General features: G+C 49.0%; 1 protein-coding gene and 1 non-coding gene across 2 annotated transcripts; both read left to right on the forward strand.

The window, feature by feature from the left end:
* The first annotated feature begins 37699 nt into the window (after window positions 1-37699).
* Window positions 37700-190873, forward strand: LOC140396869 (leucine-rich repeat transmembrane neuronal protein 4-like). Its single transcript, XM_072485667.1, has 3 exons — window positions 37700-37857; window positions 39618-41194; window positions 190371-190873. Exons 1-3 carry the CDS (start codon window positions 37854-37856, stop codon window positions 190593-190595), a joined length of 1806 nt encoding a protein of 601 aa, XP_072341768.1. The 5' UTR covers window positions 37700-37853; the 3' UTR covers window positions 190596-190873.
* LOC140397426 (U6 spliceosomal RNA) lies at window positions 78610-78712 on the forward strand. The gene has a single exon (XR_011936865.1). It is a non-coding gene; the product is annotated as a U6 spliceosomal RNA (small nuclear RNA).
* Window positions 190874-288358: the final 97485 nt, after the last annotated feature.

Here is a 288358-nt window from a genome sequence, read left to right on the forward strand (position 1 = left end):
CAAACGGGATGTGATGCAACCACCACTGATTTTCAATCCGGGATCTCGAAGCGGACCCAAAATTGTAGTTAATAACATGAAGCTCAGTATTTGCACAGTTGCAGAATCATAGAATCATAGAATTTACAGTGCAGAAGGAGGCCATTCAGCCCATCGAGTCTGCACCAGCCCTTGGATAGCCCACACCTTCACCCCTATCCCCATAGCCCAGTAACCCCACCTAAACTTTTTGGATACTAAGGGCAATTTCTATCATGGCCCATCCATCTAACCTGCACATCAGAGATGGAACCCAGTCCGGCAGACTTCGAGAAAGTCAAGGAATTATTAAATAGCTGCACACCGCGGTACTCCTCATGATTATACAGGTCAGGGCTGCGATACAGTAATTAACTGCAGTGAAAATGAACATGCTAGCTCAGCTTAATTAACATTTTGCCGCCTATACCATTCAACCCATTGCCACGCTGTGTGTGAACTCTAATTCATAGACGAGAAAAATAATCCAGGGCCCGGTGCTGTTCATTGCTGGGGTGAAAACCGTTGGAGATCCCGCGTAACATGAACATTTATTATTAAAGCACCTTCAGATATTTAATAATAAGGGCCTTGAGAATGGCATCATGCAGATTTTCAGCAGGGCGTGGCGGACCTGTTTAAATACCAGATGCGAGCCGGGGGTGGGGGGGGGGGGGCTTTAACCTGTGTGAAATGGAGCCGGTGGATGCACCCAAATATTATAAGAGTGCACAAGCAATTTGCAACCAACCACCGTCTGCAGTGAGAAAAGACAGACCGCTGCTGATTTTCACAGTAACTTCATTGCAGTGTTAATGTAAGCCTACTTGTGGCACTAATAAAGATTATTATTATGTGGCGGCTTTCAGGCCCATTAGATGTCCCAAAGTGCTTGACGGCCAACGAGGCGCTTTCGAAGCCATGGCGGCGGCCGATTCGAGCACAGCAAGATCCCACACGCACAGCAGCGCGGTCAGAACTGGATAGTCTGTTCTTGCCAAGTCGGTTGAGGAATAAATATTGGCCAGGACGCTTCCTCCCGGCTGGGCGAGGGGGTCTTTTATGCCCACCGGGTGAGCAGACAGAACTGGAAGACGGAACCTTCGACAGTGCCCCGGGGGCCTCAGCCAGGGTTACTTTTTTAAATTAAGTCCTGGACTGGGACCCGAACCTGGATCGCTGTGATTCAGAAGCACGGGCGCGACAAACAGGTCCACAGCTGATGCTCAAACCGAGGCACAGCGGTTGCTGTGTGCACCGCATAACTTGCATTGTATCTTCCATCATTTCAACGAGCCTTGATTCAGCATCAATCTACAGTACAAGTTGATGGGGAGCACGGATGTTGCTGAGTTCAACTTCCCAAATCCCCAAAATGTGTTTGCTTTTTTGGCCCCTTGTTCCGTACTGTAACCAATCACTGTTTGTCGATACCATTTGTCAATGTCGTCTGTCGATTATTCTTTTTTTTGTCGACTACGTACGTACTGTGTTCGTTTCCTTGGCCGCAGAAAAACACTTTTCACTGTGCAGGAGCGGTTTCAAGGCCTGTGTATCGAGTCGGCGTCCACGTGGGCTTTTACTCCTGTGGCTCAACTCAGTACAAAGAGCAGCAGACACATCAACAATCTGAAGACGGCTGTTATTTTCTACAAGTTTGCATTCATGTTCCTGAGAGATAAGACCTGGATAGCTGCCAAGGTCCTTCTACAGAACAAAGACACAAACTCAGCACATATACAACTTCCCAGTCGGACGCGATCCAATCCCTGAAGTTGCTATGTTTAAACTTATCCAATAGAATCGCAAGCAATGTTTAAACTTCACCCATTAGAATCGCAAGCAACCCATTATTGATGCCAGGATCCTCATCCTGACAGCTGTGTACAATCTCAGCATCCTGTGCGGATTGTTTGTGAGAAACAGAACAGCAGAACCAACACCCTGGATTGTTTCATTATTGATTACGTCTTACTGCTATGTCCTAAAAATACATGTTTAATGGTTAATAATGATTACTCGGTACTCTTCCTATAATTCATCTCAATCCTTAATAAAGTAACTTATGTAAAACTACTCTAGTGGCATGCTAAGTATTCAGTTTGAAGAGGTATCATTGCTGAACACCCTCTTCACACTGTACTTCGGTACATGTGACAATAGATCAAATCAATCAATCCCCCTCCTTCAGGCACTATGCCCTCACATGGCGTTGGATGTGATGGGACTTCTACCGGATTCACCCACGGTCAGGTTTGGCAAAGTACCTCAGCGGTTCGCCGTTGCCTTCTCTCAGTATGGCCGACCGGGAATCTCTCCCGCTCTCACCGGCTGCTGTCAGGCACATTGGAAGGATCTGCAGGCTGAGAATCAACCTGCTTTTCCACGTTGCGAATGCACCTTCTGCGGCCATCGGGTCCCGACGTGGGATTTGAACCCAGAAGGCCGCCATGCCGCCCACCGAGCCACAAGACCTCCCCCCCAGTGCTTAGCTTTGAGAAAAAAACACTGGTTATGCCGCAGCTGGAGTTTCAATTTCAGTTCTGGTTGTCACCTCCTCGGCAGGGTGCCAAGCCTTGGCAGGGACTGGACAGAAGAACATTTCCAGGTTCCAGAAACGAGGGATTTTAGTTATGTGGGGCGACTGGGGAAGTTGGGATTACTAACTTGGAGCAAGAAATTCGATCATGGGGGGATTTAAAAGAGATGGTCAAACCCACTGATTGGCTTGAAAGATTAAGCACGGCGGAACCACATCCAGTAACGCAAGGGTCAGGAACTGGAGGACACTGTCCTCAGGTGATTGGCAAACGTATCTGGGAGGCCGGAGGAAATACTTTTAAACAATGACTTGCTGTGATGTAGAATGCGCTAAAGGGTAATTAATGGAAGCATATTCAGCAGTAATATTCAAAACAGAATTTGTCACAAGGCTCTGCCCCTTTTTTAAAAATAGAAATACGACTTTTCAACTTTCGACCGACTGGAAATTTTGCAATTTGAAATGAAACAGAATAAACTACTTCAAAACCCAAGGTCACCTTCTAAGGTGAAAGTGAAACACAAATAAGTCAGCCTCAAGGGAGTGTGAAGAGAGAGACATTTTATACAATTCAGAGGCCCGTCACTGTCTAAGGACAGGGCAGCATGGTAGCATAGTGGTTAGCACACTTGCTTCACAGCTCCAGGGTCCCAGGTTCGATTCCCGGCTTGGGTCACTGTCTGTGCGGAGTCTGCACGTTCTCCCCGTGTGTGCGTGGGTTTCCTCCGGGTGCTCCGGTTTCCTCCCATAGTCCAAAGATGTGCAGGTTAGGTGGATTGGCCATGATAAATTGCCCTTAGTGTCCAAAATTGCCTTAGTGTTGGGTGGGGTTACTTGGTTATGGGGATAGGGTGGAGGTGTGGGCTTGGGTAGGGTGCTCTTCCCAAGAGCCGGTGCAGACTCGATGGGACAAATGACCTCCTTCTGCACTGTAAATTCTATGATTCTATGAAAGCGCTGGATATTGAAAGAATGGCTGCCACAGAGAGACCCACCCCCAAACCCCGTGGAAATACACAATGGGTGAAGTATAACAGGCCAGACTACAGAGACGATGGAGAGATCAGCAAAAAAGAAGGAGAAGCAGGCTAAAAGCTGTGCTCCCTCCCTCCCTCTCTCTCTCTCTCTTCTGGAACAAGTGTACAAGCCGGTTCGAATGACAACTTTACTACCTACTGGCAAACCGAGTTCTCATAAAAATGTCAACATTTACATCTGATCGTCGCCATAAAACCAACTAATCCACATCTGCCACAATGTTTAACAATTCTTGAAGCGAGCACATTCACAGGGCTATGAGGAAAGAGCAGTAGGGTTGGATTCAGTGGGTAGCTCTTTCAACGAACCGAGATAAGCACTTGCATCGGTGCTGTATCGCTTGGCAACACTGAGACCAATTTAACCAACCCCCCCCCCCCCCCCCCCCCACTCCCATCCCCACCTGCCGCCCGACAGCCAAGCCAACTGCAAGCGACAAATGCAGCAAAGGCCCCAAAATTACTGTGCGAGTCAGTTCCTCAAAATAAACTGCCTGAGCCATCAAGGAACAACACTCTTAATGATCGACAAAACAAAACGCGGATGGGCAACAAAAACTCTAGCCCCTCTTAGCATTCTTGGAGCAACATCGAACAGTTTGAATGTTATAAAAAGAGCAGGTTTGAATTATTTCCTTTCTATCCACCCCCTCTCCAAGTATCAGTCAGCGTTACCGAATCAGAATATACGCACCGATTTCTGAGGGTTTGTACAAGCTATGGGGAAAAGAATTGAAACGGAATATAAATATGGCCATGTTTAAATGATGTCAACAGGGGTGCCAGGTTGTTGCTGAACACAAAGATACGCACGATCCTAACTGGCTCTGAAGCTTATTGCCATGGCAACTTCCCCTTTGTAAAGTCTCGCTCATGTCTGAAGGGAGAATTGTCATAAAACAAGAGGCTTCAATTGGACAAAACCCAGCCGAAACTATTAAACAATGGTGGAAAGGTAATGGGTGACCGTGGTGACGCCCGAGGGGTTCGGGGAGGGTTCAGTCATGCGGTTCCACACATGTGGCCTGCAAGGGAAAGGGTACTGCAGACGGTGGTCTGGTGGTGGTGGACAGTGTTACAGGTCTGGTCAGCCAGAAGCCCAGGCTGATGCACTGTGGGCATGAAATTCGAATCCCAGCACGGCAGCTGGTGAAATTTAAATCCAATTCAATCAATTGGGAATTATAAATCCGGTGTTGGTCATGATGACCACTGGCAATTATCATTGATTGTTGTCCGAAACTCACCTGGTTCACTCAGGAGGTCCCTTTCCCCAGCCTGGCCGACATATGACTGCAGATTCTTAACCAGCCCAGCAAGCCACTCAGCTGAAGAGTAATTAGGGGTAGGCAACAGATGAAGGCATTCCCAGCGATGTCCAAGTCCTATGAAAGAGTAAAGAATAAATCAGAAAGTTGATCATTTCCGACAGACAGCGCTGGATTGAACAGCGACTTGAGATGCTGTTACACACGCTGAATTAATTGAAGGAGAGAGATTGGTGGAGGCCTGGGAGACTGGAAGTCAATTCCACCTGATCCAAAGGCACCTCACTCCACTCCACTGTGCCCTTTTAACTCTGGACTGTTGCGGATCATCATCCTCTCACACTGCCCCACCCTCAAACACAATGCCCATGAACTCTGCAGTACCCTTTCCCTTGGTCACTTTCAACTTGGTCACACTTTCAACCCCAAAATCGCCGAGTCGTCGCGGTACAGAAGTAGGCCATTCAGCCCGGCAGATCAGCAGCGGCTCGCTGCAAGTGTCCATTCCCTCATCTTCCTCCCCGATGCTAGTTTGCCGTACCCCCAACCAAGTGCCTTGAGACTTTGTTGCACCGTCATGAAGTGAATGCTGCTGCTGTTCCTTCCCGCCTTAGAAGAGTGGCACCAAGGGAGATACAAAGGTTCGATTCAGGCCTCAGGTGTCTGTCTTTGTGGAGTTTGCACGTTCTGCCCGTGTCGTCCGGGTGCTTCGGTTTCCTCCCACAGTCCAAAGACGTGCAGGTTCGGAGAATCGGCTGTGATAAATTGCCCTGAGCGTATAAAAGGTTAAGTGGGGTTACTGGGATGCAGGTACAGTGTGGGGGTGGGGGCCTAGGTAGGGTGTTCTTTCAGAGGGTCGGTGCAAACTCGATTGGCCGAGTGCCCTACTTCTGCACTGTAGGGATTCTAAAGAGAGGGACCACTCACTGGGTCACAAAACCTAAATGCCACGCTTAGAAAACCTGCTGTACTGTTAAGCTAAGGCAAATAAGTTCCTCAATTCTGCTACAATCCAAGCAACGATGCTGTCACTAAAAGTACGAATCTCAGAGAATGAAATTTATTACACAAAAATAAAACTATCGAGCACAAGGAAGGAAACTGGGGTGGGTAATATTTTCATATATGATGCAATAGAATAATAGAATCAATCCTGCATGAAATAAATCCAACCTCAAAGAATTATGTTTCGATAATGCAACTTTTGTGTGAACTTATTTGAGCGATGGATAGGGCAGCACGGCGGCGCAGTGGTTAGCACTGGGACTGCGACACTGAGGACCCGGGTTCGAATCCCGGCCCTGGGCCACTGTCTGTGTGGAGTTTGCACATTCTCCCCCGTGTCTGCGTGGGTTTCACCCCCACAACCCAAATGATGTGCAGGTTAGGTGGATTGGCCACGCTAAATTGCCCCTTAATTGGGAAAAAATAAATAATTGGGAACTCTAAACTTTTTTGTTTTTTTAAATTAAGTGATGGATGCACAAGTATATCAAACACTCCCAGGACAAGTTTCAGTACAGCGTAGATAGAGAGTAAAGTTACATTTATAGTGTTCCAGAAAGCACACTCAGGGAAGGTACAGCATAGATTTAAGTGTGGACTTTCTCATAACAATGCCACATGCCACACTAGCAATATGGGGAAGGAGTGGGGTGAGGCAGGAGGAGAGTGTGAGTAAGTCAATAAGTGAGTAAGGGACAAAGATGCACAGACTTTGTTCTTGAAATGGGGCATGTAAGAGATAGGTACTCTCACTGGCTAGGACAGCCTTTAGTGCCCAACCCTCATTGGCCTCAAGGAGGTGGTGGTGAGCAACCTTCTCGAACCGCCATGTGGTGGGGATACACCCACACTATCTTCGGCAGAGATTTCCAGGATTCTGACGCAGCAACGGCGAAGATACAGTCCCACGGCAGGCTGGCAAGCGGGTGACGGTGTTCCCCTGCAGGAGCTGCCATTGTCCTCCTCGGGGGGGGTCGAGGCCGTGGGTTCGGAAGGCGCTGTTGGGAGGAGCCTTGGCGAGTTGCTGCAGCAGCCCTTGCAGATGGCACGCACGGCTGCCTCTGTGCGTCGGGGCTGAGGGAGCGCGTGTGGAAAGTGGCGGATGGAGTGCCAATCAAGGGGGCTGTTTTGTCCGATTACAGGTAACGGGCTAAAAAAACAAAATCTCAAAAGCTTCCCATCTCTCTCTCTCTCTCCCTCCAGCAGTTTTATTTCAAAACGAAAGGCTTGAATTGGAAATGAGTTGCCCGATTAAATCAGTCCTTGTCGAGTGAGGGGGTGGTGAGATGGTTTCAAGATGAGATTTATTACCTTCAGTCAGAACCCAAAGGCTTCCCAGTCTGTTGCCATGGGAGATACATTAGCGGAGTGGACAGCTGATGAATTTGACAGGTCCGTATTTTTTTTTTACTGATTCCAAACGGCTGACACCTGCTCCTCTCAGACCACAACCCACAGAACCCTTCCTCTGCCTTCCCTCGCACTGCCTCCTGGGCAGCGTTCCACTGAAGCATGGAGCAGAGGGGGAGGGCACAGGCGAGGTCTGCCGAACTGGGCAGAGGTTCGACAGGCTCAAGGACGGAAGGCATTGCTGGTGTACACTGAACAGGAAGGAGAGTGTCTGGGGGAGGGGGATAGATAAGGAGGAGTGGCATGAGCCATTCATCGCCCTGAGCTGCACCTGTGAGGGCACTGGCATTGACAGGACAATGAACATGGTCACCATCCGCTCATATCATGGCCCCACGTTGAGTTGGGCTGGGAGAGTTGACACGCTTGCTTCTTTTAAAGGTTGCTCAGCACCATGGCACAAATTTACATTGAAAGTGCTGTTATGGGAACCTTTGTGTGCAACTTCCAGGGCCCTGTCCCCCTTTCGAACTGATCGCCTCACCTCAGCGCTGTGGCTACTTCGTTTACAGGCAGCCATGTGGACTTATTACTTAGGACGATGAGCAACCACTAACGGCAAGGCCAGAAAATCCACCATTTTGGTTGTAGAACAAATATTGGCCCAGGATACTGGGGAGAGCCCCTGGCTCCCCTGCATGGCATCTCTTACACTCACCTGAGAGAGCAGATAGAGCCATCTGCTTAAGCGCCAGATAGGGCCACCTGTTCCAGGCGTCTTCTGAAAGAAAGCACCTCCAAGAAAACAGCGGGAAGTCATCTTCGATTTTGCGCGCAAGTCTCCAGGTTGGACCCACAATCTTTGACGTCCATTGCCAGGTGGATTCCAGGCTGTTCAATTTTTAGGAGTCCTCTCATTCTGACACGGCGTGTGCCTTCCTTCTTCACCTCCATTCTTACACTGAGGTTGCTTGTTGGCTGCACATGACTCAAACCAGGAGCAATTCATGGCCTTTCTTCCTTTGCTGCACAGCAGAGATGCCTCAGGCTTAGGGAGGCCAGATGTCCCTTGGAGGAAGGGCATCGGTCGGCTCTTCCTTGCTGGTCCACATCCCTCCTGGCCTGGGCATGACGTTGCCAAGACTTCTCAGTGACGGGACTGGAGGGAGCTGGAGGTGAAGGAATTGAGGGCCGCCAGTCACCTTCGTGGCCGCTGACGAACCATGCATGAGATGGTCTTCAGGTCTTCCTGGACCACCTCAGAGAAGGCCCATTCCACCCTTGGTGAATCAAGGCAATGATCGTCAGTACAAGCGAGGATTATTGACGGAGTCGCAGAAATGTCCAAGTGGATAATGGCACCACTTACCCACGCCATTACATTTTGCAACCTGTATCCTGAGTTGAAAACAACCTGGGGCCCGAAATAATTTGCTCCCCTTTCACGGCACGAATGTTAACTTTTCCCCGAGCCTAAGATGTTTTCACCAAATTACCGGCAGCTCAAGCCAGAAGACTTGATTGGTTGGTTGTGGCGCACGTTTGATGTCTGGAAAACACTAGTGGGTTTCACTGCACCGTGTAAATTTAATCAACCTTGAGGGAGGGATTTTCAAGACCCTCCGGCTGGCACGATCCTCCGGTCCCACCGACGTCAACGGAGATTTAAATGGTTCGCCACAACGGGGCCAGAAGATCACGTCCCAATTGAGTTCAATCCACAGCCAGCTTCAGGGAAGGTGGTTCCATTCCTTTTCTTTGCCCCCTCAGGTCAACCTCACAGTTCTTGGAGCACAATGAACTTGACGGTCAACTCATTCAGCTTCAGCCATGAACCCGACCGACTCTGGTTCTCCTTTCCGACGAGACATTGGAACCGAAACCCCATCCGCCCTCTCAGCTACACCCAAAACATTGCGGGCTACTATTACTGAGTGGAGTAGGGTGGATTCATTTGTGATGGTCTGAAGTTGTTAGCAGCACGACAGAGTGATAGGGTTGATGTTCCCCTCGGTTCCAGAGCCGAGAGAAGGCAGATCGACAATCAAACCTGGGGTCTTTTTGCCGTGGTGGGCTACTCGGATCATTCTTCCAGCTGGCACTAATTCAGACAGGGTGTCAGAAGTTATCCGTGGCAAGGTAGCACAGTGGTTAGCACAGTTGCTTCACAGCTCAGGGGGTCCCAGTTTCAATTCCCGGCCCCGGGTCACTGTCTCTGCGGAGCTGCACGTTCTCCCCATGTCTGCGTGAGTTTCCTCCCACAGTCCAGAGATGTGCAGGTTAGGTGAATTGGCCATGCTGAATTGCCCTTAGTGTCCAAAAAGGTGAGGTAGGGGTTACTGGGTTACTGGGATATGGTGGAGGTGGGGGCTTAGGTAGGGTGCTCTTTCTAAGGGCCGGTGCAGACTCGATGGGCCGAATGGCTTCCTTCTGCACTGTAAATTCTGTGACTCACTTGGGTAAATATTTTCAATCCACCACTCATCCCGTTACTTTCTTCCTTATTAATGGAATGTGGGCCCCAGTGGACCCTGCGACCAGCTCTGTGTTAAGACACTGCAGAGGGCACATAGGATTCAAGCACTTTGCAGCTAAGGACGGTCGGTTTCCTTCCCCAGAGGACATGAGTCAATCAGCTGACTAATTTTAATGACAATCCGACTGCTTCGTGGTCACTTTCACTGATGACAGCCACTTATGTGCAAATTGTTCTGAAAGAGAACTTAGTCCACATTATTGGAATGAGAAGGGTGGAATTGGGACCCAGGTTGCAGGAGATAATCGATCCAGAGCCATGGATTACCGGAGACTTAAAAATACACCACCCTGCAGTTTGTAAATACTGTCGAGGTTTGCCTTGCTAACATGTCCCATCCTATTTGGATGGTTCATTGTCATTTTGCGAAGCACTGATGCAAAGTCCGAGTGGTCGAAACAGCATTTTTTTAAATTTTAAATTAAAAAAAAAATTTAAAACAGATTTGTAACATTTACAGAGAAAAAAGGCCATATACAAAAGCCTTAACATATTGAAAACGAACAGTGGGAAAGAATAAACATATTAATAAGGCACTTCCCCTATCAGCTCTGTTTGCCCATGCCCCACGTGTTCAACTAAACTAATGTGGCTCAAGCGACTTTCTCCCCCGGGGGTCCCCGCTGCTCCCGCTTCGAACTTCGCCGCTCCACTCGACCACTTCTGGTCCAACTGTCCATACCCGGGGAGGGGGGGGAAACCTCTTCCTTTCGTCCCCTCCACCGATTCAGGCCGCCAAGTCCCGAAAAAATCCTGCAAAACAGGTCCATTTGCCCATTGCGGGCGAGAGCGATCCGACCTGTGACCTGCTTCCTCGAGGGCGCCACCCGAAACAGCATTTTAACCCTTTCAGCCGCACCTTGAGCCACGTTTAACCAACCAGTTGATACAGTTAAAAAATCAGAATTGCGAAGGTACGAACAGGCTGTTTAATAATGATGCCTGGATTGTGCTGCAGAGGCAGCCTGGTGAGATTTATTCTCCTAATAAATTTCAGGTGCAAGGAACAATGATGAATAGACGCGAAGCAGCACAGTTATAGATGTAACCAAATTAGCGAGGTGTTTTGATTTCATACAATGGCTACAGGCATGAGACAAGAACAACCAGGGACGAAATTCTCCGGTATCGGCGCGATGTCCGCCGACTGGCGCCCAAAACGGCGCAAATCAGTCGGGCACCGTGCCGCCCCAAAGGTGCGGAATGCTCCGCATCTTGGGGGGCCGAGCCCCAACCTTAAGGGGCTAGGTCGGCACCGGACGAATTTCCGCCCCGCCAGCTGGCGGAAAAGGCCTTTGGTGCCCTGCCAGCTGGCGCGGAAATGACATCTCCGGGTGGTGCATGCGCGGGAGCGTTAGCGGCCGCTGACGGCATTCCCGCGCATGCGCAGTGGAGGGAGTCTCTTCCGCCTCCGCCATGGTGGGGACCGTGGCGAAGGCGGAAGGAAAAGAGTGCCCCCACGGCACAGGCCCGCCCGCGGATCGGTGGGCCCCGATCGCGGGCCAGGCCACCGTGGGGGCACCCCCCGGGGCCAGGTCGCCCCGCGCCCCCCCCCAGGACCCTGGAGCCCGCCGCGCTGCCTTGTCCCGCCGGTAAGGTAGGTGGTTTAATATACGCCGGCAGGACAGGCATTTTAGCAGCAGGATTTCGGCCCATCTGGGCCGGAGAATCGCGGGGGGGGGGGGGGGGGGGGGGGGGGGGGGCGGGGGGGGGGGGGGGGGGCCGCCAACCGGCGCGGCGCAATTTCCCACCCCCGCCGAATATCAGGTGCCGGAGAATTCGGCAACCGGCGGGGGCGGGATTCACGCCAGCCCCCGGCGATTCTCCGACCCCGGCGGAGGGTCGTTGAATCTCGTCCAAGGTTTTTCCCAAAGGACTCCTTCTGATTTTATAGCTACTTTTCCATCCAATTTTCAGGAAGGGGCTGACTCTCGCTGTGTTGTAATTAGAGTTGCATGAGGTAATTGAATTAATGGGTTATTTGATCGAAACGTTTCAAGTTATTCTGGGGGACTCACAGGGTCAATAGTGAGGGCCTATTGCGGCTGGTTGGGGTGTTTCGGTCTGATAAATGGATAGATCTGAAGAATTGTATTGTTCAGATACATATTGTAGTTCGAAACATTTCTACATACAAAGGCTGGTACAGGTTAGGAACACTCTACCAAAAATGGCAATTGATGATTTTAAAGGGCAGCACAGTAGCACAGTGGTCAGCACTGTGGCTTCACAGCGCCAGGGTCCCAGGTTCAATTCCCAGCTTGGGTCACTGTCTGTGCAGAGTCTGCATGTTCTCCCCGCGTCTGCATGGGTTTCCTCCGGGTATTCCGGTTTCATCCCACAAGACCCAAAAGTCGTGCTGTAGGTAATTTGGACATTCTGAATTCTCCCTCTGTGTACCCGAACAGCTGGAATGTGGTGACTAGGGGGTTTTCACAGTAACTTCATTGCAGTGTTAATGTAAGCCTACTTGTGACAATAAAGATTATTATATTATTAAAGTTTCATATTGGAATATTTTTGTTAACCAAATGTGTGAAGGGACAGGTGGGCAAAGATGGTTATATAGAGTTAGGTCACACATCATGCTCTGACTGATTGATGTGTTGCTCTTTCAGCACCGGAGTAAGGTTGGCAATTAATAATGATGCTCTTTTTAATGAGTGGAATACTATCCCACCAGCGTCACCAATAATGTTGCCAATCAGCACCAATAATGTTGCCAAATTAACTAGATATGGCAGTTATTGATGATAATATTGCTTTTCAGAGCCGCCAGGTATGATACCACCACAAGGCTTTACCAGATATCGATCAAAGATGAAACAACCAGTTAGTCAGTTCAAGTTCAAAGATAGTTTATTTACACACAAGGATTACTTCGACATGCAACATAAAACACTACAATTTAAACTACACCTAACAACTACAATAACCTATACTTAGCTTCAGGGCAACCGGCTCTTTGCAGATGAACAAGGCCTTTGTTTGGATCTTGCGTGGCTGGGTAGAAGTGGCTTTGTTTCTGCTGGGCTCATCCGTCTGGTAGCAATCATTGGTCTTGAACTTGTCTTCTGGTTGTAATGCTACACTTGGTTTTAGGAGTAGGCCGGGGCCAAGAGAGACCGAGCACATGGCCGTGTCTCTTTTTATCCCTCTGGGATTTCGCGCTCTTTGGGGTGGTCCTTAGCTTTGGACCCAATAATTCGACAGGCTTCGATCACTGCCTTCGATTTTAGCCAATAAAGGGGCGGGTGCCTTGATGGCTGGACGTGTCCAGAGCGGTCATTGACCTTGGCTGTTTGGGCTTTGTAAGCCAAGGGAGTGGCGCCGATTAGTCTGCATCTGTATCGGTTACCTGAGTACAGTCCTTTTGTTCTGGGGAAATGGGCCATTAGAATGCAAACGAGTGGGGGTTCCGATCACGTCTAGCAATCTGGGGTGCAAATACACACACAAGCTCTGACTGTGTCTGAGTCCTGGGTTGGCCATAATTCCCATGGTCCCTTGCAGGTGGCCATCTGAGATGGCTGCAGATGGGGAAGACCTGAGGGGTTAAACGGCGTCCTCTTGGTCCTCTGTTGCCAGCTGTCCTTCCGTTTCCCTGTCCAACGGAATAACTATGAAGCCCAAGACAGCAGCATCATGGGCTGGCATGGTGCCACTGTGGTTAGCACTGCTGCCTCACAGCTCCAGGGCCCCGAGTTCCATTCCGGCCTCGGGTCACTGTCTGTGCGGAGTCTGCACTTTCTCCCCATGTCTGCGTGGCTTTCGTCCGGGTGCTCCGGTTTCTTCCCATGGTCCAAAGATGAGCAGGTTAGGTGGATTGGCCATGCTAAATTTCCTCTTCATGTCCAAAAGATTAGGTGGGGCTACTGGGTTACGGGGATGGGGTGGAGGCATGGGCTTGAGTAGGATGCTCTTTCCAAGGGCCAGAGCAGAGTCGATGGGCCGAATGGCCTCCTTCTGCACTGTAAATTCTATGATCAGTAAGTGGCATGGCCCGAGTGCAGTGGGGAGAGTGGGAGGGGGACGGCAAGCCCAATCCTGCCCTCGCCTGCCGTTCGCATTCTCTCTCACACGCACACTCACGCTTCACAGAAGGAGCCAAGGATGGACACCAAACACAGAATCACTGGCTTGTCATTCTCCTTTGAGCCCAGGGACACCCAAGTCCAATTTCCTCTGCCAAACGGACAATTGTATCCCATCCTGTAGCTCACTCCTACAGATCACTGCTGACCTGAGCTGTTCACCAAACGCATTGAAATTCAACTCTTTGTGTTACATAGAACATAGAACATACAGTGCAGAAGGAGGCCATTCGGCCTATTGAGTCTGCACCGACCCACTTCGCCCTCACTTCCACACTATCTCCATAACCCAATAACTCCTCCTAAACCTTTTGGTCACTAAGGGCAATTTAGCACGGCCAATCCACCTAACCTGCACGCCTTTGGACTGTGGGAGGAAACCGGAGCACCCGGATGAAAGCCACGCAGACACGGGGAGAACGTGCAGACTCTGCACAGACAGTGACCCAGCGGGGAATCGAACCTGGGACCCTGGTGCTGTGAAGCCACAGTGCCATCCACTTGTGCTACCGTGCTGCCATGTTCAAACCCTTCATTGGCCCTAACCCCACTCAATGGGGCCGTGGGTTCCCAAGCGGCAGAGGGTGTCAATAACAGGGATACCCGTTGACGGGATGTAGGCATCACTGGCTCGGCCGGCAATAATTAGTTGTCCAGTCGTCATGGCCTTAGAACTGAATGTTGCAGTGGAGAGTTAAAGGCAACCACATTGCTGTGGAACCGGAGTCACAGGGAGGGCAAGAGGGCGGGTTTCCTTCCCTGAAGGTCGTTAGCCAGATGGGTCTTTGCAACAATCGACTATCGCTTCTAGGTCACCACATTGCAGAGGCTAGCTTTGCATTCCAGGTGTTCTTTTCTGCTAACTGAATATAAATTCCACCGTGGTGGGATTTGAACCCCTGTCCCCACAGCATCAGGCTGGGTCTCTGGATTACTAGTCCAGTGAGATTATTACGACGAGCACCATCTCCCCCCTTAATCATCATTCCGGACATAAGCACCAATGGTTCCAATGCTTTGCTTTGCCACGACAACAGGTCCAACAACAACAAGCTGCATTTATATTGAACCTCAAAAGAAGAAAAAACAGCCAGGACTCTCGCCTGAACATTATCAAAAGAATCTGACAGCTGGCCATATCTCACGGAAATGTTCGGACAGATAACTGAAAGGTCGATTGAAGAGGGAGGTTTCAAGGAGTGTACAAAAGGGACCAAAGAGAGGTGGAGAGCTGAGGGAGGTGCCATAACTGTGGGGCCTGTGGAGTACCAGCTTCCCCGATAATGGGCCGAGGCCCACTCAGCTGGGGCTTGTAGAACCCAGGATAGAAGCCGTCCCGAGCAGGGACCGGCATGTTGGCTGTCCCAACGGGGGACTGTGATGTGCGCATCGTTACTGCCGTGGGCAGACTCTATGTTCAGTTAAAATAAATCCCGCCATTCCTAGTGCTGGCTTCCTTGTTCATTGAAGGAGGCAACGCCAGAGTTCAGCGCTGTGGTATTACATTACGATCAGCATTGCAAGGGTTAATGTAGTGTTGAGAATAGCCACTAGAGGGAGTTACAGATACAACTATATAAGGCAGTGATACTAGACCTTCGGGAGGAGTATATGCAGGAGGTAGCTAGTGAAGGTCATAAGAGCAGATAGTGTGAGTAAGGTTAGATTATAGTTTATACCAGTAGTGAGATTATTAATAGATGTGTGTAATTAGATGTTATTGATCAATTCTGTGTTCTTGAGGACTAAGTGTCAAATCCCAGTTTCATAGAGTAAATAAAATCATAGGTTTGTTTTAAGTTAAAAGCTATCCTGTGGTCTTTGTGAACATCACGCCAACCATTCTGAAATAAGCAACACAAAGAACACCACAAGGGCCAGTGCAGCTGAAGGCTGGGGTGGAGGCTGGGGTGGACCCATTCAAATTCGGGACGCACTGGAAGTCAGAGCGGGTGGGGCCCGGAGATTGCAAAGGGTTGTAATGACAGAGGATGTTAGAGAGGTGGGAAGGAGGACATGGAGGAATGTTAAATCAAGGTTGGGAATTTTAAAATCGAGGTACTGGCAGAGCAGGGGGCGGGGGGGGGGGGGGGCGACACTAAGTATACATCAGTGAGCACAGGGGACGAGCTACGATATCAACAGCCAAACTTTGGATGGCTTTAGGTTTGTGGAGAGAAGACTGAAGGCCGGCGAGGAGAGTTTTGGAACCCACTGAGTGTAAAAACAACAGCGGCGTGGGTGATAGTTCAGCATCTTCTCCGAAGTGTGAGGGTGAAAGCAGGTAACTGGGAAACGTGCCCTTCCGTCAAAAGCCAACGCCTCCGAGGGAGGGCAGAAGGGAAACTGCGACAGAAAGAAAACATCGTTTCGGTCCGGCGAATCCGAGATTTGAAGTGCGGGAGCTTGCGTCCGAAGGGTGGAGCGTTAGACTCGAAGCAGTGTGAATAAATCAGCGGGAAGGAAGAGACACAGAAGTTGGAGCAGAGCAAGACCTGCCGTTAGACTGAGTTTGTTCTTGTGCTGAATGAGACTAGCAGTGGATGGTGCTGGAATTTTAATGCGCTGTGATACAGACGTGCTCATTTGACGTGAGCTGCAGATGTGTTACAACAGAGACAGGCCAGCACAAAATGCCCAATACGAGCTGCTCGCGCCTCGCTTTTCCTCGCCGCGTTCTTGGAACCAATTTAATACAATTACAGATTTCCTTATTTGGGAAACCAGTTATTGACTTTGAATTAAATGTCCCTCCGAGTGGTCCCATCTTTTTTTCTTTTGGCAGTGGAATAATTTGAATGGATGGTGAATCATGGGGAACAAATGTGCAACTGAGCAAGCTACAACGTAGATGCGGAGTGCTGGTATTACTGATCCAAAACTCGAGCTCAACAAGGAAGCACCACACAGAAGGCTCAAAGGGGCCCTTGTGAAATGGGTCTCTTTGTTTTAAGGCTGTTCATTGTTCAGAAGTTTAACTACTTAAGAGCGTGAATTAATTACAGAATCTTAAATCCAGTTGTTTGTGTCAAGGGCTCTAACGGGTAGGAGTGCAGAATAAAGAGGGCCTTGTTTTAGTTACTCTGGTAAGTGGCAAAAGATGATGCGTCCCCACGATGCGTTACCACGGCAGTGGGTCAGGATTTGAGAGGTATTCATGACTATCTTTGTGAAGATTAAGACAATGGGTTATTTCTCATGATCATTTCCAGCTTCTTCAAAGTGGGGGGGCAATGGTTACCCTGGATGGGTTGGGAACACGGGCTGGACCCAGCTTTGGGTGTTTAATGGCAGTCTCTGGAGGGACAGGACTGCAGTACACCCACCATGAGATGGCACGGAATCAGAGTTCCAGACCGTACAAATGATTCTTCAAATTAATCCCTGGCGACAGCACTGGGACAGGAAGATGCGGTTCAGTTATGGAACCATCGAATGGTACGTCGCAGAAGGAAACCATTCAGCCCACCGTGCTCGCCCGAGCTCTTTACCAATACCACTGCAAATGTTTTCCCTTCAATCGTTCATCCCAATTCTCGTTTGAAGATGACTCGGTGAATCGGGTGACGCACAACTTGGAAACGTGGCGGCCCCGGATGATTAATAATAATCTTTATTAGTGTCGCAAGTATGCTTACATTAACACTGCAATAAAGTTACTGTGAAAAGCCCCTAGTCGCCACATTCCGGCGCCTGTTCGGGTACACGGAGGGAGAAATCAGAATGTCCAATTCACCTAACAGCACGTCTTTCGGGACTTGCGGGAGGAAACCAGAGCACCCGGAGGAAACCCACGCAGACACGGGGAGAACGCGCAGGCAGGACAGTGACCCAAGCCGGGAATCGAACCTGGGACCCTGGAGATGTGAAGCAACAGTGCTAACCACTGTGCTACCGTGTCTCCCTTCATAGATACCGGGAATTCTCAGCTTTATGAATAGAAACGTAACCGTGCAAAGGCAGAGATGGTATGACGCACATTTGTAAAACACTGTTTTGGCCTGGGTTGGAATATTGTGACCATGGGCTTGAGAGTTTGGTGCAAGACCGCAGAGAAAGGGCGGGTGAGTGAGGCTAGTGGAGTTGCTCTTGTAACTCGCTCGCAAGGACACAACAAACGAAATGGCCTTCTGTATTGCAGCCACTCCATGTGGGCCTGCTCACACCACCTTTTCAGACAGTGCATTCCAAATCCCACTCGATTGTCTCCTCACCACCCCCGGCTCCTTCACCTCTGCACCACCTTGTCACCAACCCTCCTGCCGCCAGGGGTCAATTCCTCCTCACTTAATCGAGCCACGCCATTTATGGCCTCGGACACCCCTGTTAATCGCCCACTTGACCTTCTCCGCTCCAAGGAATCCCAGCTTCCTCCAGTCTCACCACACACTGCTGAAGTCCGTCACACCCTGTACCATTCCAGTAAATCTCCCCTGCCTCCTCTCTCCTTCCCAGAGTGGGAAATGCACGATTGCTTGAGGTGAGATGCCAAAGTCCATCAATGGTGGTGGGGCTGTATCTCCCCCCCCCCCCCCCCCCGAATCCCCCCACCCCATTGTGAAGCAAGGAGCATTGGAGAAAATGGCAGTGTCTTTTGCTGCTGTCCTGATACTGTGTGTCTTGTTTTTAAACTGCCTGACCAGCAGGAGTCTGGGGGCAGACCGTTATACACTGCCTCCTCGATCAGTTATATGAGAGATGTATTAAAGTGGCACGGATCAATACCGTGATATTCTGAGACCTGACCATTGTTCCCAGTTCTCGATGTCAATGGAGTGGAACTTAATGAAATCACTGCAGGTAGGAAAATAGGCAAAGCACACAAACAATGGATGAATGGACAGTCTCGGTCAGAGCACAGATATCTTCATCGGGAGACCCGGGGATTATGGCGCGGATCCGCAAATGGATAGGAAAGCTTATTTTACACAGCATGGCAACACACATCTTATCAGTGAGGGTGCAGGGTGAATGGACGCAGGAACGAAACAATCTCACAGCTCAGGAGGAGGACATTCAGTCCATTTAATTGCTCTAGAGCCTTGGGGGGGAAAAAAAAGGCTATCCAATTCGGTACACTCTCCTGGTTTTCCTCCACATCCCCTTGAGGGCCGGCACGGTAGCACAGTGGTTAGCACTGTTGCTTCACAGCTCCAGGGTCCCAGGTTCTATTCCCGGCTTGGGTCACTGTCTGTGCGGAGTCTGCACTGGTTTCCTGATACATCCTGCTATCCAATAGCACTGTGCCAGGTTTCTTTGCCTCGAGGAGAATTCTCTCGCTGAGGCCACACTTGGAGAAATTTCCTGCTGGCAAGCGTATTCGGGGTAGCATTTTGTCTGGCCGCCCTGATCTTTAACCTCAGGCCCCCACTGTTTTGTGACCCCCTCCTCACTCCCCCAACCTTGGGGGGCCCCCAGGGAACCCTCCCGTAGCAGCCCCCTGTACCTGGCAAGGCCCCCACCACCGGACCTGACCACTGGCAGTGTCAACCTGGCACCTGGGTGCCCCTGCCTCTGCCAGCCTGGCAGTGCCCCCTGGCAGTGCCAGGCTGGCAGTGTCAAGGTGCTAGGGTGGCACCTTGCCCTGTCATCGACTACCCAGGGGTCTACAATGGCCTGGGACACGCCCTGAAGTTTCATTACAGGTGGTCCACATTTGTTCTGGCGAAATCTCCCAGGCACGGCCGTTGAGTCCCAGGTGAATCCGACGTCCAGGTAGCTAAATGAGCCATAAGTCTCATTAAAATATTCAGAGCTGGAGCTCATCCAGCAAGGGTGAGACCCAGATCGCACGTTGGGTGACACGGAAATGACCCAACTCGGATTTGGGGTTCGCGTGCGATTCCCCCATTACGCCCGGGACCGCACCAGGGACAACGGGGTCGCTGAATCGCGCCTTATACCTGGATGAATTCTCAAAAGAGCCTGGAACGGGACAGCAGAGGGGTCATTGTATCAAATTTCAACAGAAAACACACATATGCAAAGTCACCAAAACAATAAGAAACAAAGATCTGGGTTCATATCTGGAGCAATAGAATCTGATAACAGCCCAGTGATAGAACTTGGTTTATAGCACCCTGTGCACATTTCTGGTCTCCATAATATAACAAGTGTGCAAAAGTATGAGGGAAGGTACAGAAATTGTGTATGGTGATTCACCAGGGCTGAGACGGTCCAACTACCAGGAAAGAATCAACTGGCTGGAGCTTCTTTCTGGAAAAATAGAAGACTGAGACACGGTTTAGCTGCGGCCTTAATAATTATGAAGACATTCATTCGGGTCAACGGAGGGAAAATGAATTGCGCCCAATTTTAATTCTGTCTCAGGTTCTGAGGGAGTTAGAATTTGGCTACTGTCGCCAAAACTAGAGGCGCTCAATACGTCAGACATGACTCAATCAATACGGTGGGGGAATGGGCCTAGGCAGGGCGCTCTTTCAGAGGGTCGGTGCAGATCGATGGGCAGAATGGCCCCCTCCCGCACTGCAGGGATTCTATTCTTTAAAAAGGTGAAGGTGATTGAACCAAATTACGTGGATGTATTGAAGAGAAAATCCTTGAGGGAGAAAGAGTGTGTGCGTTCCCTGGTTAGCCATGCTCGAGTGTCTCCCCTCAAGCCACACAGCCACTGGGCGACAGGCGGAAGGAGCCATCAGTTCGAGGAGAACGGACCTCGGTGCGGGAACAGACGAGGAGGCGAAACAACGACAAGGTGAGGAAGAAAAGAGTGGAAGAATATGTTGATCGGGGGGGTCAATGAAGCAAATCGATTAGGCGGAAGCTCGTGCGGAGCTTAAATCCTGCTTCTGTACTGTGCGGTTCGTAACAATTCTGCGGAAACAAGGAACCGGTTCTCAAACCAAGTCACAGGGATTCGTACAAATAAGCACCCCCGCTTAAAAACACAGGAAGAAAGCTCCAAGCAGACTGAGGTCACCCCACTGATGAAATCTTTGCTCAAATATAGAAAAATAAGTGAAGCAGCCTCTTGACACTGTTCAGATTCTGAATTACACAGCGTAACAGGCACCAGAAGGGAAGGATTTATAAAATAAAAATAACATCATTCAAGATTGATGTGCTGAGATCACCTTGTTTAAGAACAAAACCTTCTCAGTTTCTACTCTTCATTCTCTTTTGGAGACACCGAGAGAGAGAGAGAAAAACAGGGAGAGAGAGAGTAACGGAACGTTATTATCCCATGGTGTTACATCAAGAAGTACGAGCTGGATTTTGATTTGATTTGACTTACTGTCACATGTACCGAAGTACAGTGAAAAGTATTTTTCTGCGGCCGAGGGAACGTACACAGTACGTACATAGTAAACAACAGAGTACATTGACAAATAGTGATTGGTTACAGGGGACCAAACAACGCAAATACATGAGCACATCAGAGCAACGCGAGTTATCAGTGAACCGTGGAACAGGCAGCAGCAGCAGAGGGCAATGTCTTTTCTGTTTCACCACTTAGAGGACAGAGACCTACACCTTGGGTGAGCGGGCCCGAGCACGACTGGGTACGTGTCGGCAAGTGACTGCTGCGGGGCATTGGGTACCGTTCTTAATGAAGTCTGTGCAATCTTTAAAAGGTTAACTGTAGACACACATTACTAACTACTGCAAGAACAAGGTGCATATAATACAGGAATTAGTTCAGGCTCAGAGCTTACGCTATGCTTGCTTGTCTGAGTGACCGGTCTTTCTGTGCTGTGAAACTCTGTAACTCTATGGCTCTTTGCTTCCAAGACCCCCGAGTTGTGGGTCATGATAGCACAGAGGGGCGGCACGGTGGCACAGTGGTTAGCACTGTTGCTTCACAGCTCCAGGGTCCCAGGTTCGATTCCCGGCTTGGGTCACTGTCTGTGCGGAGTCTGCGCGTTCTCCCCGTGTCTGCGTGGGTTTCCGCCGGGTGATCCGGTTTCCTCCCACGAGTCCCGAAAGACGTGCTCGTCGGGTGAATTGGACGTTCCGAATTCCCCCTCAGTGTAGCCGAACGGGCGCCGGCTCTGTGTCGGCTGGGGGATTTTCACAGTCACCTCACTGCAGTGGTAATGTAAACCTACTTGTGACACTAATGAAGATTGCGGATTGTAGCTTATTGAAGTGACCGCCAGACCCTCAAATTGGTCGCGGTTGAGGATTGGAGGAGGAGCATCCGTTTTGGTTCCCGGCTCCGGTTGCGAGCTAGTCAACTGTACCAGTCGATGGATGAAAATATGGTGGAACGCCTACCCAACATGCATTGCCTGAAATACAGGTGAGCCACGTCAATACATCCCCAAGAAAAGAAAAATTGGGAGAGGGAGGAGTGGAGTGGGAGCGATGAAAGACTCTGACTCAGGGGCAATGGCAAAGTGCCACTTCAAACACATACAAAGATTAGAAACACTTCTGCATTCTGTGCAGCTTGAGAACACAATTGCTTGAAGCGCGTTGATGCTACTATTTCTGTCATGACTCTGATTCACTCATCTTGGAATGACCAGCTGCTCGGCACGACAAGCCAAGCCCGATGGTGGGAACCTTGCCCTGAGGAAAGGTGATGGCAGACATACAGAGAAGCACCGTTTCTTCAATGTATCCCAAATTACTTCTCTGTATTCTTACTTATAATCAATCAAACAGTTCAAGATGCACAGGTATTCAATGTTATAGACAAGATGTGTGTGTGTTGCGTTGAACACTGCTGTCGGAGGCCCCCAGTGATTATGGTCACTTCTCTGCTGTACTCAAGAGCCTTTGAAAGCAGAAAGAGAGACTGCATTTTCAAACTGTCGGATTACAACTTGAACTTTGAGTGCAGAGGCTGTTGTTATCCAAGCGAATGTAGCAGCCGTTGTGGGCACAGCAGGGTCTCAACAATGCAGTGCGGGCTAAATGTCACATTGATTTGCTTTTTGGGATTGTGAGTTGAGGGAGGCATGTTGTCCAGGACATGGAGACAACACCCTGTTCTTCTTTCAGTCGGAACTTCAGTGTGGCACAGTGGTTAGCACTGCTGCCTCGCAGCTCCAGGGTCCCGGGTTCAATTACGGCCTCGGGTGACTGGGTGGAGTTTGCACCTTCTCCCCGTGCCTGCATGGGTTTCCTCCGGGTGTTCCGGTTTCCTCCGACAGTCCAAAGATGTGCAGGCGAGGTGGATTGGCTATTGCCCCTGAAGTGTCCAAAAGGTTAGGTGGGGTTACTGGGTTACAGGTGTAGAGGGGTGGCGTGGGCTTAAGTCGGGTGCTCTTTCCAAGTGCTGGTGCAGACTCGATGGGCCAAATGGCCTCCTTCTGCACTGTAAATTCTGTAAATGTTCCCTTGTCAGCAAAGCCTCAATGTATCACTGCTTCCCAAGAATTGTCTAACATTCTATAGTTCTGTCGAGAAAGAAAATTGAGTGCAAAATCCCAGGCAATACTGAGGGAGTGCTGCTCTGCTGGATGTGGCGTCTTTCAGATGTTATGTTAAAGGAAGGCTCCATCTGCCCCATCAGGAGACCATGAATGCTCCCGTGCCACAATTCGAACGGCAGCGGTGAGCCCCGCGCAGTGTCCCTGGTCAATAATCATCCTTCAACCAACATCACTAATTAAGATTATCTGTCTTTTGCCACACTGATGTTTCTCAAAGTTTGCTGTGTTCAAATTGGTTGCTGTGTTTCCCCCGCTTTACAAAGTACTTCATTGGCCGTCAAGTGCTTTGCAACATCCTGAGATATGTTTCGCAAAGCTGACTTCCTCCTTTCCTTCTGTACTGGAGGAGAAGCCTCCATTCTATGCTGGAGTCGTTCACTATTTCCTGGTGTCGAGGTGAGAATGCTGTCAACTGACACAAGTGACGGTCCCAAGGATGTCCCAAGGGTCCATGAGCCAAGGAAGGCTGCCCCTGGTCAGTGGCCATGACCACTCACCTGCAACTGCCCTGCCTCACCCTACCTTGCCCTTTCTTGCCCTGACATGCACAGCCCGCTCCACCAACGCACAGCAGCACCCCATCCCCGCCTCATTCCCGCCCAATTGACCGTGAGTATAGGGCGATTCACGTTCAATTCACGTAGAATCACAGGATTCCATTGAATCGCTGCAGTGCAGAAGGCGGCCATTTGGCCCATCGGGTGTTTACTGACCCTCCAAAAGGGCACTCACGCTATCTAGGCCCACTACCCTGCCCTATCCCTGTAACCCTGCACATTGATCATAACCAATCCACCCAACCTGTGCCTGTTTGGACACCAAGGGGCAATGTATCATGGCCAATCCAACGAGGTGTGTTCCGGTGCAAGAGGCCATTGGTCCATCGTGTCTCTACCAGCTCCCCAAAGGAGAACCATGGCTCAGTAACATTCCCCTCCTTTCCCCCCCAACCCCCGCGCATTGTTTCTGTTCAAGTAATTATCTAATGCCCTCTTGAATGCCTCGATTGAACCTGCCTCCACCACACTTCCAGGCAGTGCATTCCAGACCCCAACCACTCGTTGTGTGAAGACGTTCCTTCTCACGTCGCGTCTGCTTCTTTCACGAATCACCTTGAATCTGTGCCCCTCTCGTCCTCGACCCTTTTACCAGAGGGGACAGTTTTTCCCCTGTCTGCTGTGCTGGGCCACCTCAATGATTTTGATCACCTCTATCAAACCTCTTCTCAGCCGTCTTCTCTCCAAGGAGAACAGCTCCAACCTCTCCAATCTGTGTGATTCCCCGACTATGAAATCGCTGTCCTGCCTCTCCACCACCAAAGTGCAAGGAGGGGAGCAGGCACACCTTGCTGCAGCAGGCGGCACAGCTCTTGGGGAAAGCAGCAGGAAGAATTGGGAGAGAAAGAGAGAGGGAGAGGAACCATTGTCCAACGCTGCGCATGCTCTTCTTTTATCATTCCTCCCACACGACATGCCTGTGGATACAGCGCGATTATGCAGAGGTGCTGACTGAGCTCTTTATAAATTTTAAAAAGAATTGCGCATTCGGAAATGTTCCATGAGTTCATACCAGTTTGAAATGACACCAGATAATATTCACAGATATTTCTTGTCTTTGTTGCAGCCGTTTCGATAAATTGTACACATTCTGCATGATGTAAAACAAAATACAATAACACTCTGAAATAGGGAGGGACTTGCTCATGTGTGTGGCAGGCCCGTCATCTTCAAAATTAACTAGTCGTGTCTGCATAAGGCCATGAAGTAGAATCAATACTTGGGGAGAACCAAGATTAAAATCACCTCTTCAATTCAACGCTAAATGGATTTTCTGAATTGTTGCTGGATCCATGTAAAGAGGTGGGGCCCCATCCTGTGCGGCCCAGCGTTGCTTTCTCTCAGGCACCAGCAAGCTATAGCCTGGTGCCTGCCCGCAGTCCATGTCGCTACCCACCACCTGACGTGACCCAGGCCCAAACGCTGGCCTGCCACTTGGGAAGAGAGGACGAGACGAAAGACACGGGTGAGGCGCAGACAATGGAAAAGACCATTGACCTGGGACGGGATTCTCGGGTCGGCAGCGGACGCGGCTGGAGAATCCCGCCCTTAGACATTTATTTTCACATCAGAGAGCCTCCCTCGTCCATTTTAATGACAGGCCAAAGTGAAATTTGTAAAAAAAAAAGAAGCCAAACCCATTCTGTGGCTCGAACATGCCCAATCTCAGCCTGGTGCTGGAGAAAAGCTACAACCGTGGGTTCTTCTATCCCACTCCTGGCATTCCCCTTGGGGTGGCATGGTGGCACAGTGGTTAGCACTGCTGCCTCGCAGCTCCAGGGACCCGGGTTCAATTCCGGCCACGGGTGACTGTCTGTGCTGAGTCTGCACCTTCTCCCCCTGTCTGCCTGGGTTTCCACCGGGTGCTCTGATTTCCCCCCACAGTCCAAGATGAGCAGGTTAGGTGGATTGGCCACGCTAAATTGCCCCTTCGTGTCCAAAAGGTTAGGTGCTGGGTTACGGGGATAGGGTGGCGGCGTGGGCTTAAGTAGGTGCTCTTTCCAAGCGACGGTGCAGACTCGATGGGCAGAATGGCTTCCTTCTGCACTGTAAATTCTATGATATTGTTCCCCGCCCCCACCCCCGCTTCCCCTGGCTGTGACCCGATTGTTAATAATTGATACTCGAGCCAAGGGAGGGTGATACAGGTTGCGTGGCTGAGGGAACGTGGGGAGTGAAGGTTCGCGGGTTTTGTAGGCTCCAGTCCCCAGTAAGTGTTTCAGCAGGCCAAAAAAAGAGAATAGTTGCTGAAAATCATTAGTGCTATTTTTCTTCCCCGCTGTCAGTTTTCCCGCCCCCTCTCCCCCTCCTTTCTCCGCATCTTCAATTTTAATCAGCAATGTGTTTTACAGTACCCAGCTCTTCAGAAAGGGCATCGCAGCTCGTTCCACTCCTGCACATATTTCTTCTTGCAGATATTTCTTCTTCAAGTACTCAACCAATCCCAGGGTGTCGCAGTGGTTAGCACTGCTGCCTCACGCCGCCGAGGACCCGGGTTCGAATCCCGGCCCTGGGTCGCTGTCCGTGTGGAGTTTGCACATTCTTCCCACGTCTGCGCGGGTCTCACCCCCCAACCCAAAGGTGTGCAGGCCAGGTGGGTTGGCCACGCTAAATCGCCCCTTAATTGGAAAAAAATGAATTGGGTACTCTAAATTTATATTTTAAAAATGTTTTTTTAAAGTATTTAACCAATCCCAATTTTCCAAATGAAGATTTGGGGGGGGGGGGTGTGGGCACTGTAGCACAGTGGTTAACACTGCTGCCTCGCAGCACCAGGGATCCGGGTTCAATTCCGGTCTCGCTAGGAGGCTCCTTCAGAGGGTCGGTGCCAGGCTCAATGGGCTGAATGGCCTCCTTCTGCACTGCAGGGAATCTGTGATGGAATTGATCTCTCGGGCCAATCCGAACCCTAAGAATATGCCATCAGTCACCCTGGCCCTGGGCCCGTTGATTATCCAACCCTCCCTGATTGTAAGCAGTTCAGTCTCATTTCCCGCTGAAACCAGTCGTTCGCAACGTCCGGTCTATGGGAGACCCCCCCGGGGCGGTGAGCACTCTCACCTCGCCACTCGGGTGACACAGTGGCCCCATGCTTACCGCTGTCCTGAGCGCGAGCAGCAACAATCTATCTCAGCAAAAGTTTGGCTGTGTTGGATGTCAGATCGGTATTATTTTCCCAGAAGATTGCTGCTTCAAATATATGTGTTTCCTTGCAGAAGGAAGGTTGGTGATGTGAAAATGTTCAAGCTTTGTTTCGTGCCTGAATAAATTTACTTATAATATGTAATTTTAAAATATTAGTGCACCTACATTTATTACAGTAAATAACCGAAGAGGAATAAAGTATGTGCAATCTCTTTGAGTGTGCCAGAATAGACCATGTGGAGCTTCGAGGCTGCTCCGCCATGGGAAATGGGATCGTCATTCTTCCCATTAATTCTGATGCATTTTTTTACAGTGGGATTGTGCAGGGGTCTCTGCCCCACATAAGTGGTCCATGGCGTTTTCCTCCCCATTAGGTGGTCCAGCAAAAAAGTTCCAAACCCTCCATAATTTTAAACATCTCTATCAAATCTCTGCTCCAGCAAGAACAAACCCGAGTAGCTCCAGTCCATCCAAGTGACTGTTATCCCTCACTGCTGGAGCTATTCTCATGACTCTCTCGTGAGTTTGACAATTCTGACCCTGAAACCTCCCCGTCGATGATGTGAGCAGTCGGGATAATGCTCCTTATCATCCTTCACCTCTTGTGGCCTCCCCCCTTCGATTCAAAAAGTAATGGGGTCAAACCACGAGGCCAGCCATGAACAAATGGTGGAGCAGACTTGATGGGACAAATGGGCACAATCTGCTCCTCTATCTGCCGAACATATGAACCCATTTCAAAAGCCTGCAGTGCCTAATCAATGCTGGCATCTTACTGAGAAAGTTCTGTGCTGCCTTTCAGACAGGGGGTTAAACTTTGTCCTTGTCTGTCCTCTAGGTAAAAGAGCCCGTGATGCTATTCAATTAACAGCAGGGGGGTTTTGCCAACTGCGCAAGCCAATATTTACCCTTCAACAAGCATAGTTTAAACAGATTATCTGATCATTAAATTGTTAGTGTTTGTTGGGCCTCATTGTGCACAAACTATCCAGCATCTTGTCTGGTTAAACCACAGCAACTGCCCGGCCTAAGACCGTAAGAAACTACAGACAGGCGTGAACACCGCCCAGTCCATCACACAAACCCGCCTCCCGTTCACTGACTCTATCTACACCTCCCGCTGCCTTGGGAGAAGCGGGCAGCAGAATTAAAGACCCCTCCCACCTGGGTTATTCTCCCTTCCAACCTCTTCCATCGGGCAAGAGGTACAAAAGTCTGAGAACACGCACTAACAGTGCAAAAAAAGTTTCTTCCCCGTGGTTACCAGACTCCTGAATGACCCCCTTATGGACTGAACTGATCACTCCACACATCTTCTCTACTGAGTAGTACTACACTCCGTATGCTTCACCCGATGCCTGTGTCTATGTATTTACATTGTGTATTTGTCGTATGTCCTATGTTTTTTCATGTGTGGAACAACCTGTCTGGACTGTATACAGAACAATACTTTTCACTGTACACATGACAATAAATCAAATCAATTCAACTGGCTGTCGCATTTTCAACAGTAACTTCAAAAGTACCTCATTGGCTGCAGAGTACTTTGGCACATCCTGAGACTGTGAAGGACACTACCGTTTTTTAAAATGTTCTTTCGATACCCACCATGTAACACCTGGGGTTTCCACTCTCGCAGCCAATGGTGTTTCCCATGCCTGGCAGCAGAATGCACTGCCTGCAACCTTTGGGACAGGGCCACAATGGCCTGGGACATGCCCAAGCACATCTGGGAAATGGTCAGTCTCGGCCCGAAAATTAACTTTACTGAAGAAAGCTCAGGAGCTTCAGGGAAACCGCGCGTCTTTAACAGCAAGCCTTTGTCCCAAAATAGACGAGGCAAGGATAATCTCTGGCAGCAAAGTGGTGTTTTAAATGCAAATGTGTTTGATCAGTGGCTTGAGACTGGCAGGTCGATAGCATTATCGTGGGTGGGTGTTCTAATGACTGTAAACTAACTGCTGGTGCCGACAATCCATTGTTCCCATAGTTTCCAAGTGAGTAAAGATTCATCGCAAATTGTGGCTGAGTATGACCCTTACTGTCACATGGCAAGATAGAAGGGATGGAAGGCTGGATTGAAAGGAAATCTCAGAAGGATTGCGGAAGGGAAGGGAAGAGGTGTGAACGCGACATTCCAGTTCGATCCAATCAAGACATCACGAGATGCCATCCACCAAAAAGACCTGCTTCAATTTCAAAGAGAACACGGGGTGGCACTGGTCAGCACTGCTGCCTCACAGCTCCAAGGTCCCGGGTTCAATTCCAGCTTTGGGTGACTGTGCGGAGTCTGCACATTCTCCCCGTGTCTGCGTGGGTTTCCTCCGGGTGCTCCGGTTTCCTCCCACAGTCCGATGACGTGCAGGTTAGGTGGATTGGCCACGCTAAGTTGCCCCTCAGTGTCCAAAGGTTAGGTGGGGTTACGGGCAATAGGGTGGAGGTGTGGGCTGCAATAGGGTGCTCTTTCAAGGGCTGGTGTAGACTCGATGGGCCAAATGGCTTCCTTCTGCACTGTTAAATCCAGATGATTCTGTGAACACATCATGATGACACAAGCACAGAGCAGCACGGTGGAGCAGTGGTTAGCCTGCTGCCTCAAGGCGCCGAGGTCCCAGGTTTGATCCCAACTCTGGGTCACTGTCCGTGTGGAGTTTGCACATTCTCCCCGTGTTTGCGTGGGTTTCTCCCCCACAACCCAAAGATGTGCAGGGTAGGTGGATTGGCGACGCTAAATTGCCCCTTAATTGGAAAAAAATAATTGGATACTATAAATTTGTATTTAAAAAAAAATGATGGCACAAGCACATCTTTGTGCTTTTTTAACGCTCTATGCGTTGTCCACGACTCAGAACGTGAACAGATCTCGAAATACAAATTACACGTGTACACCAGGGGCTTCATCTTCCGTGCGGTCAGTGAGGGAAGCCAGCTGAATGTCGTACATTGTTCTTTTACAATCACCCCTCCACGTGTTCACACAAGCAATTATCTCAGATCAGGGTTAACTGAGCTATCCTGACCCGAGTGTGGGAAAACCCGTCAACGCAGGGGATCGGTCTTCTCGCGAAACTGTCGAACACGCGTTCAGCGTGCTGTACAGCCAGCAGAGGTCATGCTCGAGCTGAGAACCCGAACGCTCTTTGAGGAGGGTGAGCCCGAGGAATCCACGCGTGTCTACAGCAGAGGATGGTGGAGCTTCAGGATCTCACTCCAGCTGCCCCTCCATCCCATGGAGTAGAACAAGGGCCTCCGGGCACCTGAAGGGAAGAAGGTCGGCAGGAGCGCAGCCTGGGCCCTTCCACACAGGAGACCCTGTGGGGTGTCCAGCCCAAATGTGGGCCCACACCCACAATAGCAGACGCACCCAGGGGGCGCCCGCCAAGATCATCTCAAGCAACAGGGCGTGGATGTCAGCAGGCTGCCTCATTCTCAGCTGTGGATCCTGGGGACGCACCTCGAGGTAGCACGTGGGTAAGGAAGAGTAAAAAATGATAGGCACCTAATGGGCAGGGATGAACCTAGGCACTAGTAAAGCCAAGTCATCATTGATCCACCACCCGCCCCCCCCCCCCCCCTGTGCCCTGCCCCTCACAGCAACGCTCAGTCTGCTCATGTCTGCCAGCATTCTCCAGTCGTGAGGGTGACAAGGGTTGAAACTGTGCGAGGGCCTCTCCGCCTCGACCGCATAGGTGGAGGAAAAAAAACACTGGGACCCCCGACCTCAGAAGTGACCAACAGCAGCTCAGGTGCGTCGTTCAACCACTCTGGGCGCCGAGATCACCCCCCCCCCCCCCCCCCCGGGTTCAGTGGCAGGTCACGTTCAGCTCTCTGTCACGCAGGAGTCAGAGGTTTCGCAGGGGGATAAGAGGAGCATCAGCGTCCAGCCAGCCACTGTAATGCCCTGCCCACGAATGTAGCCACCATCGTGATGACCTCCAGCAGGCACCACAGTAGTGGGAGGATGTCAGTCTATATGGTGTGAGTGGGTCCTCACACCGTAGTCCTGGTCGTCCCCAAACCGAGAGGCTATGAAGGCGTCCCTATCCCTGCACCCCAAGCGGGCCCTGGCCATCGCCCAAGGTCCTTCCTCCGCCTCCTCTGAGGTTTCCTCTTGCCGCCGATCGGTCCAGGCACCGGAACTGCATCTTAAGCAGACCAGCTCACGCGTTGACGCATGAGACTCAATATCGCAAGTCTCAGTGGGTGTCTGTGGCCTCCGCACTGGTGTCATCACCACTTCCTGAATGGGTAACCTTTGTCCCTGAGGAGCTATCTCTCCAGCCATTGCCCACTCTCAAAAACGGCTGGGATCTACGAGCGTCCCAAGGTGTAGCTATCACGGATGCTCACCGGGAAACGGGCACACACCTGCATAATGCACACCACGCGGTCAGAGACGATCTGGATATTGAATGAGTGGTATCCCTTGCGGTTCACAAATGGTGCCCCATGCCCCCATGAGAACGCAGAGCCACGTGGGTGCAGTCAATGACATCCTGCACTTGGGGCATGCCTGCGATGCAGGCAAAGCACATGGCCCTGGCGTCCTGGCTCACCTGGCCCTGGTCCAAGTTGCTGTACATGTGGGCACTCACAAACAGTGCATTGGTCGCTTCCTTTATGCACTTGTGCACGGCAGACTGGGAGATGCTGCACAGGTCAACCGTGCCCCTGAATCGCCACCAGCATAGAAGCTGAGAGTGACAGTGACTTTCAAGGCCACAGGCAATGGATGACCTCCCAGCCCATGTGGTGCCACCTCTTGCATCACCTGGAAAAGGTGGCCCACCATCTCCTGGTACAGATGCAGTCTTTTCCGACACTGGACCTCTGACATCTGGAGGGAGGAATTTTGATGGTGGTAGACTGGTGTAGATGCATCTCCTCCGAGGCTCCATCATCTGTGGCCCTTGTCATGTGAGAGTACCTTTAAGAAATGGGTGTTTTTTACAGAACAGCTGTAGTGGGTGTACCTTTAAGAAATGGGTGGTTATTACTGCAGTGATGTCAGAGAGTGGGTGGAGCTTTGCTGTCTGTCAGCTTTTACTTTCGCTTTGGACTCACAGCTGCAGGCTGTGTTTAGTTTCGTTTTAGTTTTGGAGACACTGCAGTCACAGCAAGATGTGTATGAATCTCTGCAAGCTTATGAATGTCTATTTGGTGATTTCAATGTGGTAATTGTTCTCAGTAGTGAAGTTAAACCTGATGTATTTCTGTACAAAGGGTCCTTTTTGTCTTATGGATGTTAAAAGGAAAGCTTAAGGATTACTTAGAGTGGTGTATTCTTTGGGGGTTGTATTTGAATTGATGGTTGCTAAGATGTTCACTGTATGTTTTAAAAAGGTTAACTTGAGTTCATAGAATAAACATTGTTTTGCTTTAAAAAATACTTTTCCATTTCTGCTGTACCACACCTGTCGAGTGGGCCGTACCACAATCTCGTAAAAGTCTTGGGTCATGATACACTTTGGGGCTCTCTAAACCCTGGCCCATAACACCCTGCTCCCGGGAGATCAACAGGCTCTGCCTCCCCCTCCTCTGCAGGGCACTGGTCATGGCCGCTTGCAGGGGCATATTGATGTCACTGCTGCTGCTTGACATCAATCAAAAGAATTGCCAGTTCAACCGGCTCCATAATTCTCCAGAATCATAAACTGAAAGGAAGAGAACATCAAAGTGAATGAGGTGGTGTCCTGAAAATGCCCTGACCCTCGGCCATTTCAGGATCCAGGACATCCACCCATGTGCATCCCCGTACCTTTCCACTGATCCTCACTCCCTCCCCTGTCACACAGTAGCCACTTCACCACAGTTACCCCTCGCAACTCCACCTGAATGAAATCATAGAATCAAAGAATTTACAGTGCAGAAGGAGGCCATTCGGCCCATCGAGTCTGCACCGGCTCTTGGAAAGAGCACCCCACTGAAGCCCAAGCTTCCACCTTATCCCCGTAACCCAGTAACCCCAGCCAACCTTTTTTGGACACTGAGGGCAACTTTATCATGGCCAATCCACCTAACCAGCACATCCTTTTGAGTGTGGGAGGAAACCGGAGCACCCGGAGGAAACCCATTCAGACACAGGAAGAATGTGCAGACCCCGCACAGACAGTGACCCAAGCCGGGAATTGAACCTGGGACCCTGGAGCTGTGAAGCAACTGTGTTAACCACTGTGCTACCATGCTGCCCCCTTAAATGCTTCAACCTTTGATCGCCTCAGCGGGTGGCATGACCCTCCTAAGGATGAGGATTGAGGCAATTGAGTGCATTCAATGGATTTGAATTCCACCCTCACGGGAGGGGGAATGAGACACTGCCACCCGTAATCTCCTGAATGGGCTGACTGATGAACACCTTTACCATAACGCATTGCATTGCGGGCCACATCTGTGTTACCTCTCTGTTATGGAGATGTGAGTGTTAGCTTCGGAGTTCAATGCTTGGGGCTGGGCTTCCAATTATTTTGACCAACACTAATCACCAAATAAACTTAATCAAATAACAGGGACAAAGTGAAGGGAAAGTTGTTTAAAGGGAAAGTATTAGGCGCCAATCAGTGGCACACTCATGCATTGCAATGCTGATTGAATTGGCACAATTGACTCGTCAAGGAAGGGTCAGGGAGCTAATTAAGCAACTAGTTTCCCCTTCCCCACTGTTCCCGTACAGCATGGCATCTCATGGGACCCCACCCAGGGACTTTACTGTTGCCCCCTTTGCTGACCCTGTGGATCCACCTGCTCCCACCCACATTCCAGCTGGCAATTGTTCAGCAGTAATATCACCACAAGCCCAGCAAGGAGGACATGGTAGGCACGCTGCCTGCAAACCAGCCGCCAGACCCCATTAAACCTAAAGGCTCACAGCCATCAAGGACTCTGAAGCCCCTCAAGTAACCCCGACCACCGACTGCACTTATCTGGGTCCTCTCTTGTTCCCCCTCTGCGATTGGCACCTTGGAGAGAGGTGGCGACCGGAGCGGTCACCTCCAATATCCCCTTTGCAGGTGAGGTCACCAGGTTCTCATTTTTACACAGTTGTTGCAAAGTACCCCGGCGGAAAGTAGCACGGATGCCTGATTTCAACATCCAGTGAGGGTGGGGGTGGGGGGTGGGGTGGGGGAGTACTAGCAGGAGGGCTCACTAATAAGATGCTAATGTATTTGAAATGAAATGAAATGAAAATCGCCTATTGTCACAAGTAGGCTTCAAATGAAGTTATTCTGAAAAGCCCCTAGTCGCCACATTCCGGCGCCTGTTCAGGGAGGCTGTTACCGGAATTAAACCGTGCTGCTGGCCTGCCTTGGTCTGCTTTCAAAGCCAGCGATTTAGCCCTGTGCTAAACAGCCCCAAGGTGCCCCCTATTTAAATGAGATCCACAAGTTTCTGTGGCAAGATTCTCGTTACATCACCGGTGAGGAGCCTGGAAAATCGGCGCCACGTTTCTCGATTCTCATTGAACTTTGCGCCCATGTTGCCATTCTCGCGGATGGCTAATGCGGGCTGAAAATCACTCTGCCATTGCATTAAATCTAGGGTGTCACCACTGGTTGCAATGCTTTTGAAGCCTTCAGCCCCATGACATTCCTTTTTGTTCTTTTTTTCTCAGAGCAGTTTGAATTCCCCATTGATGCATTTATTCACAACCTCAATGTATTCCCTTGCTGTTGCCCGTCGAGAAAAGTCCCTGATGCAAACCAAGAGTCAATGATCTTAACCCCATGCCATTTTACAGCATTGCAGACTCCAAAACAGAAGTTTAAAAAAAAAGCCAAGACACACATTTATTCAGTACATTTCGCAACCGCAGAAAGTCCCAAAGTACTGAACTTGAGGTATAGTCGCCCGTCCAGCGGGGTAAGTGTGGCAACTCATTCGCACATGGTAAAGTTGTCATATTCCCAGGTGACCCCCCTTCGAAGGGGGAGAGCTGACTGGTGGCGATTTAACCTGAGGATCACCGCAACTCAGGCGAGGGACGAGGTCATTCATGGATAACCTCGGCGGTCAGCACAGGAATTGAACCCCCACCATTGCCGTGGCTCCGCCTCAGAAACCGACCGTCCAGCCAACTGGGCTCACTGACCCCCTTGCACGTGGACAGCTCCCATGAATATCAGCCTGATAATCACTAGATGATCTGTTTTTGTGATGTTGTTCAAGGGATAGATTTTGGCCAGGACGCTGGGAGGAATCTTTTTGGATTGGGACCATGGGATCTGTTGCGTTTGACTGAAAGAGTAGAATGGGCCTCGGTTTTCGGTGAAAGTTGCTGCACCCCAAAAGTGCGCCCGGCTGCCTCATCACCACCTTCATTCACTCCTTTGATCTGGAAGGAAGCACTGACAACACTCCATGGTTCTCAGTGGAAGAGAAGGCAGGGGAAGGTTTCTCTTGGCTAAGCTTTCTTGTGGTTTCTGGTGGTCTCACACCAAGAAGGAACAACACTGAATGTGGAGGGGAAGGGCAGGGTACATCAAAGACATGTTGCCTTTCTGGTCATCCCGGGGATCATCCAAAACATTGCTAGGTTGTCCGTCTGTCCGACCCATGCAATCCTACACATGGCCGGAGTTCATAGAATCCCTACAGTGCAGAAGGAGGCCATTCGGCCCATCGACTCTGCACCCACTCTCCGAAAGAGCGCTTTACCCTCGCCTCCCTCCCCCGCCCATTGATCACGACACTAAGGGGCCGATTTTAGTACGGCCGATCCACCTAACCCTGGACTCCTTTGGACCGTGGGAGGAAACCGGAGCACCTGGAGGAAACCCACGCAGACACGGGGAGAAGGTCCAACGCTCCAAGGCCGGAATCGAAACCAGGTCCCTGCCACCGTGAGGCAGCAGTGCTAACCACTGTGCTGATAATCGAATATAAACACACCACTTATTTACCTAGCCAGTGCCATTACCTGTCACAGTTGAGAAAAATGGACATGACTGTGTGGGTCAGGGATTCATTTATCTTGAAGATCAATTTGCACAGGGAGGAAGGGGATGGGCTCAAGAGGCTGGCAATTAATTGAAACCACAAAAATAATCACCATTTGTGATTTCGCACCGAAAATAATTCAGCTCCGCTGCATACAACACGCAGCGATCATGAAACTATATAATACAGTTAAACATACATATGTATCTCCTTGCAGAGGGCAGAATGAATTAAGATAGGAACTGAATTGAATTACACAGAAATCACAGTTAAAATGATTAAAGTAATGATTCGATGGAATGCCTTCGGGGCAGGTTTAAATAAATACGTTTGAAAAAAAGTTTCAGCAGTAGGAAAAATGAAACGGTGTGATTTGCTCTTCAAAAGGTGGTGGTGGTGGGGTGGGGAGTTGGCTGTGCCTTTCTCGTGGCGTGTCGCCAAGGTGATTCGCAAGGGGAAACTGGAACCCGGGTGGGTGGAATAAACAAGGCTACGGTTTCTCTTCTTTTGGACACAGCTCACCACCACCACCAGCGCCCCCCCCCCCCCCCCCCACCCCCCTAAGCCACTCCCGCAGCGAGCGCCTCTGCGCTTTCTCTGAAAATCAATCTTCTCCCGGCTCGCAAAATGCAAATTGTCATCTGTCGGGGGCAACTTGGCAAAGACTCGGGGACCATCATCCACTATCCCCCCCACCCACCCACACACATGCCCTCCCTCCTGACCTGTCCAGCAAACACAAGAGAGGGGGGGGGGGGGGTGGATGAAATAAATAGGGTGTTGCAGTTGGACTTCTGCAGGTTGTGGGGGAAATGGAATCATCTAGAATGGTGTGCCAGGCATTTTTTTAAATTGTGTTTTGTTTTTTAAATCGGCCATGTCATAATGCAGCGAGCTGGAATAATTCTGCCCGCCGCGTTTTCAGCACTGGGGGGTGGGGGGGGGGGGGGGGGGGGAGTAAATTCAGCCTCCCCACCCCCGTCAAAAACTTGCTTTCCACCCACCTCCCTCCCACTCCCCTTATCTTGTTAGCAAAAATAAAGACGAAGGTGGTTGGGGGCGGGAGGGGGGGGGGGGGGGGGGGGGGGGAAGGATGCGCTGCATTTAAGACACACACACACAGGAGGGTTAATGCAGGGTGCACATCTGTTTGTGTGAAATTCACAGCGGAGGGAGGGAGACAGCGCGCGTTACAACATTAGAAACGCGCGTCAGGGCTCCCAGAGCACGACGGCATCGCGCTGCGTTTGGGAAGAGGGTTGGAGAGAGAGAGAGAGACAGAGAGAGGAGACAGAGAGTATGTGTGTGTGTGTCTGCTGGTGGTGAAGTTGCATGCACAGTGCTGTTCCTGAGAAAGGAGGGAAAGAGAGAGACACAGAGAGAAGGGGCGAGGCAGACGTGGGTGGGGATGGGAATGGGGCTGGTGGGGGGGTGGGTGGGGGTTGGAACCACAGTTGACCGAGGTTGAAGAGTGAACGCCAAGCAGCCTTGCCGGCTCTGCATCTTTTGGTTTTACTAATCCCCTCCCCCCCCCTCCCCCCCTCCCGCACCGTCCCAGCCATGGGCGGCCGGCGGCTCCGAGCGAGGGAGCCGGAGGAGAGAGGACCGCTTGCGCTCACGTTGTTAGCCCGCTGGCACCGCTCGCCTTGCCCATACCCCGACGCTCTTTCATGGCAGCCTTAGAGCGGGCGTTAGGAGTGTACAAGAGCGCTTTGGAGAGAGCTGGCCATCCGTCTCTGCCGGGGAGGTGGAGGGGGGAGGGGGTTGGTTGGGTGGGTGGGGGGGGGGGGGGAGGTGGGGGTGGGGTGGGGGGGGAGAGAAGAGAGGGACCTCAAATCTTCCCCATGTATCCCTACAAGCCCCGACGCTCCAAACAGTGAGGCAACAGTGATGCAACCTGGAGCCTAGAGCTAAAGGGACAAGACCAAGATCGGGAAGAGAAGTGTGGACACGCCGACAGAAGGATGGGTGAGTGAATTTTTTTGTTTTTGTTTTGTTTCCAAGAGTTTCGTTCACCCGCCCACCCCAGCTCATCCCAGGGTCGGGGTGTTTGGTGGGGCCAGAGTGGCGAAGAATGCTCACTGTAGATTGTTTTATTGGGGGCGGGGGAGGGGGGGGGGGTGATGATGAGCGAGACAGAAAGCAGCCAAGTGGGGCTACCTGTCAGGGATTCAGTCCAAGACCTTTCCTTGCAGCCGAGGCTCAGATGGAAACGGTGCAAATCAAGAGGGTGTCTTCACCAAGTAAATATGCCCCCCCCCCCAACATATCCCCCCTCTTTCTCTCTCTCTCTGCCTCTGAAAACAATGCAATCGTTCAGGGGCTGGTTTAGCACAGTGGGCTGAACAGCTGGTTTGTAATACCAAACAAGGCAGCAGGGCGGGGTCAATTCCCGGACCGGCCTCCCCGAACAGGCGCCGGAATGTGGCGACTTGGGGCTTTTCACAGTAACTTCACTGAAGCCTACTTACGATTATTATTGTCTTTGTAACTTTGTGAAGACGGCTCCAGGTTTTACTGTCTAATTGTTCTTTTTATTCTCTCCCCCCATCCCTCACCACCCTCCCAACCCCCCCTTCCCCAACCCAAACCACCTCCTCCCTCCCCTCCAAACCACCTCCTCACCTCCCCTCCAATCCCCCCCTCCCCCAACCACCTCCTCCCCCCACCCAAACCACCTCGTCCCCTCCAAACCACCTGTCTCCCCTCCAAACCACCTCCTCCCTCCCCTCCAAACCACCTCCTCACCTCCCCTCCAATCCCCCCTCCCCCAACCACCTCCTCCCCCCACCCAAACCACCTCGTCCCCTCCAAACCACCTGTTCTCCCCTCCAAATCACCTCCTCCCCTCCCCTCCAAATCACCTCCTCCCCTCCCCTCCAAACCACCTCCTCACCTCCCCTACAAACCACCTCCTCACCTCCCCTACAACCCAAACCATCTCCTCACCTCCCCTACAACCCAAATCACCTCCCCTCCCAACCACCTCCTCCCCTCCCCTCCAAACGACCTCCTCCCCCTCCCCTCCAAACCACCTCTTCACCTCCCCTCCAATCCCCCCTCCCCCAACCACCTCCTCCCCCCATCCAAACCACCTCCTCCCCCAATCCAAACCACCTCCTCACCTCCCCTACAACCCAAACCAACTCCTCCCCTCTCCTACAACTCAAACCATCTCCTCCCCCCCCAACCTCCTCCCCTCCCCTCCAAACCATCTCCTCCCCTCCAAACCACCTCCACCCCAACCCAAACCACCTCCTCCCCTCCCCAACAACCCAAACCATCTCCTCCCCTCCAAACCACCTCCTCCCCAACCCAAACCACCTCCTCCCCCAACCCAAACTACCTCCTCCCCCTCCCCTACAACCCAAACCATCTCCTCCCCTCAAAACTACCTCCTCCCCAACCCAAACTACCTCCTCCCCCTCCCCTACAACCCAAACCATCTCCTCCCCTCAAAACTACCTCCTCCCCAACCCAAACTACCTCCTCCCCCTCCCCTACAACCCAAACCATCTCCTCCCCTCCAAACCACCTCCTCCCGCCCCTACAACCCACACCACCTCCTCCCCTCAAAACCACCTCCTCCCCTCCAACCCAAACCACCTCCTCCCCTCCAACCCACCTCCTGCTCTCCAACCCAAACCACCTCCTCCCCTCCAACCCACCTCCTGCTCTCCAACCCAAACCACCTCCTCCCCTCCAAACCACCTGCTCCCCTCCTCCAGGTTTCTATTCTCTGAAACATCTGGCCGCCACGTTGGTCTCGCTGCCCGCCCTGTTGATATTGGCGCTGTCCAGTGCTGAGAGAGTGTGCCCCAGGACCTGCCGCTGCGACGGCAAGATCGTCTACTGCGAGTCGCAGGCCCTGCAGCAGATCCCGCCCAACATCTCTGCCGGCTCGCTGGGCCTGTCGCTGCGCTACAACAGCCTGCGGTGGCTGCGGCCCGGCCAGTTCTCCGGCCTCCACCAGCTCACCTGGCTCTACCTGGACCACAACTACGTGCAGGCGGTGGAGCAGGGCGCCTTCCGCGGCATCCGCCGCCTCAAGGAGCTGATCCTCAGCTCCAACCGCATCGCCCGGCTGCCCAACGCCACCTTCCACCCGCTGCCCAACCTCCGCAACCTGGACCTGTCCTACAACAAGATGCACGCCCTGCAGGGCCAGCAGTTCCGGGGTCTCCGCAAGCTGCAGAGCCTGCACCTCAGGTCCAACTCGCTGCGGGCCATCCCCGTGCGCCTCTTCCAGGACTGCCGCAACCTGGAGTTCCTCGACCTGGGCTACAACCGGCTCCGCAGCCTGGCCCGCAACGTGTTCGCCGGCCTGGCCAAGCTGACCGAGCTCCACCTGGAGCACAACCAGTTCTCCAAGGTCAACCTGGCGCACTTCCCGCGGCTGGCCAGCCTGCGCACCCTCTACCTGCAGTGGAACCGCATCAGGGTGTTCAGCCAGGGCATGTCGTGGACGTGGAGCTCGCTGCACAAGCTCGACCTGTCCGGCAACGAGATCCAGGCCATGGTGCCCGGCGTCTTCCGCTGCCTGCCCAACCTGCACAGTCTGCACCTCGACTCCAACAAGCTCACCACCGTCAGCCAGGAGATCCTCAGCTCCTGGGCCGCCCTCACCACCGTCAGCCTCTCCTCCAACATCTGGGAGTGCAACCGCAACATCTGCCCGCTGGTCGACTGGCTCAAGAGCTTCCAGGGCTACCGGCAGAGCGCCATGATCTGCGCCGGCCCCAAGCCCCTGCAGGGCGAGAACGTGATGGAGGCGGTGGAGGCTCACCGGATCTGCAGCGGGGCGGGGAGGGAGGGGGCCCCCGCCGCCACCAGCATCCCCACCAGCCCCCCGGGCCCCCGGACCACCCAGCAGACCGACACGGCCGCTGCGCCCTCCTCCTCCGCCGCGCCCTCGGGCGCGATCTTGCTGCCCGCCGCCAGCGCGCAGCCCGCCAACCAGTCGGCGGCGGACACCGAGGAGGAGCTGGAGCCCGTCTCCCTGCACAAGATCATCGCGGGCAGCGTGGCCCTCTTCCTCTCAGTCGCCATGATCCTGCTGGTCATCTACGTGTCGTGGAAGCGGTACCCGGCCAGCGTCAAGCAGCTCCAGCAGAGCTCCCTGATGGGGCGGCGGGGGAGGCGCCGGCGGCGGCGGCGGAAAGAGCGCCCGGGCGAGCGGCAGCTGGGCTCCCCGCTGCAGGAGTACTACGTGGACTACAAGCCCAGCAACTCGGAGACCGTGGACGTGTTGGTCAACGGCACCGCGGCTTGCACCTACAGCCGGCCCGTCTCTCGGGAATGTGAGGTACGGGGTGCGTACGTTGGGGGGGGGGGGGGGAGGGGTACGGGTACCCCCCCATCCTGCACCAGGTGGGGGATCGGTGGGCAGTTCGAGAGTAGGTCTGGAGGAGCACTCAAGGTGCCAATGTCCTTCCACACGCCTGCAGCACATGTTTGGTTTGCTGTGTGGCCCCAATGATGGGCAATTGGTGGGGGGGGGGGGGGGGGGGGCTGGACACCCGTCAGCAGAGGTGATTTCAAATGAGTATTTTCTACAGAATGGCAATTGAGCTCTTTCACCAGGTTACCAGTCCAATGAGACGTCTTACAACACCAGGTTAAAGTCCAACAGGTTTGTTTCAAACAATAGCTTTCGGAGCGCTGCTCCTTCCTCACCTGATGAAGGAGCAGAACTCCAAAAGCTAGTGATTTGAAACAAACCTGTTGGACTTTAACCTGGTGTTGTAAGAATTCTTACTGTGCTCACCCCAGTCCAACGCCGGCATCTCCACAACATGGCGACCAATCCAATGGTTTTGAGCAGGAGTCAAGTGAGAAATAATCTTTTCAATGCGCCATCCATCTCCTCCAGACGTGGCCATCGGGGTTCTGAACGTCCTCCCTTCACAAACGCCAACCTTCTCCCCCAGGATGGGATGCGGCCTTTGGGCCCTACTGGGAGGGCCCCCAGCAAACATTCCTCTGTGAGTGGCTATGCCAACTTGACTATACACTTTTTGAAAAGATAGCCAATGTGCCTGTTCGATTCCAATCTGATGAGCTAAATGTATCAATCATTTTACTGTTGTAGCTAGTCCTTATCTAATTGCTGTTGGGTTAGACCCCCCCCCCCACACACACACACACACACACACACTTCTGCATTGTTGTGACACTGGTTCAGTCCTCAGGCGCTTCACTGACTAGTTGTACTGATGGAAGACATTGGTTGGATGTAGGGACTCTATGCTATTCAGTTGTGTTTGTGCTTTTCTGTGTTGGTTCGACATCAACTCACATATCCGATGGTTCACAGTAACACAAAATAGCAGTGCATCGCTCCCTTGGTGGCTTAGCAGCACCACCTGGTGTAACACTGAACCCAGCAGGCCAGAAGGGCCTTGGTTCGATTCCATGGTTGACGCGAAGGTTCTCAGCTGGAAGCAACAGCGGGGGGGGTATTGTAAGTAGCCTGGCCGAGCTAGGAAGGGGGGCAAGTGGGTCAGCGTCCCACCTCTTGCTTATTATCCAGTGACCTGTTATAGATAAGGTCTGTGGGTTTTGAGTCTGGATATAATCAATTTTGTCTGGCAATGTCCTCCACGGTTGAACGGCAATCAATCGGTGTACATAGTCCCCGCCAAACAACAGCCAAGAAGCTGAAAGGGTAGTTTACCTGTTTTGTGTGTGAGGAGCAATCCAGCACTGTTGTGGGAGCACCAACGCTGCAGTGTTCCAGCTGAGGTGCTCCTCAGGGGCACTCACCATGACCAATAACTGTGCCTTTGCTAGTGCGGCCCACCACCCAAAAGAGGAATTTTAAATAATTAGCTGGAGGAAGAATGTTGGCCAAGGTATCTGGACAACATCCTGATCTCTGGATTGTGCCACAAGATCTTTTGAACACGTCTGAATATTCACATTAAAGAAAAGGGGGGAAAGGAGCATAATGTGCCACAAGATCTTTTGAACACGTCTGAATATTCACATTAAAGAAAAGGGGGGAAAGGAGCATAAATAATGGCCAAGGGGCTTGTCTCTGTGCTGCTGGCTTGGTCAGTGCCACCCACGTTCCATCAAAGAAAACATTTTAATTCTTGATTAAATCTTTCCTCAATCCCTTAGTACAACGGTCAAGTGTCAAACCACCTCCTCCAATCCCTTAGTTCAGGGTCAAGTGTCAACCTATTTAAGCCCTGGAGTGAGATTTGATTCCACAACTTTCTCACTTGCACAAGAGAAGGTGAATAGTTTCTTTCTAATTCTTTCACGAGGCGTGCTTGGTGCTCGCAAGGCCCCTATTTAATGCCCGTCCCTACTGGCCCTTGAGAACACGGCCATCCACGTGGCACAGGTACACCCACCGAGCTATTGGTGGGGGTTCCAGGGTTTTCAACCCAGTGGCAGCCGAGGAAGGCCTAGCGAGCACCAAGCGAAAGTGGGTGTGGTTGGGAGGGGGTACATGCAGGTGATGGCATTCCGAATGGCGCTGCCCCTGCCCCTTGCGAGCCTTATTCTCTTCCATCGCAGTTTGATAGGCTGAGTGGCTTGCTGGACCAGTTTCAGAGGGCAGTTAAGAGTCAATTGCACCGCTTTGGGGCCATTTTCGCAAAACGTTCAACATGTTTTCTTTGAAAAGATGGTGATGAAGTTGATTCAAGGTAAAATTATTCTGGCGATGGGGCTCATGTGGTGGAAGGGACAACTTACCAAAGAGGAGTCAGGTGGGAGTTTTCACCCAAAAGGTGTAATATTCGGAGAGCTATTGAAACGGGCAGGATCAACGGGGGGCCAAGAAGCAGTTTCTCAGAACTTCAGGATGCCAGCACGGCTGTATTTGTTGCCTATCCCCAGTGGGCGTGCTGCTTGAGGTGTGACCGTACGTGTATATGGGTGACTACCCATTACAGAGGGCGTGCAGTCCGAGTTGCAGCTGGTCAGATCTTTTCCCAGAAGAACATTGATATATATTTTCGGAGGGATGGGATTGAGGACTATGCTAAGAGGTCGTTTGAGTTGATCGGTCAACAGATTATGGGCCTGTGGGCTCCTAAAATGTCTCCCTAACGCAAAATGAAGTGAAAAATAACCAAATATAATCTAAAGTTCTTCAGAACATAATCTCAATTTTGTTTAACCTTTAAACTGGTGAATGTTCTGTGCTTCTTGTTTGTGCCTATAAGTTAACTGGACAAAAAAAATTTATTTTGCCAATACATACATTGCTGTTAAAGAAAATGTGATTGTTCAATTATCTTTTTGTTACTCCATCTTCAATAGTGTGGGCTCAGTAATTGGCGCATATTCTCAGGTGTGGTTGGAGTTAGTGTACATTCTCAGTGTTAGCGGACTTTGCTGAATGTTAGCGTACTTGTAGTTGGTGTACATCCAGTACACTTCAGCATCAAATCTGAAAATGGGGAAAGAACTGAAAAGGTTGATTAATTTCCCACTGGTCGCTCTCTCTCCCAGGTGTCTCCCAGAGGGCCTGTAATTTATGTGTATCGGTCAATCAACAATTATCCCAGCTTTGACCTCCATATGAACTTGGGGCAGCAGCTGGAAAAGAATAGATGGTCACAATGTCACTTGCAGCAGCTCGAATGCATTCCCGGCGAACTCCAGAGCAACGCCACGGGACGCTGTGCCAGTCGACTCACTTTTTTGACGTTCGCCATTGGAAAGCTGAAACTGCCCCGTCACTTTCCCATTCGGCTGCCCGCTGCTTCCAGAGCCCTGCTCAAAGTACAAACTCCGCCCGTTAGAACAACCCCCTAGCCACGCCGAAGCAACCAATTCAATGCCATGCTCTGTGGAGGCTGACGCGTCCCGGTCCACACTCAAAAGGCCCCTTTCAAAAGCCCCTATTGATTCGGTTCGCTGGTGAAGAATGGCGAGGTGGGAGAAAGCTATAGAACTACTTGTCAGAAGAATGACCCAAGAACAGGCAAGGAAGGCACAGATTATTTTGCCAAGTGAAAATCAAAGTTGGAATGTCAGTAGTGAGGCATTTCAACAAAAATCACGTTTATTCAATGCCCTGAATTATTCCAATACTTACTGACGCTCAACAGAAGAGCAACAAATTTTCCATCAGTACGCTGTTCAAATACTGAGCACCTTAGTTAATTGCACACCACCTCCCCCTGCGATAGTATTCTGCTTCACGATTAGCTGTGCCAGAATCGGGAGCTGCTCTGCATTTCGAACCATTATTTGTACACATTAATCCTTGTGTTTGTACAAAGGGCTCTTGCGACTGAACACAGTCCATGCTCCGCATAAAATGGTCTTTAACAAGCCGGCCTTTCGGCCTCCCCTCCCCCTCTTAAACATGAACGTCTTTGTCGCCGCAAATGAGCGTTGCTGTTGTTAGTATGCTGAGGTTCCCTCTCCCAAGCTCCACGCGAGATTGAATAATCAGGAGAAGCAACATGCCAATAGAATATATATACATACCTCTGAAAAAAACCGACAGGGGTCTTGCTATTGAGCAGGTAAGAGGCAAAATAAAAATGAGACGTTTAGCGCGCATCAGCAGATCACAGTAATATTGTCACATTCGGACAACTCAGCCACGAATATTACATGACAATGTAGAGAGAGATTTCCCACTGGGCTTCAGAACATAAGAGGGGAACATTTCCCCGGGGTCACCTTGCGACAGCTACTTTCCCGACCTCGAAATCGTGCCTATTCGACATCCAACGAAACCAGATCAATGCTGGTCCCTCCCCCCGCCATGTCCAGCCCCCTTGACTGGAGGTGGAAACACTTCCAATTGAGAGAAGGCATTTTGAGGAAAGAGGTTGCGTGCGGGAGTGTACAACCTACACGAGCGGGAGGGGAAAGGACCTGGGTCCCAACAGGGGAAAAGGCTGGAAGAAGATTCAAGCCAGGGGTTCTGAAATTAGAGAAAGGATTGATCCCTTTGGAAATTGAGTGTTGCAGGTGGTGCGAATTAGGTTCAGTTGGAGGTCCATTGACAAGGTTCATTATTCCTCGCTTCATGGCCCAGATTCACCTTTGTGAAGTTGAGAAACCCTGAACAAGGTCCTAAAGAGTTAAACGCGCAGGTTGATTTCAAAAGATTTTGGATGGCAGAGGGGGCAAGGGGGAGAGTTATTCTGGGCAGTCCCTTGCTACAGACTGGGCGCTGGGGTTGGGGTTTGGCTGTACTGGCCCCAAATTAATTTAATCCAGGACTCTCTCTGAAGTCTTGTCTCGTCGGTCTGGTCTGGATTTGAACCCGGGCCCCAGAGGTCAAAGAGCAAGCGGCCACCCCGATCCATTTCCGATCTTTCTGTTCAGGGTTTCTTGATAGATTAGACTGACTACCTTGACCATTCCCGAAAAGCGTTTGGTCAATGAAAAATACATTTGCCATCATACGGTTGATTGGAAACTGCACAGGGTCAAGAGCATACTTTACATTAGGTGGGTGCAAGCCTCTGAGTCAACAGTGGGGCCACTCCCTGGAATGTGGCCAGGAGGGAGGTGGATGGGGGTTTGAGAAGGTGGGTTTGGGGGACAGGGGTGGGAGTGGGAAGATGTTTTAAAGCAAAATAATGGGCCCATAGGTAGGTACGACAGCAACCCATGGATGACCCCCACCTGTAGCCCCCCCCCCCTGGAATTTTCCCCCACCCACTGTAGGTTGTCTGGCCCCTCCATGCCTGCCTCAGCTGTGATCGCCACACCTGGTAGCGTGCTGAGCTGCCAGCCATCTGAATGGGTTCCGAGCTTTCGGGGGTGTGGGGGGGGGGGGGGGGGCAGCAGGCTGCTTTGCTGAATAGGAGGGGCAATGGCAGCAGCAGCCAGTTCATTGGCTGCACCTGTAAAGTTCAGGGTGGAAGCAAGCCAACCACCCAGTGAAACACATTCCCTGCCCAAATCGCCCCAAATTCAGGCCATTGTGTCTGGTTTCAGCACTCGGCCTGCAGAAGCACGTTAACAGTTGCAGTGCAGAGAGAAACGAGGATGATTCCCAGAACTTTAAACTTCAAGTGAGAAGGTGGGACTCACTGAGTTAAACCTGTCTTTAAACCTGAAGAGTGAAGAAGATAGGAAGGGAGCATAATTCCGGTTCTTAAACACTGAATAAGAATGAATAATACTAGATGTAGGCGGGTAATTTACCTTGGGAGTGTGATCTGTGAAGCTGGAGCCAACCATGAATGAAATTAACCTTGAGGAAGGTCCAGTATTGGAAGGTATTTCTCCCCCTCTCCCCACATGCACCCCAATGGCTCAATGAGTGTCTTGCTTGTCGAGGAAGATTGAATTTCTGGGAGATTCTGTGTTAAATTACTTGAGCCTACGTAGTGTTAGAGTAAACTTCCTGACGATGCTGAAAGTGCACACAAATAGCTATCAGGTGAACTTCTGCCCATCATCGGTTGTCCTCCTGAACCTGATTGACTGACCTGCTTGGGTTGGTCAATGTAATTGGTGGCCATTGGATTGCACCCGCATCCTGGACTGGCAATGGGTGGGGTGACCTCCTTTCCCATAAACCTTCAATAAACTCTGCGGTCAGGTTATTTTTTTTATTCATTCATGGGATGTGGGTGTAATTGGCCAGGCCAGCCTTGATTGCTCATCCCTGATTGCCCCGGAGAAGGTGGTATGTGAGCTGCCTTCTTGAACCGGTGCAGTCCATAAGGTTCGGTGACAGTGCAGGAATGGCGATAGATGTCCAAGTCAGGATGCGGATTGGCTTCGAGGGGAACTTCCAAGTGTTGCTGTTCCCATGTGTCTGCTGCCCTTGTCCTTCTAGAAGATAGCAGTCGTGTGTTTGGAAGGTGCTGTCGAAGGAACATTGTTGAGTTACTGCAGTGCATCTTGTAGATGGCACACACTGCTGCTGCCACTGTGCGGCGATGATGGAGGGAGTGAGTGATTGTGGATGGGGTGCCAATCAAGAGGGCTGCTTTGTTAAGCTACTGGAGTGTTGTTGGAGCTGCACTCATCCAGGCAATGGGGCGTATTCCATCGGACCTCGGAAACTACCCTGAGGAACTCCTGCCGTGATGTCCTGGAACAGAGATCACTGACCTCCAACCACCACAACCATCTTCCTTTGCACTAGCTATGACTCCAGCTGGTGGAGAGTTCTCCCCCTGATTCCCATTGACTCCAGTTTAGCTCGGGCTCCTTGATGCCACTCTGGGTCAAATGCTGCCTTGATGTCAGGGGAAGTCACTCTCACTTCACCGTCCTCGTATTAATGATAGATAAAGAATAATATGCATTTATTGAAGGCGTTGCACATCCTCTGGATTTCCCAAGGTGTTTTACCAACCAATCAAGGAGTTTTAAAAAAAATTCAGAATAAGGGGTAGTTTAGCATGGACAATTCTCCTACCCTGCACATCTTTGCATTGTGGGTGTGAGACCCATACAGGCATGGAGAGGATGTGCAAACTCCACCAGGACGGTGACCCGGGGCCGGGATCGAACCCGGGTCCTCGGCAGCGTGAGGCTGCAGTGCTAACCACTGTGCAACCGTGATGCCCCCCCATCCCAATCAAATAGTTTTGAGGTGTGATCACTCACTCATTCAGACTCATGGGGAAAGGCAAGGCACGAAATACAGCAGCACCATAAGCAGGCGTTATAGGAGGGCGGTCACGGCTGAGAAAACCTGGGGTAGATAAATAGTATGTAAAGTGGAACTGAAATCAGGGATTTGGCTCAGCAAATACTCTCCATATGCAAAAGTAAATGATTGAACAGGTCTCATTTCGTATGCTTGTGGGATAGACTGTTTTCACTTCCCATTACTATTTCCCGAAAATGTAATCAAGTAAATCTATTTTAGCCAGGCAATCCATCTCCCCTCAGTTAATGGAAGCAAAGAGACATGTTACATTCAGAAGAACCCATGGACAATCTTGTGTAAATGTATCCAGACAAATAATTTAATTTTATATGTCACTTATCCAATAGGATTTTATTTCCATTTCTATATATTAAATGGGTATTTAGAACATGAAGAGCTGATTGTTCACTGCCTTTACTCATTAACTACAGTGGGCTTCACATTCTCATTTCTGATATATATCTGTTCTCTATCGAGTACACGGGGGCTGTTGTTCTGCACCATGTACTTGGGGCAGGTGTTCTGCACCATGTACACGGGGCTGTTGTTCTGCACCATGTACACGGGGCTGTTGTTCTGCACCATGTACACGGGGCTGTTGTTCTGCACCATGTACACGGGGCTGTTGTTCTGCACCATGTACATGGGGGCTGTTGTTCTGCACCATGTACACGGGGACTTCTGTTTTACACCATGTACACGGGGCTGTTGTTCTGCACCATGTACACGGGGGCTTCTGTTTTACACCATGTACACGGGGCTGTTGTTCTGCACCATGTACACGGGGGCTGTTGTTCTGCACCATGTACACGGGGGCTTCTGTTTTACACCATGTACACGGGGCTGTTGTTCTGCACCATGTACACGGGGCTGTTGTTCTGCACCATGTACACGGGGCTGTTGTTCTGCACCATGTACACGGGGCTGTTGTTCTGCACCATGTACACGGGGCTGTTGTTCTGCACCATGTACATGGGGGCTGTTGTTCTGCACCATGTACACGGGGACTTCTGTTTTACACCATGTACACGGGGCTGTTGTTCTGCACCATGTACACGGGGGCTTCTGTTTTACACCATGTACACGGGGCTGTTGTTCTGCACCATGTACACGGGGGCTGTTGTTCTGCACCATGTACACGGGGGCTTCTGTTTTACACCATGTACACGGGGCTGTTGTTCTGCACCATGTACACGGGGCTGTTGTTCTGCACCATGTACACGGGGCTGTTGTTCTGCACCATGTACACGGGGATGTTGTTCTGCACCATGTACACGGGGCTGTTGTTCTGCACTATGTACACGGGGCTGTTGTTCTGCACCATGTACACGTGGCTGTTGTTCTGCACCATGTACACCAGGGCTGTTGTTCTGCACCATGTACATGGGGGCTGTTGTTCTGCACCATGTACACGGGGCTGTTGTTCTGCACCATGTACACGGGGCTGTTGTTCTGCACCATGTACACGGGGCTGTTGTTCTGCACCATGTACACGGGGCTGTTGTTCTGCACCATGTACACGGGGCTGTTGTTCTGCACCATGTACTTGGGGCACGTGTTCTACACCATGTGCATGGGGGCTGTTGTTCTGCACCATGTACACCAGGGCTGTTGTTCTGCACCATGTACACAGGGCTGTTGTTCTGCACTATGTACATGGGGGCTGTTGTTCTGCACCATGTATACGGGGCTGTTGTTCTGCACCATGTACACGGGGCTGTTGTTCTGCACCATGTACACGGGGCTGTTGTTCTGCACCATGTACACGGGAGCTGTTGTTCTGCACCATGTACATGGGGGCTGTTGTTCTGCACCATGTACATGGGGCTGTTGTTCTGCACCATGTACACAGCGGCTGGTGTTCTGCACCATGTACACCAGGGCTGTTGTTCTGCACTATGTACATGGGGGCTGTTGTTCTGCACCCTGTACATGGGGCTGTTGTTCTGCACCATGTACACGGGGCTGTTGTTCTGCACCATGTACTTGGGGCAGGTGTTCTACACCATGTACTTGGGGCTGTTGTTCTGCACCATGTACACGGGGCTGTTGTTCTGCACCATGTACACGGGGCTGTTGTTCTGCACCATGTACACGGGGCTGTTGTTCTGCACCATGTACACCAGGGCTGTTTTTCTGCGCCATGTACACGGGGCTGTTGTTCTGCACTATGTACACGGGGCTGTTATTCTGCACCATGTACACGGGGCTGTTGTTCTGCACCATGTACACGGGGCTGTTGTTCTGCACTATGTACACGGGGCTGTTGTTCTGCACCATGTACACGGGGCTGTTGTTCTGCACTATATACACGGGGCTGTTGTTCTGCACCATGTACACCAGGGCTGTTGTTCTGCGCCATGTACACAGGGCTGTTGTTCCGCACTATAGACAGAGGGGCTGTTGTTCTGCACCATGTACTTGGGGCAGGTGTTCTGCACCATGTACACGGGGATGTTGTTCTGCACCCTGTACATGGGGATGTTGTTCTGCACCATGTACATGGGGCTGTTGTTCTGCACCATGTACACGGGGATGTTGTTCTGCACCATGTACATGGGGATGTTGTTCTGCACCATGTACATGGGGCTGTTGTTCTGCACCATGTACTTGGGGCAGGTGTTCTACACCATGTGCATGGGGGCTGTTGTTCTGCACCATGTACACGGGGATGTTGTTCTGCACCATGTACACGGGATGTTGTTCTGCACCATGTACACGGGATGTTGTTCTGCACCATGTACACGGGGATGTTGTTCTGCACCATGTACACGGGGATGTTGTTCTGCACCATGTACACGGGGATGTTGTTCTGCACCATGTACACGGGGCTGTTGTTCTGCACCATGTACTTGGGGCAGGTGTTCTACCCCATGTACACGGGGGCTGTTGTTCTGCACCATGTACACGGGGGCTGCTGTTTTACACCATATACACAGGGGCTGCTGTTCTGCACCATGTGCACGGGGCTGCTGTTTTACACCATGTACACAGGGCTGTTGTTCTGCACCATATACACGGGGCTGTTGTTCTACACCATGTACATGGGGCTGTTGTTCTGCACCATGTACACGGGGGCTGCTGTTTTACACCAGGTACACGGGGACATGGGGGATGCTGCTGTACTCCAGAATATATATCGGAACACTTATGCTTCATTTTACTTACAAGGACAGTCATTACCTCTCAAGTACAAAGTGGTTGTTATTCTGCAACATGTATATAGAAATAAATATATATACACACACGCACTGCTGCTGTTGGTTCGTAATCTGCACAGGAATGCGTTGTGAATTGAAACTGTTTATCTCTGATATTGAATCATTTTGTAGCTGCAGCTCAGTTGAACTCATATGATCAGATCTGGAGCTTGCCATGCACTGTTGTCTACACCAGCACCTGGCACGCCATCAACAGAAAATGACAAAAACTAGTGAACAAGCAGATAATGATCCCTCAATCACTTTCATGGCACAGAGCAAGGCAAAGCTCAGTGTCTGCTTTTCAAATGAAGGGAGAGAACATAGGGTTGATGGTGCTGACAACAAATTGATCGGCCCCTGCCCAGCCGAGTGAGCTGAACCTGCCCCCCCCCCCCCCCCTCCCGCACCCGTCGTTGATGAGCATATCACAGTTTCATCACCAGGATCCTCCTTCAGGGCGTTGGGTGAAATTTGAACTTGGCAGCAACGTGATTCTCGAATATTTCCTCCCCTTCCAATCTTCACTTGTGCCTGGAGGCAACATAACAGTCGACTGCCGATGTGATAAAGTGCTCATGGCTACCGGCCTGTCACTTGCATTTGGAGTATCTTGTGAGAACACTCTACGGGTATTACCTAGGGATGTTAACGATTTTGTGTGCCCCCCCCCCCCATGGTGTACACAGGGCCAGATGTTCCCTGCTGATGCTGTATTCGCTGACAGATTCCAATCTGTCTTCAGCTACACATCGTTAGCAGGATTCTGCCATCCGCCTCTCGAGACTCCTCCGACATATAGCTCAGCTCCGCCTGATCTGTACCTCAACTTCATATCACTTGGCACGTTGACCTCGTACTCATCCAGTGATTCAGATCTCGAAAGCCCTTGCCTCCGTTGACATTTGGGGGAGGAAATTCCAGCTTGCTGCTGTGCCTCGTCTGTGACAAGGCACTTCCTGAATTCCATTCTCAATGACCTGGCTCTCTCACATCTATCCTTCCTGACTCCCCACCAGCGGAGATGGTCCCTGGGTTTATGTCAAATCCGTGAAAAGGTTTCAAGCACCTCGATCAAGTAACCCCTCAACCATCTGTGCTACTGTACCAGAGTTACAACGCTGTGTGTCTTCACCTTAGTTTTGTTGTTAAGTGGATCAATGTACAAGAGCAACCATTGTCCATGAGTTGGTGGAATGATGGCTGGCTCTACAACAGCACTGACAACCAGCAAACAGAATTCCTTGCTTATTGCGGCCTTATCCTCACATCTGAAGGAGGTATGATCGTACAAAAAGGTGTAATTTTAAAAAAAAGGACCACCAGGTCACCACACCACTCACACACACACACCATCCACAACCCTCAAGCATAAGTGTCGCTTAAAGAAGGGAGAGGAAGGTAAAACCTCAGCCGCCACAGGTTAAAAAGAGAACAATCCTGGGAAATTTCTCTCCTACTCCCCAAAGGAAATCAAGCAGCCTCCGGGAGTCTCTCGTCCTCCCGTGACTGGACACAATTTCAATTGAATACCAACAACCCCACGAAAACTGGATAAGCCCTCTTGTCTTGGGAACTGAGTCAAGTTCGCTTACAAAGATTGCAGGAACATTCTACTCACCGAGCCTTGGCGTTACCTCCAGAGAGAGAGACGACTTTCTGAAAAGAAAGAATTCCTCTCATTAATTGTCACTTTTTTCCTTCCGAAGGATTTTCTAAGTAGGATCTCCCATCCCTACGGCCCAAACTACTTTTGATAACCTGCCTCGTAAAATGATATCCCATTTATTAGAAACTCCGACCAAGCTCGCACTATGCCAAACTGATTGGCCACAATTCTCGGAGGCTGTTTTACAAAGAAAATATCTGAACCTTGGTGTTACTTTGGTCAGTTCCCCTGCCCGATAAGGCCTCAATGTCCTTCACGGTGTTGAACCAACCCTGAACAAATGTGTTTGTGCCAACGCCCAAAGTCGCATTCAAATTGTAATCAATGATTTCAGGGATACATAATGAAGCTGATGGAACCATAGAAAATAGGAGAAGGAGGCCGTTGGAGCCTGCTCCGCCATTCATAATGATCGTGGTTGATCATCTAACTCAACAACGTAACCCCGCTTTCCGCCAATATCCTTTGATCCCCTTTACCCTAAGTGCGATATCTAACTACTCCTTGAAAAAAATACAATGTTTTGGCCTCAACTACGTTCTGTGGTAATGAATTCCACAGGCTCACCACTCTCCGGTTGAAGAAATTTCACCTCATCTCTGTCCTAAATGGTCTACCCCGCATCCCCAGACTGTGACCCCTGGTTCTGGACACACCCAGCATAGGAAACATCCTTCCTTCCTGCATCTGCCCTGTCTAGTCCTGTTAGAATTGTATAGGTTTCTATGAAATCCATTCCCCCCCGCCCGCCCCACCCCCATTCTTCTGAACTCCGGCAACTACAATCTGAACTGATTCAATTTGTCCTCATCCGTAAGTTCTGCCCGCCCTAATTCGCACTGCTGATCAACCGATATCAGCAACTGTTTCAGCAAACGTAGCTTCAAACCATTGTAAAGAGAGTCAATGTCTAAAGCATTCAAATTGACAACTTTAAATAGCAAGAATCAATGTTTGAAGTATTTAAATTGACAACTTTAAATAACAAGAAATAAAACCCTCACTGAATTGGTGCACACCAGTGCAAAACAGAGGGCAGCACGGTAGCACAGTGGTTAGCACTATGGCTTCACAGCGCCAGGGTCCCAGATTTGATTCCCGCTTGGGTCACTGTCTGTGCGGAGTCTGCACATTCTCCCCGTGTCTGCGTTGGTTTCCACCCACAGTCCAAAGATGTGCAGGTTAGATGGATTGACCATGCTAAATTGCGTAGGTTAGATGGGGTTGCTGGGTTATAGGGATAGGGTGATGGTGTGGGCTTAAGTAGGGTGCTCTTTTCAAGAGCCGGTGCAGACTCGATGCGCCTCCTTCTGCACTGTAAATTCTATGTCAGTGTCTAAATGAATCACCTGTCTTGTGGCCTGATGAACCACAATGTCCATGAACCTGACACCATGCCCAATGTGTAATTCACATTGCATCTTCACCTCAAAAGAACATGTCAACTGTTGCAGAATTCAAAGTACAACAAAAAAGAAACCCTTGAGGTTTGATCAGAAGCACAAAAATCACAAAACATGGGCTCTGGCAACAAAGAATCCTTTCAACTGGGCTGAAGGCGGGTGTTGTGCAGCAAGTCTGTGATCAGAAGTTGGGGTTTGACAGACTGGAGGTTCAGGCGTGGCCGTTGTTGGCCTGCCTCTTTGGGAGACGGCGGACAGTTCCAAAGACCTGGGACCTGTGCCTCAGGACCATCCTGAATGCCGGGGCGGCGGGGTTGGGGGAATGGGGGGGGGGGGGGGGGGGAGCGGGGGGTGGTGGTTCTGCACAATGATCCTCCGAGTTCTGCAATCCTTTGATGCAGGGTAGAGACACATTCTGAATTTTCCGGCTGTCACAAAACCCACAGGGTTGTGGCTGTATTTACATCACCTTGGACTGCAGTGGGTCAAGAAAGCAGTTCATCGCCACCTTCTCAAGGGCAATCAGGCATGGGCAAGCTCTGACCAATGCTGCCAGCATCCCATGAACAAGTTTTTGGAAAAAAACTACATTGATAAGAGCATTACCAATTGAAACCCATAAAAACAATGATCCTGTTTCCCCAAGTCTGACCTTGCACGCATATCAGATATCATCCCTGGATCACCTGAGGATATTTCATCCAATTCCTCGGTTCTTTACCCCAAATAGAAATACAACCCTTGACATCATCAATGAATAACTTAGCCTTGCCTTCACTTGTACTTCTCTGACTACATTGGGGCAGTTCATGGAAGGCAAGGTAACAAACACCCTGTGTGTCAACAACTCTTGTGCTGTTCTGCCGCTTTGCATCATGAGTTATGAGGTTCTCAAGCCAGCCTTGAATGTGTGAGGAAACAAGCTTGGGCCAATTCCATTGCTCTAACTGGACGCAAACTGCTCCCCTCTCATCCCATAAGCTTTCCTGTCGACATTGCATCGTTTTTTTATAAATTGAGTTGTACCAATTCTATTGTGAACCAGCCTGCCTTCACTGAATACCACATCAAGTTTCAGCCTCACTTCGAATCAACATTGCTCTCAAGCAACCAGAATTGTCTATCGCAGTACATCTTAAATTCCTCTGGCTGCGTCTGCTCGTGATTTTGCATTTTGAAAATGAATGAAATGAAAATCGCTTATTGTCACAGGCAGGCTTCAAATGAAGTTACTGTGAAAAGCCCCTAGTTGCCACATTTCAGCTCCTGTTCGGGGAGGCTGGTACGAGAATTGAACCGTTCTGCTGGCCTGCCTCGGTCTGCTTTAAAAGCCAGATATTTAGCCCTGTGCTAAACCAGCCCCTGTGCAGAGATGTTGCATTGAGTTCCATGCATGTTTTATTAGGGGGTTAATGATGGGGTGAAATTCTGCAGCTATCAGAATTGTTGCACCATCCAGTTCTGCATGGACTGCATTGACTATGAAGTGAAATATCCTTGTCCTGACTAATTGAAATAGCTGACAACTGCGCTCTGTATATTTTACAAAAATGTTCTGAAGAAAATACAAAAGGTTTGCATTTGTTCAAATGGTAGTACAGAACTTGGGTATTACTGCAAAAAAAGAGTCATGCTGGCAAAGATGATCTGTCCTCTTGCACTCGTCAGGGGGGACAGATGCAAGAATGCCAAATATCAAAGGGGACAACAATTTAAACTGCAAAAGAATAGGGGCGCTGATGGGTTGGCAGGTCGACTGATTGGTCAAGGCATTGTCATGGAGAATGGACAAAGGAACTGCTGCCTCCCCCCCCCCCCCCCCCAACCCCCAATTTTTGTTTAATCCAAGCAAGACCCAATGACTGGGTATGTTCCTTTTTGCCTGAGGAGGGCAGGTCCCTGCTTATGAATATATGAAGCTTCTAGCTCAGGTAAATGAACCACATTTCAGTGTACTGATCTTAATCAACCAGCCCATGTTTGAGAGACTTGGCAAACTCAGAACACAGCTCACCGCAACCTTCTCAAGGGCAATTAGGGATGGGCAATAAATGCTGACCCAGCCAGTGATGCCCACATCCTGCAAATTAATTTTTTTTTAAAAATCGGGCATGATTCAACCACCTCGTTGTGCACAGCATGGAGCAGGGCGCGATGGGTGAATCGCGGGAGGCCCCAAATCGGGTCTGGCGCTGGGCGCTTGAGCCGATGGCGAGTCACCTGACTCACCCACAGCGCCTGACATGATCTGGATTACGCCCTCGCTGGTTGCGACTGAGATAACGATAGTTAAATTAGCTGTTAAGCTCTTTTAAACATGGGCGGCCATCTTGACGCCGCTTTCACCCGCTGCCTGGAAGTCACCGGTCGCGTGTGAGGGATTAACCAGGCACCGATTAGTACTGGACTCCACTTGTGAGGCCACTTGGGGGTCAGGGAGGCCACTGGAGCCACCCCCCCCCCTCCCGGGACAAGGCAGGCAGTATCCTGGCAATGCCCCTGACACCTGGTTATCATGACAGCGGCAAGTGGGCACCACAGTAATGCCAACCTTGCACTGCCAGGATGCCGGGTTGACATTGCCAGTGTGTCAGTGGTACTGCCTGGATGCCAGGCTGGCAGTGCCAAGGGTCAGGGCCTGAAGGCGCCATGCCCATGAAATTGGGAGGGGGGGGGTGAGGGGAGGGGATGCGGGGGGTATGAAGGGTGAAGGTGTGATGGGGGTTATGAAGGGGCTTCATAAAGGTTGGGGTGGTGAAGGGGACCCCATAGTGGGGTATCCTCACTTGGGGGGTAATGCCCATGTCTTTGGTGGGTGGCATTGTCCATGGGTGGGAAGTATGGGGACCCTCAAGCTCACTTGGAGATTGGGGCACCCTATCAAAATGGTGCACCGATCTCTGAGGAGCCTTCCCACCAGCAGATTCAGCTCCCCACTGCTGAAAACATTTCAAAGTGTGGGCTGGATCAGGGAGAAACTCCTCAAGGCCCAGAAAAATGACTAAGTGTAGGTGGATACTGTTCTGGATTACCCCAAAAGCCGGCAGGTAACATCATGCCAAACATTTTTTTAAAATAAAAAAAAAAGAGTACCCAATTCATTTTTTCCAATTAAGGGGCATTTTAGCGTGTTCAATCCACCTATCTTACACATCTTTGGGTTGTGGGGGCGAAACCCACGCAAACACGGGGAGAATGTGCAAACTCCACACGGACAGTGACCCAGAGCCGGGATCGAACCTGGGACCTCAGCACCGTGAGACTGCACTGCTACCACTGCACCACCGTGCTGCCCGCTGTATGCCAAACATGCCCAAAATAACACTTTGAGTTTTTTTTGTTTAACCGTGCCCATACCATCTAACTTTAGATGTGGTCCTGCAATTGAACAGTACTTGCTGCATAATCCCAAGTGTGTTAAGAATTACACTCGCAACCAATTTGAGTTGATCAATCAGGCTCGTAACGTACTTTCGCTTCCCAGAAGCTACATATATTCACACGGGGGCACAATCTCTAAAGGTATAAGAAACATGTCCAGGCATTGCGTCTTTTCTGAATTAAGCAAAAGCGTGGGGGATATTATTTACTTGGTGCATTCGCCATGGCAACGTCTCATCCAATCAGAGTCAATTTGCCAACCAATCAGCACCAATTTTCTCAAACAGTATAAATTGCCACTCCTTTGAAATTTGCCATTCTTGCATCTGTTCTGGTGTGTGCAAGCTAAAAAGTTTCTGCACCATTTCTCCATTTTCAGCACGCCATGTACTTTTTTTTTTAGTACCTTGAATGACCCCAGGATGTCACAAAGTGCTTTTCAAGCATTGTCACTGTTTTAATGTAGGAAAGGTGACATCCAATTTGCCCCTTGCCAGCTCTCAGAAAAAAACAATGTCGACTGAAGGATAATTACTGACCAGAACACCAGGGACAACTTGCCTGCTCTTCCCTGCAGCAGTGCCATGGGATCATTTACAACAATCAAAGAGACTAGATAAAGTCCCAGTTCAAGGCCTCATCGGAAGTCAGCACTTCTGACAGTGCACATCTCAATGTTCAGCACTGGAGTGCCAGTCTAGATTTCTGAGCTCATGAGCGGGTCTTGGGCCCAACAACCTTCCCACCGAGCCTCTGCTGACATTCTGACCTAACCACCCAATCCCCTTTCAAAGATCCAACCTCCGGAGAAAATTCCCTTTAGGTCTCTACAGCCCCAAAGGTGAGAGGAAGAGGAAATAATAGTCTCTAAAAATTCATGAACGAAACCTCAGCTTTGTTGATCCCTTTCCAGAAACTGCCCAATATTGTTTTTCTGCAAACTCTCCAAAAATACAGGTTGTACCCCGGCCGCATTTCCGTACACGCCTCATCTTCAAACCACTCCACTAACGTCATCAACACCTTTGTATATCCTCCACTGCTCGAGGAGCATCATGCTCCTCTGCACACTTCCATCTGGAACACTTGAACTCAACACCTCTCTCTTCAGGACACAAGAACACAAAGAATAGGAGCAGGAGCAGATCACACAGCCCATCGGACCTGCTCCACACTCAATACACTACTGTCTGATTTGAGCTTCAAATCCATTTTCCCGCCCACTCCCCATTTCCTTTATCTCTCCGAGATACCCAAGATCTGAAAGCTCTGTATTACTGTGATCAGATCTCTTCATTCTTGTACTCCAACCCATTTATGTTGTGCTAGAACAGCCATCCATGACCTTGTCAATGAAAAAGAGCGATTTAATTGCAAGTGCATGATCAGAGCAGTGTTTTAAGGGCTCAATGCACAATTCTTTGAATAAGTGATTTCCTTGCTTGAAACTATTGAGGCGAGTTAATCTCCTTGGCACAGGAGAAATTTAATGAGAAAGTTAGAAATGATCAGAGACGGCGCCAAGGAACTGGTTTCAATCCTGACCCCGGGTCACGCGTGGAGTTTGCATATTCTCCCCATGTCTGCATGGGTCCCACCTCCATAAACGCCAAAGATGTGCAGCGTGGTTAGATTGGCCGTGCTAAATTGCCCCTTAATTGGAAAAAAAAATGAATTGCGTACTCTAATTTTTTTTAAAAAATGATCGGGGACAGAACGTTTGCATCTGAAGGTTCATTGAGCAGGGGATGAAATTACTGGGAAGAACATTCAAGCAGGTAATACAAATAGGTTCAGGAAGCAAATTTATGTATTTATGGAAAATGAAACGATGCATCTGGTGACACAATTGGAAAGTGGGAAGTGGTTTCCGAGACCGGTTAAACGTGATAACTTCAAAGGGCTTCCAACAAGTTTGAAGATTGAACAACAGGACTTGCGTACAGACGAGAATGGTCTTTTCTAGTACAGAACAATCCTTTATGGGTGTCTTTTGGGGGGGGGGGGGGGAGGGGGGGTGAATGTTGCTGTGCTGGAATCAAATCAAAGAACAGCAAATGACCAAGACAGAAATTTATGGAAGGGGTCAGGAATGTCCGTGTGGAAAGATTGTGGTCCAATGCCCTTCTTTGTCCTCTCCGGAGTTTTATTGAGGCAGGGGTATCCTGCCTCTCAGAAAGGTCTCCACATGCTCCAAGAGGAGATGGTAGTGTAGTGAGTGGTATTGACACTGGATTAGAAATCTGGGGGCCTGGGTTTGCATAACAGTAGGTGATGTGTCGGGTGCGACTCAGTGAATCACGAGCGAGCCCAAATCAGGCTCCGCATCAGGCGTCGGGTCGATCACGACTCACCCGACCAATGATCCGCTTAAACACCTGGATTCTAGATTCAACGGCCGTGCCTGGGGGACCTTGCCAGGGTGCTGTTCAGTGCTGGTGCACACAAACAGTGCCAGGGTGCCCAGGTGCCGGGCCCGGGGGAGGCTTTGTCAAGTAGAAGGGGCGGTGAGACGCGTTTGCTGGGGGGCCTCCCTAAGGTTGAGGGTGGTTGAGAGTGAGTCAATAAAGCAGGTAGGGGTCTGAAAGGGGTAAGGCGGCGGTTGGGGGGGGGGGGGGTAGGGGCTGCTAATCAAAATGGCGCCCCCATCTGCGCTCGCCAGCAGGAAATTCCATTCCGTCCGCTGAGTGTCACATTTAATTTTTAAATATCTGGAATTAAAAGTTAGTAGCGATCGGGAAAACATTGTCGAGTGTCACATAAACCCATCTGGTTCACCCATGCCCTTAAGGGAAGGAATTCTGCCGTCCTTACCTGGCCTGGCCTACATGTGACTCCAGACCCAGGGCAACGTGGTGACTCTGAAAGGGCTGAGCCGGCCAGCCGGTTCAATGGAAGTCAGGAATGGACAATGAAAGCCAGCACAGCCAGCGATGCCCACATCCCCAGAACAAATAAAAAACATAGGATTATTTTTCAAATTGCATCAAACATTGCACCTCCAAAAGAGCAACTCCCCTGCCCCACCCTCCCCTCTCTCCCCACCATTGCAGCACGGAGGGCCACGTCTACAGGCCCAATCCAATTAGGCCTTCAAATGCACTCAGCGTGAATATTGACTGCATTCCAGACAAACAAGCAGAGAATAATTCTTCTCTCAATTCTTTTATTGCCTGTAAACCGAAGAGATCCAATTTAATGAGAACAGCATATTGAAGGAACGTTCCAACAGTGGGGAAGGAATGGCTGGGGACCCAAGTGCACTGAGAACTGAGATGCTGCAGTTACATTCAGTAACGAGCTGTCAGTCACTGGCTAGCAGACAAATCACACTCGGCTGTCTCCAAAAACGGATATGATTGAGATCCTGTGCTCCTCCACTATCAGGTTGTCCCCATTATTCTAAAATGAGGACTGCAATTCTGCGTAAGCAAAAACGCTTTTAGCGCACCGTCATGCAAAGGCATCAATAACATAAAACGACATGATGCACATTTCTTTCTCCCTGCCTTCCTCACTTGGGATAACAGCCAGTCTTTAAGTGATTGTGAAAAGGTTTTAATTGATTTGAACGCTCCATGTTGAGAGAATTAGCACAGACCTCCATGATTAAAGCCTTACAGGAGATCGCTCACCTTGTAACACTTCGGAAACGAGCAAAAACAATTATTGCCCTGAAAAGTTTTTTCGCCGAAGGTAGCGCTGCTATCTTTTTTTCCTCTTTGTTCATGGGGTGCGGGTGTCTCAAGCTGTGCCTGCATTTATTGCCCATTCCTAATTGCCCTTGAGGGGACAATTAAGATGTAACTACATTGTTGTGGGGCTGGGGTCACATGTAGGCCAGACCAGGTAAGGACGGCAGATTTCCTTCCCTAAAGGACATTAGTGAACCAGATGGGTTTTTACGACAATTGACAATGGTTTCATGGTCGCCACCAGAATTCTAATTCCAGATTTTTTTTCATTGAATTCAAATTTCACTATCTGCAGTGGCAAGATTTGAACCTGCGACCCCAGAGTAGTCTGGGGCCTCTGGATTACTTGCCCAGTGACAATATCACTACGCCACCGCCGCCCCAGAAATGCAGAAGTAACCTGTTCGGTCGGTGTGTTCCTTCATAAAATCCCGTTCGATAAACCCTTCCCATTGGCTCATTGTGCAAAGGCACAGCCCAACAAGGTATTAAACCATATGGGGCATTGGGTTCTCCAGAGTGCCTGTTGGCAGTACCCAGTCAGCTGGTGTGTCTGGAGGTGGGACGTGACTTACTGCTGGATTCACAGCAAACAGGGTCTGTGTGGAATCGCGTGTCCGCCAACTAAACCGATCAGAACCCGTGAGTGAAACTACAGCATTGTCTCACATTGAAAGTGAGGCGGTTTCTCTATGAGTGGAGGATAGTCAGGTGGAACCAGGAGTTGGCCATTCAGCCTCTTGAGCCCATTCTGCCAAGGCTGATCTGTTTCTTAACTCCATCTATCTGTCGAGGTTCGCCTTAACAACCTTTCTGAATAAAATAATACAAACTGCGTGCGTTAAGTAAGGCAAGGTCCCCACAGTCCCAGATGACCATAGGCTGCTTTCCCCTTTGAGGGGAAGAGCTGACTGGTGGTAATTGAACTTGAAGATGAGCCACATGCATGGGTTTATCAGCCGCCTGGTGGCGATGTACCCCAGCCTTGAGAAGATGGGGATCAGAAAATTAGGGACAACCTTTCACCAGTGCTTTCCGCTGTCGGCCAACACATTTTGCCAATGCTATCAACAGCACAGTCAATCTGCATTGATGCTCTTAATGCATTCGACATCTGCACAGCCCCAACATCATTCCTTCCATTTTCTTGCATGTTCCTTCATCTATAGGGAGACTTGCATTCTGCACAAAAGTTCAGTCGTCTTGAACATCTGAATGATAGTTCTGCCCCCTCCACCCCCCACCCCCGAAGCTTCCAACCGAAGGGTGCTTTGGGTTAACTTTCTATCCCACCCAAACTGACAAGGGCTCCTGCACCTCACACCTGGATCTGAAAGTGTTTGGAATGTGGTTCACGCCAAGTTGCATTGCCAGAGGAGAAATGTGTGCCCATGGTGGCCCAGTGTGTAAATGCAGCACAGCACAGACACAATGTCGAATTCAAGGCCTGGTCATCATTGAATGCACTGCAATCAACTGGGAATAGAAATAGATCTGCTGGCAGAGGTCTCGGTTACCCTGGATTGAGGAACGGAAATTTAAGCAAAAGGCTACTGCTCCCCATTGCTGTTCAAAATCCTGCCATGTGCATGTGGTTGTCATGTGAGGGTATGTTCAGGCTCGCCACTGATGCTCTCCCTGGTTCAATAGGCCACTGACTCTCAATGTCTCACTTTTAAGAGCCCTGGAGGGGGTGATGAGGCCTAGAGATATCACCAGAGACTTGGAGAATATTGTTTCTAAAAAGACATGGGGCGGGATTCACCGACCCCCCGCCGCACTCGTTCTCCGGCACGGCACACCCCAGCCGGCAGCGGGATCCTCCGTCCCACCAGCCGGCCAACTGGTAATTTCAGAGATCACTCTCCAATCCCCAGCTGTGCTGACCTGGCACCATCCCCGCAATTCATTCCCTTTACGTTAATTTTCCATCGATGATCAGTGGGCTTTCCAAGCCCTTTGCACCTCACCAACCGGGCGCAAGTTCATTAATCTGATTCTATCCTTTAATACAATGACCTGCCACCCTCCCCCTGCTAACCCTCTGGATTTACTGTGAGGATCTCTCGCACACCAGCCCATCTCCTCCCTCCACTGGTTTACTGATCGGAGTTACTTTGTCCCTGGTCCTGTGTCCCTTTCCACTTTGTGTATGATCCCACCATCCGCCATGTCACCAATACATGCTCCAATGCCCCACAAGACGGATAGATACCCAGACCCCAATGTCACAGTCAGATACTGTAATAACTCTGCTAAGGCCAGGCTGCGTACAAAAATCCTGTTTATTCGAACATCAAAAAGAACTGCTGTCGCCGTATACAGTGCTTGCATCCCAGCCCGAGGACCAGTGGGAATGCTGGTCTGGGTCTACGCGGTGGGTTTTAAACTCCTGCTGAATGGTTCTTGTTGGGCGAACGTCCGCCCCCCCAATAGGGAAAGTAGTATTCCACGAACCCCAAAGGGAGATCATTTAGCGATCCCCCCATGTCCTTCGTGGTCATCATAACAGATATCCTACGCCCCTATTTACCACCTCACATGCTTGTAACACTGATAGATATCTACACCCATATATCACTGATAGATACCCTATACCCATATATCACTGATAGATACCTACATCCATATATCACTGATAGATACCCTACACCCATAAATCACTGACAAGATATCCTACACACATATATCACTGATAGATACCCTACACCATAAATCACTGACAGATAAACTACACCCATATATCACTGATATATATCCTACACCCATATATCACTGATAGATATCCTACATCCATATATCACTGATAGATACCCTACACCCATATATCACTGATAAATATCCTACACTCATATGTCACTGATAGAGATCCTACACCCATATATCACTGATAGATATCCTACACCCATATATCGCTGATAGATATCCTACACCCATATATCACTGATATATATCCTACACCCATATATCACTGATATATATCCTACACCCATATATCACTGATAGATATCCTACACCCATATATCACTGATAGATATCCTACACCCATATATCACTGATAAATATCCTACACCCATATATCACTGATATCCTACACCCATATATCACTGATAGATATCCTACACCCATATATCACTGATAGATATCCTACATCCATATATCACTGATAGATATCCAACACCCATATATCACTGATAGATATCCTACACCCATATATCACTGATAGATATCCTACACCCATATATCACTGATAGATATCCTACACCCATATATCACTGATAACATACACCCATATATCACTGATAGATATCCTACACCCATATATCACTGATAGATATCCTACACCCATATATCACTGATAGATAACCTACACCCATATTTCACTGATCGATACCCTACACCCCTCTGTCCCTGGGATAATTTCATACTCGCCGTTTTGCTGTCAGGAAACTGCCTGCACTTGACACCCCTCAAGGAATGCCCAACTTTCCCAGAGTTGCTGACCACGAAGATATACTTCAAGGTTAAGACAGAATGTCAGAAGCAACGGAAAATTCTCTCTCTGCCAATTCACTTGTTTCCGAATTACCTTCGTGCATTTCTCAGTGACGCAAGAAGGCAAGCAGGGAAATTAACAGAGACCTTTGCAGGGGGAGAAAATGGGCAGTGCGGATGAACTGTCTGATTAATTTGACACCTCCAGTGTGGATGAGGGATCTATGCTTCACCGTGAATACTGCACACATTTGGAAGTATTCCATCTCCATCTGTGTCAACCAGTCGCATCATTCATTTCCTCCCTCTTGTGATTCAGAAGTTTGAGGGGGCACTGCAGCTGAGGCCGGGGTGGGGGAGGATCAGTGGGGGCTGGCAGGGGTGGTAGATCAGGAGGAGAAAACAAACAGAGTGATCCATCCCACTTTCAATTGTGATTATAGCTGGGGAAATGAAGATGTTGCTGCATTGTTGAACAATGCAATTGAAGGCAGCAAAGGCTTTAATGAGCTCGGCTGACAACATTTTTGCGTCTCATTTAAGAACACAGTTAACTCATTTCATCAACACTGTGCGGCTCAGTAATTGTCAAGGAGGCGGTGATGTGCGGGAAAGTTAGTGTTCACAGAGGTAGCGGGGAGATCGGAAATTTGCCATGGGTTCCTGATGTAGATTAATCAGTTCGGTTACAGAAGAGCAGTGAGTCATCATAGGCTGCGCTCCTACAGTTACATGTATTTAATTCTGAACGTTTGTTTGTGTTGAAGCTCGAAGGCGGTAACCCTTGCTCGTGGGCACCTGCCGGGGCTTCCTTTTGCCATGGTCAAATCAACACCCACCTACCCCACTCCCCCCACCCTCTCCCCAGCCCGCTATTTTTGTAAAATTCGATTCATTCACAGGAGATGAGTGTTTTTGGCAAGGTCAGCATCCATTGCCCACCCTGAGGTTGGTTTGGGAACGTGGTAGCTGGCCAGTTTGGTGAAAGTACTCCCTTGGTGCGCTGTCAGGTCGAGAGTTCCAAAATGTGACCAATGTCCGCGGAGGGACGCCAGTGTGTTTCCCAGTCAGGACGGCACATGACTGAGAGTCCAACCTGGAGGCGGTGGTGTCTGCTGCTGCCCTCGCGTCCCTCCGTTGGTCGGCCGAGCGTAAATCGGCCAATGGCGTGGGTCACCCCTTCCCAGGCAATCTCAGCACCAGCGAGCAGAACAAAACAAAATGCCTCTGTTGCGCTGCGAGGCCCTGTGTGTCACCATTCAAACTTCAAAAGTCCCGAAAGACTAGCTTGTTGGGTGAATGGACATTCTGAATTCTCCCTCTGTGTACCCGAACCGGCACCGGAATGTGGCGACTAGGGGCTTTTTACAGTGACTTCACTGCAGTGTTAATGTAAGCCTACTTGTGCCAATAATAAAGATTATATTATCAATTATAAAAACCTTGTATTGTGTTGTGCGCCAAATTCCTGGCAACAGGTTCAGCTGGACAGTCAAATGCAGGGGGGGGGGGGGGGGAGAGGAGGCAGGGCTGGAGAGGCACAATTTGGGGCTGGTTTAGCACAGTGGGCTAAACAGCTGGCTTGTAATGCAGAACAATGCCAGCAGCGTGGGTTCAATTCCCGTACCGGCCTCCCCGAACAGGCACCGGCGACTAGGGGCTTTTCACAGTAACTTCATTGAAGCTTACTTGTGACAATAAGCGATTATTATTATTATTATTATTAAAAGAGGCAACGTGGGAGGGAGGGTGCAACCGCCCCCCCTCCCCGCCACAGGCGAGACAGCCAAAGCCGATGGGGGAAGAAAAGAAAGTGGGGGGAGAGGAAGATAAGAAGGGGGGAAACCTCCCCCCCCCCCCCCGACCGACTCGGGATGGCACATCGGAGGGCGGGCGGGGAGGACTGCACGCCGAGTTGGATGGCGGCAGACTGTATATTGGAAAATTCCGGGGAAGAAAAGAGACAAACCTTTTAAATAGTACAGGAAATGAACACGAACAGCAATGTATATAATTTTTGAAAATACCAACAAAAGGATTTTTTTTTTGAACAGAACAATTGAAAACCAAAAGGAGGCTGGAAGAGCTGGCTAAAATAAGGTGGCTTTTGTTCACCCCTATTCATCAAGTATCTGAATGCCCCATGCCACGATGCATGGTTCTGCCCTATCTCCGTAACCCCAAAACCTAACCTGGGCACTGAGGGCCGATTTAGCATGGCCAAATCACATCACCCGCACATCTGCGGACTGTGGGAGGAAACCGGAGCACCCGGAGGAAATCCACGCAGATGCGGGGAGGATGTACAAACTCCACACGGACAGTCACCCAAGGCCAGAATTAAACCCGGGTCCCTGGCGCTGTGCTGACCACAGTGCCGAGGTTATCTAGGTACACAGCACAATTCAACATCAACTAGCCTTTCAAAAGGTGGCTGGGACATTGCTGGGTCCCAATGGCAGAAGGCAACACATCAAGAGTCACAAAGACAGAGAAATCCTTTGTGCAGATGGCCAAGCGAGCCTGCCCGTATGCCTTCAGTAAATATATCTTTGTAACCTCTATGCTGTCTTTCAGTGGAAAATTGGACAGGCGTTGGCTCTGCTCACTGCATCAATGTTGCGGAAGCCACGGTAGAGCCTTGTGGAACACATCGCAGCTTGGGAACCAGCACTCCAAGGGAGCTCCAGCTACCACTACTGGGCTCCCTGTTAGTTGCTGCTCCTGCATTTAGTTCACCTCCTCCCGACCCCAGGCCAGCCTTTCTTGACCTAGGGCACCGCTGCCTTACGCGAGTGGCGTCTTCCACACCCACAGCGTGTACGGCCAAAGTGGTGCGGCCTGGCGTGTCTCGCATTGGGCTCAGAAAATGTGGGCAAGCAACCTCGTCAGCTCTCCTTGCTGCTCCTCTCTTTAGGTGGGCGCACGTGGTGTCCAGCTTCACTAGGGGTGTATGTGTTTGCTAGCTGGAGTGCCAAATACCCATGACTTCCCGGAATATTCAGGACATGGAATTGGAGCCCGGATCCGACTGGATTTCAAGTGGGGCATCCACTATTGTGCTCATTCCCTCCACCCCCATCTCCATTTTGGCAGATGCGGCTCCGAGGGAAAAGGCCCCTGGGGCGTGGGTGACCACACCCGCTGTGGTCAGGATAGGTTCAGTGATATTCAGCTCCGCAATGTCCCCACAGCCTGCACAATTGCTCCATTCCTCCAACTCTGCCGATTGTGCCGCCCTCCTCAAGACTAACTGACCCACAAGTGACCGCATGCCTTCAGCCATTTGAGCCGCAAGATCCCCCTCTTTCATCCAGGCCTTTGGCCAGCCCTCCAGGTATGGTCCTCTTGCGGAGGAAGGGAGGGAGGGGGGGCGGGTGAAAGAGGAGTTGCAGGATTGCTGTATTTTCCCTTCCATTCACATCACTGATTGCGCTCATCTTAATGAACTTTAACACCGGTAAATATTCATCAACCTCCATCAATTCTACAGCGCCATTCGGGCAGCGAGTGAGTGGATGAAATGCAAGAGAGCTCCAAGTTCTTTTCACGAGGTGATTGTGGATGGCCCTTTGCAGCCTTCGCCTGAAGTAAGTAATAATTAAGTCAGTGATGAGGAGGTCGGTCCTAGCGAAGGAGTAAAAAAAAGCACTTGCATGATGCAGTGCATTATCATCCTGCCTGCCAGGTTTGTCCCGCTGCAAGATCCCATGAACAACAGTCGCCACTTTAACTGTCGTTGGCAGCGTTGGTTTGAGGGAGAAATGCATCGTGGGCCGCCGGGAGAGTTCCCCACTTAATAATAAGAATAATGTTTATTATTGTCGCAAGCAGGTTTACATGAACACTGCAATGAAGTTACTGTGAAAAGCCCCGAGTTGCCACATTCCGGCACCTGTTCGGGTACACTGAGGGAGACTTCAGAAGGTCCAATTCACCTGACAAGCACTTCTTTCAGGACTTGTGGGAGGAAACCGGAGCCCCCACGGGACCTCGACTGATTGTCTTTTCCCTGCTTCTCTGACCGAGCTTGACCTGGTTAAGTGTCAACCTTTATCTGATAATGCTCCTCCTGGTGAAACTCCTTCGCTTTTATCCTTGACTGGTAGGTACGACGGCTGAAGGTAACAGCCAGTTTATATTCCACCCACCCTGTCCTTCATATCACCATCATAACTTGGTATTTAGACAATGAGCAATCAATTTAACCATTGAAAATAAGATCATGCAAAAGCCTATTTGGAAGAAAGACCTACTTGTGGAGTATTAATTTTTATTTGCACCAGTCAGTGTACTCAATTACACTCAGCTCCCCAAACTGCAGTAGAAATGTTTTTCTTAAAACTCATTGAAAGTCTGATCATCTACCTTTTAACAGAGCGGCTCATCTTTCAGGCAGGATTCTTCAAACGCGGAGTTATGATAAATGAGCTCCAAGCAGATTGCCTGCCTCGTAACTGAGAGGCGGCTGCTGGAAAATTGCTTCTTCCTTGATAACCTTAGAAACTCCCCCAGTTGTGAGTCAGGAATCTATACCAGGCCTGTCTGATGCAGCAGCGATTCTCACAATCATAATTTGGCAAGCGCAGGGCTCACAACTTGCCCTGTTGATGGGGCAACTAATAAACTGTTTGCAGAGTCCAAATATTTGTGTTTAAATTCCTTCAGGTCCTTGCTCCTCCCCGGACACTGGGACCGCCAAAAGGTCAGCAAAATCCTTTTCACTCAACTTGCCACCTGCACATTGATTCTGTCTACATCTCCTGCTGCCTGCCTCAGGAAGGCAGACAGCATTATCCGTCCCCACCCAGGCTTTGCTTTCTTCCAGACCCTGCCACCAGGCAGAAGATATCGGGGCAAAATTCTGCGGAAACGGCGCGATGTCCGCCGACTGGCGCCCAAAACGGCGCAAATCAGTCGTGCATCGCGCCGCCCCAAAGGTGCGGAATGCTCCGCATCTTTGGGGGCCGAGCCCCAACCTTAAGGAGCTAGGTCGGCGCCGGACGAATTTCCGCCCCGCCAGCTGGCGGAAAAGGCCTTTGGTGCCCCGCCAGCTGGCGCGGAAATGACATCTCCGGGCGGCGCATGCGCGGGAGTGTAAGCGGCCGCTGACGGCATTCCCGCGCATGCGCATTGGAGGGATTCTCTTCTGCCTCCGCCATGGTGGAGACCGTAGCGAAGGCGGAAGGGAAAGAGTGCCCCCACGGCACAGGGCCGCCCGCGGATCAGTGGGCCCCGATCGCGGGCCAGGCCACCGTGGGGGCACCGCCCGGAGCTAGATCGCCCCGTGCCCCCCCCCCCCAGGACCCCAGAGCCCCCCCGCCGGTAAGGTAGGTGGTTTAATCTACACCGGCGGGACAGGCATTTTAGCGGCGGGACTTCGGCTCATCCGGGCCGGAAAATCGTGGGGGGGGGCCCCGCCGACCAGCGCGGCGCGATTCCCGCCCCTTGAATCTCCGGTGCCGGAGAATTCGGCAACCGACGGCGGCGGGATTCACGCCAGCACCCGGCGGGGGGTCGGAGAATCTCGCCCCAGAAGTCTGAACACCTGCACATCCAGACATAGGAACAGCTTCCTCCCCACAGCTACTAGACTCCTCAACGACTCTCCCACAGACTGATCTGTTCCCTGTAAGAATACTAGTCACAACGCTCATGCTCATGCATTTGCTTTGTTTGGCCCCTTGTTCCACGCTGTAACCAATCACTGTTTGTCGATGTACCATTTGTCAATGTACTCTGTCGATTATTCGTTTTTTGTCTGCTATGTACGTTCCCTCGGCCGCAGAAAAATACTTTTCACTGTACTTCGGTACATGTGACAATAAATCGAATCAAAACAAAGATCACTCCTCCACGTCGGCCCTCGTATGTCAATTGCTTTCAGCAGCACAGGCCACGATTTCTGGAATTTCCTCCCGAAATTCTCCCCCCCCGCCCAAAAAAAAAACTCGCCTTTACTGCCAACACACTGACCAGCCTTTGAGATTCTCTGTCCCACCGGCAGCGCACCCCTTTCCCCAGGTTCTTCAATGGGAAATCCCATTGACGAGAGGCAGGAGCAGAGTATCCCGCGGCTGGAGGACTGGAAAATGCAGCCCATAATCATACAGAGTCTCGCAGCTTCGTGGCTGCCAGTCAGAGTCTGGAATCGATCTGAGGCAAAAGCCCGCTCTTGCTCGGGTGGAGCCCCCCATTCCCCCCCACCTACTTTTTCCAGGTCATGCGACCCTATCGGCCAATTACCTCCATAAAGGGACCAGACACCACAGAAAGCCAGGCAGGACGACGAGCAAGAGAACCGAACGGGGAGGAACCATGAATTGGCAGCAGAGAGCCATTTTAGCGAGACAAAACAAGAAGATTGAGGCAGAGGCAAAACGAGACAGAAGAGAAACGAGGATTGAGCAAGAGAGGGGAAGGAAAATTAGGGAAGGCAGCAAGGGTCAGAGGCAGAGGGAGTCGGATGGAAAGACAGAGGCAGTGGAGGAGCAGGGAGACAGACAGCCGACAAGGGGCTAGAGAAAAAGAGTAGTGGAGAGGCAGGTAGAGAGAGACAGTGAGAAACAGACGCAAGAGAAATAGGGAGAGATGGGCAGACACGGATAGTATGAGACAGAGAGACTGCAGAGAAACACAACAACAGAAAAAAAAAAGGGGGGGGGGAAATTCAACAAGTGAGAATTTTAGGTGTCCTCTGTATTGTGCAGAAGGTTCTCCAAGTCTAAACAACATCTCATCAGGGGGAAATCCCACTCCTGCTTGACTGAATATCAATATAAGTTACAACGGCATTGTTGCAATCATTGGGGGTACGAACGAGGCAAGAGACAATTCCATCACAAGTACAGGTTTTAGGGCAGCACGGTGGCGCAGTGGGTTAGCATTGCTGCCTCACGGCTCTGAGGTCCCAGGTTCGATCCCGGCTCTGGGTCACTGTCCGTGTGGAGTTTGCACATTCTCCCCGTGTTTGCGTGGGTTTCGCCCCCACAACCCAAAAATGTGCAAGGCTAGGTGGATTGGCCACGCTTAATTGCCCCTTCATTGGAAAAAATAATTGGGTACTCTAAATTTCTAAAAAAAAAGAAAGAAGTCCAGGTTTTGATATCAATTGCTCCAGTGTCCTGTTTGTCAGTTTTCAATAAATGCTGCGTCTGCCAATCACCACTTTATTCTTTCAGTCAGGAAACCAATTTGTTCTGTACCGCCTCCCAGCACCAGGCTGTGCCCTAAGGAAAGTTTGAACTACAATGTGCATCTTCTCAGAAAGCTCTCCTGGGCAAGAAGCATAGGAATATTAGACTTGAAATGGCGCAGTGTGAATTTTGGCCTGTGAATTACTTCATTCCCAATTCCAGGTGTTGCCCGTTGAAAATAATATGGCAGAGCTTTTTTTAAAAATTATCATTTCTGCTCTTTAATGTGGTAGTTAAAACAGTGGGAAATGGAATTTCATTCAAACCCACTGAGTCTTTAGATGCTAAAATTTAGATTGCACAATTATACTAAATGCTGGCATGCAAAATCTGCAAATTTTCAGACAGTACCTCTTAAATACTCCAGTGGTTTAAAAATGTTAATATTCAGACCATGAGCCATGCTAATGTTCATACTGTACCATGAACTGCACAAATTATTCCTCTCCTCCCCATCACCAGTGCTGCCTATTGTTTACCACCGAGCAAGTGTCCTTCCCCGCTCCTCCCTTAACCCGTCTGCTGCTGACACTCTCATCAACGATCCCATCTCTCTCTCTCTCTCGGCACCTCCCACCATCCGCAAACTACAGCTCGTTGAAGACCCCGTTACACGTCTCCCATCCCGCGGCAATTCCCGCTCACTGCCGGTCCTCCAATGCCACCGATTTAAAATTCCAACATTTGTCTTTGATGTTCCTGATGGACCTCACCCCCTTCCTTGACTCTGTGACTTCCAACATCCCTACAATGTTCTGTGTTCCTCTGTCTCTGCCCTTGGACGCGGCTCCATGCCCGAGGCCCCTCCCTGTAAAGTGTGACATAATCTGCATTCAACAGCATTCATTTGCACTCATTTGATATCAGTGACTTATCCACCTTCAGACAATCATTCAGCCAATAATTTACATTATATTTATATATCAGGGTGACATAAATGCCATCAATTTCCCCATTGGTGATCATTCAAGCATTTGGACACCAAAAATTATCATGGAATTTATTTTCCATGTTTCTGAATTGCACGAGCTTCAAAAGTCAAAAAACTGAACTACCTTAGGAAAATGTTTTGATTAGGTTTTTAATGCTTTCTTTATAACCTGCAACTCAAGCAGCACAACCCTGCCCAGGACTGCGCACGCCCGCCCCCTCCCCCAGCCGTGCTCACCCATCCTCCTCCCCCACTGCACCGCCGCCAGCCCCCACCTCCCGCAACCCCGGGATCGCAGAAGTTATCTCCCTGTCGAGCAATTTCTGACTTTTCTTCTGTCCCCCCGCCCCCCACCCCCCCCCCCCACTCAAACTTTCAAAAGTCAAACATTTAGGGTGGGTAAGTTATCAGTGCATTATTAATATTAGTGGATATGACCAAAGCCTTGGACAAAGAGTTTAAGTGCGTTTTTAAAATTTGGGGAAAATCACGGATCCCCTCATCTCCCACTCGCACTCCCACCATCTCACCCACTCTCTCTCTCCTACCCCTATCTCGTCCTCTCTCGCTGTGCCACACCACACCCCCTACTCCCTCTCTCCCACCCTCTCCCAAGCATCACTGACAAGGTCAGCATTTGTTGCTCATCGCCAATTTACCCTTGAACTGAGTGGTTTGCCAGGCCTTTGCAGAGGGACAGCTGAGAGCCAACCACAATGCTGTGGGTCTGGAGTCACATGTAGGCCAGATTTGGGAAGGACTGGCTGATTTCCTTCCCCAAAGGACATTAATAGATAGGTTTTTGATCAATAAGGGGATTAGGGGTTATGAAGGAGAATGGGGATGAGAAAAATATCAGCCATGATTGACTGGTAAAGCAGGCGCGATTGGCCGAATGGTCTAATTCTGCTCCTCTGTTTTATGGTCTTATTAAGTGAGTTAACCAAATGGGGTTTTAAGACGATCGAAGGTCTCCATCACTGAGAGTGACTTTACCCAATCCCATGTTTTATCAATTGAATTTAAATTCCACCAGCTGCCTTGGTGGGATTTGAACCCATGTCCCCCACGGCAGGAGAGTGGGCAAAGAAGTGGCAGACGGAATACAATGTGGAAAAGTGTGAGGTTATGCACTTTGGTCGGAAGAAGAGAGGCATGGACTATTTTCTAAATGAGAAAAGGCTTCGTAAAATCAGAAGCACAAAGGGACTTAGGAGTCCTTGTTCACGATTCTCTCAAGGTTAATGTGCAGGTTCAGTCGGCAGTTAAGAAGGCAAATGCAATGCTAGCGTTCATGTCGAAAGGGCCAGAACACAAAAGCAGGGATGTACTGAGGCTGTACAAGGAAGGCTCTGGTATTGTGAGCAGCTTTGGGCCCCGTATTTAAGGAAGGATGTCCTGGCCTTGGAGACGGTCCAGTGGAGATTCACAAGAATGAACGCCAAGAATGAAGGACTTGTCATACGAAGGACGGTTGAGGACCCTGGGTCTGTACTCGTTGGGAGTTTAGAAGGATGAGTGGGAATCTAATTAAAACTTACAGAATTCGGAGAGGCCTTGATAGAGTGGAAATGGAGAGGATGTTTCCACCAGTAGGAGAAACTAGAACCAGAGGACGCAGCCTCAGACTGAAGGGACGATCCTTTAAAACAGAGATGAGGAGGAATTTCTTCAGCCAGAGGGTGGTGAATCTGTGGAACTCTTTGCCGCAGAAGACTGTGGGGACCAAGTCACTGAGTGTCTTTCAGACAGTGTTTATTGGTTCTTGATTAATCAGGTGATCAGGGGTTATGGGGAGGAGGCTGGAGGATTGGGACGAGAAACATATCAGCCACGATTGAACGGCAGAGCAGTCTAGAAGGGCCGAATGGCCCAATTTTCCCCTTATGTCTTATGGTCTTATTTCTGGATTACTAATCCACACATTACCCACACAACACACTCCCCAAAACTCCCTCCTCTGGCTGTATGTTGATTGTGTCTGAGGTTGCTCCCATGAAGTGCTTGGACTGCTTCCCGATTGCTGATGGTGCCATGCAAAGGCAGGCCGCTGTTGCCGCGTGAATGCACTCGTGCTCGGGCTGCGCAGTTGGGCTACTAACTCGGATTCTGTCAGATCAAGGGCAAAGTGCTTTTCCCTGCTTCAGAAATGGCAAGTGCATCCGGCCACTTGTGACATGTGCTTGAAGCGCTTTCTCCTCAATTACTGGCAGTGGAAGCTTCTAATTCCTTCTTCGTCGGAGTCAGACGCGACAAAACTAACATAACACCCAAGCCATCTGGCGAAACATAAATCATGCCAGCTTTTATGGTCTCCCTTGAAAAAAAAAAGCTAATTGATATTCCAAAATGCTTGGGCATAACACAAACACAAAATTGAGAAACCCATCGCGCAGGAAGGTCAGCGCCAAAGTCACCGTTTTCTGCTCCAGCTTCAGGATGAAGGGAAACCATTTTTTTCCCCCTCGCCAGAGATGATGCCTGCTGCACTGATCTCTGAAGCTGGTGCCACCAGTCTATAACAGTGCCGCAGTATTGCCTTGGTGTCCATTATCCGTTTGCTCTCTGCCCCTGGCGGCCTGTTAATGTTTTTAGATTCTTCAACATCCATCAATAATAAATTTCTGGAGAGTAATTTAATTGTATTATTGATGCGCGGGTTTAAAATTTCTTTAATTCTGATTTATAATCATTGCAATGTGCGCATCAATCACCCTCTGCGCGGTTTTATGCAGTCATCCTCCCTGCGTGATGTGCCTGAGGTGCAGGCAGTATTTCCGTCCTGCACATTTCATATTTGGTCACTTGCCGTCACTTGGTGGGATGTTTGCAGACCAGACAAGAAAACTTTCGGCCCATCATCTCTCTGCAACCCCTCCATTTGAACTTATCCCCACTTCCCTTCGCCGAGTCCTGGATTTTCCACTGCTTCGGATATTGATCTCAGGTGACAGTTTTTCTCTCTCGGCAGCCCCCCCCCTCACCCCCTCGCCACTCATTTCTGAGATAGCAAGGCTGCCGTTTATCACGCATCCCTCATTGCCCTCGAGAAGGTGAAGGTGAGCCACCTTCTTGAACCCCTGCAGCCCATCTGGTGTGAGCCCGCCTCCACCCGCAATGCTGTTGCCCAGGATTTTAACCCAGCAATATATTTCCAAGGCGCAGATTAGTGGGAAGCCAGAGGACTGGGAAGCCTTTAAAAGCGAGTAGAGGACAACTAAAAAAGCAATAAGGGGGGAGAAGATGAAGTATGAGCGCAAGCTAGCTAGTAATATAAAGGAAGGTAGGAAGAGTTATTTTCAATATATAAAAGGTAAGATAGAGGCAAAAATAGACATTGGACCACTAGAAATTGTGGCTGGAGAAGTAATAATAGGAAACAAAGAAATGGCAGACAAGCTGAATAGTTACTTTGCATCAGTCCTCACGGTGGAAGACACCAGTGGGATGCCAGAGCTCCAGGAGAACCAGGGGGCAGAGGTGAGTGCAGTGGCCATTATTGAGGAGAAGGTTCCGGGGAAACTGAAAGGTCTGAAGGTGGATAAGTCACCTGGACCAGATGGACTGCACCCCAAGGTCCTAAAAGAGATAGCTGAGGAAATTGTGGAGGCATTGGTTATGGGGAGAAGGCAGGAGAATGGGGATGAGAAAATACCAGCCATGATTGAATGGCGGAGCAGACTCGATGGGCCGAGTGGCCTAATTCTGCTCCTATGTCTTATGGTAACTGGTGAATGGAACTTATTTTCATCTTAATTTTGTTTTGCACTGTGAAGATACTGCATTTCTAAATCTAGTAAACAACGAATGGGTTCTGGAGGAAAACACTCTCAATGGATGCCATTTCTCACTGCGTTGCATCCGGCGCAGATCTCGCCACGCAGGGCAAATATGGGTTTCGCACCGAGAGCCGAGCCATGCACGACGTGCCCCACCTGCTATTGGGATCACGCCCTCACTGGCCCTGATCCAGATAATCATACTTAATTTGTCATTTGTCTCATTTAAATGGGTGCCAGGGGTTCGAGGCAGTCTTCCGGCTTCCCCGGCCGCGCCAGCCAGGCCTAACTCTGGCAGGGATTACTACTGGTCTCCAGACAGGATGGCCACACCGGGGGCGGGGCTCGGTAGCACAGTGGTTAGTGCTGTTGCTTCACAGCTCCACAGTCCCGGGTTCGATTCCCGGCTCGGGTGACTGTCTGTGCGGAGTCTGCACGTTCTCCTCGTGTTTGCGTGGGTTTCCTCTGGGTTCTCCGGTTTCCTCGCACAAGTCCCGAAAGATGTGCTGTCAGGTGAATTGGATATTCTGAATACTCCCTCTGTGTACCCGCACAGGTGCCGGAATGTAGCGATGAGGGGCTTTTCACAGTAACGTCATTGCAGTGTTAATGTCAGCCTACCTGTGACAATAATAAAGATTATCAAAAAAGGCCATTGGAGTCCCCGGATGCTCGGGGACAGGGCAGGGCAGTGCCTGGCACCCTAGCACTGCAGGACCAAAAGGCAGGACCACACCCATAAAGAAGTGGATGAAGAGGACGATGAAGGGGGTTGGTGCTGAAAGAGAGGGGCCTTAAAGGTGGGGGGCCCTCAGCGACCCCATAATGGGAGATGCTCACTTTGAGGAGGAGCAGGGGGGGGGGGGCGGCGGCATTGGCCTGATGCCCACAGGGATGGATAGGTGTGGGGCCGGGTCACCCTCAATGCCTGTAAATGTGTGTGTGGGGGGGGGGGGGGGGCTGCCACGTGGAATTTTAGTGTCGGGTAGGAGGTTTCCGCTCCAGGGTTGAGGGTGTTGCCCCTGTCTGTGGGGAACGTGAGGTCTGTGGATCCTCAACCACATTTTGAGATCTGGGAACCCTCTGAAAATGGTGCCCCGATCTCTGAGGGGCCAGCCTTACCGGCAACTTTAGTTCGCCACTGCAGAAAAAAAGGTGTGAGATTTTTCAGTGAGAAACTCCCCAAGTTCTAAAAGAATTACTAAGTGTGAGTGAATGCAGGTCTGGATTGCACCCAAACACCGGTGTGAATTACCCCACAAAATCTGCCCAAAATGACACTGAATGGTATGTTACTTTCTTGTTAGGATACATCTGTGAAGGGCATTATTTAATTGAGTGTTCAGAGCACATATAAATAAGGGACAGTTACAGCTTCAGCACCACATAAACTAAAATTGGAATGAGAGAAGGTTCGAATGGCCCCTGCACAAGGTTAACACACAAATCTGTGAAATCATTCATGTTAGCTGTGTACCGTCGCTACACTGGTAACACACGAGCCTCTGGATCAGAAGGTTGTGAGTTCAAGCCCCACTTCAGACCCTCGAACACACTGGCGTGCCTGAGGGTGTGCTGCACTGTCGCAGTTACCATCATGGAAAGCCATTTCAGGGGCTGTTAATTGACTGTTCGTTCTTGTGTTCAATTGATGCACTGAAAAGAGTACAAACCGAGTCTGTGGGTGAGATTTACCGGCCTCGTCTTGGTGATGCGACGAGGCAGCCGAATCACGCGAGAGGCCTCTGGCGGAATCTCTCGTCAATGTAGGAAATGATGAAACGGGACTCTGTTTCCTGGCCCGTTCAATCGCGCCCTGCAAATTTCCTTTAAAGTTTCGCTTTTATTACGGTGCCCTTTTGGGGGGCTGTCAACTGGTTAATTTGTTTGTCAGTTTACTGATTTAATCACTGCACCGAAAAATGGTAGGAATAGGGGGGAGTTGGGACACTGGGTGTGTGGTGAGGAGAGCTGCATGACTGAACAAAGTCACGCAGCTCTGGCAATAAAGAAAGTCATGGTTTCGACTTGGCCAGCTGGTCTGGATGCGATTAAGAGCTTGAACCCGTGAATGCCCAACTTACTAAGGGTGGAAAAACATAACTTTTAGAGACAGTGAGAGGCCATTCGGCCCAAATGGCGCTCGACCTGTTCTACAATGACCTACCTACATTCTCGCCATGTCGCAAACGCTTCACACTCTCGTAATTTATCCAATCATCTCCTGAAGCCCGTTGGACTTCAACGGGTTTCCTTGGCAACTTGCCGACCTGACTTTACTTTGCCTAGCTTTAACGCCACCAGCAAGGGGACATCCAATCTCGGCCGGATCGTAAACCTGGGTCCAGAAGTGAGAAGGGAGTGCATCAACTTGAACTACAGTATCCTACACATTTAGCATTCAGGTTGCCAATACTGAAAGTGAAAATGTCAAGAGCCATGGAGAATCATTCATTTGTGTCTACCAACCCCAAGAATAGGAACCTTCTCTTCAGGGAATTACAAAGTACAGCTGAAAATTGCTGCTGGATTTTCTTGGATGGTAACATACCTGAAGCAGTGGGATTCAATGCCTGTATGAAGCATTCAGGGTGACTTTTACTCATTCAGTAAACCCTTTCATGTGATCTTTAAGGCTGTGAAGATCTAACCAGGTTTGAACAAGTCCCCTGATGACTGCGTCTAGCCGGGTGTTTCCTGGTGCTCGCAGAGCTCAGAAACACCACGCTGTCTATCGGGACTCTGGTTCAATTCGGGGTCTCAGTGGGGAACTCCCTGTCAAGGCCGCACTTGTCCCGTTTCTAACACTGAGGGGCTCAGCTCACCAGAACTCCTCAGTGCAAGAGGAGATTGGGACCTCCCCTTCCAACGCGACCCCCAAACCCCCCAAAACCCCAACTCTGATAAGGGGGTCCTCGGGGGCCCCCGTGCATCCCCCCCCCAACCTCCCCGGGGTCCCTACTGCACATGCACTGCACACTCTGGGCCCAATACCCGGCGCAGGTAATATGCTAGCTTGACACCAGTGCCAGCCTGGCACCCTGGTAGTCCCCATGCCAGCTGGCAGTGCCACCTAGACACCTTGGAAATGCCAGGCTGGCACCCAGGTGCCACTATCAGTGGGACAGGCTGTCAGCGCCAGGGTGCGATCATGCCCAGAAGTACCTGGGGCCCCCGAACCCCTCGGAGACCCCCACGCGTGTCGTTCAGTCTGGTCCCCGTTTGTAGAGACCAGCACTGAACGGCGCTCGCCCGAAGTCTATGAGGCGAAGGGGTTAGATCCCAACATCTCGGGTAGGTCATGGGAGAGCATATTAGTTGTCTCAATGTGATACGCAGATTTGCAAAATAGTGACACCGCGCATCGCGATGCCTCGCGAGATCGCGTTAGATCCCGCAAAGTGTGACGAGCCAGGTAGATCCCGGACTTAGGATCTGCCGGAATCTTAGAGCCATGCCTCACTGCCTTCCGAGTGCAACTTGGCCGACAGATCGCAGCGGTAGCTTCTGAGGTGTTTCAGACGTTGCCCTGTCAGCGTTAAGCAATTCCAGATCAGCTACGATTAATGTTAAATACGTTCTGAAGTTTTTTAACATTGCGTTTGCAAGCATCTCTGGGTCAGGTTGCAGGAGAGGTTAGAAACAAAGCAAAGCTCCCTTCACAAAGTCCCACTGACTGTGAAGCACGCAGCGATGAGGAATGGTGGAGGCGTCAGCCTTGGCTCAATGGTAGCACAGTTGAAGCCACATCCCCTTGTGCCTCAACGAATCTAGGCTGACACTTAGATGCAGTGCTGAGAGAGCCCTGGAGGGTTGCAAGTTCCAACTTTGGACTAGATTGTGAACCAAAGTTCCATCTGCCCCCACAGGGGACATGGACGATCCAGTGGCATTATTCCATGCAGGATAGGGGATGTAACATTAGTGTCCCGGCCAATTTAAATCTGGTCTCTGTAACACCGTGGCTTGCAAAACCTTGCGAATGAGCTGCCATGTTTCCATTATCACAACACAATGGCAGCACTTGAAAACTCCTTGAACAGATCTGTAATGTCCTGAGGTTGTGAAAGATGTGACAACCATGCCAATTCTTTCATGTACACAGTAAACAGGAATATACTGAGAAAGGTAGATGAAATGAGAGATCTTGGCGTGCAAGTGCACAGGTCCCTAAAGTTAGCAGTGCAAGTAGATAAGGCTGTAAAGAAGGCATATTGAATGCTTCTCCCTCCCCCATTGGCAGAGGTCTACAGTACAAAGTAGAGATATAATGATGGAACTGTATAAGACACTGGTGAGGCCACAACTGGAGTATTGTGTGCAGTTCTGGTCACCACATTACAAGAAGGACGTAATTGTTCTGGAGAGCAGAGAATATTTACTGGAATGTTGCCAGTGTTGGAGAATTGCAGCTATGAGATGTCTCCCCTTGACATTCAATGGTATTACAGTTGCTGAATCCCGCCTATCAACATCCTCGGGGTTACCACTGACCAGAAACTGTGCTGAACCAATACTGTGGCTGCAAGATCAGGTCAGAGGCTGGGAATTTCCCCAGAGATTAACACACCTGTTGACCCCCTCAAAGCCTGTCTACCATCGACAAGGCACAAGTCGGGAGTGTGATGGAATACTCTCCACTTGCCTGGATGAGCGCAGCTCCGACAACACTCAAGGAGCTCGGTACCATCCAGGACAAAGCATCCCGCTTGATTGGCACCCCTTCCACCAACTTCAACATTCACTCCCTCCTCCATTGGCGCGCCGTGTACACCATCTACAAGATGTCCTGCAGCAACTTGCCAAGGCTGCTCCGACAGCATCTTCCAAACTCATGACGTCTACCAACTTGAAGGATAAGGGCAGCTTGCGTGGGTGGATACCGAGTGCCTGTTGGAGAATCAAGAACTAAGGGTCATAGTCTGGGGATAAGGGCCAGATATTTTGGACCGGGACGAAGACAAATTTCTTCACTCAGAGGACTGTGACCCTCTGAAAGTTTTTACTGGATTCAGGGCCGGGATGACTATACTTTTGTGCACAAAGGGAATCGAGTTTTGCAGGGATGGGGTGGGAACGTTGAATAGTCATGATCGCATCGAATGCCGGGCAGGGCAGGCTGGAAGGGAGGTATGGATGACCCTCTCTGTTAATTATGCTGGGCGAGGTGGCTGGTGTGCGGGTGGGCGGGCGGGGGGGCGGGTGAGGGGGGGGGGTTAGAAATCGTCATCATAAGGAAACAATTAACAGAAAATGATCTTTCTGATTTGGTTTAATTATGCTCATCATGACTTTCTTCCTCACATTGCAATATTTCCGTTCACTGTTTGAAACAGTGCCCGGATTGGGTAGGCCAACAGCTGTCTAACCTTTCTACTCTTGAGGCACTCATTTACCCCAGTCAAGAAGGCAACTTTCCCGATTGACCCAAAAACTCGAAAGTGATGAGCGCTCTCTGTGCATCGCTGGGGAAACATGTAGCTTGGCACTGCATGTGCAGAGAGCTTCAAAATAAATTAAAGGTATGGAAACCTGCTGCACACTTCAGTGGAGATAATTAAGTTTATTTTTAAAATTAGATCTGGGGCGAAATTCTCCCGAAACGGCGCGATGTCCGCCGACTGGCGCCCAAAACGGTGCAAGTCAGTCGGGCATCGCGCCACCCCAAAGGTGCGGAATGCTCCGCATCTTTCGGGGCTGGGCCCCAACCTTAAGGGGCTAGGTCGGCGCCGGACGAATTTCCGCCCCGCCAGCTGGCGGAAAAGGCCTTTGGTGCCCCGCCAGCTGGCGCGGAAATGTCATCTCCAGGCGGCGCATGCGCGGGACTCCAGTGGAGGGAGACTCTTCTGCCTCCACCATGGTGGAGACCCTGGCGGAGGCGAAAGGGAAAGAGTGCCCCCACGGCACAGGCCCGCCCACGGATCGGTGGGCTACCCCCCGGGGTCAGATCGCCCCGCGTCCCCCCCCCCCCAGGACCCCGGAGCCCGCCCGCGCCGCCTTGTCCCGCCGTTAAGGTAGGTGGTTTAATCTACGCCGGCGGGACAGGCATTTTAGCGGCGGGACTTCGGCCCATCCGGGCTGGAGACTCGCGCGGGGGGGCCCGCCAACCGGCGCGGCGTGATTCCCGCCCCGCCGAATCTCCGGTGCCGGAGACTTCGGCAACCAGCGGGGGCGGGATTCACGCCAGCCCCCGGCGATTCTCCGACCCGGCGGGGGGTCGGAGAATCTCGCCCCTGGTTTTAGTGAAGGAGCCTCCAGGCAATCCTGTCTCAGATTCCCAGTTGTGAGTTGCAAATAATCCACACTCTTGTTCAAGATTCTCACTCAATAAGCTGCTGTTAATCCCCCCAATTATCAAACTGTGAAAGTGCAGATCAAATCTTCAACCGGGCAAAATCTTCACCACTTAATATGTCAAGCCCTGGATAATTATTTGTAAATTGAGTGTAAAGATAGAGTCTCCCCAATTACCCATGGCTCTTGGTCATGGTGAGCGGCCCTTATCGCCTACCACCCATCCAGTTTCCCTCCCGTCCTGGTAGCTTTCCTCACATGGCAACAGTGGCAAGTTTAGTTTTAAGTTTTCGATTGCAGGTAAAAGCTGGAGATGAAATGGAAGGCTATGAATGGACACTTTCCCCGACAGGATTGACCCCTTTGCCAATGAGAGTCAGAAGCTGCAGCGTCAACAGAAGGGGTTTTCAATTGAAGATGGGGACTCGCTGTATCTTCCCTTCAAAAGCAGTCACCCTGACCTTCAAGCCAACACGCTCGCACTGAAACTCTGCTTCAGCCTTCGCAAGGAAGCTAATTTCTTTTTTCCTCACATGGGTGGGACAGATCGTGTGGTGGCCTTGAGGCACAGCGGGTCAGTAGCCCCGAGTTCAGACCCCACTCCAGGACTTGACGGTCACGGGAGCGTGGCCAGACAGGTTGATCCAACACGCCTGGCGGCAGGCGGTAAGAGCGGGTGAGTTTCCCCTGGTCAGCCATACGGCAGAAGGCAACGGCAAGCCGCTGCACGACTTGGCCAAGCACAATCACCAACTCTCGACGGAGGGCCATGGTCGCGAATGCCCTCTTGGGGCACGGCGCCAGGTGAAGGAGAAATGCAGATTGCGATCTAACCGTCACGTTCACGGAGTCCTGAAACATTGCCGAAAGATTTCAACACTGATTCAGAAAATTCTTTTCAAAAATGCCTCCCCCTCCTGACACCAACTGTTCCTGGGCCGGAGGCTGGTCGACCAAGAGAGGCACATCATAGCTGAGCCAGTTTCTGTTCTCACCGGACACCTACACTACTGCACTTCCCAATAGGACTGAATCGAGGAGGAGGACAGAAGATAAATTCTGCCCCACCCCAGCACCATTCCAACAATGCCCACAGCTCCCCCCGCCTCCCCCCCCTCCCGGCTTCCCATCGCTCATTAACCCCAAGTGCTGGCCCAGACAGTGATTAGTCAATTTAGCACTTCCCCAGAGTGTGCGCTGTCTTGCTGCAGATAAGGTGAGTGGGTTCCAAATCCCACTCCAGAGGCCAGGGCACATAATACAGGCTGACAATCCCAGCACAGCACTGGGGAAGCATTGGGGGAGTGCTGCATTGCCAGAGGTGCTGACGTTAAACCCAGGCCCTCTGCCCCCTCTTAACGTGGACGGAGCGGGTTGTGAATCACAACCTGGAAGACAAGCAGGGGAGTCCTCCTCAGTGCCCTGGCTGTTACTTATCCTTCAACAAATATGACTCAAAGAATTCATCCGCTCTTTTATTTCAGCGGCTATTTGCTGGCACATACTCCACATTGCAACACCGACTACATTTCAAGAAAGGCTTAATTGGCTGTAAAGTGCTCTGGGATATCCTGAAGCCATGAAAAGAGCTGTGTGAATGCCAGTTCTTGCTTCTTTTTATCTCTCTTAATGCAACTGAGAGATGACCAGAACTTAATAGCGCTCTTGGGCCTTTTAATAAATGCTCAGGCTGAATCGATACAACCTTAAATTCTGTTTTAGGTTCTGTCGGTACTTTTCTCTGTTGTTACTTCAATGTATAGGCAATGATTATCAACATAAACAAGCTCAAGCTTCCAGCCTGGCCCAATTCAAAGGCGGTGAAAACACTGGCCCAAATCACAGGCGATGGGCTGAGTGGCAGGGCTTTGAGAGGAGGGCTGGATGAGAGGAACATAGGAATTAGGAGCAGAAGGAGCCACTTCAACCCTTCAAGCCTGCTCCGCCATTCAATCAGATTATTGCTGATCCCTTCCTGGGCAGCACGGTAGCACAGTGGTTAGCACAGTTGCTTCACAGCTCCAGGGTCCGAGGTTCAATTCCCGGCTTGGGTCACTGTCTGTGTGGAGTCTGCACGTTCGTGCGTGGGTTTCCTCCAGGTGCTCCGGTTTCCTCCCATAGTCCAAAGGTGCGCGGGTTAGGTGGATTGGCCATGCTAAATTGCCCTTAGTGTCCAAAAAAGGGTTAGTGGGGTTACTGGGTTATGGAGATAGGGTGGAGGTGTGGTCTTGGGTAGGTACTCTTTCCAAGGGCCAGTGCAAATTCTATGATCTCAAATCCACCTCCCCCACTGTTCCCCAGATCTCTTCTAACCCATTTTAAAAATCAGAAACATATCTCCTTCTTGAAAACATTTAATGACGCTGATTCCACCGCACTATGGGGCAGCGTATTCCACAAATTCACCACCCTCAGCGAGAAGTAGTTCCTCTTCATCTCCGTTCTAAATCCACCGCCTCTCAACCGATATCCGTGACCTCTCGTTCCTGATTGCCCCACAAGGGGCAACATTTGGTCCACTTTTACTTTATCAGTCCCTTTTGGTATTTTATGTACCCCAACCAGATCCCCCTCTTATCCATCGAGAGGAAGAGGAAGTCGGGACAGGTCAAGGAAGGTGAGCTAAAGGAGGGTGGTGGGAAGACCAGAGGATGAAGAATGAGGGAAAGGTCAAGGGAGCAAGCTTGGCAAGCAACCCCCATTCATCATCTGACGACACCCAGAATGGGACCAGGATCCTTATTTCCCCGTTTTACTCGTGTTCTATTTGAAAGTACACGGGACCAGTTCAAACCAGTATTCTTATTTTCCTGTTTCACTGCTTTTTAAGTTCTGGGAAAATACAGTCATACATTCTCTGCGGAATTGGGCCATGGAGTCTGGTGAAGTGAACCATTTTTTAAGCGCTGCAATTTCCCCAATGCAGATGCAGATCCCTGGTGATTATGAAGCATTGGCTCTTGTTTACTTGGGAAGAGAATCCATCTCGCACCAGCAATGTGAAGCTAACAAGAAGGAGGCAGAGACCCTGCAAGGGGGGAGAAGATCTGTCTCTCGTTTGTCCTGCAGTTTGGGATCATTTGTTTGTTGATGGGTGACTCCCACCAGGTGGGTGGAAGGGTAGGTGGTGGGCAGAGGGTTGACCTTTTCCACTTGGGGATTTGGGTTCTCAGTAGAATATTGTGGGTTGGGGGGGGGATGTCTGGTGAAGGGCCTTGCCTCCAAATATGGGCTCCAGTTTTCAAGTGGAAACCAAGGGTTTATTCATTAGCCTTGAATATGTCCCACTGCCCATTCTGTTAAATCACAGCGAGTCAGAGTAGGTGACCATACGTTTGTTGAAGTCTGTTTGGGAGCGGAGGACTTATTTTGGCCCAGGTCAGTTTGTGACATTGTGCAGAGTCAGAGGTTCTCATCTCATCAGTTTGGGAAACCCAATGAACAAAGTTTTGACTGAAAAGAACAATGTAAGGCCTAAAAGTAACACGCTTTCATTTCAAAAGCACCTTTCTCCCAATTTTCCCCTCCCCCGAGGCTCCTCACTCAGCCTTGGTCATGTTTTCACAGAAATCGACCCCAACACACTCGTGTGCCCTTATCTAAATGCCCACTCTGTTCGTGCGAAGCGAGATAGTGTTGTGAACAACAACTTGCATTTACTTAGGGCCTTCAACGTCGCAAGTATCTGAAGGCATTTTGCAGCAGCATTGTCGAACAAAAGTTGACACCGGGTCACATGATGAGAAAGCGAGTGGTCCCAAATAAACCTGTTTGGACATGAACCTGGTGTTGTAAGATTCCTTATGGTGATCTTCCTGGAATAGGGACCTGCGAAAATTTGCTCCTCTCTCGCGAAAGACGCACTGAATCCAGCAAAAAATGCCCTTCACAAATACCATCTGTTTGAAATGGTGAATGCTCTGACATACACCAACCAAGGCAGACAACTGTATCTTGTTTGGGGGTGGGGTGGGGGGGGGGGGGAAGATACACTATTAATCATGGATGAAAACTGGGAATCTTTCCTTCATAACTGAGGCCAAGTACTCAAGAGGCCTTCTCCAAGTGAAAAGACATTTGGCACTGAGCGCAAAGAGCTTTGGAACATACTGCAGCATAAATTCACCAAGGAGATTTGCACAGCATGCCAGAGAGTAACTCATCCCGAATGACTCACCAACTTAACATCCAGAAGTTGAAGAGTTTTATTTCATTCCTTCAAGGGATGTCAGAGTTGATGGCAAGGCTGGCATTTGCCGTCCATCCCTATCTGGCATTAAGGTTATTGCCCATCAGAACAGAAACACCAGCACCTATGTGGGAGGGACAAATGGCCATATCATATCGGTACCCAAGCATTCGAAACCGTGGAGGTCGTCACTCCCTCAATCATCCATTCACCCAATCTCTCCTCCTGTCTTCCTCACCTCGGGGGCCCTCTGCACAGGAAGAGTCAGCCTGGAGATCGGACAAAGAGAAAGAGAGGCTCCCGTGATTGTTCTGTGGCCACGTAGCCGCGTGTGTTGCCAGACGTATTGGGGTCTGGTTGTTGCCAGAAGAACAAGCACCACATAACGGACTGCGGAAACCCACCAGTCGGAATGGTGCTCCCCGCAATTCCCCCAAACACCCTGATTTGATGTCTTGTATCACCCAAATGATGTTCCGCCGCCCACACCAACCCCCCACCCCCCTCCTCACAGTCATCTCATTGCTCCTTTGTGACCTTGCACATTCCTGTGTGAAAATAGATGGCAGGCTATAAAAAAAAACCATCACTGGGGTAATTTGTGCCTTATTTGCGAGTCACAGATGCTTTGCCACATCACAAATCCTTTGAAAACGATCCCTTTAACCATCTAATTAAACATCAAATTTTGTAAATTGAGGTAATGTGCACCGGAACTTGCGATTACACAAATTCTCTTCAGCTGTTTGCTTTTTTTAGGAGGTTGTTTAACGCGCCACCTTTGTCTCCTTTTCCACTCATGCACCTCCTCCCATTACGATGGCACAAATTCAAGTTATTTGAGCTGTTTGCTAGTTACACTTAGCTCACAGCAGTGCCACTGCTGCCAACCCAGCCCCCACAGCAGTTGTTGTGTGCCTTTAAGCTGGAGCAGCGGCCTGACGAGACCTTCGCCCGGGGGCAGCAGGTGTCCCCCAGCAAGTCAGAGTTTCAGCATTCAAACGACTGCGGCCCCAGAGCTGCCTGCCTTGTGGTTGGCAGTGCTGGGGAATTAACTCTGCAGTTTCAACAACATTTCATCAATGTAAACAGTTTAGGGCTTGATGCGCCGCAGACACTTGTCTTGTGGTAATCCTGCACGGATCAGAAGCAGATGGTACTGTCGACACGCTGGCCAAGATTGTTCCCCGACCAATACCTCCAAAAATAGTTGAACCGGTTACGCAACACACTGCAGTCTGTGGTATCTTACTGTGCACAAATGTTCCCATACATTCATCCACACCACAGCAGTGACTGCTACACAAATGTAAGTTTCTTTTCTAACAATCTCAGCATCGTAATAAACAACAAAATCAATATGTATTATCCAGTGCCTTACACATCATCCAAGTCCAAAGGCATTTCTCAATTAAGCGCGGTCATGCATTTTGGTCGGTCTAACATCGAGGGGAAATATACCGTAAACGGTAAAACTCTTAGGAATATAGAGAGTCAGAGAGATCTGGGCGTGCAGGTCCACAGATCTTTGAAGGTGGCAACACAAGTGGACAAGGTAGTCAAGAAAGCAGACGGAATGCTTGTCTTCATTGGACGGGGCATCGAGTATAAAAACTGGCAAGTCATGCTACAGTTGTACAGAACCTTGGTGAGGCCGCACTTGGAATATTGCGCACAATTCTGGTTGCCACACTACCAGAAGGATGTGGAGGCTCTGGAGAGGGTGCCGAGGAGGTTTACCAGGATGTTGCCTGGTCTGGAGGGTGTTAGCTATGCGGAGAGGTTGAATAGACTCAGACTGTTTTCATTGGAACGACGGAGGTTGAGGGGTGACCTGATAGAAGTCTGCAAGATTATGAGGGGCATGGATCGAGTGGATGGGCAGGCATTCTTTCCCAAGGTGGAGGGGTCAGTCACCAGGGGGCATAGGTTTAAGGTTCGTCGGGCAAAGTTTAGAGGAGATGTACAAGGCAGGTTTTACACAGAGGGTGGTGAGTGCCTGGAGCGCCAGGGGAGGTTGTGGAAGCAGATGCATTAATGGTGTTCAAAAGGCATCTTGACAATCACATGGATAGAGGGATTCATGACCGGTAGAGGCTTGGAGGGCCAAAGGGCCTGTTCCTGTGCTATATTGTTCTTTGTTCAAGTTGTCAAGCAAAGTTCAATACCAAGCTACATAAAGGGATATAAGTACAGATGACCAGAGGTTCGATCAAACAGGCGTATTGTCATGTACTTGAGATCTCGACGGGGCTCTTTGTGGTCTGCCTATTCTCCCCAAGTAAGATTCTTGAGATTACAGTTTGTAAAAACCATCACTCTTTAGTTACAGCTACTGTCGGGACCCTGCACGAGGTTGGAACATCTGCTCCACCCAGATCTCTTGTTACCCAATCATGTGGTGTCACACCATCGTTATATCAGCAAGGGATGGGTGTTGAGGAGCAGCCTGAAGGAGGAGAGAGAGAGGTAGTGAAGCAGAGAGGTTTTAGGAGGGAATCCTAGAGTCCCAGCCACCTTTCAAAGGCTGGTTGATGTTGAATTGTGCTGTGTACCTAGATAACTTCGGCACGTTGGCACAGTGGTCAGCACTGCTGTCTCACAGCACCAGGGACCTGGGTTCAATTCTGGCCTTGGGTGCCTGTCCGTGTAGAGTTTGTACTTCCTCCCCGTGTCTGCGTGCGTTTCCTCAGGGTGCTCCGGCTTCCTCCCACAGCCCAAAGACGTGCAGGTTAGGTGGATTGGCCATGATAAATTGCCCTTAGTGACCAAAAGGGGTTAGGAGGGGTTATTGGGTTATGGGGATGGGGTGGAAGTGAAGGCTCAGGTGGGTCTGTGCAGACTCGATGGGCCGAATGGCCTCCTTCTGCACTGTATGTTCTATGTTCAAATGGAAGAATGTGCAGAGTTAACAGGGAGAAGGTGCAGGGAATGGTGCCAGCTGAAGTTGTGCGAGAGAGGAAGTCTGATCTCGGCTGGAGGCAGATTTTTCAAGCTGGGGCAGAGGACAGGCTTCATGATGGTGGAGACCCGGATGAGGTAGACTCAGCCAGAGCAGCAACTCAGGAACTCCAAGGCTGAGGGAGAGAAGGGAATCTTCAGGTAACCAGCAGGCAGAGCCTGAACGAATCCCAATCAAGACCAAACCCAAGAAAAAAAAAACCAATAAGAGCATTGAAGGAAGTGTCATTTAGTTATTTTATTTTAATACTTCTGTTTGTAAAATTACGGAGTTGGAACAGAAGACTGTTCTGGGGAGAAATGGTGAAATCTCCAGGAATACGCCCAACCACATTTGGCAACTCTATTCCCAATTTCTCCTCAATAGAGTTGGTTGAGTATAGTTCAAGCGTGGACATGTAGTATCGATGAGGAGCGCACCCCCACATACCCCCACCACCCCACCCAACATGTCCTCACAGTCCATTGCTGCTCTACTTAGGTTTTACCCTGTGAAGAACAAGCATACAGAATGGTTCTCTGCATCAAAAGAACCAAAGGACAATGGAAAATTATCAACTGGAAACGTGGTCAGGAGCCTGCGCTTGCCAGATACTGGGCCAGATGATGAGTATTGGCGAGCCAGTGGCAGTCCCTGTGGAGAAAGACACTATTTCTCATCTTGGCAGAGCGAGCTAAACAGAAGTGCTGCTATTGTTTTAACATTGGACACATCCATACAAATCAGGTCTGACAATGTGCTTCAGCTAGTCTGAACTAGTAAATTATATCAACATGAAAGAATATCTAAGTTAAGATGTCATCACAATAGACTCCATAATGGAATGATTTATCATATTGGGAGTTTGGCTCCGCTCCTGTGTAATATCATGCAAAGAATGGCAATAGGTGAAAATTAACATTTAAGTGCGGAGCACTGCATTAGTATTCCTCTTGATAGCCGGTTAATATTGAAAGGCTGCCAGAATTCATGCTCCGGCTGTTTTCCCAACTATTATTGCCCAAGATCTTGTGGAACTTCTCTGGTTCCACAGGCACCGATTACCCTCAGACCACTGTTTCACAAATTGGGTGAGCTCTCCACAGCCGACTAGCCAGTAGCTATCTCGCAACCATGAATGCAGGAAGAAAGTAGATCACTTGGTCATCTATCTCACCGCAGCTCGGGGGACCTTTCTGCATCTATCTGGCTGCTACGTCCCATAGTTTCCAACAATGGCTGCTCTTCAAAGGCACCCCATTGGCTGTAAAGTGCCTTGGGACAAGCTGTTGATGTGCAGGGCACAGTAAGTCCAGCTTTTCTCCAACTTGTTTTCAGAAGCCCTCTGGGGAAGGTGGCCTGCTGACCTTGCTCGGCCTGGCCCATAAGCGATACCCAGTCCAACACCAATGTGGTTGATTCAGCTTGCCCTCTGTCGTGGCCTGGCAAGCTCCTCGCTTCCACCGAAACAGGGGCAGTTACAGAATGGCAATAAATGCGAGTCCTCCCGGCAGGGTCCAAAACCGGAGGGCGAACTTAAGCTAACACACAGACCTTTTCAGAAAGAACACATTGACCTCGTCAAGGGTGCAGAAACGTTTCCTGGAATGGTTCACACGAATCAGGAACAGGAGTGGGCCACCTGGCCCCTCAAGACTGCTCCACCATTCGTTAATGTCATGGTTGATTGGATCGTGGCTTCAAATCCACATTCCGCTTCCCCCTGACAATAACCTTTGACTCCCTGGTTGGTGAAGAATCTGTCTACCCCTGCCTTAATAGGATTCAATAGCTCTGCCTGCACCATTCCCCGAGGAGATTTACAAAGACTCACGAGCCACTGAGAGAACGAAGATGCGTCTCATCGCTGTTTTAAATGGGAGACGCCTTATTTTTTAAGCTGTGCCTCCCCCCTCGTTCCTGTCTCTCCCACAAACATCCTCTCTGCATCCACGCTGTCAAGCCCTCTCGAAAGCCTTTACCCAGCCTGTCCAACCTTTTCTCAAACGATAAAACCCCCACCCCCAACTATCAGTCGAGTGAACCTTCTCTGAAGCACTTCAAATGCATTTTCAACCTTTCTTAAATAAGGGGACCAAAACTGTACACAGCACTCCAGATGTGGTCTCACCAACACACTGCACAACTCTTGTTTTGGTCTCCTTCCCGAAGGAAAGATATACTTGCCGAGAGGAAGCGCAACAAAGGTTCACAAAATGAATCCCTGGGATGGAGGGATTGACCTCTGAGGAAATATTAATTAGACTGGGCTTTAATCCTCTGATGTTTGGAGGAACGAATCTCATTCAAACGTACATAATTCTTACAGGCGGGGATGAAGGATGGTTCCCATGGCTGTGGGGGCGGGGGTGGTAGGGTCTTGAACCAGGGGGCGCAGTCTCAGAGTGGGAGGGCGGGCAATATAGGACTGAGGTGGAGAGGAATCTCCTCACTCAGAAGATGGTGAATCTTTGGAATTTTCTGCCCCAAAGGGCTTTGGAGGCGCAGTCACTGAGGGTGTTCAAGACCCATATCAATCGATTTCCTTATATTAAAAACAAGAAGGGATATGGGGATCGTGTAGAAAAATGGTGTTGAAGTAGAAGATCTCACTGAATGGCAGAGCGGGGATCGATGGGCTGAATGGCCTAACGCTGCTCCTATTTCCGGTGTTAAGTCACATCTTACCAACCCATAATATAGGAGCCGTTGTGTCTGGCCCACTCATGCCTACTCTCTGCTTCCTGTTCTGTAACCAATCCGTGCTACTGTTATTCCCGATGGCATGAGTTCTTATTTTGGCAGCAACCTTTAACGTGGCACCTTGCCAAATGCATTCTGGAAATCCAGGTACAGTACATCTACAGGCTCCCCTTCATCCATGTGGCTTGTTACTTCCTCAAAGAATTCCAGTGGATTAGTCAAACATTATTTCCCTTTCACAAAACCATGTTGACTCTGCCAGATTCAGTTTTTCTGACTGCTCCACTCTAACCTCCTTAGTCATAGATTCCAGTAGTTTTCCTGTGACAGCTATTAAGCTAATTGGCCTGTAGTTTTGTGCTTTCCGTCTCCCTCCTTTCTTGAATAGAGGTTGCGCATTTGCTATTTTCCAATCAGTGAGGGACTTCAGTCATCTGGATAGGCTGCAGAAGCTGGGATTTTTCGAAGAGCAGAGAATTCTTCAATCACGCCAGGGGTAGAATTTTATGGCTGCAAAATGCGGGGCTATAAAATGCAGCAAGCCATTTAGAAGTTGATCGGGGCTCGATCACCCTGATTGAGCGAGTCCAATCAGTGGCCACCACACCAATCTCGGGGTGTGCACTGAACGGCCACGTCTGTAGGTGTTAGGGGCACATAGGCCCTTCCAAATAAGTAATATAGGAGCCGTTGTGTCTGGCAGATATTTAGGATTGGCAGTGTACTTTTATTGTCACTGGGATGACCTTTTTCCTGTGTACTGCGATGACTAGGCTGCAACTTGTTCACCAATGTTTATTTAAACTGCAGCCTGCTTGTCCTTTACTTGGCTAAATTTCCCAGCATCCTTTGCAGGGCGCCCTTTTGGCCACAATAGTGATACGCAGAACGTGGAGAAATCATTATGCTTAATGTGGGTTAATCTCCAGGGAGATAAAGAGCTAACATTTCAGGTCGGTGCAAGGCTCTGGTGAGAGGTCACCCACTTGACGGGTTCTCTCTGTTTCTTTTCCCACGGATGCAGCTTGCCGTGCTGAGTATTTTCAGCTTTTTCTGTTTCAAAGTTGGGCTAGACAGACAATTCTGCTGAAGGTGATCAAACATTTTTTTTTCCAAATGAAGGGTTAGCTCGGTTGTGTGTCGATATTATTTGTGAAATTTTGCTCGCTAACTCTCCCGTTAAGGGTGCAACGTGAATCCAAGCTGGTGTTATTGATGTATTCTTCAACACCAATGACTGGAAGTTGAAGTGTCAGGAGAATTTATCCTGATCAAGCTCATTTGTTGGATTGGTGTCAATGTTTGTCTGATTACTCTCCTGTCAGGCTCCTTGGGATGTTTCAGTCTGTTAAACATGCTACACATGCTCTCTTTTGAAATGTTCAGATGCTTAATTATCATTTGCTCAAGAAATACCTTCAGGCTATGCTCTATGTTTCCCGTCCTGTGAGTCTTTTCCATTCACTGAGTTGCAAATTCCTCTGCAGAGGTGACACAGGTGGAATAAACCTGGGCTGCTACTTCACATCAGGCAATGAGACGAAGGGCGCTGGAAATTACCACTAACGTTTGGAAGTTTTACAAATTTCTCATGCACAGAGTGACCATGTCGCCTCTCGGTAGGGGCACCAAAAGCTTGAGTGGGTAGCACGGTAGTAAAGTGGGTAGCATTGTTGCTTCATGGCGCCAGGAACCCGGGTTAGATTCCCGGCTTGGGTCAGTGTCTGTGCGTAGTCTGCACGTTCTCTCCGTGTCTGCGTGGGTTTCCTCCGGGTGCTCCGGTTTCCTCCCACAGTCCAACGGTGTGCGGGTTAGGTGGATTGGTCACGCTAAATTGCCCCGTAGTGTCCAAACGTAGGTTTTGTTGCTGGGTTACAGGGATAGGTTGGAGGTGTGGGTTTAAGTGAGGTGCTCTTTCAGGGGCTGGTGTAGACCTGATGGGCTGAACGGCTCCCTTCTGCACTGTAAATTTGATTTGATTCAATGAGGAAGATGAAGGTTACGAGTAGAGAAGACAGGCCAATATTATCCTTCCTTATTACATGAGCAAAGTCTTCATTGAGGTAACAGGGAATCTGGGATGTAGCTATTGGTCCGGTCAGTAAGGTCAGAGGTTGGTTCCATGGAATGAGCCCATCTTAAGGTATTGTCCGAATGCTTCGTCTTTCGGTTGCACAGTATTACAGGATATTTGCAACACAGAAGCCGTCTGTTTTGCCCACAGGTCCATGGCGGTGTCTATACTTGACATGAGCCACCAACCCAATCCTCGCCGTCTCACCCCATCACATATCCTCCTCCTCCTTTCTGCTCTGTGTGCTCATCGAGCTGGCCGTTAACCACTCACTGTGGTCGTGAGTCCCACATTCTCACCACTCTCTCCGGCTAAAAACGTTTCTTCCGAATACCCTGCTGGATCTGTGAGAGACTGTCTGAACCCCATGGGCCCCTAGCTCAGATTCCCACTTGTGGCCTTTGTCCTTTCCCTTATCCAGCGCCAAGGGGTGCTCACAGAACCTTCCGGTTCCAGCCAATTCGGGGCCGAGCACACGAGGAAAGCAAGGCCAGGTGAGGCCATCTCGTGCACAGGGAACACATTCCACTTTTCCAAAAAAAATCAGCTGACCAAATCAACCGGGTAACAACGTCCAAACTAGGCTCTCCCCCCACGTCTAGTTGGCCCCACGTCCAGCCCTTCAAAGGCTGGTGGGTGATGTCGGGAGCCTGGCAACCTATGGTGAATGATTGACTGATTTCAGGCTCGGTGCAGGAGCTGGAAAACAATGCCAAGCGTCGCCTTGGCAACGTGTTTGCACAAGTATCTTCTGCTTTAAATTTGACACAGCTAATTTAAAAAAAAAGTGCAGGGAGAAACACAAACTGAGGAAAGATTAGGTCATGCGATGCATGGGCAGGAATTGTTAATCAAGCTTACTTTAACAAACAGCCCCACAATTTCCATGTCCATGGTGCTTGGCTGAAAGAAATGCTAAAAATAATCCCACATTGAACTTGGAGGAAAAAATGGAGGGTCAAAGCACACTATCATTTTTACAGCTCCTGAAGACATCATTCAGAAAGATATCAAAGCCTTTGTGCACAAGAAAACAACTTACATTTTCTTGGCATCTTGGACACAATTAAACATCCCAATATCATAGAAATTACAGTGCAGAAGGAGGCCATTCGGCCCATAGAGTCTGCACCGGCTCTTGGAAATAATGAAAAATGAATGAAATGAAAATCGCTTATTGTCACAAATAGGCTTCAAATGAAGTTACTGTGAAAAGCCCCTAGTCGCCACATTCCGGCGCCTGTTCGGGGAGGCTGGTACAGGAATTGAACCGTGCTGCTGGACTGCCTTGGTCTGCTTTAAAAGCCAGCGATTTAGCCCAGTGTGCTAAACCAGCCCCTACCAAGAGTATGTTCCTACCAGCCCCTACCAAAGAGCACCCTACCAAGGTCCACACCTCCATCCTATCCCCAAAACACAGTAGCCCCACCCAACACTCAGGGCAATTTTGGACACTAAGGGCAATTTATCACGGCCAATCCACCTACCCTGCACATCTTTGGACTGTGGGAGGAAACCGGAGCACCTGGAGGAAACCCACGGACACACGGGGAGAATGTGCAGACTCCGCACAGACAGTGACCCAAGCCGGGAATCGAACCTGGGACCCTGGAGCTGTGAAGCAATTGTGCTATCCACAAGGCGACCGTGCTGCCCCATGCTTCAGAAGAGCAATTTAAAACGATTGTTTCTTGTGATTCTGAATGCGCAAGAGGTGAGATTTACAGGAGCGTTGGATATCTCAGAGGGTGGTGGGAGCGAGGGAGATGTAACAGATGGGGAGGGGGGGGCAAGGTCACGGAGGGATCTGAAATCTAGGGGGAGAACCTGAAGATCAAGGTGCTGCCCTGGCCGGGAGCCAATCTAAGTCAGCGAACATGGGACTCGGTGCCAAGTCAGATGTGGGCAACCGACTTTTAGGTGACCTCAAGTTGACAGAATGTGAGGGGACATCCCAGAGTGCGTTGGCATAGTCCAGTCTGCAACTAAGTCTCGAAAGCAATGCATGAGGGTCTCAGCAGCGGATGAACATACTGTCATGTGAGAGTACCTTTCAGAAATAGGTGTTCATAAAAATAGCTGTAGTGGATGTACCTTTAAGAAATGGGTGTCTATCAGAGTGTGAATGGAGCTGGGCTGTCTGTCTATTTTTGCTTTCGCTTTGGACTTGCAGCTACAGGGTATGTTTAGTTTAGTTTTGCAAATTGGAAGCTGCATCCAGCAAAACCAGGTGTAATTCTGATTTCTTTCTGCCTGAAAGGAATGTCTTCAAATCACTTGCCAGTTTAAAAGTGATAACTGCTCTCAGTAATGAATTTAAACCTGATGTCTTTCTGTTAAAAAGGGTCTTTTGTCTCATGGATGTTAATAAGGAAAGATTAAGGTTTACTTATAGAATATTGTATCTGTGGGGATTATTGGTGTTGATAGTTGTTAAGATGTTTACTGTGGGTTTATAAAGTGTTAACTGGTTTCATAAATAAACAGTGTTTTAATTTACTTTGGGCTTCTCTAAACCCTGGCCCATAACAATACGAACATATGAATTCAGACCATTCTGCCCCTCGAGCCTGCTCCGCCATTTAATAAGATCATGACTGATCTGATTATGGCCAAAACTCCACCTTCCCACCTTCCCCCAATAACAGAAGACTCCCTTGTTGGTAAAGACTCTACCGACCCTTGCCAACCTTAACTGGTCTGTTCTACCTGTGACTCCAGACCCACAGAAATGTGGTTGACTCCGAAGCGACCTCTGAAATGGCCGAGCCAGCCACTAAACCACTGTGAAATCGAAAAGGATTGAAACTGGGTGGACCCCTGGCATCGACGTGGCCACCGGAAACGGCAACGGCACACCCCAGCCCTGTCAACCCTGCAAAGTCCCAATTGCTACTGTCTGGGGCACTGTTCCAAAATCAGGGGAAGCTGTCCCTCAGACAGGCCAGGCTACTTAGGGCTTTCACAAAGAGTCATCCAGACCTGAAACGTGAGCTCCCTCCCTCTCCACCGATCCTGTCAGGAGTGTGATGGGATACTCTCCTTGCCTGGATGAGTGCAGCTCCAAAAGCACTCAAAGAGCTCGACACCATCCAGGACAAAGCAGTCTGTTTGATTGGCACCATGGTCAACATTCACTCCCTCCATGTTGGTGCACAGTTGCAGCAGTGTGCAGTATCTACAAGGTGCACTGCAGCAACTCGGGAAGGCTCCTTGTAGCCTTTGCCTTTCCCTGTACAGTCCCTCCTCCGGTGCCTCCGCGTATTGTCTGTCCACCCTCAGAAGTTCTTTCAACAACCGCTCCCTTTCCCTACCCTCCTGCTTTCCTTTATGTGCCCTAATAGATATCAGCTCCCTCTAACCACTGACTTCAGTGCCTCCCAGACCACTCCCACCTGTACTTCCCCATTATCATTAAGTTCCAAGTACCTTTCAATACACCCCCTCACCCTTAAACACACCCCCTCATCTGCCAATAATCCCATGTCCATTCTCCATGGTGGAAGCTGTTGTTTTTCTTCCCCTATCTCCAGGTCCACCCAGTGTGGAGCATGATCTGAGATGGCTATAGCCATGTACTCCGTCCCCGTCACCTTTGGGATCAGTGCCCTTCCCAAAACAAAAAAATCTATTCGTGAAAATACTTTGTGTACATAGGAGAAAAACGAAAACTCCTTACTCCTAGGTCTACTAAATCTCCAGGGATCTACTCCTCCCATCTGCTCCATGAAATCCTTAAGCACCCTAGCTGCAGCCGGCCTCCTTCCGGTCCTGGACCTCGATCTGTCCAGCCCTGGGTCCAGCACCGTATTAAAGTCTCCACCCATTACCAACTTCCCCACTTCTAGGTCCGGGATTCGTCCTAACATACATCTCATAAAATTGGCATCATCCCAGTTTGGGGCATTCACGTTCACTAATACCACCGCCTCCCCTTGCAGTTTGCCACTCACCATCACGTATCTGCCCCCATTATCCGCCACTATAGTCTTTGCCTCAAACATTACCCACTTCCCCACTAGTATGGCCATCCCCCTGTTTTTTGCATCTAGCCCCGAATGAAACACCTGCCCCACCCATCCTTTGCGAAGTCTAACCTGGTCTATCAGCTTCAGATGCGTCTAGAAGCATAACCACATCTGACTTAAGTTTCTTTAGGTGTGCGAGTACCCGTGCCCTCTTAATCGGCCCGTTCAGCCCTCTCACATTCCACGTGATCAACCGGGTTGGGGGGTTCTTTACCCCCCCCCCTTGATGACTAGCCATTTCCTTTTTCAATCCAGCTCCTCATCCGGTTCCCACGTAGCTGTATCCCCCCCAGGTGGCGCCCCCCGCCCCGACCCCCCCTCCCATACCAGCTCCCCCTTCTCCCCAGCAGCAGCAACCCAGTTAACCTCCCCCCCCGCTAGATCCCAAGCTAGCGTAATTGCACCCCCCATGTTGCTCCCAGAAGTCAGCATACTCTGGCCGACCTCAGCTTCCCCCCGTGACCTCGGCTCACACTGTGCGAGGCCCCCTCCTTCCTGCTTCCTGTTCCCGCCATGATTACCATAGCACGGGAACAAAGCCCGCGCTTCCCTTTTGGCCCCGCCCCCAATGGCCGGCGCCCTCAGCTCCTCATCCTCCCTCACCCCCTCCCCCATGACATGGGGAAGAGAGGGAAGTTACAGGGTCACAGGTTTAACAACTTGGGAAGTCCTCTCTTCCCCCTTTTCCCCCCTTCATCCCACAAATTCACCCCCCCACTTTTGTCCCAAACGTTCTTTTTCTGGCCCGCTCACTCCAGCTTCTCCTCGGCAATAAATGTCCACGCCTCATCTGCCGTTTCGAAGTAGTGATGTTTCCCCATAACCCGATAGGCTCCCTCCACCTCCAGCGGACACGTCGGGGCCTCCGATCCAATTAACAAGTGCAGCATCGTGCTCACATATGCCCCGACGTCCACCCCTTCTGCACCTTCGGGAAGACCAAGAATCCTTAGGTTCTTCCTCCTCGCATTATTCTCCAGCACCTCCAGCCTTTCCACACATCTTTTGTGTTGTGCCTCGTGGATCTCCGTTTTCACCACCAGGCCCTGTATGTCGTCCTCATTCTCAGCAGCCTTTGCCTTCACGACCCGAAGCTCCTGTTCCTGGGTTTTTGCTCCTCCTTTAGCCCCTCAATCGCTTGTAATATCGGGGCCAACAGCTCCTTCTTCATCTCCTTTTTGAGTTCTTCCACGCAACGCCGCAGGAACTCTTGTTGGTCAGGGCCCCATATTAAACTGCCTCCTTCCGATGCCATCTTGCTTTGTGCCTGCCTTCCTGGCCGCTGCTCTAGAAGATCCACCGCAATCCAGCTACTTTCCTCTCTTTTTTTCCATCCGTGTCCAGGGGGGATTCCCTTCTGGATTACCGCACAGTGTTATTTGCCGTTAAAATTGCCGATGGGGCTCCTATTAAGAGCCCAAAAGTCCGTTCCACCGGGAGCTGCCGAAACGTGCGACTCAGCTGGTCATCGCCGCACCCGGAAGGCCTCGGGAAGGCTCCTTCGACAGCAGCTCCCAAACCCGCGGCCTCTGCCATCCTCAAAGGCCAAGGCCGCAGATGATTTGGAACCCCATCACCTGGAACCTCCCCGCCAACCAGACTCCACCCGGACTTGGAAATCATCGCCAATCTTCTCCTGGCACTGGGTCAAAATCATGGAAATCTCTCCCAAACAGCACTGTGGGTGTACCTACACCAGATGCACTTCAGTGACTAAAGAAGGTAGCTCAGCACCCCCTTCCCAAGAATAATTTGGGAAGAACAACAAATGCGCGCCGGGCCTTGGCGCCGCGTAAATGACATGGCCGGTGCCATGTAAATGACATCATCTGCGCATGCACAGGTTGCCGTTCTCCCCGCAGCCGCCTCGCAAGAGGATGTCGGATGGAAAGGAGGAAAGGAGGTCCTCCGGCATAGAGGCCGGCCCGCCGATCGGTGGGCACCGATCGCGGGCCAGACCCCTTTTGAGTCCCTCCACCGGTGCAGGAACCCCCCCTGCCCCCCCCCTCCCCCCAGCGTTCCCGTGCTGTTCCCGCCGGCAGCGACCAGATGTGCACGGCGCCGGTGGGAACCTGTCGTGTTGGACAGGCTTACAAACAGCGAGCGGCGATTCTCCGAGTGGCCAGTCGTGATTCTCGCCGCGCCGGTTTGGGGGGGGGAGAATCGCGTGCGGGTGCCGTGGCGGGACTCGCGCGGCGCCCCGGCGATTCTCCCACCCGGTGTGGGGGGGTGGGCAGGGGAATTCCGCCCAAGGTGTTCTCCCGGATCGAGCTGCATGCGGAAACCATCGCGGCGTTTACCTAAGTGCAATTGCTGAACTTCAAACCAGTTAATTGTACTTCAGGGCCCTGAGTTGTTTGTCAAAGATTTTACAAAGACGCAACATAAATGCCAGCCCATTCCTTCTTTTCTGCGGCAGACACGATGCACAAATCGTAACTTAGCAAATAGCGTTTTTGGAGCTCTGCCAAATTGGATGCACAAACATCTTCAGCTGGCCACCATCAAACCGTGCAATTTTCTTGCGATGATTTTGTTTGATTACCAGGGTAACAAATGTCTTTCTTGGTCCTGCACATTGAGCACTTTACATGCGCTCATGGTCACTTTAAAATGAAAATGATTCCATTTTCCAGCACTAATATCCCTGAACTTGAAGCTCATACACTTCACCAATATTAGTCTCTGAAGCTCTCAGCGTAAAACCCTATCTCCCAGGTCCACTGCAGAGTCAGCAAAAACTGGCCCCGCTTGCTGAATACTTTCCCGAATTATGAGCCAGCTTCATTCTGAATTAAATATCATCCAGACTCCAGCCGTGACCCGTCCAGGTCCGGTGCTGTACTCTGTGTCTCACTGGGACCTCATCGTTCCGCTTGCCATGTCAAAGGAAACCCAGAGCCAGTGGAATTACCATGCCTTCCAACCCACAGAGTCAAGGGCCGCGTTTTCAGCGCCCAAGGCAGCAAAAGGGTGGTCGGCGGGTGATGTGCCTGCCTCAGCCTGCCTGGGCTGAAGATCGGGGAAGTAAGCCACACAGCCGAACCACTTTACCGCCAGTTACATCCCAGCAGCACCTGGAGAAGCAAGAGGAAGGCAAATAGGCTTGAAAGATTAATATTAGTCTTAGATCAGGGATTAAATTGCGTCCGAACTTTATTGGGAAACATAGGAACAGCAGTCGGCTGTTCTGGCCCTGTCGTTGAGTGGTTTTCAAAGTGGGGGTGGCAACCCGAGGGTGGGTTTGCAGGGTGTTGAAGAATGGGTCGCAAAAAAATATCTTGCAAAGATCCCCTGACCTGTTTTCTCTGGTTGAATTAAATACAGATTCTCTTCAGTATACAGTGTGACCACGCATAGCAATAAACAGGTCAGCATGCTCTGTCAGTGCAATTGGTGTAAATTCACTTCCCCTTTCCAGCCAGTGGATTCACACTCTTTCTGTGCTAAACATGTCAGGACAAGCTACATGTCACCCACACATCATTCTCACGAAAGAGAAGGTCTGGGACACCAACAGCCATTGGAGCAATAGATTCAAGATGTGCAGATGAGGTGGATTGGCCACGCTGAATTGCCCCTTAGTGTCCAAAGGTTAGGTGGGGTTACACAGATATATAGATACATAGAAGGTAGGAGCAGGATGAGGCTTTTTGGCCCTTCGAGCGTGCTCCGCCATTCATCACGCTCATGGCTGATCATCCAACTCATTTGCCCAATCCTGCTTTCTCCCCATAAGCTTTGATCCCATTCTCCCCAAGTGCTATATCCAGCCGCCTTTTGAATGTATTCAATGTTTTAGCATCAACTACTTTCTGTGGCAACAAATTTGACAGCCTCACCGCTCTCTGCGTGAAGAAATGCCTCCTCATCTCTGTCCGAAATGGTTTACCCTGAATCCTCAGACTGTGACCCCTGGTTCTGGACACACCCACCATTGGAAACATCTTCCCTGCATCTACCCGGTCTAGTCCTGTTAGAATTTTATAAGTCTCTATGAGATTCCCCCTCATTCTTTTGAACTCCAAGCGAGAACAACCCTAACCTCGTCAATCTCTCCTCATATGACAGTCCCGCCATCCCTGGAATCAGTCTGGTAAACCTTCGCTGTACTCCCTCTGGAGCAAGAACATCCTTCCTCAGATAAGGAGACCAAAACTGCACACAATATTCCAGGTGTGGCCTCACCAAGGCCCTGTATGATTGCAGCAACACACCCCTGCTCCTGTACTCGAAACATCTCGCAATGAAGGCCAACATACCATTAGCCTTCTTTACCGCCTGCTGCACCTGCATGCTTACCTTCAGCAACGGGTGCACAAGGGCACCCAGGTTACAGGAGGCAGGTCAGGGGACTGGGCCTAGGTAGGGGGCTCTTTCAGAGGGTTGGTGCAGATTTGATGGGATGAATAGCCTCCTTCTGCACCGTCGGGATTCTATGATTAAACCTACTGGCCAGGACCTCCGGTCTGAATCTGCCAGAGGGAACATGAGCTGCTCCACCCAGTCCACGGCAAAACCGAACAGCACTAATACTCGCTCCGAACAGAGCACCAGGACCTCTGGTAAACAGCCTGCAAATTATTGGGTCCCGTAAATGAACCATTTGGTTAAGGTGGGTCACCTGAAATCAAATTTATGAACCACCGCGCTCGTTTGATCCCGATATTAATAGAATTAATGTACACAGTCTCAGGATACAAGTCGGCATTCAGGGCTGAGATGGAGAGAGATCTCTTCACTAAAAGGGTTTTGAATCTCCAGCCCAGGGGGCCTGAGGGTGCCAAGTCGTTGAGAATATTTAAGGCTGAGATTGATACATTTTTGGAGACCCTAATGGAATCGAGGGATTTGGGGGGGCGGGGGGGAACGACGACAGGGAAATGGAGATGTGGCCGTACATCATCCCATCACATTGAATGGGAGGACAGTTTTGAGGGAACTGTATGGCATACTCCTGTTCCTTGTGCTTGAATTCCAGCCATTCTCTACACAAACCATATGAACCTTTCAGTTAATTTCCAGCTTGTAGCCCACTCCCAAGTGTCCATTATGCTACAAACAAACAATCTAAATCCCTTAATTAGATTGCCATCTGCAACTCACTCCCGGTGCCAGTTATTTCACATACAAAACATCCAAATTAGATTCCACCATGTCAGTCATTGTAGTGTGCCTGTTACTGTCCTGTATAAACGGTGTGGACCACATGATTAGATTCCAGCCTGCATCTCGCTCTGGACCTCGCGACCGCTGGAAATTGCCATTCTGATGAGATCGAAACTTGTGCTGTGCTGTTCTTTGCTCATACGCTCCTCAGAACGGTGCCATGGAATCTTCTGCTCCACCATCGAAGAGGGCAGGTGGGCAGCCAGCGCAGGCACTCCCTCAAGACTGGGATTGGAAGGGGCAGCCAAGAGTTTGTGCTCAAATGTCCTGAACGGGACGTGAACCCACAACCTGCTGCTTCAGGGAAGAGAGTGTTGCCAGTTGAGCCACAGCTGACACGGTCACTGTCCGTGCGGAGTCTGCACGCTCTCCCTGTGTCTGCGTGGGTTTCCTCCGGGTGCTCCGGTTTCCTCCCACAGTCCAAAGACATGCAGGTTAGGTGGATTGGCCATGATCAATTGCCCCTTAGTGTCCAGAAAGGTCAGGAGGGGTTAGTGGGTTATGGCGATAGGGTGGAAGTGAGGGCTTGGGTGGGTCGGTGCAGACTCGATGGGCCGAATGGCCTCCTTCTGCACTGTATGTTCTATGTTCTTACCCCTGAATGTCAGGTTCTGTAAGGGACATTGAATCAGACTTCCTTGTGCCTATTAGGCATCAAATGATGATGCATACCAGCTCACGTTTCAGCCTTGCTCTCATTACCACTGACTCCAGGCCCTTTCAATAAGCTTCAGATTGAAGCCACGTGCATTCTCCTCATCTCAACTTGCATGAACAATCATATAGTATGGCCCATCCAAATCTCCAGATGACGCCTGCTATATCCAATGTGCTGCCTTTAACCCTTCTACCTTTTCATTAGAAACAGGGCAGCACGGTAGCACTGTGGCTTCACAGCGCCAGGGTCCCAGGTTCGATTCCCCGCTGGGTCGCTGTCTGTGCGGAGTCTGAACGTTCTCCCCGTGTCTGCGTGGCTTTCCTCCGGGTGCTCCGGTTTCCTCCCACAGTCCAAAGACATGCAGGTTAGGTGGATTGGCCGTGATAAATTGCCCTTAGTGACCAAAAAGTTTAGGAGGGTTCAACTCTATCCCCGTTAAACCTGGGGATAAGTTTTAAGCAGTGCCGACTTCATACCATTTGGGACAATTTCAAACTCTCTGTGACTGGAATGTAATTGGGGGATAAACAATCAGCGGGATATCTCTTTGTTTATATATACACACAGGGAATGTTGTAATCTGGAACGCAGTGACTGGGGGAAAACATCCAAAGCAGCTTCCAAAAGGGAGCTGGATTCATCACTAAAATGGAAAATTTGAAGGGTGGTGGGAAAGTCCGCAGAGGACCAGGACGAATTGGAAAGCCTTTTCCAGGGGCTGACACAGGCACGGTGGGCCGAATGGACAACTTTGATTCCACTACGCCCCTTATTACAAATGTGTGACCGGTAAATGAATGCTATGGCTCACAATGCCCTCATCTCCACAGGTTATCACAAACAGATGGTGGGATATCAGGGGTGTGGATTCCTCTTGATGGGAGCACCAAGTTATTGATGGGAATCAAGAGATCAGGCTTGCCTGCTGAGCGTTTATAGCTGCACCCCCACGGCTCCCCCCCCCCCCCCCCCCAACAATCCCCCTCTGTAATTTCCTGCAACCCTTTGCGATCCCTTCTGGCAATCTGAGCGTCACCCCGCCCTGTGTAATCGCTGTGCCACTGGAGCCGATGCCAGCCCTCGACTCTGGAATTCCCTCCCCAAATCCCTCTACCTCTTTCCATGCCTCTCCTTCTTTGAAACACTTTCGGTATCCCCTCATGCGACTCAGGTGACAATTTGTGTTTGATGACGCTCCTCTGAGTCGCATTCCAGTGTTTCCATCATATTACTTCCAAGGCATGGTACCAACGCATGTTGTTGTTGCTAAATGATAACAGGGTCTTTGTTATTTAATTTTGACGCACAATCTCATTTTCACAAGTTGCGATTTGCCTATGACAATGTATTAGCGCAAGAAATCGTTTTAATTTAGTCTAGTCTCTTCTCTCGATTTCCAGTCATGTCAGATTCAGGTTGAAAATGTTGTTCTCATTTTCATTTGGCGATGAGATACAATCGCGCACCTGTTCGTCCCACTGATTTGGCTGAAAAGCAATTCCTGCCGAATGGGCAGTCACACACACTAGGGTGAAACCTTGACACACAACAGAACATTGTGCTTTCTCACCCTTCCACATGTCCCTGGGTTGTGAGGGTGAGTGGATCATCCACAGAAGCGGTTCACGTCAAGATGCAGCAATACCTGAGCAACATTCAGGTTTGGGCTGACAGGTGGCAAGTAACATTTAGGCCACACAAGAGCCGGGCACCGACCTCTCCACCAAGAGAGAATCCAGCCATCTTTCCTTGACATTCAATGGTATTACCGTCGCTGAAACTCAACCATCCTGAGGATTGCCATTGATCAGAAACTGGCCCAGTCACATAAATAAGGTGGCTTTGAAAGGCAGTCAGAGGCTAGGGATACTGCAGCAAGTAACGCCCCAAAAAGAGTGTCCATCATTGACAAGCGGTGGAATCCTCTCCACTTGCCTGGATGAGTGCAGTTCCCCCAACATTCAGGATGCTCGACACCATCCAGGACAAAGCAGCCCTTCTGACTTCAGACATTCACTCCCTCCACCGCCACCCGCCGATGCGCAGTGACAACGGTGTGTGCCATCAGCAGGATGCACTGCAGCCACTCGCGAAAGCTCCTTCAAGAGCACCTTCCAAACCCGCGACTTCCCACCCGGAAGGACAAAGGCAGCTGATGCACGGGGAACACCGCCACCCAGAGGTCGCCCTCCAAGTCATACACCTTCGTGACTTGGAAATATATTGCCGTGCCTTCACTGTCGCTGGGTCAAAACTCCCTGCCTAACAGCATTGCGGGTGTGCCTACACCACGTGGGCTGTAAGGGTTCAAGAAGGTGGCTCACCACCACCTTCTTAATGGGAAATTAGGGGTGGACAATAAATGCTGGCTTAGCTGGCGAATCCCACATCCCATGAATATATTTCTATATATTTGTATCCGACATGGAAATGAAGGCAATACGGCATCACCCTTTTAAGAGGTATAATTTTTACCTGAACTCGTTCTCTCCCGCCACCTCCCCCAACCTGACTGATGAAACCATGTTGATGCCACAGGTCTTCCACTGTTCTCTGTTGTCACTAATTGTCAAAACGACCCGGGCAAAATACGTGCAGAAGCGCAGAAGGTACAAGTTAAAATGAATTCCGCCACACCCTTTAACAACTTGGAAGGAAATACAAAACAGTTTGCTGGAATAAATAAACTGGATTTCCGTGTTTCAAACAATAAAAGTACCTATTAAATTCATTGCTGGGGAGAAAGGCTGTATCATTATGCAGTCAATGGGCTGACACCTTTTTATGTACATGTCAGTTGGAGGATGTTTCATGTGCGTTAGTTTGATATGATGGGGACAAATGAATGCAGAGCGTTGTAAGACGCGCTGCTTTATGTAAAACAGACACAAATTATGAGGATGTACAGTGTAATTGCTGTCTATTTTTTTTTGTGTTGGGAAGAAAGGACAATTACACAACTCTCGACTTCCAGTAAAAAAAAATATATTTACATTTCTTGTCAACATCTGCACAAAAGGTGGAAATTGAACAAATTAATTCAATTGAAATGAGGTGCCTGTGGCAAGATGATTACTGTGTCAACAGGCGGATGCTTGATGGATTGCTGACTGCGAAAGCCGTTCAAGATGCAGCACCAAGCTCGGCGATTGTCTATTCCAATGCGAAGAGCGCGCACACAGAGCCAAAATTCTCCTGGGGCTAAACGCTGCAGAAATGAAAGCCATCCTCTCCAGCTCCCCTCCCATCACTGCTTAGGTGCCTGTGGCTGGCCTCGATCAAACACCACATGTTTTTTTTTCATAATCTTTATTGTCACAAGTAGGCTTACGTTAATGCTGCAATGAAGTTACTGTGAAAACCCCCCAGTCGCCACACTCCGCCGCCTGTCCGGGTGCACTGAGGGAGAATTCAGAATGTCCAATTCACCTAACAGCACGTCTTTCGGGACTTGTGGGAGGAAACCACAGCACCCAGAGGAAACCCACGCAGACACAGGCACAGAGAGAACGTGCAGTCTCCGCACAGACAGTGACCCAAGCCAGGGATTGAACCTTGGACCCTGGCGATGTGAAACATAAATACCAACCATTGTGCTACCATGTCTCATCGAATCTTCCCTCAACCCTGACACCTCCACAACATGCTATCCATGACTGAAGCTTTTCTCCTACAGTTCTGAAGCCTCTCATTTTCCAGTCCGCAGACCGGAACCCGCGCCCCCCCCGCTCCCCCCAAATAAGCCTCGATGCTGCCAAAATCCTAATCTGTGAGTTAATCACATCTGGGGCTTGATTTCTTCAAAATATACTTTACGTTTCCCCCTCTTCCACAAGTCACCCACATGGGCCAAAGCTCACTCAGAACCTCGACTTGGCACTCACAACCTGGCCTTGCTCACCTTGCCACACACATTCCTGACAAATGAGTCTGGTGTCACCTCCGAAAACGGTTCCCAGAGATCTGTGCAACCTGGGCACAAAACCAGTAACATTTTCAAAGAGACAGGCAAACTCACAATTACCGTGCCTTTCGCAACCTCAAGATGTCCCCAGGTGCCTGAAAAAGCCAGCAAAATGCAAATGAAATTCTGAACACGAGTCAAGTTGGACTTGAAACGTTAACTCTGTCTCTCTCTTTCTCTCTCTCTCTCTCTCTCTACAGGCACTCAGACCTGCTGGGTTTTTCCAGCGCTCTCTGTTATTGTATTATTATACTATTTTGAGTACAACCAATTAAACCAGTTATTATCATGAATGCACTTGAAATCGTCGCTATTTAGTCTGAGATTCCCAGATTTATACAATCTTCTACATCAGTGGTGGGCGATCTGCGGCCACAATCCACTGGTTTCCATCCTTGGAGATTTTCTCCCACGTGTTTGGCGGAGTCATCCAGACGTAAAGAAAGGGCAGGTGAAGTGAGCTGCTTGCTGGCTGCACACACCATTGACTGCGATCCGAGCGCTCCCACTGCATCCAATCAAACCTAAATATTTATTTTGTTTTTACCACTTGAGGTTGACGACCTTTCTTTCAATGTGAGAGTGATTAAGCATTTTCTATAACTTGAGAAATATCCGGCGTGTGTGAAATGTATCCAATCTTATTCAAGGGTCAGAATTAGCAAACAAGCCTGGTGTCGATCTTGCGGCCCACTGGGGTAAAGAAGGTGCCACTTTTGCCTAGGTGAACCCATCATTGTTTTACATCAAGTCCTTCGGCCAAACCGGATTCCACCCCACATCACCCCACAGGGGCTGGTTTAGCACAGTGGGCTAAAGAGTTGGCTTGCGTTGCAGAACAATGCCAGCAGTGCGGGTTCAATTCCCGTACCGGCCTCCCGAACAGGCGCCGGAATGAGGCAACGAGGGTCTTTTCACAGTAACTTAATTGAAGCCTACTTGTGACAGTAAGTGATTATTATTATTATTTGCGAGCCTCCCCCAGATGCGTCTGTGGGTGGAGGGGGTTCGATGTTACCTCTTCACGTCGAGGCCTTGGGCGCGATCCAACGGTGGGACATTCTGGTCCCAGGCCGGCGCACGGGTTTCCCAGCGACACGGGGTGCAGTCACCGGGAAATTCCGTTGACGACAGCAGGGTAAACGGTGAATCCCGCTGGCGGTCCACCTCCGCCGCCGGGAAACCACACCGCGGGGGTTGGTTCGCAAATCGTGCCCCAGTGCGACAGGAAATGAAATCCTTTGGGCTGGAGTTGGCGCAACTCTTTTTAAGTGAACCGGTTCAAAAGTAAATCGCGGAAGGTTAAGCGCAAATTACATTCAGCGCAACTCAAGTTTCCGCCATCATTTTGGCTATTTTTTTTTTTTAAACATCACCCGAAGCAGGCCTTGCCCCCAGAAAGCTGGCCTTAGGCCCACAATTGAACTCATCGCCACTGGGAGGTTTCACTCACTGCGCCCGCTCAATCGCTCTTTCAGGTAGCTCCCAAACACCCTTGTGAATTCAAGGATATTGTTACTGACATGTTTTGAAAGTTTTTGAATGCATTTCTCCCTTTCATTTAGCAAGGCAGTCACTTCTGTCCCCCATTCTAATTGGAAAACAGCTTTGCACATTTTTCAGCCAGTTCAGACTGACAGCTGGTGAAACAACACTTATTGTAAATGCCGTTTTCAGTTGCCGTTATCAAAACGAGTCAAGTTAGCACCCTCCAATCCATCAAGGAATATTTTTAAAGGATTTTTTGAAAAAAAAAATGTTGCATTTCTGGACGTTGGCAACTCATGACGGATTTTGGGTGGAATTCTCCGACCCCCCCCCCCCCCCCCCCCCCCCCCGGGTCGGAGAATCTCCGGGGGGGGGGCGTGAATCCCGCCCCGCCGCTCCGATGCCGGCGGCTGTATTCTCCGCCGCCGGTTTGCGGGCTGGGGCGGGGTTTACGCCGCTCCAGTCGAGGGCCGTTGGCAGCGCCCCCCCCCCCACCCCCGGCAATTTTCCGGGCCCCGATAGGCCGAGCGGCCGCCCGTTTTCGGCCAGTCCCGCCGGCGTGAAATGGACATGGTCCATCACGGTAGGACCTGGCTTGTCGACCATCTAGTGGGGTTCCTCGGGGAGGCGCGGGGGATCCGGCCCCAGGGGTGGGGCCCCCATGGTGGCCTGGCCCGTGATCGGGGCCCACCGATCTGCGGGCGGGCCAGTGCTGTGGGGGCACTCTTTCCCTCCGCGCCAGCCTCTGTAGGGCTTCGTCATGGTCGGCGCGGAGAAGAACGCCCCTGCACATGCGCGGGACCACAACACGCCACCAGTTCTGCGCGGCGCTAACCCTTCCGGAGCCGCCCTGGCCCCCGGAATTGCGGAGGTTTCCCCAACTTCCGGGTGTCCCGACGCCAGAGTGGTTCGTGCCGTTCTTGGCGCCGGAGTCGGGCCATCCTGCCGACTGTGGGAGAATCCCGCCCAATGTATTTGGCGGTATGCAAATAAGTCTGAGAAGCATGTCGGGGGGGGAAGAAACCCACTTTTCGACATGGCTGCTCATTGCCCTGGAATCAGCAATGGAGACCCAAGCGGAAACTCTGTGCCGTTGCCCTGTTAATCAGTTGTAAGCGTTTCAAACAAATTAGCCTGGCTGAGACTTACCCAATGTTTTCTGTTGCTTTGACTCAAATGCTGGTGGTCAAGTACCACCCAGATGTAAAGTTGGGGGTCTCCCCGTCTCCAGGTTCTGAAGCACGCCGCGCGTCTGGATGATTGTAGGATCTCTTATTCTATCTTCTGATAAGAGACGATTGTCCGGTTGATTGGCGGTGTCCAAAATACAACCTTATTGCTAATTATTCTCTTTAATACACTTGCATAAGAACGAAATCAAAACTTAGAAACAAAATGTCAAACAGTATATGAGATGGTGAAGCACATGCAAAGGAATGCATTAAACACAAAAGCATAAAGAAATGACAAACAAATAGATAATTCAAGAATTCAGGAAGGCTGGAATCCAGGAATGAGTCCTTGACCGCGAGGTTTTACTCTTAAGGGAATCCTTAAAGACATCAAATAAATCAATGAACCAATAACCTATCAACGATGTTTCAATGAGTTGAAGCTTAAATGTTCAGACTGTTAGCCTTTGGCTGCTGTTGAGTAAAGAGTCAAGAGTTCTGCTCCTTTTCCCAAACACCTTTATTTTTCCTTGAACACACTCTGTACCAAAACTCTATCACCACATCACATGCCTCAAGGGCCACCTGCAGCCTCTTTACATATCCGTGTCAATTATTGGATACACAACATCAATGAGACATCTAATTGGAGCGTTTCTTAATCCATTCCTTAACACAGACTTCCAAGAAGAAATATGCCATGCCAGTTCAACATTTTCCTGGGGCTCCAGGTTTTTTCTGCTGACTGGGTGGGTTTGACACCGGTCTGCACTCCCATTGCTGCTTATTTTCAGGCAGACCATGTGCGAATGAGATTGGAATGGACATAACTTCACATTGGCAAAGTGGGGGAGGGTGTGACACTCGGTGCATTTTTCAATTTGAACTTCCAAGGCGCGACCAATGACCAAGGAAGAAACGAGATTCTTGACCGTCAAGCCGCACCACCCCTGCGTTCGCAGGCTGAAACTGGCTCCTGCTCCAGCAGAACATCAGCATTCACCCTTGCTTTCAATTCCCTCCTTGAACTCACCCCTGTCTATTTATTTAACCATCTTCAGCCCTATGATCTTCCAGGATAGCTGCGTTCCTCCAATTCTGACCTGTTTTTTATTTCTCCTTCACTGTCGGCCGTTCCTTCAGTTGCCAAGGTCTTCATCTTCTCCAACACCCTCCCAAAGCATCTTTACATTTCAACCTCTCTTTCCTCTTTCAAGATGCCATGACTGTGCTGGCAGCACTGCAGTGAAGCACCTTGGAAACTTTTGCTGCGTTAAAGGCACTACCCAACAACACTCGAGAAGCCCATCAACTTCCAAGATGAAGTCAGCCTGCTTGAGTGGCACCCCACACACCAACTCAAGCCTTCATTCACTCCCTCCACCGCCTACATTTCTGCAACGGGTTTCATCAATAAGATGCACTGCGACAACTCGTCAAGATACTTTCGACAGCCCCTTCCAAACCTTCACCTCGAAGGGCAAGGTTAGCGGGATGTCGGGCACCACCGGCCGCAGGTCCCCCTCCAATTCACACACCTTCTGAACTTGGAAATATGTCACTGTTCCTTTAGGTTTGGTGGATAGAAATTCTGGAAGATCCTTCCCAATAGCACCGTGCGAGTCCCTTCAGTACAAAACTGCAGCGGCTCAAGAAGGCAGCTCAGCACCGGCTTGTCGGTCAAAAATGTGGACTCTCATTTCTTCCTTGGTCATTGGTCGCGCCTTGAAATCAGTGAGGATCTCCAGCTAATGGTCCACCGTCAATGTGGTGCCTGGAATACCTATCTGCCATTTCCACACGTTCTTGAATTAGCAGAGTGGCCATCCGTTTCCCCGGTGCATTTTAAGAGCATGCTTTAAGCATGATATGCGGATCAGCGGTTGTGGGAAGGAGGTAGGAGAATGGGGACCAGAAACATATCAGCCATGATTGAAGGGCAGAGCAGACTGGATGGACCGAATGGCCTAATTCTGCTCCGATGTCTTAAGGTCTTAAGACCATGAGTGGGCCATTTGGCCCCTCAAGCCTCCTCCACCATTCAATGAGATCATGTCTGATCGAACCGTCGCCTTAATTGCACTCTCTTGCCTTACCCCGATAACCCTTGACTCCGATGTCAATCAAAGGTCTGCCTGACTCAGCCTCAAATATATCCAGTGACCCAATTTCCACGGCTATCTGCAGCAGGGCATTCCAAAGATCAACGACTCTCTGAGCAGAAACTCCCCCCACATCTGCACCTTAAACGTGAAACCCCTCATTTTGAAATGGTGCTTGCGGGTTTTAGATTGTGCTAGGGAAACATCCTCTCAGTAGCTGCACCGTCAAGCCCTCCCCCCCGCTCTCACCACCACCCTGAGAATCGTACACTTTTCAATTGGGTGACGTCTCATTCTCCTGAAATCCAACGGGCATGAGCCCAACCTGCTCAACATCTCTTCACAAGACAACTCCTTCATCCCCTCCATGAATCAACCTCTTGAATCTCCTCTGAACGCCTCACGTGCAAGTATATCCCTCCTCGGTTGAAGGCTCATTTTGCTTGAAGATCTTGATTTTGACATGAATTGATAAGAGTAGACAGGAGATGAATTTCGGTGAGGAGCTTTGGGCCGAGAAGCCTGATCATACAGGAGAGAAACGTTGCGAGACTCTCATGTAAAAATGCCAGTTCACTCTGTGATGGTACATCTGAGATCGCTGAGTGTTTTGGGAACCTTGGGGTATAAAATAATCTAGAATCCAGGCAGATGGATGACGTTGAGATGCAGACCAGCCACGATCTCACTGAACGACATAACAGGCTCAAGAGGAGCCTCTGCTCCAATGAGACACTCATTCTAAAAGTTACTGTTTGATTTCACCTCACCACTACCCCCCTCGCAAAATCTGACCCTTCATCCACTCAGGAACCCCCGCGGTAAGGGATAAAGGAACAATTTATGATCCGCGGAGGACTAAATTTATGGAATTATTGTATCTGGGTGGTGTGAAGAGCTCTAAGGAGCCCTTTTAGCCTTCGATAAATAGGACAGGGGATAATAAAATATTATGAATGGGCAGAATCAACACAGCATGTGGCAATAAAGCTTAACTGTTCTAATGCTATTGAATGAAATATTTATTCTCTCCAATTTTATCACAGAGGGGGGACAGTCTCGCATGCGATTGAGCTGCGAATGTTAACCAAGAAACTTGTTGTCAATGAAAATCATTTCCATCTATCAACTTTAAAGATTAAAAATACTCTACGCTTGAAACCTAAGTTTTATAATTGAATTAAGCAATGGACTTGAGAGCGCATGTTGAAAATATTTCAAATTATGTTTCTGACTGTTCTTAAATATATATATTTTATACACATATAAACACAAATACAGAAACACCCATGCCTGAATTCCTCCCTTTCTCTGCTGATCTTTCTGCCAGACAGGACATTGTGCCTTCAGCAGTCACTGCACTCCAAACTGTGGTGACACAATCAAAGCATGATTTGCAAACACGACTGCCCAAGTGAATGAAATGAAAATGAAAATCGCTTCTTGTCACAAGTAGGCTTCAAATGAAGTTACTGTGAAAAGCGCCTCGTCGCCATATTTCGGCGCCTGTTCAGGGAGGCTGGTATGGGAATTGAACCCACGCTGCTGGCCTACCTGGGTCTGCTTTCAAAGCCAGCGATTTAGTCCTGTGCCAAGTAACTAGCCCAAGAGTGCACAGGCAGCACCAGTAAATAAGTAGCATCCGCAATTGTATTGGTTAAACACTTGAGGGGAAGCAAAAACAAAAAACAAACTCGCAGAGCTCAGGGAATGGGTCTGCCAAAGGGCCGGCAGATATACGATGGACCGAATGTCCTCCTTCTCAAAATGAGCTCCAGCACCGAAAGGAAGTAGGCACTGGTAAATGCACGACAGAACTTACTTGAAAGAAAGAGCTACGTGCAGACAGGAACGGACACAAAAAAAAGATCAGCTGTAAGAATAATTGGGCAAATGACTCAGGTGTGACATGACATCCCCTTGTCTTTCAGACCCCGACTGAGTTGCACATTTTTATTTCAGATTTTTTTTCTCAGCGTTCACAGTTTCCTTCCTGATTCCACAAAGAGAACCGCCGTGCGGTGCGCAATGTTGAAGAGAGAAACCGTCCCCCAAGAAAAACTTTGGAAAATCATGACTTGCGTTCCCCTTTTGCAGCTTGTCCACGCCTCTGGGACCACTCAAAACGCATCATGTAATGCTGTTTGAATAATACTGTGGGATGTTCGATGTCCACCTTGAACCTGCTCTGCATCGTAAAAGGTTCTGACTAAGACGCGGCACATGGGACCTTCAGTCTAAATTGTATGTTCACGTCCTGGAGTGAGGCTTGAACCCGTAAACCTTCTCACTCAATGGCGCCTGTTTATTAAAACATTCTCTCATACGATGCACATGCTGCTGACCAGGCCGGCAATAGAGGGTAACGCTGATAGGTACAAGAGAAATAATGGGGGGGGATGTGCCGGTGGGATATCAATGCCCATAGGTTGGTTGGTTGGGCATCCCTCTGCTGTACACTCAAAAAGCTCAAGTTGTGGATCTTTTAATATTATCTCCAATTTGGAATCATGGTAATTTGATTCAAATATGGAGACTTTTATTTCCCTACTTACCACTGGCATCATCATAAGCAAAAGTCCTGGTGAATAATAGTCCCATTACTGTAAGCACTTTATCATAGCAGCATTTTAGTGCTCAGCGTTCTTCCTAATGCGCCCGACCTGGAGTTTTTTTTTCTTGTTTCAACAATTGCTTTGTATTTTTCCTCATTTTGCAGATTACTGAAGCACTTTATGTTCATTAGGCAGTAAACATTGAGGATAGGAATTTTTAAAATTACTACGAGCAGGTAGAAATTCCCCCTTGTGTTTCAACTGCTTGTTGGCGATAGTTCAGAATCTTGAGATATTCCGACAAGGAACAATCAACACAAAGTGGATGTCCCTGTGGTTAAAGTCACATTGTGCTTCAACACAAAGCCACTGGTTTAGCACACTGGGCTAAAGAGCTGGCTTTCAAGGCAGGCCAGCAGCACGGTTCAATTCCCATACCAGCCTCCCCGAACAGGCGCCAGAATGTGGCGACTAGGGGCTTTTCAGAGTAACTTCATTGAAGCCTACTTGTGACAATAAGCGATTTTCATTTTTTCATTTCACTGGGAGCAGGAGGATTGTGTGTTCATAGAATTTACAATGCAGAAGGAGGCCATTTGGCCCATCAAGTCCGCACCGGCCCTTGGAAAGAGTACCGTCCACCCTATCCCCAGTAACTCAGTTACGCCACCCAACCTTTTTTGGACACTACGGGCAATTTAGCATGGCCAATCCACTTAACCTGCACATCTTTAGACTGTGGGAGGAAACCGGAGCACCCGGAAGAAACCCATGCAGATAAGTGGAGAACGTGCAGACTCCGCACAGACAGTAATCCCAAGCCATCAAACTTGGGACCCTGGAGCTGTGAAGGAACTGTGCTAACCACTATGCTACCGTGATGCCCCGTGATGCACTTCTAGTGCGACTGTCCACTTATACAACTTACAACCAACTGCCGGATATCTCGAGTCACATGGGGACTCCAGCCACCAGCTGGTTGGAGGTCGCATCAACAACGATATATATTGATGGATGATTATATACAAAACTGTGCACAGGCATAAGACCACATCAAGCTTATTTGAATCTGACATTATCTTGCACACATTCTGTACACTAGGACTGCATTAGTGTTTGATATCCTAGTTTTTTCCCAAATGGGGTGGGCCTATGTGCTAGCGAAGATATATCATTAGTGCCTACACAAGGGACAAGGGTGCCATCAGGATAATTTACAAAAGGCCGGTTCAGTAAAATAATTGATTGTACAGCGGCAAGGTAACCCAATCTCTGATCCACAACTGAGCCAGGTGCTCTGTAGCATTGAAAATTGTCACCGGCAATATCCAATGGCCCCATCTATAGAGTTTGGGAACTGGTTATGATACAAGACCCCACCCAACCGAGCTCCACCTCTGAAATTGCAAGCCTAGGGTTGCGGCTCATTACTATATAATGTTTCCAGAGTTACCTGTGTGGTTGCCCGAGGCAATACCAGGTAGACGTCAGTAAGGAGGAACAAAGTGCTTCTTGGCAACTGACAAGGGTAACTCGTATGGAGAAACTCAGTGCCTGTATAGAAGTGTTCACACTCTGGCTCCAAGGTTCACTGACCACAAGCCCGCTCCCCGGGCTCCTGACCTCTCTGGATTTGGTTTGTTCGCTCACAGTGATAGAAGGAGATAGACACTCCCCCCTGAACTCAGGAGCCAAAACATATGCCACCATTCATTCCGAATACCTATAATGTCATGTGAGGATTGGGTTTGACAAATGAGTATAAACATGGAGCATCAGGAGGAGGCCATTCGGCCCCTCAAGAATTGTCCGCGATTCATTCGGCTCATGGCTAATCTTTCAGCACAACTCCACTTTTCTGCCCAACCCTCATATCGTTTGACTGTTGTTGCTCACTTTCAAGAAATATGGTCAGTGAGGTAATGTCCCTGTGGGAAGAGAGCACGCAATTGAAGAGAGCACACAATGGAAGAGAGCGTGCAATGGAAGAGAATGCGCAATGGACCTGCACTCCAGGAAGGAGCCCAGGCATTTCACAAGATGAGCGGGGACAAGGTGGAGCCTTTTCTTTGAAAGAAGAGTGGAGAGCACATTACGGACAACTGTGGGGGCTCAGCGGGGAGGGGAGGAGTTGGGTGGGTGAGCCTTAACTGTTCGGGCAAGACCTGTCCCCCAGTGCACCGGGGTGACCAATGACTTGAGTGTGGCCCTCCAGGAATCAAAATGATTCCTCCAGGAGGGGGATGGGGGCGGGGTGGGGGGCGGAAGCTAGGCATGAAAATGTTGAGATACGTACAAGGAGAGATTCAGTAACAATGCCACATTAGCACCTCATGAACAGCAGTAATTTCCTCAAGCTGTGAGCCTTATCCATTCCCATCACAGAGAACTGGGTTCCCAGCACATCATGATCCCTGTTGTGCAATCCAGTCACTTTGACTAATAAAGATGTGTGGAATTAAAAACCATTGTCTGTGAAACTAATATTCGGTCGTTACCCTGCTGTTTGAGATCAGATCCAGTGGTTTAACAAGACAAAATAGTGTTCTTTTCCTCCATTATCCCCTGCAGTGATAAATAAGACTTCTGTCATTTTTGCGCCAAGAATAATACCTTCAGCTCATCAGTGTAGTGATACATTCTATTGCTGTTGAAGATAAAAGTCAGAGGCTCTTTGGGTTGCATTTGGCATTGAGCCAGCATGAATTGTAATAGAATTGCCTTTAATTCTTACATTGGCAGTCAGCGGATGGTAGTTTGCAGGCTTATTTTGTGACGATCGCTTCTGCAATCAAGGATCAAAATGTTGGGTTCTGCACCTGGCTGTGCTACTGAAACCATGGGCAGGAGCCTTCCCTTCAGCGTTACATGCAAATTAATTCATGTCGCTGCACATCCGCAGTCGCTGTTTTCCAAAGCTAGGTTCCGGGCTGATTTGTTATGTTGTAGGTGTAACATAAGCGGCTTCCTTGTGGTGCACTTGACAAAGGAAGGTTCAGACGTGGAGATAACTTCAACACGTTTATTAAACTATTTACACTTCTATTACTCGGGTTCGACAGTACTGCTAATCCTACTATAGCTACCCAGACTGACTAACCAGTTGCTGCAATCCACGTGGTGGGTGTAATATTGAATCAACCCTGTGTCTCTACTCACTGACTGTCTCCACTGGAAAGAGGCAGATCATGTGTGGTGTCCTTTATATATGGGTTGGTGTAATGCCCCCCTGTGGTTGTGTCACCTCCTTGTGTATCGTGAATGTCCATTGGTCGTATCCTATCTAACTGATCTATTGGTTGAGTGTGTGTGTGTGATGCCTTTGGTACTCCCTCTAGTGTCTAGCTAGCCTACATGCATTTACATTGATGCACATCACCGCACGGGCAAATTGTTAAATCCTTCTTTCAAGGTTCTGATTTGATTTGATGCGATTTTCCTCTTTGTCACAGGAGGGAGTTGAAGTCACTGATTGTTTTTACACTCATTCATGGAATGTAGGCGTTGCTGCCTGTCCCATCCCTAGTTGCCCTTGTGAAGGTGGTGGCGAGTTGCCTTCTCGAACCGCTGCAGCCCATGTGATGTGGGTACATCCACAGTGCTGTTTGGGAGGTGGGTCCAGCATTTTGACCCAGCGACAGTGAAGGAACGCCAATACATTTCCAAGTCAGGATTATGCGTGGCTTGGAGGGGAATCAGGTATCTGCTGTTCTTGTCCTTCTAGATGGTAGCGGTCTTGGGTTTGGAAGGTGCTGCCTAAGGAGTGTTGCTGAGTTCCTGCAGTGCATCTCGTAGATGACACACATTGCTGCTACGGTGTGTCAGTGGTGGAGGGAGTGAATATTTGTGGATAGGATGCAGAGGCGGATTTACGCTTTTGGCGATCCTGCGCTCTCCCTATTTGCGGAGGGCCCCACGCCATGTCCTGCCCCCTGGTGATGTGGCGGGCCGCCCCCAATGGCATCTGGCCCCCGCCCACAATGTCATCAAGCTCCCCCCCCCATGAATTATGTCAATGCCCTGCTGACCCGCCCACCCTCAGCTCACACCGTGCAAGGCACAGAAACCCAAAATCACTGCTTGACAGATTGCTCTCAGTCCTGCCTGGCTGGACTCTGGTCGAGTCACCCCCACTCCCATTGGCCACTGCTCCCTGATTCCCCGAGACATGGTGCCTGGCCTTCTTCGCACCTCCCGACTGCTGCTCTGCTCACCTCTCGACTCTCGCTCGAGTAGCCGGGCCTCGAGTCTCAACCTTCAATAACCCCATGTATTCCTGGCTGGCTGCTGTTGCTGCTGTCTATCAGTCCTAGTGACCTCTGTTCTTTTGGGTTGGTAGCCCTCCTGCCTGCCCTCCTCAGCCATGGTGTGGAGATCGAGAGTCGCCCTGCCGTTCCCCTCGATGACCATTGGCCAGCTCAAGGCTTTGCAGGATCACACCCTGATGTTAGGTGGAAGACCTCAGTTAGGCCTCAGGCTTCACGCCAGATGGAATGCCAGAAACCTGGCTGCTGCTTTGCACCGTTCCTCAATGAACGTTCAGAAACTTGATACCAATTTAGGAGGTATTTGTTGGAACTTCTCTGAAGTCTCCACCACCTCTCAACGTCTGGCAAATTCTTCACCCGCTCTAAAGGGGAGTCCACCAATCAGGGCTCGATGTTGTTCTGTGATGCTGCTGATAAGCTCAAGAAATCTGAATGAGCCTCTCAGCAAATTTAGAGCTGCAAAGGCCCTGATTGGTGTTCGCATGGTGTTCCCATCATGACAGTCGCCTCTCCTTTGGGCCGGGGCCCCACACTGCAGCGCTGTGTGTTTCATTGAAAGTCGGCTTCTGATGGGGTGCCAATCAAGCGGGCTGCTTTGTCCTGGATGGTACCGACCTTCTTGAGCGTTGTTGGAGCTGCACTCATCCAGGCAAGTGGAGAGTATCCCGCTTGCTTTGGAAACCAAAGAGAAGGAAAGGTCACCTGAGTCGTGTAGTGGGAGCTTCTTATTTCGTGCAGTCATTCTTAAGATGTGGGTGTCATTTGCAAGGCGAGATTTTATTGCTCATCCATAATTGTCCGGGCGAAGATGGTGCTGAGCTGTCACCTGTCACCCTTGCCTTACATTGGCTCCCAACCTGGCAACACCCCGAATTTGAAATTCCCACCTCCCGTGTTCAAATCCATTCACAGTTCTTTCAAAGACCACTGTGTCCATCGGCTTCTCTCCCTCCTTCTGTCTTTCCATGAAAAGCAAGAGCAGAGATTGTCCCCATGGCTCCTGGGACCTGCCCAGCCATTATGGTTGAAATGGGCTTTATAAACAGAGATCTCGACTGGGATTTTCCGGGTGATCCACCGCAGGCGAGATGGAAAGTCTGGCAAACTGGCAAAAAGTCCATTGACCTTCCGGAGCACTGGAAGATCCTGGCCGTCGAGGACAAAAGCAAGGAAAGCATGACAAACCTTTATCAGACACTGGCTGGGCCTCAACAGGAGGATTGTGGCCAATTCTGGTCACCGCTCTTCAGGGAGTTTAAAGGCTTAGATTTACAAGAGCAGCTCCAGGGATAACGGACTTTAGTTACCGAGATAAAAGGCAACATGAGGGAAATATTTGTAGGTCACTGGGACTCTGGGATGCACTGCCCGAGAGCGTGGTAGACGCAGATTTGATCATGTTGTCGGAGATATCACGGTAAAAGCACCGGTCCACTAACCTGTCGACAGACCATTAATGGGCACATAAGTGCTTCTGTTGTGGAAGTTCATTCAGGAAATATATTCATCCGAAGTATTCAAGCGTATAATATTTAACAATCCGGCTGACAGCACTTAGCCTTTGCGATTAACATTATGAATCAACCGGAACTGTGAGATAACAGCAGTTTAAGCTGCAGTAATCCTGTCTGCCGGCTTATTATTTGTAAACTATTGAGTGCACTTTTAATTGTTGGTCCGCAATCACCTCATGGGGGATGGGTGTGTGTGTGTGCTCGAAGGGGCGTTTTGCGGCAATCCCTGCTCTGGGTCAGAAGGCTGTGTAGGTTCAAGCCCCAATAGCCCAGGGACATGAGCGCAGGTCTGAGTTGACTCTCCGGTGGCAGTGTGCTGAGGGAGTACTGCACGCCTGGCTGTTTTCTCCTCCACGTGTATTTTTGATCCACATGTATTTTTGATGTGGGGTTGCCGGCGTTGGACTGGGGCGGGCACAGTAAGAAGTCTTACAACTCCCAGGTTAAAGTCCAACAGGTTTGTTCGGAATCACCAGTTTTCGGAGCGCAGCTCCTTCCTCAGGTGACTCACCCTCTTTATAGCTGAGTTGGGTATCAGTTCACCTGGCCCTCTGAGATACACTGTCAAATCTGGGTGCTGGTTTTCTCAGCTGAAGCCAACGGTTTCGCTACACGTCCTGTCACGTTTGCATCCAACGTTTTGGCCAGCAGGCGAATCTGGATGGCAGAAACTTTAATCCTGCCGTAACCTCCAAAGCGACAAGATGGGGCGAGCTGTAAATCCCGGGCGATTTCTGACGAGTGAAGACTGTTCTAACATCTAACTTCCAGACTCAAGGCTCTTATCTGCGGCGCCGACACACATCTCTCTCAAAGGACCAAGGTGGAAAACACTCAAGAGCGGATCACTAATGCCTTTCCCCTTCATTGCTCCCCTTCCCACAACAACAGTGGATGGCTTGAAAAGCTCTCCTGTTCCCACTTATTTTGATCCCTGTTATTTGCAGACCTGTGTTCTGGTAGAACGCTCCATCTTTTTAAGATGAATTGCTGGCAAAGCTATAATTCCAACGTGTGCAAAGCAAGCTATCATTAATCACGTTTGGACATGTCCCAGCCGACTGCATTTTTAAAAAAAGTACTTCTGCGAAGAAGGCCCAGCTTCACTGAAGAAATGTCACATTTTGCATCATAGATTCATAGAAGTCTGCACCGGCTCTTGGAAAGAACACCCTACCCAAGCCCACGCCTCCACCCTATCCCCATAACTCCATAACCCAGTAACCCCACCCAACTCTAAAGGCAATTTTGGGCACTAAGGGCAATTTAGCATGGCCAATCCACCTAACCTGCACATCTTTGGACTGTGGGAGGAAACCGGAGCACCCGGAGGAAACCCACGCACACACAGGGAGAACGTGCAGACTCCGCACAGACAGTGACCCAAGCCGGGAATCGAACCTGGGACGCTGGAGCTGTGAAGCAATTGTGCTAACCACTATGCTACCGTGCTGCAAAAGCAGACTCCGATAAAGGGTGCCTTCTACTGTGTGCAATTTAAGTCTGAGGATCACAGGATGACGCAGAAGGAACCGTGCCACCTCTACGTGATGAGCTATCCGATTGTCCCATTTCCTCCGCCCTTTCCCCACGACCCTGCAGATTGGCCAGCTTCTGGTATTTCTTCCAGTTCCCTCTTGAAGGACATGGTCGGAGCTGCTTCCAAAGCACAACAACCGATTCCAAATCTCAACGACTGCCCTGGCCTGACACCCTTCTCAGTGTACCAGAGAGTGGTATAGACATAGAATTTACAGTGCAGAAGGAGGCCATTCGGCCCATCGAGTCTGCGCCGACCCTTGGAAAGAGCACCGCACACTTCCACCCTATCCCCACCTAACATTTTTGGACACTAAGAGGCAATTTAGCATGGCCAATCCATCTAACCTGCACACCTTTGGACTGTGGGAGGAAACCGGAGCACCCGGTGGAAACCCACGCACAGGGGGAACGTGCAGACTCCGCACAGACACCCAGCCCCAATTGCCCAGGGATGTGAGCGCAGGTCTGGGTTGACTCTCCAGTGGCAGTGTCCCAGGGAATCTAACCTGGAACCCGAGAGCTGTGAAGCAACAGTGCTAACCACTGTGCTCCCGTGCCATCCAGTCAATGTGATAAAACCCCGATAGGAGTCAACACCTTTCTGGGAGGATCGGGGAAACCAGTCCGAGTTACATCGCATGAGGTGTAGGTGCTGCAAAGGTGCTGCCTGGCCCAGAGGCCTGTGGCACAATGAAATACGACACATCCCTCAAAATTCAAATCCGTTGGGCCCAAATAAAAGCGAAACCACAATCTGACAGCAGAATGCAGCAGCCCCCATCCCCAAATCAATAACTCACAAAGCCAATCCTGTGCATTGACTGGGGCTGTCGTTTACAAGTTCGCTTTGTAAGAGACTCCCCCTGCCCACGAGGGACACAGACCAGAGGTGACCCGAAATTAAGGGGTAGATTCCATCCCCCCGGCCCCCGAGTTATTGCACCATGACTGAAAGTTTGAAATCACAATGTGTGGTGCGAATATTGCTGAGCTCTGACAGCACACAATGGTACATCCTCTGCTCCACAGCAGGTTCCGGATGTAACTGAACTCTGGTATTCCACACGTGAAGTGAAGTTGAAAAGACAATAACTTGGCATTATTCAGCATCTTCACCCTGATAAAACGTTCCGAGGCACTTTACAGGGACACGGTCAAATAAAAAGTCACACAGGGAGAGATTAGGACAGGTGACCGGAGGTTTGGTCAAGAACTAAGGTTTTAAGGGACGTCTTAAAGTAGGGGACAGGTAGAAGACAATGCTCCCTGCAAACTACGCAGGCGGGCAGCCATCCGGAATGTGCCACGCAGTCAGCAAGCAGTCTACGCACCAGCCATGTTCCTTTTAAGATTTGCACATGTGATCTTAAAAGGTTGGTGCAGTGCTAATGGAAATTCGAGGGGATGCCAGATGATGTGGGTCGGGTGCTTTGGGAGGAACCCCCAGAAATAAAGGCTCAGTGGAAGGCATAGCTCCCGGAGGTGGAGCGATGCAAACTGAGGAACTGTGAGAAGCCAGAATCAGATGAGATCTTGGCGGGTTAAAGGGTGTGGAGGAGGTCAAGGCAGCAGCAGTAGATGATAGAGCACCAGCCTCAAAACTCAGGGGACTCCTTATCTGGCAATCCCCTTCCACAGGGAGTGTTTGGGGTGGGTGGGGGGGGGGGGGGAGGAGGTAGATTGCACAGATTCATTAAAGTGAAGCTTGATAAGCGCACAAGAGACATAATAATAAAGGTTTTTTTTAAATTTTAAGAATGTGTAGAAAGACCGATTCACTCCAGGAGTGGTTGCGTGAGAAATTGGGCTTGGTTATTTTCACAGACAAACCTTTAATGTAACAAAAGGAAAACAATATTTAAACTTTTAAACTTTGAACCTAACAAGAACAGCTTACATGTATCTCTTAACCCGAACACACGATTTCCCATTATACAGCATGTAAAATGAACATACAGCTCATAACTCCAGTTACACAGGCAGGCAAAAATGATACTTGCACGACAAAACACAATTTTGCTGGTGGACCCTGTCCGAAAGCCTGTCTGTGGCAGTGTTTTTCATGGCCTCTCCCGATCGTTCTCCAAATCCTTCTGCTCCCGCCTGTTTGAGCAGGATTAATTTATCTCTCTGAGGTCCACCCAGCCCCTTAAAGATGGTTCTGTCCAGCCGAGTCCTTACTTGAACTCATCATCGCTGTCTGGACTTTTGATTACCCACTCCCGTTTACGCAAAAGAACAGGGCTATGTTATGAATATGCAACTAACCCCCAATTTACAGCCAGAAGAGGCCATCAGACTCTGTAATGGTCTAATGGCTGATCAGACAAGAGTGTCCCGGAGGACAACTGACCTTGAGTGAATCACCCCGGCTGAACAAGGGTATCCTGTTTATTCCATGAACGAGTCTCAGTTTGAATGGGACAAGATAACTAAGGCCAGGTGTGGGCGTGTACCTATGACCCAGTGCTAGCAATTTTATCCTCAGGCCGTTAACCCCTAAATTGCTAAATTGCTCACTGCATCTTCGATCCTATTTCCTAACATCTCCCAGTCGTCACAGGTATCTCCTATTCAAACCTCTCACCTCAACGCCTTGTCTTTAAACTCGACTTAATTTTTTGAAAACCGAGTAATTTGCGGGTCGGATTCTGAAGACAAAGCACTGCCAAGAATGGAAATGGGGGGCGAGAGAACATGATAAATTGGGTTGTGCATACAGGAACTGTCAAGGTCGGAGACTACGTACATATTATATATATATATATATATATATGCATAAATCATTGAAGATGGCAGGACAGGTTGGAGGAGCAGTTGATAAAGCACAGGGTATATCCTGGGCTTTATTAATAGGAACAGAGAGTACGAGAGCAAGGAAGTTATGTTGAACTTGTCGAAGTAATTTGTTCGCCTTCAGCTGGAGTAACTGCTTCCAGTTCTGGGCGCCTCATCTACAGGCCAACGTGAAGCCGCAGGAGAGGGCGCAGAAAATATTCACGAGAACGGTTCCCAGGATGAGGAACTTCGGTTCTGAAGATAGACTGGAGAAGTTAAGATTGTTTTCCTCGGAGAAAAGAGAGGTTGGGAGGGGATTTGACAGAGGTATTGAAAATCACAAGGTGTCCGGACTGAGTGCATAGGGAGCAACTGTTGCCTTTGACGAAATGACGGGAGAGCGAGAGGGCACGGATGTAGAGCAGTTAGTCAAAGAGGCGAAAGTGATATGAAGAGAAAAGTTCCTATACAGTGAGTTGTTTGGGTCTAGTTGTTAGGATCTGGGATGCTCCACCTGAGAGTGTGGTGGAAGCGGGTTCAGTTGATGCATTTCAAAGGGAATTGGGCTGTGACCTGAATTGCGCGGGGTTGTGGGAAGAAGGTGGGGGACAGCACTGGGTGAGTTGCTCATTCATAGAGCAGACACAATGGGTACGAGTGGCCGGCTTCTGCGCTGCATCAGTCCTCTGATTCTGCGATCAAGCCAATGCAGGTACATTTTGTTCCAGTAAGTGGCCGTCAATCCCAGCAGCATCGTTAATTAAACAGCTTCATGGGCATCTAGCTTTCATTGAAAACATGAATCTGCGCGCATAAATTAAACTGGAGCTGCCCTCCGTCTCATGCTTCTTAAACTGTAGCTGCTCACCTAGGACAAGCAGATGAACATGGAAACTTCATACCTGAAGGCCAAAAGATGGCACTCGTGGGAGAGGACCTAAATATTGAGGGAAAGAGACTGGGCGAGAGCAGAAATAGGCGCGGCAAATGGAACCACCCGGTGGCATATGGTAACTTTTTCCGGTTGCAATGGCACATCAAGATCACAGGATAACACAGCACAGAGGGAGGTCATTCAGCCCCCTTTCTGGAGATGGCTGGTCTGGTGTTGCCCATTCCCGACGGGGCTCAGGCCAAAGGACATTTGCCGCATGCTTGAACGCTGACGATTATACGTTCTCGATTTACGAGCTTGCGTTTGAGAGCTGAAGGAACCTTTTAAGCTCTGGAAACGGTCAGGTACCAGCGCCACCCCCCGGTGTCACTTCGACCCTGATTTTAATGTCACCTCCCTCCCCTTCCCCACAAAGTAGAAATGGTACACGGCAAGGGTTAGTTCTGCCTCCCAACTCAAGTGTTGCACCTTCCGAAGTCCCTCAGTTTCTGCTTGCAGATGCCATCTGACTTGCCAGTTGTATATTGCCAGCATGTCCGATTTCCAGTATTATTGCTGATTTATTTTCACCATTCATGTTTTGGGAGGGGGAGGGGCGGGGGGGGGGGGGTGGAGACGAGAGCATCGCTGACAAGTGAACGAGGGAGTGAATGTTTGTCCTTCCTGGTGTCAAGCTTCTTGAGTGCTGTTGGGAGCTCCACTCACCCAAGGAGGTGGAGAGTATTCCATGATAATCCTTCCTGTGACTTGCAGATGGTGGACAGACTTTGTGGAGTTAGGAGATGAGCTACTCACGGTGGAATGCCCAGCCTCTGCCCTGCTCTTGTAGCCATTGTTTTCATGTTGTTTGTCCAGTGAGGGTTCTGGTGACTCCACAATGATGTTTATGGCAGGGGATTCAACAAAGGCAACACTGGGAGTTGGCTAGATTATTTGTTGCGCTGGAGATATTCATAGCCCGGTGGATGGATTGTGAATGTTCCTTGCCACTTCTCAACCCGTGCCTGTGAATTTTCTTTTTAAAAAAGTACTTTGCAAAAAAATATTATTTTCTGTACTAGCGTAGGTTGCAGCCAAACTCTCCATTGTCCCTGGTGGCAGGGGACTCAGTGAAGACCCTCCCCCTACCACCACACACACACATAAAGCACCCAAACCAGCCCCCGTCAACTCACTCAGCAGCCCTTCCTCCCCCTTCCCTTCACTTACTCGTGCCTTCCCTCCTCGCCCAGATCCACTCGCCCCCCTCCTCTTTCCAAACCCCCCATCCTCTCCGGGTTCATCAGCCTTGGATAGGAGCCCAGGGTCCCCGGGGGCTCAAATTCCTGTGGGTCAGGGAGACCTGCATCTCCCACACCCGGACCGTGCTGGTGAGGGGGCTGAGCCAGGGGCAGCGCAGAGCAGTTATCCAGGTCTTACTGCACAATCGCATTCAACTGTTTTTGAAACAGAAAGGGATTGCTTCCATTTGTTGTTGGGCATTTTCATTGATTTTACAAATACTTGTACGGTGAAGGTGCCCCTTGGCTCAAACTTAAAAGGATGCACCCACCTAAAGCTAAGCAACTGCATACAGGAGCAAATATTTTAAAGCACCAGCGTGTTAAAAACAAAGACCAAAGAAAAGTACAGCACAGGAAAAGGCCCTTCGGCCCTCCAAGCCCGTGCCGGCCATGCTGCCCGTCTAAACTAAAATCTTCTACACTACCTGGGTCCGTATCCCTCTATTCCCATCCTATTCATATATTTGTCAAGATGCCCCTTAAATGTCCCTATCGTCCCTGCTTCCACTACCTCCTCCGGTAGCGAGTTCCAGGCACCCACCACCCTCTGTGTAAAAGACTTGCCTCGTACATCTCCTCTAAACCTTGCCCCTCGCACCTTAAACCTATGCCCCCGAGCAATTGACCCCTCTAGCCTGGGAAAAAGCCTCTGACTATCCACTCTGTCTATGCCCCTCATAATTTTGTATACCTCTATCAGGTCACCCCTCAACCTCCGTCGTTCCAGTGAGAACAAACCAAGTTTATTCAATCGCTCCTCATAGCTAATGCCCTCCATACCAGGCAACATCCTGGTAAATCTCTTCTGCACCCTCTCTAAAGCCTCCACATCCTTCTGGTAGTGTGGCGACCAGAATTGAATACTATACTCCAAGTGTGGCCGAACTAAGGTTCTGTACAGCTGCACCATGACTTGCCAATTCTTATACTCAATGCCCCGGCCAATGAAGGCAAGCATGCTGTATGCCTTCTTGACTACCTTCTCCCCCTGTGTTGCCCCTTTCAGTGACCTGTGGACCTGTACACCTAGATCTCTCTGACTTTCAATACTGAGGGTTCTACCATTCACTGTATATTCCCTACCTGCATTAGACCTTCCAAAATGCATTACCTCACAGTTGTCCGGATTAAACTCCATCTGTCATCTCTCTGCCCAAGTCTCCAAACGATCTAAATCCTGCTGTATCCTCTGACAGTCTTCATCGCTATCCGCAATTCCACCAACCTTTGTGTCGTCTGCAAACTTACTAATCAGACCAGTTACATTTTCCTCCAAATCATTTGTATATACTATGAACAGCAAAGGTCCCAGCACTGATCCCTGCGGAACACCACTAGTCACAGCCAGAAGAACTAAAGTGAGGTGGTTGCTTGCGTGAAGCTCAAACACCAACATGGACCAGATGGACCAAGTGGTCTGTATCTGCTGTACATTTCAGGTAATATGGACCTGTAAAGCTTGCCAAGATCTGGAAGGCAAAATAATAAGCGGCAGGCAATAATAAAATGGGAAGAGGCACAGAGACTGCTGGCAGGTGACAATGTGGCACTTTCCAACCGCTGGTTCAATGACTGACCAAAGTGGACATGCTCAAGCAATGAAGGTTGAGCACAGTGGTGCACCTCGCCAGACAGAATGTAACATCCAGGCTCAATGGACCGTTGCGTGCATGTTTGGTCCCTGCAGTGTTCCAATGTACCCTGCCACCCAGGAGAGGTTGTGTGGCCTGGCGGGTTGGTGCCTCCTCCGCTCGATCAAAGTGATCAATCGAAATAGATCAGCAGAAATCAGTCGCACTTCGTCAGGGCGTCATCCCAAAGCGCTTCTCAGCCGATTACACTTTGGGAGTGTAATCCGTTGTTGGAAGTGTGGCGGCCAATGTGCACAGAGCAAGCTCTCAGAAACAGCCATTTAATGGCCGGCTGATCTGATGCTGACTTGTGGTATCATTAAATAACTGGTGTACTGGCAGTATCATTCTATGATTTGATTGAACATCGATATGTTAGATTCTACACTTTGCCAGCTTCAAATGTGTCCAGGCCCCGATTAGGAAGCCGATAAATTGAGCATTGTGCTCGTCATCACGTTATGATCTTTAGCAAGGACAGCGCGGTGGCGCAGTGGTTAGCACAGCTGCCTCACGGCGCCGAGGTCCCAGGTTCGATCCCGGCTCTGGGTCACTGTCCGTGGGAAGTTTGAATATTCTTGCCGTGTTTACGTGGGTTTCGACGCCACAACCCAAAGATGTGCAGGGTAGGTGGATTGGCCACGCTAAATTGCCCCTCAATTGGAAAAAATGAATTGGATACTCAATTTGTTTTTTTTTTTAAATGATCTTTAACAAGCTTTAAAACAGTCACCAGATGAGCGTCTAAAATGGGACATTTCTCATGGCCACACAATGTGGATCAAGCAGACTGATTTGTCTTTATGTGTGCCAAGCCTATCGAGCGTTCGTGGAGCTCCACACATCCAACTGCGGTAATACTCTGTTCTGCCAGCAGAGCCCCAGGGTACCTAGGTTTGAGAGTCCAATGTGAAATGACTCTGTGCCAACTCAAACCACCTCTTAATGGGCACAGGTTCCCAGCACAAGTAGTGAGAGATGTCTCCAAAGGACAGAAAGGAATTGTAAAAAGAATACGAGTCAATGAATGGGACAGAGAAGGCAAACCTGAAGCAACACATCCGGCAACAGTAGGCCATTAGGGCATGAGGGCACAGGGTCAGGGTTATGAAGACCAAGTGAGAAAGTGTGTATTAAACGGATGGTTGTCAACTGGTGGAGTGGGTTGCCAGCGAGGCTGGTTTGAAGCCAGAAGGCTCAACTTGCTTTTGGGACAATTAGATGTGGAGAAAGGCAGCAGGATCAGCATTTCAGAAAGCACAAGGTCAAAGGGGTCAAGCATTTCATCATCTGCACCTACCTGGGGATAAATGTGAATGGGATATTGAAGAAAGCAAGATGTCAATAATTGTTTTACATGCCGATGAACAAATAGGATTTTTACACTTCTTTTCTTTAAATCTCCATCATAAATACTGTGAACACCATTAATTTGTGGATAAGCAACACACTTTTTACATAAGCAACACATTTATATGCATAATTTGTTAATTATTGCATGAAGATGCACCACTAGGAATTACCATTTAAATTGCACTGAGGAGCGAGTGCCAGACAGAATTGAGAATTACAATTATCCTAAATCGGGAGCAAATATATTCACAAAAAAATGTAAGTTTTTATGGTGAAGATTGATCTGCATCTTTTGTTCCCCAGCAGAATTATGTTCCTTTCAACAAAAGCAAGCACTGATGTATACTCAACAATTTTTATTTTAGCCCTTGAGTATTATTTACTGCAGGTAATTGCCCGTTTGAATTCCTTCTTCTTAGGCAGTTCCGAGGAATTGGCTTTTAATTCGGGTTCAATGGTTTCTGAGATGGTTGATAAGCCTAGTGGGTGACCTGCAGTCTCTACCACACGCCCTCCGATGCCTTAACTTGTTCCCAATGAAGTCCCTCAATGATATTCCTGCGTGAGCCTCTTCTTCTTCGGTCGTCACGAGCCAGGAACACCCATGATTCGGTGGAGATGTTTGGGCTTTGAGGGCATCCCTAAAGTGTTTCTTCCATCCTCCTGGGATCTCCTCCCACAACCGTTCCCAAGTAGAGCAGTCTCTTCGGAGATCTGGTATCAGGCATACAAAAAAAAAGGCATCCCAGCCAGCAGGGTTGGTTTGTCATGTCAGGAGTGATCGCCATGCCCTGATGTGCTTCAAACACTTGGGCAACCTACAGCAGGCTCAAAATACTGGAGAGGTACACCAGCTGTGTCTTCCAAGATCCTCCAAAGGCGATGGCATGGAAAGAGGTCCTACGGCAGTGACCTCTCCCAAACTCCCTTTGAATACACCATGTCTGGTAGTAGATCTTAGTTCAAAGCACTGTTGGCTTTGGGTCAGATGTTTGTGGATTCTAATCATACTCTGAATTTGAGCTCAGAATCAAGACCTGTCGCCCAGTCCAGTGCGTGCTACATCCTTCGGTTGGGGCTGAGCCAGATGTTTCATGTGGCTCCTAATCATAGAACCCCTACAGTGCAGAAATAGGCCATTCGGCCCATCAAGTTTGCACCGGCCCTCCGAAAGAGCACCCTATCTCGGCCCACTCCCCTACCAGTTAACCTGCACATCTTTGGACACGAAGGGACGATTTGGCATGGCCAATCCACCTAACCTGCACACCTTTGGGTTTTGCCTTCTTGTTTGTAGTCTTTAGCTGGGCACATTTTCAGACGCAGCAGGAATCATTGCAGTCCAAGATAAATTGGGGAATTTTGCGATGTTCCTTAAAATGCAAGTCCTGTCTGAGAGATACTTTTTTGCTTTTCATATTACAGAATCCTTCTAGCAATGAGCTCAATTTCCCCCATATTTTATTAACATTTTGTCTGGGGCGTTGAAGACTTGGTTACTGCTCAGCCCATTCCTTCGCACGCCTTGTTGTGGCGGAGTGGAGAATAAAGGTAAAGATCTCCTCCTGTAGTTACCCCAACGATTGAGGTTGTGAGAGAATCCCTGTTTGGGGGGGGGGGGGACTTATCAAGGCTCCTTCGACAGGACATTCCCAACTAACAACCTCTACCACCTGCAAGTAAAAGGACAGCAGAGGCATGGGAACGCGAGCACCTGCAAGTTCCCCTCCAAGGCGCACACCACACCGACTTGGAACTGTGGCGCCATTCCTTCGCCGTCACTGGGTGAAAATCCTTGAACCCCCTCCCTAACAGCGTCTTGTCGGTGTGCCGACAATGCAGGGACTGCAGCGGCAGGCTCACCGTCATCTTATCAAGGGCAATTACGGGATGGGCAACAAACGCTGGTCTGACCAGCAACAGCCGCATGCCGTGAAAGAATTGACAAAGGAGCCAGAGGCACGCTTCCAATAGCATCAAAAATAAGTTGTTACGCAGAGCATAATTCGAGCAAATTCAGTGAAGTCCAACAAACGAAACAAGCCAGTACATTTTCTTTGCAGAATAGCCTAAATTGTTGATATCAATGGAAAGGAAGCTGAAATAGCAAGAGAAATGTTTCAATTGCTGCAATTAAGGGAAAGCTGCGGGTTGAATTGGAAATTAGCCGACGCTTCGGCAAGCAATCTCCTGTATGAACCATTGCCTCGTTCGCAACGTGTCTGCAAATTGGCAGGCTGCGCTGGATGATATCTTTACTCCATGGGATAAAACAGTCCAGACTCAGCGCCCATCTTCACATTCCCCACAGAGCTCCTTCTTTTTAAAAAAAACTCTCCAGGGATTTCAGAACTGCAGAGAGGGACAAAAATTTGGGCGGGATCCTCGGGTCCCACCGAAGGCAGTTGAGTACTTATAAAGTGTGGTCACTGTTGTGACGGAGGAAATTCTAATTTGCGGACGGCAAGATCCCATAAAAACAGCAACAAAACACTGACCAGATAATCCGGGTTTTAGTGACGCTGGCTTGGACAGCAAATACTATCTGATGGAGAACTCCCTCCCCCATTCTTTGAAGTCGTATCACCATAATATCTATATCGACCTGACTCTCTCTTTAATGCCTCTCACCTGACTTCTTCAAAGGGGTAGCCTGTGCTCATGGTCACTTTCTCGCAATATATTCCTGTATGTATGTAATTTTTCTATCAGTACTAATTGTTGTGTTATGTACTCTGGGATAACACAGGCTGCAACTCGATGCAGCTTTGACCAAAAGATACTCCAGACGTTGAAGTAAGTTCAATGTGATTTATTGAACCATTAGCACAGTTCTCTAGGAGTTCGACTCTCCTGCTAATCTTGCTAGAGTAACTCAGTCTAACTAACCAGTCTGCTCTAAGCCACGTGGTGGGTGTGATGCTTCTGATCTGCCCCTGTCCTACTCTCCAAGTGTCGCCTGTGGAAAGAGACAGAGCATGTGTGCCCTGGCCTTATATGTTGTGTAATGCCCCCTTGTGGTAGTGTCACCTCTGGGCGTCTTGACTGCCTATTGGCCGTGTCCCATTCTATGTGTTCATTAGCTGTATGTCTGCATGTCATAACGTCTCTGGTGCTCCCTCTAATGTTTGCTTCGTCAAAGTGTATTTACATTAATCCCTTGTGTATTTACAGTGATGCATATCACCACACTAATCTCTTTAGTTTAGTTAACACCTGCAAATGTTGAATGGGTGATGAGTATCCATGCTTCATCAAAGTCAAGGTCTATCCTTCAAGCATCTAAACTCCTTCAATCTTCCCTTCGCATCTAAAAGCTTTTAAAACTCAAAAGACATACGTCACTAAATCTTCAACCGAGCATGAGGCTCGAAGCTTCGTCCAGGCTGATTGATAGAGACTCCCCACTCAGCCAATGAATAAACGTCCCATCTTCAAGTGATACCCGACAAGGAAAGCGGTCGAAAAGGGAGGTTTTGTGCACTTAACATCCATGCAACCCATGATCACGTCAGAATTAAACACTGCAAAAGTGCTGTGCAAAGGCAATTCGTTCTGAAGGGAATTGTGTAGAACTGTTGCAACCATCCAAAGCACAGCAATGAGTGTGCAGCTAATCCAGTTTTAATCGTTCCCCTTGAAGAACGGGGCCATAATATGAGAAGAGCCCATTTGCTCTTCAACAAGGCTCCATCTGATTGCAAACACCACCCAAACTAAACAACGCCAGCAAAGTTGCCACGGTCCCAGACGACCATAGGCTGCTTTCCCCTTTGAGGGGAAGAGCTGACTGCTGGTAATTTAATCACCACACCTCGGGCGAGGGCAAGGTTGAGAAGGCTTAGTGAATGACTTCGGCCAGTAAGGGAATTAAGACCATAAGACAACGGAGCAGAATTAGGCCTCCCGGCCCATCGGGTCTGCTCCGCCATTCAATCATTGCTGATATTTTTCTCATCCCCATTTCCTGCCTTCTCCCCATAACCCCTGATCCCCTTATTAATCAAGAACCTATCTATCTCTGCCTTAAAGACAATCACACATTTGGCCTCCACAGCCTTCTGTGGCGAAGTGTTCCACAGATTGACCCCTGCACTGCTGGCCTCGCTCTGCACGACGAACCAGCTGTCCGGCCAACTGAGCTAAACCCGCCCCCAACCCAAATTAATGATAGAGGCAGACAAGGGACCTTAGTTGCTAATCCTGATAATACTGCATCCCTTCAGTACTGTATGGGCAGGACAGCCTAAGTTACAGTCCTGGTGTGGCATTTTGAGCTTGCAACCTACGCTGACAATAATGCTGCCACCCAGGCCAAGCTGACCCTTGCATCAATTTAAACAATAAAATCCAAGTGCTGGTTCCCACTCAAATTATATGCAACACGCATTCGCACTCCAGATTAAATTGGTGCTGAGCAACGTGCACTGTGTTGCAGCAGTTAATCAATTTAGAGATTCAACTAATGAATATAAAACACTAACAGCTCAGTTGGCTCCTGTTTATTGAGGTTTTATGAATCCCTCAATTGAATTAACTTTCTTCAATCCATTGAGAGCACCACCCCTGCGCCCTCCCCCCACCCCACCTCCGCACCAAACTGTGGCATCTCTTCCATTTAATGCAAGCTCACTTGATAAAGTAAACAGAAATAGTTCAGAACAATGGTCCAAAGACAGTGAGTAACAATTACATTGCTTAGCATGGGTTTCAAAAGCTCCTCAGGTGGCACGGACTGTACACCTTGCATGTGGACCTGTTGCAGTAAAGATGCTTTCAGAGTGCCATTCATAGTGTATTATTTTTGAAGTGTACTGATTTCTCGGTTGCGTGGAGAAATGCAGCAGCCACCTGCGTTGTAATGGGATAGGCGTGCAGGCCATTTCCGAAACGATAAGAAATAAGAAAGCGTAGATGCACAAAGGACACCTGGCTGTCCTGGTGCATTATTCACTGAAGGCTAACATGCAGGCGCAGCCAGCTATCCAGAAGGCTAATGGGATGTTAGCCTTTATCGCAAGAGGATTTGAGGACAGGAGGAGTCATCAGGTCTTGCTTCAAATGTTGGTTCGACTGCATGTGGAGTACTGGGTGCAGTTCTGGTCCCCCTTCCTACGTAAGGATATTACTGCCAGAGAAGGAGTGCAATGAAGGTTCTCCAGACTTGTCCTGGGGATGGAGGGAATGCCTTGTCAAAGAGATTGGGAAAACTGGCCCTGTATTCTCTTTAGTTTCAAAGGTGTCCTCATTGAAACCTACAAAATACTTAAAGGAATAGACAGGGGAGATGCAGTTAAGTTTACCTTGGTTGGGGAGTCTAGAACCAGCATGCGCAATTCGTAAATAAGGCTGATGCCACTTAAGACCGAGATGAGGAGAAATTTCTTTGCACAGAGGGTTGTGAATCTTTGGAATTCTCCATCCCAGAGGAAGCTCAGTTACTGAGTACATTTCAGGTAGAGATTGATAGATTTCTGATAACGTTAAGGATTACGAGGACAGTGTGTGCGAAAGGCACTGGAGCGTCCAATCAACCATCATCGTATTGAATGACGCAGCAGGCTCAATGAGCTGAATGGCCTACTCCTGTAACTATGTTCCTCAGTATCCCGCACGCATCAATGAGGTGACTGACTGGTTCATCCGGTTTTGATCACATTCCCCTCCCGCTGCCTGGGGAAAGCGGGCAGCATAATCAAAGACCCCTCCCACCCGGCTTACTCACTCTTCCAACTTCTTCCATCGGACAGGAGATATAAAAGTCTGAGAACACGCACGAACAGACTCAAAAACAGCTTCTTCCCCCCTGTTACCAGACTCCTAAACGACCCTCTTATGGACTGACCTCATTAACCCTACACCCCTGCATGCTTCATCCGATGCCGATGCTTTTGCAGTTACATTGTGTACCTTGTGTTGCCCTATTATGTATTTTCTTTTATTTCCTTTTCTTTTCATGTACTTAATGATCTGTTGAGCTGCTCGCAGAAAAATAATTTTCACTGTACCTCGGTACACGTGACAATAATCCATCGAAGGGAGAACGTTAGCCGTGACACAGGGAGAACTCTCAGCTCTTCCTCAATGATTACCCATCGAATCTTGAACATTTATGAAACTCAAAGGTGAATTGTTCCCAAGCTTTCTTTGTGTGGGCAGCCTTTCTTCAACAAAACCCACTCTGAGTCTCCAAGGATTTTTGTTTTATGGCGATATCACACCACATCTTAGACGTATTTTTTCATCCTGCAAAATGATTTTAAATTCCATACCAAGGGCCAAACACTTTGTGACAGATGGAATGTGAAGATTGATTTCTTCCCAGGAGCACTGTGGGTGCTACACCACACAGACTGCAGGGGTTCAAGAAGACGGCTCACCACCCACCTTCACATGGGCAATTAGGGACGGGAAATAAATGCTGCTCTTGTCAGTGACTCCTACATCCCGAGAGCCATTCAGTGTAAAGAAAAATTGAATTCTCCCTGGCAGTGTTGAGTTTAACCCCTGTTTACACGCCAGTCTGCGATCGGAAGTTCAGCTCGGGGAACTGCCAGGTTCTTAAGTTGGACACTTGAGCAAAACACCTCGAGTTTCAACGCACCAGACGTCACGCAGACGTTAACATGGTATGGACAATCCATCCTGTACAGCACAAGACACCTTGTGCAACACAGTACCTACACACGCCAGCCTGGGTGGGGGGGGGGGGGGGGGGGGGGGGGAGCGGCACACACTACCCGTGTAGGAGCTGATCAATCATTCATCCCTGCTGCTGCCTGATTGCCCCAAGCGCAAATTGGTTGCTGTGTTTGCAGGCGCAAAAGTCAGTGAAAAAATTCATTCCACTTCAGGTGCTTTGAATTGTTCCGGAGACACATGATGAGTCATGACATACATGCAAATCAATTTGCTTTCTCTTTGTTTGGATGTTACATAATTTAACATTATGTTCAAGTCCCAATAATAACCTCATGCCATGAAAAAAAAAAGAATTGAAGTAAAAATTCTGTGAAGGACGTCTCCTGAGGGAACCCCTGTGCTGTAGATGTCTTAACTCAGTCGGTAACACTGAAGCAAACCTTCTGAATGTTTAATGGCTACTTTGACGCATGTTCAGGCTAATATTTAACTTCATCGAAGGTTAATGTTAAGTGGGATTTTTTAAACATTTTCCCGATAGTTCACTACACAATGGAATACAGAAAGCTCAGCGGCCTTACCGTTGCAGCGGCCAATTCTGGCAGTGTTTCTTCCAGAGGAAAGCTCTTTCCGTGGCAGCCCTGCGTTGTCCGTGATGGACCCAACGTACGACGGATACTGTGTTTCCCTCACATGACACTCAGGACATTGGGCATTTTGATTGGTGCTGGGGGGAGGATTGAAGGTTGAAGTACGTCTCGATCTTTCGGAGGAGGAGGTCTGATGGGCTGAATGCCCCCCCCCCCTTCTCTGCTGCCACATCAGGGTCTGTGGACTGGCACATCCCCGTGGGAAATATGGCAAGAATTTCCTAACTTTTCGCTGACATTCGCCACTTTCCCCGATGGTTCGCATTCCCAGTCGTGTGAGATGCATGATTTACCTGAATGCTCGTAGTATACGAAATAAGGTAAATGAGTTGATGGCGCAAATCTTCGTGAATGACTATGATTTAGTGGCCATTACTGAAACATGGTTAAAAGGTGGTCACGACTGGGAGTTAAATATCCAAGGGTATCAGACTATATGAAAAGATAGAATGGATGGTAAGGGCGGTGGTGTAGCTTTGTTGTTTAAGGATGGCATCCGGGCAATAGTAAGGGATGATATTGGTGCTATGGAGGACAAGGTTGAATCAATTTGGGTGGAAATCAGGAATAGTAAGGCGAAAAGGTCACTGATAGGAGTAGTCGATAGGCCACCAAATAGTAACAGGATGGTAGGGCAGGCAATAAGCAACGAAATAACAGATGCATGTAGAAATGGTACAGCGGTTATCATGGGAGATTTTAATCTGCATATCGATTGGTTTAACCAGGTTGGTAAAGGCAGCCTTGAGGAGGAGTTTATAGAATGTGCCCGGGATCATTTCCTGGAACAGTATGCAATGGAACGTACAAGGGAACAAGCGGTCCTAGATCTGGTCCTGTGTAATGAGGCAGGACTGATTAATGATCTCATAGTTCGGGATCCTCTTGGAAGGAGCGACCACAATATGGTGGAATTTAAAATACAGTTGGAGGATGACAAGGTAAAATCAAACACTAGTGTTTTTTGCTTAAACAAAGGCGATTACAATGGGATGAGAGAAGAACTAGCTAAGGTAGACTGGGAGCAAAGACTTCATGGTGAAGCAGTTGAGGAACAGTGGAGAACCTTCCAAGCGATCTTTCACAGTGTTCAGAAAAGGTTCATACCAACAAAAAAGAAAGATGGTAGAAAGGGGAAAAATCGACCGTGGATATCTAAGGAGGTGAGGGAGAGTATCAAATTGAAGGAAAAAACATACAAAGTGGCAAAAATTAGTGGGAGACTAGAGGACTGGGAAGTCTTTAGGGGACAACAGAAAGCTACTAAAAAAGCCATAAAGAAGAGTAAGGTAGACTATGAAAGTAAACTGGCTCAGAACATAAAAGCAGATAGTAAAAGCTTCTACAAATATATAAGACAAAAAAGAGTGGCTAAGGTAAATATTGGTCCTTTGGAAGATGGGAAGGGAGATTTAATAATAGGAGACGGGGAAATGGCTGAGGAGCTGAACAGGTTTTTTGGGTCAGTCTTCACAGTGGAGGACACAAATAACATGCCAGTGACTGATGGAAATAAGGATATGATAGGTGAGGACCTTGAGATGATTGTAATCACTAAGGAGGCAGTATTGGGCAAGCTAATGGGGCTAAAGGTAGACAAGTCTCCTGGCCCTGATGGGATGCATCCCAGAGTGTTAAAAGAGGTGGCTAGGGAAATTGTAAACGCACTAGTGATAATTTATCAAAATTCACTAGACTCTGGGGTGGTCCCAGAGGATTGGAAAGTAGCAAACGTGACACCACTGTTTAAAAAAGGAGTTTGGCAGAAAGCGGGTAATTATAGGCCGGTAAGCTTAACTTCGGTTGTAGGGAAAATGCTGGAATCTATCATTAAGGAGGAAATAGCGGGGCACCTGGAGGAAAATTGTCCCATTGGGCAGACACAGCATGGGTTCACAAAGGGTTGGTCGTGTCTGCCTAATTTGGTAGAATTTTTTGAGGACGTTACCAGTGCAGTAGATAACGGGGAGCCAATGGATGTGGTATATCTGGATTTCCAGAAAGCTTTTGACAAGGTGCCACACAAAAGGTTGCTGGATAAACTAAAGATGCATGGCATTGAGGGTAAAGTGGTAGCATGGGTAGAGGATTAGTTAACTAACAGAAAGCAGAGAGTGGGGATAAATGGGTGTTTCTCTGGTTGGCAACCTGTAACTAGTGGGGACCCTCAAGGATCAGTGTTGGGCCCGCAGTTGTTCACAATGTACATAGGCGATTTGGAGTTGGGGACCAAGTGCAATGTGTCAAAGTTTGCAGACGACACTAAGATGAGTGGTAAAGCAAAAAGTGCAGAGGATACCGGAAGTCTGCAGAAGGATTTGGATAGGTTAGGTGAATGGGCTAGGGTCTGGCAGATGGAATTCAATGTTGCCAAGTGTGAGGCTATCCATTTTGGGAGGAATAACAGCAGAATGGATTATTATTTAAACGGTAAGATGTTAAAACATGCTGCTGTGCAGAGGGACCCGGGTGTGCTGGTGCACGAGTCGCAAAAAGTTGGTGTGCAGGTGCAACAGGTGATTAAGAAGGCTAATCGAGTTTTGTCTTTCATTGCTAGAGGGATGGAGTTCAAGACTAGGGAGGTTATGCTGCAATTGTATCGGGTGTTGCTGAGGCCGCATCTGGAGTATTGTGTTCAGTTTTGGTCTCCTTACCTGAGAAAGGACATATTGGCACTGGAGGGAGTGCAGAGGAGATTCACTAGGTTGATCCCAGAGTTGAGGGGATTAGATTATGACGAGAGGTTGAGTAGACTGGGACTGTACTCATTGGAGTTTAGAAGGATGCGGGGGGAATCTTATTGAGACATATAAAATTATGAAGGGAATAGATAAGATAGATGCGGGCAGGTTGTTTCCACTGGTCGGGGAAAGCAGAACTAGGGGGCATAGCCTCAAAATAAGGGGAGATAGATTTAGGACGGAGTGTAGGAGGAACTTCTTCACCCAAAGGGTTGTGAATCTCTGGAATTCCTTGCCCAGTGAAGCAGTTGAGGCTCCTTCTTTAAACGTTTTTAAGAAAAAGATAGATGCCTTTCTAAAGAATAAAGGGATTCGGGGATATGGTGTACAGGCCGGAGAGTGGAGCTGAGTCCACAAAGATCAGCCATGATCTCATTAAATGGCGGAGCAGGCTCGAGGGGCCAGATGGCCTACTCCTGTTCCTAGTTCTTATGTTCTTATGTTCAATGGATAGAAGGGGGCTGATGGCCTCTTGATTTTCACTTGGGAAAAGGCTTCCACTTTTGCATTGAAAAGGAGGTCGTTGTTTGCATTTGTGTTGAGCTTCCTGCAGAGCATAATTCCCCACGGTGCTGCACAAGCATTTTTTCAGACAAAAGGTTCGAACGAGCCACATTTTTAAAAATATTGACGCAGATGGGCAAAAGCATATTCAAAGAGCTATGTTTGAGGAGCAATTTTAACAAGGAAAGAGAGAGTGGGGGGACAGGGGGAAGATAGCGATGCCGAGTATTTCACAGAAGCAATTTCACAAGTGGTGGGAGCACAGAGGTTCCAGAGATCGGGAGGGATCGAGACCATAAGTAACTTTTAATGTTACTTAAAGAGAACCTTTACTCCCAAGGGAGAAACTAACATTCTCAAAGAGAGCTAAGTTTGGAGATTGCTAATGACATTGTGGACCCGTCTATCTGGTGCACATCTCCAGTGAGCACAGCGACGAGCTGAATTTGCCCATCCAAGCCATCTTTGATTAGATTAGATTAAACTTGATTCAATTCGATTAGCCCAGCAGTAATTTATTATGTCGACACTGCAGAGCATTTGCGTCTCAGTCCTAAGAAATAATACAGAACTCGCAAAGATCTTTGGTGACCCACGCACTCTTGCTTGACAGAGATGCTCTTTGAGACAGTTTGTGAAGTAAAGATCTGAATCCAGTCAGAACCACGCAGAAACTCTGGCTGTATTTCTTCATGTGCTGCTTCTCAGCTTGTTTCAGATCATCTTGCAGACACACCATTCTGAACTGCTTGGAAAAAAAACCTGCGAATCTGTCCACAGACATATCTTTAACTGAACTGCAATGGGAGCAGATGCTTGACCTCTGCTCACATCCCAATCTAAAACTCACCTAGACCGCCCTTTTGCAAAATGCCTGGTACTTTAGCTTCACACATTAATTATATCATCTGTGAGCTGAAATCTAATTAACTCCACAGGGAAAGTCTCTTAATCCAAACAAAACTCCATTAGCCCAGGTTTTTCACGATGCCTCAATTGCACCTCCCGCTCCCAAAACGTTTCAAACGAGGATTCTTTAAAAACACTACTGCAACAGTCATACACACACAAATCAGGCTCTAAACCCTTACTCCGCCAAATACATACAACACAATGGGGGGTCGGAGAATCGCCGGGGGTTGGTGTGAATCCCGCCCCCGTCGTCCTTCCAGCTCTCCCGCCCCCCAAAACCCGACCCGGCATGAGTCGCGCCGCCCGCCTCGGAGAATGGCGGGGTCCGGCGCGACTCAATGGGCGCCGGGGCCGCACGAATTCTCCGGCCCGCGATGGGCCGAAGTCCCGCCCGTCTGTAGCCGGTCCTGCCGGCGTAAATTAGAGTAGGTCCCTTACCGGCGGGACCTGGCGGCGCGGGCGGGCTCTGGGGTTCCTGGGGGGGGGTCACGAGGGGATCTGGCCCCGGGAGGTGCCCCCACGGTGGCCTGGCCTGCGATCGGGGCCCCCCGATCTGCGGGCGGGCCTGTGCCGGAGGATTCCGTAACTTTGGGGCGGCCCGATGCCAAAGCGGTTCACGCCACTCCATCCCGCCGGGACCCCCCGCCCCGCCGGGTATGGGAGAATCCCGCCCATGATATCTGAAATACTGACATTCATCACACTATCCACAATGACCTTCACAAAATAAATGTTGGTGACTGATTTTCCCGAAAGCTTGGGCACATATCAATATCAATATTTTTAATAACCTGTTTGTTGTCCTTTTATTTTGAGAAAATTATATTAAATTGTTACAGACGTTATTGAAAGGTCTGCTGTTATATGCACAGCATTTTTTTTCAAGCGGCAGCGTTGACCCAAATCCATGTCACTGCTGCAAAACCATCTTCCTGATGGTGCTGTTACTGTGCAAATATTTAGTATTCCCGATAAAAGAGACATGGAACGGGATTCTCCGTCGGCGGGGTCCTCCGCCCCACCGGCAGCGCACCCACGTCCGAGCATTTCCCGACGGCATGGGTGCCCAACAATGGGAAACCCCATTGGCAGACTGTGGGAATGGAGAATCCCACTGCCGGCGGGGAAGCGCTGCACTGGAAAATGGAGCTGGCGCGGTGGAGAATCCCACCCGCATTTCTGAGCTTTTTGTCTTTCACTCCTCAAGACAAAATCGCAGAAGGACAAATTTCAAAGGATACAAAAAAATTACACTGCATGAGAAAAGAATGTTTTATTGATGGGCAAGTGAACTCTGGATGAGCCATGTCACGGGTAATGCACCAGGGAACAGTTATCCCTCAGCTTTTGCTGAGTTGAAAAAAGGCATGCTGCTTGGTCATGTTATTTTTGTTTGCGTAGCACCGGATCCTGCATCTGCATATATGCAGCTTCCACCAAGCCGCATTTGCATGTTTTGTATTCATTATAAATAAAAGTTTTCCAAACTCAAAAAAACGTTAGTGGTTGGAAAGGATGTTGGAAGGGCGGATGATTTGGAAGTGTAGGTTCCCCAGCAGCATTCCTTTTCCTCCAGTCACTCGATTGTGAGTACGAAACATTTTACACTGCAGTGAGCAAAAAAAAAAAATTCGGAACACGATTGAATATGAAAGACTTACAGAGAGCGAGAAGCCAAAGTAACCCGGGGTGGGTGGGTGTATCAACCTGGCCTTCAGAGCCGAGAGGCAAAGTTGCAAGGAAGCTAACTTGAACAGCGAGTGCAGAGCTGGAGGACATAGGTTCAAGCTTAACAAGGCTCAAAGGGATGTTTGCGGACAAGTTGAACAGATTGCCAGTAAAAGCCATTGATGTTATTTTTATGAACTTCTTCCAGGATTACCTGGCTCCATAAATGGTTGATAATGGAACTCAAGGTTTTATAGGGATAGGTGGAGATTTAGATGATTAAATCCCAGGGAGCACAAAGATTCCTGTGAAGCCCGCCTCGCGTGAGATGGGAATCACTTGGGAGGGACAGGTTGAATAATGGGGGATGTGAGGTTGGATGGCTCCTTTTGGTCTTTTCCTTTATTATGTTTGGGATATGAGGAACACTTGTTCGGAATTTTGTCTCTGGACGTTAATCAGCCGGGGTTGGGTCAATGACAGCAGAGATTATTTGTTGAAGACTGGATTGTGAGAATTGCTTGGCTTTTCCTCACTGATTCTCCTCTTGGACCATCCTGGCTAGTTGGCACATTACAGAATCTAGGCTTACATTGTGCTTGCTTGACTGATCACCTAACGAGTTGAAATGAGCCACCTTTCCTTTTGAAAAAAAAAAATCTGATTTCTGGTGACTTCCAGCTGTCTGATTCACAAAGGAAACTGAGAATGTTCACTCGAAAGAATTGTTCAATTATTCTGTCAGCACAGAATCCATCAAAGCCTAATGATTTAACAGGAGTTTCTTACTAATTTCCAGCTAAGCACTGACCGTTCCATGTGGTCACATATACAGGGCGGGATTCTCCACCCCCACGCCGAAGTGGCCACGCCGTCGTGAACGCCGTCGAGGTTCACGACGGCGCAGAACGGCTCCGGTCCCGACCGATTCGGGCCCAAGGCGCCAGGCCTTGTCGCCCACGTAAATTACTCAATTACTCAACAACAGCAGGCACAGAAAAAGCAGAATTTGAAACAGAGACACCCAAGGAGACGTGAGGGCAGGCGAGCAAATGCTTGGTCAAAGAGGCAGGTTCTCAATGGCGGAAAAAGCAGCAGAGAGGTTTTAGGAGAAACCTCCAGAGCTTGCGGCCAAGCAGGTGAAGACGGGGCTGCAAACGGTGGAGCGATTAGAATCAGGGCTGTTCCAAAGGCCAGAACAGTGAATGCAGACATCTCAGAGCGCGGCAGAATGTGGGGAGGATTCCGGAGACAGGTAAGGGATTGAAAACAAGCATGAGAATTTTAAAATTGAGGCAATCCTTCACTATGAAGCAATGTAGGTCAGCCAACCCAGGGGTAATTGGGAACAGGTTTTTATCGAATCATACCATGGAATCTATGGCACAGAGTTAGGCCCTTCAGCCTAAACTAGTCCATGCTAGCCTAAAAGATCATCGAAGCACAGAATCTACAGTTTTGTTGCTGGTAAGGAAATGGGTGGACCAGGTTTTGAATGACGTCAGGTTTGTGGAGGGAGGCTGGCTGGGGACATGTTGGGACAACTTTAACCTGCCAAATTATCACCACAAGATACTAACTATGAGCAGTACATCCAGTTGGAAGCCTGACTCCCTGTGTCAGGGGCAATCTTGCTCCATTCCCCCTTTAGTGGCCCGTCATCCCAATGCTTTGCCGTGTGGATTCTCACATCGCTCATCTTCTTTTTAAAAAATATATATTTATTCAAATTTTTCAACAGATTTTCAACAAACCCCCCCCCCCAAACAAAAAGAAAGAAACAAGAACACAACAATCAAATTATACAAAAATTATACATTGGATTTCCCCCATATACAATAACCCCCCACATGACATTTAAAAACCCCAATAGGGAACCCCCCCCACCCACCCAAACGAACACCCCCCCTCGAACCCCCCCACCCTCCTGCCCCTGGGCTGCTGCTGCTGCTGACCTCCTCCTAATGCTCCGCGAGATAGTCTAGGAACGGTTGCCACCGCCTGAGGAACCCCTGCACAGACTCTCGCATGGCAAACTTTATCCTCTCCAGCTTGATGAACCCTGCCATGTCATTGATCCAAGCTTCCACACTATAGGGCTTCGCATCTTTCCAGAATAGCAAAATTCTCCGCCGGGCTACCAGGGACGCAAAGGCCAGAATACCGGCCTCTTTCGCCTCCTGCACTCCCGGCTCCTCCGTTACCCCAAATAATGCCAACCCCCAGCTCGGCCTGACCCGGGCGTTCACCACCTTGGACACAGTCCTCGCAAAACCCCTCCAAAACCCATCCAGTGCCGGGCACGGCCAGAACATATGGACGTGGTTTGCCGGGCTTCCCGAGCACCTCCCACATCTGTCCTCCACCCCAAAGAACCTACACAGCCTCGTCCCTGTCATATGCCCTCTGTGAGTAACTTTGAACTGTATTAGGCTGAGCCTGGCGCAAGAGGAAGAAGAATTAACCCTACCCAGGGCATCAGCCCACAGACCCTCATCTATCTCCTCCCCCAGCACCTCCTCCCACTTGCCCTTTAACTCCTCCACCGAGGCCTCCTCCTCTTCCTTCAGCTCCTGGTAAATCACCAAAACTTTGCCTTCTCCAACTCATACACCCGAAATCACCCTGTCCTGAATCCCCTGTGCCGGGAGCAGCGGGAATTCCTTCACCTGCCACCTCACAAACGCCCTCATTTGCATGTACCTGAAAGCGTTTCCCGGGGGTAGCCCAAACTTATCCTCCAGCGCCCCTAGGTTTGCAAACATCCCATCGATGAACAGGTCCCCCATTCCTCTAATCCCTGCCTGATGCCAGCTCCGAAATCCCCCATCCCTCCTTCCCGGGACGAACCGATGATTCTCCCGAATCGAGGACCAAACCGAGGCTCCCACCTCGCCCCGGTGTCGCCTCCACTGCCCCCAGATCTTCAGCGTCACCGCCACCACCGGACCCGTGGTGTACCTTGTCGGTGAGAGTGGCAGCAGTGCCGTCACCAGCGCCCTCAGGCTCGTGCCCACACAGGACGCCATCTCTAGCCTCTTCCATGCTGCCCCCTCTCCCTCCATTACCCACTTACTGATCATCGCCACATTGGCTGCCCAATAATAGCCACACAGATTCGGCAGCGCCAGCCCCCCCCTGTCCCTGCTACGCTCCAGAAACACTCTCTTCACCCTTGGAGTCTTATTCGCCCACACAAATCCTATGATGCTCCTGCTTACCCGTTTGAAAAAGGCCTTGGGGATCATAATGGGAAGGCACTGGAACACAAAGAGAAACCTCGGGAGGACCGTCATTTTGACCGACTGCACCCTACCCGCTAGTGAGAGTTGCAGCATATCCCATCTTTTAAAATCCTCCTCCATCTGCTCCACCAACCGCGTCAAATTGAGCTTGTGCAGGGGCCCCCCAACTCCTAGCTACTTGGATCCCTAGATACCGAAAGCTCCTTTCCACTCTCTTCAGCGGTAGCTCGTCTATCCCCCTTCCCTGGTCTCCTGAATGCACCACAAAGAGCTCACTCTTCCCTATGTTGGGTTTATACCCTGAAAAGTCCCCAAAGGTCCGCATGACCTCCGCCATCCCCTCCACTGGATCTGCCACATACAGCAACAGGTCGTCAGCATACAACGACACCCGGTGTTCCTCTCCCCCCCATACCAGTTCCCTCCACTTCCTGGACTCCCTCAGTGCCATAGCCAGAGGCTCAATTGCCAGTGCAAACAACAAGGGGGATAGGGGACACCCCTGCTTCGTCCCGCGGTACAGCCGAAAGTACTCCGACCTCCGCCAATTCGTAGCCACACTCGCCACCGGGGCTCTATACAGCATCCTGACCCAACTGATGAACCCCTCCTCGAACCCAAACCTCCGCAACACTTCCCAAAGATACTCCCACTCCACCCGGTCAAAGGCTTTCTCCGTGTCCATAGCTGCCACTACCTCCACTTCCCCCTCCACCGAGGGCATCATAATCACATTGAGGAGCCTCCGCACATTTGTATTTAATTGCCTGCCCTTCATAAATCCCGTCTGGTCCTCATGAATCACCCCCGGGACACAGTCCTCAATTCTCGTAGCCAGCACCTTCGCCAGCAACTTAGCATCAACATTGAGGAGCGAGATCGGTCTATACGACCCACATTGCAGTGGATCCTTGTCCCGCTTCAGGATCAAAGAAATCAGCGCCCTGGACATTGTCGGGGGCAAGGTCCCCCCTCCCTCCCCTTATTGAAAGTCCTCACTAGCAACAGGCCCAGCAGGTCCACGTATTTCCTATAGAATTCAACCGGGAACCCATCCGGCCCCGGGGCCTTCCCCGCCTGCATGCTCCCCAATCCTTTAACCAGCTCCTCCATCCCAATCGGTGCCCCCAAACCAGCCACCTCCTCCTCCTCCACCCTCGGGAACCTCAGCTGATCTAGGACACATCGCTCATCTTCAAAAGGAACATTTAAACAAAGGTCCCTCCGACTTGATTTCAGAAAGGTGTCTTCTTTGGGGATTCACCGCTCTGCCTCCTCCCCTTCGAAAAGCAAAGTTTGGGAACAGCAAGGAGAACGGGAAGCGGGTCACAAAGTTCAAAGACGTTTGTCAGACAAGGTTTGTTGGCTGACAGATCGCTTTCATTTCAACAGGGAGCATGGATAGGGAGCACGTAATCTTGATGAATGAGATACGTGCAGCAAGAAATAGAACAGTAACAGAGTATTATGTGGAAACAATTGAAATAATCTGAAGGGGTTTTTTTTGCAATGATTACAACAGCACACATATTGAATAAATCGAAGACAACTTTTACATTTTACTAACCCAGTCGCAGACCGCCGAGCATTTGAAAGCTCAGAATGGTTCTTTTTTCCCCCCTGCAAGCATATTACGGAAGGAAGGCTACACAGAATGAAGTTCAAGGCTGTGATTAATACCACTTTTAACTGGGTAATGAAATCGCAGAATTTTTCTTGATTTGCAGTGAGTGCTAAAATAAACATGGGAACACCAGATTCAATGACACTGCACTCATTTTGTGTAGGTTGGTGTAAGATGTCCAATTGTCATATCAGACGCGACAAAATTAGTTCCTTGTGCCCAATCCTGGAATGGAAATCTTGCCAACCATCACAAACTCAATGATTCAATGACAAGCATCTTTGAACCGCGAGACATATGTATAAAATTATGAAGAGCATAGACAGAGTGGACAGGAAGAAACTTTTCCCCTTGGTGGAGGAATCAATGACCAGGGGGCATAGATTTAAGGTAAGGGGCAGGAGGTTTAGAGGGAGGCGGGAGCCTGGAACCCACTGCCTGAAGGGTTGGTGGATAGCAGAGACCCGCATAACATTTGAGAAGTATTTAGATGTGCACTTGCGATGCCAGGGCAGACAAGGCTGTGAGCACCAAGTGCTGGAAAATGGGATTAGAACACTTAGGTGGTTGTTTCTGACCGGCACAGATGTGATGGGCTGAAGGGCATTTTCTGTGCTGTGGACCGCCAATGACTCTATGACCCGCTTCTCATTCAAGAGCGCCCTTGACTAGGTCAAGTTGAGCATCCATTTAAATGCAATGCCAATGAACACCAGCGCATGAGAAACGTAACCATTCACTTCTCATGGTTTCAATTACAATGGTTCCATTGCTTGCCGGGCCACATAGTTTCTTTGTGCGAGTGTGCAGTTGCTGTACATCCCTCACAGTCTCACAATATTTGAAAGAGTGCCAAAGTGCTTTGGAGATCTACCATTTAGCTCTTGGCACCTAGCTGATGGGGTAAAAGGCTCCTTTTCTCAGTTGACCACTGTGAGGCGTGATCAGTCAATACTAACCAGGTTTTGAGTGAACATAGAATTATAGAATTTACAGTGCAGAAGGAGGCCATTCGGCCCATCACGTCTGCACCAGCTCTTGGAAAGAGCACCCCACTTAAGCCCACGCCTCCACCCCATCCCTGTAACCCAGTAACCCCACCTAACCTTTTTGGACACCAAGGGCAATTTAGCTTGGCCAATCCACCTGACCTGCACACCTTTGGACCGTGGGAGGAAACCAGAGCACCCGGAGGAAACCCATGCACACACGGGGAGAACGTGCAGACTCCGCACAGAGAGTGACCTAAGCCAGGAATCGAACCCGGGACCCCGGAGCTGTGAAGCAACTAGCCACTGTGCTACCGTGCACATGTGTGCAGAGCTCGACACAGGAATCGCATTTGCACCCTTGAGTGGTAAAACGGGTTATTTCCAGAGTCCTGGGTCCATTGCAGGGGCAGATTCGAGGAGCTTTTCACTCTTCAGTTCATTATGCAGCACCGACATGCTTCCCCACTGGCTGAAAATGGAAATTGTCCCATTCGCCCCTCCTCGAAGAATATGGAAATGGAATAATGAGATGTATGGTTTCAGGTTGCACAATGCCAAGCCTATTAGAAATTTAGCAGAGCACTGCATAATGTGATGGGTGCCTGCCTGGAATCTGTCCTATTTCATCTTCTAATACCCTCTCCAATATCTATCTCTTTGAGGCATTTATAATGTGCCAGTATCCTCGCGTTCAGAAGTAGCTTTGATAAACGTACACTGATTCCATTGCAGACAGATTCTCTGTGTTGAGGTTGTGTGGAAAAAGATTAGGTAAAATGCACACAAGGGAGAAAACATCAAGACAAAATAGTTTGATTGTTTAAGCTGACGCACATGTAACAAGCGAGGAGGACTGGACGAGCAAATGGCAGCAGATATCAAACCCACCTGGGCGATGGAAATAATTAATATTGATCACTGCACTATCAACTACCTGCTGTCTGGTAGTAGCTGACAAGACATTATCTATAATGGCCATTCCTCCAGTGGAGCAAGATTCTCACCCACTGTGAGTGAAAGGTATGATAATTGAAGCAGGAAACCTGACTTCAAGCCTCTGAACTCTACTTTGATTGGCAGTTTTGATTAATCGTGAAGGAACCTTTTTTTTTTAAATCAACTTCTTGTCCGCGCTTCAATCAAAGGCAGAGAGAGAGAGAGAGAGAGAGATAAAACTGGGATTATGGGACACGCTCTCCCATTTCTAGACCTAACATTTTGTGGACTGGGCACACATTCAGAATTCCGTAGATTGCCCTCGCTGAATAAAGAGATGGAAAACGATTACCGACATATCATTTTGCTTTGACCAAGATATTGTCAGTGAACTTGATTGTCATTTAAATAAGCTTTAATCTTTTAGTTTTGTTTTGCAATTGAATCCCGGGTTCCTATTGATTTTAATTCAGGCTCACAGAATTGCTTCGATGCCACTCGGCCCATCCTGTCTGCGCCCACTCCCCTTACGAGCGTCATGACAGTACCATTCCCCTGCCTTTGCCCCGTCCCCTTGCCCATCGGCCCTGTTCGATTATTCACCTCATGCCTCCTTGAACCCCTCGCTTGAACCTGCCCTTCCGCCACACTTCCAGGCAGTGCATTCCAGAGCCGAGCCACCCCGCGGCGTGCAAAGGTTCTTTCTCGAGTCACGTTTCGCTTCTCCTGCAAGTCACTTTGAACCTGTGCCCTCTCGCTCTCGATCCTTTCTCCCCGTCTAATCTATCGGGGACCCCCCCCCCCTTCATGATTTTGAACACGTCCATCAACTCTCCCCACAGCCTTCTTTTCTCCCAGGAGAACAGTCCCAACCTCTCCAATCTATCCCCTTCAGTGAAGTTTCTCATCTCTAGAACTATTCTTTGGAACCTCTTGTGCACCCACTCCAGCGCATTCATATCCTCCCCTACAACATGGCACCCAGAACTGCACACAACACCAGCTAAGATCATGTCGACAATGACAACGTTTTGTTTTTCGTTCATGGGAGGTGGGCATCACTAGCGGGACCAGCATTTCCTGCTCTCCCCTAATTGCCCTTGAAATGAGTGGCTTGCTCGGCCATTCGGTGGTCAGCCACATCGCCCTGGAGTCGCATGTCGGCCAGACCAAGTAATAGTAGCGGATTTCCTTCCCTGAAGGACATCAGTAAACCAGATGGGCTTTTTTTTTTTAGAAGTATTTTTATTCAAATGTTTACATATTTTCAACAACCCCCCCCCCCCTTACAGAAAAAAGAAAAACAAAGAACACATAATTAAACATCTTACAACTACATCACGAATTCCCCCAATATACAAACCCCCCATTTAGCAATAATAAACACAGTAGAAACCCCCCCCCCCCCCCTCTGGGTTGCTGCTGACCACCTCCTAACGCCCCGCTAGAAAGTCTAGGAACGGTTGCCACCGCCTGAAGAACCCTTGAACAGACCCTCTCAAGGCAAATTTTACCCTCTCCAATTTAATGAACCCTGCCATGTCGCTGATCCAGGCTTCCACGCTCGGGGGCCTCGCATCCTTCCACTGTAGCAGAATCCTCCGCCGGGCTACCAGGGACGCAAAGGCCAGAATACCGGCCTCTTTCGCTTCCTGCACTCCCGGCTCGTCCGATACCCCAAATAGTGCTAACCCCCAGCTCGGCTTAACCTGGGTGTTCACCACCTTAGACATCGTCCTTGCAATATCTTTCCAGGACCCATCCAGCGCCGGGCATGCCCAGAACATATGGGTATGATTTGCTGGGCTCCCCGAGCACCTCCCACACCTGTCTTCCACCCCAAAGAACCTGCTCAGCCTCACCCCTGTCATATTCGCTCTGTGAAGAACCTTAAATTGTATCAGGCTAAGTCTGGCGCAAGAGGAGGAAGAATTAGCCCTACCCAGGGCGTCCGCCCACGTACCCTCGTCTATCTCCTCCCCAAGCTCCTCCTCCCATTTACCCTTCAGCTCCTCCACCGAGATCTCCTCCTCCTCCTGCATCTCCTGGTAGATCACCGAGACCCTGCCCTCTCCAACCCACACTCCTGAGAGCACCCTATCCTGGATCCTGAGTGCTGAAAGCAGCGGGAACTCCCTCACCTGCTGTCTTACAAATGCCCTTACCTGCATGTACCTGAAAGCATTTCCAGGGGTAAGCCCAAATTTTTCCTCCAGTGCCCCAAGGCTCGCAAACGTCCCATCTAAAAACAAGTCCCCCATTCTTCTAATTCCTGCCCTGTGCCAGCTCAGGAATGCTCCATCCATTCTCCCCAGGACGAACCGATGGTTCTCCCGGATCGGGGACCAAACCGAAGCCTCTACCTCACCCCTGTGGCGCCTCCACTGCACCCAAATTTTCAAAGTCGCCGCCACCACCGGACTCGTGGTGTACCTAGTCAGCGGGAGCGGCAGCGGTGCTGTCACCAGTGCTCCCAGACTCGTGCCCACACAGGACGCCATCTCCAGCCTCTTCCACGCCGCCCCCTCCCCCTCCATTACCCACTTGCGTATCATCGCCACATTGGCAGCCCAGTAATACCCACACAGATTAGGTAATGCTAACCCTCCCCTGTCCCTACTCTGCTCCAGAAACACCTTTCTCACCCTCGGGGTCTTTTTTGCCCACACGAATCCTATGATGCTCCTACTGACCCGCTTAAAAAAGGCCTCAGGGATCAGGATGGGGAGGCACTGGAATATAAAAAGGAACCTCGGGAGCACCGTCATCTTCACCGACTGTACCCTACCCGCCAAGGAGAGTGGCAGCATATCCCACCTTTTAAACTCCTCCAGATGGGCTTTTAACGACAATCAGCAGTGGTTTCATGGTCATCATTAGACTTTTAATTCCGAGATCTTTATTTAATTCACATTTCACCATCTGCCGTGGTGGTATACGAACGCGGGTTCCAGGAGCATTACCCTGGGTCACTGGATTACTAGTTCAGTGATGGCCACTATGCCAACACTTCCCTAGGCAGGATATTAATCCACGCTATTGGTGTGCTTCTTCTAAGGTGTATACTACTTCTCAGTCAAATCAATCTTAGACATTTGATTCTCTACAAGACATGTACTGTGAGAGATGGAGAAATAAAAAAAGAAACAAAAAGGTCTGCATTTAAAAAAGGTTCTTGATGACCATCAGATGCACTTTACAGCCAAAGAAACAATTCTGAAGTGCAGTCACTGTTGCAATGTAGGAAGTGCAGAGGCCAAATTGTGCACAGCAAGCTCCCACAAGCAGCAACGTGTGAATGTCCAGATGACCGGCTCCTGAGAGGGTGAGTGACGCATTGGGCAGGCCAAGGAGGGTAGCACCCCTGCTCTTCTGCAAAATACAGCCAGGGGATCTTTCACACCCAACCGGACGGGGTATCCTTGGTTTAATCCCGCACCTGAAAGACGCATCTCAGGCGGTGCAGCAACCCCTCAGTACTGCGCCGCAATGTCAGCCTTGATTTTTGCGCCCGAGCCCTGGATTGGTACTGGAACCCAGAACCTTGTGAGGCTGGGGCGGGAGTGCTACCAACCGAGGCACATCCGGATGGAGGGAACCTTTTTTATTCCGGCACAAAACAATTTTTGAAAAAAGTTAACCTGGTGGCAATGTTCTGGTCACTATATACATGAGGTCATGTTTTATTTGATAGAATTGGACTCAGGTGTTGAGTGTGTTTTGAAACCAGGCTGATTTCTAACAGTAACTCCACTGCAGAATTTCCCTTCCCCACAAGACTACCTGTGAGGTTATTCACGGAGGCCCCACCTTCTCAACCTTGGCCCTCGCCTGAGGTGTGGTGACAGGGAGGAAACAGATAAGGACTCTGCAACCAACTCTGTGACCAGTCAGGTAAGCAGTCCAATGCAGTACCGAGAGAGTGCTGCACTGTCGGAGGCGCAGCCTTTCGAATGAGATGCAGTCGGCCTGCTGGGGTGGACATAAAAGTTCCCAGGTTAGCATTGAGAAAAAGAGCAGAAGCCGGTGTCTTGGCTTTTATTAATTCTTCAACCAATATCAATTGGCATTTGAAGGAGCTTGCTGTGTGCATTTTGGCTGGTGCTTTTCCCACATTGTACCACACTTCAACGGTCCTTCACTGGCTGCAAAAAGCTCTGGGATCTTCTCAAGTCCTGAAAGTCACGATGTAGGTGTGTCCTTCTTTCTTTCTGTTCCGCAACCTATTTTATTTAATCTTTGACCAAAAGGTCAGGGTTCATTATGCAGTCGAACAGAGCAGAGGAATAGTTGGGGCACTGTAGGTCATCGTGAATAAAACAAAGACATGCGTTGGCCATTGCATTTTCCGCACTGCACCTGAATGAAAATGTGCCCATTGGACATAAGGTGCTGAAACCCAGCCGATGGTGCAGGCAAGTGCATCAGTGCCATTGCCAACCCTGATCAGTGGGGTGGAGGGTTAACGAGGGGAAGGGCTGTAAAACCACCCGCCAAATCCAAACAATGACGGATGATGTGGAGGAGCGCTCAACCAACGTTTTAGCAAACCCCATGTAACATGGGGAAAGCCAAGAGAGCAACAGGATGGGCGGAATTTGGAAGATAGGGAGGACTGGACCTAAGGTGGCGCCAAAATACAAATAATTCTCTTTGGCCCCCTTTCTGCTCCAGAATGTGGAACTCCCGACCCTCCCTCTGTGCTTTCCGTTAGCTCCATGTGAGCGTAAAAAGACTCAACAAGTTGGGAACAGCAAAGCAGAATCACTCCACATCCAGTGTGTTAATGTGTCATGTTATGGTACAACATTAATATGAGCAGTTTTAACATCCCAGCTGTTGGTTTTGTATTTATTAACAGCAATTAAGAAAATAACATGCTCACAAATAATCATAAAATGTTAAATCTGCTCGCTAGACTCTCCTGGTTCTCTTAAATGCAAGGGAATAATTCCAACATCGATGTTGCTCCCATTGATCAGCCTGACTTGGCTCAAAAAGCAGCAAAGTCAGCCAATGTTCCCACTCTGGACCACTCCCAGTGAGCTCTTCTGGGAAATGAAGGGGTGCGGACAGGATCAGGCATGATTTTCATCCCTCCCCTTTTTGAACAGCCGCCTAAAACTCTTTGTCCAGACTTACAAAAAAGAAAGTGTGACATTGAGGGAGCTGCGCGGGCAGTTGATGCCTCCGGAACTGCCCGGAGCATGAAAGCCAAGTATCACCGAAGCCAGAAATGTAAAACATAAGCAGGAAATGTTGGTCATGCAAAGCAGGTCGGGCAGGAGCTGCGGAGCGAGGGAGAGAATTAGCATTCCGGGCCAGTGGCCTTTCGTCAGTCACCCATCCAAAATGTGAACTCTGTTTCGCACTCGGCTGGTGGAGAAACCCGTGCTTGCTGCGTTGACCCCCCCACCCTGGTCCCTGATTGGTTACCCGGGTCACACGAGCCTCTTGGCGGATCACCCTTAAAGGGGACTGACACCACATTGCCCACCCCGAATTGCCCTCGAGAAGGCGGGGGTCCGTCTTCTTGAACTACGGTAGTCCATGTGGTGGTGCGGGGGCGCACCCACACGGTTAGTAGGGAGGGAGTTCCAGGATTTTGACCCAGCGGCAGTGAAGGAACGTTGACACAGTTCCAAGCCAGTGGCCATTTGGGGGCTTTGCACCAAGAGGCTAACGGGTTAACACTGCATCAAGTGCTGGAACATATCCTGAAGCCAACGCTGACTCTGGCACAGGGTTCGATGTCGCTTTAATCGTATCAATATTTAGGGTTAGGGTTAACGTAAAGCGAGCATCAAAAATGACTGGTCGGAGGTGAGAGCGAGATCAGACAGAAGGAAGTACTGGGTGAATGGAGAGCAACAAGGCAAAGGGACTTCTAGATAACCAACATGCAGAAAGCAGAAACAGGGAGCTCCAAGAATGTAGAATCTTCAAAGGGTATTTCAATGAATTTTCTTCCCATCGATGTTTTTGGATGTTGGCTCTTCGGCGTCATCAGTCAACATGGTGATAGAATTGATTTCAGCGCAGGCCAAATGGCATTTTCGAAAGGTTACACAGCATCCCTTGGACGAGTTCGTAAATACATCGCCCTGCATGTTATTGAGCCTCTCAAAACGGAGCTCCTCGGTTTTCGCCCGACTCTGTCGGGGATGAGACAAGCTTGTCTTCGTCTAGCAGGAGCAGCATCACGGTAATGGACATCAGGGTTGCGGACGAAGCTCATTGGGGGTTGCGGAGGAGAGATTATTTTGCCTGTGGACCCACAACACAGCTATATCTTTCACCTTCAGGAAAGGACAGAAATTGAAACTGGAAATAAATAAAAAATAACACACACACACTCACACAAAGCAATTCTGTGTACAATGCAAGAGGTCAGGTTTCAGGGAAGTCTCCATTGAGTTGGAAATCACTTTGCACCATGTCGAGGTGATGTTAAGTTGCCGAGTTTAGCTCACATTCCCTCAAGCATCTATTTAATTCCAAATTTTCTCAGCAACAGATACAACTCGGTGCAGAGAGATTCACAGCTCCTGCAGGAACATCTCTGCAGGCCTTGATGCTTCTGCACAGAATGCCTGGCCTTTGAAGCTGAAATCAAGTATCTCCCCAGATTCGTGTTGCCGTCAGCGATAATGATCCAGCTTATTTATCATCCCCAGGACATTCATAATTGTTCCCATTTAAAAAAACAAGTGCCACCAGGGATAAAGCATTTTGTCACACTGGGAGCTGGTGAACACAATCTATGTTTGCGAGTCTTTTAATTCGGCAGGAAGGAAAACAACAAATGCTGGAAATCTTAAATAAAAACAGATTACAGCGAGCAGCAGAATCTATCGGGAGAAAAAAAAAGACAGCTTCACATTGCGGCTGTAGGCTCCGTACTCCGAACACAGCACCGCGCACAATGCAAGGGGACCGACATCACATTTGATGGGAAGGCTGAGAAAACTGGGCCGCCATTCTCCGCGTTTCGAAGAATAAGGGGTGATCCCGTTGAAACGTACAGGATTCTGAAAGTGTCAGCAGTTTTTTTAAAAACTCATTATTACTGGATGTGAGCATTGCTGGTGAGGCCAGCATTTATTGCCCATCCCTAAACACACTTGAGAAGGTGGTGGTGAGCTGCCTTCCTGAACCGCTGTAGTCCTGGAGAGTAAGTACGCCCACCGTGCAGTTAGGGAGGGGGTTCCAGGATTTTGACCCAGCGACAGTGAAGGAACGGAACGATATAGTTCCAAGTCAGGATGGTGCGGGGCTTGGAGTTGGTGGTGTTGGGAATTCCCACCCTTCCATTCAGTAATGGTTGTGAGTTGGAAGGTGCCGTAGAAGGAGCCTTGGTGAGTTCCGGCAGTCTTGCAGATGGTACACACCGCTGGCACTGTGCACCAGTGGCGGAGGGGGTGAATGTTTGTGAGTGGGGTGCCAATCCAGTCAGCTGCTTTTTTTCATAGAATTTACAGGGCAGAGGAGGCCATTCGGCCCATCGAGTCTGCACCGGCTCTTGGAAAGAGCACCCTACACAAGGTCAGCACCGCCACCCTATCCCCATTACCCAGTAAACCCCACCAAACACTAAGGGCAATTTTGGACACTAAGAACAATTTATCACGGCCAATCCATCTAACCTGCACATCTTTGGACTGTGGGAGGAAACCGGAGCACCCGGAGGAAACCCACGCAGACACGGGGAGAACGTGCAGACTCCGCACAGACAGTGACCCAAGCCGGGAATCGACCCTGGGTCCCTGGAACTGTGAAGCAATTGTGCTATCCACAATGCTACCATGCTGCCATCCATTTTTCCTGGATGGTGTCCCACGTTTTGTATGTTTTTGGAGCTGCACTCAACCAGGCAAGTGGATCCCCTGGCATTTTACGACATCCGATCCCTTTCGAATAGTCCGATATAAATCTGAGTCTTTTTCTTTCAACAGCCTTCACTGGCGAACAAGTTGATCGCCACTAGGCTTTAATCTCAAGAGAATACAAAGCATTAAAATGGAAACCGCCATCTGGCCAAGCTAGTCTACTCCTTCCGTGTGTCCACGTGTTCTCATATCGATTCTGCCCCACTTATTAAATTGGCCAAGCAGGAATTCTGCAAAAAGCAATGTGCACAGGACTTGAAAGCTTGCCATTTCTTGCCGTCTTCTGCCAGGTATCACCGTTATGTGCCGAGGGTGGCCCTTTTCATCGTCAATCAAAAAAAGAAGGAAGACCCCATGGTTGAGGAAGCAAGCTGTGCGCTCGGAATGCTGATAAGTTAGCCACAAAGCAAATGCTCTGTGTCAAATTGAGGTGGGCAGCATTCCTGCTCGATGGTGCTGGCCTCTTCAGCGCACATCGCCCAAAATAATCCCAACCCAAAGCAAATGGCGCAATTTACGAACCCGATCACTGATTAGATCCAAGGCGAAACGCCAGCCCAGTATTTAGGAGTGCAGGGGATGGTCATTCAGCCCATCAACTCGCTACTAAAGCAATTCAAAACTAACAGATTAATCCGCTTCATCGTTTGAGTAAACACCCTGTCCTCTGGGGAAGGCGAGCGATGCCCCAGCCAAATTAGAGCGTCAAATGCTTGGCCCTGAATTGAGTGGCAATGGTGAAGAGCCTGAAAAACCCTAAAATCAAGGTGCAGTCCTTAAAGCAACAAAGAACTTTATGGAGTTGACGACTAACCATCACAAGGCTATTTATTCCCCTTTAATTTCTGAAATATGATTTTTCAACTTGCGGCTGACTGGAGATTCTGCAGTTTGAAGTGAGACACAGCAAACTGCTGAAAAATGCAAGGCCTCATTTCACAGTACGAAGTCTTACAACACCAGGTTAAAGTCCAACAGGTTTGTTTCGATGTCACTAGCTTTTGGAGCGCTGCTCCTTCCTCAGGTGAATGAAGAGGTCTGTTCCAGAAACATACATATAAACAGATTCAAAGATGCCAGACAATGCTTGGAATGCGAGCATTAGCAGGTGAATAAATCTTTACAGATCCAGAGATGGGGTAACCCCAGGTTAAAGACGTGTGAATTGTGTCAAGCCAGGACAGGTGATAGCATTTCACAGTAAAACTTCTTACTGTGCTCACCCCAGTCCAACGCCGGCATCTCCACATCATTTCGCACAGTGAACGTGATTGGCAAACAAGTCACCGTCGGGGGAGTGTGAAGAGGGACAGACATTTCCAACAATCCAGGAATTGTAACGGTGTAAGGATGGGACGCTAAAAATACAAGGAACTGGATATCGAAGCAATGGCTGCCACAGATAAACCCAGCCAAAACCTTTTGGGATTACACCGTGGTAAAGTATTTCCAGGCAAGAATGCCCACCCAGTGGAGAGACTGCAAGTGGTGGGATTCCCGACTCCCGATGCTTGTCAATGGGACTTCCCATTGAAGACACCCCAAGCCGCCGAGGAACCCATGGGTGGGGGGTGGGGGGTGGGGTGGCGGGAACAGAATCCCAACGGCCAGAGAATTCCAGCCAGCAAGAAAGTCTTCAGCAGAGGAAACAGGTGGAAGGGTGCTGTCTCGCTCTCTCTTTTGGAATGAGAATGTCACCCCGAACAGGCGCCGGAATGTGACGACTAGGGGCTTTTCACAGTAACTTCATTTGAAGCCTACTTGTGACAATAAGCGATTTTAATTTCATTTCATTTCACCTGGTTAGGTATGACCGTGCGTGCGTGTGTGTGCTCAAATGACTGCATGTTATTATTTATCTCAGGTTTGGGTGTGGGAAGTGAATTTTCCCTTTCTTTAACTCAAGAAAACCTTGTTTGATGAGCTCCTTGATGCTCACAGGCGAAAGAGTTAAATACCTCTTGATCTTGGGAAAGGCAGGCCACCCCTGTTGCTCCTGCCTCCTCCAGAATCGCCTGAGCCAAGAAATTATTCAGTGGCATCATTCAACGCTCGTCAAAATCCTTCGGACAGGGAAAACATCTGCCTCCCGCTTTCAAACGCTGCCCTCCGGAACGGAAGTGGCATCTACATTCCTCTGCCTCTCAGGCAGATCCGCAGGGAGTTTATCCTCCTTGATTGCCGCAACCTTAAAGGAGGAGGTTCAGTGCAAATATCCGCGGGTTTCAAAACAACTATCTTCCCTGTATTATGTGCAGATCAGGACCCTCCACCACTTATCAAAACTCTTTCTTCAGGCCTATATGGCGGCCAGAAATTCGGCAAAATTGATCTCTCCCAAGCCTGTCTACAAAGGAACATAGCTATTGAGTCTCAACTGTTCTTGACCAGAGTAACACACAAGGGTCTGTTTTGGTATCATGGACTTACTTTGGGATGTCAGTACCGGCACTCTTCCAACGATCTATGGATCAGATCTTGGGTGGACTATCGAGTGTGCAATGCTACCTGGACGATGTTTTGATCACAGGTTCAAACGATGGCCAGCATGCAAAGAACTTGGAAACGGCATGATCTTGTGGTCAAGAACGAGAAGTGCGAATTTTTAAAATCATCAATTCACTCCCTTGGACACATCATCGACCAAGGTGATCTTCCGAAAGAACCCAAGAAAATGTTTGAAATCCTGGATGCTCCACGACGACAGAACGTGGCAGAGGTGTCATTTCTAGGATTATTAAATTACAATGGAAGGTTCGTACTGTACATAAGAACATAAGAAGTCGGAGCAGGAGTGGGCCAACTGGCCCTTTGAGCCTGCTCCGCCATTCAATGAGATCATGGCTGATCTTTTGTGGACTCAGCTCCACTTTCCGGCACGAACACCAGAACCCTTTATTCCTTTATTCTTCAAAAAAACTATCTATCTTTATCTTGAAAACATTTAATGAAGGCGCCTCAACTGCTTCACTGGGCAGGGAATTCCATAGATTCACAACCCTTTGGGTGAAGAAGTTCCTCCTAAGTCCTAAATCTACTTACCCTTATTTTGAGGCTATGCCCCCGAGTTCTGCTTTCACCCACCAGTGGAAACAACCTCCCCGCATCTATCCTATTTATTCCCTTTATAATTTAATATGTTTCTATAAGATCCCCCCGCATCCTTCTAAATTCCTTAGCAACAAGGCTGAAGCCTTTGCAAATGTTGCTTTGCAACACACAAGCTGGTCTCTGGACTAAAGATTGTGAGGATGCGTGCCAAAATGTCAAAACATATCACAGGAATCAGAGATATTCATCCATTCCAACCCAAAACCGAAGCTGCAGCTGGCTTGCTGTGCATTACTCGATGGGGTTGGAGCAGTTGACGAGCACATAATGCCTTCAAGTGAAGAGCGACCAATAACATTTGCTTCCAGGACGTTGACTAGCGCTGAGTGCAACTATGCTCAACCTGAGAAAGAAACTCTCAGCATTATTTCTGGCATTCGAGGGTTCCACCATTATTTATTTGGCCGCCAATTTATTTAATTGACTGACCTCCATCCCCGAATAACAATATTTGGGCTCGCTGCTAGTCGATTACAACGTTGGCCGTTAATCTTGTTGGCACAAGATTATGTCATTGAACGCCGTAGGTCTGAACAACACCCGGACTCAGAAGCTTTGTCTAGACTGCCACTGCAAAATCAACAAGAGAAAAGGATAAGCACGAATCTGATGAACACTCCGATGGCTTTTCCTATCTGTCTCATGTGGGAGATGTTCCGCTCACGTCTTCTCAGGGATGGAATTTACTTGAACAGATCCAGTGATGGAAAAGGTGTTGGACATGATTCAAAAAGGCATTAACACAAGAGCACAGGCAGAATCCAGACCTATCTGACAAGGCATCTTGAGTTGACAGTACAAAATGGAGCATTGTTGTGAGGTATTGAAGTAATTATTCTGCTGTATCTATGAAGTAGAATCCTGGAACAGCTGCATGAGGGCCATCCCAGTGTAGTTAGAATGAAGGAGTCAGCGAGAAGGCCAAATCGAGGAGACGGTGGGATCATGCCAATCCTGCACGGCGTTGAGAAATGTACCTCCCCTACACCCTTTGCATCCATGGGAATTTCCTGCCAGGCCATGGCAAAGAATCCGTGCCGATTGTGCAGGACCAGTCGAAGGATACATATTTCTGGTCATGGTTGACACACATCCCATGTGGCCAGACTTTGCCATCATTAAATCGACAACTACGGAACAGACCATAGAAAGGCTTTGACAAGTCTTTTGCAAAATTCGGACGATCTGCACAACTCATGAGCGATAATGGCACTCTGTCCACATCGGCGAATTCGAGGACTACCTGAAGAAGTGTGGCATCCGCCATATCAAATCTGCCCCCTACCATTCAGATGCCAACGGCTTACCTGAATGTTTTGTACGATCACCCAAGAATGCAGTGAGGGTTTCGAGGAATGAAGGTTCTCTGCTTAAACGTGTCAGTAGCTTTCTAATGACGTACACAACCACTACGCATTCAATAATACAAAGCTCACCGGCTATACAGATGTCAAAAAGGAAGCTACGCACAGGTCACGCCCTTCAACTTCAGAGATAGTCAGGCAACAACTTCAGACGCAAGTGCTTAGAAGGAAACAACATTCCAAAAGCAGAGTCCTTGACCGCGGGGAAAGTGCTCTTGCGAGAAATAACACCGCAGGTGAAAAATGGACTCCAGCAATGGACCAGCTAAAAGGGGTTCAAATTTATATACTGTACAAGCTGACGATGAACAAATTTGGCGTCGGCACCCTGACCAATTATTGTCTGTATGTAGTGAGAGTGCAGAATCTGTACCAGATGTTTTCACCACAGCGAATACGGACAGTGACATGCCCGACTTGAGGACGACAAATGCCAAAATTAAGGAATCGGTAACGAGAGAATCATCCACACAACCAGAGACAGTTCCTGAGTCGGTTTCGCCAGATGTAACACTGACCAGGGCACAGGAAGGCACGCCTAGAACCTCCGGTTCTTGAACATCGTGTTCTGCCAGAATGAGGCAGACGCCCCCCCAAGAGACTGCCTGACTGATGTACATATGTACCCGTGACATAACAACGTTAGCTATGGCATAATGTGTTGGATCTGTGTACAAGAAGTTGATTGAGTAAAACGGCCGGGGGCACTAAAGAAGTAAAAGAGGGAGGGGTGATATGTATTGGAGTAACTCCTGGTGTAATGTCACGTGTTATGCGATGGTGTCTTGGGAGCGTTCCGCGGGCTTTTGTGGAGTTCACCATTGTACTCTGAGCAGCATCTTGTAAATAAACCCCTCGCACGATGTTATACGTTTCAGAAAGCAACTTCGGGGACAAGTGGGCAGACAGTCTCCTGTGTCACATCTATGCATTTCAGACCTCTCTTCAAATCTTAAGAAATGCTCACTCATACTATCATCCCCTCTCACCTTCAGAAAACCATCATCCCACACTGAAAGGTCAGAGAACTTACTGCTCCAAAATATGAATGCCTGAAAACTGCTACTGTCAACCCAAGTGCTTAATTACAATAATGTATTTTGAAATGCACTGCAAGGTCAGTTTTGAAATCTACTTTAGCTAAATTATATGTCATGGCACTGCAAGATGATGACAACACCCACCATTTTAGAAATTGCTTTAGAGCTGCAATCACCACGTCCAACAACTTTTTATTTTCACACAGGCTGCGGAGATTGGTTGATAATGACAGGTCATTGAGCGTGGAGGAGAAAGGACAAAGAGAGATGGGGGTGTGTGTGAAAACGCAGGTGAAGAGAAGCACTTTACAGGGACTGTGGGAGACGGGTGGCGGACGACATGCTGGGAGAGGGAGTTCCAGAGGGAAGGAAAGAAGGAAGTCCCACTCAAACAAAACTGCCACCAATGTTGAGGAGGGAAGCGGGAAGAAAGCCAACTCAGCCGGAGTTGGGTGAGTGAAGGGCAGAGGAAACTGCTGAGCTAATAATGTCAGGTCGCCGTTGGACCGGGAAGTGAGGATCAGTGTCCCAACATTGATTGCCCCAGGGCAGGGGCAGCGAGCAGAGCATCACAAGGGTGGATGCGATGAGGTCACAAGCGAGAGCAAAGGGCGTGCACCCCCAACACATCACATATCTCAGAAACATGAATGGGGGTCAAGAGAGTTGGATTTGTGTCCGGTGAGGAGGGCAACGGTGAAGCAGAGAAGGCAGGTTTGCTGGTCTTAATGGCCTCTTGGCTGTAAATGAGAATTGTCTAAAACAGCTCAATTTTCAACAGGCCCTTCTAGAAAGCCAGCACAATAAAAATGCAACAAAGTGTAACATGTAAGATTCTGGACATCCAATTAGGTGTCTCTAACCACATCCACGTGGGCGGCACGGTAGCACAGTGGTTAGCACAGTTGCTTCACAGCTCCAGGGTCCCAGGTTCGATTCCCGGCTTGGGTCACTGTCTGTGCGGAGTATGCACGTTCTCCCCATGTGTGCGAATGGCCTCCTTCAGCACTGTAAATTCTATGATTCTATGACCCTGCACCCAAGAATACTGGTCCAGGACTTTATCCCCATCACGTCTGTCAGTTGTATGTAGGAGCATGTTTTCACAGAAAGCAATATTTCTTTTCCTTTGAATCCACAAGCATAATGCAAACCCCTCTGGCTTTGGGATCAGCCGGAAACGGTAAAAGCTCACCACCAGTTAACTTGTTAATTGTGTTGCTCGATTGCTGAAACTGAACTAAAAAGCAGGGCATATGAAATGTTGGAAATCACCACAAGGAGAAATAACCTAGTTCCCATGGTCACAAGGAACGTGAGCTAATTCCAGACTCCATCAGAATGATGGCCACTGTGAGTGGGTTGTTGAAGACTGATCCTGATTGCCCAATTCAGCAGTGTTTCTGAAAGTTTTCATGGCCGGATTGCAATCTATTAGGCTGATTTTCTTCTGAGACCTCTTTTTGCATCATGCAAGTGAAGCTGCACGGGACAATTTCAAAGCAGTGGTTTTGCATTGCTGCAGTTTAAGCTGAGATGCAACTTCTTGTGCATCTTTAGAACTCCTGCCAGATTTGCCAATGCCTCTGCTTTGATCCCGATGGCCTCAGTCACCCTTACCCCTGCCAGGTCCCAATCTCCAAAGTGGAAACACTCTTTGAGTCCCTCTGATGCAAGAGCATTGGCTAAGTTCAGAAAGCACTCGCTCTTACTGGTACTAAGACTATGTCTTGAGACTGAGCGCAGAGTGCGGCTGACTCTAATTATCTTATCAGGATCAGTCTTCAACTACCCACTCACAATGGCTATCATTCTAATGGAGTTTGGAATTAGCTCACGTTCCTTGTGACCATGGGAACCGTGTTATTTGTTACACCTTCAGCCAAGAGGGGAAATATACCAAAAATGGTAAAACTCTTAAGAATATAGAAAGTCAGAGAGACCTGGGAGTGCAGATCCACAGATCTTTGAAGGTGGCAACGCAAGTTCACAAGGTAGTCAAGAAAGCAGACGGAATGCTTGCCTTCATTGGATGGGGCATCGAGTATAAAAACTGGCAAATCATGCTGCAGTTGTATAGAGCCTTGGTAAGGCCGCACTTGGAAAATTGCGCACAATTTTGGTCGCCACACTGCCAGAAGGATGTGGAGGCTTTGGAGAGGAGGTTTACCAGGATGTTGCCTGGTCTGGAGGGTGTTAGCTATGTGGAGAGCTGAATAGACTCAGACTGTTTTCATTAGAAAGACAGAGGTTGAGGGATGACCTGATAGAGGTCCACAAGATTATGAGGGGCATGGATAGAGTGGATGGGCAGGCACTCTTTCCCAGGGTGGAGGCGTCAGTCACCAGGAGGCATAGGTTTAAGGTTGGTGGGGCAAAGTTTAGAGGAAACGTGTGAGGCAGGTATTTTACGCAGAGGGTGGTGAGTGCCTGGAAAGCATTGCCAGTGGAGGTTGTGGAAGCAGATACATTAACGCCGTTCAAAAGGCATCTTGACAAACACATGGATAGGGTGGGTATAGAAGGATATGGCACAAGGAAGTCTGAGGGTTTTGGCAAAGGTTGGTATCATGACCGGTACAGGCTTGGAGGGCTGAAGGGCCTGTTCTCTGTCATAATATACACCAGTATATCATCGTGCAGACACACACACTGATGGACACACAGTGGACCAATCAACACACACAACACCGCCAGTTAGAGCACACGCACAATAAAGACAGGGGGCATCAGAGTTCCCGCTCATTTGAGCTGCAGCTTCCTAGTAGGATAGAGCTCACAGCCTGCAGCACAGACATTCACCATGTGCTGAGTGCATCGACTGGTTAGGCCAAGGCAAAGGTCTTTAGTTAAAGCTAGTATGGTGTTAACCCACAGTGAGAGTGTGTTAAACTGTTAATGACTCAATAAAATAGTGTTGCACTATTTCAAGTGTTGGTGACCTGTATGTGTTCCACGGATTCAGAGCGCCCAACACAACATGATACCAGGAGTTGAGGGATATTAGCACTTCTTAGACCTACCTGCAAGTGATCTGCCTTCCGCCAGCATTCCGTCATCCTGCAACATGGACAACATCTGCCCGCCGCCGCCGCTCCGCATCGCCGGCAACCTAGGGGCCAACTGGAAGATATTCAAACAGCGCTTCCAGCTCTTCCTTGAGGCCACAGACAGGGAGGACGCCTTGGATACCAGGACGATTGCTCTCCTCCCATCCATGGCCGGGGACCATGCCATCCACATTTTCAATTCTCTCGGTTGGCGAGGTGACTGGCATTTCAGAAAGGTTCAATCCCCGTTCCAACAGAGGTAGACTCTAGACCTGCCTCATCACTTGTCCATGCTTGATGCAGAGTGCTGCTACTTAAACTGCATGAACAATCGTCACTCTCTCTCTAATTGAAAGATGCCGACGGTCGATTTGGAGAACATGGCCAAATAGCTATTGACCAATCGCCTTACACATGGCAGAGCAAGGTGATGATGCTGAGCATGAGACAAGGCAGGTTTGGTGGGCAACAGTGTCCTTTGCAGAGTTGTCAGGAGAGCACAGGTTGGTGTAATTTATATTGCCAAACGTTAGAAGTAAGGCATAGTTTTAAGTGGGTTTAATTTAACGTTTCTGTCCTGGAAGGGTAGAACCTCAGAGTTAGATTCAGGCCGGGCAAAGGTGTTTGTGTGTGTGGGGGTTGGTTAACTTCCAACTGTGTTTCTATCGTGCACAGAGGGGTGTGAAGAATAAATAAAAGGCATCCGCATGTGGGAGTTGCTTTGCCAACTGGGGCCTTGTAAGGTAGAAAAGCTTTAAAGTTTTAATTCAGCTGACTTGAGAGCAGGGTTTAGTTTGCTGGCTGCACTGCTGACCTTTCCATATTTTTTCACACTTAGTCAATAGTGTGACACATCACGCTGTCAGGGTGACAGTGCCAGGCTACTGCTTGGGCATGACCCTGGGGGTTGCAATTAACTGAGCCCTTCTGGTGGGGCCTGTTCGCTGGGTGCACGTCGCAGGGGACCTCTCGTGATTCATGTTGGTGTGGCAATGTGGAGGGAGGGGGGGAAATCAAGCACCGATGTCTGATATAAATATATAAACAGGCGGACAACCCTGTTACATCATTGGCGGGGGTGGGGGGCAGGGACAATTGAGCGGGGGAATCTGGCCGGCGTGAAAGCAGGTTTGGGTCTCCTGCTCAATTCTCGACCCCCTCCACTGTTCCTATCCCCAAAGCTGGAGGCGGAAAATGACCCCCACTGTATCTAGGTAATAACAGGAGTGGCCAATTAGTCCACAGTAGCTTTCCAATCTCTGGTGCCTGCACGAGTGGCAAGAGGTAGAGGGGAGGATTCTGCCAGTAGAAGACTGAGTTATTTTTAAGTATTGCAATCCTAAATAAATATATTACAGGATATTCTGAACCCTGATGAGTGCTGCCCAAGATAGCAGTTGGGGTCAGTGGAGCGGGAGGGCAGTCTGGGTCAGGAGGTGTGGATAGTGGGCGTTGGGCAATACGGAAGGATGTGCACTTTTTTTTGGGGGGGAGGAGGGGGGCATGCAGTCGGAGGTGGGGGGTGGTGCTGGGCCGGAGGGGGGTGGAATGTTAATGCAGTCAAGAGATTGGGAGGGGGCTATTGAAGGGGTCAGGTAGTTGCTGGGTCCTGAGTGGGGTTGGGCGAGCTCACTACAGTTATCCAGAAGCTGGAGGTTACCCAGCGTATCTTGGGGGCACCATCCCAAGGTACACTACCTTGAAGGTTAGGGGCCATATCCACAACTCCGTTCCTTCACTGTCGCTGGGTCCAGATCCTGGAACTCCCACCCTGACAGCACCCCGGATGCACCTGCACCACATGGACTGCAGCGGTTCAAGGAGGCGGCAATCAGGGACGAGTAGGGAACGCAGACCTAGCCCACGAGAGCTGAATACAAGGAACGTTGCTGTACGGTTCAAGCAGCTGCTTTCAGCTGGTTCCCCACATCCTCAATTTCAGATCACCAGCAATTTTCCCCTCAATCATCACCCCCCCAACTCCTCTGAAACGTGATGGTGGTCTGATTGCAAAATGTGTTCCTGTTCAGAGGTTGCGGCGAGAATTATCTGTGCGTTGCGGCAGCTCTATTTCTTCTTGACTCGAGGTGTACGTTTGACGTCTCAGAATGCAATCCCCGATGGCGTGTGTTATGATATGCAGAAGCAATTCTGTATGTTAATATGTAAGACCTCCAACCAGCAGGTGGCAGTAGAACTACACCACGTGACACTGCGATCTCGGGGAGTCTGAGTGAGGAGTCGTCGTGGATAGTCGTGTTTAGTATTAGCTCTCGTATTCTAGTTAACAGTTTACAGTTCGTTAGTAGTGTTAGTATTGTTTTCGACCCACGTTATTGTAATTTAATAAATCTTAACTAGTCGCGAACTGGATGCTCTTTGGTGCACTGACTCGGTGAGCCAAGGTCGTCCTTAGTTTACTGCCACTCCCAGGATCTTGTTGGCTGCAGATGTGTCTAACCATGAACCAACACGTTTCTTGGTTGCCTGTCAAGCGCTTCGGAGAAACCCGATGTTGTGAAAGGTGCGGTATAAATGCAAGACTTTTCCCATCCTCATTTGTAAATACGTCAACGATTGTGAGGTTGAGCCAGGCAAATCGGGAAGCGACTCCTTCTCTCGCCTCTGTTGAATTAACTGACCCGAACTGGGGTTCGGGGTTGGGTGTGGGGGTGTGGTGTGCTGCATTCTTGTTAAAACTAATTGATTTGCTTGTTCTAACCTTGTTCGAGTAAGGTAAGTTTGGGCAGCACAGTTAGCACTGCGGCCTCACGGCGCCGAAGACCCAGGTTCCATCCGGGCTCTGGGTCACTGTCCGTGTGCAGTTTGCACATTCTCCATGTGTTTGCCTGGGTTTCGCCCCCACAACCCAAAAGATGTGCAAGCTAGGTGGATTGGCCGCACTAAATTGCCCCTTAATTGGAAAAAAATGAATTGGGTACTCTAAAAAAGGTAAGTTTGGTGTGCATTTGCTCAGAACCTCGGGTCAGCGAACATTGAAATTTGGGAGCAGGAAAACCCAAACGGCCCCTCAAAACTGCTCCACCGTGGATAAGACCAGCGATGATCTGATCTCCTTTCCTGTGCCCGCACCCCCACCCCACCCCATGCCCAAATGGGCTTTAAGTTCCCGCGGCTTGTGGCCTTGTGCTGTCGCTGTAAATAATTAAATGATTGAAATGGTTCATTCCCAGGGTGCTGTCTGGCTTCATGTCTCGACGCACGGTTTAGTGGAGTGTTGTTGTTTAAAGTCTGCTGAGACGCACGACACGTACTGCATAATACACGATTGGTGCCGAGTGACTGCCTTTTGTTGGCACATTGTGAAACAGGATTGCTCAGTCAAACTCGAGATAAGGAGATGGCACAGTGGGCTTAGTGATGTGTTTCATGCCAAACAGATTGACCATTTGGAAGTTTGAAGCGAGGACCTGATTTCTCGAGGTTTTGAACACAGTAACCCTTGTCATGCCGTGATGAATCGGCAAGGTCAGCACGCATTGCCAGAGATCTAAAAACATCTTGAGCTTGCTCCGCAAATTGGAGCAAGAGCGATGATCCAACATGAAAATGCAGATATTTTTCTGTTTCTTTCTCCGCATGTTGACTGCTTGGAGGTCGTGTGGCACGGTGGTTAGCATCTCTGCCCCTGAGACAGAAGCTGCAGGTTTGGGTCCCACCCCAGGACTTGATGGCCAAGGAGGAAGGTGCCTTAATAGCGAGGTCAAACAGGTTGAGTGTGGGTCAACCTGCAAATCCTTCCAAACACTCCAATGCTTGGCGGGAAGAGTTGGAGGGAGTCCTGGTCAGCCACTCACACACTCTGAGCCATATTAACGACCAAGGTTGCAAGATCTTGTTGTTGGCGTCCTTCCATCTGCAAACGATGATGGACACGCAGCAGACAATCCATTCAGGCATTGGGCACAGGAGATGGGGGTCTTCCTTCGGTCCACCTTTGCTCTCCTCAAGTGGCAGGTTCTACAACCATTTGCTGTTGACCCAACATGGTTGGGAAGAGAAAGGGACAAGCAAACGTCAGTTCACAACATTGAGAAAATAGGCACCGGAAGCAGCTTCCTGGTGAGCTGCACCCGTCACAGCTGCTAAGTGCACAGACAGGTGGAAGTGAAATAAAGGTTTACAATCAAAAACATCCTCTGTTTCTCTCTCCCCGCCCACGTAATTGTGGGCCTAAGTGCAAAAGGAAGCACAATACCGGCATCAACAAAGCTCGCAATTTCAGTCCTGCTGGTTCCTGAAAGGGCGCCGTTTGTAACTGTACTTTAAGCAACACCAGACGACTGGGGGGGATGAAAAGAGACATTGTGTTGAAGCTTTTCACCTTGCACTCAGCGGGACAGGTGCAAGAATATCAAATTTCTAAAGTAACAACAATTAGCAAGATGTGTGTTTAACAAATGAGCTCTGATTGGTGGAGATACTGCCACGGAGAATGTCTCAAGGGACAATAATCTCAGATTCAAAAAAGGCAAGTCAACCATGATTGGTCGGGGGATTGCCGTGCTGAATGCGCCAAAGAACAGTTGCCCCCCCCCCCCCCCCCATGCTTTTATTTAATTGCAAAAAATATATATTTAATTGTTGGAAACTTCTTGCTGTTTTTTGTTCAAAAAGGTGCCCCATTATATGCATGTGTGTGTTTGTGCACATGTGTGGGCTTGTTTTTTCGTGCAAGGTATCTGATAGGTAAACAAACAGGTCACGTGGCAGCAGGTGGGGCGGGATCAGATGGGAGTGGCGCATGCAAGGCTGAAGGTTCAACTTGGGTGCCTAATACTCTTGCACTAGCCTTGCACCTCTGACTGTGCAGGTCTCCCTCAGTACAGCATCGGAGTGTCAGCTCAGAGGCTAGAGCAACCTTCTGACTTTAGAGGGATTGACGGCAGAACCTGGTGTTGAGCTCTTCCACTGGTAAAACTTGTTTTTATCTCTCTCACCTGACTCAGAGGTCAACCAACTGGGCCAGAGATGACTCTCGGTTTTAGAAAATGTCCAAATCACCTTCAATTCAATTGTGGTTGATACAGGAGTTCATAGGTCATCGAATTTACAGTGCAGAAGGAGGCCATTTGGCCCATCGAGTCTGCACCGGCTCTTGGAAAGAGCACCCTACCCCCATAACCCAGTAACCCCACCCAACACTAAGGGCAATTTTGGATACTAAGGGCAATTTATCATGGCCAATCCACCTAACCTGCACATCTTTGGACTGTGGGAGGAAACCGGAGCACCCGGAGGAAACCCACGCACACACGGGGAGGATGTGCAGACTCCGCACAGATAGTGACCCAAGCTGGAATCAAACCTGGGACCCTGGAGCTGTGAAGCAATTGTGCTATCCACAAGGCTACCGTGCTGCCCGTTGGTGAAAGGAAAGAGAGATCTCATCAAACCAAAGCTTGGGAGTTAACTATCAGTTATCAATCAACTGGTGCATTCTCCATGGTAAGGTCTCAACCAATCATAGCCAACTTGCCAACCAACCTGCACTCCCCAATCAAGTATAAAGTGTTGTCCTCTATTCATCTCGTGCTCTTGTGAATTGTCATGATGCTTGCAACATAGAAGGTTTCGATAACATGCGTCTTTCTTCAGCAATACTTGTACAAACGTATCCTCAATTTCAATTTTGGAGGGATATCAACTTCCACCAAATTTTCAACAGGCAGGTCAGGGATGGAGGGAACCATCTGAATAACAGCAAACCGTGCCAGTGAGAAGCCCACTATGGAGTCAGATGGTCTTTTGTTTGTTGCCTGCGTCTGAAAGTTAGTTATATATTCATAGCATGGCCTTGTTCTTTTATGTAAACATGATGCCTCCTGTGAATGGATAATCACAAAGTCCATATCGCGATAATGAGTTGGTGTGTTGACTTGAGTGCTCTTGCAGGCGGCCAATATCGATTTCAGCCAGGGCCTCGTTTGCCACTTTCTGTTTCCAGCCTGTGTGTTTTTCCCCTTGTCAGCCTGTTCCCAGTACCACACGCCATCTCTCTTTCAGAATCTGCATATATCACATATGTGCTTTGCATCCTTATTTGCGCTGGCACAATTGACTAAAACAATACTTCAATAAATCATGTTTAAACTGCTTTATTCTTGAGTTAAGGTTCCTCCATGTAGGCTGTTAACCAGAGGCACTGGAGCTCAGTACAGAGCTAACACTAGCGCTGCTCTGGCCTGCCCAGGACTCTCCTGCGCAGCTCTCTCCTGCAGATTCAGACGTGAGATCCTGGCCAGTAGGTAATCTGCCTATTTGTGTCTCTGGCCATCTCTGACTTTTAAGAAAATGATTCATCTTCACAGTCGTCCTGCCTTGCCTGCCAGCAGCTAGAAAATGGCTGAAGCTCTCCCTCTGTGATTCGGCCCCAAAAGCAAGCTTGACGCCAAGTGTATGTGCAGGTCCCATGGCCTGCTCACTGCTGCTGCTTATTGTTAGAAAACTGAACACCGCCTCATTTTGTTCTCATTTAAAAACTATTAGAGGCTGCCATTCTCAATTTAAAGGCTGTTAGCGACCATTAGGCGCTTCACCCGCCACAGGGCCGCCACGGGAACACCGCAACCAATTGCTCCACGTCACTCCCGACACCTGCCCATGGCCCACCCAGGGGCCGCGACCCACACTTTGAAAACCCTGGCTCATATCATCACGTTCATAGACCAACACCAAGGGCAGTCCCAGAGAGGCCTATAGACCGCACCGTTTTCTCAACTAGCAAAAAATACCACGACCTGCACCACAAAAAGTTTCCACATTGGGACAGCTGTAAAGACAAAACAAGAAACCTTTCTGAACGATCAAAGGATTTGCAAGTGTTGATGCGTTGGAGAAAATATACCCGCACTGTGCGGAGGTGACCGAAACTGGGGGAGCGGTCATTATAAGGTAGTTGTTTGACCGCATGAGGTTGCTTCTAGATATTGAAGGACATGCAGATAGTGTTGGATGAGGGGTGATGGGAGAACGTTTGCTCAGGCCATAGATCAATGGAGTTAAGTTCCCCGTTTCTGAGCTTCACTGACTCCACGGAGCAAGGCATCAGAGGAGATACCGCAAACACTTTTTCACATTTGAGTTTAATTCCCAAAAGAAAGAAAGCACTTCAAATTGAGGCGCCTCTCGATGCGAAAACCAAAATAAAACTACAAACTGGACAGGAAGCTCCGGAACCATTGGGGGCAGGTGCCTCTGGCTCCAAGGTGGGACACGTTTGACAATTGAGTTTCTTGTGAGTGATTCACGTTGTGCGAGACCGTGGGCAGCACGGTAGCATTGTGGATAGCACAATTGCTTCACAGCTCCAGGGTCCCAGGTTCGATTCCGGCTTGGGTCACTGTCTGTGCGGAGTCTGCACATCCTCCCCGTGTGTGCGTGGGTTTCTTTCGGGTGCTCCGGTTTCCTCCCACAGTCCAAAGATGCAGAGTACGAAGTCTTACAACACCAGGTTAAAGTCCAACAGGTTTGTTTCGATGTCACTAGCTTTCGGAGCGCTGCTCCTTCCTCAGGTGAATGCAGAGGTCTGTTCCAGAAACACATATATAGACAAATTCAAAGATGCCAAACAATGCTAGGAATGCAAGCATTAGCAGGTGATTAAATCTTTACAGATCCAGAGATGGGTGCCTAATACCCTTGCACTAGCCTTGCACCTCTGACTGTGCAGGACTCCCTCAGTACAGCATCGGAGTGTCAGCTCCGGGGTTACCCCATCTCTGGATCTGTAAAGATTTAATCACCTGCTAATGCTCGCATTCCTAGCATTGTTTGGCATCTTTGAATTTGTCTATATATGTGTTTCTGGAACAGACCTCTGCATTCACCTGAGGAAGGAGCAGCGCTCCGAAAGCTAGTGACATCGAATCAAATCTGTTGGACTTTAACCTGGTGTTGTAAGACTTCGTACTGTGCTCACCCCAGTCCAACGCCGGCATCTCCACATCAGTCCAAAGATGTGCAGGTTAGGTGGATTGGCTATGCTAAATTGCCCTTAGTGTCCAAAATTGGGGTTGCTGGGTTATGGGGATAGGGTGGAGGTGTGGACCTTGGGTAGGTTGCACTTTCCAAGAGCCGGTGCAGACTCGATGTGCCGAATGGCCTCCTTCTGCACTGTAAATTCTATGTAAATTCTATGACCCCCCTGCCCCCAGCTTTGATGAGGCCATTCCCTCGACACCAATAAATTTGGCGATTGAAGTAAAATTGATCTTCTTCCCCTCTACCCTCGAGAGGCACAGTCTCCCTGACAAAACCTGAGAGAACTGCTGCTGAGAGTGAAGGTTTCACCATGCCTAAATAATTAAGCAAGCAAGCAAAAGCACACTCGACACAAAAGGGCAGGACAGATTATCTCCTCGATGATATTAATTAATTTATGCAGGGTCAAAGGTGGAGTGCCCTTCTTGCAGTGCCTTTGACGGTCAATATTTACAAGAACAAGGCACTTGATTCACCATTCATCATTGTCAGCCTTGTGCATCTCAGGAAATTGCTCCCATTTCTTGAAGGAGGCCAATTAACAAAACGCAGATAGAATGCAGGCAAACTACAGCACAGCATTCAAGATAACCTGGGCTGCTTTCATGGATTATCTGGGATGGGGGAGGGGAGGGGGGGGGGGGGGGGGGGAGGCGGTAGAAAGGCGGGGGAGGAGATTCGGCGAAAGATAAATTGGCTGATGAGCAATTCAACATTAACAGCACCAGTGTTTTAGTCGCCTTGGAAACCAGCCACAGTTACACACACTCAATCAAAATAATTCAGTCAGTGGGTGCACAAATGAATGCAAAATGTAACCTTTCAAACTTATAAGTGCAGCACCCAGCAACTGAAATGTTATCTACTCTTCCTATTAGCATGACTTATTATTCTCTGCTCTTTTAGGGAGCCTCCCAACTACACAGAATTCAAGTCCGTGATTCTTTGCGTCCCTATTTTCTCCTGACAGCGCAATTCCTCGGAGACGTCCGAAGCTCACTTTGCACGCGTTCCTCCTGGACAGTGAGCGTTGACGTGCTAACTGGGTTGCATTGAATGTTCATGCCCAGAAAGGGGGCATTCAGCCGCAGAGGCAGGCGAAGGAAAGGTTTGCATTTGTACGACACTTTCCACAATCTCGGGGCACCTCGGTGCACTAGACAGCCGGCTCGCTTCCTGGTTAGCCTGGTCGCTGCTGTAATGTATAAAACCCCACAGCTAATTGTACACATGGCACTGCCATAAACAGCAATGTGATAACAACCAGACAGCCGCAGTGAGTGATATCTGTCAATGGATAAATATTGGCCAGGGTACCTTGCTCCTCGATTAGTGTGACTGATTATTGCACGCCCATTTGAAAAATAATTCTCGGTTTCATGAGGGCAGCTCCTTCTCGGGGGGAACTGTCATGTGTTTAAATGCAGCAGCACCTCATTGGGCGTTAGCAGGCGGGTTCGGTTGGGACGGAGGTCAGCTTCCCCAACCTGTGCCCGGGCGGAACCTCACGGAGTTCTGACATCTTGAGAAGGTGAAAGGGTGGAAGTGAGAGGCTTGTTTATTTCAGAGAGCTAGCGACCATCAATTGTTGGTTTGGGGGGAGAGGAGGGTGCAGGGTTTATTGCATTTGGGGGTGTAATTGTTTTTGCTTTGTTTTGTAAAATGTTAAAATGCTGAAAGTTGGAATAAAATACTTGAGAAATAAATAAATGTATGCAGCAGCATCATATTTCCTCAACCAATGAGATTGAAGAATTCTCACTCAGGCAGGCAGAGAGTCGGGACCAAGAGGTATCAATTTGAATTTTTAATTCGATGTAAAACCACGCCCAGAAAGTAAAATGAAGAGGTTAGAAAGATAGGAAAGAGAATGTTAGAAAGATGAGATTAAGAGAGAGAGAGAGAGAATAGGCAGGTGTTCTTTTTTTAAAAACACATCGGTAGTTTAAAAAAAAAAATTCAACAATAACCACCATCTGAAGGAGTATGTCTCTAAACTTGCAAAAATCGATTTTCAGTGCCAGAGAGGTTATTTGTCGGTCATTAAAATAATTACTTCATCACTGACATCAAAATGCACCAGCCTCACTAATTCTATGCATAAGTGCCACAACATTTAGCCTTTCGTGTACTTTAATGAGGAGTAGCAAAGTTTGTGGAGGAGCAGGTAAATTCCAAGAGAGACTTGCTTGCTTAACTGCACACGTGTGGACATCAGAAGTTGCTGTCCAATGTATTCCTTCAGAACAGTGAGCGCTGGTAGTCTCACCATTATTCCGATTGCAAAATCCAAATACACGGGCTCTCTCTCCCCGTTACTCTCCCTCTACCGGTTGGACAGGAGTGCCAACAGCCGACAGACCACTGTGAAGCTTGGAAAAGCAAGCCCGCTGCTGAAGCCAAACGCCTTCTGTCTGATATGAGAGGTTCCACCAGCAATTTTGCATGCCAATTCAACTCCTTGCTACCCTTCCTGCAGTAGTGCCCCTGACAAGACCTGTGTGCTGCACTAATGAAAGATATGTGCTGTCCATTTTCAGTCGAGACCGAAATGTCACTCCAGTTCCAAGCAAACATTGTTGACCCCTACCTATCCTCTGAAGTGATAAAGCAAGTCCAGGATGGACAATGAAGCATCTGATTTGCCGGTCGCCCGTGCTTGCAGCTCGCTTCTCCAATCCATTATTTCACACCCAATGCTTGCCCTTAAAGGGAGGCTGGATTTGCCTATGAGGGAGAATGCAGTGGAGAATTACACTGCGGATAGATTTAGTTGAGGCAAGACTGCAGAAGGCTCAGGTTGGGTGAAAGTGGGCAATATAAAATAAGGGGTAAAATTCTGAAGCGGGTGCAGGAGCAGAGGGAGCTGGGTGGATATGTGCAAAGATCATTAAAGGTGGAGGTGGACTGGCGGAGACAGCAACTGATAAAGCGTGGAGAATCCTGAGCTTTATTAATTGGGGCATGTAGACCACGAGCCTGTGTCCGGAATCATGTCCCACACGCCGATCAGTGGTATCGGGTAACGACCCCAAGACACAAATTTCAGTTTTGACAATCACAATGCTTTATTGCAATTTACTGGCGAAATACCATGATTACATAAACTAAACCTTTTCTCGCGCACGTGTGAGATTACCCATCGGTCCTCAGGTTGATCAGGCCTGGGGCAGGGGTGTGCTTCGTCCACGTCTAACTGGAGAGTTGATCCTGGTCTCTCTGTCTCTCTCTCTCTCGCTCTGGGTTCTCCTGCCTTGAACGGTGAGCCTTGTATCCCTTTTTCTTCCCAGTCACTGGAATTCGACTCACCGTTTGTTAACCGATTTACCTCCTGGGCGCATCCAGCTGAATGGCCTCGAGTTGGCACAAGAGGTGTTGTCCTCCTCCACACAACAGGGCACGATGGACTGTTCTCCTCGGAGAGAAGATGGCAAAGAGGAGATTTGATAGAGATGTTCAAAATCATGAGGAGGCTGGACAGAGTAGACGGGGAGAAACTGCTCCCGCTGTAAAAAGGAACAAGAAGTCAGCGAAAAATCCCAGCCGATAAGCCAAATGGCCCCCTTCTGCCCCACTGCAATTCTGTTTCTCCAGCATGTAACCGATGTAGCATGTAACCTATGTAGCTAAAGTTCCCACCGGATAATGTTCACACAAGTAACAGTGCAATTCTTCACCCCCAAAACACCCATCATTCTTCACGGGGTGAAATGGAATTCTCTGAATTAGATTTCCATCCCCCAACCCCCCCCCCCCCCCCCCCCCCAACCTCCGCCACCCTGCCCAACATTTCTGTTTTTGTGACAAGGGCAAGTCGGTTTAATTGTAAAGTTGCTGGGAATCGATGTGAAGGCAGCCAGCCAGCAAAGTTCCCCTGACATCCAATGGTATTTTTTTTTCAGCCTTCAATGTTTCAGTAGTTAACATGCAAGCAGTAACCAGGTCACTGTGTTCGCGTCGTGGCCTGAAGTCAATTATTTGCCTGGTTTGATAAACACGTTTGATGTCAAGAGAGATTTCATGGTTGATGTTTTCCTTGAGCCTCTGTATTTTTATACTACTCTGTACATGTGTTGAAATTCCATCCTGTGGTCGTTCCAGCTCCCTGAAACATCACAGCCCAATCAGTGCTGCTAGATCTCGACAAGTTAGCTGCCTTGTGTTTGATGTGCAAAGTTAATAATGGTTACTTTCTTCACCATTCTCATCGCAGGCAGGTCCCAGTGGAGACAAAAGTTAACAACAGTCAACTTATATTAACTCAGTCTAACTTAAGACTGAATTATGATGGGTAAAGAATCCAGCAGAATCAGTAAAGGTCTTCATAGCTAGGTCACCTGCGCAGTTGGGGATGGGGACGATGATGAAATAAATGACGGAAGTCAACGTTAGGACTGGCCAAAACTGATATCGGGTGAAATACCCATTCAGGTACTTGTGATGAATATAATCGGGTGGGTTGCAACAGAAAGGAAGACTTGCATTGACAAAGCGCCTTTTATGACCTCAGGACATGCCCAAGCACTTTCCAGCCAATGAAGTAATTTCCCAGGGTCGTCACCATTGTGATGGAGGAAACGCAACAGCCAATTCACACACAGCAAGTTCCCACAAAGAGCAGCAATGTGAGGATGGGCGGACAAGCTGTCTCATTTGATTGAGGGCTTCATTTTGGCCAGGGCAAGAGGGGTGACCCTGCTGCACCTTCTTCCTAATAGAATTCTTTTGGTCTACCCCACAAGGCAGAAGGATGCTGAGTTCAGGGCCTCGTCCAAATCATGGCAGCGCATCATTCCCTCAGTGTTGCATTTGAGTGTCAGCCGAGATTTGTGCACTCAGGTACACGAAGCGGAACTTCACAGCCTTCTGACTCAAAGGGAGGAGTGCCTACTCTTTGAGTCCCCGAGCAGGAGAAAGGAAAGGCCCTGGAGGTGAAGGCTTTCTAAGTTGAGGTCCACATTGATGACCCAATTGCAACACCTTGTCCACATGACCATCACAGACAAGCCTTGTGACCAAATTACAGCAGGCTGTTTGATGCTGTAACAGGCAATTATGATCCTTTCAACAGTAACACGCACACGCCTGCGTTCTTTCCAACTCGCATCACAGGAGAGTTATCAATCGCATGAACACCCATGTGTTTGACGACCTGGTCAGAGGCTCCAAGGCTTCCTGTAAATCAACAACACGAAAAGGGCAAGATTTTTTCCTGGCGTGATTTGCGGAGGCGGCCCGCCATTGGCCCGTGGCGGAATCCTCGGGTTCAAGAGGGTTTACTTTTGTTCGCACGCTCCACTAGAAGATCCTGCCAGCTAACACTGCCGGGAAGTGGATTTCACTGGATCAGGGGACGGGCGTATATTTTATCTCCAGATCACACATGACTCACATCATTGTAACACCCCAACTGCTGTCCTTGTTATGCTAGTAGACCTCCTGCCCTGAATTGGAGAATTCATAACTTCAGGAAATTTGCCTTGTTTATATCAGTCCTGATGATTTAAATTGACTGAAACAGTTAATTTCCATTCTTAGTAATAATATTCTCGAATATTTCTGATGGTACTTTGGCGATTGAATCTCACAACAATGTCCATTATCCTGTGAAAGAACTATAAATTATTGTATGTATATCGATGACCTTGACTTATATAAATGTCTTGACCTGTAAATTTAACTTCTATCCCATAGAATTTTTAAGCACTGGGTAAATGCAGCAAGGCAGTAAACCAGGATGAACCAGCTGGGGGCGGGGGGGGGGGGGGGGAGTGACCTGCTATTTAGCAACAGTGGGGAGGGGCAACTGGAGACCCAAGGCATGAATACAGACAGTCTTGTACTTCCGTGGTCCAAGGAATTTGATAGCACAGTTAGGTTGCTGAAGTTTGATGGGTGGAGGCATCCTTATCAGGAGTTGCTGTTGACAAAGGGTCTTTAGGACATTGGCAGAAGTCTGGAAGGAAAGTGTGATGTTTCCCACGGGCTGCAGGTGGGGCATCTGAGGGTTAGCTCACCAGTGGGTCTCCAGTTAAGAGCAGGGCACCTGTCTGGGGATAACAGGGGGAGAGGGGGGGAGGGGGAGGGGGGGCAGAATCCCAAACCCAGCACGCTTCGGGTGTGACCAACCGTTGTACGAATTCGGTGTTTTCTCAAATGGTACCTGGGTGTCTCAAAACTGCAAGAAACATTTTAATTACTAACAACAGAACATATGTGATAATTAGAGGATTTAAAATTTAACCTGTTTGTTTTGATTCGGGAAAAAATACTCAAATTAGGATGAAAAAAAATGTGTGCACCTTTCTGACTCCCACTCTCCCCGATGAGTGTTAGCAATTAGATTATTTACATTTATTATCAGCATGAAAACCCACGTGAAAACCCTTACAATAATAAGATGATGTGAGGCTAATCTAGCTATCAGCATAACACAGGTGATTAGCGACCCTTTACTGAAGAACGATTTACTATAAGGACAGCAGGGACCGCATGTTTCTCACTCTGGTGCTCTTCTCCTCCCCGAGGAGGGGTGCACCTGCAGATGCCCAAGCAGGAACTGAGCGAGCTTTGTTCAACTCTACCCGTCAATGCTCTGTGCAAAAACAGGATCATAATAATAATAACCTTTTATTGTCACAAGAATGAAGTTACTGTGAAAAGCCCCTTGTCCCTACATTCCGGCGCCTGTTCGGGGAGGCCGGTACGGGAATTGAACCCACGCTGCTGGCCTTGTTCTGCATCACAAACCAGCTGTCTAGCCCACTGAGCTAAACCGGCCCCTTGGCGCGAGTGACCTGGAGTCGCAGGTTCGCGTGGCAGATTTACCCGAAGCTCTGCTCGATTTGTCGGCTCAAATTTACCTTTGTGCAATGTTTCAAACTGTTCCAGGGAGATTTTATGTAATTGAATTATTTCAGCGTTCACCACATTCCCGAGCGAGCATTTCTTTTATTTCTCAACCAATTACTGAGATACACTTGCGGAGAACGTGACCGGTTTTGGAGTGCTGTCACACTCAGCTTAGCGTACTGACTCGTGGCTAATTGAAATCGAGCGCCTTCACCGATAGATTACATCCACTTGTCCCCAAGGATCAGGTGTGATTCATTGAGCTTTTTGTCAATTGGGAAGCAAGTCGTCCCACGGAGCGCACTGTAAATCCCGCAGCCATGCCAAAAGGATCAAAGTAATATTTACTTAAAATTTAAAAATAGGGCGACACGGTGGTGCAGTGATTAGCACTGCTGCCTCTCGGCGCTGTGGACCCGGGTTTGATCCCAGCCCCAGGTCATTGTCCGTGTGGCGTTTGCATATTCTCCCCGTGTTTGCGTGGGTCAGACCCCCACAACCCAAAGGTGTGCAGGGCAGTTGGATTGGCCACACTAAATTGACCCTTGATGGGAAATTTTCTTTTTGTAACCGTTAAAAAAAAAAAATGTTTCTGCCTCTCAACCTTTTCAGTCTTGTCGTGCAATGTATTGCGAATGTTGCCGACATAGGAAGTAAAGGTGGCTTATCACAATGTGTCTAGCAATGCTGGACTACTTTAAGCTTTGTGGCCAAGTCTCGGAACCCTGCCAAGGCCGAAAGACTCCAGTCCCAGCATGCCGTGTCGTACAACATCAGAGATAATAAGCAGGATCTTGTCCCCTGGTTGGAGCCATTCTGCTTTGAAAAGAGGACATCGCAGGAAAATTTTATGGCTCGTCTTCCAAGTGAAATTACTGCTACTTTATTTCCTTCTTCCAAGTTTTATTTCATCTCAATTTTATTGTTCCCTCATTGTTAGATATTGAAGCATCACAGCCTCTTGCTCTGCATTGCAATAATCTTACTTCAGCCTCACGGGTCGGTTAAAGAACTAGGTATAGTTTGAGGGAATCCACATAGAGAGAGCTTCACAATGGTTAGCACTGCTGCATCACAGTGCCAGGGACCCCGGACCGATTCCTGCCTTGGGTGACTGTGCGGGAGTTTGCATGTTCTCTCCGCATCTGTGTGGGTTTCCTCCGGGTGCGCCGGTTTCCTCCCACAGTCCAAAAATGTGCAGGTTAGGCGATTTGGCCATGGTAAATTGCCCATGCCCAAGGTTACAGGGATTGGGGTGGGGAATTGGGCCTACGTGGGGTGCTCCTTCGGAAGGTCAGTGCAGGCACGATGGGCCGAATGGCCTCCTTCTGCACTGTCGGGATTCTATGATATCAGAGGAACAATAAAAGACTAACTTAGATGGGATGCAATGAAATCGGAGATCAGAGAATGTGCTCGCAGTGATATTTTGAAAAACCCACAGATTCTGCAGCAGAGAAAGTTAAGAGGAGAATTTCATGCAGTGTTGAAAACGATGAAAGGGTTTGGGGGAATAAATAATGAAAGGTTATTCCCACTGATGGAAACAGAAAGTGCTGGAAATGCTCAGCAGGTCTGGCAGAATCTGTGGAGAGCCAAACAGGGTTAACATACCAGATCGAATGTAATGCTTCTTCAGAACAGATAGCTTTCCACTGAAAGGTTCATCACTGCCAAAGGGGCGTTTGCTCAATGTTAGCACTACCTAGAATAAAGAGGGAGGTTCGGAGACATATTTCACGCAAAGGGCCATTGGAGCAGGAAAGGCATACACAAGTGGTAATTGAAGTCAAATCAATCACATAATTTCAGAGAGCGCGATGTAAACACTTGGAACAGGAGAGCATAAGTAGTACCAGGTGCGCACCATACAGGCCCTTGATTCTGCTCTGCCAATTAGAAGACCATGAGGGATCTTCTCCACCAAATCTACTTGCCCACCCAATCCCGGTTCCCCATTTCCCTGAATGTCCAAAAGTGTATTGATCGCCGAAATAATATATTCAACAGCTTGAGCTCTGGGATAGAGAATTCCAAAGATTCACAAACCACTGAGTAAAGAAATTTTTCCTCATCTCTGTCCAAAATGGCTTATCCTGAGACCATGACCCGCGAGTTGAAGACCCTCAAACCAGGAAAAACGGCCTCTCGGAGAGCTCGACAGGATCAGTGCGAAGGATGTTTTGCCTCAATGAGAGCACCACTCCCTCTCCTAAACTCTGGGGAATGTAGGTCCACTCCAGTCCATCGCTCCTCATCTGATAATCCTCACATCCCAGGGACAATTTCGTGATGCTCCGTCGACCCCCCCCCCCCCCTCCCCCTCCCTTTCAAGCCAAGTATACCTTCTGCTTCGGTGACGAGGTTGAAGTGGCACAGAACAATCCAGCTGTGGTCTCACCAAAGCTCCATATTTAATGCAAGAAGACTTCTCTACTCGGGCAGCACAGTGGTTAGCACTGCTGCCTCACAGCAACAGGAACCACGGTTTAATTCCAACCTTGGGCGACTTTGTGTGGAATTTGCACTTTCTCCCCTTGTCTGCGTGAGTTTCCTCCGGATGCTCCAGTTTCCTCCCACAGCTCTTCCCAGCAGGTTGGGAAGATTGGCCATGCTAAATTGCCCCTTGGTGTCCAAAGATGTGCAGGTTAGGTGGGGTTATGGGGTTAGGGGTAGGGTGCTCTTTCAGAGAGTCGGTGCAGACTCGAAGGGCCAAATGGCCTCCTTCTGCACTGTGGGAATTCTATTCTTTGGCATAGTCCAACCCCTTAAAATAGAGGCCAACACACTATCATCCGTCCAAATTGCCCATTCCCGTTCCAACAGCACGGACTGCAATAGGCCTGAATAATGAACAGGAAAACATAACTAGCGGTCGATTAAATACCACCCACTTTACGCACAAGACCTGTTTCTGCCAAACAACAACGACCTGCTTCTACGTGGCACCCAAGGCACTCCACAGGACCATTATCCAACACGATTCGACACCGGACCAGATGAGACATCCAGGAAGACAACCCACGACCTCGGTCGGGAAGAGGCAGGTTTTGAGGGGCTTCCACAGGGAGGAAAGCGAGGTGGGCAAGCAGAGAGATTTCAGGAGGCAATTCCAGAGCTTAGGATCTTGCCGACGTAAGGCATGGCCACCAGAAATGAAGCAATTAAAATCAGGGTTGCTCAAGGGACCAGAACTGGAGGAACAATCCCGGAGGTTAATAAGGATAGAGCAGTTTACTGAGATAGAGGTGGACGAGGCGACAGAGCAAATTGCCTTCCTCTTTAAAAAAAAAAGAGATCGGTAAGAATACCAAAGTGGTTAACATCATGTGGGTTCTGTCTTTGAATACGACAAGGTCTGGTCCTTATTTTTCCTGCTATCGTTAAACTGGAACGCAAAGTAAAAACGCAATTAAAACTCAAACGTCAATTAGATTTTAATTGAAAAATCAGTTGGCATGTCTAATTAAAGATGACAGACACTAGATGATACGCATGAATGCTTAGATTAGCAATAAAAGATTAATAGCTCATAAAACATCATTAATTGCCAGATTACGCTGAAGGAGTATATTGTTATTGAAGTGTAATTCAGTGATTCTGAGAGCGATATTTAAAAATTGAATATTTTTTCAATCAGAGCCCAGGCACATTGTGGTGAAGGAAGCATAGTGGTATGGTTGGGGGCTGATGCTTATCCACCTGGCCTCTTTTTATCTATTCCTGTTGTCGTCCTTCACTGAAATTTTCTTCTTGTCATTTCTTGCCTGGGGCCACAGTGAAAATCCACAAAACCATCACCCATCCAGACCAATAAATAGGATGCAAGTCTTGCGCCTCCCCCTGCTCTCATGCTTTTCCATGTCGTATAGTGGGCATCCAAGTGTTGCGGCAGACTTAACCCCTCTATTGCACAGTGTTTTATAGACTCCGAGATAAAGGGTGGGATTTTCCGGCCCCGCCCCTGGATGAATTGTCCGTTCCCGCCGAAGTCAATGGGCCTTCGGCTGGCTCACCACATCAGTGTTGGGACCATCATTCTTGGCCTCAGAACACCCCAAAGTGCTTGACAGCCAATGAAGCAGTGTGGTGATGTGGGGAACAGGTTGCACGCGGCGAGCTCTCTATAAAGGTAATGGCCCCATTACCTGTTTGCTGATGGATAGTTATTGGATAACATGGGGGGGCGGAGAAACACTCCCTCTGCTTCCAATTCTCTGTGTAAAGATTGGCTGCCACCATTCCTACAATACAGCAGTGACAACAAAGTACTTCAGCAGCTGTACATTGCTTCAGGGCATCCAGAAGCCATGGTGGGAGTTGCGAGACAAATTCAAGTCTTCCTTCATGCTTTATTAATTTCAATAATTGTTTATTGAACGTACTTAATGACCCAGCCGCTACAGCTCTCTGCGGTAATGAATCCACAGATTCACTACCCTCTGAGGGAAGAAATTCCTCCTGATCTCTGCCTTAAATGGGTGACCTCTTAGCTGCGATTAAGCCCCCTGGTCGGAGACTGTCCCACAAGGGGAAACAACCTCTCAGCATATCAAACCCCCGGAGAACCCTTTATGTCCCAATAAGGCCATTTCTCAGTCTTCTAATCTCCAATGAGCATGGAGCCCAACCTATTCATCCTCTCCTCAGAAGAAAATACTTCGAAACCCAGGATCAACGGAGTGAACCTTTTCTGGGCTATCTCCAATGCAAGTATATCTTTACTTGACCAAAACTGTTCCCAGTATTCTATCAGGTGTAGTCTAACTTGTGCCTTGTATAGTTTGAGCAAGATTTCCCTATTTTTATACCCTATTCCTTTCAAAATAAGGGCCAACATTCCACTTGCCTTCTCAATTACCTGCTGAACCTGTACGCTAGCTTTTTGTGATTTATGCATGAGGCTCCCCAAATCCCCTCTGTGCTGCAGCTTTCTGCAGTCTTTCTCCATTCCTCCCAAAGTGCATAACTTAACATTTTCCTACATTATATTCCAGCTGCCAAGATTTTGCCCACTCACTTAATCTGTCTGTATCCCTCTGTAGACACTCTGCGTCATCCTCACCACCTGCCTTCCCACCTATTCTTGTGTCATCAGCAAACTTGGCAATAGCACATTCACTTCACTTGTCCAAGTCAATAATATACATTGCGAATAATTGTGGCCCCAGAACTCATCCTGGAGCACTCCACTAGTTACAGGTTATCATCCCTAATACCAACTCTGTCATGCAACAAGGCTGTTAAATCTCGCGTTTGCAATGCTCGGAACGCCTCGCCAGATCAACGTCACAATCTGGATCTCTCCCTCACTGGGAGGGATCTAGATTTACGTATTTAAGCGAGCAGTTAGCCCCCGATGTTCCTGAGGCCTGGGATTGAACGCCTGCACCTCAGAGACCTTGCTTTGGCGGCATTTACTGCTAGTCTAAATAAAGGTGGACCAGCATAACAGCACCTGTCAGGGGAGGGGGGGGTGGGGGGGTCCGAGGCTATTGGAGCCCCCGGGTGGTCGGGTTCTGGGCAGGGTGTTACCATGGCAATGCCACCCGGGCACCCTGGTTTAGCCCTTAAGAGGTGGGGTTTTGGGGATGCCTGATGGCCCCTAATAGGTAAGTTGGGGCAGAGAGGGGGATCTGAAGGCCGTGGTTGAGGGGATTGAGGCATTTCTCCTCCTGCATTGAGAAACTGAGGCCAAAAGAAAGAGTCCCGTTTAATAGAGGGGTTGTTCTCGGCATTGCAAGCGTTGAAACACCTCGCTACACGAGCCCAAAATGGGACTCTGTTTCTCCCTGTCATGCAAACGTCCCTTTAAGAAATGTGTGTATTATCACATGGCTTGAGTGATGTCATTGTGTGGGTGGAGCTGGGCTGTGGAACTGGTTTTTACTTTCGTTTTTGAGCTGGAAGCTGTTGTGTGGTTCTGAGTTTTACTTTCGGTTTAGACTTTTGGCTGCTGTATTCAGACTACGAGGATCTTGGAAACTCTCTCTCTCTGCATGTTAAAAGGTGTCCAGATCACTTGATAATTTAAAAGTGCTAACTTTTTTTCTGGAAAGAATTCAAACCTACTTTTTGGGTAAAAGGGTTTTTATCTGGTTTATGGATGTTGTGACTTGAGTGAAAAGGTAAAGGGAAGTTATTCAATACAGAGTACTGTAGCTGTGTGGGGTATTTATGTTTGTAGTTGATACAAATGCTTATTGTGGATGTTTATAAAATGTTAACTGAATTCAAAACTTTGTTTTGTTTAAAAGTGTTTAAGCCCTCTGTTGAATAACACTTAAAAAGTTGGCCATTGTGCTCCTCATAACCAAAATCTATGAACAATTGTAGGTCAGGTGAACTCCATGATATACTTTGGAGTTTTCTAAACCTTCGCCCATAACACTCCCCCATTAAATCGGCCCTCTGTCTTCTGGGAGGGGTTAGCCTACTCTGTTAGTTATGCCATTGCATCACAATTTCAACATTAGCATGCACGACTGCGTCTTCGAAAATTTAATTTTACAGCATTATCAATCTCCCTTGGCGGGACATGAACCAACTGTAAGTCGTTAATTCAAGACCATTTGTTCATCCTCTTCTCTCCTCAGTTTAGGTGTGTGCCAACTGGTTGCAGAATTTTGCCTTGTATCAACACATTACTGCCAACATACCTCCTTTATAGGGCAGCGCGGTGGCACAGTGGTTAGCATTGCTGCCTGCAACGCTGAGGACTCGGGTTCGCATCCCGGCCCTGGGTAACTGTTTGTGTGGAGTTTGCACATTCTCCCCGTGTCTGCGTGGGTTTTACCCCCCCAACCCAAAGATGTGCAGTTAGGTGGATTGACCATGCTAAATTGTCTGCACCGGCTCTTGGAAAGAGCACCCTACCCAAGGTCAACACCGCCACCCTATCCCCATAACCCAGAAACCCCGCCCAACACTAAGGGCAATTTTGGACACTAAGGGCAATTTAGCATGGCCAATCCACCTAACACGCACATCTTTGGACTGTGGGAGGAAACCGGAGCACCCGGAGGAAACCCACGCACACACGGGGAGGATGTGCAAACTCCGCACAGACAGTGACCCAAGCCAGAATCGAACCTGGGACCCTGGAGCTGTGAAGCAATTGTGCTATCCACAAGGCTACCGTGCTGCCCCACAAGGTTACCGTGCTGCCCCGTGCTTCCTTGCTCATAGACATTGCTCTGAAGTCGTTTGAAGCATCTTACTTTTGCAAACAAGACCTCATCTCTGCTCAGGAGATCAGTTGTGATAACGCTAACATTCTCTTCTATTTTTCTCCCCCTGACAGACTCCGCTGCCCATGAACATCACAGCCTTTTACAACTATGATCAGCCTCTGGTTGGGTACTGCAAAGCACATCAGACTCTTCACATACACAAGCGGTACGAGGCCCCTCTACAGGAAGAACCAGAGGCGGGCAACGTGGATCCGGGTGTGAGTCGGAACGTCATTAGCACAGTGGCTCGCTCGGCTATACCCAACATACATCTCGAAGCACCTCACTCACCATAGAACGATATCCTCTTGTCAGGTGATGGACCTTGAGGCGACAGGTTCGAGTCTGGAAGAACAAAAAGACAAAGAAGGATTAAGACAAACATTTAAGTGGCCCCTTGTTGAGTTTTTAAAATAATATATAGCTCTGGACAGCCTGTGGCCATTGAAACTCAAACATCTAAACTTCAGAGTTCTGACGTTCTCCTGATTTTATGTGCTTTGATATTTGATGATGTAAATATAAGACTCTGCTTATGATGTTCTTAAGAAAATAAACTAAAAACTGTAATGGATGGGTCAAATATTTTAATGGTCGTGCTTTCCCCGAATTGTACTTCTCCATTGACAGGAGATGGAAAGATGCAAGGACTCTTGGGTTGGAATGGTGAGGTTTGTTTGGAATATCGTCGATTTCAGTTAAAAAGCTCGATGGACATCTTGAGAGTTGCCAATGAAGTTGGATACCCTGAAAATTGCCAGGCCTGTCCAGGAATCATCTATCCTATGCGTCCACAGCGAGTGAGCAAGTGGTCAACTTGAGTGTAAGGATGTGGTGAGGGGGAAGGGAGTCGGAGGTTTTCTCTGATCATGGTGAGCCGTGTCATTTTAATGGAGCCTGAAGAAGACTTCTGGTTTGGGTATTTCTGCATGTGTCAAAATTGCATTCCGACTGAACTATTTTACAGCTTGTAAGACCAGACAAAGGTTTAATTTTACCCCATTAACAATGCCGCACCACACACTGGCAAGGGCCGCTCTTTCCCTATGTTCACCTCCCAGCCAGAGTTGATATCTGATGTATTAAAGAGAAGGTTTTCAGAGAATGGTTACAGCACATGAGATTTGGGCCATTATCGACTGAAATTTATTGCTGGATCAGACGTCTGTGTTGCTCCTGTTGGGAAAGAACTGTTTTTTTGGGGGTCTGTGAAATCTTTTGCTTTTACTTTCCGAAATGGAATTTCAATGTTTTGGGATTGTTAACAAAGACCGAATATATGAACAGAAAAGTGCTGGATGTGCTCAGCAGAACTGACTGTGCCTGTGAAGGGGGAAGCAGGATTGGGGTCCAGGTTGGTGGCTTTGCAGCAGAACTGGGCCAAGTTATTTGTGTTTTAAAAATAAATAAATTTAGAGTACCCAATTATTTTTTTTCCAATTAAGGGGCAATTTAGCATGGACAATCCACCTACCCTGCACATCTTTGGGTTGTGGGGGCGAGACCCACGCAGACATGGGGAGAACGTGCAAACTCCACACGGACAGTGACCTGGGCCGGGATTCGAACCCGGGTCCTCAGTGCCGTAGTCCCAGTGCTAACCACTGCGCCACCTTGCTGCCCTGTTATTTGTGTTTTTTGAGGAGGAACCGAAACAGGGAATGGATTGGAGCAAAGACAGAGATAGATAGGCCATGAGGCTGAAGGCAGGAGGGATTAAATGACAAAAGGGGTGATGGTGCAAGACAGAAGAGCATGGTAATGGACAAGTAATGAAGGGTTTAATGATGGAAAAGTGTGAGGAAATGCACTTTTGTAGGAAGAAGAGGCATAGACTATTATCTAAATGGGAAAAGGCATTGGAAATCAGAAGCACAAACGGGTCTTGGGAGTCCTAGTTCAAGATTCTCTTGAGGTTATCGTGCAGGTTTAGTTGGCAGTTAAGAAGGCAAATGCAATGTTAGCATTCATGTCGAGAGGGCTGGAATACAAGAACATGGATGTACTGTTGAGGCTGCAGAAGGACATAAGAACAGAAGAACTAGGAGCAGGAGTAGGCCATCTGGCCCCTCGAGCCTGCTCCACCATTCAATGAAATCATGGCTGATCTTTTTGTGGACTCAGCTCCACTTTCCGGCCCGAACACCATAACCCTTAATCCCTTTATTCTTCAAAAAATTATCTATCTTTATCTTAAAAACATTTAATGAAGGAGCATCTACTGCTTCACTGGGCAAGGAATTCCATAGATTCACAACCCTTTGGGTGAAGAAGTTCCTCCTAAACTCAGTCCTAAATCTACTTCCCCTTATTTTGAGGCTATGCCCCCTAGTTCTGCTTTCACCCGCCAGTGGAAACAACCTGCCCGCATCTATCCTATCTATTCCCTTCATAATCTTATATGTTTCTATAAGATCGCATCTCATCCTTCTAAATTCCGAGTACAGTCCCAGTCTACTCAACTTCTCGTAATCCAACCCCTTCAGCTCTGGGATTAACCTCGTGAATCTCCTCTGCACACCCTCCAGTGCCAGTACGTCCTTTCTCAAGTAAGGAGACCAAAACAATACTCCAGGTGTGGCCTCACTAACACCTTATACAATTGCAGCATAACCTCCCTAGTCTTAAACTCCATCCCTCTAGCAATGAAGGACAAAATTCCATTTGCCTTCTTAATCACCTGTTGCACCTGTAAACCAACTTTTTGCGACTCATGCACTAGCACACCCAGGTCTCTCTGCACAGCAGCATGTTTTAATATTTTATCATTTAAATAATAATCCCTTTTGCTGTTATTCCTACCAAAATGGATAACCTCACATTTGTCAACATAGTATTCCATCTTCCAGACCCTAGCCCATTCACTTAGCCTATCCAGATCCCTCTGCAGAATTCCAGTATCCTCTGCACTTTTTGCTTTACCACTTATCTTAGTGTCGTCTGCAAACTTGGACACATTGCCCTTGGTCCCCAACTCCAAATCATCTATGTAAATTGTGAACAGTTGTGGGCCCAACACTGATCATTGAGGGACACCACTAGCTACTGATTGCCAACCAGAGAAACACCCATTAATCCCCACTCTCTCCTTTCTATTAATTAACCAATCCTCTATCCATGCTGCTACCTTCCCCTTAATGCCATGCATCTTTATCTTATGCAGCAACCTTTTGTGTGGCACCTTGTCAAAGGCTTTCTGGAAATCCAGATATACCACATCCATTGGCTCCCCGTTATCTACCGCACTGTTAATGTCCTCAAAAAATTCCACTAAATTAGTTAGGCACGACCTGCCCTTTATGAACCCATGCTGCGTCTGCCCAATGGGACAATTTCCATCCAGATGCCTTGCTATTTCTTCCTTGATGATAGATTCCAGCATCTTCCCTACTACCGAAGTTAAGCTCACTGGCCTATAATTACCCGCTTTCTGCCTACCTCCTTTTTTAAACAGTGGTGTCACATTTGCTAATTTCCAATCCGCCGGGACCACTCCAGGGTCTAGTGAATTTTGGTAAATTATCACTAGTGCATTTGCAATTTTCCTAGCCATCTCTTTTAGCACTCTGGGATGCATTCCATCAGGGCCAGGAGACTTGTCTACCTTTAGCCCCATTAGCTTGCCCATCACTACCTCCTTGGTGATAACAATCCTCTCAAGGTCCTCACCTGTCATAGCCTCATTTCCATCAGTCACTGGCATGTTATTTGTGTCTTCCACTGTGAAGACCGACCCAAAAAACCTGTTCAGTTCCTCAGCCATTTCCTCATCTCCCATTATTAAATCTCCCTTCTCATCCTCTAAAGGACCAATATTTACCTTAGCCACTCTTTTTTGTTTTATATATTTGTAGAAACCTTTACTTTCTGTTTTTATTTTCTGAGCAAGTTTACTCTCATAATCTATCTTCCTCTTCTTTATAGCTTTTTTAGTAGCTTTCTGTTGCCCCTAAAGATTTCCCAGTCCTCCTGTCTCCCACTGATCTTTGCTACTTTGTATGATTTTTCCTTCAATTTGATACTCTCCCTTATTTCCTTATATATCCACGGTCGATTTTCCCTCTTTTTACCATCCTTCCTTTTTGTTGGTATAAACCTTTGCTGAGCACTGTGAAAAATCACTTGGAAGGTTCTCCACTGTTCCTCAACTGTTTCACCATAAAGTCTTTGTTCCCAGTCTACCTTAGCTAGTTCTTCTCTCATCCCATTGTAATCTCCTTTGTTTAAGCACAAAACACTAGTGCTTGATTTTACCTTCTCACCCTCCATCTGTATTTTAAATTCCACCATATTGTGATCGCTTCTTCCGAGATGATCCCTAACTATGAGAACCTGAATCAATCCTGTCTCATTACACAGGACGAGATCTAGGACCGCTTGTTCCCTCGTAGGTTCCATTACATACAGTTCTAGGAGACTATCGCGGATACATTCTACAAACTCCTCCTCAAGGCTGCCTTGACCGACCTGGTTAAACCAATCGACATGTAGATTAAAATCCCCCATGATAACTGCTGTACCATTTCTACATGCATCAGTTATTTCTTTGTTTATTGCCTGCCCTACCACCCTGTTACTATTTGGTGGCCTATAGACTCCTCCTAGCAGTGACTTTTTCGCCTTACTATTCCTGATTTCCACCCAAATGGATTCAATCTTATCCTCCATAGTACCGATGTCATCCCTTACTGTTGCCCGGATGTCATCCTTAAATAACAGAGCTACACCACCTCCCTTACCATCCACTCTGTCTTTCCGAATAGTTTGACACCCACTGATATTTAACTCCCAGTTGTGACTATCCTTTAGCCATGTTTCAGTAATGGCCACTAAATCATAGTCATTCACGATGATTTGCGCCATTAACTCATTTACCTTATTCCGAATACTATGAGCATTCTGGTAAAGTACACTTATGTTGGCTTTTTTACCTCTGTTCTGAATCTTAACACCTCGATCAGTAACCTCTCCTAAGTTATATTTCCTCTGAGCCTTTCTCCTAATTTTCCTTGTCGTTGAACCCATATCTTCATGTAACAACCTGCCGCGTCGCTTACCATTAATGTTTTCACTTCCCGTTTTATTCCTTTTAGTATTCCTGGTCTATTCATTGAGCTCCCCTCAGTCACTGTACCTTGTACTGTCGCCCTTTTTGATTTTTGACTATGGCTTCTCTGCCTTACACTTTCCCCCTTACTGCCTTTTGTTTCTGTCCCTGTTTTACTACCTTCCAACTTCCTGCATCGGTTCCCATCCCCCTGCCACATGAGTTTAAACTGTCCCCAACAGCTCTCGCAAACACCCCTCGCCCCCAGGACATCAGTTCCAGTCCTGCCCAGGTGCAGACCGTCCGGTTTGTACTGGTCCCACCTCCCCTTGAACCAGTTCCAATGTACCAGGAATTTGAATCCCTCCCTCTTGCACCATTTCTCGAGCCATGCATTCATCCTATCTATCCTGACATTCCTACTCTGACTAGCTCGTGGCACTGGTAGCAATCCTGAGATTACTACCTTTGAGGTCCTACGTTTTAGTTTAACTCCTAACTCCCTAAATTCAGCTTGTAGGACCTCGTCCCATTTTTTACCTATATCGTTGGTTCCTATGTGCACCACGACAGCTGGCTGTTCACCCTCTCCCCACAGAATGTCCTGCAGCTGCTCCAAGACATCCTTGACCCTTGCACCAGGGAGGCAACATACCATCCTGGAGTCTCGATTGCGTCCGCAGAACCGCCTGTCTATTCCCCTTCCAATTGAGTCCCCTATCACTATAGCCCTGCCATTCTTCTTCCTGCCCAGCTGCACAGCAGAGCCAGCCACGGTGCCATGAACCTGGCTGCTGCTGCCTTCCCCTGGTGAGCCATTTCCCTCAACAGTATCCAAAGCGGTATATCTGTTTTGCAGGGAGATGACCGCAGAGGACACCTGCACTGCCTTCCTACTCTTGCTCTGTCTTTTGGTCACCCATTTTCTATCTCCTTCAGTACCTTTCACCTGCCGTGTGACCAACTCGCTAAACGTGCTATCCACGACGTCCTCAGCATCGCGGATGCTCCAAAGTGAGTCCATCCGCAGCTCCAGAGCCATCAAGCGGTCTAACAGGAGCTGCAACTGGACACACCTCTTGCACGTGAAGGAGCCAGGGACAGTGGACGTGTCCCTGAGCTCCCACATCGCACACGAGGAGCATGACACGGGTCTGAGATCTCCTGCCATGTCTTAAACCTTCGGTTAACTTCAACAATTACAATTCCCCCCCCAAAATTAAATGAATAAATAAATAAATAAACAACAAAGAAAATAAATAAATAAATATACCAATGAAAGGAAAAAGAAACAGAAACACTGCTACGCCTCGAATTCCCACCTAGATTCAAATTCCCAAACTCACTCTTGATTCTGTCTCACTATGGCTGTGTCTTCTCTGGCTCACTGGGAGAACTCATTGGGAGTGAGTTTACAAGTTGCTCTTTTTAAACTGTCCTGAATTGACTCCCATCTGGTCAGGCCCCATTTGGAATATTGTGAGCAGTTTTGGGCCTTGTATCTAACAAAAGATGTGCTGGCCTTGGAAAGGGTTCAGAAAAGGTTCACAAGAATGATCCCTGGAATGAAGAGCTTTTCATATGAGGAACGGTTGAGGACTCAATGGGAGTTTAGAAGGATGAGGGGGGGATCTCATTGAAAGTTACAGAACACAGCGAGGCCTGGATAGAGTGGACGTGGAGAGGATGTTTCCACTAGTAGGAGAAACTAGGACCCGAGGCCACAGCCTCAGACTGAATGGACAATCCTTTAAAACAGAGATGAGGAGGAATTTCTTCAGCCAGAGGTTGGTGCATCCGTGGAACTCTTTGACGCAGAAGGCTGTGGGGGCCAAGTCATTGAGGGTCTTTAAGACAAAGATAGAGAGGTTCCCACAGTGTCGGACAGCATGGCTTGATTTTGTACGCTTCTGTTGCCATTCACACATCCTCCATCTTTTTTTCCTTCACTTGTCCCACCATTTCATTTGCCATTTAATCTCTCCTTGCCTTCCATCTGATCACAGGCCTTCCCTTATGTTCTTTCCATCCCTTCCCTGGAATTCCATGCTTGCTTGAAACCTGTGACATCCCCCAGTTTTCTCTGGTTCTGGCAGTAGGTCACTGACCTGAAACCTGGGGCGGCATTTTATCTCACTCGACACCCATTCTCTCGCATGGAGTTGGAATCGGGCCCTTCAACTCTGTTGCCCTCTCTCCCTCTCTCCACAGACGCTGCCTGACCTGTTGCGTTCTTATTCCGCGTTTCCAGCACCTGCGGTATTTTGGCTTGTTGGGGACCACCAGTGGAAACTGGTGAAGGACAAATTTCGGACTGGGTGTGAGGACAACCCTTTTCACGTAAAGGACATTGAAAACATGAAATGCTGAAGGGTCATGTGGGTTTGAATTGTTACCTCTCGTCTCTCCACGGATTCTGACAGACTTGCCAAGTCGTGCAGCATATTCCGTTTTGAATTCAACGTAGAGTGGTGTAGCTGAAGAAGCAGATGGACGGAATACATAACGTTGAGTTGCTGTCGGCGGCTCATCGAGAAAATTACGCCTGCGTGGTCCCTTCCCAGAGGCCTTGGACGGGATTCTCCAATAATTGGGCTATGACCCCACTCCAGCGTCCACACGCGGGTGTTTCACTCTGGGCTTTCCAGAAGAAAGTCCAGAGTGATTTTCCGACCTGAAGGGGCGAGCAGGGCTCGGGAGTACTCCACGTACCTCTGCCTGCCGATATGGGGCCCTACACCTCCGGTCGGGAGTCCGCGCATGCGCATGGCGGCCGCCCCGCGTGACATGGAGGACTCGCACCGCAGAGCGGCCCCGAAAATAGAGGTCCCCACCCCACCTCCCCCCACCCTGAAATTGCACGTGCCAGTGGATCGGTGGCCCCCGATCGCTAGCGTGGTGGTCCCTGACGCCCTCCCTGGTGAAGGATACCCCTGCCCCACCAGGGCAGCCGCAGGCCGAGTCCGTAGCCGCCGCCGACCGTTCCTGACAGGCAAGACCGTGGATAGAACCACGCCATCGGGAACACGGGCAGTTTTCCCCATGGACCGCACCGGTTTTTCGACGTCAACGCCCATTCTCTGCCCCCGCGCCGATCGAGATTTCGCTGCGGAGGCTCGGAAAATCCCACCCCTGGAATCCAATTCAGTGGATCTTCTGAGCGTGGCTCCACGTTCCATTTCACAGTCCTCCAGGATCGATGTTTGGCAGAATATGTGCGCAGAAACAGGCTATTTATTCCAACTCACTCATTTAGCTCCATGTGAGCTTCCTCCTACCCTTCCTCATGTAAACCCTATCAGCCTAACCTTCTCTTCACACTGTATCTGGTCGGGCAGAACTTGAGCTGACACAAAAATGTGCGATGTTCGAAGCTTTCTGTCTTGCACTCATTGAGGCAGTTTCCCATTCCCTGCATTTCTGTATTGAAGCCATCATCCCGCCCATCATTCCCAACTTCGGAATGGCTCGTTCCCGGGATCTTCGTGGAAAAACAAAGAGTGCCTTAAGTTTTGAAAACGGCACACAGTAAGATGAAGAATTCATAGTCCGTAATCCTCGCTTGAATTAGAATGGAAGATTCAGAACCAGGGGAGGGCCATTCAGCCCTTCGAGCCTGCTGTACCATTCACATTGGTCATGGTTCATATTCCTGCCCTATCCACACATTGCTTGGTATCTCCGTTTTGGACAAACTCAATGACTGAGCATCCACAGCCTTCTCAGTTGAATAATTCCGAAGATCCTGAAGATATTCCTCCTCTTATTCTGTGATCTTCTCCCACAACCTTTCCCACAGCGGGCGGGACCAGAGGATTTACGCCAAGGTAGCATTCACGTGGCAATTTTCACAAACTCAGCATGCCTTCAAAGCCAAACAAGGACTTTGAGAGTGCAGTTATCATTATTTATTGCGACCACTGCTGCTGCAGAATATAGTTTCGATTTATTTTTGTGTTCCAGGTAGAAAACTGCTGAATGAGAAAAATAAAAACATTAAAAAGTGTGCTAAAATTGTCACAGAAGGTCCTGGATAGATGATAAGCAGACTTTACAATGGAGTGAAAGCTCAGTTTAATCACATTTTATTTAGCGAATGCCAAGTCCCGAACCAAGCAGTTTCTCCTGGTGCTGCTGTGCTGTGTTCAGTGAGGACAGGCGATCACTCAGTCCGTGGATTGGACATTCTTCCATGTTGTGGCACATAGTTCTCCCTCCCACAGGCACTAATGCCCTGTCTCTGGAGGTTGGCCGAGCAGGGGCCGTGGCCGTGGCCAGTCCTGAACCTGTTGAGGGTGGACCACTCTTTCCTTGGAAGGCTGAAATTGGGCAGCTGTTGGGTTGGGCTGGAGGACAGGTACTTGTTTTCCCAAGTCCAATAATTCCCATTCATTTGTCCAGCTGGAATTGACGTTCAAGTCCAGTGTGGGAGGGTTTTTCCAAATTAGCCTTCTTGATGGGAGTAGTACCTTGGATGCAGTTCTGCTCCGAAACTACTCATCAACCCTCCTTGAAGACCATTTCCAAGAAAAGATGTCAGACCCAAAGCAATCAATAGAATGAGATGTTCCCCATTGAAAACAGGACATCCAGACCAACATAAGGGGGGGATTCTCCCTTCTGGAGACTAAGTCCCCATGCCGGCGGGAAAACCAGTGGCAACCACTCTGGCGTCAACAGCCCCCAAAAGTGAGCAATTCTCCAACTTTTCGGAGGCTAGGTTGACGGCGGAGGGGTTGGCACCGCTCCAGCCGGCGCCAAAGGGCTGGTGCGAGTTTGCACATGCGTAGACTGGCTGGCGTATTTCCGTGCATGCACGGGGGGGTTCTCTTCTCTGCTCCGGCCCCCGGGCAATATGGTGGTGCCCTACAGGGGCCCGGGGCCGAGGACAGAAGGTCCCCACGGAAACAGCCCGCCCGCAGGATCGGTAGACCCCGATCGCAGGCCAGGCCATCGTGGACCCCACCGTGCCCCCCCCCCCACCCCCCCCACCCCCCCGGGGTCAGATTCCACCACACACCCCTCAAAGACCTGCCAGGTCCCGCCATGCGTGAGGTGAGTAATTCACGCCGGCGCGACTGGCCAAAACTGGACGGCCACGGCCCTTCGGGGCCCGGAGAATCGCCAGAGAGGCCACTGTCAACTGCCCCCGACCGGCGTGGTGGGAATCAGGCTGGCCCCCGAAAAACGGCGCCGGAGCGCCGGAGAATAGGGCAGCCGGCATTGGGCCGGCGGGGCAGGATTCGCGCCTCCCCCCGGGGATTCTCCGACCCAGCGGGGGGGTCGGAGAATCCCGGCCAAGGTCTCAAGGGGCTCCAAGGCTCACACAACGCAAACTCATTCAGCCACAGGACCTCAGAAAACGGTAAAGGTCCTTGCCTCCTTCTGTTCTTTTTTCCTGCCATAGGCTTCTGAAGCCCAACCAACCATGGCAGTATCCAATCAGTGAATTACAGAGTGTCCCATGTCCTGTTTACAATCTTGACAACACAACATATTTCTGGTCAAGGTCCCGGGAAAGTTTGGAGTTGGAGATGATTGAGTTGATCGTGATTTCAATAGTAAGGACAGAAGTGGGAAATGTGTTTTGGGTACCACAAAAGGGCTTTTCCTTGCCGGTTTGGTGAGGCTGCATCCGGGGTGCTTTGCACACCTTTACAAGAAACAACATATTCGTAGGAGAAGCAGTCAGAAAAAGTTCACGCGACTGATCCCGGGGTAGGGGGTGCAGTTAGGTAATGTTTTAATTCTTTATTCACGGGGTGCGGGCATTGCTGGCTAGATCAGCATTTATTGCCCATGAGAAGGGGTCGCCTTCTTGAACTGCGGACGTCTATGTGCTGTTGGAGCATCCGAAGTGCTGGAAAGGGAGCGGGTTCCAGGATTTTGACCCAGCGGCAGTGACGGAACAGCGATATCGTTTCAGGTCAGAGACCTCAGGGTGGTTGAGCTCTGAGCAGGGTGGTACCCTGACATTCCCGCTGGCACCAGGGCACCTTGGCACTGCCAGGCTGGCAGGGGCACTGCCAGGGTGCCAGGCTGGGATCGGGCCCAGGGGTACTCTTCCTTTAAGAGGTGGGGTGAGGCAGGTCTCGAGAACCCTGAAGAGGTAGGTTGGCACATTGGGGGTGTCCGGAGGCCGGGGTGAGGTGCCTGACGGTGCCCCGATCTCTTCCTGCTCTGACGAGCTGAGCTGGTCAGGGTGCGGCCTTGGCGGGCAATTCCCAACCAAATCCAGAACAAACAAGAGTCCCGTTTGATGGCAGGGTCGTTCACGGCACTGCAGGCGCCAAGAAAGACCCTGCTATATGCACACAAAGCAGGACTCTGTTTTTTGCGCGTTAAATCCAGCCCAATCTGGTGTGCAGCTTGGGGAATTTGGCAGCAGTGGTGCTACCACGCGTCTACTGCCCTTGTCCTTGTAGGTGGTGGAGGTTGCGGGTGTGCAAGCTGCAGCCAAGGACAGGTTGGCAGGTCGGGCCTCTACCCATGGGAGTTTAGAAGAGTGAGGGTGAATCTTTGCAGAATCACAGAATTGCTTTGACGCAGAAGGAGGTCATTTGGCCGATCATGTCTGCACTGCTCTCCAAACGAGCATCAAACCCCTGCCTTTCCTCATACCCCTGCACATTGTTATTCATGTAATAATACCCATTCGAATCCCTCCATTGAACTTGCCTCCACCACCACACATCCAGGCAGCGCAATACGGACCTCGTTGTGTCGAAATGTTTCTTCTCATTTGTTTCTTTTGTAAATTGCTTGAAATCTGTGCCCTCTCTCGTTCTTGATCCCTTTGGGAGCAGGAGCAGTTCCTTCCCATCTCTTTCTGACTCTTATTGAAACATACGAGACCCTCGGGGGACTTGACAGGGTGGATAGGGTTGGATACCTCCCCTTTGGGGAGAGACTAGGGGCGGGATTCTCCGACCCCCCGCCGGGTCGGAGAATCGCCGGGGGGCGGCGTGAATCCCGCCCCGCCGCTCCAACGCCGGCTGCCGAATTCTCCGGTGCCAGTTTTTGGGCGGGGGCGGGGATCACGCCGCGCCGGTCGGGGGCCGTTGGCAGCGGCACCCGCCCCCCCCCCCCCCCCCCCCCCGGCAATTCTCCGAGCCCCGATGGGCCGAGCGGCCACCCGTTTTCGGCCAGTCCCGTCGGCCTGAAATAGACACGGTCCATCCCGGCGCGACCTGGCTTGGAGGGCGGCTAGCGGAGTCCTCGGGGGAGATGGGGGGGGGGGAGCTGGGGGACCCAGCCCCCGGGGGTGGGGGGCCCTCACGGTGGCCTGGCCCGCGATCGGGGCCCATCGATCTGCGGGCGGGCCTGTGCCATGGGGACACTCTTTCTGTCCGCGCCGGCCTCTGTCAGGCTCCGCCATGGCCGGCGCGGAGAGGAAACCCCCTGCACATGCTCAGGAAACACGCCAGCGGTTCTGCGCATGCGGCAACTGCCGCCGGCCCACGGCGGCCCTTCGCCGCTGGCTGGCGCGGCGCCTACCCCTCCAGCGCCAGCCTAGCCCCCGGAAGTGTGGAGGAGTCCACAACTTCCGGGCGGCCCGACACCGGAGTGGTTCACACCGCTCTTGGAGCTGACGACGGGCCGTCCCGGAAATTGCGGGAGAATCCCGGCCTAGAACTGGGGGACGCTCTATAAAAATAAAGGGTCTCCCATTTAATACAGCGGGACAGTGGAATCTCTTCTCTGAGATTCGTCAGCCCCTGAAACGCGCGTCCCCAGAGAGCGGTAGAGGAAGCGCCATTTTGAGACAGAAGTAGACAGGACGAACAAGGGAGTTAAGGGGTATCAGAGGGAGGAAGTATAGTGGAATTAGGGCCATAATCAAATCAGCCGTTATCTGATCAATTGACGGAACAGGTTTGAGGGGCTGAATGGCCGACACGTACTCCGAATTTGTATGCTCATGTGCCCCTCGTGCAATGTAATTATGATCTCTTACAGAGCAGGATGAGGCTGTTTTGTTTCCTGCAGCCCCGGAATCTTGTTTCCTTTCGGGTCATTCCCTTTTGTGGCCCGAGAAATAGTGGGCGCATCGGTGGTCACCCTCCAAGATTCCACAGAGACTGGCACAGTCCCTGCAGATTGGAGGGTGGCGAATGTAGCCCCAGTATTTAAAAAGTGAGGTGGGGGGAGTGGGGGGGGGGGGGCGGAAACAGGGGATTATAGACCAGTCAGCCTGACGTCGGTAGTGGGGAAAATGTTCGAGTTCATTGCAAAAGATTGAATAACAGAGCGCTTGGAAAACAGTCGGACAGAGTCAGCATGGATATACAAAAGGGAAATCATGTTTGACAAATCTACTGGAATTCTTCGAGGATGTAACTGGTGGAGTTGACGATGGGAGCCAGTGTTTATTTTTACTTTCAGAAGGCTCCCAATCATAGGAGATTAGTGTATAAAACTAAAGTGCATGGGATTGGCGGGTAGTGTATTGAGATGCATAGGAAACAGCAAAGAGCAGGAATAAACGGGTCTTTTTCAAATAGCTGGCAGCGACTAGTGGGGTACCGCAGGGATCGGTGCCAGAACCCCAGCTATTCACAATATATATTAATGATTTAGATGAGGGATCTAAACGTAATATCTCCAAATTTGCATTTGACACAAAGCTGGGTAGGAGGGTGAGTTGTGAAGACGATGCAGAGATGCTTCAGCGTGATATGGACAGGCTGAGTGAGTGGGCACGTGCGTGGCAGATGCAGTAAAATGTGGAAAGGTTTGTCTACTTTGGTAGTCACATTCCTGACCCTGTCCTGTCCAGGCCCGGCATGATTTTGAACATCTCTCTGCAAATCTCCCCCTTGACCTTTTCGTCTCCAAAGAGCCCCTTGCCAATCCACCCACGTAACTGAAATGTTGCATCTTCGAGGATCGCTCTCACTCCAGGGTTTTGAGCTCTACATTTTGGCTGAAAGTGCTGTGTTGCCCTGTGGGGAGCCTTCATTAAAAACCGAGGCCCCATCTGCTCTCTCAGGTATATGTAAATGACCCCAATGTATTGCTGCAAAGAATTATCCCTGGTGTTCAACCAAAAACACATTGGGCGGATGTGGGAGAATCGCCGGAGCGCCGCGCGAGTCACGCCACGCCGCCCCGACACCTGCACGTGATTCTCCCATCCCCACAAACCGGCGCGGTGAGAATCACGGCTGGCTGCTGGGAGAATCGCCGGAGCGCCGCGCGAGTCCCGCCACGCCGCCCTGACACCCGCACGTGATTCTCCCACCCCCACAAACCGGCGCGGCGAGAATCACGGCTGGCCGCTGGGAGAATCGCCGCTCGCTGTTTGTAACGGGCGAGCGACGATTCTCCGGCCCGCATGGGCCGAGCGGCCTGCCCAACATGACTGATCCCCGCCGGCGCCGTCCACACCTGGTCGCTGCCGGCGGGAACAGCGCAGGAACGCTGGAGAGGGGCCTGTGGGGGGAGGGGGTTCCTGCACCGGGGGGTGCCTCAAAAGGGGTCTGGCCTGCGATCGTGCCCACCGATCGGCGAGCCAGCCTCTCTGAAGGAGGACCTCCTTTCCTCCGCCGCTGCGCAAGATCCATCCGACGTCTTCTTGCGGGGAGAATGGCAACCGCACATGCGCGGGTTGGCGCCGGTCAACCTGCGCGCGTAAATGACGCGGCGCCGCTCCTAGGCCCCCGGGGGCAGGAGACTAGGGGGCTGGGAGCGGCCTCCGACGCCGGAGTGAAACACTCCGGTTTTCACTCCGGCGTCGGGACTTAGTCTCCCGATGGGAGAATTGCGCCCAGGATCTGGCCTTTTACCTGAATGCTTTTCATGAGACCTTGCTGAGCGCAAATTCCCTGCCACATTTCATGCATTACAACAGTAACTTCACTTCAGAAGCATGTTATTGGCTGTCAAACACTTTGGGACATGGACAGTACGATATCAATGCAAGGCTTTCGGTTTTTCCTTCTTTCACTGCGGAACTTGAAGAGGGAGCAGGGAAGGTTTGATGTTGTGCCAGGCAACATCTTTCTCAACCAATATTCCAAAGATTAAATTAACCAGTCTTCCCTTGCTTTGATGTTTATGGAGTGTTGCTGGCTATAGTGTTTTTTCTGTTGTAGTTGCAGTTCAAAAATAATCCCCGCGCAACATGTAAGGGCATTTGTGTAGGCTGAAATGCAAACAACCGGTTAATTTTTTAAATCTCGTCAACAGACCATGAATGTCCTAAGTGTTAGAGAGGTGGACCTTGCAGTGTCGGGTAAGTGACCCCGCAGCGGCCCTGGGAATGTACTTCCTGCTTGGAAAAATGCGCACCCATGCAACAACAGTGACAGTCTACCTCCCTCAGCCCTAACACCATGTCAAGAGTGTGAGACGTGTGTGATCTGCCTTGGACGTGAGGACGTGCCATCAAATTGTCATGATGTGGAGATGCCGGCGTTGGACTGGGGTGAGCACAGTACGAAGTCTTACAACAGTATTGTCAAATTGTCAAATCATTCTCTGGGACAGGTATTAACTGTTAAACGTCTGACGGCCAGTTGGTGAAGGAGGAGACCAAGACCAGACGTCAATCTTTACTTAGGTTTTAGACATCTTCGCAAAGGCAAATATGATAAACGTATCTCCGAACTGAGCAGCCCATCACCAGTGTCCCTAAGTCTCACTTCAAATGTGCTTCAGCTGCTACCCAATCAGTGGCCCCCTCACCTATTTGCATTCAACCCAAAATTTATGCGACCAACAATAATCACTGACGGAGATTTTGACTTCAGCTTCTGAATTAAAGCATGAGGAATCTCAAGAACCTTAAAACATATAATTTCAAGATGAAAGACTGCTCAGCTGAGATCCAACAAGAAGAATGCAGGCTTCACCCGTTTCGCTACAAATTTGGCACACTGAGATTCTTTGGACACATCTGCTTATTTCATATATCTGAGAGGTTTATTACAACTCACACTTGGTCACCAGAGCGGGTCATTGAAAAAAAATCCCAATTATCGTTTGTCAGAAATTACTGTTCAATACATATAGGCGGTTCGCATTAACCCGAGCTGGAAAGTTAAGAGTCACCTGTGGATTTTCAAAGTAACAGCAGGTGTTGGAAAACAAGAACGAGCCTGCGATCACCTCAAGCAAATCGCTTCTATTTTTCATTTTGACAGCTGACATTTATGGCCAAATTTCCTGTTCCATCTCATTCAACTGGTTTAATCTAAAGCTCCAGTTGGCCTAAAAGCCAGAAGCTATGTCATTCCACAAGGGGGGTATTATTCCGATCGAGGTTCAGGGCTTTTGTGTTCTGTGATATAACCGTTGTAATGATGTACACAGAACATGTAGTTGAATAACGAGAAAGATGATTTATTAACAAACACGGGGAAAGATAGCAAACTATAATACAGATGATGGCTACTAAATGAATTCAATGAATTCTCCTGGAGCTACTCGAAGTGCGACTACCTTTCTTGTACGACTTACTACCAACTGGAGGGTGTCTCGAGTCACATGTTGGATCTCTATTGCCACCTGCTGGTCGGAGGTTGTACCGATAACTATGTGCACTGATAGACAACTATATCCGTTGATGTGTACATGCATCACCACAAGGGAAACCTTTGAAATGCTTGTTGCCTTGGAGGGAATGCAAGATAGGTTGACCAAAATGACACAAGGACTCATCAGACCATTCACATTAGGTCATGAGTCATTCAATCATTACCGGCCATTTGGCCCACAGAATCCATGCTGGCTCTCTGGATACAATCCAGCCAGTCCTATTGCCCTGTTCTAGCCCTATTGCCCTGCAAGTTCATTAAACTCGTCTTTTAGATCGATTTTGTTGCGGCGAACTAATTTATTCTTGTTATCTTTGATGCCCAAAGAATTAAGTCCAGTGTTTGACAGAGAAGAATCTTGCTCCTTGTCCCCCTACATTTAACCAAGTGAAGACCACCATTAATGTAGCTCCTCATCAGATCTCCCACAAATATAGCAAAGTACTTCACCAAAGGTGAATTATTCTGAGGTGCGACGGCTACTGTGTTTGCAAGTACAGCTCAGGGTGAAGTCCAACCAATTGAAATGAGGTGAATTATCAGTTAATCTTTTTTTATAAAATGATGCTTCAGGAAAAAAAGGTCAAAGGCTCCCCTGCTTCCCCATGGAATCCATTTGAGCCACTCTCAGTTAGGCAAGGCCTCAGCTTAACATTTTATTTGACATCAAGGCATCTTTGACAATGCAACGCTCCCTCAGGAACTACTTAATTATACTTCTATATAATACACAATTGACAATAATCATACATTCTACACTCATCTATCACTAATCTCTAAACTAATCCAATAACTATGATCTGCTCTCACTCACACTATCTTTCCCACAGTCTGTCTCCAGCCTTCTCCTCAGCACTCTCCCAGAAGGCTTATCATCAATACTTTATATAGTTCTGTGTATACCTCCCTCTAGTGGCTGATTCAGACACAACATTAACATAACAGTTCTGAACATTTCTCATAATGTCACACTACCCAGGTTCTTTGATCTCACCCGGCCCAGTCACATTATCTCATTTCCAATGGCACCAGGGAGGAAGGGGCAGACTAATCGATCGCTGCACTGGGTCATTCTCATCATTTAAACAGCGTCCATCACAAGAGGCGTGACTGACTCAGTGCATCAACTGGTGGGTCCATTTTTTCACCACCAGCTTTCGCGCCAGCGTGCTTGGGAGATACACACAGCTTTGCTCACTTGGGCGTGCATTCACAATTAATGGAATCTGAAAGAAACCTTCAATGGTGTGGCTGCATCACCCATTAAACGCTTGTAAGAGGCAAATGAGTGCCATAAGTAATGTGCCTCCAGAGTGCGTTCATCGGCAGGAGAACGTACGGTGTATAGGAAAGCCTGCTTTAGTGATGTGGCCCTTGAGATTATGGCCAAGAGCATGAGGAAATAAAGCAGTGAGATAAGCTCTGTTTAGAGCTTTGTGCAGGACAATGTACCCGATGAGAAGAAATATGTCAAGATAAGCAACAGCGGTCACTAGCGGTCACGGTCAGTTGTTTCACATGACGATAGATGGGTTTAGCTGTCAATTACTTAATGCTGGTACATACAGCATCACTAAAACAGATTATTTGGTCATATGTTTTTTGTGGGAGCTTGCTGTGCACAATAATAGCAGACATATTTCCTACATGACAACAGTCACTGCACTTCAGAGGCATTTAATTAGCTGGAAAAGGTATTTGGATCAGCGCAACGTCATGAAATGTGCTGTTTTTGTAAACACCAATTATCTTACTTTGGTGGGGATACAATTCCTGCCAGGTTTTCAGGAATATCTCAACAGGAAAGAGGATCGACCGTTCAGGACAGAGATGAGGAGAAATCTCTTCATCCAGGGAGCGGATGAAGTTGAGGCATGTTTCCAAGCAGCAGTTAGGGTCTAGCACTTGGTGGTGAAGGGAATCAAAGGATATGGGGAGGGGGAGGGGGGAAAGGCAGGATCATGATATTGAGTTAGATGGTCAGCCACGGCGGGCAGGTTTGAAGGGCTGAATGGCCTCCTCTTGCTCCTATTGGTGAAACACCAATTTTAGCCAGTGCCTTGACCGAAGCGGAGTCCAAAAGGAAGAGGAGAATGTTTCTGAATAGCATAACAGGTGGACTAACAGACAAAGATGGTCATGTATTCTCTCTGTGCGTGTTGTAAAACAGATGGCTTTTCCCAGCACAGACAGCAGTGAGATTTACCTTGCATTGATCCTGATGTTATCTTGCCAACATCCACTGCACAATATACAATTCTTGCAGACAGGGGGCAGGGGTGAACAGGGGATGTATGCTGCGTTGTCCCAGGGGCTGAATTCCAGTGTACTCTTCAGCTGGACGGTAATGATCATGCAGCACATTATGCCAGTGAGCTGAGCAGCAATTCTCGCTCGATCCACATTCATCTGGTGTTTCTGGGATCTTGCTGTGCACCAATTATCTTGTGCATTTGTCTACAATATGGCAACAACTGCACACCCGGGCTGATGCATCCAGATATCGGATAAAAGCTCAATTCCTCCTTCCACAGATGCCGCCAGATCTGCTGAGTATTTCCAGCATCCTCCATTGACATTCCCTCCTTCTGAATTCCCGCAATAGAGTGGGGCTACTGGTGCTGCACACAATCCCTCACTCAACAGAAGCAAGTCTTCATTGGCACTGTCGGTTCAGGGGGTCCCAAAACGTGCGGGTCAAAGACCTGGAAGAGCTAAAGTACCATTTTTTATTTTGTGAAACAAAGCCCGGATGGATAATGCCAGAACAGCAGCACCATCACACCAACATCGACAACTTTGAGGCTGCTGGCTTGTTAAGCAGCAATTAAAATGAAACTTGGAGCGCAGCCATTATGGATGGCAGCCTCTCTGAGAGAGCAACCAACTGTGCCTGCTGCCTGTGTGCACAACAATCTCCCCGCAAGATAGCGCTGGCAAGACAAGCTGCTCAATGGGCACCGGCAGCAAACAGTCCTTGCTGCGTTACACTTGTCCAACGAGCTGGGAAAATCTATCCGCTGGGCAAGGGGCCTTCTCACCTCTTTGTACCCGCACACGATCAGGGTGCCTCTCCACACCTCCAACTTCAACCGTTTCAATTGATGACAACATTTACTGCTTGCTCAATGGAAGGGAAAAGTGATGGTTCAAAATCCTCCCTTGCGCATTGCTTGAACTGACCCACTGGAGCTATTCACTGGCTTTCAGAGACAGTTCAGCTGAATGGATTGTAAATTGCTTGTGGGCGTTCAGCTTTTATAGATTGAAGCAGAGTTACTCAGAATCACTTTGCCTTTATCAGCAGCTAGATTCAGCAATTTGACACCTTAATGAACATCTTTGCTGACAATTTCTACAGGGGCTGGTTGAAGAGTTTTCGGAGTGAGATATTTTCGTGGCGGTTTTCTACGTCACGTACCCCAGCTGAAAGAAAGTTAACGTACATGAAGTCTGCTGCCCTGATCAAATGGATAAACACTGTTAACTGGACTGGCGGGTCTTCGAACCCTCAATGGTTAACGGGAAGACACAAGGGAGCATGGGTGTCAGTGGAACGGGAGTGGGGTAATGCTTTGAGGTCAGAGAGGTTGAGGCTGGGGACGGGGTCAGCGATGGCGGGGAGAGGGCCCAAGGCGATTGGGGGCAGAGGGAGAAGATCAAAGTGTTCAAGGTGGTGGTGCTGGTGGTGTGTTGTCCAATCTTAGAGGTGTGGGCGGTGAAACAACCTGGCTTGGGGTGGGCTGGCAAGAATGCCCTCCTGTTTATCCTGGTGCACAAGCTGTGCCAGTTTAGCTCAGTCGGCTAGACAGCTGGTTCGCGATGCGGAGCGAGGCCAGCAGCGCGGGTTCAATTCCCGGGCCAGCTGAGGTTATTCACGAAGGCCCCTCAATCTCACCCCTTTCCTGAGGTGTGGTGACCCTCAGGGTAAATCACCACCAGTCAGCTTCCCCACTGTGTATCCCTGTAGTCTGTGAGAATGGGAGTGGTGGTGGTGGGGACCTGGGCTGGGGTGGGGGTAGGTTGGAGAGGATTGTGGACGGTGGCACCTGCTTCCAAAGCAAGTCGGCAACAACCCCCAAATAAAGCCACACTCTGGCATACCGGGTCTGCTTTCTTGAAGTGCAATGCCAATTAATGTCCTCCTTTTTGCCATTTCTGCCCAACTCTCAAGGAAGCACAGACGTTAACCAGCATCAGAGAAGGTTTCAGTGCTCCCCGGTCGTGGACCCTGAAGTTCAGCCTGATGTGTTAAGTAAGTTGGTTCAACGTTGACTGCAACTGGATGCAGTGTAACTAGAAACAGGCGTCTGACACAGGAGATGGTCCAACACTGTTTTATTGAACTTCCTGGTTGCTGTACATAGTCTGCTGTGAGTTGACACTCTATCAATCTAACAGATAACCTCCTACTGGCTTGACCAGACTAACTCTCTGCCTCATGGTGTTAGTGCTCACTGGCTTGTGCACTCTTACTATCTCAGTAGCTGTGTCCTGTAGAGAGTGGGAGAGTCTTAATGCCCTGTGTGCTTTATAGTGGTGGTGTCCTGTCTGGTGATTGGTTGTTATGTGTCGTGTGTGTTCATTGGTTATCCTGTGTGTCAATCACTGCCTGTCTGCATCTCATTATATACATGAGTGGATATTATGACACAGCCCTGCCCCCTTCAACCTCACTTGAGAACATTCACATTCAGACAATCAGAGACTGAAAAGGAATCAGAATTTCCAATCAGATTCCCCCCACTTGTCCTTGTTGTTTGAACGAGCTGAGGATTTTCCAGAGTGCTCCACCATCCATTCTGCTTCCCCAGCCGAGGGGGGGGGGGGGGAGCGGGGGGATCCTAATTTATTGACATGTGCCACGACATGGACGCGAATGCAGACCTGATCAATAACACCAACAGATTGGAAACCTTGATCTGCAAATCTATCAGCTGCAGAGCCGTGTATTGATGACAGCGAGGTGACATGAATGATTCGCGATTCCGGCATTAAAAAAAAATCCGTGGGCAGCAACTCTTCCAGGTTTTTGAGTTATGTACCATTGTGCAGCATGAAAAACCAATATGCGTAAATATGCAGTCGGCAGGAGAGGCAAGGGGTGGGGGTGGGGGTGTCGTCTACAGACAACTGCGTGACATTCTTGTCCATTTGCTAAGATTCACAAAGGTCCCATGAGCTGCAAAAAACATGGGGAAGGGAAATAAAAAGGGAAGGGAGAGCGAACAAACGACTGGCAAATACCACGTGCGTTCACCACGTGGGCATTAAGAACTCCCCGAGGGGTGCAGTGTTGTAAAAGACAAATGACCGATTGCCAGCGAAAACAAGGGTGCGAGATTCTGCACCGACTCGAAGGCCCCTGAGCAAGTACCCACAACACCCGATTACTCGTGACAAACTGCCACCTCTCTCTCTCCCTCCAGAGTTGTTGCGGATGGCTCCTGCCTCGGGAGGGAGGTCCCCAAGCTGCTTCGAAAAGCACCCCTATACAATCCAAACTTAATAAATGCATTGGATGGTCGCATTCGATGACGGATGGCTGCATGCAAACGAATGGGGAAAAAAAACCGTCAGCACCTTTCTGATCAAATTGCCAGCCATTACTCATCTCCAAAAGCTGACCACAGCGCTTGTCAATTTCTGGGTAGAAAGCGTCTATCATCGTTCTGATCATTTGTGAGCCTCAAACGGCAGTATTTGTTACCTCAATTTACTGTTATTCGCAACACAGTGGAGTATCGCTCACCAAGAGCTACTAGTCAATGTGTGTAAGGTGATAGACAGGAGGCAGACACACACACAGCATATTGGGAGATTTTACCACGTTGAACACATGTCCAAGTTCTTAACCACAAGCAGCCATCCAAATTCCATTGTCACCTACCCCCCAGAAATAGTATCAAATGGTCCCTCGAATCCTCTTGCACGGTGTGTTGACATAATAGTTATCCCCCAGCTCCCTGAAATATTGTGTTTGCAATTAAGCAACTGTTTCGATTAGGACAAGAGTAAATGTGAAAGAGAGAATAATAATCTTTATTGTTGTCACAAGTAGGCTTACATTAACACTGTAATGAAGCAACTGTAAAAAGCCCCCAGTCGCCAATTAACAAGAGTTGATGCATCAAAGTACATTTCACTGTATTAAATTTAATTATTTTACCGTAACCAGTCAAAACGCACACACCGGAGTCGCAACATCATCACAGATCAGAAGGAGGCCATTCAGCCCATCATGTCCGCACCGTCTCTCCAGCAGCACACTCGTAGGCACTGCATTCCAGACATTAACCTCTCAATGGTTTCTCTCACATGTCGCGCTGGCATTTCTTTGTGATTTATCGCACCAGCAGCTTTTCTCACCAAGATCCCAGCGGTTTCTCCACTTGCTCCTGAAGGATGGGGAGGGGCGTATCCTGCGGAGCATCAATACTGGCATACAGCTGTTGGGTTGAACATCCTTCTATTGCCTATAGCCTGACTCCTTCACCAGTGACTTGTCAGAACTGGCATCACCGCCAGTCCCCATCGTCGGTGAAAAGTTCAATTTGAACCCCTTCTGTCGTGTTGGGCTCCCAACCCAGAACACACGGGCAAGACCCCGGAAATCCCCTTCCGGGCAGCAATGGTGGGCCCCAGTACCTCGGGTTGATCTTCAAAGCTCAACCCTCTCCCTTCCCAAGGGTATGAAACCACTTTCTATTTGTAATTTCGCACTTTCTCCTCTGTGCCTGAGAAAAGTTATGAAATCCAGTGATCATAGTCTTTAAGATGATCGAAACAGACAAGAGGTGTGGGGTAACTAAATGACGAGCCTTTTCATTCATCCTGAGAATTGTATTTGGGCATGCTCGGCATCCGTCCATTTATCCAGCTCTCCCCTGGGGGAGGCTTCTTCCTGTCTACACTATCTGTGCCCCTCATGTCACAGTGGTGGGAATCAATACTGGTTTCCAAAAAAACACAAACTTGTTCTGTTGACCACACCGGGGGTGCAGAAGTGAGTATAGCCTCCTTGGCAGTCCCATGTTGGCAAAGCCAGGGGTGAGGCCAGGGGGGAGGGCTTTTAGGAAACCCCACTGAGGGACGGTTCCCATTATGATGGCAGGGCGAGGGGGCCGGGTCACCTTGATGCCTGCATGGTGCCGGGGAGGAGACGCAAACATTGAGTGGTGGGGTGGGGCGTTGTGGAACGTTTGAGAACTCTGGGTCTGTACTCGTTGGAGTTTAGAAGGATGAGAGGGGATCTTATTGAAACTTACAGGATACTGTACGGCCTGGATAGAGTGGATGTGGAGAGGACGTTTCCACTTGTAGGAAAAACTAGCACCAGAGGACACCATCTCGGACTAAAGGGACGATCCTTTAAAACAGAGATGAGGAGGAATTTCTTCAGCCAGAGGGTGGTGAATCTGTGGAACTCTTTGCCGCAGAAGGCTGTGGAGGCCAAATCGCTGAATGTCTTTAAGGCAGAGATAGATAGGTTCTTGATTAATAAGGGGATCAGGGGTTATGGGGAGAAGGCAGGAGAATGGGGATGAAAAAATATCAGCCATGATTGAATGGTAAAGCAGACTCGATGGGCCGAGTGGCCTAATTCTGCTCCTATGTCTTCAAGGGTTGGGGTTATTCCCTTTGTCTGCCGGGGTTCCCAATGTCCGTGGCAGGCGGGGTGGCCTGTACTTTGCCTTTGCGATTAGGCATCCTTTAAAAAGGGCATCCCGATATCTGTGGAGCGAGGGTGCCAATTCTATCAGGCCCCGCTCCGCAGAACAGCGACACAAGCCACGTCCCCCTGCTACTTCATTCAACAAAGTGTCTGATCATCCCCCCGCCCACCCGCACTGCACTCCCTGTCCGTATATTCAAAGCGATCTTTTTAAATGTTTGTATTTTCAATCTGATTGTGGGTGTTAACAGTGTGAAACGCGATTGATTTTTAAAGATTGAAACAGTTCATTATTTTCATTTTATTGATTATTCATTTAGCGATATCACAACGCAGTAAAAATTGGATAAAACCTGAGGGAGCAGCCCAATTTTAGCTGCAATCCTGCATTAATGCTGTGCCCTTGGATGCCCGTCAGGTAACATTGTCGCTGACATCAGCATTGCACCTGTAAAACATTATTTCCCTCATCTCAAACCATTCCGAACAAACTGACATTCAAAGCAAGCTGAGTTTTTAAACAAAGCTGTGTTTATTAGTTGCTCACATTGCTGGGCACTGCTCCGTCCGTCACCACTCAGATTTCAATCCCTCATTCCTTTCAACCCTATGCTCGGCGGACCATATTGGTTCCTGGTCCATCAATGCCTCGAGCATCAAATTCTCATCCTTTCGTTCAAATTCCTCCAGGAGTTCACCTGGCGTCTCTCGCCTCCTCCAACCCAATAACTAAAAAGGCCAGACCGGGTAAGGGCGGCAGATTTCCTTCCCTGGAGGACATTAGCGAACCAGATGGGCTTTTGTGGCAATTGTTGATCGTTGTCAGGGCCACCATTACTGAGACCGGCTTTCAGTTCGAGGTTTGCGAATTGAATCTCAATTCCATCTGCTGCCACGGTGGGATATGTCCTTTTCTTTGGTTCGATGACCGACTGTGTTACGCCCGAAAGGCAGCGTGGCACAGCTGTGAGATCACTCTTCCGGGATCTAACCGGCTCGGGGATTGGGCCCGGGGTGCCCTGCGCAGGTGAAACGAGACCGAGTGCAGCCTCGCCAGGGAGTTCGCCGCTGAGGCTCGGGAGATAGAATGGTGTCTCCCGCTGCTCCAAGTGCTGAGCGCACTCCTTGCAGGATTCTGTCCCCATTGGGCGAGATCGCGCCCAAAGGTGGGATTATCTAGTCTCCCAGCAACCCTCTGCCGCTTGTCAATGCCCAACCCTGCCGTGAAGCCCACTGGCGGGGGTGCATTGCCAGCAGGAAAAATGAATCCCAACGACCAGAGAATTCCAGCCCAAGTGTTTTGCTTTTGGCGGTCAACTCATTTCCTGATGGCTTCACAATGGTTCCACAACGAGGGACACAGCATCCCCGCCCCCACCAATCAATGTGCCTAATTGGCATTGCGCCATTTAAAATAGCGTTTGAAAGATTCAGACCTTTCTCCGGCTTTAATTGAGGAGATATCAGCCTCATCAGAATCAAAGGCGGAAGAAAAAAAATCAGTCGCGACTCAAGGCGACACCAATTTAATTTGTCCTTTCGGCAACAGATTCCACCTTTGATATTTCACCACATTTGATGAACAGACTCATTGATCCATCGCTAGTAGCAAGAGATTACAGTTTCCTCTGAATTGAAAAATCTAATAATCAGTGCAGGGATCAAGCTCCAGGACTTTTATCTGCTCATTTTAGCTCCAACCATATATTTTGACCTTTAGAGGAAAATATCATCCAGTCCTTCTTTCAGGAAGCCGACCAATTGAAGTTTTATTTTCCAACTTCCCTCCTCACCCCCCCCCCCCCCCCCCCCGATTCACTGTTGTGGATTGAAAGGCGCCTCCTCGCATGCAAGCGGAGAGCTCTTGCAGCTGGAAGGAGATGAGAATGAGTTGCACCACTTCCAGCAGGACAATGTAAAGGGAGATTGCCTCGTGTTTAACCCAGCATTTGCCCGCCCAGAATTGACACTGAATGCAAAACATCTGTTCCCCGGGTACGAGAAACACTCGTCTCAACCATTCCAAACGCACTTCAAATGAAAAGCAGTCCTTCATGAAGATTAATTATTTGCAAATTCAGGGGAACAGTTTAAGTACTCCTGCTCTTATTTAAAAGCTGTTCAAGTTTATTTGGTCAGCACCTTCCAGCGATTAGCAACCTGAAACTAATCCCTGAACTCAAATCTTGAATGATAATCCATAACAATGCCGATGACTACACTGCTTTGTGCTACGAAACATGAACTAAATCAAAGACCCCAGCAGTTCAGTGTAGGAAACACACAAATGTCATGCACAGGATTACATGTTTAGTCACAGAACGTAACATTGCCAGCCCAGTCCCCTGTCTAGATCTCCCTTTGCTGAAAAAGGACATCCTGTCAAAGATTTTCATCTTGGACTCAGCAGGACGATCGCAAGGATACCAATGTCAGGGGAAACAACAACTTCATGCAGCATGGGAAGAGAGTGCTTATTTGTTGTCTCTGATTGGTTGGGATGTTGCCATGGGAATTACACCAGTTGATGGTGACTAACAGTTCACCACCAAGCATTGTTTGAAAATGGAAACCAGGCAGCTTGACTCTGATTGGTCAAGGCATTGCCTTGAATAATGAACAAGTGAATGCTCCTACTTATTTTTGTTTAGCTGAATCAGGCGCAATGTATGTACATGTTCCTTCTGTCTGCAAAGAAGAGCGCCCTGTGTACTCATATATGTAGCTTCCAGTGCACACAAATGCGCCACACTGTGAGCCCGACTGATAATCTTAAATTGGTTAGTCAGCATATCCAACAAATGTTGTCCAATTGCAGAATCTAATGTTGGACACTGTGTTTTGAGTTTTGCAAGCAGGGGTCTGTTGGATATGGTCTCCACTTTGCCCATTGCAAACAGCTGTTCCAGGAACAAATAGGGCTTCAGAGATAGAATCATGCCATGTGGGGAATCCATTTTTCAATGGGTAAGCTTGTTCATGCAGGTTTAAAAGCTGCAACTGAGCACAGAGTCGCGGCTTCGTGAATTGTGACTGAAATGAGTGTGAATTTGAATGAGCAATCAAAGCATTCTGAAATCATTTGGAGGTCGAGGCGTTTTCTTGGCTGTGGGGCTGAGAGTGTTGACAATGGTCAACACTGCTGCCTCACAGCGGCAGGGACCGGTTCGAATCCGACCTCGGGCGACTGTGCGGAGTTTGTACGTTCTCCCCCTGTCCGCATGGATTTCCTCTGGTTGCTCCGGATTCCTCCCACAGTCCAAAGACGTGCAGGTTAGGTGGATTGGCCACACTAAATTGCCCCCTCGTGTCCAAAAAGTTAGGTTGGGTCACGGAGATTGGGCGGCGGATTGGGCCTAGGTGCTCTTTCGGAAGGTCGGTGCAGACTCGATGGCCTGAATGGCCCCCTTCTGCATCGCAGAGATTCTATGATTCTCTGATCACTCTGTGCCATGCTCTTTGGGAGATCTCCTACAACTGTCCCGTGCCAGGGGGCCCTTTGGAGCACCTTCTCCTGGGTCACGGCCTACGGAGACCAGACATCCGGCCCTCCGGCCCTCACTGGGCGGGATGAGGGCCTCAAATCCGCTCACCAGCTTGATTAGCCCCAATCAAAGTATTATTGTGCACATTCCGGAAATGGAAGTTAAAAGGCCACCCACTTCTGGAGGTGGAACCCACCCTTGCCATTTGATTCAACCCAATGTCTTTCGCCAGTGCATCTGACAATATAATCAACATCCCGTCAGCGCAGGGGACCAGCAACAACAAGCATCAGTAAGGGGCGGCACGGTGGCACAGGTGTTAGCACTGCTGCCTCACGACGCTGAGGGCCCGGGTTTGATCCCGGCTCTGGGTCACTGTCCATTCTCCCCGTGTCTCACCCCCACAGCCCAAAAGGATGTGCAGGTTAGGTGGATTGGCCGGGCTAAATTGCCCCTTAATTGGAAAAACAAAAATAATTGGGTCGTCTAATAAAGAAAAAGTGCCAGTTAAAGTGAAACAACACTGCGTAAATTTAGCCCGCACCTTCTCAGGAGGGGATTCACTATGGCTGGAGCAGTCAGCGCAGGAAGGATGCTTCTTTCAGATGTTAACCCTCATTGAAACCACCTCTTCATCTGTTATTGCCTTGGGGCAGAAGGCTTTCTTTCAGAAATTAACAATAATTCTCACAGAGATTTTTTGCATGAAATGCTCAATGAATGTTCACGTCCTCTCTAACCAATCACCTGCCATGTCTCACAACGCCCCAAAAACCTAGTTAACTCGGATGAGCATTTTATGTTTTGCGAGGTGGTTCAACTTCTCCACATCGTGTTGTTGAAGCTTGGGACTATTTTTGGTGATTAATGCTCACTCAGTACAACGCAAGCTTGTCGAGGAGCTGCAAACTTATATTATTCCAAGATGATAATTCGGGAAACACCAGGTTGTCCCTCGAACCAGTTGTGGAGTGTCTGAGTGGATTTCATCTCACTGCCCTTTGCAATTAAAGGATACAATTTCACAACTCTGGTGTAGCATCCATTTATTGCCAACATGTCCAAGGCTGGAAGGATAATTTGACATCATGGCCTCATATCTCTCCATCTTTGTACAACCTTCTTCACCCCTTGTAACCAATGCCCCCTCCCCCAACACACACACACACAAACTCTACATTCTCCTGATATGCCTTTTGCACTTTTGTGAGCAGCCATATTTGCACCTGTCCGGCCCCCACTGTGCAATCCCCTCCTCCTCCTCTTTAGAACCCTCTTTAAGGCGCACATTTAGAGCAAAGTTAAGGTCGTCTCTCCTCCCATCTTTACCCCGGCACTCATTTTAGGCCCCTGTATCGCTGGCCATTGCCCTACACTGAAAATTGCTACCTCAATGCAAGTGGGTACCATTTCGTGTGGGAGATATGGAGTATCGCGTTATGACAATTCGACAATGATGTGAGCATGATATCAGGGTCAGATAAGCAAGTGACTCCAAGGGGGCAAGATGCAGAACAGTCTGTGTCCAGAAAACAATGCATTTAGCATGAAGTCTTGGATGTAAATCGTGTAAAAAAAATAGTTGTCTGGAAAATATAATACTGACCAAGTACAAGCCACTCAGAGTAAGAGAAACCTCATTGAGCCAGAAGGCAACATAAGGGCCAAACAAGGGAAAAGGAGGGAGAGGAAACATACAGTGAGATTTCTTGAACTTGTAACATGTTTGCCGTGTATCATATTCCTGAAAGTTGAAAATCAATCATCCTCTTCAGCCCGCTGGCAGTGCTTCCGACTTGTTCAAAAGCCCGAAATAATTAATTGCTCCTTAAAATAGGAAGATCTTGTTGTGAGATCACCAACTCGCATTTGGAGAGCTTCTCACATAATTAAATGTCCCAAGGTGCTTCACATCACTGAGCAACGCCCCAACACCATGCCACATCAATTCTGCGAGAGTTGTGCAGGATAGATGCTGAGGGTCTGTTTTCCGCTGAGAGAGAGGTTCCCCGGCTGGAGAGTTTACAAGTCAGGCCACAATCTCAGGATAAGGGGCTCACGAATTTAGGACACAGCCAAGTGCTGGAAAATGGGGTGAGAATAGACTGGTGCTTGACAGCCAGTGCCAACATGATGGGCTGAAGTGCCTCATTCTTTGCTGTAAAGCTCGATGACTCTGAGACTCTGTGACTGAGGTGAAGCCTCTTCACCCAGAGGCTTGCGAACCTGTGGAATTCTTGACTCTAGTCGGCTGAGGATGTTGCGTCAATGGGTATATTCCATTCGGTTTCCGGGCAGTAAGGCAATCAGGGGAAGTGGGAGATGAGACACGTCACATTTGATCTCGAAAGCGTGAACTCTTTGTCTTTCCCTCTCCACCTATGTTGCCAGACCTGCTGAGTGTTTCCAGCACTTTGGGGTTTTATTTCAGATTACCGACAATATTTTGCTTTTATTCAAGTGAAAAAGAGGAAGGCCGCCAATTGGAATCGCTGCAATAGATCGGCTATGAATAGGCAGAGCAGGATTGAGTGGCCTCATCGTCTATTCTGGCTCCTGCTTCTGATGTCCTTGCAAGGACATATTGGGTAGGTGACCTAACCCTCCATCAAAGCGATAAGGGCGGGAATTCTCTGTCCGCCGGGATTCTCTTTTCCCGTTGGCAGCGTATCCCCGCGGGGTTCCGGTAGCGTGGAGTGGCTTCAATGGGAAATCCCATTGACAAGCGGCAGAAAGATAGAATCCTCCAGATGATCAAGAAAGGACATGGAATGCTTTCCTTTACCGGGCGATGTATTGAATATAAGAGCAGGGATGTAATGCTGGAATGGTATAAAACGCTGGTTAGGGCACAGCTGGAATTTTGTGTACAGTTCTGGTCATCACGTGACAGGAAGGCCGCAACTACCCTGGAGAGAGTGCAGAGGAGATTTACAAGAATGTTGCCAGGGCTTGAAAACTGCAGCCACGAGGAGAGGCTGGATAGGCTCGGGCTATTTCCCACAAAACAGAGGTGGCTAAGGGGCATTAAGGTCTAGATAGGGTAGACATCAAAGACTTGTTCACCCTCACTAACAGGTCAATTACCAGGGGGCGTGAATCTGCATCTGAAGTGCCGTCACCCTCAAGGCTACAGATCAGGTGCTGAAAAGTGGGATTGAAACAAGTGGCCACTTTCTTTTTTTCTCTTTTGTGGCTGGCGCAGGCACGATGGGCTGAATGGCCTTTCTATGGAGAGGTTGAGGGAGGAAATGCCAACCATCGCTTTGTAAACTTCGACATGCCGCCGATATTAGACGCTGAGTGCGGTTAAACTCAAACGATGAAACCTGTCAACCAACAGCTCGTACGTCTCTGGCGCCTGTGACAATTTTTTTAAAAAAATCTGTGCACTGCAGAATTCTTCGTCTGAATGCCACAAACCCGTTAAACGTCTTTGTGTTTGGTTTAGTTGCTGAACCCTCCAAAGCAGCTTTGTTTTCAGTGAGCTGGGACCCAACAGCAGTTCACTCAGCTGTGCACAGCACATCAATCTCCTGCTTCAAATCTATCCAGCCCAAATCAGCCGGTTCACTGTGCGAAGAAACTCAAATACCCCATGTCGAAATAAATTGACGGCGCTTCAATCAATTCAATATGTGTTGGAAATAGGAAAACAAATCCGCAAGAGATTATGCAACACGCCGCTTTCGGCCTGGCGATGAATTCCCCATCACCAAACACGTTTTTTTTTGTCGGTCTCGGGCTCACTGTGTGATGGACTGAGGAAGATGTCAAGATGAAGAATTTTTGCATTAACGTGGTGCGTGGTGCTTTGCGTGAGTTGGTTTGTGAACTGCAGTGAGCGCCACTTTGTGCAAAGGTCTGACAGCAAGATCCTGCGGGCAGCTACGAGGTGGGCGACGTTTGCACAAGGGTCAACTGAGGCTAGCTCAACATTCCATCGCTCAGGGGTGCAAAAATGAAGCCACAAGATTCCACAGGTTTTGAACAAACAAAAACAAACTTTACTCGACAAGGTTGGGAAGATAAAACACTTTACAAACCTATGTTATTTTCCCAACACTTGGGGTTAATGTGAGGTACGTGTGTATTGTTACGGTCCAGGGTTTACAGAACACCAAAGTATATCATGGAGTTCACCTGACCCACAACTTTTAATAGATTTTGGTTATGGGGAGCACAAGGGCCCACTTTACAGGTGTGATGCAACAGAGATCTAAAGTATTTTAAAAACAAAACAATGTTTATTCTATGAATCCAGTTTACATTTTTATAAACCTACAGTAAACATCTTATCAACTACCAACACTGATAACCCCCCAAAAAGATACAGTACTCTGCAGGTAACCCTTAGTAACTTTCCGAACAACATCCATAAGCCAAAACATTTTTTAACAAAGACAGTAGGTTTGAATTCTCTACAGAGAACAGTTATCACTTTTAAATTATCAAGTGATCTAAACACCTTGTTTAACATACAGAGAGAAACCAGGATACATCTGCTTGGTTGAATGCAGCTCTCCAACTGAAAGCAAAACTAAAACACAAGAGCCAAAAAGAGCTTCCAGCTCAAAACGAAAGTAAAAAGCAGAATCACATTCCAGCTCCATCCACACAATGACATCACTGCAGCCATTTGCTAAAACACACTTTTCTTAAAGGGACTCTCACATGACAGTATCAACATGCAAACTGTGGTCAAACACACCACACTGTACAATAAATTGTAAATGCAACCAAAATGGATCGCCCAGATGTCTCAGCAGCCCATCCAGACGTCGGGAAACACTGAGAGTCAACCAATCTCGTTAAAACTCAAGTCTCCCTCACAAGGGACTCCAAACTTTTCATTCTCAAAGAGCAAGTCATTGACTTTCCTCAAAACCACTCCAACTCAACTGCCTCGATGACTGCACAGCTCCCAGCCTCTCGTTCTCCTCTCCTGAGATACTGTCCACATGGGTTTCCGGGTCTGCACCCCATCTACTCACTGACACAATTTTGCCTTTTTCACTACTCCTGGATTTCACCAAGCTCCAATTTCCCCAACTGCACCAAGCTATCAATGACCCCCCACCCCCCTCCCCTCCCACCCCAGAGATTGCTCTGAGCCCTCACCCTTTCCAGGAGGGAGCAGGAGACCTTCTGCCATCCTCTCAGCTCCCGAGGACTTTTCCTGAACTCTAACTGTGCAATGCTATCAAACATCTCCTGGGATTTCTCGTGAGCCCCAAGTACACAGAGCCTGTTGACAGCCCCACTTTTTCAGCCTGGAGCCAGTTAGTAGAAACACCTCTTCAATGTGGCCCTTTCCCTTGCTGCACATGTTCCTCCCCAGCAAAAACACAGTTAATTGAACCCCAAGAGCTTTCTTCATTTCCACCTATCTCCATGACGATGTAGCCTTCTCGGGCTCATGGAATGCTTCTAAATTAATTGCAGATTTAACTCCAAAATCCAGCTCTCCAATTTGACCCCAATACAGCTCTCTGGGATGCATTCATTTGCAAGCAGTGACGGCCCCTGGTCTCCACTTCTCCAGCTGAGTAAGCCCACCCGCTGGTTTTATCATCTTTCCAACAGTTAACCCCATAAGTCAACATTAAGTGTATAGTCTTCAAGCTGCTTTAGTTGCATCTATCCCATTTTCCGCAATTAACTTTAACCTGCACACAGAACCAAAAAATGGGGCGAGATTCTCTGACCCCCCGCCGGGTCGGAGAATCGCCGGGGGCTGGCGTGAATCCCGCCCCCGCCGGTTGCCGAAGTCTCCGGCACCGGATATTCGGCGGGGGCGGGAATCGCGCCGCGCCGGTTGGCGGGCCCCCGCGCGATTCTCCGACCCAGATGGGCCGAAGACCCACCGCTAAAATGCCTGTCCCGCCGGTGTAGATTAAACCACCTACCTTACCGGTGGGACAAGGCAGCGCGTGCGGGCTCCGGGGTCCTGGGGGGGGGGGCGTGGGGCGATCTGGCCCCGGGGGGTGCCCCCATGGGCACGCCTGTGCCGTGGGGGCACTCTTTTTCTTCCGCCTTCGCCACGGTCTCCATCATGGCGGAGGCGGAAGAGACTCTCTCCACTGCGCATGCGCGGGAATGCCATCAGCGTCCGCTGACGCTCCCGCGCATGCGCCGCCCGGAGATGTCATTTCCGCGCCAGCTGGCGGGGCGGAAATTCGTCTGGCGCCAACCTAGCCCCTTAAGGTTGGGGCTCGGCCCCCAAAGATGCGGAGCATTCCGCACCTTTGGGGCGGCGCGATGCCCGACTGATTTGCGCCGTTTTGGGCGCCAGTCCGCGGACATCGCGCCGTTTCCAGAGAATTTCGCCCATGATCTCCAAAATATTGCTGCGAACCATGAGCTAAGTTCTACAAAAAGTAGACATGCTACCTGAAATACTAATCAAAGGAGTGTAAAATGGGGATGTTGCATTGATGTAGGGCCTTGTTACATCTTCTGAGCGGCAGTGCTTTTGCGTTATCTACCAAAGCGTGGGAGTGGCATTGGTTAAGGTGAATGGCAGGCAAAGTTAGATTTCGAACAGATATTAAATAATTCAGAAAGAAGCTGTTGTCAATACATGGAATACGGGTATCACTAGCTCGGTCAATGTTTATTGCTCAATATAAAATTCCTCTTCTGAAGGTAGCAGTGAGCCACAGTCCTAAACCAATGCAGTCTGTGTACACCCACAGTGCTACTCAGAAGCTTTTGACCCAGCAACGTGGAAGGAAGTGCAACATATTTCCAAGTCAGGGTAGCGTGTGACTTGGAGGGGAACTTGCATGCGGTGATGCTCACATGCGTCCTTTCAGGTCACAGGTTTGGGACGTGCTAACGCTGAAGCCATGGTGAGTTGCCGCAATGCCCGTTGTGGATGCTACCCTCACTGATGCAACTGTCCCATCAATGGTGGGGAGATTGAATGTTTAAGGTGGTGCTTGGGATCCCGGACAAAAGGACTGCTTTGTCCTGGGTGGCGTTGAGCTTCTTGATCGTTGTTGGATTTGCACTTGTCCAGGGAAGTGGAGAGTATTCCACCATACTCAACACGTACGCCTTGAAGCTGGTGGGAGGCTTTGGGGTGTCAGGAGGCGAATTACTCACCACAGAATTCACACCCTCTGATAAGCTCTTTCGTAATGCCGCTGAAGTTCTTGGGGAGGTGTTCGAGCAAGAGAGGGGAAAAATGAGGAGACCTTTTTTCCACAGATTGGATTGTTCAAATCTGGGCTGCACTTCTTGAAAGGATTCTAAAGAAGTGTTCAAAGGGCAATTGGATAGATCCTTGAACACATTAGTTGTCAAGGCGTTGCGGAAAATGGTGGATTGTACGATTAAACTGGACAACTCTTTCTAAAAGTCAGCCACGTGGTCACCTTTAGGTGCTAAGAAATTGTATCTCAATTGTCAATGAGTTTGTGTGATGAGAAAAGAGGGGGGCAATGTAGATTCTTCCCAATGGGCTTGTTCATATGGTCCATATATTTCCTTTGTGCTCAGCAAGGCGCCAAGGGCATCACAAAGACAACTGGGGTGATTGCCATTGCATTCTGATGAACAAATGCACTCCTGATATTAATATTTTGGGAAATTAATATCTCCAGGAAATGTCCGCCATCACAGACCTGATGTTACAGTTGCGAACAGATAAATTTAACTTTTCCATCCGTTGCTCTTTTTATTTATGGCGAACTGAGTATTTGTTCCAATTACTTTTTATTTTTTTCCATCGTGTCCTGTTTGAATCTTGATGGCCCTAGCTGTCTCCAGCGCCCCGGCTGTTCAATATTAACCTGCCGCCTTTGGCCTTGGTTCCCTATCGGAGGCCTTCCGGTGTTCCTCGCACGCAATGCTAAGTGCCCACGAGTTTCCGTTTTGGACGTTGGGATGTCCGATGAGGGAACAGATCAAGGTGCAGGTGAAACCCTGAACCGCTCCGCATTGGACTGCTGACTGACACAAATCTCTTTCCCTTGTACAACTACCTGAAAATGCTTCCCGGCCACTTCCCCCAAACAGCACTCCCTGTTTGAGCAACAGTTTTCCAAAAAGAAAATAAAAAATCCCCTCAGCCTGGAAAGAAAATGCACTGGCATAATAAATGCTATTTTTATTTTGCAGATACTTGGTCTGTCATCTGTGTGTTTTTGTGTCCATGTTGAATCATGTTAGTCCCAGTAAATAGAACACTACATTTCAAGCGTTTCGTGTCAGCATTAAGTACTCCCAAAGCAGCTATATCACAGTTAAATGCAGGATAAAATTCCTTCTATAATGTCCTTTCACATGCTGCAAGATCAGGGCATGTGTTAAAGCCAAACTTTATCTGTGCTCGACCATCAAGTAATCCCGGTTTAACTATCACAGGGATCAACATTCCCTGCGCTGTTCCCATCAAACCATTCCATGGTGGGAACACCTGGGCCAGGATTCTCCTATCCCGCGCCGGGTCGGAGAATCGTCGGGGGGGGGGGGGGCACGCAAAACCCGCCACGCCGCTCCGATGCCAGCCGCCGATTCTCCGGCAACCGGGCTGGCGCGGTCACTGGGGCGCCGGTCGGGGGCCGTTGAAAGAGCCCAAACCCCCCCGGTGATTCTCCGTACTCGACGGGCTGAGTGCCCACCGAGTTCCGCCGGTGGCTTCTACGTATACCTCGGCATTCTGGCTGTGGGGGCCGTCCTGGTGGTGGGGGGGACGGGGGGAGCCGACTCCGGGGCGGGCCTCCACGGTGGCCAAGCCCACGATCGGGGGTAACCGATCGGCGGGCGGTCTTATTCTGGGGGGGGGGGGGGGGGGCGCTTATGTTCCTCCGTGCCGGGCCCCTGAAGGGCTCCGCCATGTTGCCTGCGGGTCAGCTCAGAGATGGCCATGGCGCGCATATGTGGACCCGCGCTGGCCATGGCCTGCACATGCGCGGACCTACGCCGGCCGTAGCTCGCCGGCTTTCACTGCCAGAGCAGCCGTTCTAGCCCCAGAGGAAGGGGTGAATGCCTGGAGGCCCGTTGAAGCCGGCGTCGCTCGCGTCGGTTTTGACACCGGCGTCAAGACTTGGCCGGGGTTTCGGAGAATCCCGGCCCACAGCATTGATGCAGTCTTGTTTTCCCCATGATGGTTCCAATGTGCCCCATTCCAAACTCAGGAGGCGACATCCTATCACCAGACCAACAAAGGCCCTTTGGTCCTTCCCACCATTATGGTATCTTTCGTGCCCAACCCAAGTCAGTGTGAGAGTTCAGGGCAAGATTGTGTTCTTTCAAGAGAAGGCGGCTTCATTCTCCCTCTACCTTCGTTCAGTCAGTCTAAAGGAGGCTTGTCCAACTTTTTCGCTCTCACTCAAGGGGCCGACGAGCAAATTTCGGAAAGGTAAAGTTTGGCACAACACTAATTTCAAGACAAACTGAGGCACGAAAAGAAACAACAGGCTGAGCAAGAGAACAATGAATGAGAAGGAAAGGTGAGCATAAGAATAATAATCGCGTATTGTCACAAGTAGGCTTCAATGAAGTTACTGTGAAAAGCCCCCATTCGCCACATTCCGGCGCCTGTTCGGGAAGGCCGGTACGGAAATTGAACTCGCGCTGCATTACAAGCCCGCTGTTTAGCCCACTGTGCTAAACTTGCGGAGTAACAGGATGCGAGTGAGAGTCCTCTGCGAGGCTCACTCCCAGGCTCACTCAGTCACCTGCAGCCATGGTGAGAGTGGGTGAGACAGCATGATGTTGTGTGTGGGTGGGGATGAGTGGGAGCCCTGGTACTGGGTGTGAGCTGGACCTGTGAATACATTCTGCCCCCACACCGTCTCACACCATGCGCATTCTCTCACACCTCCGTCTCATACTCTCTCACAACCCCTCACACACTCTCACGCCCCCACTCACTCTCACACCTCCCTCTCACAGCCTCTACAACTGCCTCACACATTCTCCATTATCCCCCCCCCCCCCTCACACTCTCTTCGCCCATCACATTCTCTGCCTCTCCCACCTTCACACACTCTTGTGGGGGGGGGGATTTTCTGGCCATTCTCGTCGGCAGGATCTTCCAGTCCTGCCGACGATGGGACAAACCAAAATCCCATCGACAGCGGCGGGAGCTGGCCAACAGCGGGGTCACTTCCCGTCACGGAGAAGCACGCTCCGCGGGTGGGGGGGGGGGGGGGGCACAGAAAATCCCCCCTCTGTCACTCTCGCCCTTAACACTCTGTCTCGCACACACTCTCTCTCTCGCACACACTCACTCTCACGCACAAGAGAAAATGCTGGAAAATCTCAGCAAGTCTGGCAGCATCTGGAGGGAGAGAAAAGAGCTCATGTTTCGAGTCCGATGACCCATTGTCAAAGCGCACAATGTATACACAATGTACAGTCACTCACTCGGATGCCAGTGGGCCCCACTCCTCGTGCTTCATGCTCTGCTTGGCCTGCCTGGGCCCCGCTCCCTGGCACCTCTGATCCCTGGACGTTGCTCTCCCGCCCCCGGCTCGCCAGGCCCCGCCCTGTGGCCCATCAGCTTCTCAGACCCTGAAATTACCGCTGCTCACTCGTCAGCCTATCAACAGCAAACATGGGAAAGAAGAAGCCTATGATTGGGGGAGCAGCTCAATTATGGAATCATCGAATTGTCAGTGCAGAAGTGGGCCATTTGGCCCATCGAGTCTATACCGGCCCTTGGAAAGAGCGCACTACTTGAGCCCACACCGCCACCGTATCCCCGTAACCCAGTTTAGGTGAATTGGAAATGCTGAATTCTCCCTGTGTACCCCAACAGGCACCAGAATGTCGTAACGTTATTGCAGTGTTAATGAAAGCCTATTTGTGACACTAATAAAGATCCTTATTATTAACCCAACATAACCTTTTGGACACCAAGAGGCAATTCATCATGGCCAATCCACCTAACCTGCACATCTTTGGATCGTGGGAGGAAACCGGAGCACCCGGAGGAAACCCACGCAGACAGAGGGGAGAAGGTGAAGACACCAGACAGAATGCCACCCGAGGTCAGAATCGAACCCGGGTACCTGATGCTGTGAGGCAGATGTGCTAACCACTGTGTCACCGTGCTGCAGATTATTTCATTCAAACGGACCCGTTTGATCGGCATTTGCTCTGGGGGTATGGGGCAGGGGGGAAAGTGCGGAAGCTGCTCCTGTTCAAACTGACCAACAATGGAAACTGTTGGTGATAATGTTCCACGCAGCAATGGTGGCAATTCTCTGGCTGCATTGCGCACGGCGCAGATTCCACTGTGCCGGGAGACCCCGAAACGGGATTCGCACTGGGTACCAAACCGTTTCTGATGCTCCCGGGCCCTTCCAGCAAACGTAATCTGGTTCACGTCCTCGCTGGGCATGAACCAGATTAGCAGATTTAAATTCTCATTTAAATATGCAGACTTGGCTTTGGGCAAATCCTTCCAGCTCCTGCAATTCTCCCACCTCCCGGCGCAATGTGAAGCCAGCGCGTATCTGTACTGGGCTCCACCGACGGTGACCGGATGTGATGCTGGGGTGCCGGGGGCGGCGCCATGTGGCAATGCCAAGGGGAGGGGCCTGAAGGGGTGGGTCTTTTGGAAACCCCAGAGTGGGCTGTTGCTCACCTGAGGCGGGGGGGAGGGGCGGGGCAGTGATCCCGCAGATTGGTGGGGGGTGCCTGATGCTGAGATTGAGGTACACTTTTTAAAAGGGCGGTCCGGTCTCTCAGGAGCCGCCGTCTTTAGGTCCCACAAACCTCATGATCACAGGCAAGCCTCCCCCTCAGAACCCCCACCCCCCCCCCCCCCTCCGCCCCCACCGACCCCACTCAAAAGTGGGAGAAAGGGTGACATTGGCATCAGAAAATGAAACGACTTGAGTTCCAGGCAAAATCATTATCTATACAAACATTTCTGTCCACACTGCACCTCAATGTTGTGTTCTGTGGTCTTCCCGTTGCAATGGTGCACACAGAACATGTGGTTGTTTAACTAGAACAATGATTTATTGATGAACACATGGAAAAATAAAAAGCAGATTACTATGCAGATAAAATTAGCAAATGAGTTCAGTGAACTCTCCTGTAGCTGCTCTCTGTGTAACTGTCCTGTTGTACGCCTTACTCCCAACTGGCGAGTGTCTCACGTCACGTGACCGATGTCTGGCGCCACCAGCTGGCTGGAGGTTGGCACTTACAAACTCTGCACAAAACTATTCACAGGCACATCACCACACTTGGCTCTCCCAAGCCCTTCCTGAGGTTCTTTCTTCATTCACCTGTGTTCCGAATTCTCCAGACACTTTCCAACTCCATCGTTCAATCAACCATTCTTATCAATTAAGACCAAGCTTGAGTCTTTGCAGGCTGAACTCCCACTGATCTGCTGCCTGTGCAGACATAATTTCGGGAACGGAGAACTGGAGAGCAATTCGGAGCAAAAAGAAAACACCCGCCCAGCTGCCCCCGCCCTTATCTAGAGACCCCGAGGCCAAATGCATCGTCTGACAACCATATAACAAAGAATTCAGCACCAACAGGGAAATTAAGCTCGTAACCAGGGCTCGCCAAGGTTTAATGCTGAATCGGGCATCTGACTCACAGAGCTGTCAAGGAACCAGCATTTATATTAAAAGAATGACTTGCTGGGATTGCTTCTAAATTCGTATTTGTCAGAATATATCTTCTTTAGGCAATATGAATTCTAAGTGTATGTAACTCTCATCTATAAAAGTCATGCATCGTCTGTCAGGGCTGTTCAAATCGATGTTTGACCTTCTGTGACTGAAGCCGAGCTCCCAATCCTCAAACTTGCTTTCTCATTGAAAACAAAGCGTTACAAGTCATAACAAGAACAATCCCGGTGCCTGAGATTGTAATCATCCTTATCCGCGCCACCTGATTTCGGGTTCAACTCAAATGCTGACTTCAGATTACTGGGGATTTCTGTACATCCTCTGCAAGAATTCCCCACCTGTGCTTTGAATAAATATTTGGTTTCCTCCACAACGAGACGGTCCAAGTAAAACACCAGCGCGGGTGAACATAATCAGGAGTTAGCTAAACACATGCTTGTTCGTGTACAGCTTCCCAGATCCCAGGCACTAATCCTATTCATCATCATTGATCATGACATAGGCAGCACACAAGGCAAAGGCAGGCACTAATAATAAGAATAAGAATCTTCATTATCACAAGTAGGCTTATATTAACACTGCAATTAGGTTACTGTGAAAAGCCCCGAGTTGCCACATTCCAGATGCACAGAGGGAGAATTCAGAATGTCCAACTCACCTAACAAGCACGTCTTTCGGGACTTGTGGGAGGAAACCGGAGCACCCGGAGGAAACCCACGCAGACACGGGGAGAACGTGCAGACTCCGCACAGACAGTGACCCAAGCCGGGAATCGAAACTGTGACCCTAGCGCTGTGAAGCAACAGTGCTAACCACTGTGCTACCGATGATAGTGACGATTCCAATTTCAGCAATGGTGCAAGGTTAAGAAAGTTGCACTCGCCACCTCCCAGGGGAGAGGAACTTACTGCGATTAACGCAATTTTTTTCCCGGAAGTGAGCAATTAAATTACTGACAAAGGTGTTCGGGGACAATTTTTCTGAAAGGTTCAAATGGTGCGGGGCACTTTGCAAGAGCCTTTTCCGTCTTTTCAAGAATATATAACATCTCAGTTCCGCCATCGTTCCACTGAATCTTTTTCTGCACCTTCACCTTTTTTCGTAACCTGAAGACCAGAACTGTTCTCAGCAGCCAGATGGATTTGGGGAGCAATCGAATAGGCTGGTTGATTTGAGAAAAGTTACTTTTCTTCTGACGTGAAGATTCCCCGTGTTCTCACAAATGGCTGCCTCAAAACGCGGGATCATGCCTGCAGACAGCAGAAGCCAGCAAGTGGAGAATGGCTTTCACTCATTGCAATGGGTTTGACTGAAAGCTTTCACTCAATGGTCTCCCCCAGATACCAACCCAGCTGCACTGGGAATTCCTCAGAATCCATATCAACTGAGCAAAGAGAAACTGTAAGTCCCTCTGCAACGTGCAAAAGAGAGGGAGAGGGAGTGAGAAAACAACACGCTTACTTCTATACAAGACCTTGCCCCCATCTTAAGACCACCTTCCCAGGTAGTGAACTACTTCCTCGTGTAGCTTCAATCCACCACTTCTTGGAACTGAGCGAAGGCTTGGCAATGAAAAAGGAAAACTCCGCCTGGCAGATTAGGTTGCATTGATGTGGTGGTACTGTCACCGCATTAGTAATCCAGAGACCCAGGGTAATGCTCTGAGAAAACCAGGTTCAAATCCCACCATGGCAGATGTTGAAATCTGAATTCAATAAAAATCATCTGGAATTAAAAATCTAATGTTGGCCATGAAATCATTGCCGATTGTTGGAGAAGCTCCTCTGGTTCACTCTTGTCCTTTCGGGAAGAGAATCTGCTGATCTTACCTGGTCCGGCCTATGTGTTACTCCAGGTCCACAGCAATGTGGTTGGCTCTTAAAAAAAAGCTTCTGAAATTGTCCAGCAAGCCACGGAGCTCAGGGGCAATTAGGGGTGGTCAATAAATGCTGACCCGGCCAACGGCACCCACATCCCGTGAAGGAATAACAGAAATTATCTGCAGGAAGATGCTTTACAAAAAGGTTCACTTCTTGTTCGAATGAGCGTCACACACCTTCATTTTCCAATATAGTATCTTAAGATGCATCAATTTTTACCTCCTCAACATTTTCCCACAGAACAGAGGTGGCATCTGTTGGCACAACCTTGGAAACAACTCCGCTGTGAAAGTTATAACTTGCCTCCCAGCCATTTGCGAAAGATCTTAGCTGCTGACTCTGCTTAACCTTTACAGATTTCACCTCACATTTAACATGGTTTTTGAAATGTCACGAGAGAGTCAAGAGGCAACCTTTGACGACAGCTTGGCTTGTTTGCGTGATTCCGTTCAAGGGTACGATTCTGTTGCAGTCACTTCTCCTGTCGGCCAAAATCAACCACACAAGGAATCTGCTCCTTTGAAATGTGTTCTGTCTGCGTCCCCAATCGTTCCTTCCCAGAGCTCCGTGGCGTTCTTCGGACAGCACCAAAGATTCAGTTCTTGCCACGCTCAACTTAATGAGCGGGTTTCGTACACAGCTCTGCGATGCTCCAATTATTGGAACTCTTCCAGGTGCTGGGCGAGGTCTGACGAGGGCCGTCAACGTCAAATGTTAACTTTGTTTCTCTCTCAATTAATAACCCGCCGAGTATTTCCAACTTTTTTTGTTTCTACCTTGCTTTCTGCTTTTATCTTGACAAGGTGCGTTATATCTACAACTTTTCCTGAATTCTATCAGGGGGTGTGGGTTCCACTGGCTGGGCCAGCGTTTACTGCCCATCCATAGCGCCCCCTTCAAGGGCCTTCAAGGGGTCTCTGGATTGCTAGTCCAGTCACAATACCACCACATCGCCGTCTCCCCTCTCTAGGGGGCAGGTAACCGGCTCCCCCTACAGGTGTGGAAGTGGATCTAGATTGCTGCGATGTAGTTACTTGAGTGATAATTTCTGTGGCCTATTTGGAGGGGTCCAACAGCTCACCCTCCAAATCTGCCTGCACTCCCGGATCATGTCTCTTGCACATGCACGGTGTGTTGGCACGGGCGGTGTGTTTTTGGTTTGAGGGATCCCCTCACATCACAAGGTAGGAAGGATGCAACACGCTGTGATTCATATCTGTTTCAAAGCTTTATACTTGTTTCAGAGGGGAAAGGTAGCCTTCACCAATTTCAAATTGCACGTGCACTTTGAAATAAAGGATCTGCAGTGCTGTGGGGCAAGAGTCTGGGAGTGGGACGAATCAGGTAACTGTCTTGATGAGCCGCCATGGGCAAGATGTGCCAAACGGTCTCTTCCTGTGTTTTGAAATCATGCAAAGTTTTTATGTTTTTTTATCTCCATAACCGCTCCCCGCCTCCCCCATCACATTAACTAGCTGATGGGGAAATTACTCTCCCCACAGGGCCTTCCCCGCCCAGGTATTGTACACATTTTACAGCCTGGTCACGTGTGGCCAGAATATTATACAAAGGGAGGTTGGAAAGCAAGTGACGAGGAAAGAGCCGGCAAGAGGGCCTCACAAACAAACTAAGCCCCTTCTTCAGCCAACTTCGACACGGCGGGCTCACTGGTTCAATGCTGAGAGAATAAATCTGCAAGAAACTGCAGGGTGTGGTGAACTCAGCCCAACGCATCACACAAGCTTGCCACCCTCCCTTGATTCGGTCTACACCTCCCGCTGCCTCAGGAAGGCAGACAGCATTGTCAGAGACCCCTCCCACCCAGGCATTGCCCTCTTCCAGACCATTCCATCAGGCAGAAGGTACAGGGGCAGGATTCTCCGACCACCTGCCAGGCTGGAGGATCGCCGGGGGGGGGGGGGGGGGGGGGGGGCGGCGTGAATCCCGCCCATACGCCGGCTGCCGGATTCTCCGGCGCGGTTTTTCGGCGAGTGCAGGAATCGCGTCGCGCCGGTCAGGGGCCGTTAGCAGCGCCCCCCCCCCCCCCCCCGGCAAATCTCCGCCCCGCGATGGGCTGAGTGGCCATCCGTGTTTGGCCAATCCCGCCGGCGTATATTACACCAGGTCCTTACCGGCGGGACCTGGCTCTGCGGGCGGCATGCGGCGGAGGATTCCGCACCTTCCGGGTGGCCCAACACCGGAGTGGTTCACGCCACTCCTGGGATCCAGTACGGCCCACCCCGCCGGATAGCGGAGAATCCCACCCCAGAAGTCTGAGGACGCGCACATCCAGACATAGGAACAGCTTCTTCCCCACAGCTACAAGACTCCTCAACGTCTCCTGCTTGAACTGAACTGTTCCTCGTAAGAACACTATTCACGATGCCCTATGGTGCTCTTGCTCATGTATTTGCTTTGTTTGGCCCCCCTCCGCACTGTAACCAATCACTGTTTGTCGATGTACAATTTGTCAATGTACTCTGTTGATTATTCTTTTTGTCTACTGTGTACGTACTGTTCCCTCGGCCGCAGAAAAATACTTTTCACTGTACTTCGATACATGTGACAATAAATCAAATCATAAATTCCCGCTCATTTGCTCAGAGGCAGAGATAAATCACCAGACCTGCACCATCCACCTCGATGGGACCGTGTCAAGATTTGGATTGAATATGTCTCAGTTAAGCGCTGTCCATAAAAGATGAGGGTGATGCATTGGGAGCTTTAGGCTGAGACCATCAAGAAAGACGGAGAGAAGGTTCAGAGGAGGCCAGATCGAAGTCTTCCAGATCATGAATGGGTTGGACAGGGTAGATACGAATGTTTTCATTTGTCGGAAGACTAGGGGCCATAAATACAAGAGAGAGTTGTGAGCAGATCCAATCAGGAAAGGTTTCTCCACTCAGAGAATGATTGGAATGTGGAACCCATTGCCGCAGGCAGGGGCTGAGGCAAGTAGAGCGGATCCTTTCATAGAGAAACTAGATGAGTGCATGAGGAAAAGGTACTCCGAAAGAGTGGCATGAGGTCAACGGAATGGGGGAAGCCCTCAAAAAGGTAGCTGTCAATTTGGATCGCAAGTTGCCATGAGGACAGGAGACAGTGGGGTGCGGTAAATGGTTGTGTTTTCAGACGGGAGGATGGTGTTCCCCCAGGGTCAGTGTCAATTTGTGTTGACACCTTGGAATGCAGAATAAAATTTGGAGATGTGCTGATGATACCAGGCTTGGAGCTGGGGCAAACAGTGACAGCTACAGGACAAAGAGAGGACAAAGAGAGGCTCGGAGAATGGGCAGATAAGTGGGAACTAATTCATTTGGCAGAAGGGATGGGGAGAGGCGTTGTGTACTTAAAGGCACAGTTCTAAAGAGTGTTCAGGGTCAAGGGAACCTGGGGATTTGCGTGAACTGATTTTCAAAGATGTCAAGACATATTGAAAGAATAGTTCACAATGTATATGGGATCTCAACTTCATTGACAGAGGTGTTGAGCACAAAAGCAGGAGCCTCAATAAAGCTCTGGTTGGGCCCCGACTGGAGTATTGCATCCAGTTCTGGTCACCACACTTCGTGAAGCAAGCGAGGACCCTCAAGAGGGTGTGAAGGAGATTTACAGGAACGGTTTCAGGAATGTGGGAACTTACCGTCAGAATTGGCTGAATCATTCTCCATAGAACGAAGGAGGTTGAGGGAGCTCGGCAGGGATGTACACAACAGATTTGTCAGTGAAGGCAGAAGTTGTTCCCACTTTGCTGATGTCGCAAGCGCGAGAGGGGACACAGATTTAACGTTTAGGGAGAGAGATCCAGCACTGGGGAGGGGTGGGGGGGGGGGGGGGGGGGAGGCATCTGAGGAAGCCCCTTTTTTTATACATAGCCAGCAGTTATGATTGCGAAACCCACTGTCTTTTGCGGTGGAAGCGGAGACGATTAATGATTTTGGAAGAAAGTTGGATGGGTGTTTGAGGGCAATATGTCCACAGGCTTGCAGGGATAGAACAAGGGGGGGACATTGAACACAAAGAGCTCTCAGGTCCTTGGCGGGCTGAATGGCCTCCTTTGTGCCATAAGAACTCTACGACTCTCTACCAGACTACAGAGAGATCATAAATCTATCAGATTGTATGTTTCAGAAATAAGCCCTTCTTCCTCAATCAGGTGGAAAATTAGACACTCGGCATTAAAATAAAATTGGAGAAAGGATTCAAACAGTTGGCTGAGCTGGTTCGGGGGAAAGGGCATTTTGGATTTCATAAAAAAAACATATGTTCACAAAATACGCAAGTGTTTGACATTACAATGTTCAATATGTAATGCTTCAACATAATTCTATACTTCCTGCCTACAAATCAGGAGTGCTGCACACTTTAACCTTTACAAGTTAATTATTAAAATCTCAATTACAGAGGGGCTGTTTCTTCCAGAGAAATGATAATCACAATGTCATGGCCTTTTCTGCCACCCCCATCTGGGTAATTTTCCATCCATTAATGGGGAGCAAGATCCTTTCAGAATAATTTATCATATCATAACATGTCCCGCTGATAAAATAAAAATTCGGCTGACTGAGCAGCCAGAAGAAAAAAAGGATTAACCTTCTCTGAGCTATGTAAACATTTCCACCCTTTGAGGGAATGATATTGCCTTTGTTTGGTCAGATGCTGTGGGAGTAATCTGTGTCGCAAGTAATTCAAAGGCAATTTTGGATTGGAAGGTTGGTCAGGTTGCCCTGGCTTAATTGAATCATTGCAACACATGTGGCTTTGAAGGAGGCCAATCGGTCCATCACGTCTGTGCTGTCTGTTTGGGTAAAAAAAGTCCAGTAGGCCTCAATCCCCCACAATGTTATTTCGGTAATCCTGCAATTTTTCCCCCTGCAGGCAATCATCAAATTCCCTTTCTCAATTTAACATTGCATCTGCTTCCGTTTCAGGCAGTCCATTCAGGTTCGCATCAACTTACTTCCCTCTTGTTCTTTGTCAATTACCCGTGCTGTGCATTCGCCAGTTTTCTGCACGCCTCAGATGTCCGATTCGCCTCAGGTATGTGCAGAGATGACCCCAGGAATCTCACGTAATCCATAAATTTCTTTGGTCATATTATCAGCAAAAGATGGTTTGCACAAGGGGCCGAAGAAAATGCCAGCACTCTTATGAGAACGCATCCTCAAAATGTAACGTAATTAAGGTTCTTTTTTAGTATTGATCAATTATCATGGAAAATCTGAGCCAAATTGAGCAACGCGATGGAAGCTTTCACACACTTTGCTGTGTACGAGACAGGCATGGCGCTGGTCAGGAGAATATGAAAATGCAAACAATGAGGAGTTTTACAGAAGTCAGAACTGTTGGTTCATTATAATCCAAAACTGAACTTTTTAATTTGCTTGCGATGCCTCACCCTATGCGGTTATTGTAGTTGTCTCGCACAACCTTATTTGCTTCACACACTCTTCCAAGCACAGAAATGAATGATGCTCAGCTGGAAAAAGAAGCTTTGAGCAACATTTTAAGGTAAGAAGTTAAGAACCACCATTACCTTGATGGTTGTCATTCTACTCTTCAGATGGATCATCGACCCTTGACTAAAATCTTTGGGCCGTCTCAAGGTATACCTTCTTTCACAGCCAGCAGATTGCAAAGATGATCATTGATATTGTTACAACACCAGCTTAAGACTTCGTACTGTGCTCACCCCAGTCCAACGCCGGCATCTCCACATCATTGATATTGTTGGCCCACACATAGGATATCTAGTATCGCAAGTCAGAGCAGCATTTAAATGCCTTGCCACGATTGCCATTACAAGTCAAGCATGACCCTGAAGAACATTCCGTCAATATTTTGTATTTCTCGCCCGTGGATCGTGCACCTGTGATTTCATCTCAGGTTCTAAGATACACGAGAACAGATCCAGTGATGGGGAAGGTGATGGACTTTGCCCAAAAAGGAACGCTGCCAGATGTTCACAGCAAAAATCCAGACTTTAAGCCCTACGTCACACAAAGACCTGAGCTGACCGTACAGAATGGGGCTCTGTTGCGGGGAATCAGTGTGATTATTCCTCTGTGTCCTTGACCAGCTGCATGAGGGACATCCTGTTGTGGTGGGGATGAAAGAACTGGCACGCAGTTATTTTCTGGTGGCCAGGATTAGACGCTCAAATTGAAGAGAAAGTGGGGCAATGTCAATCTTGTGCAAAACTAAGGAATGCTCCACCACTATAACCATTACATCTGTGGGAACGGCCGACTCAGCCATGGCAGAGAATACACATCAATTGTGCTGGTCCACTGGAGGGTCACATGTTCTTAGTGACATTCGACCCACACTCAAAATAGCCAGAAGTCGTCATAATGAAGTCAAGGATGACTGTGCAGACCATTGACGAACTATTCACAAAATGCGGAGCACCGGAGCAGATTGTCAGTGATAATGATATGCAGCTTATTTTGAAGGAGTTTGAGGACTACTTGTAGGGGAACGCTATACACCAAATCAAGTCAGCTCCATATCCTCCTACAACGAATAGATTGGACAAAAGTTTTATGCAATAATTAAAGCATTCAGTCAAAGCATCGAAGGGCCAGGGGCCATTGTCAAGGAGAATAAACAAATTCCTAATGTCTTACTGGAACACTGTACATGCTACCACGCAAAGTTCACCGGCAATGCTATTGTTCAAGAGGAAACTATGAACACAGTTTGATTTGTTCACTCCACCTGATACTTCAAAGATCGTCAACCGCCAACAACAACAAGTGCAAATTGCTTGGAAGGAGATCATCACTCAAAAGCGAGCGTTCAACGAGGGAGAGAGAGTGTAAGCTAGGAATTACGCCATGACTGAGAAATAGGTGCTGGCTATGATCCTAGCAAAGACAACTCCAATATCATCGACCGTACAGACGGACGATGAAAGAGTTTGGTGACGTCGTGCTGATCAGTTACTTGCTGCACTGAGGGAGTGCGCAGGAACTTCTCAAGAGGTTCTACCCTCGAAAAATCTAGAGAGCAATGCTTTGGGACAGAGACAGTGACGAGTTCAGATTCTGGCCAGAGTTCTTTGGTCTTTGCCATTCAATTTTCCCGCCGGCAGCGCACCCCCACCAGCAGGATTTGCGGCGGCGTGGGATGGCTAGAATGTGAAATCCCATTGACAAGCAGCGGGAAGATAGAATCCCGCCGCCAGCGAACAGCATGCGGCCGAGAAGCAGGTAGGTGGCGGACCGGAGAATCCCGGCCTCTGTTTCCGAGATGTTTTCAATGCCTGTAACTATTCAAGAAGTACCATCAGACCACAGCGGTTCTGGAATGTGGACCACCACCACGATCTCAAGGGCAGCTGGGGATGGGCCATAAATGTCTACCATTTTAGGGAGCCATTGCCCTGAGAATTCCTTATGAAAATAACAATGAGCAGTGTAAATAATTGCTCTGGCCATACTGGGAATTATAACAGATGGAGGCTGATTAAAAGGGGGACCACGACCACAGCATGGCCTGTACATATCGGTGCTGATTTCTGTTTGTCTTTGTCTCTTTTTGATTTTCCCTTTTTTGCGCAATATGTAACTTAACTAATAAACCAGTTCCTTGACCTGCTGGGCGCGGAATGGAGTCGGAATGCACCTCATCAGAAAAATAACTTGACTCCTCGTGTGTGTGTGTCCATAGTCAAGGCCTGATGTGCGACAGGATGATGGTCTGTTTGCACTACAACCTGCCGATATCCAAAGTAGGGCAGCTGTGACATTGGAGCCCCACCTTCTTCACCCACAAGCAAGCGCCAATCGGAGGTGCCTTTGCTGCAGTCGGTTCCCGTGTCCCCACTCACATTATTTATCTAAGAACTGGATGAATGAAATTTTGCGAAAAATGAAACACAGTTAAAATTTCCTCCGATGCCTTTGATTCCCAACCTGCTTTTGCTGTGAATATTGCTGAGTATCAGCTGCATGTAGGTGCATTGCTATTGATTTGGATCAAGGCAGTGCCAGCTGGCTATTAGACTGCTGAGGGTAGCACAGTCAGGCCTGATCCTCCCCTCATCCGACATTCTCTCACTTGACTGCTCTGTCAGGAATTGTTGGTTTGGAGACAGGAATGTGCTGAGGACAGTTGTAACACTCGAGCTGCTGACCTGCTTTAGATTAGCCAACTCACCAGGAATCTGATTTGAGACCTCCTGGTGCGTGTTACCAACTTGAATTACTCAGCTGACAAGGAACTACCCAGCTTGACCTCAACATACTGAGGTGATTAAAAAACAATCCATTCATTTATAAAACATGTTTATCACATTGAAACATCTCAAGGTGCTTCAAGTACAATTAATTACATTGAAGTGCAGTGATTATTGTGGAAGAAAAATGATGCCAGTAGTAATTCCTAGAATACATACAGTGCAGAAGGAGGCCATTGGGTCTGCACCACCCCTCTGAAAGAGCACCCTACCTCTGCCCAATCCCCCACCCTATCCCATAACCCCACCTAACCTGCACATCTGAAGGGCAGCACAGTAGCACAGTGGTTAGCACAGTCGCTTCACAGCTCCGGGGTCCCAGGTTCAATTCACGGCTTGGGTTACTGTCTGTGCGGAGTCTGCACGTTCTCCCCGTGTCTGCGTGGGTTTCCTCCGGGTGCTCCGGTTTCTTCCCACAGTCCAAATATGTGCAGGTTAGGTGGATTGGCCATGATAAATTGCCCTTAGTGACCAAAAAGGTTAGATGGGGTTATTGGGTTGGGGGGATAGGGTGGAAGTGAGGGCTTAAGTGGGTGGGTGCAGGCTCGCTGGGCCGAATGGCCTCCTTCTGCACTGTATGCTCTACGTCTGATATTCAGTTTTTTTGCGGTCTCTCGGGGAATCAAGGGCTGTGGGGTGCTGAAGATCAGCCACAAACGTACTGAATGGCAGGCAGGCTGGATGGGCCGTGTGGTCCACTCGTGCCCCTATTTCTGATGTTCTCCCTCCCCAAAAGCCGGAGCCTTTCAGTAAAGAGGAGAGAAAGCTGGATACGAGCAAGAAGCAGCTTCACACGTGACAGGAGAAAATTGATCTTCAAGCACCCCACAGGAGAGGTTTAAACTGAAACAAAGGGGAAGCATCAAAACAACAGGCCGGCAGGAGAAACCCATGCCCGTCACAAGAGGAATGTACGAATTAAACAAAAAAAATAGTGAAGTGACTCTCAGCCACAGGCCACACCCTCCTGAAGCAGCCAACCTCTCGCGACAATGACCATTCTTGTCCGTCTTCACTGTGCCCACCGCACCATGATCAATGCCTCTCTGAGCTAGATTCCTCCCCTCCCACTCATTGGTTGTCAAGTACCTGGAGATGTCATGGGGTCACGGAGAGCTCTTCATAAATGCCAATCCTTTTCTTCTTCTTCTTCTTGGTGGGTGTCCCACACATGTAGCGCCGAGCTGCGGTTCTGCCCAACAAAGGACCTTCTACACATCTACCCCCATTCATAATCTTTACATCCATCAAACTCCTTCAGACCCTTCAAAGCCTCCATCGGGTCAAACCTGAACTAAGTGCCCCCACACCACGCCCTCGCCGGTTTGTCTGACCCCCTTCCAGTTGGGGCCGTTGCCCTTCGGAGGTGCAAACCGATCAGAAGGCTCAAAGTAAGGGGCGGCACTGGTTAGCACTGCAGCCTACGGCGCCGAGGACCCGGGTTCGAATCCCGGCCCTGGGTCTGCTGGGTCCGTGCGGAGTTTGCATATTCTCCCCGTGTCTGCGCGGGTTCAACCCCAACAACTCAAAGATGTGCAGGTTAGGTGGATTGGCGGTACTTTGAGAGGGACCGAAATGGGCTGCAGAATGCGATTGTCCATGCCAAAGCCTCTGCCAATCAGAGCCCACCTACCAACCAATCAACACTCTCTTCTCATGCAGTATAAATTGTTGTTTCCGGGAGATTTGGCATTTCTTGCATTTGTCCTGCTGAGGAGTGCAAGGCAAAAAACTTTGTCAGCAGGCCTAGTTTTCTCAACAACATTATCGAACCGCATTGGACAGACAAAACAGACATTGCAAACCCTGGGCCGGAACTCTCCGGCCATTGGGATGCTCCCCAGGAGGCATGGGGTGGCTTCAATGGAAAATCCCGCAGACAAGGGGCGGGAAGAGAGAATCCCTCCGCCATCCAATGGCACTTCGCCGAGGGATACGCAGCTGGTAAACCCGAGAATCCAGCTCAAGGTAATTAAAAGTCCTCGACAGGTTCTCCAAAAGCCCTAAGAGGTACTGCAGTGCCGTACCCGAGACTCGGTCCCGGCACAGCAATTCTGATAAGTAACAGAGTCCCGGGGAGGAGAATGTCGGGGATGCCAAGCGGGCTCTCAAGAGGGGATGACCTTGGGAGGGGTTGGAGGGATGGGTAGGCCGTGGAGAGGGAGGGAGGGCCAGAGCTCTCCAGTCCCCAAGGGGAGGACGCATCCAGTCTGAAGGGGCCTTGCAATTGCGGGGCCCACACCTCCTTCCCCCGCCCCCTTCCTTCCCACCTACGATCAAGAGTGAGAACTTTTTCTGTTTCCCATCTTCAGTCATCGAGTGCCTGCCAGCCTAAAAATTGAGAGCTGGAGGCAAATGGCCCTGAAGTGGTCATTAAGCTGCCAGGTGAGGGCCTTTATTGGGGCATGGGCAAGCTCCCAGTCTGACACCCTGTCTGCCCCACCATAAAATGGCGACGATGTTGGGGCAGATGGGATCCTGGAGGCAATCCATCCATGTAATTTTACATTCTGTTGTCCCGCCCCCCCTCCCTGCCCACACACACAGAAAATAATAGTGTGGCTGTCTTCTTTCGGAATTATTTTGGAACATGGCACCTGCACCGGCTGAGCATGGGTTCAGAGAGCCTCCGTTGAACATATCTGCAGTTGTCCTCGACCGTTAGTATTCCGACCACAGGCCTGACCCAATGTCCAAGAGGCGGCCAGACAGCGTGTCACGATGAAAAGTTGGCCCGACTCGGCCTCGTCACTCCTAAGCATGAAAGAAAATCTATCTATTTATTTTTTGCGGAGGCTGGCTTGTCTACTGCCCTCGTGTCAGCAGAGAGCCCCCATGCGCCGGTTGCGGGGTCAAATGAAATGAAATGAAAATCACTTATTGTCACAAGTAGGCTTCAAATGAAGTTACTGTGAAAAGCCTCTCGTCACCACATTCCGGCGCCTGTTCGGGGAGGCTGGTACGGGAATTGAACCGTGCTGCTGGCTTGCCTTGATCTGCTTTCAAAGCCAGCGATTTAGCCCAGTGAGCTAAACCAGCCCCTGATCAAGTGATCAAGTGGACTGAGTCACGTTGGAAGATGGAGTCCTCCGTTTCCACGTGTCAGGCCCGGAAATTATACAGCAGCCTGACTCTTAAAGAAAAGGGCTGGGATAGAAATAGCGTGTTCGTTGTGCCTGCAAGTCTCCTTCTGGCTGTTGATGGCAGGTGGCCCGTTTTACGGGCATATTATGGTAATTACATTAATTACAATGAACAATTTATCCACCGACATTACACTGTGGACTCGGAAGTGGATACAAAGACTAAATTGAAACTTGCACATTTTACCAGGAGCACCCCCCGTGCCGTGCCATTGCAGAAACATTCTTCCCGTGAAAACACCATTTGAACCCATTAGTTTCAGAACTATGCTTGATGAAAACAAATCACAAAAGTCCAACTTCACATCATGTTGTGTGAACATCCCACCTGTGCAATATTTGTGTTCAATATTTTAACAGTCTTCCGGGTCGCGGCGATGCGGAGCTAAGCCGCGCGTGTCGGCAGCTCCCGCAGAAACGGACTTTTGGGCCCGCTAACAGAGCCCCAACGGACCTGTAAAAAAAAACCAACCCGTGGGGAAGAACGGAGGAAGCCCCCTACAGCCCTGCATGGACCGGACCCGCAGTGAAACGGCGAGGAAAGCGGCCCTGGAGCAGCGGGAGAAGAAAGAAGAAAAAAACAAAATGGCGGCACCCACGGACAGAGAGGAGATGAAAGAGTTCATCAAGGGCTGCTTCGAGGAGCTGCGTAAGGAGATGGTGGCGCCTATACTGGCAATGGTGGAAAAACCTGGAGCAACCCAGAAAGCCCAAGAGGTGAAGATCCAGGAAAAAGTGAGTGAGAACGGCGACGAGCTCGTGGGCCTGGCGGAGAGAGTGGAGCGGCACGAGGCGCTGCACAAGACGTGGGCGGGAAGACTCGAAGACCTGGAGAACAGATCAAGGAGAAACAACTTGAGGACCCTGGGTCTCCCAGAAGGAATGGAGGGGGCCGATGCCGCGGCATATGCGGGCACAATGATCGGGACGCTGATGGATCGGAGGCCCCCCCGGGGTTGCTGGAGCTAGATGGGGCGCACGAGTGGTAGCGAGGAAGTTCAATGCAAATGAGCCGCCAAGGGCGATGGTGGTGAGATTTCACCAGTTTACGGACAGAGAGAGGGTCCTGAAATGGGCCAAGAAGGAACGGAGCAGCAAGTGGGACAATGCGGAGATCAGAATATACCCAGACTGGAGCGCGGAGGTCGCTAAGCGGAGAGCAGGTTTCAACCGGGCCAAAGCGGTGCTGCACCGGAAAGGGGTGAAATTTGGAATGCTGCAGCCAGCGCGACTGTGGGTTACACAAAATGGCCAACACCACTACTTCGAAACGCCCGAAGAGGCGTGGACCTTTATATTAGCTGAAAAATTGGACTCTAATTGAGGGTTTGTGTGGGAGGGGGGTGTTTGAGGGGTGAAGTATGATGGTTGTTCTACATAGGGGGTCAACCATGCGCAGGAAAGGATATATGGGCTGGGGGAGAGGGACAAGGCCATGACAGGAGCAGCGCCATGGGGGGTGGGGCAGGCTTTGGGAAGCGCGGGGTTTTTACCTCGCGCGGCAAAAAAAATAAATAAAAAGGGCGGGAAGGGGACAAAGGAATGTACATTGATTGGGAGAGTCCCACACGGGGGGTTAAAGGGATGGCGGGGGAAGCCGGGGTCAGCAGGTGTCAGCTGACTTACGGGAGGGATATGGGGGGAGCAAAAAAGCTAGACGGGGATCTAGCGGGAGGGGGGGGAAGGGGGGGGAGAGGAGGGAGGGGGGGAGAGGAGGGAGGTGGGGAAGGGGGGGGTGGGAAAGGGTTGCTGCTGCACTGGCCGAAAGAGAACGGCACACAGAAGAGGTGGCTGGGACGGGGGTCCCCCAGCTGGGGGACTGGAGAGTGAGGGAGACGCGGACAAGGGACTGGCCCAGAAAAGGAGATGGCTAGTCGGCAGGGGGGGGGGGGCAATTCTGGTGGGAAAGCATGTGTCATTTTAGGCCAAGACTATCGTAGCGGATAATGGAGGGAGATATGTGATGGTGAGCGGTAGGTTGCAAGGGACGTGGGTGGTGTTGGTAAATGTATACGCCCCGAACTGGGATGATGCTGGATTCATGAAGCGCATGTTGGGGCGCATTCCGGACCTGGAGATAGGAGGACTAATAATGGGAGGGGACTTCAATACGGTGCTGGACCCAGCACTGGACCGCTCCAGATCAAGGACGGGAAAGAGGCCGGTGGCGGCCAAGCTACTTAGGGGGTTTATGGATCAGATGGGGGGAGTGGACCCATAAAGGTTTGCAAGACCGCAGGCCAGGGAATTTTCTTTTTTCTCCCACGTGCATAAGGCTTACTCCCGGATAGATTTCTTTGTTCTGGGCAGGGCGCTCATCCCGAGAGTGGGGGGGAACGAGTATTCGGACATAGCCATTTCGGACCATGCCCCGCACTGGGTGGAACTGGAGCTAGGAGAGGAGAGGGACCAACGCCCGCTGTGGCGGCTGGATGTGGGACTGCTGGCCTATGAGGTGGTGTGTGGGAAGGTGAGGGGGTGTATTGAAAGGTACTTGGAGGCCAACGACAACGGGGAGGTGCGAGTGGGGGTGGTATGGGAGGCGTTGAAGGCGGTGATCAGGGGAGAGCTGATCTCCATCAGGGCTCATAGGGAGAAGATAGAGGGAATGGAAAGGGAGAGGGTAGTGGGGGAGATCTTGCGGGTGGACAGGAGATACGCAAAGTCCCAGAGGAAAGATTACTTGGGGAAAGGCGACGTCTCCATGCGGAGTTTGACCTGCTGACCACGGGCAAGGCGGAGGCACAGTGGAGGAAGGCGCAAGGGGCGACTTACGAGTATGGGGAAAAGGCTAGTCAGATGCTGGCGCACCAGCTCCGTAAGAGGGCGGCAGCGAGGGAAATAGGGGGAATCAAAGATGGAAGGGGAGCCACGGTTCGAAGTGCAACGAAAATAAATAAGGTATTTAAGGACTTTTATGAAGAGCTGTACAGATCCCAGCCCCCAGAAGGGGAAGGGGGGAATGCGGCGATTCCTGGACCAGCTGGGGTTCCCGAGGGTGGAGGAGCAGGAGGCGGTTGGTTTGGGGGCACCAATTGGGCTGGAGGAGTTGAGTAAGGGTTTGGGGAGCATGCAGGCGGGGAAGGCCCCGGGGTCGGACGGGTTCCCGGTGGAATTCTACTGAAAATATGTGGACCTGCTGGCCCCGCTACTAGTGAGGACCTTCAACGAGGCAAGAGAGGAGGGAACCCTGCCCCAGACAATGTCGGAGGCGACAATCTCCCTGATCCTAAAGCGAGACAAGGATTCACTGCAATGTGGATCGTACAGGCCGATTTCGCTCCTCAATGTAGATGCTAAGCTATTGGCGAAGGTACTGGCCACTAGGATTGAGGACTGTGTCCCGGGGGTGATTCACGAGGACCAAACGGGATTCGTAAAGGGCAGGCAGTTAAATACCAATGTGCGGCGGCTCTTAAATGTGATAACGATGACATCGGAGGAGGGAGAGGCGGAGATAGTGCCCTTTGGATTTCGGCGGCAGCGGTGCGCAGGGGCCCTCTGGGAGCATTGTGCAGGTCAAGGTTCGGAGGTGGAGGAGCAGTCTCTGTCAGCGAGAGAAACTGAGAACATCTAAGACACTCAGAAGGTAAGAAGGTAAGTAAGTGATTTTTACTTATTTTTACTTTTATACCTTTTTTCAAATTGTGTGTGTCGGGGGGAAACTGAAGTGACATCACAGAAAAGCTGTGGCCAGAGTGGCTGGTTTTGATTCTACCCTAAATTTAAAAAAAATTTGAGTATTTGGTAACTAATTAAACATAATAACTTAATTATAATTTAGAGGGATATCTAAGCCAGAGATCGGAGAGTACTATAGTTAGCTATCGCATTTCTATTAGAAATCTAGTGCTAGGAAACAGATAGTTGACAGTAACTTTGACATTTTTAAAAAAAATATTTTAAAAAAAAAGACAAATTTTAATTTCAATTTTAATTAATTGACGCAATGTCAGTTAGAGGGGTGCTGTGCTCTGACTGTGAGATGTGGCAGGTCCGGGAGGCTTTCAACGTTCCGGATGGCTTCATCTGCAGAAAGTGCACCCAACTGGAGCTCCTCACAGACCGCATGGTTCGGTTGGAGCAGCAATTGGATGCACTTAGGAGCATGCAGGTGGCGGAAAGCGTCATAGATCGCAGTTATGTAAATGTGGTCACACCCAAGGTGCAGGCAGAGAAATGGGTGACCACCAGAAAGGGCAGGCAGTCAGTGCAGGAATCCCCTGTGGTTGTCCCCCTCCCGAACAGATATACCCCTTTGGATACTGTCGGGGGGGATAGCCTATCAGGGGAAAACAGCAGCAGCCAGAGCAGTGGCACCACGGCTGGCTCTGATGTTCAGAAGGGAGGGTCAAAGCGCAGAAGAGTAATAGTAATAGGGGACTCTATAGTCAGGGGCACAGATAGGCGCTTCTGTGGACGTGAAAGAGACTCCAGGATGGTATGTTGCCTCCCTGGTGCCAGGGTCCAGGATGTCTCCGAACGGGTAGAGGGCATCCTGAAGGGGGAGGGCAAACAGGCAGAGGTCGTTGTACATATTGGTACTAACGACATAGGCAGGAAGGGGCATGAGGTCCTGCAGCAGGAGTTCAGGGAGCTAGGCAGAAAGTTAAAAGACAGGACCTCGAGGGTTGTAATCTCGGGATTACTCCCTGTGCCACGTGCCAATGAGGCTAGAAATAGGAAGATAGAGCAGATAAACACGTGGCTAAACAGCTGGTGTAGGAGGGAGGGTTTCCATTATCTGGACCACTGGGAGCTCTTCCGGGGCAGATGTGACCTGTATACGAAGGACGGGTTGCATCTAAACCGGAGAGGCATAAATATCCTGGCCGCGAGGTTTGCTAGTGTCACACGGGAGGGTTTAAACTAGTATGGTAGGGGGGTGGGCACGGGAGTAATAGGTCAGAAGGTGAGAGCATTGAGGGAGAACTAGGGAATAGGGACAGTGTGGCTCTGAGGCAGAGCAGACGGGGAGAAGTTGCTGAACACAGCGGGTCTGGTGGCCTGAAGTGCATATGTTTTAATGCAAGGAGCATTACGGGTAAGGCAGATGAACTTAGAGCTTGGATTAGTACTTGGAACTATGATGTTGTGGCCATTACAGAGACCTGGTTGAGGGAAGGGCAGGATTGGCAGCTAAACGTTCCAGGATTTAGATGTTTCAGGCGGGATAGAGGGGGATGTAAAAGGGGAGGTGGAGTTGCGCTACTTGTTCGGGAGAATATCACAGCTGTGCTGCGAGAGGACACCTCAGAGGGCAGTGAGGCTATATGGGTAGAGATCAGGAATAAGAAGGGTGCAGTCACAATGTTGAGGGTATACTACAGGCCTCCCAACAGCCAGCGGGAGATAGAGGAGCAGATAGGTAGACAGATTTTGGAAAAGAGTAAAAACAACAGGGTTGTGGTGATGGGAGACTTCAACTTCCCCAATATTGACTGGGACTCACTTAGTGCCAGGGGCTTAGACGGGGCGGAGTTTGTAAGGAGCATCCAGGAGGGCTTCTTAAAACAATATGTAGACAGTCCAACTAGGGAAGGGGCGGTACTGGACCTGGTATTGGGGAATGAGCCCGGCCAGGTGGTAGATGTTTCAGTAGGGGAGCATTTCGGTAACAGTGACCACAATTCAGTAAGTTTTAAAGTACTGGTGGACAAGGATAAGAGTGGTCCGAGGATGAATGTGCTAAATTGGGGGAAGGCTAATTATAACAATATTAGGCGGGAACTGAAGAACATAGATTGGGGGCGGATGTTTGAGGGCAAATCAACATCTGACATGTGGGAGGCTTTCAAGTGGCAGTTGAAAGGAATACAGGACCGGCATGTTCCTGTGAGGAAGAAAGCTAAATACCGCAATTTTCGGGAACCTTGGATGACGAGTGATATTGTAGGCCTCGTCAAAAAGAAAAAGGAGGCATTTGTCAGGGCTAAAAGGCTGGGAACAGACGAAGCCTGCGTGGAATATAAGGAAAGTAGGAAGGAACTTAAGCAAGGAGTCAGGAGGGCTAGAAGGGTTCACGAAAAGTCATTGGCAAATAGGGTTAAGGAAAATCCCAAGGCTTTTTACACGTACATAAAAAGCAAGAGGGTAGCCAGGGAAAGGGTTGGCCCACTGAAGGATAGGCAAGGGAATCTATGTGTGGAGCCAGAGGAAATGGGCGAGGTACTAAATGAATACTTTGCATCAGTATTCACCAAAGAGAAGGAATTGGTAGATGTTGAGTCTGGAGAAGGGGGTGTAGATAGCCTGGGTCACATTGTCATCCAAAAAGACGAGGTGTTGGGTGTCTTAAAAAATATTAAGGTAGATAAGTCCCCAGGGCCTGATGGGATCTACCCCAGAATACTAAAGGAGGCTGGAGAGGAAATTGCTGAGGCCTTGACAGAAATCTTTGGATCCTCGCTGTCTTCAGGGGATGTCCCGGAGGACTGGAGAATAGCCAATGTTGTTCCTCTGTTTAAGAAGGGTAGCAAGGATAATCCCGGGAACTACAGGCTGGTGAGCCTTACTTCAGTGGTAGGGAAATTACTGGAGAGAATTCTTCGAGACAGGATCTACTCCCATTTGGAAGCAAATGGACGTATTAGTGAGAGGCAGCACGGTTTTGTGAAGGGGAGGTCGTGTCTCACTAACTTGATAAGAGTTTTTCGAGGAGGTCACTAAGATGATTGATGCAGGTAGGGCAGTAGATGTTGTCTATATGGACTTCAGTAAGGCCTTTGACAAGGTCCCTCATGGTAGACTAGTACAAAAGGTGAAGTCACACGGGATCAGGGGTGAGCTGGCAAGGTGGATACAGAACTGGCTCGGCCATAGAAGGCAGAGAGTAGCAATGGAGGGATGCTTTTCTAATTGGAGGGCTGTGACCAGTGGTGTTCCACAGGGATCAGTGCTGGGACCTTTGCTCTTTGTAGTATATATAAATGATTTGGAGGAAAATGTAACTGGTCTGATTAGTAAGTTTGCAGACGACACAAAGGTTGGTGGAATTGCGGATAGCGATGAGGACTGTCGGAGGATACAGCAGGATTTAGATTGTCTGGAGACTTGGGCGGAGAGATGGCAGATGGAGTTTAATCCGGACAAATGTGAGGTAATGCATTTTGGAAGGTCTAATGCAGGTAGGGAATATACAGTGAATGGTAGAACCCTCAAGAGTATTGAAAGTCAAAGAGATCTAGCAGTACAGGTCCACAGGTCATTGAAAGGGGCAACACAGGTGGAGAAGGTAGTTAAGAAGGCATAAGGCATGCTTGTCTTCATTGGCCGGGGCATTGAGTATAAGAATTGGCAAGTCATGTTGCAGCTGTATAGAACCTTAGTTAGGCCACACTTGGAGTATAGTGTTCAATTCTGGTCGCCACACTACCAGAAGGATGTGGAGGCTTTAGAGAGGGTGCAGAAGAGATTTACCAGAATGTTGCCTGGTATGGAGGGCATTAGCTATGAGGAGCGATTGAATGAACTCGGTTTGTTCTCACTGGAACGAAGGAGGTTGAGGGGAGACCTGATAGAGGTATATAGAATTATGAGGGGCATAGACAGAGTGGATAGTCAGAGGCTTTTCCCCAGGGTAGAGGGGTCAATTACTAGGGGGCATAGGTTTAAGGTGAGAGGGGCAAGGTTTAGAGTAGATGTACGAGGCAAGTTTTTTACGCAGAGGGTAGTGGGTGCCTGGAACTCGCTACCGGAGGAGGTAGTGGAAGCAGGGACGATAGGGACATTTAAGGGGCATCTTGACAAATATATGAATAGGATGGGAATAGAAGGATACGGACCCAGGAAGTGTAGAAGATTGTAGTTTAGCCGGGCAGCATGGTCGGCACGGGCTTGGAGGGCCGAAGGGCCTGTTCCTGTGCTGTACATTTCTTTGTTCTTTGTTTTTGTTATAGTGGCAGCTATGGACGCGGAAAAAGCCTTTGACCGAGTAGAGTGGGAGTACCTCTGGGAGGTATTGCGCAGGTTTGGGTTCGGGGGAGGGTTTATTAGATGGGTTAAGCTCCTTTACAGCGCCCCGGTGGCGAGCGTAGTGACAAATCGGCGGAGGTCAGAGTACTTTCGGCTGTACCGAGGGACGAGACAGGGGTGCCCCCTGTCCCCCCTGTTGTTTGCATGGCGATCGAATCCCTGGCCACATCACTTAGGGAGTCTCAGAAATGGAGGGGGATAGTCCGCGGGGGAGAGGAGCATCGGGTATCGCTATACGTGGATGACCTGCTGCTATACGTGGCGGACCCAATGGAGGGGATGGTGGAGGTCATGCAGACTCTGAAGGTGTTTGGAGAGTTTTCGGGCTGCAAGCTTAATGTAGAGAAGAGTGAGCTTTTTGTATTACAGACAGGGGACCAAGAAAGAGGGATAGGGGACCTACCGCTGAGGAGGGCGGAGAGGAGTTTTCGGTATCTGGGGATCCAGATAGCCAGAAGTTGGGGGGCCCTACATGAACTGAATTTGACGAGGGTGGTGGAGCAAATGGAGGAGGATTTTAAAAGATGGGACATGCTCCCGCTCTCGTTGGCGGGTAGGGTGCAGTCGGTCAAAATGGTGGTCCTTCCGAGGTTTTTGTTTGTGTTTCAGTGCCTCCCCATCGTGATCACCAAGGGCTTTTTCAAGAGAGTAGGTAGGAGTATTATGGGGTATGTGTGGGCAAATAAGACCCCGAGGGTTAGGAGAGGGTTCTTGGAACGCAACAGGGACCGAGGAGGGAGAGAGTTACTACTGGGCGGCAAATGTGGCGATGATCCGTAAGTGGGTTATGGAGGGAGAGGGGGCAGCATGGAAGAGGATGGAAATGGCGTCCTGTAAAGGAACAAGCCTGGGTGCGTTGGTAACGGCACCGCTGCCGCTCTCGCCGACAAAATACACCACAAGCCCGGTGGTGGCGGCAACACTAAAGATCTGGGGCCAGTGGAGAAGACACAGGGGTGCAATGGGAGCATCGGTGTGGTCCCCGATCAGGGGTAACCACTGGTTTGTCCCGGGGAAGATGGACGGGGGGTTCCAAGGCTGGCATCGGGCGGGGATAAGAAGAATGGGGGACCTATTCATTGATGGGACATTTGCGAGCCTAGGGGCACTGGAGGAGAAATTTGAGTTACCCCCGGGAAATGCATTTAGATATATGCAGGTGAGGGCTTTTGTGAGGCGACAGGTGAGGGAATTTCCGTTGCTCCCGGCACAAGAAGTTCAAGATAGGGTGATCTCGGGGGTATGGGTCGGGGAGGGCAAGGTATCGGAAATCTACCAAGAGATGAAAGAAGAGGGGGAAGCGCTAGTAGAAGAACTGAAAGGTAAATGGGAGGAGGAGCTGGGGGAGGAGATTGAGGAAGGGCTATGGGCCGACGCCCTGGGTAGGGTTAATACCTCTTCCTCGTGTGCCAGGCTCAGTCTGATACAATTTAAGGTGGTTCACAGAGCGCATTTGACGAGGGCGAGGCTGAGTAGGTTCTTTGGGGTAGAGGATAGATGTGAAAGATGTTCAGGCAGCCCGTCGAACCATGTCCATATGTTTTGGTCATGCCCGGCATTGGAGGGGTTCTGGAGAGGAGTGGCGGGAGTAATATCCCAGGTGGTGAAAGTCCGGGTCAAGCCAAGCTGGGGGCTAGCAATATTTGGAGTAGTGGAGGATCCGGGAGTGCAGAAGGCGAAAGAGGCTAGAATTCTGGCCTTTGCGTCCCTAGTAGCCCGACGAAGGGTCTTGCTATTGTGGAAGGAGGCGAAGCCCCCTAGCCTGGAGGCCTGGATTAACGACATGGCGGGGTTCATAAAATTGGAGAGAATTAAGTTTGCTTTGAGAGGGTCTGCACAGGGGTTTTACAGGCGGTGGCAACCGTTCCTAGAATATCTCGCAGAGCGTTAGAAGAAGGTTGTTCAGCAGCAGCAGCAACCCTGGGGGGTGGGGGGTGGCGGGAGGGTGGAACGAGAGACTGTCTGAGGGGTTGGACGAGCGGGAGATAGCATGGAGGGTGGGGGGGAAACGGTCCGCGCGGCCAAGAGCCAGTGTATAAAACTATGTAAATATACCATCTTGCCTTGTATATATCTTGCTCAGGGAGAATTTGCGTTATTTTGTTACGGGGGGGGGTTATTGTTTGTAAGGGGAAAAGATTGTGTTGTTAAAAAACCTTAATAAAAATATATATAACAAATATTTTAACAGTTTTTCAAAGAATAAATGCAAACCCCCCCCCCCACAAACTGCACCCTCACCTACCCCTTGACAGCAACCAAATCCCCAAAGTGGGGTGGGGGGGGTGGGGGGGAAGGAGAGAGAAGCTGACCTCCACCACAACTGGACACACCTGTGAGCGATCAACAAGGCGAAGACAAAGACATCACTCGTCTACAACACCGAATATGGCCTCCGGGGACCAGGCTCCAATGTGCAGAACCTCTGATATGGTTCTTAAAAACGACCCCCAATATTTCTCCAATTCGGGCAGGGCCAGAACATATGAAAATGATTAGCTGGGCCCTTCCCACACCGCTCACGGCTCACCTCCACCCCCTCAAACATTCGGCTCATCCTCGCCTTCGTTAAGTGCTCCCCGTGCACCACCTTTAATAGGATCAACGGCAGCTCCAACACCATCCCCAGCTCCTCCTCCCACGTGGCCTTAATCCCTTCCGTGGACACCTTATCCTCCTCCATCAACCTACCGTAAATCGCTGAAATGACCCCACCCTCCAGCGCAGTCATGATTCATATCAAACAATTTCCTCTTGATGTGAAGTCATTGAGTCTTTCATTTGCACCCTTGAGCAAGAAATGTACCACGTGGGTCCATCTCCCCTCGTGCCGTTCACCAGAAGCCTGGGATCTGCAGAACAACTGTGATCGTTCGCGACTAAAGGGCATTTAACATGACCTTTCCCTCAGAGGCAACTTTTCAGGGCGCTTCAGCGGGGAAACGATCAAGACAGACAAGTCACGTGGCCATTTACAGTGGCCAAACACTCCAGGGTTCTTCCAGGGTCTGCAGGAATTGAAAATTAATCAGCTGCGAGGCTTCCTTGTGAGGAAGGACGAGTCATGACATGAGCATTTTCTTGTGCTTTGCTCATCGCTCGTCTTCATTCCTGAGGCAATAAATGCGGAGAGGAAGAGGAAGGCCCTGCTGGGACGTGGTGGTTGGCAGGGAGAGTCTGTGTGGTGGAAGCCACAGGGACGCGTCCAGGTGACAAGCCGACAGACGGTGCCCCAACAACAAGGTTTCCCATTTCCCGACCGCGCCATCTTGCCTTCCCCCCCCCTATCATTCGACAGCAATCGGAATCGGGAACGTCACCGTTTCTCCGGCAACCTGACTGCGATGGCGGGGCTCCGACTTTGCAGGTTCAATTTGCCAACCGGAGCGCTGAGCGGATTCAGGAAATTCAAGATCAGTGCCCTCGGGATTGTTTGAAAAAAGAATAGAATGACAAGCAGTATTTTTTTTTTACAGCATATGCATTCATTCTATCTCTTTACATTAAACCTTGAGGGGAAATACTTGCATAACTATTCATGAGGTGAGCACTTGCTTCCATTGTTCATCCCAGAAGGTTTTGACTCCCGAGAGGAGAGTGCAAAGAAATGCATATTAAATATCAACAGCACATTTATAAAGAACACGTGTCATTGTTGCTCCAAGTGCTTTGCGTTTGAAAAGGAGCTCAAGGGCAGGTTTACTTTCACCGATTCTTGCTCAAGCCGTTGACTGTTTCCTCAGCGTTTATTCAGTAGACACCAGACGGTCTCCAGTGCCTCCTCCAAATGGCCATCAGTCACACGCAAGTGACAGCCAGCAGGTAACTCCGTCACAGATAGCACAGGAAAACCTCATTCAGCTCTTGCTACAAAGCCACATGCAAAGTGTGTGCTTATGCATAATACTTATGCAAAGCCAAGTATTGTTGTCGGGAGAAGCCCGTATTCTATAAGGTCCACGGGGTAGTTAATCATCCCTGTTGCAATTCTCAAGCATTTTCTATGGCCTCAGGACATCTCAAAGTGCTTTCCCGCCACTTAAATATTCTGGAAGTAACGCCAGATAAAGAGACATAATTTTTTTTGTCGAAGCTTTCATCAGGACAGTTCACAAAAATAGTAAATAATAATAATATAATAATAATCGCTTATTGTCACAAGTAGGCTTCAATTAAGTTACTGTGAAAAACCCCTAGTCGCCACATTCCGCCGCCTGTTCGGGGAGGCCGGTACAGGAATTGAACCCGTGCTGCTGGCATTGTTCTGCATTACAAGCGAGCTGTTTAGTCCACTGTGCTAAACCAGCCACTAATGTCAGGGGGAATAACAAATTTACCCTGCATGAGAAGAGTGCGCACAGATAGTACAAACTTATTTTTTTCCTTGGCATTGGCATCCCTGCAAATTGTCCTGATGAGTCCAAGGCGAAAAGCTTTGACAAAATAAAGTCTATTTTTTTCAGCAACACTCAAGTTCTGTGCTGTCAAATGACGCTTTATATTCTGGAAGGGTAGCACTGCAGGAAAGACAGCAGCCCCAAATTGTACACAGCAAGCTCCCATGAGTAACAACATGACACAATGACCAGTGTCATGTGAGAGTATCTTTAAGAAATGGATGTGTAAGCAATGTACCTTTATGAAAACAGTGATGTCAGAGAGTGGGTGGAGCTCAGCTCAGTTCAGCCATTTTGAAGTTTCAGTTTAAAAAAGTCCCTGGCTTGTTTTGCTGAGAGCAGTTTAAAAGTGCCTGGCTGTTTTGCTGTGAGCTGCTTAAAAGGAAAAAGTCAGTTTGAGACAGCAGCTTGAGAAGTTCTGGTTTGCTGTGATCTGCTTGAAGGGAGAAAGCCAGTTTGAAAAAACAGCGTGTGTGTGTCTGTGTGTTTCCAGAGAGCTGCAGGAAGAAAGCAAGGTGCTGGAGCTGAAGTCAACCAAGCATATATATCTCTGCCATAAAACAGAAAATATATATTAACTGTGACCTGGAGTGTTACTGTTTTGAAGGTTTGAAGCCTTTTGGATGTTTGAAGGAACATTTTGAGGGATTATTTAGTGGTGTATTATTTTCAGGGTTATCTTTGAAGTAAGGGGTGATAAGGGATCCAATTTTTATTTCAAAGATGAAGTTGAGTTAATAGAATAAACATTGTTCTGTGTTTAAAAAACACGTATCCATAATTGAAATATCACACCTGGGGAACAAGCCGTGTGCTCGGAAAAGCAACAAATCCATTAAAGGGAGAGGTTGGTTGAACTCCATGATACATTTTGGGGGGTTCTGAAAATACCTCGTCCATAACAATTGGGGGTTCATCCGGGATAAAAGTCTATTTATTAGATTGGCTTTTGTGAACTTAAAGACAGTGAAGGATTATTGCTTTTCCGGTGTGGTATTTTAGTTTAAGTGGGGAGAGTGTTGTGAAGAATGGCTCTTTCGGAGGCTCAGATGTTTTTGGGGTTGGACGCTGTAACATGTGATATCTTACGGACAGAGACTAAAGACAGACTGTTAGGTTTGGCAAAAGCATTGCAGTTAACACTGCCTAGCAAAATGAGAAAAGATGAGGTTCTTAATGCGGTATCTGTGCATTTAAGTTTGCCTGTGATACATTCTGACTCATTAGCTATGGCAAAGCTCCAGATGCAGATTAAGCAATTTGAACATGAAAAAGAATTAAAGCAACTTGAACATGAAAAAGAATTAAAGCGGCTTGAATCTGCAATGAAAGAAAGAGATAGAGATAGAGAGGAAAAAGAAAAGGAGAGAGAAGAAAGAAACAAAGAAAGAGACAGAGAGGAATGGGAAAAAGAGAGAGTTTGAACTTCGGAAAATGGCTCTGAAACATGAAAATCAGTTAAAATTGGCAGACGCAAAGGGACACGTACAGTTGGAGAAGAAGGATGAGGATAATGAGACAGAGCATCATAGTCGAAGACATGGGGATCTATTTAAATATGTCCAAGCATTGCCAAGGTTTGACGAGAAGGAGATAGAAGCCTTTTTCATTTCATTTGAGAAGGTCGCTAAACAAATGCAATGGTCACAGGACATGTGGGTATTACTGATTCAAACAAAGTTGGTAGGTAGGGCTAGTGAAGTGTTTGCATTCCTCCCGGAAGAGGTATCTGGAACGTATGAGGAGGAGAAGATAGCCATCTTAAGTGCATATGAGCTAGTGCCTGAAGCTTACAGACAAAGGTTTCGAAATTTAAGGAAATAATTTTGATAGGTGGAGAAGGGCTTTGAAAATAGTCCAAACGTATGAAACTCTCAGAGAAATTATACTTTTGGAGGAGTTTAAAAATTCAATTCCTGATGTAGTGAGAACTCATGTGGAAGAGCAGAGGGTTAAAACTGCGAGATTAGCAGCAGAAATGGCAGATGATTATGAATTAGTTCATAAATCAAAGATTGGTTTCCGACATCAGTTTCAGCCGGTGAGGGATAGAACCTGGGGACATGAGAAATACTCACGTGGTAAAAGTAAAGGTGATCTGATGGGAGACAATAAAGAGAGTGTACCTCAGATTAAAAAAGAAATCCAGGAGGGTGGAAAAGAAATGAAAAGTTTCAGATGTTTTCACTATAATAAACTAGGCCATATAAAGTCACAGTGTTGGTGGTTGAAGAAAAGCACTGGAAAGGCTGATGTGGTAAAACAGGATAAGACAGTGGGATTTGTTAGAGTGGTAAAGGAAAACCCAAGGGAAGCGAAGGAGGTGCAAATGAGTGTACAGCCTGTTCAAGAAATAATTGTTAGGAAGGTGTCAGATGTCTTTAAAGAATTTACTCGTGTGGGTAAAGTTTACTCATGTGTATCAGGTGGAGCAGGTAAAGAAGTCACAATTTTAAGAGATACAGGGGCTAGTCAATCTTTAATGGTAAGAGATGAAGAATTATGTAGTTTGGGAAGAATGTTGCCAGAAAAGGTGGTGATATGTGGAATCCAGGGTGAGAGGAGTAGTGTTCCATTATATACGGTAAGGTTGGAAAGTCCAGTGAAGAGTGGTGAAGTGGTAGTAGGAGTAATAGATAAACTATCTTGTCCAGGAATACAGTTTATCTTGACTAATGATATAGCTGGATCGCAGGTGGGAGTGATGCATACTGTGGTTGATAAGCCAGTGTAAAATCAGACAACTGAAGTGTTGAAGGACGAATTTCCTGGGACTTTTCAAGATTGTTTAGTGGTTAAGGTCGCAAAGTCACAGGTTAAGACAAGAGGAGAAATCAAAGAGTGAAGATGAAGTTGAAGTGCAATTATCAGAAACGATTTTTGATCAGATGGTCGAAAAAGAACAAGAACAGGTGGAGGATGAGGCGGATATTTTTAGTTCAGGAAAATTGGCGGAGTTACAACAGAAAGATGTAGAAATAAAACGGATATATCAGAAAGCATATACGGAAGAGGAATCTAAGAGTATACCAGAGTGTTATTACCGTAAAAGTGATGTCGTGATGAGAAAATGGAGACCTGTACATATGCAGGCGGATGAAAAGTGGGCAGAAGTTCATCAAGTAATATTGCCGGTAGGGTGTAGAAAGGTGTTGTGAGTTGCACATGAGGTACCAGTGGGAGGTCATTTGGGAATAAGGAAAACTCAAGCTGAAATCCAGAAACATTTTTATTGGCCTGGACTACATAAAGATGTAGTTAAATTTTGTCAATCATGTCACACGTCAAGTGATAGGGAAACCTCAAGCAGTGATAAAACCAGCGCCCTTAATACCCATTCCAGCATTTGAAGAGCCTTTTACGAAGGTCATAATTGATTGTGTAGGACCGCTTCCTAAAATAAAAAGTGGGAATCAATATCTTTTGACTATAATGGATGTGTCTCCTAGGTTTCCAGAGGCCATCCCAGTACATAATATTACAGCTAAAAGGATTGTGGAGGAGTTACTTAAATTCTTTACTGGATATGGACTACCCACAGAAATTCAATCGGATCAAGGATCACATTTTACTTCAAAGTTATTCAAAGAAGTTATGGATAGTTTAGGAATAAAACAATTTAAATCAACAGCGTACCATCCAGAATAGCGGGGAGCATTAGAAAGGTGGCATCAGACATTAAAGACAACGATAAGGGCGTATTGTCAAGATTATCCAGAGGATTGGAATAAAGGAATTCCATTTGTATTGTTAGAGATGCACCTAACGAGTTGACCAAATTTAGTCCTTTTGAACTAATTTTTGGTCATGAGGTAAGAGGACCACTTAAATTGATTAAGGAAAAATTGGTGGGTGAGAAATCGGAAATTACACTATTGGATTACTTGTCAAATTTTAGGGAACGATTAAATAGATCAGGTGAATTGGCGAGACAACATTTGAAAGTTGCACAAAATGTGATGAAACGGGTAACGGACAAGAAATCCAAAGTTCGTAGTTTTGCCAGTGGGGATAAAGTTTTAGTGTTGTTACCAGTGGTAGGGGAGCCTTTCAAAGCTAGGTTTTGTGGACCGTATCAGAATGAAAGGAAATTAAGTGAGGTGGATTATATGGTAAAAACACTAGATAGGAGGAAGACTCACCGAATGTGTCATGTGAATATGCTTAAAAGGTACTTTGAAAGGGAAGGAAAGAAAAAGGAAGTTTTAATGATTCTAACTCAAAGTGACGAACCAAATCCAGATGACTGTGAATTTGACATACCTCAAATTAAATTGGAAAATGAGGATGTTCTTTAAAAATTGGGATGAATTGTTAAGTTACCTTCCAGAGGAAAAACAAACTGGCCTGAAAGAGTTATTGATATCACATGGGCAAGTTTGTAGAGATAAATTGGGAAGTACTCAAATGGCTATACATGATGTAGATGTGGGAAATGCTGTTCCAATTAAACAGCATCCACATAGACTTAATCCTTCAAAATTGGCACAAGTTAACAGAAAGATTGAGAGTATGCTTAAAAATGGCATAATTGAAGTGGGTTGCAGCCAATGGAGCTCACCCTTAGTGATAGTACCTAAACCAGATGGTACCCAATGGTTGTGTGTGGACTATAGAAAGGTGAATGCAGTTACAAGAACGGACTCTTACCCTATCCCACGTTTGAAGAATTGCATTGAGAAAGTGGGACAATCTGCTTTTATTTCCAACTTCCAGACATGGAAAGAACCTTTAAAACATCGTATGGAGTTCTTCGATCGAAATGAGGCGGCGGGTTTGGTGATGAACCTAGCCGAAAGTGAATTTGGAGAAGCCCGAACCACTTTAGAACCACTTTCCTTGAGGAGTTTCCAATACCCTCAAGACGAAGGGAAATAATATGATTTCTTAGCATGAGTGGATTTGATCGAACATTTGTGCAAAGGTTTTGTGGCGTGATTACTCCACTGATGGACTTGCTCAAGGAACATCCAAAATTTCAAGGGACAGCAGACTTTCAACAGGCATTTGACTGCCTAAAAGCTGTGATCACCAATGCTCCTGTATTGGAGAATTGCAAGGGACTCTGTGGTCAGATTGAACTAAAGTATCTGATTCTAAAGAGAAATGCAGAGAAGTAGAGGGATGGATGGATTGTGCCGAGACTTTCTTGTTCAAAGAGACTGTCAATCGAGAAGGATTTCGGTTCGAGGAAGAAGAACAAAGAAAAATGGACTATATTATTATACCTGTTTGCGTGTGGGTTTTTTAAAAAACGAAAAGGTATATTTACTGTGTATATTTCTTAGGGGTTGTTGCAAAAGTGAAAAATGAAACCATCTTGAAGTTGATGGTTTATTTTTTTTTCTTGGGGGGAGGTGTCATGTGAGAGTATCTTTAAGAAATGGATGTGTAAGCAATGTACCTTTAAGAAAACAGTGATATCAGAGAGTGAGTGGAGCTCAGCTCAGTTCAGCCATTTTGAAGTTTCAGTTTTAAAAAGTGCCTGGCTGTTTTGCTGTGAGCTGCTTAAAAGGAAAAAGTCAGTTTGAGACAGCAGCTTGAGAAGATCTGGTTTGCTGTGATCTGCTTGAAGGGAGAAAGCCAGTTTGAAAAAGGAGCTTGTGTGTGTCTGTGTGTTTCCAGAGAGCTGCAGGAAGAAAGCAAGGTGCTGGAGCTGAAGTCAGCCAAGCATATATATCTCTGCCATAAAACAGAAAATATATGTTAACTGTGACTGGTGTGTTCCTGTTTTGAAGGTTTGAAGCCTTTTGGATGTTTGAAGGAACATTCTGAGGGATTATTTAGTGGTGTATTATTTTCAGGGTTATCTTTGAAGTAAGGGGTGTTAAGGGATCCAATGTTTATTTTAAAGGTGACGTTGAGTTCATAGAATAAACATTGTTTTGTGTTTAAAAACCACGTGTCCATAATTGTAATATCACACCCAGGGAAAAAGCCGTGTGCTCGGAAAAGCAACAAATCCATTCAATCCATGGTTGAACATGATACATTTTGGGGTTCTGAAAACACCTCGCCCATAGCACCAGAGAAGCTGTTTTTCACGCGGGGGAGGGGGTTCCCCACCTTCTTTGTCAACCGTAGGATGTTTCACCTCCACCCGAGAGGGAAGGTGGGGTCTGGGTTTAATGTCTCACCTGGAGCCAGCACCTCAGACAGTGCAGCACTGCCTCGGTGCTGCACCGGAATGTCAGCCCAGATTTTATGCTGCAGTGGGTGGAGTGGAGCGAGCGTAGCCGTGTCTCACTCCTTTCTCCTGGTCACTGATTCAGGGATGTCTCCTGCTGTCGTCACACATGAAGTCGCAAGACAATTACTTGCCAGTGTGAAAGGGTTGACCTGTACAAAAAGAACCAAAAATCCGATAAATCACTCCAGCCTTAAGATTCAGGTGAAGGTTTGTCTTCTAATTATAGAAGATTGACTGTCATAGACACAGTAAAACCCAGGATGTGGGGGCAAGATGTCATAAGCGTTATGTTCGGCGGTGCCACCGTTTATAAGGATACACACAGAACATATATGTGTTCAAGTCGCCGATGATTTATTGTCAAACACGTGGAAGGATAGCCAACAGAAATAAATATGTATACAGACAAAGTTACTTGGGAGCTACTCGAAGTGCGACTGTCCTGTTGTACGTCCTATCACCAAATGCCCGTGCCCACCGTCACGTGACCAAGGTCTGACACCACCAGCTGGTTGGAGGTCGCATTACTAACTATGTACATTATCATTCACCAACATCGCGCCGCAGTAAGTACAAGACATTGAAAAATAATGAGAAAATCAAAGGAATTTCTCTCTGGAAAAGGTAATGGATACTCGACAGGGTGGGGGCACATTAGGAGTATTGAAAACTGGAAAATATGGATTTTATCAATGACTTGAGATGATATTAGAATATTGCCCGGTTCTTCCCAGCTTTTGATAATCAGTTTACAGGATATTAAGTCCAATTGTGTATTAACAACTGCAGTTCACGCGTTTGTATTTGCCACTTTCACCCATTGGCTTTCCAATTTGTCTTGCCTTATGAACCATAGCGTGCATTTACGTCTGGCCTTGACTGAGAAAATTCCCCCCAAGGCAGAGACACCAAGCCAAAGGTGGGTATCAGGAGGGATGACCCCAAACATGATCAAAGATGCGGTTTTCCAAAAGGCTCATCAAAAAATCCCTACAGTGCAGAAGGAGGCTATTCGGCCCATCGAGTCTATACTGACCCTCCGAAAGACCACCCTACCTAGGCCCAATCCCCCGTCCTCTTCAAGCAACCCCACCCTAAGAGGCCAATTTAGCATGGTCAAACCGCCTAATCTGCCAGAGACCCTGACAGGTGAAGCAGGAAACAGGAGGGCTGAGGGCATTCAGGGAAATTGTGGAACTTGCTGATAGACACAGCCGTCGACAGTGGTGCAAAGGAGGGGGCTGTGCATTACAAGAGGCTGAAACCAAAGGACTGGGGAGCTCAAACTAAGCGAGGTCGGGCAATGGAAAGAAGGCCACGGAAGACAGAAAAGACGACTTGAAAATTGGAAAAGGGATTTGATAGGGGAGATGTAAAGGTGATCCCACTCATCCGGCGATCCAAAACTCGGGACCCTAAACGCAAGGTAGTCATTAAAACCTCAAATGAAGAATTCAGTTGAAACTTCGCTACCCAGAGAGTGATCAGAATGCGACATCGCATCGCCATACTCAATGGGATGCTCGCTAAGTGCATGAGAGAGAAACGGACAGAAGGGTGCACTGATGGGGTGAGGAGAAATCCGGTGGAAGGAGGCTCATGTGGAGCATATAGGACAGAAAAGATCAGTTGGGCAGAATGTCCTCTATCAGTGCTGTAACCTCTATCTAATTCTCTGTAAAAGTGGCCACCCTCGTGCCTTCTTTGGTCAAACTGAAGAATTGACCGCCACAAGATGCTCCGCTTATTTCCTGAGGATTTTCCTTTAATTTCCCACATTGTGGTGCAGGATTCCAGCAAGCACATCACGCACGGAACACACCAGAGAGGAAGATTTCTGGATAATTAGCCTGGGGTGCAGATTGAACCGTTGGGAATGTAAAACTCAGTTTATTCATTGCCAAGTACATGCTTAGGATAATGACTCAACAATCAGAAGGTAAACACGGGTTCTTATCACTTCATAAACATGAGGGCTTGGCATTTGTGGTTTCACAATTGAACTACAGGCTCAAACACATTGCCAAATATTACATTTTGAAAAGTTACGCAGGCTGTCTGCTTCGGCTGCTTGGCAGAATCTATTCCGCAGCCTTGGGTGTTTTAGATCCTACGAAAGACGAAGGATGGATTTTCCATTCTGAGTTTCCTGCCGAACCTTCCTTCTCCCCTGCTGGAAGCGTCGACTTGTTTTCACCTGCACTGAAAGAGGGATGTCCAACGCCTCGTTCAAATTGACATGGTTCAAGCATGGGTCAAGACAGTGAAAGGCAGCATGGTAGTCAAGTCACGGGACCAACGCAACTCTGCCCAATCCCGTCCTCAACCAACATATACACGTCCTCAAGTTTTCCAGCAGATGTCAGAACCTGATGATTTTACTGCAATTGTCTAGGACACCTGGAGTATTGTGCACAGTTTTGGTGTCCTTATCCGACGATGGGTGATGTTGTTACGGAGGGAGTGCAGCAAAGATTTACCAGGCTGATTACGAGAGCGGCGGGACTGTCACATGAGGAGAGACTGAGTCGGTCAGGATTATGTTCATTGGAGTTTCGAAGAGTGAGAGGGGACCTCATAGAAACTTATAAAATTCTAACAGGATTAGACAGGGTAGATTCTGAAAGAATGTTCCCGATGGTGGGGGACTTCAGAACTAGGGGTCATAGTTTGAGGATAAGGGATAATAAACCTTTTAGAACTGAGGTGAGGAGAAATTTCTTCACCCAGAGAGTGGTGAATCTGTAGAATTTAGTCGAGGCCAAAAGTTGTGGAATTTCAAGAAGGAATTAGATCTAGCTCTTGGGACTAAAGGGACCAAGGGATGTGGGGGGGAAGGCGGGACCAGAGAATTGAACTTGATGATCAGCCATGGTCATAATGAATGGCAGAGGCAAAGCAGGCTCAAAGGGCCGAATGGCCTCCTCCTGCTTCTATTTTATATCTATGCTTCCATGTGCAAATGATGCTACCACCCAACATAAGGTTAGAATTTTAGAATCCTGATGCCGACCAGGATAATGGGACACTGAATAACCTATACTGAATGACCCACTTTGGTCCCCTAGGAAGGCGAACTGGTCATCCCTGGTGGATGGCACCTATGTGTGATCGGGCTGTGGCTACCCTTACGACCCCTACTACTGACACAGGCTGTGAATACTGGCTCGCTCCGACTGGACAAGTCTGACAACTGACCATCACCGCATGACTGGGCAGGCTGAGCTCACTGAACAGCCCAGAATAGATGACCCCATTACTGGGCAGGCTAAGGTCAATGGATGACCCATGCTGACGATTCCTACAAAAATGCACATAAGCTCGACCACTCCCCGTGGCAGCAAGTTCCACATTCCCACCATTCTGTGTGTGTGAAGAATCTTCTCCTGGACTCTGCACTGGATATTTCGACGACTGTTGCATATTCCTAATTCGAGCCTCTCGTCCCATTTGCGATGAAGCGGAGGGTTAGTTTCGCGGACGTAAACATATTTTACTCTCAACAGTGACAACAGATCTTTACACATCTCAATGATGTTTTTCTGCAGAGAGGCACTTTGAGAGAAGAGCAGATTAACTCCCTCTTGTGACCTCCTTTCCTCATTTGAAATGCAGTCCATCTCTTGACTGCTATAGCTGTGCACAAATGGCGATGCCAGGCTATAATAATGTACTGAGATGAGGAGCAGCAATGAAAAAGGGCCATTAGAAATAATAAGCAGCTCTCACTGGTAAAGTGCTCCGTCGAGTGCTTCCACTTTCCTTCTCTTGTGTCGCAACCCTTGTCTAATGCCTTTCCAATGAATTACAAATGCCCCAGAGGCTAAGGATCACATTCTTCGCGATCCCTTAGGTTATCGGTATAAACATTTCCGCAGCCTCAGATTGGTTCCTTGCCAAGCGAAGATATTGACTCCCAACCTTCTTGCTGCTGGCCATTTTATCCCGGCACCTTGCTCCTCATGCCCGCAAGCCCGCCCTTGGCCTGCTGCAATGCCCCAGTGAAGTCCAATGGCAGGCTGGAGGAGCAGCATCTTATCTCCCGCTTGGGCACACTGCAGCCCTCAGTTCCCCAACTTGGAATGTAACCTTTCGCCTCCCTCTTAAAACTTTTTTTCCTTAAATATTCCATACTTGCATTGTCTCAATGCAAAATCCCTGTCTCAATGTGTGGGCAGTAGTTCACTCAGTCCCCTGTTAACCCTTAAAGTACCAGGATCTTGTCGAACAATCTTTCGTGAATATGAGCGGCACGGTGGCACAGTGGTTAGCACTGTTGCCTCACAGCGTCAGAGATCCGGGTTCAATCCCGACCTCGGGTGACTGTCTGTGTGGGGTTTGCGCACTTTCTCCCCGTGCCTGGGTGGGTTTGCTCCGGGTTTCCTCGCACAGTCCAAAGATGCGCATGCTGGGTGGATTGGCCATGATCAACGCGCAGTGTCACAGAGTTAGGAGAGTGGGCCGAGGCACAGTGCTCTTTCGGAGATTCAGTGCAGACTCGTTCTCCGTCCTTGCTGGCATTGGGAGCGGGGCAGGCTCGGAAGGGAGAACAGCAGCCCAAGTGCGGTGCCTATCCTACCGACCAGAACGCTTGGAACCTCATTATTTCTACGCTGGCAAGCTCCTCTTCAACTCACCTGGTGGGCCAACAACTGATCCGCCTGCCCACCGTCAGCTGGAGGGTTCTATGGTCCTGACGCCATATTTAAATACCGGTCTAGCTCACTCGTATCGCTCTCTCCGGCCCACCTCCCCAAACCAGATTCGGCAGGTTGTCAGCAACCTAGAAACGAGTTCGCAACCGCAAGAAGAAATCTGTTACTCGATTAAATCACCTTCACTCTGAGTCCATCAACTGAGAGGCACCCATGCTCCACTTGGACCACTGCTCACTGCCCACTGGAGTCTTCATACATTCCTTTCCAGTAAACCATGTGCCCTTGACATGAGCTTTTCTTGCAGGCTTATCGGGGTTCAGCTTCCCTCCACTCCCGTCTTCCCACTGCCTTCCATTGTTCGTCTTTTGCATCGACTTCCTTGCCCGTGTCTGCCAGCGTGAGCCCTCGTCTTAACCACCCCCTACTACTTGCACAGCTCTCCTTTCACATTGTCACCCCACCACCCCCCTTGTCTGTGTCAGGCTACCACCCAACCCCCTCCACCTTGCACTCCCCCCATGATCTCGCTTTGATCTCACATGATCTGGGACATTCCCCCCATGATCTCGCTTTGATCTCGCATGATCTGGGACATTTATTGTGACGGCTGTCCAGATAGACCTGACGGAACACCGGCGGGCAGTTGTTTGAGTGAGCATTCACGAGACGTCAATGAATGCAAATGTAGATGGCACCACCAGGCAGCGGGACAACCGACCCGCCATTGGGTGATTCACAACATGTTTTAACCGGCTGGTTGGAGAATGTTTGGTCATCACCAGATTCTCCGTGCCCACCCGCCACCAAACCCATCACAGACAATCTGTCCATCATTTCGATCATTGAGCATGTTCAGGACAGAGATCAGTCGGTTTCTGGCTACGAAAGAAATCCAGGGATATGTGGCGAGTGCGGGCGAATGGTATTGAAGGAGAAGATCAGCCATGATCGAGATGAATGGCGGAGCAGGCAGAGGGGCTGAATGGCCTCCTCCTTCCTTCATGCGCCTGTTTTTCGAAATGAAGACTTTCCTCCAAGCCTGCAGGGTTAAAGATTACCTGCTCCGTCACTCCCTTCAGAGGAAAGCTCCGCCGCCATGGGTTTTGAATTAATTTTGCGTGCAGCGCGGGGAATTGTGAAAAGACATCCAAATAAATATTTGAGTCTGGCTCTCTTGAGGCACCATAAAAGCTTAACACACAGTACATAATCAAATGTACAATCAGAGCCGCATCGATTTTGCACTCACGGAGGATCTTGGCTTTGGGGAATGAATGTATTTCTGCTATTTGCGTGGCATTGTCTCGGGTCATTCTGGGCTTTTCCCTGTAGACGGAAGGCCAGACTAAAATCAAAGGCCCAAATATTCACCAGGGCGAGTTTCACTCTGGAAGCAACATTAGTGGTTGCAGGTCGACTGACATTTATTTTACTTTCCACCGGCTTCAGTGATCAATGTACCTTGAAGGTCGGCGTGGGGGGGGGGGGGGGGGGGGGGGGGGGGGGGGGAAGACAAATGTTCTTGTCAAAATGGGAAAGGACGTGGTTCCCAGATTGCCTCCTAATGCAGTGAGTTGCATGCCCAACGAGGAATAATGCACTGATTGACCTTATTCTGAGCAATGGTGCAAGACAAGTAAGCAACCCGAAGATAGAAAATACATTTGGAAGATTGACCAGAATGTCCACAGGGTCGCACTGAAGATAGATACGAGGGGGGGGGGGGGGGGATTAAGGGGGCTAGATTGGAAATCAACAAGTGGTGGGGTGGCACGGTAGCACAAGTGGTTAGCACTGTTGCTTCACAGCTCCAGGGTCCCAGCTTCGATTCCCGGCTTGGGTCACCGTCTGTGCGGAATCTGCACGTTCTCCCCGTGACCGCTTGGGTTTCCCCCCGGCGCACGAGCTTCCTCCCACAAGTCCCGAAAGACGTGCTTGTTGGGTGAATTGGACATTCTGAATTCACCCTCAGTGCACCCGAACAGGCGCCGGAGTGTGGCGACTGGGGAATTTTCACAGTAACTTCATTGCAGTGTTAATGTCCGCCTACTTGTGACACGAGTAAAGATCATCACGATGGAAGATTTTGCAACAGGGGTTTGCTCAGACCTGGGTGACAGTCGGAGGAAAAGTGTGGCTGGATCGGACGGCCGGAACTCGACCCCGAACAGCACTGTGGCAGTCCCTGCACCCCACGAACTGCAGGGGTTCAAGAAGGCGTTCTCCCCCGCCACCTGCGCAAGGGCAAATAGGGTTGGGTAATCAATGCTGGTCTTGTTTGCTGTTCCACGCATGAGGAAAGTAGAGGAGATGATGGCAAATATTTTAAAAATGTATACACTTGAAGCAAAGACAGGAATTCCAAATGCCAAAAGGGGTATGTGCAGCCCGGAAGCCAAGCTTCAACCATCACTTCAGGCATTAATAGCTGAAAAGAAAAGAAAACCGGGGAAATCTGCTGTTTCACTGATGGGCATGTTTTACATTGATTTCATGACTCACTATCGGATACACTCATTTATTTTCCGAGGATTTCTAAGCCGTCCAAATCCATACCCTCCTTTGTTTTCATTTCCTCCTGTAACCTACAGGCAATTAAAACCCGAGCTTGTTATCAATTGATTCCTTTCACTTTCTCTCTCAGTTTTTTTTCCCCCAGCACAATGGGACTCAACAAAACAGCAGGCGTAATGAGTTCCGATGCGTCTGTGCAAACTGACATCAACGGACCAAGTGCGCACGCACACACATCTTACAGAGCATGCAATCAGCTTTTATTCTGTTTGACCTTGTAATGCGTGAGCACCATGCTTGGCGAAGCTATTTGCTTCGTCACGGATGCATTGTGCAAACGATCAACGGTTTAGCTTTCTGGGATGCAGGTGGGTGGCGGGGCTCAAAGTTTAGCCCCCGAGTCGGGTAGCCGCAGAGTCGAATCCCACTCCAGCGTCACAGTCTTGGCTGAAGCTCCCAGTGCGGGGCTGAAGAAATGCTGCACTGTGGGAGTGCCGCCTTTTGGATGGGACATTAAATGCAGGCGGTGTCAGTGTTCTTGGGTAGACGCGAAGGATTCTATTGCACTCCTACAAAGAAGTAGAACCATAGAATTCCTGCAGTGCGGAAGGAGGCCATTCGGCCCATCGAGACGGCACTGACTCTCTGAAAGAATAGCCAACCTCGGCCCACTCCCCCACCCTATCCTGGTAACTCCATAACCCCAGGGAAGGTAGCCAGGATAAGGAAGGCAGTGCTCCAAAGGCGGTAGCAGTCGGGGGGTTTGGCTCTTCCGAATTTGTTGCACTATTACAGGGCGGTGAATGCGGAGAAGGTGTGGGGCTCGAGAGACGGAGGCTTTGTGGGTACGGATGGAGGCGGGTTCTTGTAAAGGGTCGGGATCGCAGGCATTGGGAACGATGGCGCTACTTGGGTAATTGATGCACGATCAATCACTACTGAAGCGAGATTGTAGTCCAATTGAAGGCTTTAATGAACAAGTAGTTATCCCAGCAGCTCCGGTACAGAATGACTGCTGTGGGTGAAACACAGACTCTTATGCTCCGCCTGCTGGGCGGAACCAGCAGGCAGGTTCCACCACTCATACTACAGTATAAGGTACATCCCACCTAGGTACCGCGATACCCCTAATATAGCCAACCACAGTAATCCTGTGGTGGTAGCCACGCTTAAGATTTTGGGGCAATAACGAAAACACTTCAAGTGGAGGGCAGGATTGAGGGTGATGACAATCAGAGGGAATCATGGGTTTTGTCATGATATGCAGACATGCAGATAATGATATACAGACAGGCACAGACAGGCAGCTAATGAGCACAGAGAACACGACATGACCAATGAGCTGGCAGGACACTCAGGGGTGGTATCTCACTAAAAAAGGCACGAGGCACTCAGACTGCGCCTCTTTCCACTGATGAACATCTACAGAGTGAGTCAGTGTGTATGTACAGTATCACACCTCCAGCACGTGGCTAAGAGCTAGTCTGGATCAGTCAGACAGAGTAACCACACTTAGGTTAGCAGAGAGTTGAACCCATAGAGAACTGTGCTAACTGTGCTACTGGTTCAATAAATCAGATTGAACTAACTTCAAGGTCTGGAGTATCTTTTGGTTAAAGCTGCATCCAGTTGCAGCCCATGTTATCCCAGAGTACATAACACACCAGGTTTGAGCCAGGAAGATGGATGCAAGGTTCCAGAGATGGGAGGGGGAAGGGGTGAAAGAGAAGAAGGATCTGTTTTTGGAGGGACGATCCACCAGTTTGGAGGAGCTGTGGGTGAAGTACGGGGGCGTGAGGAGGGACTGAGGTATATGCAGGTGCGGAATTTTGCAAGAAAGGTTTTCCTGAACTTTCTGGTGGCACCGTGCCCCCCCCCCTCCTCCCCCCCCCCCCCCCCCCCCCCCCCCGCAGGGCGCACCTAATGAAGGCGAGGATGAGCCGGATGTTTGAGTTGGTGAAGGATAGCTGCAAGTGATGCGGGAGGGGTTCAGCCGACCATGTGCATGTGTTCTGGTCCTGCCCGAAGTTGAAGATGCTTTGGGGGGGGGGGCTTTTCAGCACCATGTCTGAGGTTCTCTCGCCCCCACCCCCCCCCACCCGCCCTGTGCTTCAGTGTGGTTGGGAGATCTAATGGAGTTCCTGTATTTGGAGAAGGTGAAATTTGCTCTGAGAAGGACAGATGAGGACTTCCACCAGAGATGGGGTTTGTTTGTCTTACATTTTGGGGATCTGGTTGCCGTCGAGATGTAGAGGGGGGGCGGGCGTGGGGAAGTCTGAGTGGGGGGGGGGGGGTGTTCGCGGTGGCGTTGGGGTTGGGTTTGTTTGTTGTAAAAATGTTGAAACTTCGAATAAAAATATTTTTCAAAAAACAAGTGTCACCGTGTGCCGGGGAATTCGCTCCAGGCCTCCAGTTGTTCTTCAGCCAAGGTCATTGAAGAATTTAATGGAACCATAGCAGAGGTGAAGGACTTCAGGCATGCTGACAGAGGTTGTTCTCCGGAGATTGGATGCCAGTGGTCAGAATTCCAAAGTGTTTTGACAGAATGAACAGACAGAAATTCTCGTCAGTTAATGAAGGGACTGTAACCGAAGAGATATCGGGTAGTTGGCAAGAATGCTGGAGGTGAGGTGAGGTAAATTGTGCGCAGCTGTTGTTTTGAGGTGGAATGCGCTGCCTCAAAGGGCAACGAAAGCAGATTCAATAGCGATGCTCAAAAGGGAGCTGGGGAAATACTTGAGGGGGGGGGAAATTTGCAGGGCTCAGGGGAAGGGATGGGGTGTGGGACAAATTGTATCTCTGCACCAGCGGGAGATTGCCAGCAATGAATCCGCCCCGTCTCCAAACTCATGGGTGAACCTCCAGCAAGACAGGGTGAACCCCAGGGTTAGAAATGAGGACGAGCTTACTTTTAAAATCAGCTGTTACTTAAAATGTTACTTAAAATGGCAGATCAGGCTACATGTAAATCTTAAATATTCATCGTCATTACGGGGCTTTCTGTCTCGCCACAGATTCAAGTCAACGGTTGAATAAACATTCTGGTTTTATTGCCTGACATTCCTTCTCGCAAAAATTGTTTCCCTGGTAAATTAAACAGTTGAAATAAGCATCTGATAACAGGCAAATCCAATTATTTTCAGGAGATGGTGCATGTAGCAGATACATATTGGATCATTCCTGCTAAGAAAATACTGCAATTGAAATATTCACTGATTTTCTTTTTGTGTTTCAACCTCAATTATAATTTAATACTGATAGGGGGAACTTGCTGTCACCGGATAGAGCTTTGATATTAAACTTCGAGAATTTCTCATCAAATTATATTTTGTTTAACGTTATCATGTGTGATACAGTTTAGTTTCACGCAAGCATAATATATCGCAAAGTAATTTGCATCATTATCATGCACTGTGCAAACCATCAACTAGTCTGTTTTTGTCATATCTTTGACTGCACATTTGTATTTAAATTGATCTGGCAGGAGACTGTTAATGCTTATGAAGGGGGAAGCAGAGCAGTTCCTGGGGACCCATGATTAAGGTGGATAAAGGAGACAGGAAGAAAGTAAAGAAAAAAGATTCAATTTTTTTTAAACTCCAATAATTAAAATCTGAAGGCATGAGACTCCACATTTGAAAAAGAAAAAATAATAACTTTTAGTGCCAGGTGTCATGTGAGAGTACCTTTAAGAAATGGGTGTTTATAAATGGGTTTGTATATAAATATCTGTAGTGAGAGTACATTTAAGAAATGGGTGTTTACTACTGCAGTGATGTCAGAGAATGGGTGGAGCTGGGCTGTCTGTCAGCTCTGTACTTTCGTTTTAGGCTGTTTGCTGCAGGGTGTGTTTTAGCTTCATTTTCAGAGCTGGATAGCTGCAGTCACAGCCAGAAGGTGTATGAATCTCTCTCTGTAATCTAAAGACTGTAAATCGATCCTGGTGATTAATAACTAATAACTAATAACAGTAGTGACTTTAACCTGATATGCTTCTGGCAAAAGGTGTTTTAAGTCTTATGGACGTTAAAAGGAAAGCTTAAAGGATTACTTAGTGTTGTATTCTTTGGGAGTTGTATTTGAATTAATGGTTGCTAAGAAGATCACTGTACGTTTTAAAAAGGTTAACTTGAGTTCATAGAATAAACATTGTTTCGCTTTAAAAAATATTTTCCCACCTGTAGAGTGGGCCGTGTGCTCCCCATACCACAATCTAGTAAAAGTTGTGAATCAGGTGAACTCCATGATACACTTTGGGGTTCTCTGAACCCTGGCCCATAACACAGGGAAGTTGTTTGGGCTGATGATGATGGACCGCGCTGTTCAAAATTCATTTTCACTGAAATAGACAAGTGTTGTGATGTATTTCCTGTGCGGTTTGGACCACCAGCAGAAATCTTTAATGACCTCAAGTTTATGGAGGGTAGCATGTGGCAGACCAGCCAGGAGTGTGTTAGAATAGTTATGTCCAGAGGTAATGCAAATATGAATGAGGGTCTCAGCAGGTGAGAAGGCGCCAAGTTGGGCGATGTTAATGGGGTAAGACCTGCCAGTCTTAACACGAATATGAGGTCACAGCTCATCTTGGGGTCAAGTAAGACACCAAGGCTGTGAACAGACCTGATGAATGGGAGATTTTTGCTGGGGTGAGGGATCCTAGCGAGGAGCTGGGCAACGGAATTTGGAGTGGTGACTGAAAACCATGACTGATTCAGTCTTCCAGTTATTGAATTGGAAATATTGGGCGTTGAAGAAGCAGTCTGATAACTTCTCAACAGCGCGAGGCGTCGAGAGAGGTGATGAGGGAGAGCTGGGTGTTGGCAGCCTCCGAACGAAAACTAACGCCGTGTTTTTGGGTGATGTTGCCAAACGGCAAATGAGAAGCAGGAGGTGGAAGACACCAGAGGCTATGGTGCAGGAGGAGGAAGAGAAGCTACGATCGGACATGTGAGAATAGAACCAGGTAAGAGCATCCCCACCCAGCCGGATGACATGAGAGGTAGATGGTGAAGAAAAGGTTGGAAACTCGCTGTTCTTCAAAGTACTGTCATGGGGCCTTATCCGGTTGCTTGGGAGTATGTTTAATGTCTCATCGAAGGAATTGCAGCCCCAACTCAGTCCTGCACTGGGATGTTCAGTCCAGGATTTTCCAAGTCCTGGGGGTGGAACCTGAACCCACAAACTCCAGCCCCACTGCTCCACATAACCCCCCCCCCCTCCCACCATCCCACCCCCCCCCCCCCACAAACCCTCCGCCCCCACCCTCCAACAACAGCATAAATCTGACCCTGTTTCCAGTTCTCTCTAGTCTTGACAAAGAGTTATCCAGGTTCGAAATGTTAGCTCCCTTCTCTCCCCACGGATGCTGCTGAGATTGTCCAGCGGTTTCTGTTCTTGTACCACAGACTGGTAACTGAGGGGTAGCTGACAGGAGATGCACGAGAAGGAGATGGGTGGGTCAAAAAGGGATTTCACACTGCTGAGGTGTGAGGATTAGGCTGCAGAGATTCGGATCCATTCAAGCCCCAGCACGTTTCTCTTATTTCCGGGCCTTTTCCGAAGGTATAATCAGGTGGGTCGGAAGAATTTAATGGCCAAAGTGTCCAGGAGGCAAAGTAATGATAAAGAGCTGATCGGAGCATCTATCAGCTGGAAAGCCGGTCATAAGCCCACCATAGATATTCCGGTCACCACAATCTCTCCCCCGCCCCAATTTAACGCCAATGAGATGCTTGCCTGGTTGACGTTGGGGGTCCTCATGACGGTCAGGGGGGATTTCCACTTCCCAGAGCAGTCAGCCAGTCAGTAGTCACTGTTCGCACTGAGGAGGCCCTGGCTGCAGGATTGCCACTGGAGCCTGGGGTAAACAGAGGCGTGGAGGCCTTGCTGGGGACAGGCAGGGAGACCCCAGAGAGGTGGCGAGACGGCATTATTTTTAAGTGTGGGTGCTTGTTTGGGGGGGGGGGGGGGGGGGGGAGGTGCTTCACGCATGGTTGGTCCTTACCACCAGCAATTCACTCCGTTGGGCATGGGCTGCCCAAGATGCAGGGATTTCCCCACTCCCCCCCCCCAACAGAGGAAGGATGAACCCTGGTGGGTTTCCCACGTAGCATGCCCACCACCCCCCCTTCCCCCCCCACCCATACACACACACACACACCAGCAGCGGCTTGTGTGCCCTCAATTGGGTTCCGAGTGGGGAGGCCATCCTTGGCCCTTCCCACCCTGGAATTAATCTGAGTTGGTCAAGAAGGCGACGGGGTCTCAACCCTATATCTTCCGGTACCCTCCCAGCCTGCCTCTGAGGGGGGCGGGGGGCGGAGGGGGGGGGGGGGCCTCAATTCACGATCCCTCACTTGTTCATCTTCAAACCTTTTGGTTTGTTATTGTTCACGGGTCTGGGTGCCACCAAGCGCCACAGAGTGGGGCACCACAGCAGACTGGTACAATGTTACCTAGCTCGAGCCTGGAAAGCTCATTGCTTGTAATGAGGTGGGAAGGCCGGGAGGTGGTGACTGACCCGCAGTTCTAGGTCTGGGTGGAGAATACGTTCGATAAAGTGCCATGACTCTCGGTTGAAGCGAAGTGAAGGCATATACCGAATAGTCCAATGCACTTGCAACTCAGGAGAACTTCCAGAGGAGTACAAAACAATCAGCTTCTGAAAATTTAAACTGCAGAAAATTGATCGCCATTACATCTGAGAATAATAGACTGAAAATAAGGGTAGAATTACACATGGATTGAAGGTCTTGTACTAGCGACATTAACTTTTTGCCTAAATTTCATCTCCTGATCAGAAACAAAATCCTTTTTGCAAAAAGGCTTATGTTTTGAAAGGAACTTTAAAGCCTCTAACGTTTATACCATGTTAACCGTTCCCACCCCAACATGTTGAAACGCTTTTGAAAATACTGCCCGCACATCTTTCAAATGCTTTTTGCGGAGCGCGCTGAGTGAATGTCAAAATGCATTTGGTACTGAAAGGCACTGAAGGACTTTTCTAAAATCTGCAAGGCCCAACCCTTTGATTTGGGTGGTAGAAAGCTAACCGGGATTTTTAAAAACTCAGAAAATACGCACCCAACAAATGAGGCAATGGATGCGCATGGGAAGGGTTCACCTTCCAACAAAGAAGCAGAGAGGAAACCATCTCAAGTTACTGTGACACTTGAGGGCAACATTAGGCACGCCCTGTAATTGTGCGGGGTCTCCTGCTAACATTCCCGATAGGCTGGTTGTACAAGTTCCTGCCTTAAATTAAAAGGCTGTGCAATCAATTCTCATTCCAGTGAGTATATAATCTAAGCTACCATGTGTGGCGCAGTACAGAGGGAGTGCTACCATGCCGGAGATACCGTCCTTTTGATGAGATCTTACATAGATACATAGAAACAAGTGCGGAATAATTTTACCCCAGTGCTGAGGTAAATATTTGTCCTTCACCCGATGTGTTATGATTCGTCAGGTGGTTAAGAGCCCTGCAAACCAAATCGCAAAAAGGGAAGCTTGACAATCAATCACAACTATTTTCTATTTGCATTTTACCATGAGAAAATGTCTGCACTAAAGTCAGGAGCTGCCAAGTCCAGTAACACTTTTTGGAGATTTTAAATATTGAATCAAAGTATTTATTCACACAAAAAAAGAAAACTTAAGCACACAGGATTACATTCACACAGTTGAAATTAGTCTCACCGAACATTTCCCCAAAAGATTCTTCCTTGGCTAAACACCTTTCGGCAACATGACTTAATCTGTAAAATTCCAGGGATATTACCTCGAGGCACAACCTATTGTTGCTGCAGGGAAATTATCTCACAGGACTTCCACTCTACTGTGGAAATTCAAGACTTTAAATCAAAACCCTGCTTTCTGGAGCAGCCACACATTTATCTGGGGTGGCTTCACTTTTACACAGTTCTCTCATTATCAAGAGGTCTGTGGCTACACGCAACACAGCTCCCAACCGCTTTTTAAATAGGTTTTCCCCTCTTCCACCTTTCTCCATTGACCTTATCTTCTTTGAAATTTATCTTTCCCAGAATATAAAATGTCCTCCTTATGGCTTTTTTTTGGCTCCTTATGGCTGATAGGTAATATAAAATTTAATATATTTGCTTTATCTATTTATGACCTTTTCCCAGTTGTAAAACTCAGTTTTACTTTTCTTTGAACTTTAACAATTGAACACAACAAACATTCATTATCACCGAATGCACATTTCTCCCCATGTCGTGTTTACTTGCAGAACATTCAACTTGGCCATATTCACTTCAAATGCCTGCTTTTCACACCTAGAGCCCTTGATGTTCTCAATTCTTGTAGCCCAAATTAGCCACACTTGGCACACATACATATAGCCACAAACCTGCTTCCCAGAATGGACTCTAAAGTACTAAAATAATATAATTTTCTGCACAGATATCACTGAAACACATTATCTGCTCATTAGCTCATCACTCTTTAGTCACTGCATTTCAAAAGTACTTCACTGGGTGCAAAGTCCTTTGGGACATCTTGAGATTATGAAAGGTACTCTATTATGTGAGTTCTCTATTTTACTTTTAATCCTTTCCTTACTTTAATATTTCACGAGATGCAGTTTCCCATTGGTGCACAGAAGAGTTAATCCTAACACCACACCCAGTGCCTCTCGCCATCCCATCCCCAAGGTGACTCTGCCAGGTGTCTGTGTCAAAACGCCAAAGGCAATGTCATCATTAAGTTTCTCTAGAGTGACAGCCTGAGACCCCACTGCCCCATGGGGGCAAATCTCACCCTTCCGTTCGGAGGTCTTCATGTATCTGAACCCGCAACTCACAAGTGGTAATTTTCAAATTGGAAGGAATCAGGGAATCCCTAGAGTGCAGGAGGAGGCCATTCAGCCCATCGAATCTGCATCAGCCCTCTGAAAGAGCACCATACCTAGTGCTCCCCCACCTTATGTCCCGTATCCCCACCTCACCAGCACACCTTTGGACACTAAGGGGCAATTTAGCGTAGCCAATCCACCGAACCTGCACATCTTTTGGACTGTGCGAGGAAACCGGAGCACCCAGAGAAAACCCGTGCAGACGGGGAGGAAAACGTGCAAACTCCACTCAGGCAGTCACCCAAGGCAGGAATCGAACCCGGGTCCCTGGCGCTGTGAGGCAGCAGTGCGAACCCCTCGAGTCAGTGAGAGGTTTAGAAAGAAAGATTGTCAGGTAAATCAGCAGGCGAAGGTCCTGAAGGAGCTGGGAATGGGTTATTCATAGTTAATACTTCTGAGTCCATGATACGTCTTAAAAAGGGAAATGTTTTTTTCTCGGATTATGTAAAACAAAATCATAAACCCATTGACAAGACACAGGATTACGTCTTGTGCTTCAGCTGACGAGCAGGATAATTCACTTTGATACTGAGAACCAAATCTTATTTAAAGCTTCCCTGTTGCAAAGATTATTGACACCTGTGCACTGCAAGATCATTGCTTTCTAAATGTATCTCCATAATCCACCAGCAATTCTTCCCATGCCAAGTGAAAAATCAATCTCTTGCCTCTTCAGAGGGAGAACTTGTAAGTCCACATTCCTGGGCAAGCACGTCAAGAAATATTAAATTCTGCCAGCACTGAATAAAGAATCCAATGCACTGAAGACTGAATACCAAGTACCAAGAATATTCAAAAGGACTCCAGCAATATGTTTTGAAATAACGCAAGAGCATTATGATTCATGTAATCTCCAGCAAAGTGCTCCTAAAAAGTGCATCTCCATTTCTTTTCATTGATGCTCCCAGAGATTTACTGTAATCACCTCAGACAAACATCCGCTCTGCACAAACGGACACCACTGTGCAGGTCAATTGGGCTCCTCCTCGAGGATTTACAATGGAACCAGTTCACCCCGTCAGGCGAGCGCGGGATTGTCAGCTCAGCTCTTCCAAACCCACAACCGACTCACAGTCCGTAAAATCCGACTGCGGGTGCCACGGCATTCAGGTGCCGATCGGAAATGCGCCACCTCATCACCCTGCCTGTGCAAAGTGAATGCAGTGAAAGTGAAAATCCACCCTGAACTCGGGCGAGAGCACAAACTCTGGCGTGTGGTTCCCCCGTGCATCGGCAGCCAGCCAACCCTCTCATCCGAGAGGGCGTTGACCATTCCCATGCTCAGATGGCAAATGTCAGCTATCTCACTCAGGGAGGCATCACAGTGAGTTGCAAATTATTACGGGGGAAATTAATCCCAAATTTCTTTGGCCTCCTTACTGACTCCCTTGCACACCCCATGTAAGTACCAAAGATGGCCTTGGGAGGCACCGCAGGTGGAGGCTTTAAAGTAAGCAACAATTTCTGTCATCCAACTTGTTGGTCCATTTTGACCCAAAGAAGGACCTCATTTTGAAATGTGATGCTTCCCCTGACGGTGTTGGGGGCGGTGCTTTCACACCGCTGGAAAGACGGAACCGAAACGTCCATCGCGTACGCATCCAGGACCCGTTCGGATACCCAGAGGAGGTATTCTCAAACTGAGAAAGAGGGCTGGAGGTGGTGTTTGGTGTAAAAAAGAGGTTCCATTGATACGTCTACGGTCAACGTTTCATAATGGCAACCGACCACAAGCCCTGATTGGGACTTTTTAAAGAAGATAAGGCAATTTCCCTTATTGCCTTCGCCTGCTTACAGCGTTAGGCCCTGTTACTTGCAGTTTAACAATACCTTTTAGAGCACAGCCCTGGAACCCGGATAGCTAACACTGATGTGTTGAGTCGTCTCCCGCTGCCCACAAGCCCGGCTCGTTTTCCAGCATTGAAAGAGGTCACGATGACCCAAAGACTTGAGACAATTTCCCGGGGCTGCAAACAGATCCAACTCTATCGAAACCAAAGGACATGATCCTGAAAGTTGGATTCCGAGGACAACCTTCAGAAGAACTGAAACCCTCTCTGACTAAGAAAGACGAGCTTCGTGTTGAGGCCGGTACAATCCTCTGGGGGTTCCCGGGTAGTTGCCCCTCACCCAGGGCAGCGTGCGATACTTATCGAACTAGATAATGACCAGGCTAGAGGATCGAAAGTGAAAATGCTCCACTATCTCCCACGCTACAATCGAGAAATTACAACAGAGTTTCTGCGCGCATGGAATACCGGAAGTCCGGATATCATAGATTATCGTAGATTATCATAGAATTTACAGTGCAGAAGGAGGCCACTTGGCCCATCGAGTCTGCACCGGCTCTTGGTAAGAGCACCCTACCCAAGCCCACACCTCCACCCTATCCCCACAAGCCAGTTACCCCACCCAACACTAAGGACAATTTTGGACACTAAGGGCAATTTAGCATGGCCAATCCACCTAACCTGCACATCTTTGAACTGTGGGAGGAAACCGGAGCACCCGGAGGAAACCCACGCACACACGGGGAGAACGTGCAGACTCCGCACAGACAGTGACCCAAGCCGGGAATCGAACCTGGGACCCTGGAGCTGTGAAGCAATTGTGCTAACCACCATGCTACCGTGCTGCCCATCTCGGCACTGCCTTCACCAGTCATGAGTTCCAAAACTTCCTGCTACCCAATGGCATCAGACACATCCGTCATCAAATGGGCTGGCAGAACGGGCGGTGCAGACTTTTAAAACTAGCACGAAGTAACAACCAGCGGCATCCACAGAGACCAGATTGGCACGATTTTTAATCGGACTGCTCCTCACACAACAACAGGAATTGCTCCAGCGTGACTGTTAATGGGAGGATGGCTTCATACGAGGCTAAGCTGACTGTTCCCAAATCTGCCAGGGAGGGTGGAGTCCCGGCGAGAGAACCAGAAAAACAACTACGACTCCGCAAGAACAGAAAGGACATTGGAAAGAGCCGTTCAAATTTGCGTGAGGAACTTCGGAGATGGTCCCAGCTGGGTGCCTGGCATCGTCATGGAGAAAACGGGGCCACTGCCATTCAAAGTGAAGGTCCAGAGTAAGGTCGTGAAAACACCGGGACCACCTCGGCAACAGAGAGTCCACCAGCGGGCAAGCCTCGCTACCGGCCATGGAGGTGGCCGTCGCCAGTACTGGGCCTTCCGACACCGTGATCTTTAATTTACATAATTAGATTTGTGCGACGTAAGCGGCAGCCTTTTCCATTATGTCAATAAAAGATTACGGTGTCGGAAGGCTGGCCTGGGTGAGATTATTAGTGGGAAGCGAGATAAGACACAAGTGCAAGGGGTGTACGAACAAACATACAAATTAGGAGCAGGAATAGGCCACTCGCCCCTCAAGCCCATTCTGCCTTTGAATAAGATCCTGGCTGATTTGATTGTCACCTCAACCCCATGTTCCTGCCTTCCCCCAGTAACTTCTCATCCCCTTGTTAATCGTAAATCTATCTTTAACAAAGGCGAAGGGAATCAGACGAGTAACACAAAGAAAATATTTATTCATAATACGTACAATTAACAAAGGGTCTCTCTGTCGGTCGGTTCCGATCTGGCAGACCTGATATTCACATAGTAATATCCCCGTAGTTAGCGTGGAGCTCATACTCCTCGAGTCACACGGTAAGCCAATCAACCCAGCCCCGTGTGCTCCGTGCAGGTTATTGCACTACCTATCTCAACCTTAAGAGGGTTCCAAAGACTCACAACCCTCTCAGAGAAAGAATTTCTCCCTACCTCTGCCTGAAATAGAGTGACCTTATATTGTTAAACAGAGACCCCGAGTTCTGGATTCTCCAACAAGAGGAAACACCCTCTCCACATTCACTCTGTCAGCATCCTTCAGGATCTTAAAGGTTTTGATCAAGTCGCCTCTCACACTGCTAAACTTCAATGGATACAAACCTAACCTCTCCGCCCATTCCTTTAAATTCGTCCCGTAAATCTTCTCGGAACTGCTTCTAACGCATAGAATCCCGACAGTGCAGAAGGAGATCATTCAGCCCATCGAACCCTGAAAGAGCACCCTACCTAGGCCCACTCCCCCACCCTATCCCTGGCACCCCACCTAACCTTTGGACACTAAGGGGGGGGTGCAATTTAGTGTGGCCAATCCGCCTGACCTGCACACCTTTGGACTGTGGGAGGAAACCGGAGCACCCGGAGGAAATGCACAAAGACATGGGGCGAACGTGCAAACTCCACACAGACAGTCACCCGAGGTCAGAGCTGAACCCGGGTCCCTGGCGCTGTGAGGCAGCAGTGCTAACCACTGCGCCACCATGCCGCATTGACACATTCCTTCAATAAGGAGACCGATACTGTACACAATACTCCCAGACATGGTCCCAACAATGCCCTGTCCAACTGAAGCATTAGCTCTCTACTTTAGTAATCAATTCCCCAATAAACAGTAACATTCTAATCGCTTAATTGGAAGGATATGTTGATAGGGTTAGGTGAAAAGGGGCGGAGAATAAAACACCAGCACAGGCCAATTGCACTGAATGGCCTATTTCCGAGCTCCAACACTCTGGTAACACTTTGCAGGACCACTTCAATACTTTTGGTACAAAGGTTGAATTTGCATTTTTTAAAGTCGGTTATTTCAATATGTTCCTCAAGGATGGTCCGGGATCTGGGACACATCTTTGGCACATAGCCACAATGGTGCAACTCTATGTAACCTTGACTGCAGCTCTAAAGCCATTGCTCAGGTGATTCCAGTGTGAAAATCGTCCGAACAGACACCTCATCCGAATAATTAGTAGATAACGAGATAAGGAAGGCTGCGTGGAGTTTGCACTTTCTCCCCGTGTGTGCGTGGGTTTCCTCCGGGTGCTCCGGTTTCCTCCCACAGCCCAAAGATATGCAGGTTAGGTGGATCGGCCATGCTAAAAACTGCCCCTCAGTGTCCAAAAGGGGTGGGGTGGCGGCGATAGGGTTGGGGGCGTGGGCCGAAGTAGGATGCGCTTTCCAAGGGCCGGTGCAGACTCGATGGGCCGAATGGCTTCCTTCTGCACTGTAGGGATTCTCTGAACTACTCCAAGAAGCTCCCGTAGGTCAGTCCTTGACATTGAGGGGTGGCGGGTCACATTCCCAGGACCAGGGGTAAGAAAAACTGGCAGAAAATGTTTGCATGTCTGGCTTTTTAAAACAAAAATACATTTGAAGGATGACGAGATTTTTTTTGCACACATGTGGCAATCGGTGGTATGTGACCCTGTCGGAGTACAATTATTCTGTCATTAATGCGCAGTACAATCATTGTGTCGTTCTGGAATCATGGACATCAACACCGTGGAAGACAACTATTTCTCCAACAGCGGTCTCCAAATATTTCTCCTCGCATCTCTCCTCACTCTGGTTGATTTTAAACTGACAATCCCACCCCCTCCTCGCGTGTGCATTCACTGCCACAGGAAACGTTCATCCTCTAACCCATGAAATCTTCCCCGGGCCCCATTCTCCCCTGCCCTGGAACCGCTGCCCATATCTCGCTGCCGTCTCTCCCGCATCTGCTGTTCTTTTTCGTCTCGGATATAACCCTGGTGAATGCAGACTGTGCCCAAAGGCTGAGGTTTTTAATCTCCTTAGAACATGCTCCAACCCAATCATTTTCTTCTCTCGCCTTGCCTTCGGCCTTGCACTTCATTCACCCGTTTGCGAAGCAGAAAATAACTGAGGTGACGTTCCTTTGACAGAACTTATGCATCTGAATTTCCTTAGATTTATTTATTCATTCACAGGGTGATGGTGTCACTGATAAAGGCAGCATTTATTGCCCTTCTCTAATTGCCTACGAAAAGATGAGAAAATCTATTTTATTCCGAGGTTTTACGTTACCCCTGTCAATCTCTCCCCGTCTGGCTCTGAATTGTCCTTTATTCTTTTTTTTAATGCTCCACTGGGATATTAACATGGAAAGAGACAAAATTGGTAATAGTTGAACACATTCCAAAGTGCTTCACAAGAGCGTAAACAAAAATTTGTCACACTGAGCTAAGTTTTAAGTCGAATCATAGAAATCCCGACAGTGCAGAAGGAGGACATTCGGCCCATCGAGTCTGCACCAACCCCCTGAAAGAGCACCCAACCGTGACCCACTACCCCGCCCTTGCCCCATAACCCCACCTAACCCTTTGGACACTCAGGGCCAATTTAGCGCGGCCAATCCACCTAACCAGTACATCCTTAAGACTGTGGGAGGAAACCGGAGCACCCGGAGTAAACCCATGCAGACATGGGAAGAACGTGCAAACTCCACACTTGATGTGGGAATTAGATCCGGGTCCCTGGCGCTGTGAGGCAGCGGGTGCCAACCACAGCACAGTGTCATATGAGAGGAGGAATGACACAGAGAGGTTGAGAGGGGAACTTGCAGAGAGCAGAGCGGTGGAGCGGTTAAAACCTGGGCTGCCTCAGGCCAGGATGTGGTAGAGAGAGAATCATAGAAATTACAGTGCAGAAGGAGGCCATTTGGCCCATCGGGTCTGCTTGGGAGGTGTCAGGCCCTGTCGGAATTCATGAACAATAACGAGGATTCTAAAAATTGAGGCATTTATTTTTTGCGACTGTGAGTGAGCCAGTGTCAGCCGGCGAGCAGAGGGACGATGTGTGAAAGCAACGTGAGTTACAGTATGGGCAGTAGAGTTTTGAATGAGCTTATGCTAATTGCGAGTGTGAGGATGGTGGAACTGTAACACCTCTCTCAGGTTTGATTTGATTTGATTTGATTTGATTTATTGTCACATGGACGTCGTGAATAGTGTTCTTACAGGGAACAGATCAGTCCGAGGGGGAGTCGCTGAGGAGTCTTGTAGCTGTGGGGTAGAAGCTATTACTATGTCTGGATGTGCGAGTCTTCAGATTTCTGTACCTTCTGCCTGATGGAAGGGTCTGGAAGAAGGCAATGCCTGGGTGGGAGGGGTCTCTAATAATGCTGTCTGCCTTCCTGAGGCAGCGGGAGGTCTATACAGAATCAATGTGGGGGTGGCAAGCTTGTGTGATGCGTGGGGCTGAGTTCATCACACTCTGCAGTTTCTTGCGATCTTGGACTGAGCAGGTGCCATACCAAGCTGTGATGCAGCCGGAGAGGATGCTCCCTATCGCACATCTGTAGAAGTTTGTGAGAGTCGATGCAGACATGCCAAATTTCTTCGCTTCCGTATGATGTAGAGACGTTGTTGGGCTTTCTTGACTGTTGCAACAACGTGAGTGGACCAGGTCAGACTGTTGGTGACGGTGACCCCCAGGAACTTAAAGCTATCTACCATCACCACTTCGGAGCCATTGATGCAGATGGGAGTGTGTGTCGTGCTACGCTTCCTGAAGTCAATGATCAGTTCCTTGATCTTTCCGACATTTACAGGTGGGTAGGCTGGAGGAGGTAGATGTTCTGAGGGAAGATGTATTAGAAATTTTGAAAAGCCTGAGGGTCGACAAGTCCCCTGAGCCAGATGGGATACATCCTAGGATTCTTTGGGAGGCAAGGGATGAGATTGCAGAGCCTTTGGCTTTGATCTTTGGGTCCTCACTGTCCACGGGGAAAGTGCCAGAGGATTGGAGAGTGGCGAATGTTGTTCCTCTGTTCAGAAAGGGAATAGGAATAACCCCGATAATTATAGTCCGGTTAGTCTTACTTCGGTGGTCGATAAGTTAATGGAAAAGGTCCTGAGGGATAGGATTAATGACCATTTGGAAAGATGCAGCTTAATCCAGGATAGTCAACATGGATTCGTGAAGGGTAAGTCTTGCCTCACAAATTTGATTGAATTCTTTGAGGCGGTAACTAAGTGTGTAGATGAAGGTAGAGCAGTTGATGTCGTATACATGTATTTCAGTAAGGCGCTTGATAAGGTTCCCCATGGTCGGATCATGAAGAAAGTAAGGAAGTGTGGGACAGAGGGAGCTTTGGCCATTTGGATAAGTAACTGGCTGTCACATAGAAGACAGAGGGTGGTGGTAGATGGAAAATTGTCAGACTGGAGACCAGTTACCAGCGGTTTACCACAGGGATCAGTGCTGGGTCCTCTGCTATTTGTGATTTTTATAAATGACTTGGAGGAGGGGGCTGAAGGGTGGGTCAGTAAATTTGCTGATGCCACCAAGATTGGTGGAGTAGTGGATGAGGTGGAGGGCTGTTGTAGGCTGCAAACAGACATTGATAGGAGGCAGAGCTGGGCTGAAAAATGGCAGATGGAGTTTAACCCTGCTAAGTGCGAGGTGATTCATTTTGGTAGGACAAATTTGAATGCGGATTACAGGGTCAACGGCAGGGTTCTGAGGAATGTGGAGGAACAGAGAGATCTTGGGGTTCATGTCCACAGATCTCTGAAAGTTGCCACTCAAGTGGATAGAGCCGTGAAGAAGGCCTATAGTGTGTTAGCGTTTATTAACAGGGGGCTTGAGTTTAAGAGCCATGGGGCTATGCTGCAACTGTACAGGACCCTGGTGAGACCACATTTGGAGTATTGTGTGCAGTTCTGGTCACCTCATTATAGGAAGGATGTGGAAGCATTGGAAAGGAGACTTACCGGGACGCTGCCTGGATTGGAGGGTAGGTCTTATGAGGAAAGGTTGAGGGAGCTAGGGCTTTTCTCATTGGAGCGAAGGAGGATGAGAGGCGACTTAATAGAGGTTTATAAGATGATGAGGGGGATAGATAGAGTGGATGTTCAGAGACTATTTCCTCGGGTGGATGTAGCTGTTACAAGGGGGCATAACTATAAGGTTCGGAGTGGGAGATATAGGAGGGATGTGCGAGGTAGGTTCTTTACTCAGAGAGTGGTTAGGGTGTGGAATGGACTGCCTGCTGTGATAGTGGAGTCGGGCACTTTAGGAACTTTCAAGCGGTTATTGGATAGGTACATGGAGCACACCAGAATGACAGGGAGTGGGATAGCTGGATCTTGGTTTCGGACAAAGCTCGGCACAACATCGAGGGCCGAAAGGCCTGTTCTGTGCTGTACTGTTCTGTGTTCTACGTTCTATTTGGAGAGAGGTAATACCTTCTGGAGGGAAACAGGTGAAATAAATCTTGGGACAGAAAAGAAAAGAAAGTATTTGGAAGTTTCACTTTCAGGAAAATTAAACCCGGAGCGTCATTTACAGCAAGCATGAAGCACTCAGACTACAGGGCTCCACAAGGTCAGAGCTCGCACCAGTGAAATGCTTTGCACATAATCACGGTCTCTGGCTCTCACAATTAATTGCAGGAGATTTACTGTCATTATCTTTTTAATCTTCATAATTAATAGTTAGATTAAAACAATAAACAGGGTGAATGATTTCCCATTGACTGCCTGGTCACATCTCGAAGCTCAGTCAGTCAGTCAGTTATTGCAAAGGGCTGCAGCCCACTCAGTAGCCGTGTGTTAGTCTCCTGAATTCTACAGGCTGGGAAAGAATTATTTGTCAAAGTCCCCGCATCACGTCCTCAACTAATGCAAAAATAAATCAACAATAAATGATCTTGTCGAATGTCACTAAAAGGTAAGTGCGCAGCTCTGTCTGCTCAGCAAGTTGCTGCGAAGGTGGTAGCCAGGTGGGGCAGGCACGGAACGCCAAAGGAGCCAGTTTTCAAAGCCTGCAGAGTTGCCCCAACATTTCTCAAAGAAGGCAACTTGTGCTTGGCGGATTTCGAAGGCTCTGACTAATTTATTTTAAATGCCGCCTGTTCTCATTTTCACATCGGGTTTACTCTAAGGTTCTGCGTGCGAGTCACCGCTGTTTTGACCCTGTTCTCCTTTCAAGGCAAGCCAATGCAGCCTTATTAA

Source organism: Scyliorhinus torazame, chromosome 20, assembly GCF_047496885.1.
Source record: "Scyliorhinus torazame isolate Kashiwa2021f chromosome 20, sScyTor2.1, whole genome shotgun sequence".
In the NCBI taxonomy this organism is placed as follows: Eukaryota; Metazoa; Chordata; class Chondrichthyes; order Carcharhiniformes; family Scyliorhinidae; genus Scyliorhinus; species Scyliorhinus torazame.

What these genes read in the sequence shown, in the direction of transcription:
- LOC140396869 (XM_072485667.1), top strand. An exon ending in CCGTCTCTCGGGAATGTGAG is followed by an intron (nt 41,195 to 190,370) that starts GTACGGGGTGCG and finishes TCCCCCTGACAG; the next exon opens with ACTCCGCTGCCCATGAACAT.